At 38.2% G+C, this 243,793-nt stretch overlaps 2 protein-coding genes, 1 non-coding gene and 4 pseudogenes across 10 annotated transcripts in view; 3 read left to right on the top strand and 4 right to left on the bottom strand.

Moving 5' to 3' along the window:
- Positions 1–741: 741 nt before the first annotated feature.
- Positions 742–141,330, bottom strand: EPS15 (epidermal growth factor receptor pathway substrate 15). Of its 4 annotated transcripts, none has more exons than XM_036108412.2 (25): positions 141,187–141,329; positions 105,732–105,773; positions 101,503–101,592; positions 100,388–100,435; positions 97,146–97,241; positions 94,563–94,628; positions 93,098–93,223; positions 90,969–91,028; positions 81,698–81,898; positions 80,687–80,832; positions 78,911–79,067; positions 73,835–73,920; positions 53,215–53,287; positions 39,212–39,373; positions 38,616–38,813; positions 32,308–32,511; positions 30,190–30,306; positions 29,872–29,962; positions 26,946–26,981; positions 25,708–25,844; positions 21,549–21,615; positions 8,636–8,712; positions 6,266–6,428; positions 2,899–3,086; positions 742–1,080 (listed from the first exon to the last, which is right to left on the bottom strand). In XM_036108412.2, exons 1-25 carry the CDS (start codon positions 141,217–141,219, stop codon positions 934–936), a joined length of 2,811 nt encoding a protein of 936 aa, XP_035964305.1. In that variant the 5' UTR covers positions 141,220–141,329; the 3' UTR covers positions 742–933. The 4 variants fall into 4 exon arrangements, with proteins under 4 accessions (XP_035964305.1, XP_035964307.1, XP_077929288.1 ...); XM_036108414.2 differs by having other exon boundaries at positions 81,809–81,898; XM_078073162.1 differs by lacking the exon at positions 105,732–105,773 and having other exon boundaries at positions 141,187–141,325.
- Positions 41,774–41,878, top strand: LOC118545881 (small nucleolar RNA U13). Its single transcript, XR_004922265.1, has one exon. It is a non-coding gene; the product is annotated as a small nucleolar RNA U13 (small nucleolar RNA).
- Positions 54,632–59,134, top strand: LOC118545873 (small ribosomal subunit protein uS8 pseudogene; annotated as a pseudogene).
- Positions 67,155–68,165, bottom strand: LOC144381772 (neo-calmodulin pseudogene; annotated as a pseudogene).
- A 19,987-nt stretch (positions 141,331–161,317) lies between the features above and the next one.
- On the bottom strand, positions 161,318–161,426 carry LOC118545880 (U6 spliceosomal RNA; annotated as a pseudogene).
- Positions 161,427–171,182: 9,756 nt separating this feature from the next.
- LOC118545856 (calreticulin-like) lies at positions 171,183–190,791 on the bottom strand (annotated as a pseudogene).
- Positions 190,792–226,908: 36,117 nt separating this feature from the next.
- OSBPL9 (oxysterol binding protein like 9) overlaps positions 226,909–243,793 on the top strand; it is a 179,338-nt gene continuing 162,453 nt past the window's right edge. For 3 of the 5 annotated variants that reach the window (XM_078073161.1, XM_036108393.2, XM_036108391.2), the window contains exon 1: positions 226,926–227,073. In XM_078073161.1, coding sequence (XP_077929287.1) covers positions 226,963–227,073 — 111 coding nt within the window. In that variant the 5' untranslated portion in view covers positions 226,926–226,962. Of the gene's footprint in view, positions 227,074–243,793 lie in introns of all 5 variants that reach the window. The other 2 variants (XM_036108397.2, XM_036108396.2) reach the window with 1 other exon arrangement.

Genomic DNA, 243,793 nt, shown 5'->3' with positions numbered 1-243,793 from the left:
ACAAAATATATATATAAAAAAGTTTAAAGTACCTTCCAGTTCTCACATGCTGAAGTTTCTTCTGCAAAGTACAAAAATAAACCTACCATGAACTAAAGGGGACAGTGCCAGAGCAATGGCAGAACAACTGCTATGTTAGATTTTTGCTTACCTTACACTGATGGGTATATGTTAAGTGATACATTTTCTCCACTGTCTAGCACTTAAAATTATGGAGAGGTATCTGTTCATCTAAAATTCTTTAAATCCAGAGAAAATTTTTTAAAAATATATTTCACATATGAGGCTTTAACATTTTTATTTAGGAAAAGATTGAGTCTGAAGCTATAATGGTTCAACCTTAAAGCATCCCTTTTTCAATAGTGGAGTCAATTTATGCAAAGTATTTTTCCTATAAAAACAAACTGAACAGTATTTTAATTATAAGGAAATACAAACATATGCTTTAAACTAGCCAATTTGCACTATCATCAAAGAAATAGGATGTTCTTTCCCTTCCCCTCCCTCAACCATTCAAATCAAAGAATACTGCAAACTTTAAGAAACCCACTGGCTATCATCAGAGTAACTACAGAACAAGGGTAGCACAGGGATGAAACTATTTCTCTATATTCCAGAAGGCAGAAGCTTGGGTACTCTAGCTTTACAAGTAAAAGGAGCACAGGCAGGCAGAAGCTCACAGTAAATACACATCAGAACAGGAGCATAGGTGATGTTGTCTGACTGGGTTACTGCTTTGATGGGGGCGGGGGTGGGTGGCAGGAAGACAAATCTGAAATGGAGTTAGAAACAAAAACAAACTTTTGTCACATTTGTAGGAATCTCAAACCTTTTGTATTCCCATGCTCATAGGTAGTTTTGATACACACTGTAAAGAGCTTCAGTATTCAGGAAGAAGAATATTGTATGGTTGACAAAGGACAGGAGAATTCTTCATGCTTCTGATATCTCAGATTTGCTGAGTGCAATAGCCAGTTCTAAGTCTTCCTGCTCTTGCTGATTTAGTCGGGCAAGCCTCTGGTCTTCCTCTCTCTCACTTTCCCTCTTGGCCCATTCAATCATATCTTCTTCAGAGGGATACTGTCATTTAAAAGAGAGATGAACATTAATGAGTAAAACAAAAAGAAAAGAAGGAAAATAGTTGTTACAAAGAACATTCACTACTTGTTTCACCTACAGGACTCTGGAAATAGTCTTGTTACTTGTTAATTTTTTTTTCCCTGAAAACACATTTAGTTTTACCAGTTATTAAATGTGGTTTAATTTTAAAAATTATTGCAGTCTACTGATAGAAAGTCTATAAAACTGGGGCGCCTGGGTGGCTCAGTCGTTAAGCGTCTGCCTTTGGCTCAGGTCATGGTCCCAGGGTCCTGGGATCGAGCCCCGCATCCGGCTCCCTGCTCTGCGGGAAGCCTGCTTCTCTCTCTCCCACTCCCCCTGCTTGTGTTCCCTCTCTCACTGTGTCTCTCTCTGTCAAGTAAATAAATAAAATCTTTAAAAAAAAAAAAGAAAGTCTATAAAACTAAACATTAAATCACTTTTAAAAAGTAGAAATGCTTAAGGTGATTTAGGATATTTACCAACGGGAGGGCTAGCCTTTTAATCTAATGTAACATTTATAACTTCAACTTCAGGGAGCATCCTCACATGATCAATCATTTCAACTTAATCCCACTGGTGATTTCCTACCTTATCCTTGCTCTCTGGTACAGGAAAACTATGTAGCAAAGAATATGCTGATTTTGCTATACATAAAACAAGAAGTACTGGGTATAATAAACAAGATGTGGACCAAATTATTTTTTAATGCATTATAAAGACTTTTGCAGGCACTGAGAACTTTTTGACTTGATCTAAATAAAACCATACACTTAACATCAATAAAACCTTAAACCTTAACGTTATGTCAGGGAAATATTTTTGTCTAACTAAAACAGCAATGTTGAGAGACACTAAATAAAAAAATTTTACTTGGTTTGAAGTCCTGTCATATAGAGGAATACCACAATGGGATGAAATGAAAAAAATTTATTTTAGTCAGCTCTGGGAGAATGCAGGGTAAATATGGAAGGTTAGTAAATTAGAACTGTCCAAATAATTAAAGACTGTTTAGCTCTTTTTTTTTTTTAATATTTTATTTATTTATTTGACAGAGAGGACATAGCGAGAGCAGGAACACAAGCAGGGGGAGTGGGAGAGGGAGAAGCAGGCTTCCCACCAATCAGGGAGCCCGATGTGGGGCTCGATCCCAGGACCTGGGGATCATGACCTGAGCCAAAGGCAGACGCTTAACCGACTGACCCACCCAGGCGCCCCAAGACTGTTTAGCTCTTGACAACTGTATTTACTTCATAAAATCGACATTTACATTTTAAAAACGCTACTATATAAAAACCAGAGTTTCGCTTTCTATTCAAAGATCCCTGGCTTTATCCCCTCATATAATAGTTACTGACAGGTCTCCAGAACTCATCAAAACTTTATACACAAACAAACATACACAATTACAAATACACAAGCTCATTATTGCCATTATTCATCCAGTGGGCAGACAAATGACTCTCTAATGGCCCATCATCCATAACAATTTGCAAAATAGTAAATGTCAAGATTTTATTTATATTGTTTACTAAGACTAAAAGAAGGGTTTGCAAAACAACTGGTATACACATCACAAGGACTAAGACTACTAAAATCATTTGTGCCTTGGAACAATGTTAGAAGCATCGAAACAGAATCAAATTCTGGTTGGGGGAGGCATATAGGTCATTTTTAGTAAGTTGGTAAATTTAGTTGAAAATGACGCAAATTTGGCAGACTCCAAAGTAATCATTGAAAACTCTTTAAACTGTAAATGGAAAGATTTTTTCCCCCAAACAGCCCATTCACAGTACTTACAGCACTGAAGTTAGCAAAATTGCTTGGGTCAGCCTCTTTATTGGTAGTGGTAGTAGTAGTAGAAGTGAATGAATCGCAAAACATATCAGGATCTTTTTCTTTGGGGCTATCATTGTCTGGGAAAGGCTGAAATGGATCATTCAGTTTAAAAGGATCAGAAGAATCCAATTTGTTGATGGGTCTTTTCCCTGGATCAAAATCATTACAATTAACCAGCAAATAGGGCAAACAAACACATAAGAACATGAACACAGAGAGCACTAAAGAACTGGGGTTGGGGGAATGGAGGTAAGTGCCTAAAATATACATTCTTAGTATGGTCTTAAATGACTACACCAACAGTCTGTCCTCAAAATTTTCACACACAATCTCTCAAATACATTCCAGCTCTATGTAGCTAAATGAAAAAACAGCAAAGGGGAAGGGAACGGGCCAGGAATCATATTTTTGCCCAGAGTGTAAACCTTGTCTTCCCCAAAGCAGTGTGTTCCCAAAGAGAGGGAGAGGAAAGGATGAAACAGGATGAGGATGACAAAAAATAAAGACAGAAATGGCCTCTGCTGTTGTAACTTCAGCCTGATCCAGCTGTCCACTAGTGGCAGTCTAAGGGCAAATGACGTTTGAAAAATGACCATATTCTTCTGATTTTGTCTCTAGATCTATATATAACACCTGGGAACACGATTAAGAATTACCTTGGAAAACCTCACCTACTTTTTGCCATCTACAATATTTCAAATTGAAGAATAAAGAGATGTTTTGAAGTCTGGGGTCTAAATCTTTGTGGTTGTGGATAAACTCGTATTTGACCAAACAACAGTGTACCCTTGCTGAACTCATCACCATTCTCAAGTTCTCCAATTTGAAAGTCTTAACTTAGTACTTCTTGAAAGAAAATGATAAATAATACGTGTTAAAATATTTTCAAATATGCACTTTTCCTAAAATGTGTTAAACTGGTAATAGCAATTATAACAGTCTTTCCATGAGCGTAGCAGCTTATGAAAGATGTTCATATCTCATTAGATCCTTCCAACATTCCTGGGAAGGTAGGCAAATTACAGTTACTGCCACCATCTAACAGCTCAGACAGCTGAGGCCCAAACATATGAAATTACACACTCAAAATCACAGAGCTAGTCTGAGGACATCCAGAATTAACACCCAGATCTTTAAGCTCCCAGTCCAGTACTCTCTCCAACAAATCATCCTTTTTTCTTTAATACTTCTATAGTGATATATACTCACTTGGCTGAAGACCCTTAGATTTACTTAACGCACTAGTATATTATTTTACTTAGGATTTTAAAAATAACTTTGCTATTGGCATCATACACGTGTAAAACTTAAATGAGCAAATTGACTCATTTTTTATTTAAAAAAAAATTAATTCCAGTATAGTTAACATACAGTGTTATATTAGTTCCAGATATACAATACAGTGATTCAACAATTCTGTACATTACTCAGTGCTCATCATGGTAAGTGTACTCTTAATCCCCTTCACCTATTTCACCCATCCCCCACTCACCACCCTTCTTGTAGCCACATGGTTGTTTTCTATAGTTAAAAGTCTGTTTTTCGGTTTCATTTGTCTTTTTTCTTTATCCATTTGTTTTGTTTCTTAAATCCCACATATGAGTGAAATCATATGGTATTCATCTTTCTTTGACTTATTTCACTTAGCATTATACTCTCTAGATCCATCCATGTTATTGTAAATGGCAAGATCTCACTCTTTTTATGGCTGAATAATATTCCATTGCATATATATACATATACACACACACACACATATACACACACATGCACACGCACACACACACACCATTCATCTTTCTCCATTCATCTATTGATGGACACTTACTTGGGCTGCTTCCATAATTTGGCTATTGTAAATAATGCTGCTATAAACATTGGGTACATGTATCCCTTTGAATTAGTATTTTTGTATTCTTTGGGTAAATACCCAGTAATGAGATTGCTAGATCCTAGGACAGTTCTATCTTTAACTTTCTGAGGAAACTCCATACTGTTTTCCAGACTGGCCACACCAGTCTGAATTCCCACCACCAGAGTATGAAGGTTCCCATTTTCCTATAACCTCACCAACACTTGTTATTTCTTGTGTTTTTAATTTTAGCCATTCTGACAGTTGTGAGGTGGTATCTCATTGTAGTTTTTATTTGCATTTCCCTGATGATAAGTAATGTTGAGCATCTTTTCATGTGTCTGTTGGCCATTTGTATGCTTTTTTGGAGAAATGTCTGTTCATGTCTTCTGCCCTTTTTTTGTGTGTGTGTGCTATGGTGAGCGCTGTGAATTGTGTAAGACTGATGAATCACAGATCTTCTGCCCATTTTTTAGTTAGATTGTTTGTTGGCTCATTTGTTTTTTAATATATTCTGACAACCTTAGCCTCTAGCAATATATGATATAGGCTACTTTTCCTTAAAAGATAGAAGTCACTTAATTTGTTTACCTGATTTTTCAACAGATAATTGAGTATTAACAATTGTACACTTTAAGTAAAAAAGAGAAAAATTATCTGCCCAAGAAATACCACAGGGAGGTTATTATGAAAGGCAAGCATAAAAATCTGTAACTACTGTGGCTAAAAATTTACCAAGGAATGATACATGATTATTAAAATAACCATGTATCAGACGTATCTTCTCACAGAACAGCCTAGCAGTACTACACCTACTCAGGGGATTGCCCTGTTAGCCACTTCTTGTGAACTTTATTATCTTTGTTAAAAACAAAACACTAAAAGCATTAAGAATTTGTTCCTGGACAAAAAAATTACTTTTATAAAATAAAAGAGTCTCTTATTAGGTAAGTAAAATATTATTTTCCTTCAAGAAAAACAATACTTTCTTTTAAATTGCTATGTTGCTGAATTCTGGACACCAAAAAGGCCATATATTTTCACATTAAAAGATTTAAGGAAGACTTCACATTGGTCAGGAAAAGAACGGGACTTCAAATTAATCTTTTCTTACAGAAATTAATTTACAGTACCAAAATGAAGGAAACTGTTGTGCAAATGGTAATCAATGAGTTTCCAGAAAGCAAGCCATTTCACTGATACTGTCCTCTTTTCATTTACTGCCCTCTCTAAAATGAATTAAAAAGAAATGAGCTCTTGCCAGAAAAGGGGTTCACGTTACACATGCTGGCCTTTTAGGCACATGTCTGTCATTCTGTACTGAGGTCAGAACAGATGACAGTAGCAGGCTTCTGCCATGGTTTTTGACTTGTTTTGTTGAAAGCCCTTTATTTAAGTCTGTAAGGCTCACACCAATATTCTTCAGAAAGAGAAAAAGCATCTCAGCTGATTTAGGAAAGATACCAACTCTCATACCAGGTGGTGGTGGGCAGGGTCTTGTTGGAGTTCCAATCTTTGGTGGCAGTGCTGGGGGTACATCTTCACTTTTGACTGATGTTTCCTCAAGCACATTGTTTTTAATGACCACATTGTTGACAGAGCTCGATGTGGCTGAACTAAAAGGATCTTCGTTGTTGACCTTTGTTTGAAAAGAAATGTGTATATATGGTTATATAAATTATACCAACCAAAAAATATATATGGTCATGTAACATTTAGAATAATGATCTTCAGTATTATGCAGCTTTATTTATTTCAATTCTGAGAGCACTGACATGTTAACCTTTGCATTTGGAGCCAAAAGGGAGAAATATTTTAAAAAACTATTCTATATGAGTAGTGATTATAACATCATTACTTACTAAAGCAACAGATCATACCAAAACAAGCCAACTCTGGATTAAAAGTTTTTCAAGCTTTAGGCAGTACAAAACCACCTGAGGTCCATTTTAAAGGGACTATATGTTTTTCTTCAAATGAGTATCTGATCCAAATGATAATCAAAGAAAAAAGATACTGATTCCACACTTCCCAATGCACTTAAATATAGGAAAGATTTAATACTAATGACAAAGAAAATGGCATCTTGAAAAACATTAAAGACAACATGAAAGTCAATTTCTAAAAGCAAATTAATCCCATGGAATAAGTCTTTTTTAAAAATTTTATTTATTTTTTTAAAGATTTTATTTATCTGACAGAGAGACACAGAGAGAGGACACAAGCAGGGGGAACAGCAGGCAGAAGGAGAGAGAGAAGCAGGCTCCCCACTGAGCAGGGAGCCTAACACAGGGCTCAATAACAAGATCCTGGGATTGTGACCCCAGCTGAAGGCAGATGCCTAATCAACTGAGCCACCCAGGCGCCCCTAGAATAACAAGTCTTAATGGGGGTCTGAAGACTCTGCCTTTCTAATAATGAGAAATTAACTTTTCTATAATGAATCAGACATTGTGATTTTATTTATTTTTTTTAAAGATTTTATTTATTTATTTTTTAAGATTTTATTTATTTATTTGACAGAGAGAGAGAGAGCACAAGTAGGCAGAGTGGCAGGCAGAGGGAGAGGGAGAAGCAGGCTCTCTGCTGAGCAGGGAGCCGGACATGGGGCTTGATCCCAGGACCCCAGGATCATGACCTGAGCCGAAGGCAGCCGCTTAACCTACTGAGCCATCCAGGCGCCCCAGACATTGTGACTTTAGATCTCTTTAGGCCAGTGTTTCTCTACAGTACTACTTACATTGTGGGCTGGATGTAATCCTGTGTTGTGGGGAGCTGGATACTGTGTTGTAGGATGTTTAACAGCACCCCTGGTCTCTATCTACTACATATGAATAGTCCCCCTTCCCAGTTGTGACAACCAAAAATGTCTTTATTTATTTATTTTTATAGATTTTATTTATTTATTCATGAGAGACAGAGAGAGAGAAGCAGAGGGAGAAGCAGGCTCCCTAGGAGCAGGGAGCCCAATGCGGGACTCGATCCCAGGATCCTGGGATCATGACCTGAGCCGAAGGCAGACGCTTAACCATCTGAGCCACCCAGGCGCCCCAAAAAGGTCTTTAGACAATGCCAAATAATTGAGGGTGAGGGTGGAGGGAAAATAAATCCAGCTGAGAACGGATGATATAGACAATTTCACATATACTCTAATTTTACTCTTTTGGCCTGAATCAATCGTACAGCTACACTGGAAAATAGATAGTGGACATATAGTGGAATACACATGACTATGTGTATTCATTATCTTAATACTAACCTTAACTGGGGCGCCTGAGTGGCTCCATCAGTTAAGCGTCTGCCTTCGGCTCAGGTCATGATCCCAGGGTCCTGGGACTGAGCCCCGCATCGGGCTCCCTGCTCCACAGGAAGCCTGCTTCTCCCTCTCCCACTCCCCCTGCTTGTGTTCCCTCTCTCTGTCTCTGTCAAATAAATAAATAAAATCTTAAAAAAAAAAAAAAATACTAACCCTAACAGCCTCAGAACACAAAATGAAGTAATCAATGCAGAGAAGATGGCATGAATGCCCAAATTTTACATCTATTGACCCAGTCAACAGGGGATAAATTAGTTCAACTGGAAGAAATATGTTTAAAAAGGCAGAAGACTCTTAAAATGAAGTTGTTGAGTTAACCTGTCAGTAGAAAATTATAATTACCTGTACCATCACCATAGTCCTTATGTATGGAAATATGTCTACTTGAATTACATCTATCATTTCTATCTGAAATCAACATTGAAATCAAGTTGAGATGTCTGTGACAGGGTTACATAATTGGAAGGAAGGACTGCTCCATTGGTGGAAACACAGTATATTTCACCTTCCCACTAATCACTGCAGATTACCTTTGACAATGTGCTGAAGTCAGCAAATCCATCTTCAAATGATTCACTTCCAAAAACAGAAGCAAAGGGATCTGTGGCTAAAATGAATAAAGAAAATCAGTGCAATAGGCATCAAAATTTCATGTCCTTTTTTGGTTGGTTAACGTTCAGACAGATGAAAAAGATCTAATCCTAAATATCATTCCTGAATTTATGACTTAAATCCAGTGAACAAATTGATACCTACCCCCCGACACACACACAATACACTCTTTTGTATAAATCAACTGATGAATTATTTCAGATGAAAAACAAGAAAACTAACTCTAGGTTTAAGGCTTTGGAATACATGTCAAATAATATAGTTCCCATGCACTGAAACTATTTCTAATAAAGCTATCAGGAAGTAAGAGAAGGTAGATTCCATTAATTCCACATTTCACACTTATCCTTCAGGGTGCATTTTAAATGTCACCTCATCCACTAAGCCTGGGAAAACCTCTAATTCCCATAGCAAGCAGTGATTTCTTTCTTCTTTGTGGCAGTGACTGCATTCTAGTTTGTACTATGATTATCTGTGATTGATATATCACATTAGATTGTAAAGTCCTTAAAAACAGTGAATAAGGCTTATCCAAGAAGAATGGTCAAAAACATTTCTTGAATATCAGATCTAAGAAAATAAGAAAATACAGTTCCTACCCCCCAAATCTCACGGTCTAATGAGACACATGTAAAAAACAATAATAAAACAATCTTAAATGAGCTATTAGAGAGGTATGAAAACCCCACAGTAGGAGTCACTAACTGGGAGAATCAGAAAAAGTATCAAAGAAACTATTACATTTGAGCTAGGTCTTTTAAATAAGGAATAGATTGAGGTGGGAAAGATAAAGATATTCCAGGCAGAGGGAACAGTAACTGCAAAAGTAATTATTTAACCTGCTCCCAGGCATGAGAAGTTATCTGTTCCATCACACTGCACTTACCAAATGGATTAACATTTTTGGCTGGAATGAACGGATCTACTTTGAGATAGGTTTCACCTATTTAGGCATAAAGGCTACCAATAAAGCCAAAGAATGTTTATAGGAATTGTTACTTGATATAGGAAAATAGAAAGAAACAAAGGAAGGAAGGGAAAGAGAACTGCAAGAGACAGGGTAAGAAAGAGCAAAGAGGCACTGAAAATTTTTCCCTGTTCTCCCTCAAATCGTCATCTTTACATCAAATCAGTCTTAAAACAAAAGTGTGCCCACATACCCATTTAAATATGTAAAGTGTGTCTTTACCTCTAAAAATCAGTATACCATGGACATAAACTGAAGAAGGGCAAGAAGGTATATATTACTTTTGCTTGCTTTGTCACCAAGACAGTCATGAGGTGGAGGAAGCAGGTAAAGAGGGTGGGAAGAAGCATAAAGAAAATTAGCCCTCTAGAGGTAGACCAACAACTCTGAGCCTGAAGAGGATGTTGAAAGTCCAGAGTTACAAGAAATTCTACGGCATTAGCCATAAAAGATGCTTTTTTATAACTACATATCTAAGTCCCACAGCCTGGGGCCCAGCCTAGTCATGGGTGTTGTTCTAGGCTTTCCTTTCTTTCTCCTTCTCTGCGCCTTGTAATTCCTGATGCCACAAGCAGCTGAGGCACAACCAGGGTGCAGATGTTCTCCTGACTGGTAGAAAGGTGATGAGGGAAAAGGAGTTGGCTCCTTTCACTGGAAGGAACTAAAAAATCTGCTTCATGCTTTTTCTCTGCCACAGCCTTTACAAGAAGTTATAACGCTCATGGCAACAGTGTTGAGTTAGGTCAAGTTTGACTGAAATGTTAAGTATACACTGTGAAATACATTAATAAAATACATGACATTTGTATATAAAGAATATGCTACTTATAGTTTTACTAGAGTTTTTCTACACTTTCTTCATCAGAAAAAAACGACCTATTTGGCATTGGTCCAAACAGTGGGGAATGTGTCCTGGATGAATGACAAAGGACTTTTGCCCAAATTGGGGAATTAAGACTTTGGCAACCACCTCCTCAGATATTGATCATGACTGATACGAAGTAGAGGCCTGTCCAGAGACTGGAAGGACTCACTGGGTATGAACTTTTCCAGACCATGTGCTGCAGATTCCCAGAAATATTCAGAGAGGAATCAGTAGGTGGCTTTCTTCCTCTTGATCACACAGAAGCTATACACCATCAGAATGAGGCTTTAAATGCAAATGTGATCTCACTGGCACCCTCTCCTCCCCAAGAATAAAGGCGATGAACACTTCAGAAAATTACATAAAAGCATAATTTAAAAAATCATCTATAATTTCATTATCAGAAATAACCCTTATCAATTATTTTAGCATGCTTCTTTAACAGCTTTTTTTCCTGGTATTTTTTTCCTTTAAAGCTACATTTTAGGCATATCATTTTTAATCCCCTTATCCCGATTTAATTCATAGCATTCATCAGTACTTGACATATTACATATTTGTTTATTGCCTATCTTCCCCATATAAACCCTATAAAGACAAGAACTTCGCTTTGTTCACTACTGTATCGTCAAGGCCTAGAAAAAGGTCTGATAAATAGAAGATGCTCATATTCACTGAAAATACTGAGAGAAAAGGGGGACAGAAACTGTCTACTTATTAAGGATCTTCCAAACAGATACCATAATACTTCTTAGCATAACCAGCTGACCAACAAGGAATAAGGGAAACCAGTTTTAAGGCTCACAAATAATAACCAAGAACAGGTATCTAACCAGAGAATCCTGGGAAAAGGAAGAAATTTTTTTTTTTTCCATAACCCATGCACAAGTCATCAGATAATCAAGTTCAAACTCAGAAAACCTTTAAGAGATACTCAATGAATAATCTGAGGTGTTGGTCATTAATAAAGAATCCATTTTCTCAAGCTGGTCTCCAAATCATTCACTCACTCACTCACTGACCCACTCATCCACTCACATTTACTAAGCATCATAGGTACTGGGGATTTAGAGGGGAATAAGACACAACACCTACCTCCAAGGAACTCATGGTTTGAGTGATACATATATATACAACTGCTACACAGTAAGTATTAAAGTTCAAAGAGAGTAAAGGAAAAGCAACAGCTAGATTTATGTGAAAGAGGCCAAGAAGACTTTCCAAAAAGGGTTTTACTTTCTTGTGGACAGAAAGGAGGTGGGAGAAGAGAGAAACATATACACACTATACACAAATATACAAATACACACCTGCTCATGCACACACATTTTTCCAGGCAAAAAATAAGTGGCCTTGAAGAGACAGTCATGGCCTGTGGTTTGTGGAAATAGAGAAAATTAGAGAAGAAACATGAGAGAAGGCAGAGGCTAAGAATAATAAAACATATGAACATCTGTATGCTTAGCCTGAGTCATTGCCTGTAAAAATGAAGACCTACGTGGCATTTTACTACCTCTAGAGTCAAAGATGCTCTGGGGAGACCACAAGTTCCCCTCTAAATCCTCAGGATGTTATAAAGCTTTAATTAAGAGTTGGAAAGACTTCTCATTTCCTCAGTTAGGAGTTAGTAAAATATTCCATGCAAAAAATCTTCTGGCACCAGAACTAATCCCATCTATAATGAAGTGGAAAAAGAACTCTTACAAGACAAAATAAAGTATATGTAGAAACTGAGTAACCTGCATTTGCTTTCTTTAGTATTCTTTTAGTCTGCAACGTGTCTACTCACAAGGAGTAAATGCTAAAAAGACCCCACTGTGAGTCAAAATATTAAAAATATCTGATGTCCTTCTATCTCTATCATAATCACCAAATTTTAGAAGTAGGGGTGATTTATCATTTAATTTTTAAGAACAAAAATTTACCCTTAGGTTTTTAGTTTATTTTGAAAGCTTCTATTTTTCCTGTTCTGCGGGATTAATCTTTTTTTCTGGCTAAACACTTTATTTCTTGGTGAAAAAGAAGAGGGATATTGGAGTGTAAGAGGACAAAAGTCCTGTTTGTGACCTTGGGTGTGTAATGCCACCTCTCTGAGTCTCAGTGGTTTCCAGATGTTGGGATTTTATTTTTAGTAAACTAAATAAATATATTAAAACCAACACACATAGAGAAAACAACAACATACAGAGATTTGCTTAACTTAAAAAAGGAGTCCATCTTTCATTTCACAAACAAAAGGATTTAAAAACTAAAAAGAAGAGAAAACAATCTTAGACTGGAAAGAATCCTTTCCAGGAAAAGAGAGTTGGCAACAATTCTCATTCTCATTTTCTCTCTCTCATCCCTATTTGACTTGGAACTATCAAAGAGTATATTCCAAGTAACATTAGTCAGGATTTAGAAACCATTAAACTAAAAAATAGTAGTAATAATAGTAATAGCAGCTATCATTTACTGTGATAGGTACCACAATAAATACTTTAACATACATTATCTCATTTAATCTACCAAACAAACCCATGAAGTATAATTATTAACCTCATTTTATTGTTTAGGAAACGGAGAGTAAGAAAACCTAAGGAATTAGCATTTTATCTGAGTAAGTTCAGGCTGTTGGCTTCAAACACCCATGTCCTAATGATGACAACCCCCCCCCTAGACTGTTTATGCTTCCATTCAATTCAAAATCTTATGATAATGTAGCAGATTTGAGACAAATCATTTATTCATTTCTTCAGCATTCAACTGATGAGACTCTGCTATGTCCCAGAAGCTCTGGGGTGGGAAAGTAGGAATACAACTTAGGATGACTCCCAAATCTCTGCTTGGGCAACTGAGTAGATGGTAATACTATTAACAGGGATGGAATGTCCAGAAGATGTTTAGTAATGTTTTTTATTTCATCAGGTGGACAACTTTACTTTCAGACATATACCTGTGACACATTAAGTAAAAGACCATTAAATATATATACATATAATATAAATATAATATAGATATATATTAAACATTATATTAACTAATATAAATAAAAAATTATACACACACATATGTGTGGAACTCAGGGCTAGCGACTTAGATTTGTGGTTAGTAACATGATCAAATGTTAAAAAAGACAATTCTGGCAGTCATGTAGATGACAGATTGGCAGGTAAAGAGAATGAAGGCAATTTAATATCACAGTCCAGATAAAACAAAATGAGGGTCCAAACAAAACTGAGTATAAGAAGGAACAACCAGGGTCTATTTGGGGGTAAAACAACAGAACTTGGCAATTTATTGGAGGTGAGGTATGGCAGAGAAGAAGTCTAAGATGATTGGCTAATAGTATCATTAATACAGAAAGTAGAAATACTAATACTTTAAAGGAGAGACTAACTGGAAAAGATGATTATTTCAATTTTAAGCACTGTTGAGCTTGGCACCTAAGGGGAAATATCCAGCAGATAACCTGAAGGTACTGGAGGTTCAGGAGAGAGTTCAACACTGGAAGACTAAATCAAGAAGTCATTAAGAAACAGGTTGTAGTTGAAGGCACAGAACTAGACATCACTACCATAAAAAGTGTGTAGTGTGAGAAGAGCAGAAGCACTAGGCTAATTAATACATAACCTAAAAAGATAGCCTCCACTCTTCAGTTTTTTCTCCAGGACATTGAGATTATTCTCTTGATCCTGTTTTGTTTGAATAAAAGGAGATATCTGTCCCAGATACCTCCTGGGAGCAAGCTGTCCTGAGGGAACAGAGACCAGGGCAACAGGAAAAATCTTTTAGTTCGTATTAGATCAGAAGTTCTCAAGGTGTGGTCCATGGACCTGGAGGTCCCCAAGACCTCTTTACGGAGATCTGTAAGGTCAAAATTATTTTGAATATTAAGATGTTATTTATATTTCTTAATGTGTTAATATTTGCAACAATGTAGATAGAACTGCTAGTGTCTTACAGCGAATCAGGGCAGGGCATCACAAACTTGGCAGGGGGGAAAAAAGGCCAGTTGTGTTTAAAAATGTCTGTCCTTGGGGTGCCTGGGTGGCTCATCGGTTAAGCGTCTGCCTTCGGCTCAGGTCATGATCCCAGGGTCCTGGGATCAAGCCCCGCATCGGGCTCCCTGCTCTGCAGGAAGCTTGCTTCTCCCTCTCCCACTCCCCCTGCTTGTGTTCCCTCTGTCACGGTCTGTCTCTCTCTCTGTGTCAAATAAATAAATAAAATCTTAAAAAAAAAATGTCTGTCCTTGATGAATCGATAAAAATTATTAGTTTTAATAAGTCATGATCCTTAGGTACACATCTTTTTTTCTTTAAGATTTATTTATTTATTTTAGAGAGAAAGAGAACACAAATGGAGAGAGCAGAAAGAGAGGGAGAGAGAATCTCAAGCAGATTGCACTGAGCGCAGAGCCCAACTTGGGGCTTGATTTCATGACCCTAAGGATCACGATCTGAACTGAAACCAACGATGGATGCTTAACCTACTGAGCCACCCAGGTGCCTCTAGGTACACATCTTTTTAAAATTCTGAGTAACAAATGGGAAATACACACAAAGCACTTCTGTTGAGTAGGAAAGTATGATAGTTATTTGGAGGAAAAGCACTTGCATGATGGTGTGCAAAACAAGTTGAACTAGCTGCTTTTTTCATCGAATGCCCTTTTTACTTGAAAGAAGTAACAGCTAAACAATGGTTATTCAGATTTGGGTATTTGGCAACATTTCCTCCAAAACAAACAGTGAGGCTGTCACTTTAAAGAAAACAACTGATAGTATTTGTTGCTGGTGGTAAAAATTCAAGCTTTCAAGTAAAAATCAGAATCTTAGAAAGCTGTATCTGTCCCATAATCTTAACACTATACCAATATTTAAAGACTCTGATAAGATGGATGGTGATATTAACAAATATAATTTTTAAAATATTTATAATGAAATGTATCAGCAGTGAACCAATATTTCCAAAATGATCAATGCAAATTACAAAATCATATATAGGTAAAAAATTCATTCAAAGTGCAAGAAAAACCAATGGATTTTAATGTAAGAGAGCATGAAAAGGTCACTGATATGGTTTCATGTACCACATTGCAACTAACTTTAAAGAAACTAAAATATGTTGAAATTTGGTATAGTATCAAAGAAGAATATCCAAAATTACCTAAAAAGGTTACTGAAATACCCCTCTACTACATATCTGTGTGAGAGCAGATCTTTTTCATTTCACATACTTCAAGCAAAACAATACAGTGCAAGAGATTGAATGCAGAAGTAGATATGAGAATCCAGCTATCTTCTTTTTTATAAGGCACACATTTAAAGAGCTTTGCAAAAATGTATGAATAATGCTACTCTTGTCACAATTTTTTTTTTTTTTTTTTGGTTTGGAGTTATTTTTCTTAAAGAAATATGTTATTTATGTTTATATGTAATGGGTTTATTATCATTGCCTTTAATTGACTTAAAAAAAAATTTTTTTTTTTTAAAGATTTTATTTATTTGACAGAGAGAGACCCACAGCGAGAAAGGGAACACAAGCGGGGGAGTGGGAGAGGGAGAAGCAGGCTTCCCGCGGAGCAGAGAGCCCGATGTGGGGCTCGATCCCAGGACCCTGAGATCATGACCTGAGCCGAAGGCAGACGCTTAACGACTGAGCCACCCAGGCGCCCCGACTTAAAAAATTTTTAGTTTCTTAGTTTCAATTTCTAATATGGTAAATACTGATAGATATAACCCTCTTTGAGGGTCTTCATTAATTTTTAAAAGTGTAAAGGGGTCTTCAGACCAAAAACCTACTATACTTGATGATTTCCAAAGTTACTGCTTGTGATTGTTTCAAATTACCCACTCCTAATTATTTTTGTTGTTGAAATAAGAGCATAGTAAGGTTGAATTATCTCCACCAATCCCCAAGAGCCTTTCATGGATCTTCTACAAGTTTCTTACTAAAATGCTTTAATTTTTTAACATTTTTCATCTGATTATATTCCCTATACTCCCAGTACCCTTTATGAAATTTTGGGTTCCCAAGGATTTCTTTTTTTCTTTTTGTTTTTTCTCACTTACATAGTAGATAAGTGAAGAGGCAGGATAACACAGAGGAAAATCAATGGGCATGGATTGAGAAGCAAACTGGTAAGTGCCTCTGGGGCTTAGCTTTTCCTTTCATATATTAGGAAATCAGGCTTGATAACAGTTTTCAAATCTTAAATGAAATTCCAATATATGAAACAAATAAATGGGATTTTAAAAATTAACTCTAAAATCATTTTAAGATTTATTTAAGAGAGAGAGCTGGGGAGAGGGGCAAAGGGAGAGGGAGAGAGAGAATCCTCAAGCAGACTCCCTGCTGAACATGGAGCCCAACACAGGGCTTGATCCCAGGACCCTGAGATCATGACCTGAGCTGAAACCAAGAGCCAGCTGCCCAACAGACTGAGCCACCTAGGCACCTTAACTCTAAAATCATCTTAAGTTCAAATTTATATTATTTACTTATCACAATGACAGTGAAAACAAAGCAATTTTTATTAACACAAATGTTTAAAGTCAGGAGTTGAACTTATTTCTGCGGTTGGTTTTGATTGCTCTATTTGAAAAACAATTCACCCAAAGAAGTAGTTATACACATTTTTAAACAAGAGTCTTGCAATCTGAGTAGTTTAAAATAATTTTTATCCAGAGGTTTGCACAAAAACCACTTAACCTGACAGTACTTTAAAGCACCAATGCACTACAATATGTTAATATGGTTTGTAACATTTATGAATGCATACATTTAATTAAATTGCAGTTTTTAAAAATTTAAAGACACTTAAAAAATATGAAACAATAATTTGCCAACTCTCTGAAGACCTCTCTGGAAGCTAGTTTTGTGAAAAATAATATGAAAACTCTGGCCCATAGCATGTGTAAGATTCTTTGCAGCTCTAAAAAAGGCAGCAATATTAAGTTTGACAGAAAAAAAAATCTGTGGCATCGCCTTACTACCATTTTTATATTGTCAGGATTGGATGAGAAGATAAGGCAGAGGCACCATAATGAAGTGACTATAGAATGAGCTCTGAAATAAGACATGGATTGGACACTGAGCATGGCAAAAACTACTACAGCCTTGGGCAAATTGCTTGACCTAAGTCTCATTTTTCTCATCCTTAAAATGAGAACGAACGGTACCTGTCTCTATAACCACTGTGAAGATTAAATGAGGAAAATGCAAAAACAAAGTTTGGATGACCTTATGTGTATGGCTTAAAAAAAAAAAAAGAAGAAGAAAGTTCAGACCTCTGGTATTTCTGAATCTGTGGAAGGTCTGTGTAACTCTGCCCCAGACACACTAATATGTAGCCCATCCAATTCAAAAGAGTTTTTGGGGGGCGCCTGGGTGGCTCAGTTGGTTGAGTGACCAACTCTTGGTTTCAGCTCAGGTCATGATCTCAGGGTCGTGAGACTGAGCCCCACATGGGGCTCCACTCAGCAGGGAGTCCGCTAGAAGATTCTCTCCCTCTGCCCCTCCCCCACTTGTGCATGTGCATGCACACCTCTCTCTCAAATAAATAAATCTTTTTTAAAAAAGTTTTTGCTTCTAAGATTCTCATTCAAATCAAGATGCAAGCTAAATGGCAGACTAGGAAGATACAGGTGCTCATTTGTATGTAAGGATGGTTTAACATATGAAAATCAATCAATATAATACACCCCATTAACAGAATAAAGGAAAAAAAAAAACCCACATTATCCTCTTAATTGATGCAGAAAAAGCGTCTGACAAAATTCAACATCCTTTCATGATAAAAACACTTGGCAAACTAGAAAAAGAAACTACTTCAACATAGTAAAAGCCACATATGAAAAGCCAACAGTGAACATCTTATTCAATGGTGAGAGACTGAAATTTTTTCTCTAAAATCAGTAACAAGACAAGGACGCCCACTTTCACTACTTCAATTCATCACAGAAGTCCTACCCAGGGTAACTAGGCAAGGAAAAAAAAAGGCATTCAAATTGGAAAGAAAGAAGTAAAATTATCTCTGTTGCATACAACATGACCTCACATGTAGAAAACCCGGAAATTCCACAAAAACACCTGTTTAGAATAAACAGCAAAGTAGCAGGATACAAAATCAATGCACAAAAATCAGTAGCATGTCTATATATTAACAATGAACAATCTGAAAAGGAAATTAAGATGGTAACAATTTCATTTACAATAGCATGAAAAAGAATAAAATACGCAAGAATTAACCAAGGAAGGCATGTATGCTGACAACTATAAAACATTCTGAAAGAAATTAAAGAAGATACAATTAAATGGAAAGACAGCCCACTTCATGGATTGGAAAATGTTAAGATGTTAATACTAACCAAAGCAATCTACAGATTCAAAGCAATCCGTATCAAAATCCCAATGACATTTTTTTGCAGAAATAGAACATTCATACTAAAATTCATATGGAATCTCAAGGGAACCCGAAAAAGAACAACAAAGTTACAGGTATCAAAGATAGACATTTACACCAGCAGAACAGAAGAGTGAGTCCAGAAATAAACCCTTGCATATACAGTCAAATGATTTTCTTTCTTTTTTTTTTTTTTAAAGAATTTATTTATTTATTTGACAGAGAGAGACACAGCAAGAGAGGGAACACAAGCAGGGGGAATGGGAGAGGGAGAAGCAGGCTTCCCGCGGAGCAGAGAGCCCGATGTGGGGCTCGATCCCAGGACACTGGGATCATGACCTGAGCCGAAGGCAGACGCTTAACGACTGAGCCACCCAGGCGCCCCAGTCAAATGATTTTCTACAACGATACCAAGACCATTCAATGGGGAAAGGTCAAGTCCTTTCAACAAATGGTACTGGGAAAATTGAAAATCCACTCTAAAAGAATGAAGTCAGACTCTTATAACAAATACAAAAATTAACTCAAAATGCATCAAAGACCTAAATGTAAGAGCTAAAGCTATAAAACTCTTAGAAGAAGAAAACATGGGGAAAACCCTCATGATATTGGATTTAGCTATACTTTTTTGGAATGACACTAAAAGCATAGGCAAAAAAAGAAAAAGTAGATAAACTGGATTTGTGATGGTTGCACAACAAAAGCTACCTTCTGCTTTGAAACCATTCATGACTTACCCTAAATGGAGGTGATCTCCCTTTCCCTTAAATTTTTGCAGCTTTAATGAACTTCATGGCAATTACCATTTCAGTCAAGAGTTAATTACAGTTGACCCTTGAACAACATGGGTGTGAAGTGTGTGGATTCACTAATATGCAGATTTTTTCAATAAATGCAGCACAGTACTGTCAATGTATTTTCCTTATGATTTTCTCAATAACGTTTTCTTTTCTCTAGCTTACTTTATTGTAAGAATATATGCAACATACAAAATATGTGTTAATTGCCTGGTTACGTTATTGGTAAGGCTGCCAGTCAACAGTAGGATATTAGTAAAGGTTTTGGGGAGTCAACGGTTATATGCAGATATGCAACTGCATGTGGGGGGAGGGTCAGCATCCCTAACCCCCGTATCGTTCAAGGGTCACCTGTATAAATATATTAACTTTTCATTTTATTAGGTTATCCTTTCTAATCATACAATATCCCTAGCTATATATTAATTCATCAGCTCAATGAGAGTCTAAAAAAAGCACATGTATTTTAAAAATATATTAATTTAACCACTGTTACTACAATAAGCCTTTTAGAAATCTTATTTGCTGTTATTCTAAGTTTTGGTTTAAATCAATACCCAGCACTACATTAAATCTTGTTTTCTACATATCTGCTTTTTATATTCAATTCCTTTTTGTTACTCATTTTGGAAGTTAAATTTCAACCTGAAAACAACACACACTGCTAAATCTCATCTTGTTTTAATTTGTACAATACCAGAAATCTAAATTGTGAAGGCATTTCTACTAATCTTTCTCTATGCTCATGATCCTCAACTTCAGCACATCAGCAAATTTGTCACATCAGCAAATTTGTGTACTGAATAACTCACCTTATTTTCATCTGGAAAAATAAGGAATCCTGTATCAGCATGATACTTGAGGTATTTACAGGTTTGAGTCCACTTCCCTCTAATTCCCTGCTCTCCTACACAATACTTGGTCTGTTTTATTTTTAAATGAGTAGTGAGAAAGTTGCAGAAGCTTTTAGTCTCTGTCAGACTTTGTTTTGAATCCTGGCTTCACCTGGTTCAAATCTAGTAAACTATATAATCTTAATCAAGTTACTTAAAGTTCTGGTCCTCAGTTTCCTGATCTTTAAAATGGAAATATTACTTACAAGGATAAAATGGAAAATTAGCTGCCATAAATAAAGCATGAAGACTGGATGCTAGAGTAACATTTCGATTTTCTCTGTATTATTAAAGATCTTATCCACTATTTGTAAAGCTATTATCATTACCTACTGGAAGCAATTTTTAATTTTAGGCCAAGATCTATAAGAGTCATTGCTGACTTTGAAACTGCCAACGCTGCCTTTTATTAAGGAAAAAAAAAAATTATATTGGTTTTACTGGCTAGAGTACATATTCTAGTAAGTTTTTTTTTAATGAAGTATAGCTGACACACAATGTTACATTAGTTTCAGATGTACAACATAGTGATTTGACAAGTTTATACGTTATGCTATGCTCGCCATGAGCACAGCTACCATCTGTCCCCATATAACACTATTTTATAATACCATTGACTGTATTTCCTATGCTGTACCTTTCATTCCCATGACTTATTCATTCCATAACTGGAAGCCTGTCTCCCACTCCCATCTAGTAAGATCTTTAACATGAATAATAAATGAGATAAATAAATGATAAGAAAAGTAGAAAGTGATATGCCAACACTTGCCACCATTATTACTGGTAGATTACAATTGGCTATAACTATGCAATAATTTTACAGCCTTACGTAAGTAAATAGGACAAATATATTTGGAGACCAGAAAAAGAAGCTTAAAGAGTCATATTTACTGTTCAAAGAAACTGATCAATTATTTCCTTACCTGAATCACTTGCTGCAACAACTGTTCCACCAGGAGCAAAAGGATCATTGTGCTTCAATGTTTCTACCTAAACAAATTACACAAAATCATGACTAAGAGAGGCAATATTTCATAGCTGAAACCTCATGGCCACATCAAAGAAAATATTCTTTACCAACTCTTAATTAAGAAATACAAGGCATTAGGAATAAATGTTTCCCCTTACTGATTTGCAATCTTATTAAACTGAAATGACACATATCATTTTCTAATCTTTTATTGAGTAATATAATATCCATTCAAAATGGTATATGAAACATATATGGTTTAACAAGTAACTATCAAATGAATTCCTATGTAATCACCTTCCAAGAAACTGCCAACACCTGAGAAGTCTTCACGTGCCCCTCTCCAAACACAATCCCATCCCTCCTCTATAGAGGTAATTACTACCCTGACTTTGGTGGCATTCATCTTTTTTCTTTTCTTCATAATTTTGTTACTAGTACAGATACACACTGTTTTAACTTTTTACATGGAAGTAATTTTAGATTTCTAGAACAGTTGTAAAGATAATACAGAGAGTTCCCATATATCCTTCACCCAGGTTCCTCTAATGTTAGTACCTCATAACCTCATATAATCATGGCACATCTATTAAAACTAAGGAATTAACACTGGTACAAAACTATAAACTATAGACTTAATTTGGATTTCACTAGATTTTCCATTAAGGTCCTTCTCCTATTCCAGGATGACATGCTGCCTTTAGGACGCATACTATTCTAACTCTTAAATATCCTAGTACTTAAATATCAGACGCTAGGTTTATTTTCTAGTTATCTAAAAATAATTCTAGCATTCTGCCCATCAGAGGAACATACACATGTACCAGAGGAAGACGGGGGTAGGGGGGTGGGGAGGGAAGAGGGGAGGAAAAGGAGGAGGAAAGAAGGGAGAGAGGAAGGGAGGGAGCTCTGCTAATAAGATCCTGCTACTTTCAATAATAAGCCATGTAAGAATCTGGACCAAGTGGCAAGGGTGAGTGGCTACAGAGTGAGGACTTTACCAGAAGCCAGAGATTCCTGCTATAGAACTGTTTTCCTAAATTATTTTGGTTTTTAATCATAGTCAAACAAATTATATATCTAGGAAGAAAAGTGAACCTTCTCTTTCTGGCATCAGGCCCTTGTTAAGAGGCTAATGAAAGCCTTAGCAGACAGTTAGATGAAAGGGGCATGAAAAGGGTTTGGGAACATTTATCTCCTCTGACTCATGGCTATCAATGTCATCTGTATTACAGGCTCTATTTCTAATCATTAAGAAATTGGTTATTACAATTGAATGTCAAATGGTATCACAGAGCTCAACTGATAAATTTCCAAATAAAACAAATGTATTTGAAAAGAGAAAAGTATTGCTAACCAGGACTTGTAGTACATTCTCTCTTTATAAAAGAGAACCCAGGGACGCCTGGGTGGCTCAGTCGGTTAAGCATCTGCCTTCAGCTCAGGTCAAAATGCCAGGGTCCTGGGATCAAGCCCCACGTTGGGCTCCCTGCTCAGCGGGGAGTCTGCTTCTCCCTTTGCCCCTCACCCTGCCCCCCAGCTTGTGCTCTCTCTCTAGCTGTCTGAAATAAATAAAATCTTAAAAAAAAAAAAAAGCGAGAGAACCCATTTAAACTACTAACAGAAAGACGTAATTAATACTAATGAAGTTTTTAGAACTGAGGATGATAGTACTTATTTTAACTGATGCCAATGATATTATTATAAAACTAGCATAATGGCTTATATTCTTATTATATCTGTTGAATGAATAAAGAGAAATCAAAGAAAAACATGAAGGTGGTCTGTATAGTCACATGGTTCCTAATATAATAGTCAAAACACCAGTGTGAGAGATAGTCACTGACTTAAGTCACCAACTATTATTGTTTCTTCTCTTGACTTTCAGAGGAAAAACAACCTAATAGGCCTGATTTTTAACAAAAGCTTATAAATTTTTATTTGCCATCACAGAGAAAAATAGAAAAAGCAGGCCTACATAAGTGTCAGGTTTAATTTCTCTTCCTTCCTCATACACTGTGCCACCACCTAAAAGACCACTGAGACAGCAAGGGGAACAGGATGGAATGAATGCGTAGCCTATGAAGGATTAAGAGGCCATTAAACTCTATGTTATGTTCAGTTTGATAATTAGGCAATTTAGTACATAAAAGGAATTTTCATAACTACAATTCAGGTGGTATTTTATAGAATTAATGTTCCAAAATCCTCCTACAAGGTCGCCAAATTTATCACTGAAATTCTCTCTTCAACATCAGTCATCTATCCCCCACGTTGACTGTATGACTTAGTAGCTACACAATGCTACCATACACTAGCTAGGAGAGTAAGAAATGCCAGTTGTTTTGTTTCACTTTGGTTTTTTAAATTATGTCCCTCTGAGAGCAGAGACTAGCCTTGGGGGAATAGGAAAGACTTTTGGGGAGAGAGATCTAGAAACATAATCAGAGGCCTGTTTAAAAAGAAGGAAGATCACAAAACACAAAGGCTCTGTAGCTGGGAAGAATTAAGTTTAAATCTTGGACTATAGGGGTGAAGACCTTAGATTTTGGTCAGATAGACCACGGTTTGAATTCAGTTCTACCACTTACTTACTATCACTTAACCTCTTTAAGCTTCATTTACTTTATCTTAAAAATGAGGATGGTAACATGAGCTTCATAGGAATAGTGTGAAGATTAAATGGGTAACACATGAACAGAGCTTAGCACCATGCCTGGTACATGGAAGAGATGAGATAAACAAAGCTATTATTATACTGCCAATTTGGTTTTTTGTTTTGTTTTTAATGGAGAAATCAAGAGCAGTCAGCAAGGGCAATATTGCTTTCACAAACTGGGGAGGGAAGAGAAAAAGTAAATAGAGCAAATGGTGGAAAATTTTCATCAGGGGAGAAGAATAGGAGAAACCTGTTTTATTTTTAAATTAGGAAGAGCTGCTTTGGTTTTCTTGCTCTTTAATGATAAGAGTAGAGAATAAGAGACTAGAATAAGGTAAGAGGAAAAAAATTCAGGTCGCAGCCAATTTTAGAAGAATTTGGCAAATGGGTCCACACTGCAAACTAAGTGTTGTAGGAAAACACAGTATCCAGTAGCCTGTGGAAACCACAAATATTCAGTTACAGAGGCACTTGCTCACTTTTACATCAATAGAAAATACCAGTTGTTAGCCAAATAGCTCTTTACTGAGTACAGTAAGAAAGCAATTAAAGAATACAAAATCTATCAACTTTGAAACAATCAATTCCTCTTTTAAGGGAGTATTCTTAATCTAAGAGAATTAAAAGACAAAATTTTTGCTTCAAATGCCCATCAAATCAATTGTTCTTTTTTGGGTGAAACACCCTGCTTAAAAAAATAAGTCTCCAAATAAAAAATAAAAACAAATTCCAAAACCATTCATAATTATTTAAATTGGGTAATGGATACATGGAGGTTTCTTAAAATATTTCATTATATGACTCTATTTTGGGTATGTTTAAAAAGCCATAATATATTTTCTTTTTAAAGCCACTTAGCTGTATGACCTTGGTTACTTCCAAGTCCCAGTGTCCTTATTGTTAAAATAGGGCTACCAACACCTACTTTGTAGGTTGTGAAGATTTACAAAAGAGAGTCTGACATTTAGTAGGAATTTGTATTTCTCTACAAGATTAACACGTATGTGTTATATAATATATATAAAATGTGTCTATAATATAAATGATTTTATCTTTCTAAAACATCAATGCTATTTTAAGGTTGATTTTTATTATTTTATTATTTCAATAATGCATACCACACATTTCTGAAAAGCTTTATTTATTAATGGATTTCAAATCATTTATTTTAAATATCCCCAATGGGATAATATTTGATCCTTATTAAGGATGGACTTGATTTTTAGATGAAATAAGTTATTCCAGCCAATTACAGGGAGTGATAAAGCTGTGAAATGCCAGTCTGAACAAAAAAACAAAAAAAACCAAAAACTAGATGGACTGGATGAGATTGACATTTTTACATAGCCCATCAGAAGTAATCTAAAAGAGGATCCTTTCAACACTGTATATTTCAAGATACTCACTTAGGATGCTTGTTCTCCATTTAACAGTTTTTAACCCTCCCACTTACCGATGTATTACTGCTATTGCTGGCTGCACTGAAAGGGTCAGTACTTGAGGTGGCAAAAGGGTCAGCAGAAGACTGCTTGAAGAAACAGTCAGATGCAAATGGATCTGAACCTTTGAAAGGATCACCTCCAAATGGATCTAAGAAAATACAGCACATATATGAAAGACTAAAAACTACTACACTAAATTTCCTATCACCTGAAGGTACAATAACTGCCTTAATTAAAAGACATTTTGAACTTCTGCAGAATCTAAATTAAGGTACTTGGCGTTATGATTATTGATTATAAAAAAAATATAGACAGTTGCACCTAAAATAGCTTTAATTCATATTCTTTTTCCTACTTGCTCATCATTCACCCAAAGCAAATCAATCATTCCAATACTTATTACACAAAGATTACTTGTATGCCAGCTTTAAAAATTCTTCTAAGCTGGTGATTCTAATTTTAGGGGAGGAGGAATCACAAATTCCTTTGTGATTTTGTTAAAAGATAGTCTTTCACCTAATAAACTTATTTGGAACAGGTTTGGGAAGCATAACAAATGGTACACAAGATTTGCTTTATTCTAATGTAAAATCCCAGGGAAAGACTATCTTATAAAGCCTGACATTTAGTAATTCTTTAAGATGTTTCCTTTCCCCCCATTCATATGCTCTAATCTTAGGAAAACAAAATGTTCTAAACACTATAGTAGCATAGATCACTATACGCATCTAATCCTTGGCTACCAAGGAGAAATCAGTCTAAGTATTATTAAAAGTATCAAAATATAAACACTAATGTCATTTTTCTTAAAAATAAAGCTAACGGGTGCCTGGGTGGCTCGGTTGGGCGACTGCCTTCGGCTCAGGTCATGATCCTGGAGTCCCAGGATCAAGTGCCCGCATTGGGCTCCCTGCTCAGTGGGGAGTCTGCTTGTCCCTCTAACCCTCCCCCCTCTCAGGCTCTCTCTCTCTCATTCTCTCTCAAATAAATGGATAAAATCTTAAAATAAATAAATAAATAAAGCTAATGGTTCATTAAGCAAATTCACAAGAATCTACCACTTTCTCTCTGAAAATGCCAGGCACATACAACATTTTAGTGGTGCCTTACATCAGTTTAAAAACTGAATAAAAAGGAAGCCCACTTCCTATAACTACCTTACTTTGATCTCTCATTTCTAAATACAAAATAAGTTTATAATTAAGCAGAATTAAATTACAGCTAAGTTGGACCTCAATGATATACGTACCAATTTTTCCAAAAGGATCATCCTTGAAAGGATCACCTGTGATAAAATAAATAAGCAGAAATCACAATAATAATGTTTACTGTTGTGACACCATTACTTAAAGGTAACTTTAAACAGAAGCAAAGTTTCTTAAAGCAGTCTGTTTCATTAGCTCTACCTCAAAGTAGACAAAACACTAAATGCCATGCATCTTTAGGAAACATTTAAAATAATAAAGAGTAAAGGCAGAACATCAACATACCTCATAAAGAAGCAATTTTTTTAATGACTGCTGATTTTTTTTAAAGATTTAATTTATTTATTTGAGAGAAAGAGAGCACGAGCAGGGGGAGGGGCAGAGGGAGAAGCAGGCTTCCTACTGAGCAGGGAAGCCCGATGTGGGGCTCCATCCCAGGACCCTGGGATCATAACCTGAGCGGATTATGGAAGGCAGATGCTTAACCAACTGAGCCACCCAGGTGCCCCAAAAGAAGCAAATTTTAATTGGAGCCAACTATACTTACCCCTTGATCACAAGCTGAGGTTACAAATAGAAGGGAAAAGACAGGCACAACAGCAATAATTTTACTAACAAGATTCTCTACTCTTCATAAGAATACTGAATGGGTATTTCCATCACTACTCCAGAAACAAAGACACTGAGCCTAAAAAATTATTTTAATAAATAATTCTAGAACTAAAGAGTCCAGAAATAAACCCTTACATTTATGGTCATTTGATTTTTGACAAGAGTGTCAAGACAATTCCATGGGGAAAACATAATCTTTTCAACAAATGGTGCTGGGACAACTGGATATCCATATACAAAAGAATAAAGCTGGACCCCTATCTCATACCATATTCCAAAATTAACTAAAAATGGATCAAAGATTGAAATGTAATAGTTAAAACTATAAAATTTTTAGAAGAAACCCTAAGAGTAAATCTTCATGACTTTGGATCTTAGACATGACATCAAAAGCACAAGTGACGAAAGAAAAGATAGATAAACTGGACTTCATCAAAATTAAGACAACACAAAATACAAGAAAATATTTTGGAAATCATATATTTGATTAGGGACTTGTATTCAGAATATATGAAGAACTCTTACAAGTCAACAATAAAAAGACTAACAATTAAAAAAGGGCAAGTTATTTGAATCAACATTTCTCCACAGAAGTTATACAAATGGCCAATAAGCAAACAGAAAGATGCTCCACAGAAGATATTTGCAAATGACATATAAAATAAGGGGTTAGTACCTAAAATATATAAAGAACTTGTAAAACTCAATACCCAAAAAACAAATAATCCAATTAAAAAGTGGGCAGGGATTCCTGAGTGGCTCAGTCAGTTAAGCATCTGACTTTGGCTCAGGTCATGATATCAGGGTCCTGGATCAAGCCCCGCATCGGGCTCCATGCTCAGCAGGGAGTCTGCTTGTCCCTCTGCTTGTCCCACTCGTACTCTCTCTCAAATAAATAAAATCTTAAAAAAAAAAAGTGGGCAAAAGACATGAATAGACATTTTTCCAAAGAAGATATACAGATGGCCAAAAAACACATAAAAAGATGTTCAACATCACTCATCATCAGGGAAATGCAAATCAAAACTACAATGAGATACCACCTCACACCTGTCAGAATGGCTAAAATTAACAACACAAGAAACAATAGGTGTTGGCAAGGATGCAGAGAAAGGGACCCTCTTGCAACTGTTGGTGGGAATGCAAACTGGTGCAGCCACTCTGGAAAACAGTATGGAGGTTCCTCAAAAAGTTAAAAATAGAATTACCCTAGGATCCAGCAACTGCACTACTAGGCATTTACCCAAGGAATACAAAAATACTAATCTGAAGGGATACATGCGCCCCTATGTTTACAGCAGCATTATCTACAACAGCCAAATTATGGAAACACACCAAATATTCATCAACTGATGAATGGATACAGAAGAGGTGGGTTGTATGTATGTAATATATGTGTGTGTATATATATGTAGTGGAATATTACTCAGCCAGCAAAAAGAATGAAATCTCATTTGCAATAACATGGATGGAGCTAGAGAGTATTATGCTAAGGGAAATAAGTCAGAGAAAGACAAATACCATATGATTTCACTCATATGTGGAATTTAAGAAACAAAACAAATGATCATGGGGGGAAAAAAGAGAGAGGCAAACCAAGAAACAGACTCTTAACTATAGAGAACACGCTGATGGTAACGAGAGGGGAGGTGGGTTGGGGCGGGGGGGGGGGGGGAGTGTTCAATGAGTGATAGGTGTTAAGGAGAGCACTTGTGATGAATACCAGGTGTTGTATGTAAGTGATGAATCACTAAATTTTACACCTGAAACTAATATTATACTGTATGTTAACTAACTGGAATTTAAATAAAAACTTGGAGAAAAAAATAAAACTGTTGTAAACTGACCAGTTTCACAAATAGATCTGGAAATAAATAAAATGCAAAAAGAGCTTTGACACCAGTGGTATTTAACATAGTTTACATTGACATCAGGTATTTCAATTTATTACACTTATATTTCTTCAACAACACTATAGGCCCCTTAAGGGCAGGGATTCAGGTTCTAACTGCTATAGATTCCACTGTTTTAAAAGCAGGGTGTTGGCACTTTAGTAAAAAATTGCTGGTTGACTTAAGAGTACCTAATCTCCTCTGCTGGTCCATAATATCTTTCTTTTGGTCCTTATTCTGAAGAAGAAGCATGCTCTTAATCAGGAGGGGCTCCTCAGACATAATCAGTCACTTAGTCCAAGGAGTTAGTTGCCTGACGAGGACAAATTCCAGCAAATATAAGCATATCACATCTCTACACCCCTCTACTTTGAGTAGGATCTCAAAACTGAGCCCTAATTCTTATACAGTTACATTAAAAAGACTTTTTTTTGGTAAATCATAATATAAAAATAAGAGTACTTACTGCCAACAAAAGGATCAGACTGGAAAAAATCCAAGTTTGTATCTGCAACTGGATCTGTCAGTGAACTTGATTCTACATTAAATGGATCTCCCTAAAAATAATTTTAAATTAAAAAGCATTCTTTTAGGAACCAGTTTTAAGATGTAACATTTTAAAATAAAATAACATGCTTTGAAAAATCAATGGATGGTAATATAACAAACATTTCTGTAGTCATAAAGTTCACTTAATGCATTTTTCTTTCCTTAGCCTAAAACAGTGTATAACCCATCTAGGAAAACCAGTAATGAGAATAGTTACATATAAAATTATTTTTACCTCTTTTGAATGTCTGTCACTATTAAATTCAGGGCAAACTTTCTCATTAACAGCTGTTGTCGCCACTTCATTATCATCAGTCACACCAGAAGGCAGTATTTCAGGACTACTTCTTGCCTACAAAATATTAATGCTAAATGGACTAACAATGTATTTTCTACTTGGCAGAGGAAACTGACAAAGGATAACCAAAAATTGCCAAAAATACAGAAGACAAGCAGAATGCATTCATTAAATGAGTTCTTCTCTTAAAATCTTTCTTAGAGGGGCGCCTGGGTGGCTCAGTCATTAAGCGTCTGCCTTTGGCTCAGGTCATGATCCCAGGGTCCTGGGATCGAGCCCCGCACCAGGCTCCTGCTCGGCGGGAAGCCTGCTTCTCCCTCTCCCACTCCCCCTGCTTGTGTTCCCTCTCTCGCTGTGTCTCTCTCTGTCAAATAAATAAATAAATAAAATCTTTAAAAAAAAAAAATCTTTCTTAGAAAAATGGTATCATCAAGCATCAAAGTCACTCAGGCCAGAAAACTTAACCACTTAATCACTTCTCTCTGGTCATCTCCCAGCTAGCCTCCAAGTCTTGCTGAGTTCACCTCCTACCTCCTTCTCAAATCCATTCCTCTCTATCCTCACTGTCACTATCATCCATTTACAGTATCACCATTCTGATCCAGCGTAACCTTCCAACTGCCTTCTTGCCTCCAATATGTGCCCTTCCCACTGATCCTTCTTATAGTAGCTAAAGGAATAGATCTAAAATATGAATCTGATCATGATCCTTCTGGTTAAAGGTCCTTCGATGGCATTCCCTTGTTTTCTGGATTTAGACCAGTAGGTAATAGGGCTGAAGAAGTGGCAGGGGAAATCTCCATTTCATACCATCCTATGTCTTTGAAGGATAACCTTTTGCACTTAAAAAGAACATTGTATAATGTTTCCAAGATTGCAACACCTAATACAAATCAAGTCTGTTAATTTTATGTCTTTAGTATCTCTCAAACTTGTATTCTTCTCTTCATTATCCCTATTACTGCTTAAGTTTAGGCTAAAACAATCTCACACAGACCGCTCCAATAGTCTCTTAACAAATCTCTGTGTGTCCAGTCACACTCTCAAATTCATTTTCTACGTTTTTCTAAAAGGTAAATGCAATTAGGTCACATCTTGCTTAAAATTCTTCAATGGCTACTCACTGCAGTAAGATAAATCCCCCAATGCTTCAAAATGAATCCAAATTTCTTACTCTCTGTCCCTTTCTGACCTAAAAGTGGTCATTTTTATCCAGGTGCACATCATAATCACCCAAGGAATTTTTTGTAAAAATATATGTACCTGGTACCATCCCAGAAACTCTAGTTCAGCAAGTCTGTAGTGGGGTGCAGCCATCTATATTTTAAGTAAGAGGTAATGCAGAGAGCCACTATAAGAGAGCTTCATCTCCTACCAATACTCCCCTCACCATCACAAGATATCCTTCGAGAACTTCTTGTGACCCTGTGCCGCATGTTTCTCCCATCTCATACCTATGCAAATGCCGTTTTCTCTGCCAGGAATATACCACCTTCTTCTTTGCTTAACATTTCTTACTTTGAAGCTCACTTATAAAGCTTTCTCTATACAATCTTGAGCCCCCCTCCAAGCTGGCCTACCTGAATATCACAGCCCTTTCACACAGTGTTACACCACTAGACTACATGCTGCTTAAAGGCAGGGTTACAGTTTTTTGTCTCTGCGGCTCTCACATATAATAGCAGCACTGCTGTGTGCTCTCTAAATAACTGGTAAATAAATGTCCTCAACATTATGAAATAAAGAATTACTTTCAGCATTGGGTGAGAATACTTAAATAAATGTTTTAAAAGTTACTATCTATAGAGCTACTGTTTTGAAAACACACTTTATAACAAATAGATTGGTTAAAATTACATTTTTACACTAGTTAAAAGTGTCAGAACTGTTGGATTAGTACCTACTCTCTCCCTCTGGGGGAAAAAAAATCAACTGTCCTCAGATGAGGCAAGGTCCCATATTTATATTAAGTATGATGTCAACAAAAACTTTGACCTGAATCAATTTTTTTTCTTCTGAAGTTGATTATGAAGATTATAGAACTATTAGACTCACTGGAGACTCCTGGTGTATGGGCTCTGACTCCAGGTTGCCTTGGCCTTCAGCATGCTCATTAAGGTTAGCTGTTTCACTGCTGCTGGTGCTGAGGCTGCAATAATCTGTAGCACCATTTACAAGAACGCTGTGTGCGCTACTGCACCAATTTAACTGATTATTACGGTTCTCCAGCTCTTTCATTTCCATCAGTTTCATTTGCATCTGTCAACACAAAGTAGAAATACAGAACAGAATTTATTACTAGAAGGACACGGAACATAAAAATAGCTACATCCTTAGACTCAGTCAAAAATAAATTTGCTTCCATTAAGAGAATCCTCTGGGAATGCAGCATGACTTGGAGAGATTTCAGTAATCCATCCTAGTAAGTTCTCTTGACATTCCAGTATATATGGATTTGCTTTTGCACATCTTTTGAAAGCTCCAAGAGTTTTGATTCAAATATCTACATTTTGGTGTCCTTTAGGTATAACTGGAAGAAGGATCAGGGTATTGGGAAAAAGATAGCAAAGTAACAGAACAAGAGAAGACTTTGTGATGAAGCTTTGGGAAACATAAAGGAAGTTGAGGGAGAGCACACAAGGATTTGGAGCCATCCATACTTCCATTGGGAAGGAGAGGAGTGAAGACTAAGGTAAAATGAGCTACTGTCCTATGCTCTGGCATTATTTATTAATGGGCTAGAGCCCTAGGAAGTGTTCTCTAAATCTAAGCTATCCTAAACACGTTAAAGGACAAAGCATTTTGGATTCCAGTATCCAAGTGACTTTATATTCCTGGAACAATAGTGGGAAAGAGAGGCAGAATTTAATAAACTGTAATATATATTAAAAGAAAAACACTGGGACCAGAGGCAGGAAAAAAATGATGCTCATTGATAGAAACATCTATAATAAAGAAAAATAAATTAATAAATATCTCAAAGAAATTGAAGAGAGGGCAAAATCAAAATGTTTCTAGTGAAAAGGAGTAATGAATGGAATTTTACTGAATAGTTCCCAGTTTTCATAAAATATATTTTTGACATTACGTTGGAATTCCCTTTATTAGCATGCTGTGTTTTTTGTTTTTAGCAAACATAAAAATTCCCTACTGACATTTCACAAATCAAGGCTCAGTTCCCCTAATCTTATTTTCTGCATAAGGTTTTTAAGTTGCTCATTTTGGAATCTGTAATTTACCACAGATCTTTTCAGGGTCATAACCTGGGAAAAGAACACTATATTGAACTGGGAAAACAGATGTCAGTCAAGCTCTGTCACCTTCTAGTTAAGTGATCTTAGTCGAAGTAAGCTCTCCAAGCCTTCATTTCTTAATCCATAAAGTGAGTAAGAACTATCTCCACCGATGATTAAGTGAAGCAAAGATATATTTGAAAGAACTCTGTAAAATGTAAAGGTCTGTGTAAATAATGGACAATGTGTATAAAAGTGCCTAGCACACTACATTTCTCACGATTATACCAATTAAGTTTCCCTGTTTCTTTTCCACTAACTCACTCCATTTTTAAAAAGTTAAAGACCTTGAGCTGTTTGAGGGTAGGGACCACAACTTTTGCTATCAACTTTGTACCTCCAAAATCTATCACAATGATGTATATACTGTAAGTGCTTAATTTATGTTCACCGAATGGTTCACCGAATAACCAGTATTGTGCTTATAAATTTAAACCGTGGGTATCAGTAAGCATATGCATCTATCAAATTGCATTGTATTTAGAATTTAAACTGACAATCCAAAATACTAGACATTTGTAATACACAGCATATGCCTTGTATATTCCTAGTGATATTGAGTTGTGGCTTATAAACTTTTTTTTTTACCTTAATCTATAGAAAGAAATAGATTTTACACCCTAATCTAGTAAATATATGTATTTATTTGGATAGGTCTCTCTGTGTGTATATACATACATAAACACATATATGTAATACAGACACATTCATCCACATGCATAATTTACATGCACACACACATGCACATACAGTTGTGGAAAAGTTTCATGAAGTAATATGTATCCTTGTATACCATGTAATGCATGTATTCCATGTAATGCACCCTCATATATCCTATTGTCTTATTTCATTCTTATTTTATTTTTTGTATACAAAGTATGTCTTCATTTTTTCTAAACAAAAACAACTTGTATAGGTATACATATGAATGCACAGACACACACAAAGAGGTGCATCTACGTACAGACAGAATTCGAAAAAGATACCATGCTGCAAACATTGTTTTTCTCCAGGAGGTAGAATTATCAGACTTTTCACTTTCTATTTTAAAAATGCACATAGTGGGGGTGCCTGGGTGGCTTAGTCGTTAAGCGTCTGACTTTGGCTCAGGTCATGATCCCGGCGTCCTGGGATCAAGCCCCGCATCGGGCTCCCTGCTCAGCGGGAAGCCTGCCTCTCCCTCTCCCCGACTTGTGTTCCCTCTCTCGCTATGTCTGTCAAATAAATAAATAAATAAATAAAACCTTTAAAAAAAAGATGCACATAGTGTAGTACTCTATTATTAACAATAGTTAATTTAATATTTTTATACATGAAAAACTTGCAATGTATATTAGGAAAACAAATGTGCATGTATGAAACGGTTTTATGTTATATGGAGAAAACAATTTTACGTTTTATGGAATAAGGCAGTGTTTCTCACTGAGTCGGGCACAATCACCGACTATATAGGCCAGGGAGATGTTTTCTGTGGGGACCAGAAGCAGAGCTCTCCTCTTGTCCATCTGCTTCAGGGCTGCCCAGTATCTCCTATTTTCCCAGCCATGGTCCTTCTGACTTTTTTCTTGTCCCTGACTGAACCTATGAAGCTCACAAAATGATTTTAACACCTCAGGCCGCATGCGTTTGAAGAGCAATAAGATGATGTTTATTCGCTTCTAGTTACCAGTATGTCAAGGTGGGTCAGCTCATGGAGTCCTAAGTAATGAACACTTTGGTGGTCAGCAGCACCAAAGACTCAAAAGCTCTGAACACTCCAGAACACTCCTGTCTTACTTCATCTTTTAAAAAAATTTTATCATGACCATTAAAACAATTTCAATATCCACTAAACCTTTACAGTCTAAAATTTAAAACCTTAACACTAAAATAATAACCATGAAGCAGTACATGGAAATACTTGCCTACCAAAGAGTACTATTTAAGACAGCTAATTTCTTATAGTTACTTCTGAGACAATAAAATCTTGAACAAAACTAGGCATTCCTGTGTCTGGCCCTCTCACATACCTATCACTTAGCCTGTCTCTTCCTTAGTCTCTGCATAAACTTAGAGGATATAGAAAAAAAAAAAAAATCACACAACACAAGCTCTTTGCAAACTGTGCAAGAGAAATGCAATAAATTATCAGATTGCCAGAAACATTTTGATAAAAACAGTATATTTGTGTAAGTAAGATACAGAGGTACAAAGGTTCTTTGGTTTTTCTTACCATAAATACAAGGTAAGAAGTATAAATGAAAATTTAGCAAGTCAAATTTTTCCTCAGTTATTCTTTTTTCCAGAAAAGCTATAGTTTAGCTTTAAAGAGCAATTAAAGTTTCAGGATAATTTACTATTTGGATTTTCATTTTTTTATAGGCCCATGGGAAAATATTGCCCTCTGTGGGAAAGACACACAAGTCACTACGTCAAATGTAAGAAAGTGGTATTTTGTGTGTGTGTATGTGGTTTGTTTGTTTTATTTATTTTCCTAAGTAAACTCTACACCCAACATGGGGCTTGAACTTACAACCCCGAGATCAAGAGTCACATGCGCTACCAACTGAACCAGCCAGGTGCCCCCTGGTATGTTTGTTCTTAAGGTTTGGAGATCAGATGCAAGGATATAATACAATTCCTTCCACAGATATAGATAATATAATTCCTTCCACAGATTACAGATAGCAAATATTATCTGGCACACTTGGTAGTATAGTTTGCTGAGATTATTTTCCTTGCTCAGAAACACTGTTTTATTTTCTCAATGATAATTTATAATATCCAGAGTCCTTTCTACTTTTCTCATTTATGTTCCTTCCTTTGAAAGAAGTTCCCTTTCAAAAAACTTAAAGAAAATGAAAAGACAAGCCAGAGACTGGGAGAAATTATTTGCAAATCAAATATCTGATAAAGAACTTATATCCAGAAGATATTTTTAAAAACTCTTGTAATTTAATAATAATTAGACAATCCATTTTTAAAAAATGGGCAGAAGATTTATACAGACATTTCATCCAAGAGGATATACAAATGGCTAATAAGCACATGAAAAGATACTCAACGTCACTAGTCGTTAGAAAAATACAAACTGAGGGTTGCTGGAGTAGAGGGGGGTGTGAGGGAGGGGGTGGCTGGGTGATGGACATTGGGGAGGGTATGTGTTATGGTGAGCGCTGTAAATTGTGTTAAGACTGATGAATCACAGACTTGTACCCCTGAAACAAATAATACATTATACGTTAATAAAAAAATTTAAAAAAAAAAAGGAAAAATACAAATTAGAGACTATGAGATACCACTTCATACCCACTAGAATGACTAAAATCAGTTAGGTAGACAATAAAGTGTTGATAAGATTATGGAGAAACTGGAACCCTCATATATTGCTAGTGGGAATGTGAAATGGTATAGCGACTTTGGAAAATGGTTTGGCAATTTAAAGTTAAAAAAAACCTTAAACATAACTTCACAATATAACCAACTATTCCGTACCCAAGAAAAATGAAAACAATGCAAATGTTCATAGCAGCATTATTCATAATAGCCAACAAACAGAAAGAATCCAAATGCTCATTAATCAGTGAATGGATAAATAAAATGCTTTATAAATATACAATGAAATATAATGTTGATACATGCTACAAAACACATGAGCCTCAAAAACATTATGCTTGTGAAGGAAACCACATGAAAAAGACTACATAGTGTTTGATTTCATTTACATGAAGTGCTCAGAAAAGGCAAACCTATAGAAGCAGAAAGCAGATTAGTACTTACCTAGGGGTAAAAGTGGGGAGTCACTACAAATGGGTGCAAGGGATCTTTTAGGAGTGATAGAAATGTTCTAAAACTGGATTGTGATGGGATTGAGCACTTCTAAGTTTACTGAAAATCACTGAATTGTATCCTTAAAACCTGTTAATTTTATGGTATGTAAATTATTCATAAAAAAACAATTTTAAATAAACTCGAAGAAGAAAATTATTTTAAAGATTATTCATTCAGCTGGTAGCATTCCCACTAGGACAGCCTTCTTTTGGGGTACCTGTTTATTGAGTACCTACAGCAGGATAAGAACTGTGCTAAATGATGAGAGAGAAAAAAAAAATGTTTAAGTTCCTAGACCAAAAAGCTCAGTCAGCTGGGGGAGACAGACACATAAACAAATATGCAGGGGAAAATGTTACTATTGCTGTAACAGAAGTAGAGTCCAATACAGGCAGGGTTCAGAAAATGCTATAAAGAAATAAAAAGTTAAGCTATGTCTTGCAAGATGAGTGAGTAGGTATTCACCTGTCAGACAAGAGAGGAGAAGAAAGCATATCAAGGGGTAGGATTTCATTATACATAATAATTAACTGAGAACACTGGACTACCTGTTAGAAGATCTGGATTCTAGGCTGTGGCTCTTTTAAAGGCAATGTAACCATAGGTAAATTACTTAACCTTCCTTGGCTTCAGTTCGTTCAAATTCAAAATGAAAAGAATGAGCTACATGATCTCTCTCCTCCCATCTTACTATCATTCTATAAAATATTACTCTCCATTTAGGGAAGCCTAGAATAACAAAGCAAAAGATCTATACTCTGGACCCACACAACACAGCATGTTTATCTATATAAAGAACAATTCCCTAATTAAAATAATAAAGGTCTCCAAATAAGCAAATGTTCATGGGGGGGCGGTATTTATAAAAATAAGCAACACTTAGAGAGCATTTATTGCTAAACTGTGTCACAGCGTTTAGTCCTTTACATTTCATTTAATCCCTACAGCAGACCTAAAAGGTAGAGGTACTGTTAAATCTCCAATATTGAAGATGAGGAATCTGATACTAAGATGATTCAGGCACTAAGTGGCAGAGCCAGACTTAAACCTAAACCCATACCCCTGGCCATGACTCCAGTGATAATAATCAGATGTACAAGATGTATGACAATTTTAACTTACGACAGGCAACAAGAAATGTACTTGTATAAAATGAATGAAAAGTGAGGGGAAAGGAACACAAACCGAGAAAGTATTATTTACTAAGAGGATATGGTGAGGCCCCATTTGAGCATATTTCTCATTGCCACAAAGACTTACTGAACTGATTTCCTGTTGTGAATCTTGCAGGTGCTGCTGAAGAGGTCCCAGGTGAGCCTTCCCTGACTCCACACTCTCCTCCAATTCTGCCGTTTCTTGCTGTAGGCGACTCAGCTCTTCCCTAGCTTTGGCCAGCTCTTCCTCATAAGTAGAGATTTGCGATTCTTGACTAGTTAATTCAGCTTTCAGGGATGAGATCTGTAACATGGGAGTGAATGACAAGAAATGGGGATTAAAAAAAAAGAATTGTCATTAAAATGTTCCATAATGCAAATATGTTTATTTGCTCAGTTTACTATTTTGGTGGGTTTTGTTTTTTTTTTTTTTTGGAAGTACATATTTTTGATAGAGAAGGGCAATTAAGAGAGAAATAGAGGGGACTTGAAGGCATAGGTACCACACACTTTCAGCTAAAATTTGGAAAAGTAGTACTACAATTTCCGGATGAACAGGAGGGCTCCAACTCCTTCATGTGCCCCAGCTGTTGACTAGATTGCCACCTGACAACAACAGTAGCAACAACAAGAAGCAAAGAATGTTTCCAGGAAAAGCAACTAAGGTATAGATACAGGCAGCAGCGAATGGCCAGACTTTACCAGCTGGGCCTCCTCAGCGCATTTCTTTCTAACTTCCTTCAGTTGCTCCTCCAGCTGGGATTTCTGCTCATCTAGTCCATCAAGGAGTTCCTGTACTTGCTGTTTCTGGGCCTGGAGTTTTTGCAGATTAGTATTCTCCCTTTGAACTTCATCTTGCAGATCCTGAAATACAAGAAAATTAACATATTTATTATCTTTGGAGAGGGGGAAGGTTAACAATTTTTAAAAGCCTATCTTAAGGGAAAATAAAGTCTTTTTTTTTTTTAAGATTTTATTTATTTATTTGACAGAGAGAGAGACAGCGAGAGAGGGAACACAAGCAAAGAAATGGGAGAGAGAGAAGCAGGCTTCCTGCTGAGCAGGGAGCCCAATGCGGGGCTCGATCCCAGGACCCTGGGATCATGACCTGAGCCGAAGGCAGACGCTTAACGACTGAGCCACCCAGGCGCCCCAAGGGAAAATAAAGTCTTATTAAATATATTGTGTTGGTAGATTGGAGGAATCCCAGCTTTAAATACTGTCTTTACTTCAGGATTTCTTCCCTAGACTCCAGATTTTAAAATCCAATTTGCTTACTCAAATCTGTCTTTGGATGTCTGATGAGCTTCTCGAACATGTCAAAAACAGAACTCCTGGCATTTTCCCCCCAACCCAAATCTGCTTTATCTTCAATCTTCCCCCTCTCAGTTTCTCTGGCCAAAAAATCCAGCATGTTCTTTGACTCTTTCTCTCACATCTCATCTCCAATCTGTCAGCAAATTTTATTGCTTCTTCCTTCAAAATATATTCAAAATCTGGCCACTTTTTCCCTCAACCTTGGTCCAAGTCACTGTTCTCTCTCTCTTGGATTGCTGCCTTCTAACTGGTTTCCCTGCTTCTACCCAGGCTACCTACAGTTTATTTTCAGCCCAGTAGTCACTGTAAAAAACCTGCGTCAGATGAGTCACTCCTCTATTCAAAATTCTGCATTGAATCCCCATCTCCCTTACTGTAAATACCAAAGTCCTCACAACGGCCCTGCATCTCCCAACTTCATTTCCTACTGCGTTTCCCTTGCTCAGCCACTCTGGCCTCACTGCTGCTCCTCAAACATGCCAGACAGGCTCCTTTCTCAGGATCTTCCATTAATTATCCCTTCTTCCTAGAAAGTTCTTCCCCCAGGTATCCATATGGTCAAACCCTCATCACTTTCAAGTCTTCGCTCAACTATAACCTTTCCACAATGAGGCTACAGTGCGGTACCATTACCACCACCTCCCTCCCCTAAGTCTCCTTCATATATAGCAGTAATTTTATTCATTTTCTAGAACAGCTTTATTGAGATAAACATACCATAAAACTCACCCATTTAAAGTGTACAATTTCAATGCCTTTGAGTTCAATTTTTAGTGCCTTTATGCAACCATCACAATTTTTTTAGAACATTTTCAATCACCCCAAAAAGAAACCCCATACCCACTAGCAAGTCACTCTATTTCCCTCCCGATCACCCCAGCCCTAGGCAACCACCAATCTACTTTCTATCTCGATAAGCTTTGTCTATTCCGGATAGTTAATACAGATGAAATCATACAACATCTGGCTCTTTGTGATTGGCTTCTTTGTGACTTAGCATGTTTTCAAGGCTCATCTGTATTGGTATAATATTTAAACAGCTTTACTGAGATTTGATTTACATACCATAAAATTTGCCCATTGTAAGCATACAATTAAGTTTTAGCAAATACACAATTGTGCAACCATCATCACAATCCAGTTTTACAACACTTCCATTATCTAAAAAGTTCCTTCATACTCCTTTGCAGTCAATCCTCATTTCCATTTGAAGCCCCAGGCAACCAATGATCTGCCGTCGCTCCAGTTTTTGCCTTTTGTAGAAATTTCACATAAATGGAAAATCATACAATACATAATCTATTATATCTGGCTTCTTACACCTAGTATAGTATTTTTGAGATTTGTCTCAGTTGTTGCAATGTATAGGTAGTTTGTTCCTTTTTATTACTGAGTAGTATTTCATTGTATGAATACACATTTGATGGACATTTAGATTGCTCCCAGTTTTTGGCTATTATGAATAATAGAGCATATAATTTATTTATCTTGTTCATGGTCTATTTCCTTCTACTACAATATAAGCTCCATGAGTCAGGAGATATTTGTGAGTTTTGTTCACTGCTATATTCAGAGTTCCCAGTATACCAGAGGTACTCCATAGATATTTAGTAAATGATGAATGGTATCATAAAGATGTCAATTCTTTCCTAATTAATCTATACATTCCAATGAAAATCCTAACAAGGTTTTGCAAGGAGCCTGACAAGCTGGTTCTAAAACACATTTGGAAGAAAAAAGAAAAAGAAACAGCATAATAAAATGTAAAAGGACTTAACCTACTAGGTATTATGAATTATTGGAAAACTGAAATAATTAAGACAGTTTGATGCTGATACAAGGATAGACAAATAGATTAAAGGAACAGAAAAGAGAATTTAGACACAGATCTGGCATATACAGAAATAATGATGTGAAAATATGACATTAAAATTGACTGGAAGGAGGATCCTTTTGTAGTTCGTAAGCGTGATGATTGGGTGTTCACGCTGTTGTGTGACATGTGCATCCCCTCAAACCTTGTTACAACCTCGGCACATTACCTGTCTGGTGTGAACTTGGAAAAAAAAATTGACTGGAAGGAAAAAAGAATTAAATACTCAATAAATATCCTGGGCATACCCGTACAGTGAAAAATAAAATAAAATGAAGTCCCTAAATCACACCAAAGAGAAAAATAAATTCCAGGTATATTAACAGACCTAAGTATGAAAATCAAAACTTTAAAATGTATGGAAGATAAAGTTTAAAAAAATGTATAGACGAAAATAGAGATCTCAGTGTAGGAAGGAATTTCCTAAAGATAAATCATTTTGAAAATGCTATATTTATTTATGTACTATACTTTTTGCTTAATGATAAAGGCTACAGAAACTAAAAAATTACAATGGGAAATCTCTGTACCCTCTGCTTAATTTTACTATGAACCTAAAACTGCTCTAAAGAAAAAAGTCTATTTAAAAAAAAATACAAAAGAGACCTTGGGAGATAGATGAAAGCACTGCCATTATCATTACCACCATAAAACAGAGCAGCCAAGATGGCCTGATTTATATGTCCTCTAACATTTGGGGTTCCTCACCTGGACCACAGAAAATCATTTGAGTGACTATTTTCCCAATTCTTTGAAGAATGGTACAATATTAGTACCATTGTAGATACACAGGGGAGAGATTAATTCACTGTTTATAAAAAGGTTTTCAAAGGGAATTAGGACTTAATGCTCTCCAAGAACCACAAGTAAGGAAGAAGGGATTGATAACTGTAAGGCATGTTTTGGCAGCAGGTAGGCAGAGATCTCAAAAAGGGTGAAATAAAATTGTGAACACAAATTTCTAAAAATAATATCTTTTAAATAACATACTATTCAAAGACCCCATCAATCATTCATCAGAATAAGAATCTAAGAACAACAAAAGAAAAACTTAGAAGAAGGTCTCTGAATTACTGCATTCAAAACAAGGACTTCTACAATAGCCCTTAAAATGTGCTAGGTATTGTCCCAGACTCTTTACATATATTAACTCATTTATAATCCACATGACAGATCTATGAAGTAGGTACTATTGTTATTCACATCTCATGGATGAGAAAACTGAGGCACAAATGGACAAGTACTTATCCAAAGTTACAGTTAGCAGGTAATGGATTCAAACTAGGTTCTGATTCCAGAGTCTGAGTCCTTAATCACTAAGCTATACAGTGTCTACAGACTAAATGTCTCACAAGTACGCTATTTTTCAAATATATGTAGATGCTTCTGTGATTAGGTAAAACATTGAACAATGCTTTTAATAACTGATTTTCACTTATATTTTCTCAACCAACTGATTAATCTAAAAATAAAATTACTATCATGCTGCTTTCTTTAAAAAGTTCCTTTAAAAAGGCCCACACAATGGATGATCATGAAAGACTCTTCTTGTGTGGACATTCCATGAGTCTATGTGATTACAGATTCATAATGGTAAGCTCCACTAGTACTTTATCATTAGTTTGCCAGCATGCCTAAATTTTTAACCTTGCCTATATGGTTAACTGATCCATACTCAAAATGAAGATACAGTCTTAGATATGCACCTGGCATTGGCTCTCAATAAATACATACTAGTTTTCATTGTCCCTTCCTTGATTCATACTTTGTTTTTCTGTCTTCCTATTCCAAATCTCCAACTTTCTTAAAAAAAGAAAAAACTCATTGCAAAGTAGAGTTCTTTATTCCCTCTGCAAAATATATAATGGGTCCCTCTTATCTGTAGGATAAAGTAAAACTGCCTACAAGATACATGAGAACCTTCAATTCTGGGCTCCATGTTATCCTTCCTCTTCTTCTACTACCCTCTTTTCCTTATATTCACCTGTGCCCCAGCCTCAATAAACCATCTTCTTTCTCCGAGAGACAATATACTTCAATGTCCCTGTGCCTTTCCTAAGCCATTTCCTCTGCCTTGAGTGTCCTTCCACACCATCGTTACCTGGAAACACTATTCATTCCTCAAAGCCCAGCCAAATTTAATCTTCTCTGACTCACCTTGAGCTTTCTTTACTGTGCTCTTATAGCAGTTTGTACTTAACCTCTATTATCACACATACTACACTGTAAACAATAAACAAACTGTAGGACACTATAAACAATAAACTGTAAACAATAAACTGAAAGACAGAGCCAATGTCTCATCTTTCTTTGAGGTTCCACAATCTAGTACAATGCGTAGCACATTCCAGAGGATTAATTAAACAATGATGTGTAACTATCACAAAGCTTCTAGTACCTGGTAGAAACTCTTGGAAAATGTGCCAGAGGTTGATAGAAAGAAAGGATTTTATGTTCTTTTACCATTCTGTGAAAAGCTTCACTCTGCACTTAAACTATAAGTAAATATTAATAGGAGCCTCAAACTGACCTATGATAAATGCTTTCTGTTAAATTAAAATCATACCTAAATTTCTATACTGGTTCAATATTTTTATAGTCTATAGACCAAGACTGATCTGACATTTAAAATTTCCATTATATGGAAATAATCTTTACTGCCTTATTAGCACATTACTGTAGCATATACCTTTCTTGTGTTTTTAAGCTTATATATTTGTGTTTTTTACATAATATTATGTACTATTCTTACTCTTCAGGAAGGTGGAATAACAGCTTTACTTTAACACAGTAACTGGGAAAACTACAATGGTTTGAAAATTTCTTGTAAGTAAATTATAAAATATTTTTTTAAATGCCACCTACAGCTCAAGTAATTTTATTGGTTTGGGAATATAATCCATCATAAAAACCTTACTTTGGTCATAAAGTTATTATATAGTTTATATATAATGATATGCTAGCCTAAAAAGCATTTTTTAAGAATCCTGTGGAAAAATTTTTTTCTCTTTCCCTTTAATTAAAAATGTTCAGGGGTGGGAAAAGGAAAAAAATATCTGTTACCTATTCCCATCCTCAAATACTCTAGTCTGATTTCCCACCCTCTCCCAACCCTCCCCCCACCAAAAAATCTTAGACTTGATCTCTAATAATATCTAGTCTTTATAAATATATGCAATTTTGATGTCTCTACTTCTATTGTAAATCTAATTAAAAATAAAATTTACCTTAAATGGGTCATATAACATAAGAAAATGTCTAGGGGCAGGGCGCCTGGGTGGCTCAGTCAGTTAAGCAGCTGACTCTTGATTTTGGCTCAGGTTGTGATATCAGGGTCGTGGGACTGAGCCCCTAGTCAGGCTCTGCACTCAGTGCAGAGTCTGCTTGAGACTCTCTCTCACTCTGCCCCTCCCCTCCCCCCTGTTCTTTTCTCTCTTAAAATAAAGAAATAAAATCTTAAAAAAAAAAAGAAAATGTCTAGAACATAATGCTAATGTTTTAAAGCTGAATATGAGGCATGTACAGTATAATCACAAATAAATATAAAGCCATTTATGTATATTCATAAAAAATATAGCAAAATGTTAACAATGGCTCTCTCTAGAATGTGAAATTGTAGGGGTTTTTTTATACTTTTCTATATTTTATAAGATTATATGGACCCATGTATAATCTGAAAATGTCAAGTTTGCAGTTTTTAAAGTATCACATATCTCTGGTGGTTTCATACCAGTATAAAAAAAAATATTCAGATGTGACGGAATTTTTATGTAAAAACTACCAATAGTAGGAATAATGCTGGTTTCCTTTAATAAATTGAAACATTTTTCAAAACTAGTATTTTTAGTGAGCCACTTTAAATACACTCTTTGAAGATAAGTTTGTGCAAAAGGAAAGGGAATAAACAAGCCAATATATTTACTCATTCTTGACCTTTTCTTTTCCACAGAGCAAACAAATTCACTACAATTTCCCAGCCTCACTTCTTAGCTGTAGTAAAAATCCACACAGTAATACAAAAGTATAGGCTTCAAGGGAAAGGTTACTGAGAAAATACCTCACCTTAGTGATATATTCTAAGCTGGATAGATGTCCATATTAAAACTAATTATAATTAATGTTTCTTCATGTCTATTTCTTTTTTTTTAAGATTTTATTTACTTATTTGAGAGAGAGAGAGAGAGCAGGGGAGGAGCAGAGGGAGAAGGACAAGCAGGCTCCACGCTCAGTGCAGAGCCCAAAGTGGGGCTCAATCTCACAACCCTGGGATCATGACCTGAGGCAAAATCAAGAGTCAGATGCTTAACTGACTGAGCCACCCAGGGGCCCCATCTTCATGTCTATTTCTAAATATGTTAAAAGATCATCTCTTGGGGCGCCTGGGTGGCTCAGTCATTAAGCATCTGCCTTCGGCTCAGGTCATGATCCCAGGGTCCTGGGATTGAGCCCCGCGTCGGGCTCCCTGCTCAGCACGAAGCCTGCTTCTCCCTCTCCCACTCCCCCTGCTTGTGTTCCCTCTCTCACTGTCTCTCTCTGTCAAAATAAATAAATAAAATCTTAAAAAAAAAAAAATCATCTCTTGGGGCACCTAGGTGGCTCAGTCGGTTAAGCATCTGCCTTCTGCTTCTCCTGAGTCCCAGGATCAAGCCCTGCATCGGGCTCCCTGCTCAGCAGGGAGTCTGCTTCTCCTTCTGCCCTTCACCCTGCTTGTGCTCTCACCCTACTAGTGCTCTCTGGCTCTTGCTCTCGCTCTCTCAAATAAATAAATAAAATCTTTTTTAAAAAATCATCTCTTAAAAAATCTTAACACTAATCCATACACAAAGGGCCTACTTTTTCAGTAAGCAAACTTAAAGTTATTAAACTGCACAAAATCAAAACGAACAGATGCAAACATACATACTACAAGAATCAGAATCAAAATTTCACCGCAAAATTACTTGTAATACTACCACCACTGCAATGCAATTTCCCTATCAACATCAGTATTCAGATAAACTTGGCTATTTTATTTTTGGTATAGATTTGCTTATCCTGAGACTAAGTGAAGGCAACAGATGCACATCTCCCCTGCTTGCCCACCTCCCCAACGCCCCCGCTCCCACCCTTGACTAGGGCAGTGGCAGGCTCTCCTAGCAAACAGTATCTTCCACCAAACTAGGATAATTGTCTCTTAACTTTAAGGTAGCCCTTTGGGAAAATCCTCTTCTGATTCAGTGCGTGACCTCAGCACTATCAAATGCCATCCTATCAAGTAAGTGACTGAAGACATTTGCAGAAGCCTTCCTAGTTATGCTCTATTTTCCATGGTCATGCTCTACTTGCCTATCTGTGCCATCAACAGAAGAAAGAAGGATAGCAGCAATTAAGAGACTGGCAAGAATGGAGTGAACAAAACTACAGTAACACAGTGCCAAGGTCTGTTTTAGAAAAATACCAAAGCAGCCACATCCAAGATTCCTCATCACGGAATGAAGGGATCCTTGCGTTAGTATCTTGGCTTTATTTAAAAAGAACTTTCAAGGAAAATGTCTTGTTTTCTAGAAATCACACAAGTTAATGAAAATTATAAACTCGGGTGCCTGGGTGGCTCAGATGGTTAAGCATCTGCCTTCGGCTCAGGTCATGATCTCAGGGTCCTGGGATCGAGTCCCGCATTGGGACTCCCTGCTCAGTGCAGAGCCTGCTTCTCCCTCTCCCTCTGCCACTCCCTCTGCTTGTGCTCTTCTGTCTATCTCTCTGTCAAATAAATAAATAAAATCTTTAAAAAAAAAAAAATTATAAACTCATCCCCATCCTTCCACACCCCATGAAGTGCAACAGAGGTAATGAAAATAGAATTTAAACAAATACATAAAAACTCTTAGCTGTATTAAAAAGAGTAAAATTTATTTTAGCAATCCAAGTCAGTTGTATGACTTAAGAAGTAACTTAAGTATTAAAGCTGTTAAGTATTAGCAAAATGAATACATTTGCATCTGTTTCACATAAAATACAGAGTAAAAAATAAAAATACCATTAACTTATGAATACTTATTTAAAAACCCCAAAGCATATATAAAGACATGTACTTATACTAGTATATCTATACCTGAAGAATTATTAAAGAGAACAAGGGGAATTTTAAATATTTCAGTAATCTTATAAAAATGCTATTTAACTGATTTTAAAAATTCTACAGACTAATCCAAAACTAGAAATAATCTAGAAAACATTCATTATGTTGGCCTAATTCTCAAAACGGAAGTTATAGGAGTATTCTTTTTTTTTTAAGATTTTATTTATTTATTTGAGAGACAAAGAGAGATCAGAAGCAGTGGAGAGGGGTAGAGGGAGAAGCAGACCCCCCTGCTGAGCTGGGAGCCCAATGAGGAACTCCAGGGTTCCGGGATCATGACCCGAGTTAAAGGCAGATGTTCAACCGACTGAGCCACCCAGGTGCCCCTATAGGAGTATTCTTTTTTTTTATGGTATGTTAATCACCATACATTACATCATTAGTTTTTGATGTAGTGTTCCATGATTCACTGTTTGCGTATAACACCCAGTGCCCCATGCAGAACGTGCCCTCTTTAATACCCATCACCAGGCCAACCCTTCCCCCCACCCCCCTCCCCTCTAAAACCTCAGCTGACAATGGACTCTGAGGAGTATTCTTAATATAAAAAAAGTATCAACTATAGAGCAAGATGTTTAGGTCAAAGAACAGAAAGGAAGTCTATTAAACTAGGTGGGTGTTAGAAATCCTCACCAACAGCCTGCCTTTATTTCCCAATCATATGCTTCCCAGCATGTTCTAAGAGCATTATCGCTAGGAAAAGAATGTTGAGCTCATGTATCTAATTTTATTTCTACCCAAAATAAGTCATCCCTCTTCATCTAAGGAAAAAAAAAAAACCCTAAGTGATTAAAATGAAACAAAAAAAGGACAATTACTATGATTACTGAACCTTTACTGAAAAAGTATAAACAAGTGGGAGCTTCTTTTGCATGAGAGTGGCATGAACAAGTATGAACTTTATGGAAAGGTCTGACTCTGTGTGAACCTACCATGCTCCCAATCCTTTCTGTGTAGGGCTTCTGGGTGTGTCTTGTCCTATTTTTAATTTCATGTACAAAACTGAAGTTTATTCATTTCTATGGTCAACAGCTTCCTTAAATTCATCTCCATGTAATAATATATTATCAAATATAGTGAAAGAAATTTTCCACAGTACAATTTCTTAGCTTAAGGAGTTTACAATAGAGACTGGAAGATACTGGAACCATACACACTATACTAGCACAAGAAGGTAACATACTGGACATATCATCTAAGTAAATACACACTCCTCTGGGAGTTCCAACATAGGAAAGATTAATATAGACTAGGAGACAGAGAAGGAAAACTTTTATTTAGAGAAGTGGTGGGATTTGAGCTGGGCTTTAAGGCATGGGCAGAATTCACATAAGCAGGGAGGTAGGGAACATTCTAGATCACAACAACAGATATAAGCGTAGGAATAAGAAAGAGAATGTGTATGGCACAGTTTAGAGGCAGACAATAAAAAAACAAGTAGTACAAGAGGAGAATTTGTATCTCATCTTCTTTTCCTACCTCCAATATACCCATGAGGTAGGACATCCTCTCATCATTAACAGCGGCAGTGGGCAGCAGTCAAGATTTTTCACAGCTGAGAGTCATGATACTAAAATTGGTTTAGGAAGAAGGGCAAGAAGAGGATGGCAAGAAGAGCACTTATGATCTGATTTCAAAATTTCAGATGTTAGGTAAAAGGGTGGCAATAAGGAGAAAGAAAACACTGACAGAAATAGGAAAGTCCAAAACTGAAGCCAATTTTATTTTCAACAAAATGAGACTCATTTTAGATACACTGACTTTGAAATGAGAAACACTAAAATGTCTAACTGGAGATGTGAGATTAAAAAGTAGAGGGCTTGATAAATATTTGGTAGTCACCAGCATATGGATGACAGGGGGTATGAAAAAGGAAGGAAACAAGGTGGAGGCATGTATCAGTCAATCCCTGACAAAGGCAACAGAAGCAAAGGGTCTGACAGGCAGGAGAATATCTGAGAGAACAAAATTCAAGAAAGCAGGAACCAATGCAGGAAAGACCAATGGATCTGGCCTTAAGATTATTATTGGTTCTGGGAAGAAAAATTAAAGCATGGGTAAACAGCAGACTAAAGAGGATTACTTGAAAGGATAGGAAGAGGAAAAAATGGCCACATAAAAAAAGAAAAAGAAAAGAAAAAAACAGATTGGTAGCTAACATGCCAGTAATAACAGAAAAAAACAAAAAACAAAAAGGTATTTTCATATTGGTGAGTCCTGTGTGCAGATAGCCCTAAGTGAAGGCAGAAGTCAGAGAAGGAAGAGCTGGAGGATAGATAATAGGGAGATGATAGTTAGGGTATAGAATTCTACTACTAATCAGAACATTTATTCAACTTTTACCTGGTACCAATCACTCTCTGAGGCACTGTAACTGCATTATCTCATTTTATTCCTATAGCAACTCTAAGTATTTGGTATTTTTATTATTCCATATTACAGAATAGAGAGCTAATGTATAGAGTGGTTAAATTACTTACTTAGGATTACAAACCTTGTAAGAGTCAGAACTAGAATCTGAATTCAAGTTTGTCAGATACCATGTTGTTCCTACAAACTTCTATGCAACACTGAAGCAAAGCACACAGAAGAGTGAATTCCTAATTTGTTCACTTTCAGAAGAAAAACTTTAATAAATTTGTATATAGGCAGTTTAATGTAGGAAAGAATGTGGGTCTGCCTTCTCCCCTTAACAAACAAACAAACAAACAAAAGTCCAAACCATGTACCTTTGAGATAGAATGGCCTTTTATAGCTTTTTCCCCTTGGATCACTTTGGGCCTAATTTCTCCACAGAACTTGAGGAACTAGCAGAATACCTCATATGCGTTAACAGTGATCATTTCAGGAAAAAAAGTTGAAGTTAACTGCTGGTTTGTTTTTCAAGAAAAAAATCTTGAACTTAAAGTTTTCAAGATTGTAGTTCATAGGAATATAGATAGGAAACAAAAATTTAGAAATTAATTATATAGCAGATTATTTCTAACTTACCTATATTAGGACTAAAGACTACAGATATACAAAACAAAAAAGAACTAGTCTTTTGGCACTTTGGTTGCATCTAAAATTTGGTTTCTGTGCTTGAGATATGAGCTCATATAATTACTATCTATGACTTTATAAATATGGATAAAAGCAAGAACACTCAGAAAAGCCGAGTTTGGATTAGGCAGACACTCACTAATAGGTCAAAATTCCCTTACTTTTCTCCTGATGTCTTCATTATGGCATTTCTCAATAGCACCTACATTAGAAAGTCAGGTCAGAAAGCACTAAAGTTCTTTGATTTTGCGATTAATTAATAACTCCAGTAAACTGCCTTTTGCCAGAGAAATTAGAAAATAAAGCACTAGGACTTAAGAGTTACTTACAGATTTTAATTATCCATGTTATTCCTTAGTCTGTGCCTCATTACCAATGGGTAAATCAGAGTTAATCAATAGGTAATGAAATCTACTTATTACCATGTGCTTCAGAAAACTGAGAATAATCACTAAAATGAAAAGTGTTAATTACATGTAGATGTTACTTATCCATGTCATTCTTAGTCTAGTGTCTCATTATCATGTATAATACAGAGATACCTGTATTGGGGTGGAATGAGTCATGAATCTACTAATACAAAGCTTTAATCCAATGTTATCTTTTCAACAAACTTATGTTCAAACATTACAAATTGGTCTGTACTCTGCATGCTCCAAGATGCCTTTTATTTACAGCACCCAATGCAGAAAAATTAAATAGACTCCCTCTGCTAATTATACATTTTGGATTTAGCAAAGCTTAAGATTTAACATATACCTTACCATCACCACTAAATGAAAAAGGACAAAAAAAAAATCATGAAGAAATCTTGACTGATAAAAAACTTCTAAAATTGTAAGAAATCAAATATTCAAGGATAGCCCATTTAGCCTGAAAGAACAATATAAATTTCAGTGTTGTTCTAAACCAGCCTTTTCAATTCACATTCTCAAAAGATGCAGTAGGGAAAAACCAACAGGTAGATGTACATAAATAACAAAATACTGTCCATTGCAAAAACCTTCATACTTTGAAACACTATCTGGCTAAATTTAGAAGCTGTCCAGTATTATATCAGTAACTATATCTATCTCTTCAGATTGAGGAAACTTTTATAGATTATTTTATCTTCCATTCTTAAGCTATTTTCAGCAATAATTGCTTAAGTCTGTGTCTCTTTTCATTTCCTAAGCTCAAAAACTGCACAAAAATAATGTAACTGAGGTAACCACCCCCCATTTCACTACCACAAAGGGAAATATATTAGTGATGATCTCTTGACTTTTCCATCACCTTTAGGAAAATTCCAGTATATAATAAATGTAGTAATCTAATAAAATAGCCAACTTGTAACAAGAAGTCTCTGGCTTCTTCCTCAATCTCTCAGTAAATCATTCTCTCCACCCAGGCACAGTACATCTCAGACAATCTCTGGTGTATGTCCTACATCAAAACAAAACAATGGATCTACCAATTTAGAGCTTTCATTCATTTAAAACTATCAGCACAAGCAAGAAAATCGAACATACAAGTAACATGTTTTAAAAGGCCCATCCATATGCTTTTACTGGCAACTGACAACAGTGCTTCTACATCCAACCTCCTGTATGTGCTGGTATAACATTCAGGAAACAGTGCCCCAATAACATGGTCACATGCAATATTTACTGCTCTAAATGCAACACTGCTCAATTTTCTATATTTTTAATGTTTGAAATACCCCTTTTTATATCATTTCTCAATCAGAAACTGAGGTTTTATTACCTTTTCTATTCGTAAAATGAAGGTACATAATGCAGCACTTAGTGAAAATGAATTAAATCTCATTATGCTAAAGTTTAAGATATCCTGGCTACTAAGCAACTTACAAAATGCTATTTTAAATTGTTTCATATCATTTCCCATCCTATCAGTATTACAGTATTATGAGAAACAGCCCTTTAAAAACACTAGGTCTCCTTAGCTAACAAAATTTCACATTCGTAAAAAGCAATTTGTGTTTTGATGATGATGATGATGGTGATGATGATCTCACTCATTTAATTTTATTGGTGTAATAATATTTACATCGTAAGTCATTCAAACTTACCTTTAATGATATAATATATAGGTAAATATTATCTTAAAAATACTTTCAAAACTAGAAATTTATGCTAAAAATACTGCTTTCTCATTGTAGTATAATCTTTGCAGGCCAGAATTCAGAGAAAAACTATCATTTTGCAAAAGGCAAATATTTATATCACATAAATAACAGGTATTCCCTTGACCTACTCATCAATACCACAACCATCACATGGTAAATGACCCTATACATTTAAAATGAATCCTCCTAAATCAGAAATAGAATACTGAATTTTACAGTTCACTTACCTGAACCTCGCTTGTCCTCTGTTTAATAGTATCTTCTTTCTCCTTAAGGTCCTGTTCCACATTATTCTTTTCCCTAGAAGACCAGCAAACAATGCAAGAATATTTGAGAACATCAGCTACAGCTGGTATGGTTATCCATCCTCCTAACCCTGAATCGCTTTTTAAATACATAGTGAAACATTCAATTTTTAAGTGAAGGGCAGAGTTTTCCACCCTCTTTTAATTATTTATGGAATAGAAATCAATATAAGCCGTTTGTAAAAAAAAAAAAAATTGCTTTCTCACTAAAATGTGGTGAAAAGAGAATAGATTAAAAAAGGAAGAGGAGAAAAATAATCAATGAAACAGTCAGGTTGCACTGATCTCACTGTTGCTATGGAAATGATGTCCAATGAAAATTGCTGGTGAAAAAAAGGAGGGGTTGCATCAGCTCTGTAAGCTTAACCCTTAAGTACCATGTCAAATCAAATGAAAATGGCTAATAGAAATAGTCAACAATATTAAGGAAAAGGACATTTAATGAAGTGTTAATTTCCCCTTAAATCACTGGTGTGTACCACTTTTAGAATGAAACACAGAAGAAATGGATAAGACTGTCAATACACAGTCCATTTGCTCCATCAAATACCGCTCTGCTCAAAAAAAACTATTTTAGGACCACTTATCAATTCCAGTTGATCAAATACATAAAACAGTGTATACTAAGTAAAAAAAGAATTGCATTAGCATTTATCTCTTTCTATACTCTTCAGATCAAACATACTAGGATCACTTGTAGTCTGAGATACATTATCTAAATTCTTACATGCTTCCATCAGAGCTAGATTCCTAATGAATGAGTCCTAAGCAACCTTAGATTCAGAATTACAATATAAAGCTATTTCTTTTGATGTAATAAATTTAACTGCTTGTACTGAAATCACACACACACACACACACACACACACACACACACTGACTTGCTCTCTTCATTTTTTCTTTTCTTTTCTACAAAATGAGAGAAAAATCCATAGAACTCTGCAGCAATACATTTTTGGGTGGGGGTAAAGGTAAAAGAAGGCAACATGAAGAAGGGGGGATGGCATTCAAGAAGTCCTCCAGACTAGTACTGTAGAGTTTCTCCTTAGAGCTTCAAGACTATTATTTCAGTTTCATCCCAGACATCACCAAAACATAAGCTCAGGCTCCATTAAGCTGTAGCATAAAGGCAAGTGGGAAAATTAGACCAGAGGAGACACTTAGGGGACAACTTAATGCTATATTTATATTTCTCGACCCTTTTTGAGGTGATATTTTAAATGTAGACAAAAATCAACGGTTTTGGATATGCAGGCACAATGTTCTTAAGATTTGTAAGGAAAAAAAAAAAGCCCAAGAATAAAAGCTATTTGTATACTGTTACTTTTAAACACTTGAGATGGCCAAGGAGCTCACTAACCATTTGTCAGATGGGTCGCAATGTGGGTCATGATGTCGCAGAGATTTTAAACAGTCCCTTACCATGCGAATCATTGTTGCAGCCCATTCCTCCCATACCTCAATCTACTTATTATGCAAAGGTCATCCCCCACTTCCCTTATAAAATCAGGTAAAATAAAAAAATAGAAATCACAGGAAGAAAAATCTAAATATACCACACAAATTCTGCAAGCTCAATCTTGGAAATTTTTCCTTTCCTCCTTAAATGAGCAGAAGAGTGTTTTCTCCTGCTGCAGCATGTCAGAGATAAGTCACATGAAAAACTAGCCCCCTTCCCCAACCCCAAATTCTGAGAAGCATTCCACACAGGGTGAGTATCAATTTCTGACAGCAGCTAATAACAAAAATAGAAAACATCACACAGTATCATAGATCAGCACTGCACACACTAATGTGCATGTTTGTATTCAACCCCTTCTGCTTCTCTGTTAACTGCTGTTACTGACAGTGTCTGCTCAAAGATCAAGTGTGCAGCAGGAAAACAGGGCTGCAAGAAAGCAGTGAGCTGACAACGCAGCCAAGACAGAAGAGTAAGAGAGCTAAAAAAAAAAAAAAAGGAAGCTTGCTTGGTGAAAAAGGAAAACAGATTACAAAGGACTGTCAGCTCAAACCAGCAAATACAGTCTGTGTTTTGGTAAAATGGAGGAAGCTTAGAAGGTACAGATTCCGCTTCATAATTTTGAGTGTGGGAGTGAGGGTAGCAGTACTGATATCTCCAAACATATCCCAAAGACCATTTCCAACTAAACAAAATATGGGAGTGTCAGGCATTAATTCTCATAGTACTGAGATCAATTAAATTTAACTTTTGATCCACTTTTATCTAGTAAAATTCTGGCCTCATAATAATTCCTTTATTATCAAAACCAAGTAGTATAAGAGAAAATGTGTAAATGTGTAAATTACTAAAGAGAAAATGTGTAAAAAAAAAAAAAATCAGTTATATTACCTTCTATTAAAACCACCACAATTGAAAATCTGTCCTACAAATCAGACTAAAAATCAAATTATTTTCTCATTAACTTAGATTATAATTTCAGGGATGCCAAATTGTTATTCTGTGATATTCCATTGACTCTTCTTCTTCTTTTCTTTTCTTTTTTTACTTAAATACAATTAGCCAACATATAATACATCATTAGTTTCAGATGTAGAGTCCATAGACTTTTAACCTCTATAGCTATCCTTCTCATTTCGGGCAAGTACATTTAGGTGCTTGAAGATGCTTAGGTGCAAGAGAACGGGACCTGGGTCATATCTCTTACATTCTCCTTTCTTTCAAATAACGTGTATTTTTCTACAGGTGATGGATGCATAACTATACAAAGCATTCTGCTTAACATTAATAATTCAAAAACTTAATTTTTTTTTTTAAGATTTTATTTATTTATTTGACAGACAGACACAGAGAGAGAGGGAACACAAGCAGGGGGAGTGGGAGAGAGAGAAGCAGGCTTCCTGCGGAGCAGGGAGCCCGATGCGGGACTCGATCCCAGGACCCTGGGATCATGACCCGAGCTGAAGGCAGACGCTTAACCGACTGAGCCACCCAGTCACCCCTCAAAAACTTAATTCTTTTCAAGATTCTGTGCCACAATAAAAAATATTTATATGCAGTTTTCCAAGGAGCCCACCAATATATGTGGGTAAAACAGATTTAAGATATATTTTAAAAATAGGTGTGTGAGCATTTTGCCCAAAGCACTACTCATCTTGGATGACAGGAAAGCTATTGCCTTCAGCTTAGAAACTTCCAGAAGGGAAAAGAAATGATCATACATACCTTCTATCTTAGACTATCTCTGTGACCCTATTCACTCCCAAGATTCTGGCACATCCTAAAAAACCCACAAATACCAATGCTTTAAATAAAGAAAGGCTGGGGATAAGGCTCCCTAGTTTCCAAAAGCTGCTGGTTCTGATTCGGTGGAACCTAGTATGTAAACCAGCAAGAAAAGCAAAACCCAAGCTAGGCTTTCAGAAGCCTAAAGTTGATAACTGCATAAACCTACTATGAAGTAGTCAAAGCTATTCACAAGGACAGTCAGGCTCAGGGACCCAAGTCCATGAAGTTCACTTTCATTTCCCCAGGCTCTGTTTATGGGAAGAAGGGAGTGAGCGATCTGTCTTAATTTTGATAGAATACCAACATTGTCAGAGAAACAGGTTTAAGTCACCTTCAAAGCCCTTCCCAGAAACATAGTTTTAGTTTTTTTTTCTGAATATAAATATCCATTATTTTCCAACCATAGAGCAATAAAAAGAGAAACAAGTTAGAAACCAAAAACCAGTTAGTTAGAAACTCATGAAGAGGGACGCCTGGGTGGCCCAGTCAGTTAAGCATCTGCCTTCGGCTCAGGTTATGATCCCAGAGTCCTGGGATCGAATCCCATATCGGGGTCCTTGCTCAGCAGGGAGCCTGCTTATCCCTCTGCCTGCCGTTCCCCCTGCTTGTGCTCTCTCTGACAAATAAATAAATAAAATCTTAAAAAGAAAAAAAGAAACTCATGAAGGTGTATTTTTCAACCCTGAAACTTATTTATAAAAATCTTTTGGGGCACATTTGGGGATCTTATTATTAAGTAGCTTAACTGCCAAAATCTCTCTATCAAGCAAACACAGAAAAGCAAGCTATTCTCATTAGTCTTGTTACTATTCTCATTACTACAATAGTCTTTTTTTTTAAAAAGATTTTATTTATTTGACAGACACAGCGAGAGAGGGAACACAAGCAGGGGGAGTGGGAGAGGGAGAAGCAGGCTTCCCACGGAGCAGGGAGCCCAATGCGGGGCTCGATCCCAGGACCCTGGGACCATGACCCGAGCTGAAGGCAGATGCTTAAGGACTGAGCCACCCAGGCACCCCACTACGATAGTCTTTAGTAAAGCATCTAGGTCTTACAGAGAACAAGAAAATGGGACTAAAAACTGGAGACTCAGATTCTAATCTGGCTCTGCCATGAAACAGTTGTTTTTTTACTCTGATGATCACATAACTTTCAGAGCCTCAGTCTTAATTTTCATTATGCAGATGCTAATATCTCTACCATCTTAAGATTTGCAAGGTAAAATGTACAAGATGTCATGTAATTAGGAAAAAAGCAGGCTTTGAGCCTATGCTGTGCTTGCTTTTTGCTGATAACATTAACATTACTTATAATTTTAAATAACACTGATGGAGTAATTTTTAAATTTGTTAAAAGGAATTATGGGTTGCAATAAAATTTAGAACACATTGATCTAATGCATAGAATATATAATGTAATCACTGAAATTTCTGCCCCCAAATCTTGCTTAATATTCAAATAACTATTCTCTACCTTTAGAAACTCATTATATGGTTTTCAAAGCATAAGATTTGGTGTAAAATAGCCCAGAATTCAAATACTGACTCCATCACAGGGCATCTTACTTAAATCACTGTAGTAACAGTTATTTGTTCTGGCTGACCCTCCCTTCTCCTAGGACCCAGAAATCCTTTTGGGAGACTGCTCCTCTCTTTCTCCCTTACCTATCACCTTTCTGCCTGAACAGTTCAAGCAGAAGATGCCATCTTTTTACAGAGTCAACCTCTCTGAGCAATCACTGGCCAGGGACTGGCTCCTGACCAAAGCTTAACCAGTCACATTCCACCAACTCACCATCACAGGGATTAATTCAAGAACAGGCCCATGATTAAAGACAAGGCAGTCAGGATCTTTATCTAGGATGCCTTTATTTGGAACTAATAGAAAACTATTATTACCACTATACTATCTACTATTACTATCATTACAACTAATAATAATAATTATAATAATATTATTATTATAATTATGGAAACTGGCATTTATTAAACATTTACTACATAATAGGTGTTATGTGATAAGCACTTTACATGGATTATCTCATTCATTCTCAGGAAGAATTATTCCTGTGAAATGATGAAGACGGGCAAATGTGAGTCCAGGTGCTGGGGATATTTGTTGTCCCTGCCTAATGAATAATAAAATTTTCACATAAAAAGCTGAGGTGAGGTCCTCTTTCTGCCACCTTTTCGTCCCCCCATAACAGTGCGCATGAATGTCCTGGCAGATGCTCTCAAGAGCATTAACAATGCTGAGAAGAGAGGCAAGCGCCAGGTTCTTATTAGGCCGTGCTCCAAAGTCATCGTCCGGTTTCTCACTGTGATGATGAAGCATGGTTACACTGGCGAATTTGAAATCATTGATGATCACAGAATGGGGAAAATTGTTGTGAACCTCACGGGCAGGTTAAACAAGTGTGGAGTGATCAGCCCCAGATTTGATGTACAATCGAAAGATCTACAAAAATGGCAGAATAACCTGCTTCCGTCCTGCCAGTTTGGTTTCATTGTACTGACAACCTCAGCTGGCATCATGGACCATGAAGAAGCAAGACGAAAACACACAGGAGGGAAGATCCTGGGATTCTTTTTCTAGGGAGATGTAATACATACATGCAAATAAAATGCCTCAATGGACAAAAAAAAAAAACCAAAAAAGCTGAGGTGAAAGGCAAGCAGACAAGAGAATCCTGGTAGGGCTTTAGGCTCTGGCTCCTTTCCCCCCTTATGATGGTTAACTTTATGCATTAACTTGGCTAGGCCATGGTACCCAGGTATTTGGTTAAACAGGTATTTGGATGTTGCTGTAGAGATTTTTTTTTTAAAGATTTATTTATTTAGAGTTGGGGAAGGGCAGAGGGAGTGAATTTTCAAACAGACTCCCCACTGAGTCTGGGAGCGTGGAGCCGGACAGGGTGCTTGATCCCACAACCCATGAGATCATGACCTGAACCAAAACCAAGAGTCAGACACTCAACCAACTGAGCCACCCAGGCGGGTGTAGAGATTTTTTTTTAGATGAAATTAACATTTAAATCAGTAGACTTTGAGTAAAATAAATTACTCATCATAGTATGAATGGGCTTCACCCAATTAGTTTAAGGCCTTAAGAGAAAAAAAAACCTGAGGGTCCCCAAGGAAGAGAGAATTCTATGTCCAAACTGTGTTTGGACTTGAGCTACAACATCAACTCTTCCCTGAGTCTCCAACCTACTGGCCTGTCCTACACATTTCAGACTTGCCAGCTCCCACAATTGTGTGAGCCAATTTTTTAAAATAAATTGAATATAGTATCTACTTTATATATCATATGGGGGGATTGCTGCAAGGAGTGAAAAAGAAAATATACAACAAAACTCAATAATACTTCCCTATACAACTTTAAGACCTATCTACTGATTCAACAAACCAATACTGAATCTTACTATATACTTGTTACTGTGCTACACTTTAGGGCTACAAAAAACAATGAGATAGGTACCTGCCATTAAGAAACTCAGCATTCAATGTATATGAACGGTTTGGCAGAAAAATATAAAAAGATAATCACAATGCAGAGTACTGGGTGCCAGAACGGGCAAGCACAAGGTGCTGAGGGAACACAGTACATGGGTACCTGACTCTCCCTGGAGAGGGTCAGAAAAGGCTTGCTTGGTATCAGTGAAGGCAGGTTCATTAACCGCAAGATAAGCTGTAAAGATAGTAAGTGGTATGTTTATCAACAGAAATTACTCCAGCCTGGGCATGCTTTGTGAAGGAGGTGAGACTTCAGCTAAGCCTTGAAGGAAATAATGAATGTCAGATAGAAAAGTGGCATTTCAAAATGAAGGAGAACTTATGCAAGAAAGCACACAAGATGTCAGCAAAACAGCAGACTAAAAGGCAGACTAAGAAGAAACCTTCCCAAATTTGATAAAACACACTAATCTACAATCCAAGAAGCTCAACAAATTCCAAGCAGGAAAACCCAGAGAACCACACAGACACATTATAATGAAACTGCTGAAAGACAGAATCTTGAAAGCAGTGAGACAGACTAGTCACATACAAAGGATCTTCAATAAGATTATCAGTAGATTTCTTAGCAAAAACTTTGATGGCCAGAAGGCAGTGGGATGATATATGTAAGTGTTAAAAAAAAAAAAAAAAATGAAAACACTATCTGGCAAAACTGTCCTTCCAAAATGAGAGAGAAGTTAAGATAGTCCCAGATAAACAATGACTGAGTGACTTCCTCACCATAAGACATGTGCTACAAGAAATGCTAAAGTGAATCCTTCAGGTTGAAATGAAAGGATGCTACTAGACAGTAACTCGAAGTCATATGAAAATATAAAGATCTCCAATGAAGATACATGGGCAAGAACAAAAACCAGTATGATTGTAATTTTGGTTTGCAACTTCCCTTTAAATTTTCTACAGGATTTAAAAGACAAACACATAAAAAATAATTATACATCTGTTAGTAGATACAGAATGTATAAAGATATGATTTATGACATCAATAACAAAATGGAGGGGACAGAACATAATTATAGGAGTAGAATTTTATATGTGATTAAAGTTAAGTTGCTATCAAGTCCAATTAAATCATTCAGCTTGGGAAGATAAAAAAATTCTGGAGATGAATAGTGGTAATAGTTGTACAAGAACATGAATGTACTTAAGGACACCGAATTACATGATTAAAAATGGCTAAAATAGTAAATGTGCTATGTATATTTTATCACAATAAAAAAATAATGAAAAAGAAGAAAGCACAGAGGTGAGAAAATTCTAGACAGATTAAATACCTAGGATGGAGAGTTCATGTGTGATAAATGAAGCTGGAATTGAAAATCAAGGTAGGATAATAAAAGAATTTCAGTACTAGGTAAAGACATAGTCTTTTAATATACAGGAAAGGAGAGTCCCTAAAGGTTTCTGAGCTGTGCTTTTTTGAACTCTGAAAGGCATTATTTAGCAACATAACTCTTCTTTTTCTGCTGACTTCTGCTCCGTAGAAGAAGAGAGGAAGTAGAGGCTCTTATTGCTCAGAAAGCTGATGACAACTGCTAGAAAGGCAATAGAACACTCTGACTCTGTTAGAAGAACTGTCAGAACTGTCAGAGAACTGTCAGAAGTCTTGAGCTAGAGTAGAGTAACAACTATAGAGAGTTGAGAAGAAAATCTTGACTTGTACTTCAAACCAACCTTTTGGTTTGAAAGTTAGCCTTTCACTCTAAGAATTCACAGTGACTTGATAAAAACTTGAGTTAAAGTTTGAGAGTCAAGACATTGATTTGTACCTTTAAGTATTTAATTTCTCTAAAAGTTGCCTTAAATATATAATCTCTATATGACTGTATATTATTTCATTCTTTTGACAGTTATTGAATATCTACTAAATGCCAAACAAGACTGATGTTGGACCCCTACCGATAGTTTGCTGGGGGAACAAACATAGCCATTAATCATAAAACAGTAAGACAAATGCTGTAACAGTTTAAGTGCATATGGTTCTACGGGAATAATTAAACTTCTTAATTCTGCAAAGCTGACTGTTTTAACAAGTTTTATTTTTTAAAAATAACTCAAGAGAATGTATTCACAGGCAAAAATTACTGAAAAGAAACTCTAGCTGGGATCAAGGAAAACACAAACTTTGGGGTGTTGCTCACACAGCTGCTGCCCTGTCAGTGGCAGAATCCAAAATTTGATGGTTCATTTTTAAAAGGAGAAATAAAAGCTTATTCTGCAAACCCCAAATAATTAATTTATTCTATGTATCTGACAGGACAAAAGGAGATGAAAAAAGTAAAAGAAAAGAAATGTAAAACAAGGCCTTAATTTTCCTAATTATAAAACAGGGATAATAAAGTTGATAAGAAGGACTAATTTATATTACATCTAGAAAGACTTCAGCACAATGCCCAGCACACATTAAGTGCTTAATAAATGTCAGCTATTATTATTACCATTATACTATTTACTAGTATAAAAGTACAATATTTACTGGCTTTTTAAAAGTTGCAATCAAGCATCCACAGTGATGGCAGTTAGGACTTAAATATGTGGGTAGAAACTGACTCCTATCCTTCAGGAGCTGAAATTTCTTGGTAGTTATTTTTGTTTCCCAAAGACAGACTTTAACACATCTTAAAAATTATTGCTCTCTTAAAAGAGGTAAGAGCCCCTTAGTAAGCTACCAGTGCCACAAAATAATAAAAGCAAATATAATTTTTATAGAATATAAATGACCGAGACCAGGGGCGCCTGGCTGGCTCAGTGGTTAGGCGTCTGCCTTCAGCTCGGGTCATGATCCCTGGGTCCTGGGATGGGGTCCTGCGTCGGGCTCCCTGCCCAGCGGGAAGCCTGCTTCTCCCTCTCCCACTCCCCCTGCTTGTGTTCCCTCTCTCATTGTCTCTCTCTCTCCCTGTCAAATAAATAAATAAAATCTTAAAAAATAAAAAATAATCGGAGGGGGAGACGAACCATGAGAGACTATGGACTCTGAGAAACAAACTGAGGGTTCTAGAGGGGAGGGGGGTGGGGGGATGGGTTAGCCCGGTGATGGGTATTAAAGAGGGCACATACTGCATGGAGCACTGGGTGTTATATGCAAACAATGAATCATGGAACACTACATCAAAAACTAATGATGTAATGTATGGTGATTAACATAACATAATAAAAAAAAAAAGAAAAATAAATAAAGATAAACCAGCTCATGCCTGAGTGGAAAGTTCACAATTTCAAAATTTTTGAAGTCCTAAAATAATGAAAAAAGTATACAGGGAGAGTGAGTGTGCAAAAATAAATAAATAAAATAAATAAATAATAAAAATAAATGACTGAGACCAGAGCAATCCAACAGAAATACAATGTAAGCCACATACATAATTTTAAACGATCGAATTGCCAGATATTAAAAAGTAAAAAGAAACAAGTGAAATTTATTATATGTTTTACTTAATCCAGTATAGCCAAAATATTTACATTCTTTTTTGAAATCCAATATAGTTTACACTAACAGCACATCTTAATTAGGATTAGCCATATTTTAAGTGCTCAATAGCCAGATGTGGCTAGTGGCTACTGTATTAGATAGTGCAGACTCAAACTTTAGCAGGTAGGGTTTCAAATAAGGGAAGTCTCCCTAAACAAAGGTTTTAAATGCTGAGCCATGCACTGTGTGTGAAAATTAATTAGACTGACTCATTACCAACAAAAGCACACTACAACCTAGAGCTTCAATTATTCAATCAGTCTCACTACTGTTGAGGTAGTCACGATTGAGGTCTGATACTACCACAGATCTTTACAGGGCCAGAAACAGGTCAGGTCGGATCATATAAGCAAAAGAGCTCCAGATTCAATGGTATAAGCAATGCTCTCTTCAGAGCTAATGGTTTCTAGTGGTATGTGAACGGAACTAAACCCCCAAAACATAAATTTTTTAAAAGTTCAAACTGTATGCTAATGCTGCCTTAAATAGGTTTTTCAAAAATCAGTTCCTAAATATGACTGAAACAGAGATCTATATATTTAGGAACACAAATTCTGGCTCCCTGGCTACATAGTTCCAGTATCCCTTTAACCAGGGAAAGAGAGTGTTCATTCAGTTACTGGAACCAGTGTGTGCTGAGCACCTATTCAGTAAAGTGCTAAGCTGGTTGTTGGGGATGATGATGATGACGACGATGACAACGACTACGAATGTATACTGAGAATTTATCATGTTCCAAGAAAGATATTAAGCATTTTACATATTAGTCATATTCCCATTTCACAGATGAAGAAACTGAGGCACAGATAGTTAAGTTACTTAGGCTAAGTCATGTCAGGAGCCAAACTAGGCAATCTGGTTGGAAAGCCATGCTCTGAAATAATATACTATATTGCCTCATTAGAAATAAGAAACAGTCTGTGCTATCACACATGGCTCAGAATTTACTAGAAGAAGAAATATAATTCAGTATTGTAAGCATTCTGAGAGAAGGAAATTGAATGCTCTCTGAGCTGAGGTAGATACCAAGGAAAGCTTCTTAGAAAAGAAGACTTGTCTATTTTTCATCTGAAAAATCGGGATAAAACTACTTATCCTTAGGTGATGTTGCAAGAATCAAATAAAAGAAATTATATAAAGCAGGCATAGCAAAATATCTAATAACTATTATTGTAATTATCTATCCTGTTTACTGGCCCAAGACCAGGATAACAAACTGGCCTAACAGGATGTAGCTTTTACTTCCTGATGTACTTGCTAAAAGGACAGAGACAGGAAGGAAGTAGAAGCTGATAGAAGACAAATAAATATTAACTCCTGCCTCAGCACAATTCACCACCACTATGCTATCTTAGTGACTGAAGCAAGTCTTGACTTTTCACTGTCAAGAACTTCTCTATTTGAGACATTTTAGTTTCAGAGCAAGTATTCTTAAAAATGGATCCATGGATAGTTTTTAAGGGTCTGGGAACTCCTGAAATAAATACAAAATGGTGTACATGGATACACATGTTCTTTTGGAGGGGGGAGGGGCCTAAAAGCCTTCATCAGATTCTCAGAGGAATTCCTGACACAAAAATAGGTCATCAAAATATGAAAAATCAGCCCATATAATACTTAATGTCCCTGGGAGGATTAAAAATCCTTTTGTCTATAAAATCCTCTTCTACAGTCTTGAAAATAAGCTATTATTCAGAAGATCTTTTGTCTTTTCATCCTTTAATACATGGCTTCTAATCTGCCATAAACTTGACAGGAATTGAGTCTGGGAAATATTCTAATATTTATAACATACTTTGATTGATTCATTCAACCAACTAACCTATACTGAGATTCTGTGGTGTCAGGTACTGTGTGCATTAACTTCTAGACCTATCCAAGTGAATAAGACATAGGCCCTGCCCTAAAGGAGTTCAAATTAAAATGAAGACCACAATAAAATATGGTGAGTACTATCACAAAGGAATAAAGTTTCTAGAAGTAGAAAGAAAAAAGCAATTAGCAATCAAGATTTCAGTGAAGGTTTGACAAAGCAGATGATATTTAAGCTGGGTCTTAAAGCGTAAGTAAAAATTTACAAGGTAAAAGGTATGCTCGGCCAAAGGGGAACAACAGGATGAGAAGCAAAGAATAAAAATGTGTGGCATGTTGACGGGAGAGGTCCACCCAACCACATGGCTTGAGAGAAGGGATAAAACCAAAATGTAGAGCACTATGCTCAACTTGAGAGTGCAAAAGGAAACACATGGTGTCTGCTCTCAAGGAGCTTGATGGTGCCCTAGAAGAAAAGTATTCTACTTTACTGTGGGAGATGGCTAAGACAAAAGAATGGTCAGGAAGCCAAAGGAGAACCATGAAAGAAGAGACTTTATGTCATACTCAGAAAAGTGAGCTGGATCCAGCTGGGGATAGGAAGTCACTAAGGGATCTGAGTTGTATTTTATACATCACTTGGAGGTGCAAAGGAAGGAAGGAGAGACACAAAGCACAGAGTCAATTAGAAGGTTACAACAGTAATCCAGAGAAGAGGTAAAGGGTTAGTAAAACTAAGACAGAAATAATAGTACAGATAGGACAGATTTCAACAATACTGAAAGTTATTTTCTCATCTATTATATAAGCTAAGCATTAAGGATAGAACAGTGAACAAGCAAATAGTCCTTATGCTTAAGAAGTACATTGGCTAGTGAGAGATCCAAATAAAAGAGATGATTATAATAAAGTATGATAAATGCTATGACTACTATAAATATTAAAATTAGTTAAGATTTGGTTAGTATGAGGGTTGGGAGGTAAACAAGTCAGAGAAGGCTCCCCCCCGCCCAGAGGAAATGATGTCTAAGGTGAGATCTGAAAGATCAGAAGGAGGTGATCAGGCAAAGGAGATGGAAAGGTAGGAATGATTTCAAGAAATATTTCAAAGATAGAAGAATACAGATAAGAGGAAGAAAAATTTCAGATTTCTAGCCTGAGTGACTAGATGAATGGTGACATCACTGAGAAAAGCAAATAAATGAGACAAGGATAGTGGTCAGGGGAAGATTGGGAAGTCATGTCTATTGGACATTCTCTAGAAGGCAAATGAAAACTATAGGTCTTAGGCTCAAGGAGGAGATCCAGTATTTGAAAAAATTATGACATCCCAACTATATTTTAAGTAAATGGTCTTTTTTTGGACAAAAAGACTAGCATTTACAACTTGGAATGGACAGAAAATGTAATTTCTTGAACAGCAATGTTGATGATTGTGCTAAAGTCCACAGCTGCAGCCTACTCTCTGCTGGCTCCACATCATGGTTCAGAAGGCTTTAAAAACACAGAGTCCAAAGAGGCTCCCTTGGTAAAGGCTTCTTTTTAAAAATTTGTGTGAGTGGTGACAGCCTGACACCCATTTCACTCAAGTGCAATGAGGATAATGCTAAACTAATACACGCAGCATGCCACCAGGATATGTGGCGTCACCATGGGTCGGGGCATATCCAAGTACAAGAGGGGCTACGTCTAGACAGTTTATCCTTCACCCATTTTTTCTGCACAGCATCCTGAGGTAAGCCAATTTTAAATGTTTGTTTTGAGTAAACCGGTTATGACAACTGATACTAACAAACTGAACTAGAAGCCATTTGGATAGGTTTTAAATTTGTTTTTTCATTTTTCGTTTTTAATACAAATGCCTGAATGTGCTCAGCTGTCAAGCTGTATGCATGAAAAACTGGCCAGCCCAGTGAATTAATCATTAGCAAATGGAACTACAAGGAGTCCACTAATTGCTTCCTGATCATTAAGGCAGTACAAGTATTTATATTATAAAACTGATACATAGCTTGATCTTTAAGGGACAGGGCCACCAGGCAACACATGCAGATTTTGTGTGTATGGCCAGAACACACTTTTGACATGCAGTTTTGCTATCTAGAAACAGAATGAGTAAATGAACTTTTTTGGGGGGTCAGGGGGAGGAAGAGGTAAGTAAAAGATTCAGTCTGATTCTTCTAATTCTTCTGGGGGCAGGAGGAAGGAGTTAAAAGTAGGTCATTCTGCAGTATTATCTGTACAAGTTCTTCATAGTTGACTTGTCCACCTCCAACAATGTCCACTTCTCTGATCATTTCATCTACTTCTTCATCTGTAAGTTTGTCATGACATGACATAGTTCTGCCACACTGATTAACCATTGCCATCCTTATCAAAGACCCATCGTAATGCCTCACCAATTTCTTCTTCACTGTCTGTATCTTTCATTTTTCTAGCCATCAGAGTCAAAAGTTCCGGGAAATCAATGGTGCCATTACCATAAGCCTCCACCCTGTTGATCATATCCTGCAATTTGGCTTCTGTTGGGTTCTGACCCAGTGACTTCATGACAGTTCAAGTTCCTTTGTTGTGATGATACCATCACCATCTTTGTCAAATAGGGAAAAAGCTTCCCTGAACTCAGCAATCTGTTCTTCGGTCAGCTGATCAGCCATGGTGCGAACGAAGGGAGACAGAGCAGAGGGAGTGAGAGTGGCTGCCCCAGCGCAGGGGCTGGAACAGCAGACGGAGGTGGCGCTGCTGCTGCAGTTTGGTGCACGCTCAGCGCTGTGTCACTGCCACCCCCGACCGCCAGTAACGAATGGCACCATGCCCACGAGGCTCCCAGCACCACTGCCCTGGTATTACAACTACTGCTTTTCCTTAAGTTAAAAATATCATGCTAATTTAACCTGATGGACAGAATTAAATTCCTATATAGAAAATGTTGAAGGAATTATATTAAAAATTTAAAGAAAAAAATGACAAAAAGGCATCCTGCCTCAAGCTCTCAATGTCTTAAATATTTTCAACTAGAAAACAACTTCATGAACCAGAGATAGAAATGTCTCATTTTCTGACTAGTGACAAAGAACATTCTTTACCCAACTAACTCTTGAGGTTATATATATTGCTTTTCTTATCTCTTGATTTTCAATGGTCAAAACAAAATATTATTCTAAGAAACATACTCTTTTCTTTATTATGCTTTTCTGTATTTTCAAAATGGTTACAAGTATGCATTATAACGATCATCGAGAGGGGAAAAATAAATTTGTAAAGTACCATATTCATTACATACTCATTATAATTCCATATTATTTATTGTTTATTTGTAGATTTGGTCCCTGGACTGAAATTGCATATCTTCATCTAAAAACCAGCAAATAGAAGGGGCTAATCTAGGGGTGCCTGGGTAGCTCAGTCAGTTAAGCATCTGCCTTCAGTTCAGGTCATGATCCCAGGGTCCTTGGCTAGAGTCTCACATCGGGCTCCTTGCTCAGCCTGCTTTTCCCTCTGCCTGCAGCTCCCCCTGCTCATTCTCTCCTCTTTCTCTGTCTCTCTAGCAAATAAATAAATAAAATCTTTAAAGGGTGGGGGGCTAATCTTTTGTCAGATAGCAATTTAGTAAAAGCCATAAGCAAAATCTGTTTAAATTCTTTTTTCCTGTTTCATAGTTATACTTATTACATCCTGATATATTAATAAACCATTCAAAGGCTGAAGAGTAATACTATGGCACAGAAAAAATTGTTATTCACAATAACAAAAACCGAGATTTATAATGTAGTATCTTGAAGAGTTGGTGATATAGTGACCTAACACAACCATTTACAAAAGTGAATTTTAACAACCATAATTTTAGCATGGGTTGATGAGTCTCATTATGACATTACTGGGGTTGACAGATGATGGAAGTTTGCCTACACTGTAGATCTCATCTAAAATAAAAGCCTAGGGAAAATATTTTCACAAATGCCAAATCATGTATAAGTGTTTTACACATTTATACAATATGACTACAACCTAAAACCTAACAAGGTTTTGGAGCTCTATGATTTTCTTAATAAGAGAGTCACAAAATGTTAGATATGTTTTTATGTTTAAGTTGTGACTCACTATAGAAGACTGTCACTAGTATAACTTAACATTATGGTTATTAGAAGTTAGTGAAAGCTCAGTTTACCAAAATGTAACTAATATTAAAAATGTCTGCACTGGCAAGAACACTTTATGTATGATGCTCTATTTCCTATTAAAGCTCACTACAAAAACATTTCATATGTTAATTACTGTTGGAAGTCAAGCAAGTCCTAGAATATTGGGGCATATCTGCGAGAGGCACAGAAGACAAGTATTTTCAAATCTAGCTATTATTCAATGTATATTACACGTAAGGCAAGCAAAATGTTAATGGACCATATATAGACCATATGAAAAGTCTACACAGCATTATAGACTCAATAATGAAATGTTTACTTCTTCTATTCTGAACCGAAGTAAAAAACCTTTAAATCTTAATGAGAGGCAGATATATAATAGAAAGAATGCAGAACTATAACTTAACACAACTGGATTTGGGGCGCCATACAGCACTGTTGCCGACTTGATGTGTGATTGAGTTTTTTTCATGAGTAAGGAAAAAATTGGACTATATAATCCCCAAGAGTTTTGTTTGTTTTTGTTTTTTACTTTCTGTGATGCCAAGAGTAGAGGCTTTATATAAATAGACAAAGGCCAATTTTTGAGCAGGAAATAAGAATATGACAGAACTTAGAAGGCAGATAACCTCAAAACTAAATAAACAAAAACAACAAAAAAGAAAACACAAACAAAAAAACTACACAATGACATTGTGCCCAGACTTATGTTATAGAATGTCAGGTCATATTGTTCAGAGAGATAGATGATACTAAGGCTAATCCCTGAAATTACTGTGGATTTGCGGCAAAGAAGTAAAACTCTCACTTTTTGAAGATGATATGATTGATACTTTATGTGGAAAACCCAAAAGACTCCACACCAAAACTGCTAGAACTCATACAGGAATTCAGTAAAGTGGCAGGATATAAAATCAATGCACAGAAATCAGTGGCATTCCTATACACCAACAAGACAGAAGAAAGAGAAATTAAGGAGTCAATCCCATTTACAATTGCACCCAAAACCGTAACATACCTAGGAATAAATCTAACCAAAGAGGCAAAGGATCTGTACTCAGAAAACTATAGAATACTCATGAAAGAAATTGAGGAAGACACAAAGAAATGGAAAAACGTTCCATGCTCATGGATTGGAAGAACAAATATTGTGAAGATGTCAATGCTACCTAGAGCAATCTACACATTCAATGCAATCCCCATCAAAATACCATCCACTTTTTTCAAAGAAATGGAACAAATAATCCTAAAATCTGTATGGAACCAGAAAAGACCCCGAATAGCCAGAGGAATGTTGAAAAAGAAAAGCAAAGCTGGTGGCATCACAATTCTGGACTTCCAGCTCTATTACAAAGCTGTCATCATCAAGACAGTATGGTACTGGCACAAAAACAGACCCATAGATCAATGGAACAGAATAGAGAGCCCAGAAATGGACCCTCAACTCTATGGTCAACTCATCTTCGACAAAGCAGGAAAGAATGTCCAATGGATAAAAGACAGTCTCTTCAACAAATGGTGTTGGGAAAATTGGACAGCCACATGCAGAAGAATGAAACTGGACCATTTCCTTATACAACACACAAAAATAGACTCAAAATGGATGAAAGACCTAAATGTGAGACAGGAATCCATCAAAATCCTAAAGGAGAACACAGGCAGCAACCGCTTTGACCTCAGCTGCAGCAACTTCTTCCTAGAACATCGCCAAAGGCAAGGGAAGCAAGGGCAAAAATGAACTATTGGGACTTCATCAAGATAAAAAGCTTTGCACAGCAAAGAAATAGTCAACAAAATCAAAAGACAGCTGACAGAATGGGAGAAGATATTTGCAAATGACATATCAGATAAAGGGCTAGTATCCAAAATCTATAAAGAACTATCAAACTCAACACCCAAAGAACAAATAATCCAATCAAGAAATGGGCAGAAGACATGAACAGACATTTCTGCAAAGAAGACATCCAAATGGCCAACAGACACATGAAAAAGTGCTCAACATCACTTGGCATCAGGGAAATCCAAATCAAATCCTCAATGAGATACCACCTCACGCCAGTCAGAACGGCTACAATTAACAAGTCAGGAAACGACAGATGTTGGCAAGGATGCATAGAAAGGGGAACCCTCCTATACTGTTGGTGAGAATGCAAGCTGGTGCAGCCACTCTGGAAAACAGTATGGAGGTTCCTCAAAAAGTTGAAAATAGAGCTACCCTACGACCTAGCAATTGCACTGCTGGGTATTTACCCCAAAGATACAAATGTAGGGATCCGAAAGGGCACCTGCACCCCAATGTTTATAGCAGCAATGTCCACAATAGCCAAACTATGGAAAGAGCCTAGACGTCCATCAACAGATGAATGGATAAAGAAGATGTTGTATATATATATACAATAGAATATTATGCAGCCACCAAAAAAATGAAATCTTGCCATTCGCAGTGACGTGGATGGAACTAGAGGGTATTATGCGAAGCAAAATAAGCCAATCAGAGAAAGACAAGTATCATATGATCTCACTGATATGAGGAATTTGAGAAACAAGACAGAGGATCATAGGGGAAGGGAGGGAAAAATGAAACAAGACGAAACCAGAGAGGGAGACAAACCATGAGAGACTCTTAATCTCAGGAAACAAACTGAGGGTTGTTGGAGTGGAGGGGGGTGGGAGGGATGGGGTGGCTGGGTGATGGACACTGGGGAGGTTATGTACTATGGTGAGCACCGTGAATTGTGTAAGACTGATGAATCACAACCTGTACCCCTGAAACAAATAATCCATTATATGTTAATAAAAAAAAAAAAAGAAAAAGAAAGAAATTACTGTGGATTTGAAGCTATGCTGCCTTCAGTAGACATTTACCTCCCCAGAATCCATGCCTCCTTCTGGTAGAATTTTCATGTCAGGATACCCACTCCTCTTATGTGGTCCTAGTATCAAACTACCCTCCCACCACTCCCATGACAGAGTTCATGGCAAATCAATAAACTATACATCCCTGGCCCCTGTTTCAGGGACAGTCATGGCCCTAAGCGAGTACAATCACATGGAATCTTAGGGATTTTGCAGGAACTGCCAGAAAAGAGGTACTCCACTAGATCTGAAATTACAAATACACAAGGCTGGGTGTGCTATAGCCCTTTTGACAATATAATGGGAAATTCCATCTGAGACTGGAACAACCCAGTGGAAGTGGAGACAATAAATAGAGCAAGAAAACAGATTATATCATTTGAACCCCAGTATGAAGCTATTCCTTAAGCCATCTCTACCTCTAAGAGATCTTAATTTCACAAGTTAATAAATTCACTCTCACTTAAATTAGCTTGGGTTGAATTCTTTCTTGCAACTGAAAAATCATAACAACTAAGTTTCTCTATAGCAATTTTAATGTAGCCTCATGAATGAGGAAAGATCATTCCCTATTTCTTGCGATATGGCCCAGATAAATCATTCAACAACCCCCTTATGTCTCAGTACCATCAATAAGATAAAGTATCAGCCATTATCTGCTTCAAAGTGTTATGAAGGTTAAAAACAGAAAAAGGTTTGTGTAAATATAAAATGATATTTAAACCCAAGGCCTTGTAGATGGAAAAATGGTCTCATTTTTAAAAAAGTAATTTCAGGAGGTCACTTTTATGGTATTACCATAAAGTTTCTAGTAAATATCAATAGTGCCTGCTGTATTTAGATTCAAATCCAATTGTATTTAAGTCCGTTCTACATTGTATTTAAGTCCGTTGGAGACTCAACTCCAAATCAAGTAGTCCTGAGATCAGGTATTATTAGTTCTACTGCTGACAGGTTTGTATGACTGGGCAAAATAACTCTCTAAGCACCTGAACTCCTTAACTGTAAACAAAGAACAATAAAATCTAACTCAAGTCATAAGGTTTCTGTGAGAAGCAAATGAGGTAACAGTTATGAAAGCTCTTGGCATGGTATATGCATTTAACACTCCTTCCATAAAATGTATTAAATAGTGTTTTTCTAATATGCTATTCAAATATCTAAAGCTGGAGGAAAACTGTTTTCTATTCATTCTAAGATACACATTTTTCACTGCCTAAAGTCAGATAGTATTTATAGCTGATGCCACTGTTTATTTGGCAGTGATTTTTAGTTTAGTGGTACATAAGAAAATAGTGCATCCTGCAATTAAAGGGTTGCCTTAGATTTGATAGGTTATACTGGAAAAAAAAAGAAATAGGCTTCATGGATTCCCAATTCAAGAACTATGGTACTTAAATAAAGTAGCATTTACCAAGACATATATTAAAAACAGAAGTGTGTGTGTGTGTGTGTGTGTGTGTATTTACATAGCCAGCTGTAATTTTACTTTACATACCTCTGTAGGTCAACTATTTCATTGTTAAGGGTATCTAGCTCCTTAATAGCAGAGAAATCTGCAACAGGACTTGATCCTATGATGTTCTAAAAACAAAAAGTTCACAATTATAACATTATTACTATAAATCTATATATGGTGAAGTATTAAAAATGTTTAAAAGCACTACATGAATACAGATTATTACACATTTTACAGTATTACTAATACTTTAAATTCATTTAAGAAAATCGTATCTAGTGTAATTTTATACACACACGCACACACACAGCTATAAACGGAGACATTTTCCCTTAAACTCTCTAAAAGCTGTTGCTCTATAATAGGTACCACCACTTCAGATCCCAAAGTCTTTGTCACTTGATCCTAGCGCCTGTTTAAACCTTGAAGTAAAGCAGATACCAGATTTATAAACTAATTCTCCATTAAAGAATAAATTTCTTGGGGAGATGGACATTGACTTATGTGTACTTGTGTCATCTGGCACAAAGTAAGTAAACAAATTTTTGTTGAATCTCAGAATCATAATGGTAGTTGATTTTATTCAATTCAACATTTACTTTTGTTAACCAATTTTAGTGCCTACTCTATTTAAAGTAGAACCAACTGCTCAGGATGTTCCATAGTAAATATTAATATCACCATATATGAAACTGTTTTCATACATGACATCCTTTACATATGGTTTTCTTTCCATAATGAAAGTGTCAAAATTGGTCTCTGAATGGTACCTGTAGTTAGAAAATCTAGCTGGGTTTATTCTGGGCTCTGCCATTTTACTAGCTGCACGATCTTCACTATAAAATAGGGAAATAATGTCTGCCCTCTCTTTGAAAATTAAATGAGATAGGGGCATCTGCCTTCGGCTCAGGTCATGATCCCAGGGTCCTGGGATCGAGCCCCGCATCTGGCTCCCTGCTCAGCGGGAAGCCTGCTTCTCCCTCTCCCACTCCCCCTGCTTGTGTTCCCTCTCTCGCTGTGTCTCTATCAAATAAATAAATAAAATATTTTAAAAAATTAAATGAGATAAATAATGTATGTAAAGGCACTCTAAAACTTTTAACATTTTACAAATGTAAGGTATTATTATAATTAACTTCCTCAACAGAATATACTCTTAAGATGGACGCCCTCCCAATGAGGTGCTTCCACCCTGGCTCACATTCTGCTAACACAGAAATGGTTTGTGAACCATTTTTGATGCGTTATATATCTGGCTGAAGTCAGGGCAAGAAGATAACTGCTCCTTTAAACACCTAACCTACCTCCAGTGCTACAACCAGACTGACAAATAACAGAATAACCACCATTAGGAAATGTTAAAATTGAGGCCTATATGTAAAACTAAAATATATTGAGGACCTTATTAGCAGAACATAAAACTTAGAATTAATACTTATGTTGTTATGGACTTAATGTATGTCACCAACTTGGACAACGGAAGAAGAAACCTAAAAGTTCACAATATCCCATCTCTTCACATGTATATGATGATTTACAATTTACTAAGCACTTTCAAATCCATTAATCAATTCTCAAAACTAATCTGAAAACTGGGTTGTAGGTATGGCAGATATTATTACTAACCCCATTTTATAGCTAAGGAACTAGATTTAAATGACTTGCCTAAAGTTGAACCCAGCAAATAGGAGATATTGATTAGGAGACCGCTGATTAAATTCAAGTCTATTTCACATTATGCCCCTTAGCACTTGCATATCAAGATCATATAGGTAAATGAAACCATCACCCTAAAAGCCAACTTGATAAACAGGTATGTCAATAAAATCTGGCAAATAATTTCCTCCATATTTCTTTAGGCACACTGCATTATTAGTCCTCAGATGTTTTGTTTATCAATACCAAAATTCATCTATTAGGATTCAATTAATGCTAGTCTCAATTTTATTATTATTATTTTTTTTAAAGATTTTATTTATTTATTTGAGAGAGAGAATGAGAGAGAGAGAGAGAGAGCACATGAGAGGGGGGAGGGTCAGAGGGAGAAGCAGACTCCCTGCTGAGCAGGGAGCCCAATGTGGGACTCGATCCCGGGACTCCAGGATCATGACCTGAGCTGAAGGCAGTCGCTCAACCAACTGAGCCACCCAGGCGCCCTCAATTTTATTATTAACTACAAATTTTTATCAAATGTACCTCTTACTGTTTTACTGTGTTTCTCTAATACAGGGACACTTATCATCCTAAATTAAATTAGAAATTTTAAAGTGGATTTCTGAGTATGACAGGTATTCACTAGAATTTTAAGTCTGTCTAAACTTGATTTATGAGCTAAGCCTGGCCAGACAGTTTGACAGTTGAACAAAATGAAAAATTAGGACTTGGTCTCACTTTTATCACCAAGAGTAACTTATATCACCTAACTGCTACTGAGAAATTCGCTATGAAAGGTGCAAGTATACCAAGAAACTCATGACTTCCACACCTCTGTCACTCTAACTCAAAAAAAGTGATTCACAGTTGATAGTCTTTCACTATTAAAAATATCTCAAATAAGAAGAGTGAGACAAATAAGTTTAACCTCAAACAAGTTAGGTGATACCACAGATGACTCTAGAAGGAAGATTAGTGTACTGCAGCTGGTATAGCTTGTGTCACTCCTCAACTGCTAACACAGAAATTAAACTCCCATTCTAAAGTAATAAAATGGCATCCAACCAAGAAACATGGAAAAAGTTCAGCTAACAGTATATAAAGTATAAGAAGGGCATATAGAGAAAGATGTAGCATGTCCTCTTCTTTCAAAATATTTTCTCTCACCCAGTTTTGTGCATTACACAAAAATTCCACTTTGGTGATTTTAAGTGGATCAAAAAGCCTAAGGAAGGCCATCTAAAATGCACACAAGGACCAAGTGACAGACATGTGACAAAATCATGCTGTTTAGATATTTTCTCTGCATCAACTTTGCCACTTAAAAAGCTTCTAATTTCAAAATTATAAACCAAAAACTGTAATGCTAAAAAAGGCAAAAAGTAAAGCTCTAACCTTGAGAGAGTAGAGTAAAGAAACTGACAGTACAAGAAAGGCGAAAAGCAGAGTGCTGCAGAATGGAAAAAATAGTCCAAACTAGAAAAAACACAGAAAGGAAAGCAATATTCAAAAAACGATTAGTCAAAGCTGCAAAAAAATGCAGTTCTAAAAAAATTAGATTATAAAGAGAAAAGAGACTATTTGAAAGATAAAACAAATGCAAATTTTTAATATTTAGGTTAAAAATTTTGGTTAATAGGTAAGACAATAATGATAAAATCCCATTTTAATGTATAATATTGGTATCTGATATAAATAGCCAAAGATGTCCATGCTCTGGTGAATGGACTTCAGACAATTCTATTAAAAACTCTGTACAGCAGATGCAACCTGGAGTGTCTACTAATGTCATTTGCTTCAGAAAGCTCTGTCATATCTGTAGTTTGCACTGGTGGGAGACTTAGTGGGTATAAAATGAAGGTGACAAGGGGAAAAAGTCTGCATAGGTAATAAAAAGGATGAAACAACTGAGATACAGTTATAGCAGAGAGCACACATACAAATTTGTAACTTTTATCTTTCTGGGTGGCATCACTTTTAGCCTTTTCCACAACTTAGGGAACCCATATCCTATGTCACAAGAAATTTCAAAAATTTCACAAAATGCTCTCCCCTCCCCCAAAACTCACAAAGGAGATAATCAAATACTTATTTTATTAAAAAATAAGGATAAAAACTCTTATAAGTAATTTCCAAACCTGGTGGCTATAAATTTCCATTTAGTTGACTTATAAAAAATCAATTTTGACTTTTATTAGGTTAAAATGGGATTTTTTTTTAACCTATGTGACAAAATTACTATAAAACCAAAATAGTCTACTGACATTTTAAGGACAGCTCTCCTTATACCACACATTTGACAACTTCTATTACATCTAACTCTGAAGAATCTCCACAGCAATAATTACTTTATAGGTCTTAACATATTTAAAAATGCAAGGTATGTATTTTTTTTTTTTTAAGATTTTATTTATTTGACAGAGAGATAGAGAGCACAAGCAGGCAGAGCGGCAGGCAGAGGGAGAGGGAGAAGCAGGCTCTCCACCGAGCAGGGAGCCCGACACAGGGCTCGATCCCAGGACCCTGGGATCATGACCTGAGCCAAAGGCAGACGCTTAACCGACTGAGCCACCCAGGCGCCCCAAGGTATGTATTTTTTAAAGGCAAATAGCCTCTAGACAATATAAGTCCTTTTGAAGCTCTATTAAGGCCAAGATATTGTAAATATACTATGCTAGGAAGGATGTCTGGAGGAGGAGAGAAAAATCAAGGCATAGCATGGCTAAAACAAGGTAGTTTTGAAAATTCCCACTGCTGGCCAGAAACCAAAAGTTGCTAAAACCTGCTTCTAGCTGTTCAGATATGAAATTTGGCCATATGCTCAGGAAAAGAAGGTCATCTGCATGGCAAAAACCACAAAGATTTCTTCTCAACATAATGTTTTTCTTCGGCTCAGGTCATGATCCCAGGGTCCTGGGATCGAGCCCCGCATCGGGCTCCCTACTCCGCGGGAAGCCTGCTTCTCCCTCTCCCATTCCCCCTGCTTGTGTTCCCTCTCTCGCTGTGTCTCTGTCAAATAAATAAATAAAATCTTAAAAAAAAAAAATTGACACCAAACAATCATAATCTCCTAGATTTTGTTTTCAAATTTGTTTTAAGAGTGAATCATCAAATGAAACACAATAATTTAATTCCTATACATTTCACTTAAATTTTATACCTTATTCATAAAAATTCACAAATCCAAGAGGGGGGAAAAAGACACATTTTTCCAATTTTTAGATTGGAAAATATGGTTGCCATATGTGTAATGAATGTTGGGGTAAATGAACTGCAGCCCAAAGATGTCATACAAGGCGTTTGAACATATTTATAGACACAAACTGAACCACAAACAGTATACTACTCTACTCCTAGCCAGATACATTTTCTCCACCGTTTCATTCAAATCAAGTCTGTCATCTAACACAGCACTTGTTTCTTTCTGTTAATACATTCAGGTTTTCTGTTAAGTTGTCTTACCTTTTGTAAATTTGCCCTGTCTGATGGTGGAACCATCTCAGGAGTAAGAATGTGAGGAGGATCAATGCCCTTTATTAACTTTTGATTGATTAAGTGAAAAGCCAAGGCAAACTGATCTTTTGAAAGCTTCCCACAGTCCTTTGTGTCACATAATGTCCTGTACAAATAAACAAAACAAACAGAATATAAATGCTACAACTGCTATTCTAAAAATCCAGGGAAAAAGTAATAGGACTAGGTAGCTTTTTAAAAATTATCAGTTGAATTAAAAAAGAAACTCATATTTCTGTGTGTTTGGCCTGTCCAAAACTTAAACTCAAATGTTAGAAAAGAGAGATCAGCTAAAATGGTTTTAAAAAAAGAGAGAGAGAAAGAGAATGTTCACCTTGGTGCTGAACAGAGGTCTCTTATCTGGGTTTGCTTTGTGCTTCCTTACCAATTTCCAGAACCACTACAGAGTAAGAGTTGTGATGGGCCAAAGAATCCCAACGTTCTCAACATTAAAAGATGTTAAAAATGAAACCTAAGTTTCAACAAATTTGGTTCATTAGTGGCATTAGAATGATTCTAAAACAAGCAAAAATTTCCACGTTGGCTTGCTTCCTGCAACTCTAGGGAGTAGGCGGATATAAGGATCACCAAGTCAAAGCAGAAACAACAGCTGCAAATGGAGATCACATGTGAAGAGAAGGCAGCAATGTGGAAAGCTTTACAAAATCACTTGAAGAGAAACAGCAAATGTTTTACCCTGTTTTCTTTTCTGTCCTTCCTCCCTTCCTCCCTCCCCCTCTCTCTCTCTTTCTCTCTAAAGCTCAGCTTTCTGAAGTCCTGATCTGTTTCATTCATTGAAACCCAATGTGGCCTGATGAACAGACTATGGGTAAGTTGTCAAAGAAACCCTGAATTCCAACTTCTCTACTTATTTCTTCTTGTGACCTTGAACAAATTTTTTTAACCTCTTCAAGCCTTAGTTTCTTCATCTATAAAGTGGAGATAACACACATTCTGCAAGGTTACAGTGAGAATTAAAGGTAAAGTACATAAAGTCTGGGCATATTGCCAAGCCCATGACAACTGCCATTTATTGAGCACACTGTCTGGCCTAGGCTCTTGAAAGTGGCAATTATTATTAGTTACACATATTGAATCTTTCCCAGTCTTGAGTTCTTGTTCCTCTTAAGGCAGACCTACTGTCCTCATTTGTTCTTTTCTAAGTATCTCTGCAGCTATGTGGTTCCACATCTGATGTTTGCTGCCTCATGAAAACCTCAACATAACCTCTGGTATAGTCAGGTGGATTGGCAACAGGCACACTACAATTTTCATATACATGGTCTCATTTAACATGGTATGCACTAGAGACACTCAAGTTTGTCTTTTTTAAGGACCAAGTGTATACTCTCTATGTAAAGGTATAACAGAATACATATGCCCTACAGAATTATAAGAGCACACCTTGAAGATACTGTTTTGTATATTGTTTAAATTTCAGATTTTTTGATTCTCCCTTAAAAATTTAAGTTTAATTGATATAAACAAATGCTGCATTTTAACATTTTAATAATCATTAACTGACATTGTCAATCTTATAAAACAGGTAATCCATTCTCAAGCTTTTATCCATTATCCAGAAGAAATTCTCATATTTAAATTTTCTCTACAAAAAATTCTGAAACAAAACTGTCCAATTTACAAATGCCTAAAAATAAGAATGCACAAAACTAGAGTTATACAAAACCATATTTGTTTTCTAAATCAATTTAAATAAAATCTTACCAAATATGGGCTAGTAAGGTAGAAGGTAAACCTGTCTTCAGGAAGATTTCACGGACTTCCAATCCAGACACAAAGCCATCCATATCTTTATCAGTTTTCAAGAAGATCTCATCATATTTAGCCTTTTCTGCAGGGGATACAACCCACTACAGGAAAGAAATAAAAATAAAAATAAGTAAATATGTATATATAGAGAGAGAGAGAAAGAGAGAATTTGTCAGAATGAAACAGACTTTGAAATGTCATTCTTGCAATCCATGATAGTATCTGTCAAAATTCTGAGCAATTCCACCCCACTAACTGTACCATTCCATCACAGCCTAATCGAAATGCTGTGGTGAAGAGAAAATTACAGATGAAAAATATAGGTTAGTTGGGACTATACTTATAGATGCCCATTTCACTTTTTTCCTTTTAAGTAATGAGTAAATTCAAGCATAGTTAACTCTTGACTTATGAATGACCACATTAATATGGGTAACTGTGAGAGTCTGTATAAACAAAATATTCAGATAATTCTCAATCCCCATTTTTTATAGTTTCATTCAGCATTCTTAGCTGTAGCTGAATTAGCTGATTTGCATATCCTGCCATTATTTTCCTTTACTCAGCCTGACAAGCAGCAGGCTGGAGGAAAAAAAGGCTCTTGACAACCCAAAATTGGATAATTTGATCCCAAAGAATCAAGAGTTAACTGGGGATTAAAAAAACAAAAATATCTATTAACTATGCCCGGGCAAGCATGCCAGATTAGCATGGAGTATCTTCTGTCTCCAACTCTAATTCCAGGTAGATCAAGGCAAAGCCAATAAAACATCCATATGACCTAAGTAAGGCCAAATGCAGGAGAAGGATTATATGTCTTCTCTGGGACATGACATTATGCAGGTTCAACCAGAGGGTGCTCTAAATCTTTGATCCCTTTGATTGCTCCTTCTGTCTTCATCAAGCAATCAACTATTAAATGCCATGCACTTAAAAAAAAGTCCTTTAACACTGATAGATCTATACCTGTCTTAACGGTGCTTTGGTAGGTAAAATGCCTACAGGTGGTAAGGAGTGGTAAGGTTCCTCGGCTGATGCTGATGAGGGGATCAACCACACAGAGCCTGATATACTGACCGTTTTTCTCTTAGAAGGTGGCACCAAGGCGGGAGGCAAGGACATTGGCACAGGTTCTTTCTCCAATGCGCAGTATACCAAAAACATGGCCTTCAAGAGAGATGAATCAGGGTCATATATATTAAAATCATTTAACAACACCGACCCACTGAACTGATTATTGTTCACACAAAGCAGCTTTAAGCTGTCTCAAATTCTTTTTTTTTTTTTAAGAAATTAGGCTGGGAAAGAAAGAAGGAGGAAGAGAGAGAGAGAGATGAAAGGAAGAAAGGAGAAAAGGAAATAAATCAAAGCTAAGCAACTTTTAGGAATATATCCAAAGTAGCAAAAACTCAGACACACACCCTTCAATTAAAGATCTTGCAATGTCAAAAGCAAACAATCTGGGAAAAAGATATTTGCAAAGAAAGAGCTAATCTCCCTAAAAAGAGTCCCTAGAAATTAACAGAAGAAAAAAACAAAATCCAATAGGAAAATGGGTAAAGAGTAAAAACAGGTATTTTACAGAAAAGTAAATACTACAAATGGTCTATAATATACAAAAATATGCTCACTTTCACAAGAAAACTTCAAATTAAAACTGTATTAAAATACCATTTTCCACTTAACTGGCAAAAATCCAAAGTTTCATAAAGCACGTTCTTAACTACACTAGGCAAACAGGCACCCTCAGACATTGCTAGTGGGAGCTCAAACTGGTACCAAGCCTATGAAGGACAAATTGGCAACAACTACCAAATTTATTTACTTCTCCTTTGGCTCAGCAATCCCCCATCTGGGAATTTATCCTCAGACTTACCTGCCTCCATAAAAAAACACTGTGTGAAAAAGATTGTTAATCACAGAATTCTTTGTAGCAGCACCCAAGTGCTCAACCACAAAAGACTGGTTTTAAACAATTATGATACAGCTATACAATAAAATACTATGAAACAAAAGCAAAAACAAAAACCAACGAACAAAAACCATTGAAAACATTCTTTATCTTAACTGCAGTACCTTCACAAATATATACAATTATCAAAACTCATCAAATTATATACTTAAATTGAATGCAATTCACTGTATGTAAAGTAGTTCTTCAATAAAGCTGACCTGGGCGGGGGGGTTAGTAATCGTAGAGCTCTCTATGTGAAGATATCCAAGTACAGTGTTAATGTGTATAATAGTGTGTATAGTGTGTTATCTTTTGCAGTAAGGGAGTAATATTTATTCATATGTGTTTATATTTGCATTTTAGAAGTCTAGAAGAATGAACAAGAAATTAAGAAAAGTGGTTGATTATAGAGTGGGTATAAATGAAGCACTGAGGGCAAGGATGGAACTGAGTTTTTTTCCACTGAATACCTTCTTATATTGTACTGCTTTCTGAACCATGAGAATGTATTACCTATTTAAAATTATTTTTAATTATTAAATAAAGCATTTGCACAAAGTGGAACAACCTACATATAGAATGTTCCAGGATATTCCCTCATTTTAAAGAATTCAAGACACCTTCAAGACTTTCAAAAGATAGTTTCCCTGACAACCTTCAAGCATATGAAATTGCTCAAAGCAACCTGGAACCTCTGGGGCGCCTGGGTGGCTCAGGTCATAATCCCAGGGTCCTGGGATCGAGCCCCGCGTCGGGCTCCCTGCTCAGCAGGAAGCCTGCTTCTCCCTCTACCACTCCCCCTGCTTGTGTTCCCTCTCTCGGTGTCTCTGTCTCTCTGTCAAATAAATAAATAAAATCTTTTAAAAAAAAAAAAAAAGCAACCTGGAACCTCCAAAAAGATTCCAACAGCAACTTGGAGGAAGCTTAAGTACTTAATTATTTTTCTTCCACTGAAAATAACATTTTTCGGTGGCGCCTGGGTGGCTCAGTCGTTAAGCATCTGCCTTCGGCTCAGGTCATGATCCCAGAGTCCTGGGATCGAGCCCCGCATCGGGCTCCCTGATCCGCGGGAAGCCTGCTTCTCCCTCTCCTACCCCCTGCTTGTGTTCCCTCTCTCGCTGTGTCTCTGTCAAATAAATCAACAAAATCTTTTATTAAAAATAAAATAAAATAACATTTTTCCCCAAAAAAAGTTTGCTTACAATTCTAAGTTAAGTTTTATGGGGCTTTCAAATCAGTATTTACTGAGCATCTAATACAAAAACACTGATCCCTGATTTGTGTGATTACAAATATTTTATGTATGAAGAAACTGAAGCTCAGAGATGCTAAGTAACTTGCCTGATACCTTTTAAGATAGTATAGGGTTCAGGGCGCCTGGGTGGCTCAGTTGGTTAAGCGACTGCCTTCGGCTCGGGTCATGATCCTGGAGTCCCGGGATCGAGTCCCGCATCGGGCTCCCTGCTCAGCAGGGGGTCTGCTTCTCCCTCCGACCCTCCTCCCTCTCATGCTCTCTGTCTCTCATTCTCTCTCTCTCAAATAAATAAATAAAATCTTAAAAAAAAAAAAAAAAAAGATAGTATAGGGTTCAAACAAAGATCTGGCTACAAAGCTCTTGTTTTTCTCAGATTTGATAGCTTCATTAGGAGCACACATATAATTTTACAATACCATGTTCTCCTCCACAAAGGATAAAACTAAACTTACACCCAATGGGACCCAAATTGTAGCAGGTATCAGAATTACCGGGACAACTTTATAAAGCACAAATTTCTGGGCTCCACTCCCAGAATTCTAGAATCATTAAGTCTGGGTTGGGCCTGGTATTTTAAATTTCTAAGAAGTCTCCAAGGATGCTGATGCTCTTTGTCCTGGGACCATATTTAACCGTTTGGCCCAAACCAAGAATTCTCTTCTTCCCATTCACTAGTCAACTTGAAGAATTCAATTTAGTTTTAGAAACACACAAACTTTATTATCTTCAAAAGCTTGAAACTCCAGAGTGAAAACAATCTGGCTAGCACATACTTTCAACCAAATTCATGATATAGGCAATATTATTAAATTGGCACTGAGCTAAAAGAAGTGACTAACATGCACATTAAAGGTCAGCATTCCTCTTGATGCAGATGGGAGTCATTTCCTGGAAAAGGAGACACTAGAAGCAAAAAAGCTATGTCAGCTATCTGCTGCCAATAGACAACACAGTTTTTGAAAGTTAAAAAAAAAAAAAAGTATCATTAATTTCATGTTGCGTTGAAAATAGTTTGCCTGACAAAACTGAAGCCAAAAAATTTTCTACCAAATAAAACAAAAAAGTGAACAGTATACTGCTGGGTTGTGATTTTTTTTTTTTTATTATATTGTACTTCATCCTAATCAAAGCCTGCCATTGAAACAAATATAGCAACTAAATCAAATGATGCACCATGTTCATCGAAAGAAAAAAAGAAAAAAATCTGGCAAAATCAAGCCTAAGCTTTCTCAGTGATAGCAGGGAAAGGGGATTTAGTTTTACTATTGCAGTCAATTACCAGTAGCTTCTCACTTTGTTTTCTTTTTATTCTCTGTCCTTTCAGGGAGCATTTCTCAAATTTTAGTGGCCATCAGAATCTCTGAGAGGGCTTCTCTGACCCTACCCCGGACATTCTGATTTAGTTGGGCTGGGCTAAGGCCTAAGACTCTGCATTTCTAATAAATTCTCTGGTAATGTTGATGTTGCTGATGGGAGACCATACTTTGAGATCCACTATTTTAGGAGTTTCCTTTAGAGTTTTATTTGCTCATTCATCTACTCAATCACTTGAACGGCCAGTTTTAATTTCTTAAAATAGCATTCTGGGATGAAAATAATGGGCATTTCTTATGTATGACAAGTAATACAAGTTTTCTTCATCAATTTAATTCAACAAAATATTTACTGAGAAATCTCTAGCCACCAGGCACTGTGCTAGGCACTAGAAATAGAAAACTAAAAAGATATTTTATGTTTACTACCTGATAGAACCAGCAAATATGTAACAAGTTAATTTCAGTACAATGTGAACATGTAATACAAATACAGTTAATAAATCTCAAAGTGCCAAAAACTCTTCACATGAGGACCCAACAAATGCTACTAAAATTTAGACTTAACAGAAAAAAAAATTTAGACTTAACAGAAAAACTTAAGGCCTAGTAAGAATGTAAAAACCAGTACAAAGATATGAAGACAGAATACAAAGTAAAAAGGGCATGAGTCTGCCTCTCCAGAGAACAGAATAGGAAAAGAGGAAAATAATAACTTTATAGTGAAGAAATCTGGCAAACACTATCTTTACCAAGTGACGAAGATTAACATCACCAGTAATGGCATGTGGACACTATGTATCCCCCGATAAGTGTGATGAGAAAGGCATTTCACACCTGTGGTATTCTTTCCAAAAACCCGTACCTCTAGTCTATCCATGAGAAAAACATCAGACAAACCTAGACTGGCAGACCTTCTATAGGATACCTAGCTAGTGCTCCTTGATAATGCCGAAGTCATAGAAGCAAAACAGAAAAACTACCATATACTAAAGGAGACACCAGGGAAATACAAATCAAAACCACTATGAGATAATACCTTACACATGTCAGACTAGCCAGAATCAGAAAGACAAGAAATAACAAGTGTCAGCAAGGATGTGGAGAAAAAGGAATCCTGCTGTACTGTTGGTGGGAATGTAAACTGCTGCAGCCACTGTGGAAAAAAGTATGGAGGTTCCTCAAAAAATTAAAAATAGCAATATTATATGACCCAGTAATTCCACTACTGGGTATTTACCCAAAGAAAACAAAAACTCTAATTAAAAAAGATGTATGCACCTCCATGTTTATTGCAGCATTATTTGCAATAGCAAAGCACCCCAAGTGTCCACTGATAGATGAATGGATAAAGAGATGTGGTACACACACACGGGAATATTACTCAGCCATAAAAAAAGAATGAGATCTTGCCATTTGCAATAATATGGATAGTCCTGGGTGGCTCAGTTGGTTAAGCAACTGTCTTCGGCTCAGGTCATGACCCTGGAGTCCCAGGATCAAGTCCCGCATCAGGCTCCCTGCTCAGTGAGAAGCCTGCTTCTCTCTCTGACCCTACCCCCTCTTGTGCACTCTCTCTCTCAAATAAATAAATAAAATCTTTAAAAAAATAAAATAATATGGATAGCCCCAGAGAATACAATGCTAAGTGAAATAAGTCAGACAAAGACAAATACCATGATTTCACTCACATGTGGAATCTAAGAAATATATGAACAAATAAACAAAGAGAAAACAAACAAGAAAATAGACTCTTAAATACAGAGAGCAAACTGGTAGTTGCGGGGGGTGGGGGGGCTGGGAGGGTGAAATAGATAAAAGAGATTAAAAAGTACAAACTTCCAGTTATAAATAAGTCACAGAGATGAAAAGCACAGCATAGGGAATATAATCAATAAGACTGTAATAACATTGGTAACAGACAGTAACTATACTTATTGTGGTTATTGTGGTTACTGAGCAATGTATAGAATTGTTGAATCATTATGTTGTACACCTGAAACTAATATAACACTGTATGTTAATTATATTATTTCAATTAAAAAAAGGTTACAAATTCTGAAAAGTAAAAAAAAAATACTATGGACTATGTTGCCCCATTCATGAAATAAAAAGAAAGAAAAAGATTTATCAGGCAAAGTCTACCAAAACAATGCTAGTAAGACTACTGATATTGACAAAACCACAAGGAAAATCCTAGAACCGAGGACTAAATTAACCAAGTAAAATCTAGAATTTTAGTTACCAAAAAATGTTCTAAAATCTTCTGGGGTTAGGAGGTGAAGAAGAAAGAAGTGAAAATAATCTAAAGGACTTGTTATACTGGCGTGAAGGTTAACTTACTTTCAGCTACTGGAGAAAGTATGATTAAGTACAGGGATAGGTGTTGTTAACCATTAATGGCATAGACATTATAACAGAATTTCCACTTTAATAAGAAGGGAAAATTCAATGAATCCCTAGTTGATAACCAGGAACAATAGGAACAGGAAAAAAAGAGAAAATAATAATGTTAAATAAATAAGGTAGGGGGAATAAAATCAATATATGCATCATTATCTTAAAAGACAAAAACTGTCAAATTAGGTAAAAAACTGAAACACAGCAACATGCTGTTTTCAAGAGATACATTTTAAATATAAGAAATATCAGGTAATCCAGATAAAAAGAGAAGAGAGGCAGTAGAAATATCACATGAAGAGTGCCTGGGTGGCTCAGCTGGTTAAACATCCGACTCTTGATTTTGCCCTAGGTCATGATCTCAGGGTGGTGGGATCGAGCCCTGAGCCCCCAGTCGAGCCCTGAGCCCCCAGTCGGGTTCCATGCTCAGCAGGGAGTCTGCTTGAGATTCTCTTTCTCCTTTCCCTCCCTTCCCGCCCCTCCCCCACAACTCGTGCACACTTTCTCTTTCTCAAATAAATAAATAAATCTTAAAAAAAAAAATATCACATGAGCTGGAATCCAAAATTAAAGGCATGATAAAGTTGGTAAGTATTTCTGAGGAATGCACATAGAAAGAAATCAAATGTGCAAAATGTTAAAATTAGTAAATCTAGGAGAAGGCACATGGATGTTCACTATTTTTTTTTAAGTAGTAACTTCCTATAAATGCGTCATTCATTCTTAAATTATTCTTTCAATAAAGGCTTACTTTTATTTTAAAAAAGAGTAGGTTACCTAGTAAAAGGCTTAAGGGCATATAAGATAAACTGTGTTTAATCACTTACCTTAGCACATACTACCATTAATCAAATGAGGATAATACTATTATCCATCTATCTTAACTATGCTTATACAAACGCTTCTTTGAAATTTTTAATTGTTGTCTTCATAAGAAAAAAAATCCCTCTACACATCTTACCAATGCAAAGATTTTATGCCAATATTCTTAACACAAAAGCTATTTATGAAAAGTTAACAGAGTTTGACAGTCTTTCAAAGTACATCAGCCAAATCTCAATATACCACTTTCTTTCCCAAAAACACCAAACATTGAATCAACCTTTAATATATAGCTGGGAAAACTTTTGTCACCACTTGAGGGGGTATCCCCTGCCACTTCCCAATTATCACCCAAGTTAAAATAAAAATACTAGGGACTAACGACCATCAACTCAAGTCACACTTTAAGTTTCCATTTCTCAATTTTTTTTCAAATGTAATAATATTCTTCCTATTTTAGTTGACTCTTGGGAGATAAACAGAATAAAATTTATGAAAGGGCAAAAAAGGAAAAATAAGGCAAATGAGAAACAAAAACGTAATCAATAAAATTGATATGATGAGTTTTTAGAGGTGTAATATCTTCCGAGCAGAAATGCTGACACATCCAGGGAACATATGTAAAAACAGGTCATGAACTTGGCAAAGAAGAAAACCTCAAGAAATTTTTTTTTTAATATTTTATTTATTTATTTGACAGAGAGAGAGAGCACAAGCAGGGGAAGTGGCAGGCAGAGGGAGAAGCAGGCTTCCCACTGAGCAGGGAGCCTGATGCGGGGCTCGATCCCAGGACGCTGGGATCATGACCTGAGCCGAAGGCAGCTGCTTAACCGACTCAGCCACCCAGGCGCCCAAGAAATTTTTTTTTTTTTTTAAAGATTTTATTTATTTATTTGACAGAGAGATAGAGAGAGAGAACAAGTAGGCAGAGAGGCAGGCAGAGAGGCAGGCAGAGGGAGAGGGAGCCCGATGCCAGGCTTGATCCCAGGACCCTGGGATCACGACCTGAGCTGAAGGCAGCCGCTTAACCGACTGAGCCACCCAGGCGCCCCCCAAGAAATTTTTTAAATAGAGATTTTTAAAGACCACATTCTCGAGGTGTAATCTAATCAAGCTAAAAGTATATACATATGTAACTAAAAACCAACCAAACTTAACTACTTTGAAATTAGGAAATATATTCCTAAACAGATAATTAAAAAAACCCTAAAAATTATCTAAAAAGTAGCAAAAAGGAGAATACTTTATATCAATATCTATGGAATCCAGCTAAGCCTGTACTCAAGAGAAAATATATACTTTAAATGTTTTCAATATTAAAGATGATAAAAAATAAAGGGACTTAGTACTCATTTTCCAAAGTTTTTGTTTTTTATTTATTTTTATTTTTTAAAGATTTTATTTATTTATTTGAGAGAGAGAATGAGAGAGAGAGAGCACATGAGAGGGGGGAGAGTCAGAGGGAGAAGCAGACTCCCTGCTGAGCAGGGAGCCTGATGCGGGACTCGATCCCGGGACTCCAGGATCATGACCTGAGCCGAAGGCAGTCGCTTAACCAACTGAGCCACCCAGGCACCCTAAAGTTTTTTTTTTTTAAAGGCAAACCAAAAGAAACTAGGAAGAAAGAACTAAAGTAAAAGCTGAGAAGAATAAAAAAGTCAAAACATAATAGAAAGGATGATTACATCCAAAAGACGGCTCTTTTAAAAGATTTAAAACTAGACAAAATTCAATTAAACAAAAGATCTCTCGAGAGGGGGCAAAAATACACAAGATTTGGAATGAGAAAGTAGCACAACCACAACCCCAGAAGAGATTAAAAGAATAATGCCAATCTGTCATGAGTTCAAAAAGTCAAAGAAATAGATAATTTCTTAGCAAAATAAAGACAGAAAATCTGAACAGACGAATTTCCAAGTAAGAGATTAAAAGGGGGATTAGAGATTTACTATTCGTGAGCTCACAGCAGAGTTCTATGTAGCCTTTAAGGAAGAGATGACCACAACTCTATTTGGAATTAACTTCCAATTTCCAAAGATGACATGTCTTCAGATAAGATGTCAAAACTTTCTCTGACTCTATAAATGAAGTGCAACTACAGTGTTATCCATGTTTTCTTTTAATAAAACAAATGTGAAAATCTGGGGGCATATATGAAGTAAAATTATTCCATAGCAGAAGGAGGTACTGAGATGTGGTGCCTGGTTAAGATGGAATACAAAGGCTCAATACCACTCAGCATCTTTACAGTATATTATCCAAAGCAGATAATCCTATGTACCTTAAAGTCAAATAAAATGAAGATGGTAAGAACATACATTTTCTATTATCCATTTGTTTAAAAATATTTATTGACTACCTGTACACTTTAGATAAAAATACACGTACCAACAATCTTAAGGAAATATAGTTTTCCTCTGAGGACAAACAGGGAAATTCTCACTTGAAAAACCATTAAGATGTTTAAGATTTTAAGAGCATTAGGTTACTTACAACTGCAAACTCATCTCTGTCAAGCATTCCATCATGATCAATGTCACTCAACTCCCAAACCTTAAAAAGAAAAGAATTGACAAAAATTAATGTTCTTTCATTTCATGTGCTACCTGTAAACACCAAATACATAAACGGGGGGGGGGGAACGCGTGCAAAAGTTTCATCTAAACATTAAAATATCTATTTCTCAGAGAAATTTCATTTATGCTGAACATTTTATTATATCACTATTATATTCTGTATTAACATTATTATAAAAAGTAATAATTCTTAATACAAGTATTTTTTAAATAAAAATTCCTTACAAAATTTTAAAGAAAATATTTTGTTTCTCTCAAGTAAGAAAACAATTATGTACACAGCACTTTAAACAGCTACAATGCTTTTTCACAAACATCATCTCAGTTAATTCATGCAACAACTCCATGTGGTACTATCAACCTGCTTTTAGACATGAGGTGACAGGACTTAGTTAGGATCATGCGACCATTATTAAGTTATAGAATCAGTATTCAACATGAAGATTTCCAACTAAGTCCATTATTATTTTCCATACAGAATCTCTGATCAACTAAAAGATAAATCCAGTGAATACTGTGTTATTAATTATGAACCAACTAATGTCCAGGGCTTACAAGAGAAAAATAAATCTAAAAGAACCTAGTAGATTCGGTTTAAATATAGAGTAGATTCCATACCTTTAGACCAGCTATAAAACTATGTTAAATTCTTGAAAAGAAGATATTTAAGTCATTCAACAACAAAATTTTACTTGGGGCAGGAAGAGAAAGTATATTAGTAAGAGATGAGAATGGAGATAAGCAAGCGTCCGGTCATTAAGTGCCTTGAAGGAATGTGGACTTTATCCTAATGCAACAGGAAGCTACTAAGAGGATTCGTTTTTAAGTCAAAAAATAACAGGATTATATTTATAGTTTAGAAATCTCATACTGACCACATAGTAGAGAAATGATTAATGAGAAACAATACTGGAAAATGGCTTTTAAATTAGTATTTATCAAGTACTACTGATCCAGTAGTACTTCTGGTGGTGTGGCGGTAAGTCATTATCACCATCAGCATCACAGCAGCTAGCATCAAAGAATACGTACGAAGCACTGGGCTAAATACACACATCATCACATTTAATCCTTACAACCCTATAAACTGGGAATCATGCTCATTTTAAAGATTAAAAAACTAACACGGTTTTCTGATGATTCACCCAAAGTCACACATCTAAGAAATGGTGCAGACAGGATTTGACCCTATGTATTCTGACTAAGCAAGGGATTAAAGAAATGGCTGGAGGTTTAATGAGAATAGATGAGGTTTGTATTAAGAGGCCTAGAGAGAAATCACTATGGAAACAGCCCAAGAGTAGGGAAAGCCCAGCTGAAGTTGGTGATCATGAAATTATGATATCAAAAAAAAAAAAAAAATTATGATGATATCAATCTTATTAGACTCTCAGTAGTCCATATGCAACCACAGAGAAGACACATAATTAGCTTAACACAAAGCTGGATTTTCACCAGCTCAGGGGAAAGTTAGAAAACATGGCAAAGGGAGCTAAAGATACCAACATGAAACTGTGGACCGAGTTGGGTGAGGAAAAAAAATAAATTTGAAAAATGGAGAAAGTGAAGGACTCTGAGACTTAAAGGTTTTGTGAAGTCAAAGAATTGGTCTTCCAAGTAGTTATGAAAGAGATCTAGAAAGGTGTGAAGTTCTATTTAGAGAGTAGAACTAGTTATTTCAGAGATGAAACTATTCCTTATGGCAAGACCCCATGATACAGCTATTAAGTAGGAAGCAGATACAAAATAAAGACGGTCTCCAGAAATTAAATCAAGGAACTGGGAAGTCAGAGCATACAGCACAAAGAAAAAAGGACCTACTCAAAGGGCTTACATATATAACTGATTTCAAGCACTCATATTTTAGAGGGAATATCAAATAAAATTGGCAATAATTTTACATATTAAATCAGAACACAAAAAATTCTATAATAATATAATTTCAAAATAAGATCTAAGTATTTTTTTTAACAATGAGCTATAAATGCTCCTGGTAGATACAAAAGTAAGATACATAAAAATTACATTTAGAATTTAATATCTTACTCTTCCAAGGATATCCACAGGTAACTTAGAGTTGAGCAACACTGGTTTCACTTTATCACCAGAGAGAAATCCATTCACTGGGCTTAAACTATCAAAAATTGCATCATATTTGGCCTTATCTTCAGACTATAATGTAAAAAAGATCACAAGTTAATACTGGTGGTAAGCACTTAACTGCAGTTATAAAAATCAAATCCTCAAAGAACAGGCAACATATTCTTAAAAATTATTTAAAAACACTTTTTGCTTTCATCAAAAAATATTATTATAAATAACAATTTAAAAGTTACTCAAGAGTCCAGTATCCCTTCCATTCCTTTTGTAGCTAGAACACTATGTTTGCTTTTCTGTTAGCTTAATCAAAATATTTTAGTGATAGGAAGGGCTTTGAGAGGAGCATCTAGTCCAACCCTCACTTAAATCCATAGCAAGGAAATAACTTTTGAGAGAACACACAGCTAGTTAGTGACATTCTATGACTTTCTCAACATGGTATTAGTTACACTTCAAACTCAGATTTTAAAAAGAAAATAACCACCATAGGAATAAACATCAAGTTTCCCCCATTTTTCCCAAAGCAAGATTTCCTTTTCTTATTGATAACAGGACATTCCCTAGAATCCTGGGAAGTTATCTGTATAACATAAAAAACTACTGTTTGTGGAGCACCTGGGTAGCTCCATCAGTTGAGAGTCAGACTCTTGATTTCTGCTCAGGTCATCATCTCAGGGTTATGAGATCGAGCCCCATGTTGAGCCCCAAGTTGGACTCCGCACTCACAGGGGAGTCTGCTTGAGATGCTCTCATTCTGCCCCTCCCCCCTCTTGCATGTGTGCTCTCTCTCTAAAATAAATAAATAAATCTTTAAAAAAAAAAAAAACCCTATCATTTGTGATTTACCCAAAGCCAGATCCCTATACTTTTTAGAATTAGTTAAAAATACACAAGCATAGACCTACAAACCAAATGACTTTCTGACAAAACTATCCATATTTATTAAAGGTCATCTGATCTGCTATATTCTAGTATTATTTAAAAATTACAATTTAAAAAATCTGGTAAGATAGCTATAACTAGTGTGATGTCTCCAAATAGATAAAATGATCCACTTCAGAAAAAGATTTAATACAAAATTGTTAGTTTTAGAGCCATAAGGAGAATTATCTGGTTAACCATAATTTTCTAACAGGAAATAATACCAGTGGGGTAAACTACTTATTCATAAAATAGGATTATGACATCACCATTTTTAGTTTATACTGTAACAGAAATGAAATTAAGCCATATTGTCACAAAATGATAGAACAGTAACATCTCTCAAAAGATTTCTAGTACTAGTATTTCTCCTACAGTAAAAATGAAAATCTCATGCAGATTACAATAGATTTTGGAAATAGGGGAAAAGGATTATGTGGGTAGGAAGCAAAGCAGTGGTAAGGAAAAAGCAGTTACAAAGTTTACTTACTTTTACAGCCCATGGGAGCTCAGCTACAGAAGTTCCACTGATTAGCAAAGGACTACTGGTATCATGCTAGAAAGGAAAATAGAGCACATGAAGAGTTGAAAACTTCACATCAATAAACAACAAAGAAAAAGTGGTCCTTGGATTTAAATACATTCATACAAAATTTGGAACGCAAAGCACACAGGACACTATTTTAACATTGACTCTATTAGACTTTCATCTAAATACAAATGAAACAAAAACAAAGTTATCTGAGTTAGCTGCATAAATGATATTAGAGCACTAACTGAAACATTTAAGTGTTATAGAAGAAATCTTATTACAACTGATATCAAGATAAAGATATCTCAATGTAACAAAAATATTTATGGCCCTGTTAACTGATGACTTTTTCCCAACACTATTTAAGGAAAGCAAACTGGGACAAGAACCCAACTTAAGATTTCTTAAGTTACAAGTACATGAACCTATTAACAGCATGCCCAAGTTGTTATATTTATCTGCTTGTAGAGACAGATGGATATATTGAAACATTTTTATAATAATATAGTTAGGCAACAAATCCCTAAATTAACCCTCTGATTCCATGCCTAAACCTACAAATGCAGAAATTCTCAAAACTGAAGTTGAATTCATAATATTCAGACCAAATACTTTTAAAATACTGAATTTAAAAACAACTAGGAGTCATAGCGCCTGGGTGGCTCAGTCTGTTAAGTGTCTGCCTTCCGCTTAGGTCATGATCTCAGGGTCCTGGGATCGAGCCCTGTGTCAGGCTTCCTGCTCAGCAGGGAATATGCTTCTCCCTCTCCTTCTAACCCTAACCCCCCCCCACTCATGCTCTCTCTAATAAATAAATAAAATCTAAAACAAACAAACCAAAAAAAAGTAAGAGCCATGAAACTTCTGAAAAGGGGGATAGGGTAGGGAGGACTAGCCCTATCAGATGTAAAAACAAATTACCAAATATGATAATTAAAACAATATGAGATGAGCATATGGATAAACAGATCAAAAAGAACAGAAAAATCCAAAAAGAAACCAAAATACATGACTGAGGTGGCATTTCAAATCAGTAAGGAAAAAACTGGTTATTTAATAAACTGTATTAGATCTAAAGTAGCCATCTTGAAAAAAACATAAATTTGAATCCATACTCATACTTGATATCAAGACTAACATAAATGTGAAAAAAGAAACCATAAAAAAATTAAATCCTTTTAACTCATTTACATAAAGAACAATGACCTCCTTATGGAAAAAAAACATCAAAATGTCAAAAGACAAATGACAAACTGGAGAAAAAAAAATATGTGTGTTGTGTGTGTGTGTGTGTATGAGTGTAGCCTCTAGAATTCATTTTAAAAAAAAGACCAATAACCTAAAAAAAATGGGCAAAAGCTTTAAACAGACATTTCACATAAAGGTAATGTAAATGGCCCATAAGCATGAGAAAAACTACTCAAACTCACTCTATAAAACCAAATGGGCAAATTAAAACTACCCTTTTTTTTTTTTTTTTTAATTTTTTTTTTTTTTAAGATTTTTTTTTTATTTATTTGCGAGAGAGACAGTGAGGGACAGAGAGCATGAGAGGGAGGAGGGTCAGAGGGAGAAGCAGACTCCCCGCCGAGCAGGGAGCCCGATGTGGGACTCGATCCCGGGACTCCAGGATCACGACCCGAGCCGAAGGCAGTCGCCCAACCAACTGAGCCACCCAGGCGCCCTAAAACTACCCTTAACATTCCATTTGTCACCTCTCAAATTGACAAGGATCAAAAAGTTTAACAACAGTATGTTAGCAAAAGTGCACTCAACCAGTTGATGGCGGGATTGTGAATGAGTACAACCATTATGGAAGACAAGTTTATGTTATATATGAAAATTGCACAAATGAGCAAACTTCTGAAAGAGCAATTCCACTTCTGAGAATATGCACATATATTTCTGCACATACAAAATGACATATACCCAAGTTCATTTTTCATTGCAGCATTTTTTTTAATAATAAAAGATTAGAAACAAGCTAAAAACCTATCAATAGGAAGTTAAATTATGGTAAAGGGGAGGTGTGGGGGGATAGGTTAAACAGGTAATGGGGATTAAGGAGGGCACTTGCTGTGATGAGCACTGGGTGTTGTATGGAAGTGTTGAATCACTATATTATACACCTGAAACTAGTGTTACACTGTATGTTAATTAACTGAATTTAAATAAAAACTTTAAAAATTTTATGTAAATAGAAGCAAGGAAATACTATACAGCTATAAAAAAGAATAAAGATGCTTTTATGTAAAGATCTCTAAAACATTATTTGAAAAGGTATAGAATTCTGTTTATTAATTGTACACTACTATCAATGTAAAATGAGGAAGTGGGTATTTATATTTCTTTATATACACATATAATAAGTCTAGAAGGATATATAAGAAACTAATAACAGCAGTAGCCATTAAGAAAGAAAATCAGGTAGCTGGGTGATAGGGGTCAGAGGAATTTTTTTAATATGGCAATTTTAATTTTTAAATCATGTAGTATCATTTTTTAAATTAAATACAATTTAAATTTAAGATCATTTCTTACAAATCTTGGTGGAGGGACGGCCAGGTTTAAGCTACTCAGTGAAACCTCCAATCCATTCTGGGCACATGCCACAAGACGCAAAGCAACAAAGAATTCCTGAGAAAGAGAAGCATGAAATTAAGTGCATTATCTATCCATCCATCCATCCATCCATCCACACACTTGCAATCTGAAAATATAAAACAATTCATAATTATTCCAAGATCTTTATATAGCAACAAATAAAACAGCACATTTGCCTGAAAACACTTGCTTTAAAATTAAGAAGACATCTATGTACAAAAATGTTCCTAACATTATAAATAGCAAAATGTATTAATATAATGGGAAAATACTTAAATAAACTGTGATACATACAGATAGTGGAAATTATACAAAATTAATACATGCTTCAAAAATATTTAATGATGTTAAAAATTGTTCTTATCATTTAATTGAGGAAAAAGAGTCTGGAAAATGCCTAGAAGAAAATAACAACTGAATGTTATCAAAAGTCATCTCTGGATTTAAGATGACAATTCTGAAACAGGGCCAATCATTGAAGTGACTCAACCACTGCTATTCCAGGAAAGCTACAGAGAATACAGAGCTACTGTGCAGCATCTAAAACAATTACATAACTGCCTGACTTAAAATACTTGAAAATCTCTCCCAAAGGTCCTTGGATTTCTGGCACTTGAAACCTCAGTCTAAAATTTAATAAATGCAGAGATGCTGAAGCAACTGGTTTTCAGCTGTTCTGAGTTAAAGTCAGGTCTGGGAAAAGACATAACAAATGCTTTTACTCCAGTTATAATCACTTAGAACTTAGTACTTAGTTGCTGATGCAATCAACCCATCACCACTTTTCTCAAACTTCCTATTCTCATCTATACCCTTCTTACCCAATTCCTAACCTGTTCTTAGAACCTTGCAGGTTTGTCTGCTTTATACAATACCTTGCCTTCACTCACAAATTTCTTGAAAAGATGGTATTTCAAGATCTCCCCTTCCCTTTTCATTCACTCCACAAGCTTTTATACAATCTGACTTCAACTCCCACCATTAGCTAGAGAAACCAATGCCTATGTCACAAATAACCTCTTAGCTACCAAATACAATAGCCTCAAAAAACAAAACAAAACACAAAAAAACCCACCTCATCCTACTTATTCTTTTGGAAGTCTGGACAGTATGATAACTCCCAGAAACTCTTCTACCAACATAGCTTCATAAACTCTTCTACCTTTCCTCTGACCTTTCAAGTCTCTTCTCTTGGAGTCAATGCTTCCTCCAACCTTTAAATGCTGGTATTCTGGGGGTGCCTGGGTGGCTCAGTTGGTTAAGCATCTGCCCTCAGCTCAGGTCATGATCCCAGGGTCCTGGGACTGAGCCCTGCCTCAGGCTCCCTGCTCAGCAGGGACTCTGCTTCTCCCTCTCTCTCTGCCCCTCCCCCTTCATGTGCTTGCTCTCTCTCTCTCTCTCAAATAATTAAACTCTTTTAATAAATAAACAAATAAATGCTGGTATTCTAAGTACTCCAACATCAACCCTCTTTCCTTTCTCATTGATGAGAGATTCAATTACTCTTAGGTAATCAGGTCCACCCCCATAGTATAGATGGGCTCTGAAGTGAAATAGTCCTGCATTAAATTCTAGTTCTGCTACTTAAAGTTGTGAGGCCATGGGCAAGTTAAATAAAATTTTTCTGCAAAATTTTTCTAATACCTACCTTGCCATGTATTATGAGGAACAAAATAAAAACCATACTATAGAAAGAAAACACCTACTGTCATTTTTGGCACACAGAAACTCAATAAATATTGGTTTCTTTCCTTTCTTTGATGTTAATTCAAAAATCTATTTCTCCAATGCAAATATCAAAGTTTAACTGCAGGGGCGCCTGGGTGGCTCAGTCATTAAGCGTCTGCCTTCAGCTCAGGTCATGATCCCAGGGTCCTGGGATCGAGCCCCGCATCGGGCTCCCTGCTTAGCGGGAAGCCTGCTTCTCCCTCTCCCACTCCCCCTGCTTGTGTTCCCTCTTTTGCTGTCTCTCTCTCTGTCAAAAAATAAATAAAATCTTAGAAAAAAAAAAAAGTTTAACTGCAGACCCACAAATCCAGCCACCTGGATTTAACAAAGACAATTCAAACTCAACATCCAACGTCTAGGAATATCAGTGAGGAATTTATTATACTACAAACTCATGAAGACAGAGACTACATCTGTCATGTACACCTCTGCACTTCCAAAGCCTGACTCAAAATAGGTACTCAAATACTTGCTGACTGGGCGCACAGTACCCTGGCTGCCCATATGAAGTTAGTCTTCCTATGTCTCCAATGGACCAACTGGCCCTCTTGCTCAGGGGCTCCAATGGGGACTACAATCTAACCCTGGAATCTTAATTAAGGGACTGGATATTCTGACCCTCTCATCTAAATTTCCCATCCCTTTTCTGAGTATGATGCTGCTTCAGCTATCCCATATGGGGGAATTAACTTTGAGTAGCAGTGCTCAGCCAATGTATCAGCATGCAACAAGTTTGGAATTCAGTCCTATGGAACTCTGAAATTCATCCCCAACAAGCTGAATTTCAAAGTACACTGATGGTATCCAATACCCATAATCGCTTTCATGTATTTCTAGTCTAGGGTTTACTTATGGCCTGTAAACCATTTTTTGGTTTATATGCCAAAAGTAAGACCTAGACCAGAATACTCACAAGTAAGTATACTGTACAAGAAACTGAATGTTGAAATCCTAACCTCCAAAGGTAATGGTATTAGGAGGTAGGGCCTTTGAGAAGTGCTTAAGGCATCAGGGTGGGGCCCTCATGAATGGGATTAGTGCTTTAAAAAAGAGGATCCAGAAAGATCCCTAGCCCCTTCTGCCTTATAAGGATACAAGAAGTCGGCGACCAAGAAGACAGGTTGGCAGCCTGACCTTGTACTTCCAGCCTCCAGAACTGTGAGCAATAAATTTCTGCTATTTATAAGCCATCCAGTCTGTTAGAGAAGCCCCAACAGACTAAGACATTCCAGGAGAACAATGTCACCAAATGAACACTAACCTTTGGGAATCAGTTACTTTAATGTCTACTGAATTGGAAATATTTTCCAATATATTGTAGTAACACTTGCCTTTGCAAAACCCTAATGTTGGTAAAAAACCAACTCCTAGTTTAAAATTAGAAAAAAATTCTGGTTATTTTTTATTCTGAAGCACTCAAAAAATTTTTCATATGTATCTCTGAATCTTACTTGTTTGTTCAGGATTCCTTTGCCATTTGTGTCAGCTAAATCCCAAATCTGAAATTCAGGAAAAAAAGAAAAAGTCAATCTATATTTTAAACAAAAATCATCTTAAAGATAAATTAAATCCCTGTAATTTACAACTTCATTCTCTTTGGTCCTCAGATTTAAGAATCATAGAATTGAAAGTGGAAAGAAACCTTAAAGGTTATTTAGTGCAATCCTACACAAAGAAACTAAGGCCCAGTGGAGATACTTACTCAAGAACATTCAAGGCATCAAGTAAAGAAGTGACACCCAGGTTCTAACTTCCAAGTCCAATGCCTTTTTCATTAACCCAGGTTCTAACTCCAAATCCAATGCTCTTTCTACTAGAACCTACTACCTTGATTTTAGATTCATGTTAAGATGATATTCTTCCTTATGGGCAAGCTGAAATAGTTCATGTTTATTTGTGAATAATTAAATTATTAATTTATAATAACTATTATCAATATCATGTATAAGGATTCACAAGGAGATTTAGCCAGGAGAGGGACTTTCCACTTTTTTGTGCTCTTTTCTAAGCCTCTCATCCCCAACTCTATTCACCGCAAATTAAACACAGTTAGAGACAGTTATAATAGAGGAAGCAGAGACAGAGCCAACTCTCTGAGTGGGTGGCAAGGTTCCCAGCCTGCACTGTTTCTCCCCACAATACCCAAATGTACTATTACTTCCTCATTTCATCCCACTAAAAAGTAATTGGTTTTCTAAAAATCTGAAAAAACACCTTACTTTTCAAAAGGGTAAATCACTGCACCACAAATTTCCTCCATTGCATTACTGTAACTGCTTCAATGATTCAATTCTTACTTCTAAGTTTCTTGATGGTATCTTTCTAAATTTGCATCCAATTTATGTATACTACTAAATAAATATTCATTAATACGGGCACCTGGGTGGCTCAGTCGTTAAGCGTCTGCCTTCAGCTCAGGTCATGATCCCGGGGTCCTGGGATCAAGCCCCGAGTCAGGCTCCCTGCTCCTTGGGGAACCTGCTTCTCCCTCTGCCTCTTTCTCTCTCATGAATAAATAAAATCTTTTAAAAAAATAAAAATAAAAAATAAAATGAACAAATACTACCTTCCCAAGTATCAAGTCTGGAAGCCCTGATCTTTTCAGGAAAACAGCAGCATCAGAAGCCAATACCCGTCCAGTATTGCCTGTATCAACCTGAAAAGATACAAACCATAAGTTGACGACAACCACAAAGACAAAATTATCATCATTTTACCTGCCTTCCTCCCTGTGACTTGGGAACTGGCTTTTTCAAAAAGGGAACAGGAATCCTTTGACTAACAAAGGCAAGAAATATATGGAGAACCACATGTGTAGAATACCATCTCAATAGCACTGGCAATTTACAAAGTTTTTTATCACGTCCAATACACAAATGGAAAAACTGAAGCTCAGAGGAAGTACAGCAAAATTAGTGGAGTCACAACGTTAACGTATATCTTCTGACTCTAAGTCTTCTATAGGTACGATTTAAATTTTTTTTTTAAAGATTTTATTTATTTATTTGACAGAGAGAGACACAGTGAGAGAGGGAACACAAGCGGGGGAGTGGGAGAGGGAGAAGCAGGCTTCCCGCAGAGCGGGGAGCCCGATGCAGGGCTTGATCCCAGGACCCTGGGATCATGACCTGAGCCGAAGGCAGACGCTTAACGACTGAGCCACCCAGGCACCCGGTACCCTTTAAATTCTAATAAATTCAGGGCACCTGGGTGGCTCAGTCAGTTAAGCGTCTGCCTTCGGCTCAGGTCATGATCCCAAGGTCCTGGGGTCAAGCCCCACGACGGACTCTGTGCTCAGCAGGGAGTCTGCTTCTCCCTCTCCCTCTGTCCCTCCTCCTGCTCATGCTCTCTCTCTCGCTCTCTCTCAAATAAATTTATAAATAAATAAATAAATTCTAATAAACTTAATAGTAATAGGAGGAAAAGGGTAGCATTTTCTGGAGAAGTCTTTTGACAAATGGGAATAGCTGTATATGTTATCTGTTTTTTTCAAACATCTTTAAATCATTAACTTCTCCTTTTATACTTATTCTTAGAAACTGCAACACTTAAAAAAAAAATCAAAGCAGTATCAGCTCTAAAACCAGCAGTGATTCCAATAAACTTAAGGAAACATTTTAAAAATTCTTAAGTTCCTAAAGCACATTAACAGAAACACATCATTTTAATTGATAGGGATTTTCCTTTAAAACAGAAAAACAGCTCAAAAAAAATTATTTTCACTTCTGTAAAAATTTCCTAAAGTAAAATTGTTTGTAAAAATGAAAAGTAAATTTTAAAAATGTCATGGGAAAAGTAACATGATTCAAGGATATTTGTGAGCTAGCTGTTTTTCCAGTTTAGTTAAAAGATTGTTTGTTGTAAACATACACAAAGCATTTCAGACAGGCCAATCCCAGCAAAGATGCAAAAGAGAAATCCTTTCTTTCAAGTGCTGGAACACGGGATAAATCAGACACTCAGCAAAAAAGAAAAAATTGCCCAATCCAAATTTGGGGTAACAAGGAAGTACAAAAAGGGTTGAGAAACCTGCCTCTAAAAATCTGCAGAACTCCTTCTTCTTTGCCTACTCCCTGACTGGGCGGTTGGGGTGGGGGGACATTATCCCTAGCATGACCTAAACAGAAAGACCATCAAGGGGAACACTGATCAAACGCTCATGAAATATTTATGTATCATATTCCAATTTTACTATCTTCCATTCTTTTGGTTACTATCATAAATTAAACACAGCCATTTAGTCTCTGTCATGTACAGGAGTTTCTGTTATACTCTGACACTTGCCCAAAGGCTCACTCTGCCATAAGCTACAGATTAGAATCTGTGTCTTCATCAAAGACAAAGTAAGACGGTTTCAGAGCCTCATGGAAAGAACTATCCCACATAATCTGAATTATTAACCCTTCAAAACATAGACTTTTGTATAAAGACTTCTGAGCTGATATCACTTTAGACAACTCTCAGACTGTACTGGTGAACTAAGTCAGAATACCTGGGACTATGCAGTCTAGAAGTAGTTTTATTTCATGAAAGCAGACTCCTGACCCAAGATTCAGGGGAAGAAGAATTAATTACACAGGACTGAATAAACTGTTGAGGAATATTTAATTATGGTTATTAACTTGGAATACCATTGGTATTATTTTTAATATTCTGTTTTCTAATGGATATGTAGAAAAGCCCTTTCTTTTTTTCTCCTTATGTTATCTTTAACCCTCAGTTTAGTAGGCTCTGCTTTTGTAAACTGAATGAAATAGCTTTCAATGGTATCTGATTTTCACTGACCTTTCAGAACTCAAAAACAAATCTTTCAATGGAACGTCCTTATTTTTATGGCAATATAGTTAACAGGCTAAATAATTTTTTCTTTTTCTCAGGATATAGTTGAATAAATAAACTGCACAAAATAAGGCGCCTGGAAGGCTCAGTCGTGAAGCGTCTGCCTTCGGCTCAGGTCATGATCCCAGGGTCCTGAGATCGAGCCCTGCATCCGGCTCCCCGCTCAGCGGGAAGCCTGCTTCTCCCTCTCCCACTCCCCCTGCTTGTGTTCCCTCTCTCGCTGTCTCTCTCTGTCAAATAAATAAATAAAATCTTAAAAAAAAAATAATAAGGCCTATGCGAGAATAGGTATCTTTTATTTAGAAAGAAAATGCCACTATTAAGGAAAAAGGACTGACTTATGCAGAGACAATGTCTAGAAAGCCCTCCCAAGAAAACTGGCCTGCAACCTGGTTTATAAGGTCCCAGTCTCAGAGATAGTAAAGCAAGGTCACTTAGCAGGCTAGGAACCTTAGCAGATATGGGAAACCTCAAGAAGAGATAAATTCATTTAAATTTATATGTGCTGCAGATGAAATATGGGGGAAAGAATTTCTAAGGTTTGGGTCCTAGTCTCAAGACAGAGGAAAAATAGCAAAGGCTTTAAAAAGTACAATCCAAGATTCTTTAGAAATTTCAGGTAGAAATTAATTCTCCAGGCTCAGAAGTTGTTAAATAGTGACTATATGTCTGTAGATTTGCAAGTCATACCCAAGGAGACTTACAATGGTTCATTAATAAACTTGCTGTAATTATGTAAATAGCCAGGTCAAATTATAGCCTTTTCTGTGATCATGATCACAGGCGAGGAGATTGTTAGGAAAAATGATCCAGTATTTGGAAATGGGCAAATGAGATTGTCTACACCCTCAAGAGATTTGATGTATGCACCCCTGATTGACTTTCTATTGACTAGGCTCTTTTACCCTAGTAGGAGTATAAGTTAAATTATAGAAAACTGATGGCAATGCAATGATTCCTGTCCATACCAATAAATGAATTTTGTCTGGTGGAGAATATAAATCTCTACAACTCATATTCTCATTTTTACGTCTTACTGGTTCTTCCAGTAATTAATTGAGGTAAATAAAATCCTTGACACATGTTCATTTCATATTTGTATGAAAATCATAGTTTTAACTTTGTGAAAATTAAACAAGTCTTTTTTAATAAGATTTTATTTATTTGAGAGAGCGAGCATGCATGCAAGAGAAAGGGCACGAGGGTGGGGAGGGGAACAGGCGGAGGGAGAGGGACAAGCAGACTCCACTCTGAGCATGGAGCCCCACGAGGTAGGGGTAGGGGGAGAGCTCGATCTCACAATCCTGAGATCATGCCCTGAGCCGAAATCAAGAGCCAACCGATTAACCAAGTGAGCCCCCCAGGCGTCCCTAAACTTTAATAAGTCTTAAAAACAACAGAAAAGGGGCGCCTGGGTGGCTCAGTCATTAAGCGTCTGCCTTCAGCTCAGGTCATGATCCCAGTGTCTTGGGATCGAGCCCCACATCGGGCTCCCTGCTCCGCAGGAAGCCTGCTTCTCCCTCTCCAACTCTCCCTGCTTGTATTCCCTCTCTCACGGTCTCTCTCTCTGTCAAATAAATAAATAAAATCTTTAAAAAACAAACAAACAAAAAACCAGAAAAGTCTTTTCTATTTGGCTTAAAATTAATTTGGATATTTATATCTAGATTAATATATCTAATGTTACATGGATTTTATAACATATCTAATGGTATATATAATATGGATAGACAGACATTTAAGCAATTAAGTGTTTGGGCTTAATTATCTCTTTCCTTTATTTTTCTGATAGCTTGTCAAAAGCATTAAGCAGTCAAAGCAGGAGGTTAAAGCACAAGAAATTGAAAACAAGACACATCAAATGTGTTCAGATGGCTGGTGATCTGCAAATATACCATCAAGAGTTGAAAGTATTTTTATATTCAATCTAGGACAACAAAGAAACAAAAATCTTACCTGTCTGTAGTATTTTTCATATACAGGATTCCCACTTGATAACTAAAATAAATAATTAAAAATTAAATGCTATTCAATAATCTGTATTAGTATATTTGCTTTCTTTCAACAGATATTTGAGAAACAAAGATGAGTAAGAGTAAAATATCCTTGATTTTGAAAAGTTTGGTTTAGTTTCAAGGGGGAAAGGAAAGTGAATAAAGGCAGACATATATATTAAGAATCAAGCAGACAAAATAAAACAAGAATTTTAAAATTATTTTTTGTATCAAAACTTCTTTTCCTCATATAAAATTTTACCAAGAAACCCAACATATAACAAATTAGGGGTGAAATGCTTTGGTTAAAGACAGGTGAAAGGCCCAAAGCCTTCAGCATTCATCTTCTACCCAAGTGTCCAAGGTCCCTATGAATACAATTCAAAAACCATTTTGATAAAATAATCAAGTGAATACATAAACTGATATACAAGAAGATTACATTTATATCATCAGACCTGAAACACTTGTAGGCAAGGAGTGCCATTCAATTCATACCATAGTTCAAAGGGTTCCCTGGTCAGCTAATAAACAGGTTTACTATCTAATGTGAAAGGCAGCTTAGGAGTATCAATGTCTGAAGGCTCAAGTTCACCTGGACATGAATGTGTAAGAGTGTTCTGGAACCAGGAAGGGAGTCCAAGAAGGCTTCATGGAAGTGACATCAGTGCAGGAATTTGAAGTATGGAGGGGAAGGGGAGAGGGTGATTCTATATGGAGGTAAGAGCATGCACAAAGCATGCAATCAACAGAAAGCTCAGTTACGTTTGAAAATAATAAGGAGTTCTGAATGGTGATAGGAATTGGAGATAAGATTTTGAAGTTTTGTAGAAGACAACTTAAGAAGGGATTGACATGCCAAAAGGAAAGAAAATGAGAATGGACAAAGGGACAGATTCAAGAGTTATTAACATAGTATTAGGTCTAGGTGATTATTTGTGAAGAGAAAAAAAAGGATGGAAAGTAGAAGGCTACTTAGGAAATAATTTCAATGGGCCCAGTAGAGGATCTGAACATTGGCAATGGCAGAAAAGAAGGGTATGGTCTGAATAAATGTTTGTAAGATAGATTTGACAGGACTTATTAAGTAGATGAGGGGGCAAGAGAGGCTTAGATAGAAATACAAAGATAAACAGGAAAAAAATCTTCAAGCATCAAGGTTGGGCCTATAGCCTTAATGGGTATAAAACTGGATTAAGAAATCAACATTCAGCTTCTCACTCTCCCTCTGCCCCCCCCACTCATACTCTCTGTCAAATAAATAAATAAAATATATATATATATTTTAAGATTTTATTTATTTATTTGACCCAGAGAGAGAGAGAACAAGCAGGGGGAGTGGCAAGCAGAGGGAGAGGGAGAAGCAGGCTCCTGCTGAGCAAGGAGCCCAATGTAGGGCTCCATCCCAGGACCCGGGGATCATGACCTGAGCTGAAGGCAGCTGCTTAACCAACTGAGCCACCCAGGCACCCCTAAATAAATAAAATCTAAAAGGAAGGAAGGAAGGAAGGAAGGAATCAACATTCATTGAGTGCCAACTTTGAGAACACATTATGCTAATAATCCTTGTGAGCCACATAGTATCATTCCAGTTTGCAAATGAAGAAACCTAGTGTGAGCCATAGTATCCTTGTGAGCCACATAGTATCATTCCAGTTTGCAGATGAGGAAACCTAAAGGTTAATTGTATGTGTCAATTTGGCTAGGCTAACCCAGTTTGGTCAAACACCCATCTAGATGTTACTCTAAAGGTTTTTTTTTTTTTTAACTGTCATTAAAATTTCTATCAGTAGACTTTGAGTAATGTGGGTGGGCCTCATTCAATCAGTTGAAGGCCTTAAGAAAAAAGAAGTACCCTGCCTGAGGAAGAAGGACTTTTGCCTCCAGAAAGCCTTTAGATTCAGAAGCAACATCAACTCTTCCCTGGGTCTCCAGCCTGCTGGCCTGCCGTACAGATTTAGGACTTGCCAGCACCCACAATCACATAAGCCAATTCCTTAAAATCAATCACAGTGTATCTGAATGTGTGTGTGTGTCTATCCTGTTGGTCTTGTTTCTCTGAAAAACCCTAACACACCTAACCTCAAAGAGGTTACTTATCCAAGCTGTTAAATGGCGAAGCCCAGAGTTAAATGCAGGTCTATCCCACTCCAAGTTTCATGCTCTTTCACAATACCATGCTGCTTTCCACATGCCCGGGATTGCTCAGGATAGTCTTATTATTAATTTACAATCTGTTGTCCCAGCATACCATTCAGTTTACCATTTGCCTCAGATTTTGCATTTTCTTTTTTTTTTTTAAAGATTTTATTTATTTATTTGACAGAGAGAGACACAGCAAGAGAGGGAACACAAGCAGGGGGAGTGGGAAAGGGAGAAGCAGGCTTCCCACAGAGCGGGGAGCCCGATGCGGGGCTCGATCCCAGGACCCTGGGATCATGACCTGAGCTGAAGGCAGATGCTTAAACGACTGAGCCACCCAGGCGCCCCAGATTTTGCATTTTCTTAAATGAACTATTATTACTAGTCACTATATTAAAATACCTTAAAATAAACAACAATGAATTTAGTACACCTCTACTGTATACATCTAACTTCTGGCCAAGGTATCAACTAGTAGTGTAAGTGCTTTATCCAGTTGAACAAGCCATGAAATCTGAAAGAGGACTAGTGATAATTCCATCTTTCTTTTCCTGATTCTTCACAGATATAATATCACACCGTCTTTTCAACAACAGCATGCAGAAGACTCACTGAAAAGTATCCTCAGACACAAGCAACTTTAGACAGCTAACTCCTTATAACCTTGTGAAGTAGTGGAAGAAGTATTTGACACCGGTACTGGAATGAAATGAAATTACAGAAAGCCTACAATTTTGCAGCATTTAAATTTAGTGGAACATGTAAAATAATCATAAATAGGGACAACTTTTATGACAAGATTTATCTTATAAAAATACTTGTCAAAAAGAGTACCTTAATAGAGGCAAAAAAAAAAAAAAAAAACCCTGTAAAAACACTGGGGCTGACAAATTTATAATTTTCAATAACAAAAAATGAGAATTAAGAATAGTCTCCATTTAGCAAGTTTTTTCCTGAGCTAACCAGGTACATCACAACAAATAGAGTATATTAGCAATTAAAAATATTACTGGTTACAGAGAACAAACTGTATAGGTTAACAACTACAAACCCCAATATGTAACTCTGAAAACTACTTTCATGAAAAAATTTAAACTAGTTAAACTATACTGAAAAATAATTACACTGTTCAGAAAAGTATTAGTGACACAATATTAGAGACAGGTATGGCTAAGAAACTGATAGAAAATATGATACCAAAAATTATTATTCTGTATGTGTTTTTTAATATTGTGATAACCAATATAAAGATTTAATTTTGTTATAATGTAGTACAAATGTTTTAGTAAATTTTTTTTGAAAATCATGTTTGACTAGAACTACTACACTGATCTACCAATGTAATGAAATCATTTTGATGGCCAAAAAAATATATTTCAAAAAACTTCCAAATACAAACAATTATAAGAACATATTAGGAGCAACCCTATGCCAGCAAATTAGATAACCTGGAAGAAATGGATGCATTACTAGAGATGTATCAACTACCAAAACTGAACCAGAAAGAAATAGAAAACCTGAACAGACCTATAACCACTAAGGAAATTGAAGCAGTCATCAAAAATCTCCCAATAAACAAAAGCCCAGGGCCAGATGGCTTCCCAGGGGAATTCTACCAAACATTTAAAGAAGAATTAATACCTATTCTTCTGAAACTGTTCCAAAAAATAGAAATGGAAGGAAAACTTCCAAACTCATTTTACGAGGCCACCATTACCTTGATCCCCAAACCAGACAAAGACCCCATCAAAAAGGAGAATTACAGACCAATATCCTTGATGAACATGGATGCAAAAATTCTCACCAAAATACTAGCCAATAGGATCCAACAGTACATTAAAAAAAAAATCCCACCACGACCAAGTGGGATTTATCCCTGGGCTGCAAGGTTGGTTTCAACATCTGCAAATCAATCAACGTGATACAATACATTAATAAAAGAAAGAACAAGAATCATATGATCCTCTCAATAGATGCAGAAAAAGCATTTGACAAAGTACAGCATCCTTTCTTGATCAAAACTCTTCAGAGTATAGGGATAGAGGGTACATACCTCAATATCATAAAAGCCATCTATGAAAAACCCACAGCAAATATCATTCTCAATGGGGAAAAACTGAGAGCTTTCCCCCTAAGGTCAGGAATGCGGCAGGGATGTCCACTATTACCACTGCTATTCAACATAGTATTAGAAGTCCTAGCCACAGCAATCAGACAACAAAAAGAAATAAAAGGCATCCAAATCGGCAAAGAAGAAGTTAAACTCTCACTCTTGCAGATGATATGATACTTTATGTGGAAAACCCAAAAGACTCCACCCCAAAACTGCTGGAACTCATATAAGAATTCAGTAAAGTGGCAGGATATAAAATCAGTGCACAGAAACCAGTGGCATTCCTATACACGAACAACAAGACAGAAGAAAGAGAAATTAAGGAGTTGATCCCATTTACAATTGCACCCAAAACCGTAACATACCTAGGAATAAAACTAACCAAAGAGGTAAAGGATCTGTACTCAGAAAACTATAGAATACTCATGAAAGAAATTGAGGAAGACACAAAGAAATGGAAAAACGTTCCATGCTCATGGATTGGAAGAACAAATATTGTGAAGATGTCAATGCTACCTAGAGCAATCTACACATTCAATGCAATCCCCATCAAAATACCATCCACTTTTTTCAAAGAAATGGAACAAATAATCCTAAAATCTGTATGGAACCAGAAAAGACCCCGAATAGCCAGAGGAATGTTGAAAAAGAAAAGCAAAGCTGGCGGCATCACAATTCTGGACTTCCAGCTCTATTACAAAGCTGTCATCATCAAGACAGTATGGTACTGGCACAAAAACAGACACATAGATCAATGGAACAGAATAGAGAGCCCAGAAATGGACCCTCAACTCTATGGTCAACTCATCTTCGACAAAGCAGGAAAGAATGTCCAATGGAAAAAAGACAGTCTCTTCAACAAATGGTGTTGGGAAAATTGGACAGCCACATGCAGAAGAATGAAACTGGACCATTTCCTTACACCACACACAAAAATAGACTCAAAATGGTTGAAAGACCTAAATGTGAGACAGGAGTCCATCAAAATCCTAAAGGAGAACACAGGCAGCAACCTCTTCGACCTCAGCCGCAGCAACTTCTTCCTAGAAACATCGCCAAAGGCAAGGGAAGCAAGGGCAAAAATGAACTATTGGGACTTCATCAAGATAAAAAGCTTTTGCACAGCAAAGGAAACAGTCAACAAAACCAAAAGACAACCGACAGAATGGAAGAAGATATTTGCAAATGACATATCAGATAAAGGGCTAGTATCCAAAATCTATAAAGAACTTCTTAACACCTAAACAACAAATGATCCAATCAAGAAATGGGCAGAAAACATGAACAGACATTTTTCCAAAGAAGACATCCAAATGGCCAACAGACACATGAAAAAGTGCTCAACATCGCTCGGCATCAGGGAAATCCAAATCAAAACCTCAATGAGATACCACCTCACACCAGTCAGAATGGCTAAAATTAACAAGTCAGGAAATGACAGATGTCTGTCGGGGATGCGGAGAAAGGGGAACCCTCCTACATTGCTGGTGGGAATGCAAGCTGGTGCAGCCACTCTGGAAAACAGCGTGGAGGTTCCTCAAAACGTTGAAAATAGAGCTACCATATGATCCAGCAATTGCACTACTGGGTATTTACCCCAAAGATACAAATGTAGGAATCTGAAGGGGTACGTGCACCCCGATGTTTATAGCAGCAATGTCCACAATAGCCAAACTGTGGAAAGAGCCAAGATGCCCATCAACAGATGAATGGATAAAGAAGATGTGGTGTATATATACAATGGAATATTATGCAGCCATCAAAAGGAATGAGATCTTGCCATTTGCAACGACGTGGATGGAACTGGAGGGTGTTATGCTGAGTGAAATAAGTCAATCAGAGAAAGACATGTATCATATGACCTCACTGATATGAGGAATTCTTAATCTCAGGAAACAAACTGAGGGTTGCTGGAATGGTGGGGGGTGGGAGGGATGGGGCGGCTGGGTGATAGACATTGGGGAGGGTATGTGCTATGGTGAGTGCTGTGAATTGTGCAAGACTGCTGAATCACAGATCTGTACCTCTGAAACAAATAATACAATATATGTTAAAAAAAAAAAAAGAAGAATTAGAAGATAGCAGGAGGGGAAGAATGAAGGGGGGAAAATCAGGAGGGGGAGACGAACCATGAGAGACGATGGACTCTGAAAAACAAACTGAGGGTTCTAGAAGGGAGGGGGGTGGGAGGATGGGTTAGCCTGGTGATGGGTATTAAGGAGGGCACATTCTGCATGGAGCACTGGGTGTTATACACAAACAATGAATCATGGAACACTACATCAAAAACAAATGATGTAATGTATGGTGATTAACATAACAATAAAAAATTTTTTTAAAAACTTCCAGAATTTTAAATATTTGTAGGTATCCTTTTCATTCTCAAAAATGTCCAGGTTGAGTGAAAAATTACATACTCATCCTACTTACAGATAAGGTTGAAGATACTTTGCTAGAGAAAGCAAATAAAATACATACCATCAATAATGAAGACTTAATTTTTAAAGATAATTCAGTTGAGTATGGTGATTAACATAATAAAAAAAAAAAATCTGAAGAAAAAAAAAATAATTCCGTTGAATTTTTAGGACCCCCGGGGGTGGGAGGGTGGGAATCTCATACACAGGAAAAAATTCTGAGCTCCAAACTGTACTTTATTAATCATCACAATACAGACTCATTGGTTACTACATAAACACATCTGAGAAGGCATTAGCTCACTAAAGTGTTCTAAAGTACACCCTGTGCTGATTAGTATACTAATACGATACAGCTAAGTGAGAATGGAAAAAGCCATCCAAATTGCCAATTCACTCATCAAGCAAAAAAAACCAAAGTGTTTTCAGCTTGTCTCAGTAAAAAAGTTTTTTTCCTGAAAATTGATCATTTTAGATCAAAAAGAAATCACAGATACACAACACACACAATGAATGCAGAGAGAAAAAAATTTGAAAGGCATAGTAAAATGGTAATAGTGATTAGTTCTGAATAATGGGATTATAAATTATTTTTACATTCTTCGTTATACTACTCTATATTCTCTGAAAATTTTTTATAAGAAGTATTTCCTATTTTTTTTTAAGGTTTTATTTATTCATTTGAGAGAGACAGAGACAGAGCACAAGCAGGAGGAGCAGCAGAGGGAAAAGGAGAAGCAGACTCCCCAAAGGACCTGGAGATCATGACCTGAGCCGAAGGCAGACGCTTAACCATCTGAGCCACCCAGGCGCCCTAAGCATTTCCTATTTTTATAATTAAAATAAAACAATAAAGGTATTTTCAATTTGAGGAAAAATACAAAAATCCCTAAATTTGAAATCAGTAGTCAAAATTGCCTATGAATTTTTAGCATCTAAATTAATTTTTTAAGGTTTTTTTATTTATTCATTCGAGACAGAGAGAGAGAGAATATGAGCAGGGGGAGAAGCAGAGAGAGGGGGAGAGAAGCAGGCCCCCTGCTGAGCAGGGATCCCGATGCAGGGCTCGATCCCAGGACCCTGGGATCATGACCTGAGCCGAAGGCAGACGCTTAACCATATGAGCCACCCAGGCACCCCTAGCATCTAAATTAATTTTTAAAGGAAAACTTTTAAACTAAAGTTGTCAAAATAAAAATCTGACCTTTTATTATTTAAAAGCAATTATTTATTGATTAGCTATATAATAAATTCTTATTAGCTGCCACAAAGTAAAATATTCATAAACTAAGAATTCCTTCTAAAGAGTCAGTAGCTATTTATTACTACTCTGAAAAAAATGTCAAGTGCTTATAAATAATAGATATTAGAAAGCAAATATAGTTTTGAAAAAAAAATACTCAAGTTTTGAGATAGACCTAGATTCAAAGTCCATTCCACTTCTTCTTAGATGATCTTGAACAACTTATTTGACCTCTTTAAAAAGCCTGTCTCCTTGGGGAGCCTGAGTGGCTCAGTAGGTTAAACGCCTGACTTAGGGTCAGGTCATGATCTCAGGGTCCTGGAATCAAGCCCCACATTGGGCCCCATGAAGCTCCCCGCTCGGCAGGGAGTCTGCTTGTCCCTCTGCCCCTCCCCCTGCTTGTGCTCTCTCTCTCTAACAAATAAAAAATAAAATAAAAAGCCTGTCTCCTCATCTATAAAGTGCTAGTAATATCTATTTCTCATAGGTCTTATATGAGTTAAATTAATTGAAATAAAGACATGGCTACCTGTTTCCTAATATCCTTTCTTCTCTTCTTTCGGAACAGTACCCCTAAGCTTTACCTGGACATGTGGACACCTAGCTAAAGCTACATTTCCCAACCTCTCTTACAATCCCAGTTCTCCTCAATGGAATAAGAAAGGAAATAATGTGTCCAACTCCAGGTTCATGCACCTATAGGGAAGAAAAATGCTTTCTACCTCCTAGCCCTTCTTCTAGCTTGCCAGAATGCAGATATGGTAGCAGAATATGGAGCAGCTGTCCAGATTGAGAGATGGAAAACATGGTTGAGAATAAAAGAATGACAAGAGAAAAAGGGCCTAGGTCCTGGATGCTATCATGAAGATGCCATATCAGCCCTATACCACTTACCCTACCTGGACAGTTGCTTAAGGGAGATAAACTCTCTCTTGTTTAAGTCACTGTGATTTTGGCTTGAACCAATATCCTAAATAATGTGACAAAGAAAAAAAAAGAGCTGTTATTTTTATTAAGAAAAAATCATTTAAAGTATAATAAACTTCAGTAAGAAAAAAGTTATTACAAAAGTCTTGCATACTATTCCATCCTAAGGCAGGCTGCATTATAATTCTCAATCATTTATTCTCCTCTTATCAAAGTATTAACATCTCTGCCTGTTGCCATGTGACTTGTAGTGCCTCTCTCTGGCAAGTACAACTCTACAGTTCGCTTGGCCATGTGACTTACTCTGGCCAGTGAAATAAGAGAAACTTCCAGTTCCAAGTAGAAGTTTTAAGAGCTATTGTATTTTCCATCAACTCTTGCTCTTTTCTCTCTACCAAGAGAACAGTATGTCACAAACAGGGGGTGCTCTTTCAGTGTGGATCCTAGAATGAAAAAGAATCGTGGAGTAGAACCATAGCTAATTACTAGGGAACCTATAAGGTGAGCAATAATTAAACTTTTGTTATTGTAAGCTACTGATGTTTTGGGTTACTTCTTATTGCAATATAATCCAGCAAAACATAGAGGTAATCTAATACCAAAGAATACCAGGTAATTAAAAAAAAGAGGAGGAGGTCCTGGTTATTAGGGAAATTCATAGGTTAGTAAATAAATGTCAAGAATTGCTTCATATGGAATTTTTAGTTTCATTTTTGGGGGCTTTGTGGGGGGTAGATGCTACATCATAGGACTTCAAGAGACCATGATTCTATAAAGCACAAAAGGAACTGAAACTTTAGAGTTAGGCTTATTGTAAATGGTTACAGTACAATGTGGGGGAAAAGGGTAAAAATAAAGAGATTAACTTCTAAAACATGACGCTTATCTTTTTTCTGTTAATCACAAGGTCATACGATAAAGAATAACCAGTGAATAATATATGAGAAAGAATAACCAGTGTATAAATTAACAAAATGAAGAGGGGAGTGGGTACGAATATAAAGGAGTAACATGAAAAATCTTTGTGATGGAACATTTATCTTAATTGTTGTTACTTACATGAATCCTGATAAAACTACACATGCATAAAACTACATACATACACACACACACAAATACCTATAAAACCGATGACATTTGAATAAGGCCTGTGAATTGTGCCAATGTCAATTTCCTGGTTTTGCTATTGTACTACAGTTACATGAGGTATTACAATTAGGGACAACTGGGTAAAAGGTATATGCCACCTCTCTATAGTACTTTTTGCAACTTCCCATGAAAAGGTGGTATTGGAGACCATTACGAAGTAGAGAGGTAGCAATCCAGACAGGAAGAACACTGTGTATAAAGGCAAGCAGATACAGAAGTCTAGGTAATGAAAAGGAGACAATGGAATAGACTATTTTTCCAAATAAACCACCCTAAATCTTTTTTGTCTTGCTCTCTCTAAAAATTTAAGAAAATGAGTAACAATTCAGTACTAGTAGACATAAAAAAAAAGTTATAAAAAAACAAGTGTCATTATGCACACAATTTTCCATGTAAGTATTTCTGACATATTAACACACAAAAATTCAGCTACTTAGAATACATCCTTCTAATACTCCATTTTCAAGAGAACCGAGGAACCAGAAGGGGAACTAGCCCTGACATACTTTCAACTACTCCATCACAACCACAACCACCAACTCCTTTAATAATGGAACAGCAGCTCCAAAGACTAAAGTTACAAATGAATACAACCAGAAAAGCCTATGCATTTAGACACATATGTTTCCTCAATGTGAATGGATTGCAAAGTAGACTAAAATCTTCTGACAGTCTTGTGATGTCTAAAACAGACTTGTGTATTTCAAAATACAAAGGAAAACATGATAAAAACGAATAGTAAACAGAAGAATGAAAAAATAAAAAGGAGCAATCCAAACTGACAAAAGAAACAGCAATCTGAAGATGTCTGAAGAGTCAAAAGAATGTCAGTAATAAGGAACTTTAGAAAGGAAAAAAGCCCTGAAGCTGAGTAGAGGAAAAGCTGACGAGAAGGAGCACAAGGAAACATAAGCAGCCATCTGGGCAGTTCACTTAAAGAATGCACAGTACTGGGGCGCCTGGGTGGCTCAGTTGGTTAAGCGTCTGCCTTCAGCTCAGGTCATGATCCCAAGGTCCTGGGATCGAGCCCCACATCAGGCTCCCCGCTCCGTGGGGAACATGCTTCTCCCTCTCCCTCTGCCTGCTGCTCCGCCTGCTTGTATTCTCTCTCTCTCTGTCAAATAAATAAATAAAATCTTTAAAAAAAAAAAAAAAAAGAATGCACAGTATTAACCCTCAGCTCTGAGTCACAACTCATTTAATAATTTAATAAACATGTACTAGATGCCTTCTAGGGACAGAGCAATAGGTTTAGGTATCTGGGGTTATAAAAATCATACAGGGCTCCTGCTCCCAAAACAGCTTATCCTCTACTTAAAGTTGCAATGTTCTATTCTGCAAACATGCTAACATCTCATGTTTGTTCCATAACAAACCATTACAAATTGGTAACATAGCAGGCAAAAACCTAGGAATACTCCAAGAACAGTATTGTAAAGAAAGCTTTCAAAATCTAGATCTAAGAATATATTTGCTTTGGAGAGGATCAGAAATGAAAGGTAAAGGTACTTTAAGTAGACAAAAGGATTTCAAGAGATGACATAGCTGTATCCCACTGAAAAACAATGGGCATAAACAGACCATATTAGCAACTCAGGCCAATAATGAACCAGCTTTTGTTAAATCCAGTTCAACCTGATCAAAAATCTAAGTGGCAGTCGGGCGCCTGGGTGGCTCAGTTGGTTAAGCGACTGCCTTCGGCTCAGGTCATGATCCTGGAGTCCCTGGATCGAGTCCCGCATCGGGCTCCCTGCTCGGCGGGGAGTCTGCTTCTCTCTCTGACCCTAACCCCTCTCATGTGCTCTCTCTCATTCTCTCTCTCTCAAATAAATAAATAAAAATCTTTAAAAAAAAAAAAAAAAATCTAAGTGGCAGAGTGACAAAGAATGAACACAAAGAGTAGCTTGGTCTCTCATCAGAAGATAGCAAGCCCTATACATGCCAGTCTAGACAGCCCAAAATAAAATCACTGGGAGAAGCATTATCTTTAAGTATGACTAATATATGAATTTATAAAAATTCAAATAAGGAAGAAATGAAACAAAACTATCTCCTGCATTTGTATAGCACTTCACCTTTTACAGAGGACAGTAACAACCTCACCTCTCAGGTCCTTTCTCTACACTAACCCAGATGATCACATCAATTCCTATTATTCAATACCACACTTATGCTGATGACTATCAAACTGTTATCTTTACTTCAGACCCCTTCTCTGAACTCCAAACTTTTATATTAATCATCTACATTTCCACTTGGCTATCTCCCAAACATCTGACAGACATACGATTTTTTTTCTCTAAAAACCCATTCCTCCCCCACCACCAACCACCTAAGGTGCACAAGCCAAATACCTGAGTCTGCCTACCTCTCACTCTTTTCAATCCATCAGCAAGTCCTATTAACTCTAATTCCAAAACATACATTGAACTTATCCACCTCTCTCCATATCTCAGTCCGTATCTTGTCTTTACTTTTGTAATAAACTTTTATCTACCCTCTCTGCCCTTATTCTTACTTCTCCATATGGACTGTAGAGTGGTCATATACAAATATAAATCAGGACAATAATATTCACCTGTTTAAAAACCTCAATGCCTTCTCATTTGACAAAAAATAAAATCCAAACTCTGCCATGGCTTAGAATCCCTGCATGATCCAGCTTCTGCTCACCTCTCCAGCCTCACTTAGGGCCACTAACTTCACTCTGATATTTCAGTTCTTCTAAAAGAGCAAATTCTGTCCCAATTCACAGCCTTTGCAGGTGTCATTCTCTCTTCCTGAAAAGCACAGCTGGTATCTTCATTTTCTTTAGGACTTAGCTTAAGCTATGTTACCCACTCCAAGACTTTTTTGGATCATCATAAAGTAGGTCCTCTTCTCTTTTATTTTCTACCTCAGCCTTGCTTGTTTCCTTCAGAGACCTTAATACAACTTGTTTTAATTTTGTCTGTGTGGGGTTTTTTGTTGTTTTTTTTTTGTGGCCCTCACTATAAGATGAGCTCCATGAGAGCAGAAGCCCATACTTATCTTGTTCACCATCATATCCCCAATACCTAGCACAGTATCTACATATGGAAACCCTCAATAAATAGTAGTTGAATGAATGATTATTAATGAAATTCCTTCTTACAGTAAATTCTCAAATATTGCTGGGAATATAAATTCATTCATTCAACATTTTTTGACAACCTACTACTTCCCAAAGACTGAGCTAGGCACAGTGATACATAGTCCCTGCTCTCAAGGAGTTTATTGTCTAGTACAGAGAGAAAGGAAAAGGTAAGCAAGTCATTTTTTCCTCAACCTCTTCTGAGAACCTTCCCTCCACCTCCCAACATGAAAAAACACCTGGTCCTCTCCTGAAGACAAAGTCAGATACGTCTTTTCTCAGAATGTTACCTTCAACTCCCTACTTTAAATGAAACTCAATCTCTTACTTCCCTTATAGCACTCTCAAATAGTACAGTTTTAACATCCAGCCTATCTCAGGGTCCAGAAATGGGAATAAACTCCTCTTTGACTACCTCTGCAGCTTGTAGTTACATTACTCAACTTTTTGTTTTAAAAACAAAACAATGGGTGATGGGCATTAAGGAGGGTACTTGTTGGGATGAATACTGGGTGTTATATCTAAGTGATGAATTTCTAAATTCTACTCCTGGAACCAATACTATACTATATGTCATCTAACTTGAATTTAAAAAGGGGGGGCACCTGGGTGGCTCAGTCGGTTAAGCGTCCATCCAACTCATGATCTCAGCTCAGGTCTTGACCTCAGGGTTATGAGTTCAAACCCCACAGTGGGCTCCATGCTGGGCGTGGAGCCTATTTAAAACAAACAAACAAACAAACAAAGCTCTACTCTTTTGAGGTTCTTACCTTTCAACAAAATTACTCTCTCGTCTTCCTTAACATTGGCATCTTTTGGTTTCGGCAACTGACTCACTGTCTTCCTCTCTACTCTGAATCTCATCATCAATGGATTACTTCACCATAGACTTAAACAACCCATCCAACAACCTGGCTTCTTACTTCCTAGACCGCTTAACTCCAGTGGTCACTGCAAAACATGGAGTTATACATATGGTATGGCTCAGTAACTCTCTTACTCCTATGGTAACATCCTTCCTGGCTCTTCTACCTTTACCTGCACCCGCTCTTCCTCCTAAATTATACTTCGAGCATCTTGTTCTCCAGACATAATGTCTTCTTTCAAGTTATCATCCTCTGCCTCCATAAGACCTCTTATTTTGACCCTTTCATTTTGACTTTGAACCACCAGACCCTCTTTTACTATACTTTCCTTCTTATCCAGTTTAGATACAATGATGTACCATTTCAATAATATTCTTGTCAATAACCTGAATTCTCTTACTCCTCTTGTCTTTTGGTCACACCAATACAGCAAAATCCCAAACCTGGATGAACCCAACTACCCTCTTTTCTTTGAGGCTGCAACTGAGAAAGTCACTCAACAGGACAGACTGGTATTACTATAAATTCATGATCACTACATTAGTTTGCTAGAGCTGCCATAAAAAAGTACCACAAACTAAGTGGCTTAGAATAACAGAAATTTACTGACAATCTCGAGGCCAGAAGTCCAAAATCAAGGTGTTGGCAGGGCCAAGGTCCTTCTGAAGGCACCAGGGAAGGATCTGTTCCTGGCCTCTCTCCTACTTCTGGTAGTTTCTTAGCTTGTGGCAACATAACTCCAATCTTCACATGGCATTCTCCTTATATGTCTGTGTCCAAATTTCTGCTTCTGATGAAGACATCAGTTGTACTGGATTAGTGCCCCACCCTATTCCAGTATGACCTCATCTCAACTAATTACATCTATAATGATTATTTCCAAGCAAAGTCACATTTTAGGACTTCAACATATGAATTTGAGTGGGAGAGAGACACAATTCAACCCTTAACAACTGGTAACCTCAATTCTTTCTGGCAAACCTACTCTTCAACCCATTCTCCACAGCAACTATTTCAGGGAGAAATGTGAACTTTGGGTGGACCAATCAGAAAAATCTCAGTTCTTTTGTGGGAGCTCTCAGAAAAGAGATTCTCTTTTCCATGGTACTAGTAGTTATAAAGTATATAAGCCTGAAGCTTTACAATCATCTTAGTGCTACAACGGAAAGCCTGCCTGAGACTGGAACCAAGATATGAAGAAAAAACTGAGAAGTAATATCATTGAGACCCTAACACATCTGAAGCCAGCTCTACTCCCAGACCTATCAACTATATAAACATATTCCCTTTCCACTTAAGAACTGGCGTTTCCTATCATTTGCATAAAAAGGTTCTGATATAGCAATAAAACTGGCTATAAAGTGAATTTTATACACTTCTTGACTGGCTTTCAGAAAAATACAGCTCAAAGAATAAAGCAACAGAAATCTCTGCTATTTCAATTCTTTTCATACTAGAGACCTAATATTTAAAAAAATATCCACACAACCTTACTTTGTTTGTCTCGAGTATAATTTGAAATAAACACCATTTCTTAAACTTCTTAAAGTGAACTAAGAAAACATGCATGTTTGCATGTTTATTAGTTGTTTGTTCATTTCTAAAATAGCAAAGAATTTGGTAAAAAGAAGTTTCATTATGGTGACTTACAAAAGGGAGAGAGGGTAAACCCTCACAGTCTACCACTGACACTCAGTTGGGTGGGATGATTAATAGCTCAGAACTAACAGATTTGATTAGTAAAAGTTGGCCCATAGTTATCAAAGGCAAACAAACATGCTGAAATTTAATAGAGACATATGAAGAGTAGCTCATTCAGTAGATTTGCACAAATAAAACAAAAAAAAATTCACAATTAATGGGGAACCAGAGACTCAAAAGAATGGGGTACCAGAGACCCAGCAATGAAATGCTGCTTTTTAAAAAGGCAAGTTAAGGGGCTTCTGGCTGGCTGGCTCAGTAAGAAGAGCATGTGACTCTTGATCTCAGGGCCATGAGTGCCAGCCCCACATTGGGTGTGGAGCCTACTTAAATAAACACATAAATAAAAAATAAAAAGGTAAGTTAAGTCATAAAGTGAGAATTTAAATACACATTTTAAAATCATACATACACATACACAGTATATTACACCTTCATAATAAGTAACATATATTAAATCCTTATTGAGTATTTCTTATACACCAAGTACTAGTCTTAAGCACTTTACACATTAAGCCTATTTAACCTGACAAAGCATCTACTATTATATCCATTACAGATGAGGAAAATGACACATTAATAAACTGAGTAACTGAGAGTCATATACCTATTTAAATGTTGGAACCAGTATTCAAATCCAAGAAGTCTGATTGTAAGACTTTTTGCTCTTAATCATTCCTTTGCTTCTACCATCAATGCTGTTACTTTCACCATTATCTTACTAGTCTTTATCATCAATGTTGTTATTTTCATCATTATCTTACTAGCATCTTTCATATGCATTGTATCATTTGAACCTCCATAACACTCAGAGAGGTATTACCACATGTTCTAATTCTAAGACACCTTTAGTTGTAAGGGCCACCTATTTAACACAACTTAGTATGAAAATAGAGATAATTTAAAAGAACTTTTTTATTAACCCCAAATTATATACATTTATACATTTATCCACTCTTATTTCTCTAGTATCATAATCAATTAAGTCAAAGCAATGTCTTCTAGTTTTCACTGTACAAGTCTTCTGCCCCCTTGGTTAAATTTATTTCAAAGTATTTACTCTTTTTGATGCTACTACAAATGAAACTGCTTTCTTTTTTTTTCCTTAAAGATTTATTTATTTGAGAGAGAGAGAGAAAGAGAGCACACATGGGCACACATGTGAGTGGGAGGAGGCGCAGAGGGAGAGGAAAAGAATCTCAAGCAGCCTCCCCACTGAGCTCAGAGCCCAACTCAGGGCTCAACCTCAGGACCCATTAGATCATGACCTGAGACGAAACCAAGAATTGACCTCTCAACTGACGGAGCCACCCAGGCACCCCCAAAATTGCCTTTTTTTTTTTTTTCAAAGATTTGATTTTGGGGCAGGGACTGAGCCCCCCATCCGGCTCCGTTTCGTGGGGAGCCTGCTTCTCTCTCTCCTCGTTCGTTCTCTCTTGAGCTATCTCTGTCTCTCCCTCTCTCCAATAAATAAATAAGATAAAAACAGATTTTATTTATTTATTGGAGAGAGAGAGAGACAGAAATAGCGAGAGAGAACAGGAGCAGGGAGGAGAGGGAGCCCGACTCGGGGCTTGATCCCAGTACCCCGGGATCATGACCTGAGCCGGAGGCAGATGCTTAACCAGCTGAGCCACCAAGGCACCCCAACTTTCTTAATTTCCTTTGCAAACTGTTCACTGCTAGTAAAAATTGCATAAAAATGCAATCTTTTTTGTGTGTGTTGATTCTGTATCCTGCAATTTGCCAGATTTGTTTATTAGCTCTACCATTGTTTTTATGGAATCTTTAGAGTTTTCTACATATAAAAAAGCATGTCAAACAGTAGGAAGGGTCCTCAAAAAATTAAAAATAGAACTACCATATGATCCATCAATCCCACTTCTTCAGTGCTTATCCAAAAGAACTGAAATAGGTTCTCAAAGAGACATGCACTCCCATGTTCACTGCAGCATTATTCAAAATGGCCAAGAAGTAGAGAGAACCTGTGTATCAACAAATGGACTAAGAAAATGTGGTACACACAGGATTTCATTCATATGTGGAACTTAAGGAACAAAACAAACAAGCAAAGAAAAAAAAGAGACAGAGACAAACCAAGAAACACTTTTTTTTTAAAGATTTTATTTATTTGTCAGAGAGAGAGAGCACAAGCAGGGGGAGTGGCAAGCAGGGGGAGTGACAGGCAGAGGGAGAGGCTGGTTCCCCACTGAGCAAGGAGCCCGATGCTGGACTCAATCCCAGGACCCTGGGATCATGACCTGAGCCGAAGGTAGCCGCCGCTTAACCGACTGAGCCACCCAGGCGTCCCAAGAAACAGGCTCTTAACTATAGAAAACAAACTGATGGTTACCAGAGGAGAGGTGGGTGGGGGATGGGTAAAATAGGTGAAAAGGATTAAGAGTACAATTATGATGAGCACTGAGAAAGTACAGAATTGCTGAATCACTATATTGTACACCTGAAACTAATATGACACTGTATGTTAACAAAACTGAAATTAAAATAAAAAACTTAATAAAAAGAAAGAAAATGCAGTACATACATATAATGGAATATTGTTCAGTCATAAAAAAGAAGGAAATCCTGGGCGCCTGGGTGGCTCAGTCGTTAAGCGTCTGCCTTCGGCTCAGGTCATGATCCCAGGGTCCCGGGATCAAGCCCCGCATCGGGCTCCCTGCTCCGCAGGAAGCCTGCTTCTCCCTCTCCCACTCCCCCTGCTTGTGTTCCCTCTCTCGCTGTGTCTCTCCCTGTCAAATAAAAAAAAAAAAATCTTAAAAAAAAAAAAAAGAAGGAAATCCTGTATATGCTACAACATGAATGAAACATGAAGACATTCTAAGGGAAATTAATTCAGTCACAGAAGGACAAATACCGCATGACTCCACTTATATAAGGTATCTAAAGCAGTGAAACCCATAGAAGTAAGAAGTAGAATGGAAGTTGTCAGGGACTGGGGGAAGAGGAAAATGGGGAGTTGCTATTCAGTGTGAATAGTTTCAGTAATATAACATGAAAAGGTTCCAGAGAGCTGCTGTACAACATTGTGCTTACACAGTTAACAATACTGTACTATTCATTTAAAATTTTGTTAAGGAGGTATATCTCATGTTATGTGTTATTTACCACAATAAATTTTTTTAAAAATCATGTCATTGACAGAGATGATTTTATTTTTTCCAATTTGTATGCTTTTTATTTCTTTTTTTTTTTCCTTGCCCAATTGCGCTACCTAGAATTTCCATTACTATGTTGAATAGATATGGTAAAAGCAGGCATGTTCATCTTGCTCCTCATAGTAAGAAAAAAGCTTTCTTCAGTCTTTCAACACTTAGTATGATGCTAGCTGTGGGGTTTTATATATGGCTTTTATCATGTTGAGGAAGTTCCCTTCCATTGCTAGTTTATCGAGTATTTTCATCATGAAAGGGTGTTGAATTTTGTCAAATGCTTTTCCTGCATTAATTGAGATGATCATGTGGGGTTTTTTCCCCTTCGTTCTATTAATGTGGTATATTACATTGATTCATTTTCATATGAACCGTCCTTGCAAGTGTTTCACTGTCTTTTCCTGGGAATAAATCCCTAAGCCAGGAAATAGAACGCATCCTTTTTCAGCCAAATGACTGAACCTTTGACTGGAAAAATATTGTCAACTTACCTATACTATAATGTGAAAAGATCTGTTGCTTTTCAATCCATAGTTTAGTAAAATACTAGCAGGGTGCTACTGTCAGCCACACATATTCCACCAATTTGTCATTTGGCCTACTTAGCACACTCCTCTCTTAAAATGCAAGTGTTGCTCTGGGGGTTGTCTACTGATCACTCATGCAGCCTCTGCAGAGAATTACCTACACCAGAAACTGTAATTGCTTAACCTCTATCTGGAAAGTACTAGGAATAAGAATTTCTACTGGAATTGGAGGAGGGGATAATTTTGGCGCATGGGTACTGAGATAATATTCATCCAGTCTCAATTTCAAGTGTTCTGTATAATTATTGGACCATTCATTTCAATTTCTAGTTGAGGAAATACAATAACTCCGGCTGGAGCACTTACACGAACAGTTGACTCGATAAGGTATTGCTGAGGGAAAGCAGCTAGGAAGGTTAGAGATATCCAAAATGATCTATTTTGCTTAAAATTCCTAATTTAGGGTCCATGGACTACTATACAAATACGCTTTATACTATATAGTCTATGTGATTCAGTAGAAAACTCAATGCATTAACATACTAATATCGGTCATTTCCCATTTAAACAACTGTTCATCTATTATGAGTCATTGTACTAGGCACTTCTGATAGATGAACAAATAGGAACTCTGTTTGTCCTCCTGTCATTTAGCCTTAAGAGAAAAAAAGGAGAAAGAGAAAGAAATTATAACACAATGGCTAAATACAAAAATGTATTTAATGCACTAAGCTGACTGCCAGACAAATAAAGTATTCAAATAAACTGTACTTACTATCGTTATTACCAGGCAAAAACAAAGTACAGAGAGAAACATACTGGGGAAATACAAAGTTGAAAATTCATGCATTTAGACATTTGTTGTACATCTATATGCCTAGATACTGGGAATACTAAAAACAGACAGTAACAATCCATTGTGATAAATGCAACAAGAGGGAGCAAACACAGTTGCTATGGAATCAGAGATACCTAAGGGAAGCCAAAGAAGAAAAGTCAATAAAAGTCACGTCTGAATTATTGTATAACTAATAGAAAAAGCTGAGGAAGTCAGTTACAAGTGACACCTAAATTAAATCTTAAAGGAACCAGTCAAGCAACTGTAAAGAGCACTCCTATCTCAAGAACCCTGCACTTGCTATTTCATCTACCTGGAACATGTCCATACATACACATATGGTAGGGCACCTGAGTGGCTCAGTCCGCTAAGCAGCTGCTTTCGGCTCTGGTCATGATCTCAGGGTCCTGGGATCGAGCCCCACATGGGGCTCCCTGCTCAGCAGGGAGTCTGCTCTCCCTCTCCCTCTACCCCTCCCCACCGCTAGTGCTCACTCTTTCTTGCTTCCTCTCTCTCTCAAATAAATAAAATCTTAAAAAAAAAAAAAAAGATACTCAATGGCTCACTTATTTCATTCAGATCTCTGATCAAATATAACTTCCTCAGAGGGGCCTTTCTAACCTCCCTATCTAAACTAGCTCCTGATGGCACCCTCTTCTCTTACCTCACTCTTTGTTTTTCCTAGCTCTTATCACAATTGGACATATTTATTATCTATTTGTTTCTGTTGGTCTCCTTCACCAGAAATATTAACCCATGGGGCCAACGACTATAAGTAAGCCATGTGGCTTACTATGTATGTCACAGTACAAACACCAGTGCTTCACACAGAGGAGGTACACAGTATCTGTCAAATGAGCAAAGCAAAGAAGAGGAAGAAAAACTCAGGCACAGCAAGAAAAATGTAAAGAAATTCATGAAAAATGGGCCACGGCTGGGTCTTCTTGACCAATAATTGTAAAAGCAGATATTTTTATTTATTAAGGACTTACTTATGGGCCAAGCACTATTCTCAGCACTTTACCTGTATTATCTCATCTAATCTTCACAATCTATAAAGTGGACACTCTTATTCACATTTTACATAGGAAGAATCTGAAACACAAGGAGATTAAACGACTTGCCCAAATTCACATAGTTAGTAAATGGCAGAACGAGAATTTCAAGCCATGCAGGACAATGCCAGAGCTCACTCTTTTAACCACTTGCCCAAAAGCACAGAAAACTGACAACCTCCCTGGGTTGGTCTACATATGCTAAAAAGAAAGAAAGAAAGAAAAGGGAGAGAGAAAGAAAGAAAGAGAAAAATACCTACTATAAACAGTCTTTGTGAATACCACATGCTTCACATACTTAAAACCCTGCATGTTACTCATTAGTAGCATTAGTAATTTTTTCAAAATATGAACTTTATCATGCAAAAGGTTAAGTAAATCCCCCACCCCCAAGTTTCTGACTCTGATTCAAAGGACTGAGAAAGGTCTAAGAATTTGCATTTCTAAGAAGTTCTCAGGTGATGTTGATATACAAGTTCACTCTCAAGAACCCCTGAGCTACATAACCAAAATGTGAATTAAACCCCTTTCAAATAATACTAGGTTTCTTGAACAATCAATTGCTTAACTACGCATCTTCAAAGTACTGTATATAAATGTGCACACTTTCCCCCAAAGATCAGGGACAAAACAAGAATGTCTACTCTCAATACTTCTATTCAACATTGTCCTGGAGGTCTTAGCCAGGGAAATTAGACAAGAACAATATATAAAAGGCATAGAGATTGGAAAGGAAGACGTAAAACTCTCTCTGTTCATAGATGATATGATCTTATATAGTGCGTAAAAATTCCTAAGGCATCCACTAAAAAACTATTAGAATAAAGGAGCTGAGTAATGTTGTAGGATACAAGGTAAATATACAAAAATTAACTGAATTTTTGTACACTTACAATGAACAATATAAAAATGAAATTAAGAAATCAATTCCATTCAAATAACTAAAGAATAAAAAAGAATACTTAAGAATAAATTTTACAAAGAAGTACCAAACTTGAACAAAATTGAAGATATATTTAATAGAAAAAAATCATATGCTCATGGATTGGAAGACTTAACATTAAGATAACTATATTCCCAAACTAATTTACAGATTCAATGCAATCTCTATGAGAATTCCAAATGACTTCTTTGTAGAAAATGACAAGCCAATTCTAAAATTCATATGGGATTGCAAGGAACCCAGAGTTTCGAAAAAACAATCCTGAAAAGAAAAACAAAGTTAGAGAACTAACACTTCCCAATTTCAAAACTTAATACAGAGCAACCATAATCAAGACAGTGTTTTATTACAAAAGGATAAACATATAGATCAACACAAGAGAATTAAGAGTCCAGAAATAATCTCATGCATCTTTGGTCAAATGAATTTTTTTTTTGAGAGAGAGAGCATGTGCACATGGGCGCACAGGAGTGGGGGGTGGGGGGTGGGAGAGGCTGGCCTGGGGCTGGATCACAGGACCCTGAGATTATGACCTGAGCCAAAATCAAGAGTTGGATGCTTAACTGACTGAGCCACCCAGGCACCCCTGGTCAAATGATTTTTGACAAGATTATTCAGTGTGGAAAGCACAGTCTTTTTGACAAACAGTGCTGTGAGAACTGGAGACCTATATAAAAGAATGAAATTGGACCACTACCTCACACCATATGTGAAAACTAACTCAAAATGAATCAAAGACCTAAATATAAAAGTTAAAATTATAAAACTCTTAGAAGAAAGCATAGAGATCAATCTTCATGACATGATATTTGCCAAAAAACTCTTGGATAAAACACCAAAAGCACAAGTAACAAAAGAAAAAAAAAAATAGATAAATTGGACTTCACCAAAATTTAAAAGTTTTATGTATCAAAGGATGCTATCAAGAGAGTGGAAAGACAACCCAGAGAATGGGAGAAAATATTTGCAAATCATCCATCTCACAAGCGACGTATACCTCACAAGCGACATATATCTAGATATAAAACAAATTCTTACAACTCAATAATAAAAAGACAAATAACCCAATTGAAAAATGGGCAAAGGACATGAATGAACATTACTCTGAAGAAGATATACAAATGACTGAAATAAGCACATGAAAAGATGCTAGAAAACATTTATCATCAGGGAAATGTAAATCAAAACCAAGAGATACTACTTCACAGCCACTAGGATTCTGCCCACAGCCGGAATTGAAGTGGTGGAAAAGTCCTCATCCTCATACACAGCTGGTGGGAATGCAAAATGGTGCAGGTGCTTTAAATAGTCTGACAATTCCTCAATTAAACATAAAGCTACTATATGACCAGATAAATATCCAGCAAAAAATAAAAGCATATATCCACACAAAAACTTGTACATGAATGTCCAGAGCAGATTATTTATAATAGCCAAAAGGAGGAAACAACCCAAATGTCCACTGATGGACAAAAAGATAAAGAAAATGTGGTATAACCAGAGTATGAAGTATTACTCTGCCATAAAAAAGGAATGAAGTACTGGTACTTGCTACAACTTGGATAAACTTCAGAAACATTATGTTAAGTGAGAGAAACTAGTCACAAGAGTCCACATAGTACATGATTCCATTCACACAAAGTCCAGACTAGGAAAAGTCCAGACAGAAAATAGATTAGTGGTTGTTTAGGGCTGGGGAAAGCATGGAAGAGAAGAGGACGATACCTAAAGGGTACGAGGTTTCTTTTTGAGGCAATTAAATGTTCCAAAATTGATTGTGGTGATGGTTGCACACACCTATAAATAGACTAAAAATCACTGAATTGTACATTTTAAATGGGTAAATTGTATGATATACAAATTATATGTCACTAAGTTTGTTTAAAAAATAAATTTTAAAAATTTTAAAGAAACAATATGGCAGGAAGCTCAAAGAAAGCTTGTTAACAACTAAACAATTTTTAAACATTTTTATAAATTGAATACCTCTACTACTTTTTAATAGTGTTTGATAGCTCATATTTCTAAATGCAAATATAGGTCAAAAATACCATTAATTTTCACATATGAAATATTTTTAAACTAGTAATAGAAACAAATTCAGTAAATTTACAATTTCAGAGTATGCTCTTCCTTCCACCTAGCCTCATGATGAAAAACTAATTATTACCTAAAAAATAATCAATTTTTAATATTTATTAAACATGTATAAGTCATGACAATCATACACTTATTTTTAAAAATAGAGTGTTTTGGGGAAGTTTTCTTTATTAGAGTTTTTTTTTGTGTGTGTGTGTGTGTGTGGTTATAGGAAAATAAGCGTTGTCCACCCTAATCTATGAACACTGATACTGGTAAAATTTCTGTACTAAAATAAGGAACAAAATAGTCATAAAAAGCTGTGGGTGTACAAAGAAAAAAACCCATCAAGCACAGAGACAAACCAGGACATTTCAAACAAGTCTGGCTCAAAGTACAGTCAATAGAGTTAAGTTTTTGAACTGTTTTAAAGTGCCAGATGGTCCAGAACCCACCCCAAGGTCTTATAAGGCCCTGTATGAAAGTGTGCCAGAATAATAAAAAACAAAAAACATAAAACATGGAACAGAATGTAGAGAACAAAACTAAGAATGAAAGCAACCCAACCTGCAAAGAAGAATGAAAACTATATGCAAACTGAAATCATCCAATCCTCTTCAAGCTACAACTTTCAATGCCAATTTCCCACGCTAAGTGAACTTTACAAACTATAAATGTAGTTTGAAACCGAATTAAATACATTCAACTTAATTCCTTCACAAGAGCATTTTTGAAATTATTGTTCCTATCTGAGTAAAATACTGCTGCTGTCTGCTTTGCCATTCAAGATCTTATAAACTAAACAAAAATCACTCAAGCTTAACTTCAAAACTGAAAGGTATATACAGAAAAATAATTCAATTATGTAGTAAGTACCATGTAGAACACTACAAAAAAGGATTCAGCAAATGGTATGTCAAAGGTTATTCACAACAGCATTAATTATAATTGATACAAAAATTGCCTGTATACATAGGGCATAAGTAAACTATAAAACATCCAATTAATGAATATATTCTAAAGACATAAAAAAATGCTATGAAGACCACATAGAAAAACACCTATAATATTAAGTTAAAGAAAACAGAATACAAAATTATACATTTATATGAATATATGTATGTGATGTGTGGTTAGAGAGCAAGGTTACAACTACATTGTAAAAAACATGTAAAGGAAAAAAGTAAAAGAAACTAAAATTTAAAGAATGGGGTAGATGGTGATCCATGCTTTTTCTAATTTTCTGCATGTTCTAAGTTTTCTTCAATGAGTGAAGAACTTTGGAAATGAAAATATCTAAAATAATATTTATATGAGTTCTGCATGTAAGTATCAATAACAACAACAGGACTTCTATTTACTGAATGTCTCCTGTATTTCAACAATATATATACATCATCCATAAGGAAAAGGAAGTTCCAAGAGTTTAGGTAACTTGCCATGGGCACCCACAGAAAGTACAAGTGGCAGAGGGAGAATTCAAACCCAGGTTTGTCTTGTACTAAATCCAGTGTTCCCCCCACTATATAAAACTTCTCGGGGCGCCTGAGTGGCTCAGTCATTAAACGTCTGCCTTCGGCTCAGGTCATGATCCCAGGGTCCTGGGATCAAGCCCTGCGTCAGGCTCTTTGCTCAGTGGGGAATCTGCTTCTCCCTCTCCCTGCCACTTCCCCTGCTTGTGCTCTCTCTCTCTCTCAAATAAATAAAATCTTAAAAAAATATAAATAAAACTTCTCTGAGTATCCCTGGGATAGAAAACTTGATTCTCTTAATTTTTTACATAGTATTTAGAGTAGGTCACAGATTCTTTGAAGCCTATCCTTGAAACCCCTCCCTAATGTCCTATGCTCTAGATTAAAAATTCTTGCTTTATTACAGAGAAAAAAAAGCAGAGAATAAATCATAAGAAAATGGCATATCCCCCAATGTGGACCCTATGCACCAAAATACATTTTGACTTGAGTCAAATGTTCTATGGTTTCATGCTGTCAAGTACAATTTAAAATGTCATCTACGGTGTCAAGCAACTCAAAAACTAAACTACCACAAAAAGTTCCATCATAATCACAGGATACTCCATAGCACCCCAGTGTCTTACTTCTATCACCCTTTCTCAAGGCACTTATCATCCCAGAAAGTCAGTGTTTATCTCCCTAAAAGACAAAAGAATGTCAGTGCATGCATGAGTCTAGGCCTCACTCTCCTTGTATGTATAAGGCCTAACCCAGTGATGACAACACAGGAGGCATTCAGTAAATGGTTTCTGAACTAAAAGAGATCAACCAGCAGTAACAGAAGCATCTTTGGTGCACAGAAGTTTCACATTTTTCGTATATGCCTAATGATATATCTGTGTTGTAACTACAGAATACAAGATAAAATGAAGTTACCAATAATCCTTGGTATCAATGATCTGTGAAAATTCTAAGTACAACATTTCATAAAAATTAATGGCCCTATAAATAAAATCCACCGACTATAAACATTTGGCTAGTGCTGGCAGTTGTTGTTGTTGTTGTTGTTGTTGTTGTAGTTGGTATTAGCTGCTACCATTTAAACTGATCTTGGACATTTGTATCCATTATTTCACATAATCTTCATGACAAATCCTGCAAGTTAAGTATATCCCCCATTTTATAGGCTTAAAAAAACAAAAAGAAAAACAGAGGCTAAGAAACTTATTACACAATCAAATAAAGGATTTAACCTAAGACATTCATTGCAAAGCCCAAGATCTCCCACTATCTCACCCTAGCTCTCTACAATGTTCATATCTGGAGTGTCAGAAATCCTTAAACTTAGTGGTTCTCGGTTTTATTTAATAAAACAGTTTGTTTCTTAGGGAATTTTTTTTTGATATATGGTATCATTGTTAGCATTAAAATACTGAAGGAACTCCAAGTCCAAACTATGATGTCCAAGAGAATATTAGCTTGAAAATAAATATTGGCACGATGTACACAAACCAAGACAGGCTTAGGTTTTCATGAGTAATAAATTCCTAGGTTGCAAAATGTAACACTTTCTATCAACCTTCTATCAAGTCTACAAAAACTCTCCACTATCTGGTATAATAATCACTTTCTAGAGATGTGGTCTATACAATGATGAGTTGATTTTCACATAAAAAGATGTTGCAGCCTAGAACATATGTTCAGTTAACCAAGCATTAGTACCATAATTAAATCTGTCAGAGCTATTATTCTGCCCTCAAAAACACATTCATTCAATTTATATGAACTGTTTACACTACCTAGCTCACAATTCTGGCTCTACTATTTAGCAGCAGCTTGACCTTGAACAAATTACTTCACCTCTGAGCTTAAATTTCCTCTTTTTGTGAAACAAAGATAATAAGGATGATCCAGTTATCATACCATTTAAATTGGAAGGATTACTGAAAAATTCATCAGGTTGTAAAAATTATTAAAAACAGTGCCTGACACATAAGTGCTTAATAAGTATTAATTATTATTATCCCAATATTGACCTCTTCTCTCTCCCTCCCTCTCTCACACACAAGCACACACACCTCACTCTGAATAATTTGTTCCTTTTACATAACAATGGAGGAACAGAATATCATGTGAATGTTCATTTTCATAGTTGTCTAACTTATTGTCAATGACTGTTTACAGGAAACAGTATAGCAAATGTGTTTAAGAACAGATGTTCCTGGGGGTGCCTGGGTGGCTCAGTCGTTAAGCATCTGCCTACAGCTCAGGTCATGATCCCAGGGTCCTTGGATGGAGCCCCGCATCGGGCTCCCTGCTCCGCGGGAAGCCTGCTTCTCCCTCTCCCACTCCCACTGCTTGTGTTCCCTCTCTCGCTGTGTCTCTCCGTCAAATAAATAAATAAAATCTCTAAAAAAAAAAAAAAAAAAAAAACAGATGTGCCTGGGTTCAAATCTCAAAAAGCTACCACTTACAACACAACCCTAAGTAATACAGAAGATTAACTGCAACTTTATAAAGACTATGAAGATTAAGTGAAATAATGTACATAAATAACCTGAAAGTATCTATTGCTTATTAGGAGTTTAAGAAACATCAGTCCTCTTCTTTCTCAATAACGGCGTAAGAATGTTTTCCTTCCCATATCTTTGTATTAATACTTAGCCCACTAGATAGAATTGTTCCACAACTAAAGACCGCACTAAGAAAGGCAGAGAAATCACATATAAAATTAAATTCACAATTTCCAGTTTCTTACCATTTAAGTTTTTTAAGTTCAAAATCTATGCACAATTAGCCATTCATGCCTCATGGCAGGTTTAGGAATAAAAATATGAAGATAAACTATTCTCCCAACCCTATCCCAAGAAAGCACATACTTCTTTATCTCCTATATGCCTACTGGATCAGTAAGTTTGAAAAGTATATATATAAACAAGTGATGCTCAACTAGGGGCAATTTTGTCCCCCAGGAAACATCTGGCAGTATCTGGAGATATTTCTGATTGTCCCAAATGGGAAGAGTGCTACTAGCATCTCATGAATAAGGAACCTGCAAAACATCCCACATGCACAGGACAGCCCTCCTACACCAAAGAATTACCTGGCCCAAAATGTCAATAGTGCCAAAGCTGAAAAACCATGATCTAAAAAATCCAAAGTATTATAATATAGAAGGTTTCCCCAAAAAAAGTATGGTCTTGCCCCATTGTTCTTGGCCAAATTTTTATTTTTATTGAGACATAACAATATACAAGCAGCTTGATTATTTTGGATGAGAGACTCCTGGTACCGTTAAATTCCCATTACAAAATCCCCAATCTAAAGGGGGAAGAAGTGAGGCTTACTTTTCTTTGTATATATGTACCATATAAAAAACAAGTTTTTAAAAGAGCTCCAACCTTTAATTTTTAATTGCACTTTCAATTCATGAAAGCATTATTTATATCACAAAGTTAAGTTTCTTATATCTCACTTCTACCTCACTTTTGAACAAAATATTAAAAAATTCACATTTATGTGATAGGAAATACAGTGCATAAGGCCAACTTTTAACATCACTTTTCCATATCAAGTTGGCAATGAACAAAAGTTTGCTAATATACTGTATTGATGAAGCTATGGAAGAGGAAAAGCACACTCAAACTGGTTTGAGTTGCTGGTACAACCTTTGCAAATGCAAATTAGCAATATGTATCCAAATATCCTTTTGGACCAACAATTATACCTTCCAAAAACTAAAGTACCTACTCAAACCTGTGCATAAAGGTATGTAAAAGAATATTCACTGCAGCACTGTTAGTAATAGCAAACAATCGGAAGCAACATAAATGTCCATCTTTAGGTGGCCAGTTAAATAAATTACACAATATTCATATAAGGAAAGATCCTAAAGTTTTGAAAATAATGAGGGAGATCCATATGTGCTGGTGGAGAACAACCTCCTAGATTAAGCTAAAAATAAATAAATAAATAAATAATAAGCCATGAAACAATACGCAGCTTACTCAAAAGAAAAATCATGCATATTTACATATACATCACAGATTATTGCTGGAAATACACAGAACAAAGTGGCAAGAATGACTGCCTCTAGGAAGGAGACTCAGAGCCCAGAGCAGGAAGAAGACTTTCACTGGTATTGTTTGAATTTTTTTTAACACGGGTTTATGTTTTTATTTACTGACTGTAAAACTTAAGTCGCAAATTCTGAGCCTTAGTATTGTCCAATTTGAAATGATAATAATAGCCTAGCGTGTTAGTTATTCTGAAAATCAAATGAGAGAATAAAATGCTTTGTAAATTATACAGCAGCACACAAATTTATAAATTAGTCCTATGACAATTCTCCACACCAATTGTAACGATAGTTATTATTATCATTCTTCTGACCAATTTCTCTAAATGCCAAGGTAGGAATGTTTAAGATGAAATGCGAGTATAAATGCAATCTTAGAATAGATTTTCACTTTATATATAGTCATTCATTTCAATTTAACAGTAAACATTCAAAAAAAAGTTGTCACACAGAAATGCTAAATCAACAGATTCCAGAAGAAATATGTGCTCACTGTTGAAAAGAAGGTAAATAAAAACTATAACCATGCTATTATAAAATCTTGGTTTTTTTTTTTCAGTCTTTTTTTCTGTGCATGCTTAACTGGGTTAGATCATTCTTCTAAATACGATGTCTCCACTTTGCTGTAATACAGCATTCAAATTACAACATTCTTCATATTATTACAAGCTCCTAATAAACATAATTTTTAATGAAGGCATAATATTTTATCTTGATGAGAGTTCAACCACTTTAACATGAAATTCCAGTGTATGGGATTACCTAATGAACTCTGCCTGCATTAATTTTTCCTTTAGTTCTACCAATTCTCCAAGTAACTAGATATTTCTCTTTCTCTTTCTTTTTCTTTCATTCTCTCTCTCACTCAACCCATTTTCCTGTTTCTAGTTTCCAGAGTTCCAATATTATTAAGTGCAAAACTCACAAAACAAAGAAGTGTGTAAGTCTGTTTAATTCCTTGAAGAGCAAGTAAAACACCTTAGGTTAAATCCTTAAATCAGACCATTAGTGAGAGAGGAGATTAGAACTATGATTCGTTACGAAATAAAGATGCTCAATCTTTTTCTACTATATTTTAGTCCATTATCATTCTGTCTGAAAATAGAGTGAAAACAAAGGAATACACTCTTAGGTTACTCCTGGGAGACTCTGTATTGAACAAACCCAACTGTTCCTAATTAATTTTAACTATGACAACTCCTCCCAAATGCTGAACATTCCAAGCCATTTTTGAGAACGGTTGGATATCACTCAAAGAAGTATGGATTTCCTGAGTATACTGGACTATAACTGCAAGCACAAAAGAAAATATCATTATTGTGCCCTTCCCATAGTAGGAACTCAAATAATACATCATGTTAAATACTCTCTTTCTGCTTCTGAGAACATGTAATTTTTATATCGTGTCCTGATATTTACTGTCATAATTGCTAAACCAGACCACTAAGATGACACATTTATTAACACATCATATATTTTTTATTTAATGAAATTGAAAATAAACACCACAAACTATAAAATTACGAGGGACTTTTTCCTCCAATTTCCAAAGTTTCTGTAATACAGTTATATCACTCTCGCAATTAAAAAAAAAAAGCATTAAAAGGAAAAGTATACCTATAGCACTTATTGGTTTAGACCATATACTAAGATTTTTTTCAATTAAGTCCCATTCTAAGGGCTTTTTTATTATTAAAAAAGAATCCTTGCTAAATTAAACAAGAAAACCTCAGCATAAAGCTAAACTGCTGGAATATCATTTAAAACACTCATGTCATATTTCAATAAAATAAAACTTATATCATCACCAAGAACACCACTTGTATACCCACAGTTGTACTGTCAACATATCATAAAAGACACTGGATATTCAGAGTCAAAAGACCTGGCTTCCATCCTCAAGAAGTTTACTAATTAGGACAATAGGGCATTTACCAAAAAAGAGCATCAAAAATACAAGGGAGCACTGGACATGCCAAGCATCTTGTACACAGAGAAAGAGAGTGAAATATACAGCTTTTGAAATCCTACAGACCTTGGTTCAAATCTCAGATCTACTACTTACTAGCTCATGTAAATTACTTCCCTCATTCTTAAATTAAATGAAGTAAAATTCCTTGCATATTGTAACACCCTTGTGTATATAGTAAACATTCCTTACGTATAGTAAGAAAGACTGATAGCAGTAGTATTATTAAGAATACAGGCTTGAAGAGGAAATGGGCAACTGGAAAAGCTTAAAGAGAGAAAGTATTAATATCTTTTTTATAATCTATCACCACAAGCAAAAATCACAAGAACTTTCTCATTCAAGTTTTACTTCTCATTGATTAGAAGAAAATAGAATGTCTAGTGAAGACAACTGAAATTAGAAAACACTATGGCTAGTGGAACCTGGGTGGCTCAGTTGGTAAGCATCCAACTGTTGATCTCAGCTTGGGTCTCGATCTCAGGGTGGTTAGTTCAAGCCCCGCACTGGGCTCCACGCTGGGCATGGAACCTACTTAAAATTTTTAAAAAGAAAGAAAAGAAAGAAAGAAAGGAAGGAAGAAACACTAAGGCTACACAGCACTAAAGTACCCTGGGAAAGTCCCACTAGAGCTACAAATCATAGAATATGATCTATAAAAAAGAATGTCAGTTGGAAAGGGCCTTAGATCAGCTAATTCAAATTCTCCTACTAGAATGTAAGTTCCATGTTTTGTCTCCAAGAATTGTTATTTATTTTGTTCCAATTATATCCTCAGTCCCTAGCACATAATTCCTAGCACACAGTGAATGCTCAACAAATATTTGTTGAATGAATATTAAAATTAAGAAAACTCAGGCTTTGGAGATCTAACTCAATGCCATAGAGTTAGCTCTTGGCAGATCTAGGACTGGAACTAAATTTCATTACTCTAGTATTCTATCCTCTCTAGTAGCTAGAATATGATAATTTAAATAATTTATTTTGGTGGCTGGGAGCTGGTGGGTTGGTTGTTATGCAGAGAAAGAGGAAGGAAGGAGTAAATTAAAATATTTTTCACATTTTCCCCCCAAACTGTCAGTTTTGCTTAACTGATAAAGGCAAAAAACTATAAAGACAATCCCAGCATAGTGCCTAGCACATAATATGTACTTAACCAATATTTGTTGAATGAAAGAACCTACTCCAAACTCATTATTATCTCATGACCAGAGGCAGAAACTAACTCCAGCATCTGTTTAATCTTTTAACTGTCACAGAACCCTTTAAAATTTTCAGTCATTCATAAGACAGTTTTTAATCACTTTCTTCCAGATGGGCACTGAGGAAGAGAGATGAATTAAATGATGTCCCTGCCCTGGAGGATTTCTCACTTGAGTATGCCTAAGTGTGTATATTTGGGGATGGACGGTGGGGCATGACACAAATAGATCAATAATGAATGTGAAACCAGGTTGCATGTTACCTTAGTTTATTTGCTTCAAGCAGTTAAAAAATAAAAAAAATACAAATTAGAAAAGTTTTAAAATAGGAGCACATTAGGGTATATTAACACTTAAAAAGGTTCTTTTTCTGTCCCTTAACATATATCTTATTGCCTCTTAATGTCTTAAAATCAAAATATTCTAAATTGACTTAATTTGAATTATCAGTATAAATGAATCATCAACGTATGTTCTCTCATATGTGAGACTCTTAAGGATAATATTCCTGATTCAGTATTTACTCTGTGTACATGTTAGTATTTAAATACACAACCACAAGAACATATTTAAATTATTTAACTGTCTGTAAAACTGACAGAGCCTAAAGAAAATCTCCAGAGATAAATGATAGTAAACAGAAACTAAAAACATTACCCAGGGAGAGAATAAAGTATGCAAACAACTAAGAAACAAATCTATAGAATCTTCAAGAACAAAAACTTCAAGAAGGGAAAACTCCTGCCTGAATTGGCCAACACAGCCAGAGAGCAAGAGCCTGCCAACAGGATCTTGTATAATGCAAGTCACTAACTCTAGTTATGAGTCTACTCATAAAAAGTGAACACCCAAAAGTCAATGTTGCCACTCCTCAAATTTAAATCTCAGGAGAACCCTTCCAAAGAGATTCACCACCAAAACTAAACCACTACATTCCAAGGATTCTTCCCTGTTATCTGCTTGTCAAAATAGGGTAAGCAACACCAAGAAAACTGGGAAACAAACAAACTTCACTTATGAAACAGAATTCCTGCAAACTGAAGTTAGTTATTTTACCTGAGGCACATGTTTATATGTGACTCCAGGTTCCTCAAGAGAACATTTCTCACTCAGTTTCTCTATTCCAGAGGTCTAGGTGAAATATCCCAAAGCCTTTTGCTCCAACACAGAAAACTCTATGGCCCAAATGTATAAGCACTGACAAATCTAGGCCAAGGAGACCACAAGGTGGCAGGGAGATATAAGGCAGGAAGGAAGGCTGTGATGGGCCCCTGCGGGGAAGTATATGGTCACCAGCTTTGGAGAGAACAAGCTGAGAAGTTTATGGTTGGGGTGAGTTTTGGTCAGAGGAGCAGGAAGGGGCTGACAGGTGCAAGTCCTCATCATCCTGAACATCATGAGAAGATTACAATTGGCTTTCTTTACAGAGAGGGAGAAACGAGGTTCCCAGAGTGAATGATGTTGAAGCACAAGGTTTTCTGGGAAGCACACGGTTTTCTGGGAAGCACAAGACTGGTCTCTGAAGGAAACAGAAAGGCAAGAGGAAAGACCCTGAGAACAGGTTCCCCCACAATGAGTGATCTCTACAGTCTTCCCAGCGCCAAGACTGGAGGAACCATCACACCTGTTGAAGGATGTTTCCCTGTTATCCGTGTGGGCAGCGATTAAGAGAAAGCCCCCACCCAGTAAGAGTGGAAGCAGAAAGAGACGGAATTAGGGGTCTAACTCAGCAGGAAACCTGATCAGGAGGCGAAGAGGCTGAATTCAGGAAGAGGCTAGCAGGGTAAGTACTTGGGGAGTATAAGACTTATTTGGAAGAGGGGCTGACTATCGGAAACTGCTGGGGAAGAGAGGGCTTTCGCTGGACTCCAGGGGGAAAAGGCCGGTTTAGAGAGGAAAGGCTATCTTAAAGGGGGCCTTGGGCGTCTGGGTCGGGAAGGTGACTTTTAACTAAGAGAAGCGCTCTGCATAGCCCAGAGAGCCAGCCTCGTGGGGGGCGAGGGCTGAACTGGGGGTGAGGCTGATCCGCGCGAGCTCAACAGGAGCTCACCTGGAGTACTTCTGGCCTGGAAGGAGGAAACTTCCTCGCTGGGTGAAAGCTGCAAGGAGTGAGAGGCGCCAGGCGACGGCTGAACAGGGCAGGGGGCACGGTCCACTCAGCAGTGGGACGAAGGGGCCGCGGGACAGGGCGCGGGGGAGGGAGGGCGTGGGGCGGGGTCACGGCTGCTGCGACGGAGCTGCGGGCTCGGGATGGCGCCCTCCCTCAGTCACACAGTCTCACACTCACACACATACACACGCTCTCGCTCTCACCATCGGCCACCCCGCCCGCGGCGAGAGAAACTGCCCGGGTCGGTGAACTACAGGACGGTGGGGGAGGGGGCTGGGCCGGGGACACCGGCCCACCGAGCCGGACGGGCAGGCGGCGTTACCTGTGTCAGGGAGAGCTGGGCCGCCGCAGCCATGGTGTTTCCATCATGCACGGGAGGGGAAGGAAGGACGGGCGGACTGGGGCTCGGGGCGGGGAGGAGGCGGAGGGAGCGGTCAGAGGCGAGGCCCGGGCAGGCGGGCGGGCGTCTCCCCTAACTTCGACAACTTCCCTCCTCTCGCCCGCCCCACCCCGACCCGCCCCGGCTGGCCCCGCCCGCCTGGCGCCAGCGCGGCGGCACCCAAATCCTGGATCCGGATTTAGCGCTGCCGGACAGGAACCTCCCCCCCCCCCCCCCCCCGCAAGGGCCGCCTGCGAAAACCCGGCGCGGACACGAAAGTAAGGCGGACGGGCTGCGTAGGCGGAGGAGACTACTACAGATTGTGCCGTAAACTTTAAGCAGGTCGCCTACCTACTCTAAGCTTCTGCTTCTGAAAAATGGGGGAAATTCTACCCAAAGAAAGGGTAGAAAGGTTGCTTGTGAAAATTAAATGAGATCATGATAGAAATAACAGTACTTTATTAAAATATGCTAGATTCTGTGCTAGACACTTAATTTTTCAATTGTGTGAATGGAAGGAACTAAGACACAAGTAAGTTGTATAAATGAAGAAACCGAAACACAAATAAGTATTTTACCTAAGATCATACAGCTGATTAGGGAGCCAGGTTAGAATCCAGGTCTCACTCCAAAACCTCTCATTTAACCATCTGCTATTAGAATATGATATTGAAAAAGAACACTTTTAAGTCATTCCGTCCAAGAGCCAAAATCCAAGTGGGAGGGATGATAAATAATGTCCTTGTCTGCTTGCTGCCTGCCACACTTACATTGTTTAATGAAAGAGCACTGGGACCTGCTCAGGTGCCTGCAGCACTCCTAACTCTTCCCATAGTCAACCTGACAAACTTCTCCTAGTTTCTGAAGACACACTCATGTATTATCCCCTTTGCAAAGCAACTCCTGACCTCCCCAAGTCAGAGTTACACACTCTTCTTTTTGACATTTCTTCTCTACCCTATGAAGTCATTATCACTCTAATGACTCTTTACATTTGTCTACGCCTCTAGACTGAGAGTTCTCAATGGCAAGGACAGTTTCTGATGTATTTCTATATCCTCAGACCCTAGCATATAGCAGGTACTCAATAAAAAGCCTCAGTTACTGCTTGTGTTACACATAATACATCCTACACTATCTCATACTGTCATCTTCAGTTGGAATAAACAACAAGTTACTAGAAACCCTGATCTTTAAAGACTTGGCTTATATGCCACCTACTTCAAGAAGCCTTCTAGGAACTCCCACCCCACCTTTTAGTTGTTCTGATATGATCCTTATTATACTCTGCCTTGTTTTTAAGAGTTAATTAAAGGCTTTTCTCTACCCCACCACACTGTAAAATCCTTGAGGACAGGGGACTGACTCATTATTACATCCCACTCACAGGTTAGCCTACCACAGAATAGGCCTCAATAAATGTTTTTGCCCAGAATTGGTCTTCCTTTCTCAGTCATGGTGGCTTCCCACACCAACAAACCACAACTCTAATCAGGCCCATGACCTTGTCACCATTATCATAGCAGTCCCCATTTATTTATTTATTATTATTTTTAAAGATTTTATTTATTTATTTGACAGAGAGATAGCAAGAGAGGGGACACAAGCAGGGGGAGTGAGAGAGGGAGAAGCAGGCTTCCCGCTGAGCAGGGAGCCCGATGCAGGGCTCGATCCCGGGACCTGGGATCATGACCTGAGCCGAAGGCAGAAGCTTAACCGATGAGCCACCCAGGCGCCCTGCAGTCCCCATTTAATATACCAGGATGGCCAACTGAACAATGCCCATGATGGAGTAAGCCTCACCTAATTTTTAGACCTTTGCCAAAATGGGCAAACCATCCCAGAAGTGCCCCCAGAAACTCCTGACTCTGCTCAGACCCCTTTTTACAAGGTTCAGCCACAAAGAGCCAGCCATGTAGGTCTGGTGAACAACCACTTATTCAACAGTCTCCATGGGGCTCTTTCTGCTGTTATTCTTTTTAACTCAAGGGAGGAGGGGAGATACTGTTTTAAATTACTCTACCAGGTAGAGTAGTAATTTGTAGTAATTTGACTTTTCTATTTTACATTATCACATTTGAGCTTCACAACTCTAAAAGGTATAACCCCACTTTATAGATGCAGTAAATGAAGATTATAGGGGGAAAAAAAAAAGATTATAGGGGTTAATTGATTTGCCCAGTTATACAGCTAATAACCAAAGCAGTATAGCATAGTGGAATAAACAGGGCTTAGACACCAGAAACATCCAGGTTACAATTCTGGCTCTACCATTTACTAGCTGTACAACCTTAGGGTTGTTTTGAGGATGAATGTGATAACATATATGAAAATACCTAAAGATGGAGGTAGTTGTAGATGTAGATGTAGGTTAAGAAATCTGAAAGCCATGGAATAAGTTACTATGGGAAATACAAATTCACTTGCTATTCAAAGAGGTTCCTCCAAACAATATGAAGTAGAAGAAGATATTACTCTTGGGTGAATAGAGTGGAATTCCTGGTGTATAACGTTTTCCAGAAATGCAGTATGCAGCTAGTAAGGAGAATAGGGAATCATTTGGTGTGTGGCCTCAGACAAACCATTTAACCTGTTTCAGCCTCAGCTTCTCATATATAAAAATGAGCAGATCAGGGGCGCCTGGGTAGCACAGTCAGATAAATGTCCCACTCTTGGTTTTAGCCCAGGTTGTGATCTCAGGGTCATGAGATCGAGCCCTGCATTGGGCTCCACACTCAGCACGGAGTCTGCTTAAGACTCTCCCTCTGCCCCTCCTGCTCCTGTTCACTCACTCTCTCTCTATAATAAATAAATAGATCTTTAAAAAAAATGAGCAGATCAGGGGCACCTGGGTGGCTCAGTCAAGCGTCTGCCTTCAGCTCAGGTCATCATCCCAGAGTCCTGGGATCGAGCCCCGCATCAGGCTCCCTGCTCCGCAGGAAGCCTGCTTCTCCCTCTCCCACTCCCTCTGCTTGTGTTCCCTCTCTCGCTGTGTCTCTCTCTGTCAAATAAATAAATAAAATCTTAAAAAAAAAATGAGCAGATCAGTGTGGAAAATATGGAGGAAACATAAGGAATTATTACCGTTATAATCGTGTGATTTATAGTAAATCAAAAACAATACACTCTATTTTTTCAGAATTGCTTTTCACAGTTTATATATGTTTTCACATACAGCATCTAGCACAACTCCTGGAATCAAACAGGTACATGATAAAGGTTTGTTGAAATGAATTAAATGCATAATGTCATGTGTAGTTATTATTCACATCCTTATTTTATCCCCATTTCACAGATAAGAAAACCAAGGAAAAAATACTTTGTAGATAACTTGTTTCAGTAAAGGCCACTTAAAGCAGGTTTGGGCCTTAATTAAAATAATAATAATGATAATCAGAGCCCTCAGCAAGGGAAGACAAGTTAAAAATCATCAATAATTAGTACTGGCTTCCTTTTCCACTCATTGGTTCTGGTTTAAATTTAAAACGACATGTAATGGATGATAGGAGTGATGGCCCAAACTCCTAAAAAGGCCTAGAACTTCTAGGACTGGATTTCTTTTTAAATGACACACCAATGACAGTTTGAAAATGCCTGTCCCAGATCTCATCAAAGCACTGGGTCATATCCCAAATCTATTTTAGGAGAATAAAATGTAACTAATGGAAGATAAGTTGTGATCTAATTCATTGTAACAAGAATGAGCTTCATGGAGCAGACAAAAAGGACTTGCCTGTTTTTTCTAGGGCAACTTAATGTCTCTGGATCTCTAAGCCTCATATTCCTCATGTGTCCATTGGAGATAATAATGCCTACCTTATGGGGATGATATAAGGACTACAAATCATGCATAAATGGCCTATCAAAGAGCCTTGACTGGGATAGATGCCTAATTCGTGGTAGCTATAAGAACACCATTCTTCAAGATCACCATTTAACTCTACCCCTCAGACAACTCTCCAATTACTAAGAGAGTTTTGCAGTTACATTGGCCCTAAGAAAGGAGTGCCTTGAACAGCTGACACATGTATCCCTGTTATAGGAAAGGTAGATGTTCCTTAGGTAATAAAGTTGTGTCTGATGACTTAAATCTGCGTACTGACAACCAACAGATGCTGCTTTCATGTACATTATTTCATTTAATCCTCACAACAACCCTATGGGGATTATTATTAATTTTATTTTACAGAAGAGGAATTTGTCCAAATTCATAGTGACAAAGCTAGAAATTATACATAGGTCTTCTGACTTAAAAGTGCCTTTTACTAGGGCATGTTGCTGGTGTCTGTAGACATTGATCACCTCCAAGAAGACTTGATAAAATGGTGCTTTTGACCATGGAAAGCTGAAGATGAGGTCCTGGATTTATAATAGCCCTGATCCTGAAGAGGAGAGCTTAGGTCCTGAACAACTTTGTCATCAGCCTATCTTTCCATCTTTCTATCCTACTCTAACTCCCACTCCTTCTCCCCAACCGACCCTTCTGGGACACCAGAGCTACTTTTATTTCTTTATATTCCAACTTTAGAGGTGACTGTTATATCAACTCCTCATGAACACTGCGTATCTGTGATGTCAGCATTTAGAAATACAGGATGCTTGATTGAAACTATGAAAAAAAAAAAACTGAGGAGCTCTCTGAATACACAAAGAACCAGTTTATTTGCATGAGACTTTGAGAAAGGCCTTCCATATAAATGGTGCTAAGCTACAGAAAAAAAAAAAAAATTAAACTACAATTGTAATGATAATCTGGAGCTCATGCTTCCAAGCTCTCCGTTGCATAAATATCTCCCATTATTGTTCATGTTTGCCCAGGGCAGAAAGAATATGTGAGGCTGCACAATAATAACAATTGTGCTATACAAATAACTGTCCCTGTGCCAGGAACTGAAAAGAACAAGCAGTAAGAGATTTTTAAATGCCACATACACCCAGGGTGTGATAGGACATTTCAAAACTGTCTCCATCACTAATTTTTCAGGGCAATGGGGTGTCCTGGGAAGAGCCTGAATTTAGAACTGGGAAGCCCCAATCTGGCCCAGTCTTGGCTCAGCTACTTCCTAATTTTGTGACCTTGGACAAGTCAGTGAACTATACCAAGCCATTTTTTCCTATAAACTGAAGGTAATGAGAGCACCTACCTGATCGTGCTGTTATGATGCTTAAGTGAACTTACATGTGAAAGCAGTTAGCCTGATGCCCGGCACACAGTGGACACTAGATAAGCATTAGCTCCTTTTTCTTCTTACTAGAGAATATATAGGGTTTAAGAAACCAGAAACAAAAATAGAAATCATTTTTAAAGATCATCAGTAGTTTTCCAAACCTACCTTAATGGTTTTTTTAATAAAATTCATTCATCCATTAGTAATATTTATCGAGTACTAGAGAGTAAGGAAGATTATTACATTTATGTCCCTAAAGTTCCATTGGCTTCCAGTGAGCAAGCAAATGCAGTTTTATACTTGTCCTATTTCCTTTCCTTTTCTTTTTTTTTTCTTTTCTTCTCTTCTCTTTCTTTCTTTTTCTTTCTTCCTCTTATGAAGGTTCCTGAAAACTATAAGAAACCAAAAGAACACCATTGGAAAGAAAATATTTGCGCTCAAGACTGCAGGTCCTTTCATCTGCAGATTTCAAAGCATTGTCTCCATCACTAATTACTAGCCCTGCTTAACATGTGGGAATGCTGAGACACCATCAAATTAAGAAGCTTGCCCTAAATCACAAGGCAAGTCAGCGGATGGGCTACCGACAGAACAAAGCTGTCCTGTTTGCCAGCCTTGGGCTCTAAAGTAGGACACATGAGAGTCAACAGAGACTTCAAGTAATGCAGAGAAAAGTTTGGGGAATTCTGATTTTGTACCTTTGAATCATTGCAGTGACAAGAACATGGGATTTAGAGTCAACTTTGACTTCAAATCTCAGCTCAGTTCCTTATGAACTGTGTAACCTCAGTCAAATCATAAGTGAAGTCTTAGTTTCTTTCTCTAAAATGGGGATATTAATTCTTCCTTCTAAGAGTTTAGGGGAAGTTAAATGATGCAACTTTTGTGAAAATACCTAGCACAGTATCCTGCACTTAGCAGGTTCGCGTAGTTGGTGAAAACTAAGACACTCCACATACACACATAATGACAAACAACTCTTTCAGTCAAAGATTTTCTAAGCCATAATCACAGTTGTGTCTCAGTTTGAGATGATGACTGTGTATTGAATATCTTATAACACAAATAGAGGATGCCTTGTTCAGTCCATAGCTTTTCTTCGTTTATTCTATGCTTTCTTTCATAGCCCAAGTCCAATCTATGAGCAAGTTTTGTTGGCTCAACCTCCTATATATATCTGAAATTCCAATTCTGTTTTCGAAATATATTCTACATCTGACCATTTTTCACTGTCTCCACTGCCACCATCCCTTCTCTCCTGGACCACAGCTGAAACTCCTTAACTAGTTTCATGTTTGCACCTACATCTATCAATTCTCCTTATCAGAGACAGTGATCTTTAAAAAACAAAACAAAACAAAAAAAAACAGATCTTGTCATTTCCCTATTTAAAACCCTCTGGGACTTCTCAAACTCCTGAGCAACACCTCCAATGGGGCCAGGTCTTTCCAGGTAAAGTATGAGTCAGCAAAGCACAGAAGAGCAAGTATGTTCTGAGCATGCTGAAATGTTTTGTGGAATGGAGCATGGTGGGGATGGGAGAGGGAGGAACAAGCAGAGAAAGATAGAGGTATATCCTAATATCTTAGGATATACTCAGAAGGAATCATGGCTGGGCCAGAAGAGGCTTAGGGAAATGTGTCTGTCTGGAGATTCTCAGACAAGCAAAATCTCTACTGGACACAAAAGGGACCATTATTATTTTGTGTTGATGACATTTTTAATCTAATCCCCTTGATTTTTTAAAAGGACGATCTGGAATCTATTTTACCCCTTTAAAAGGAAGTCAGAAACCCTGACATCAGGACAATGGTTAAGAGGATGGGCTGTAGAATCAGACAAATTTGAGATTGGATTGAAGTCCTCCATTTATAAGATATAACACCATGGACAAGTTATTAAAAGTCTTTGAGCCTCAGTTTCATGCAAACTACATCAGAGTGATAAAGAAAATTAAATGGACAATGCTTATAAAGCACATTACACAGTGTCTGGCACATGGGAATAAGTGCTCGACGAATGGGGACTATCACATTATGGTTATGGCAATGATAATTAAGGATTTAGTTATCCCTATAACTGCCCCATGTTCTTTAGCTTTACTAGTAAACCCTGTCAGTGTCTCACCCATAACAGATCTCAAATAAATCTGTCAAATTTTGAAAGTCTGAGGAGACTGTCCTGATTCATAGCAACATTTGGCACTGAAAGATACAAAAAAAAAAAAAAAGTACATATTTTACTGGAGGCACTATCCATTCTATCCTACAGTCCAGAAAATCAAAGTATGTAAAAAGGGAGTAGCATCGTGTTTGCATTTAACTGTATAGGAATGTAATTATACACCCTCAGTGCTCAGTGTTTAAAGAAAGGGGTTTTTGTTGTTACTTTCAATATTATCTCTATATGCAAGCCAAGGATTTCAGCTGATACTCAACCAAAGAGGCAAGGTTTTGATTTAAGCCTGAAGAAAATAATTGGTTGTGTTGAGCTTATGCAGATACAATGTGTCTGTATATTATACTGAGTAAGTTCTAGAATTTTTCAGGGATAACTCTGACAATATACAATTTTGGCTTACTAAGTGTCAAGCTTAGCCTCAAGTAAGACACAGCTGTTCTTTTTGTAAAATTATACATTATAAGTAGGTAAGATGAAGGAAGTAAATGGTTAAAAGTATGGATTTATTGTCGGAAAGGCTTACATTCGAATTCTGACTCTGCCCCGGGAACCTGGGCAAGTTACTTAACTATTCTGCCCCTCGTGGGTGAAATGGCAATGATACTCCCTACCTCACTACATGTTTTGGGTAGTTTTGTTACATCAAAATGCAGTGGGGCCTAGAAAATCATCAATTTTGAAGAACTGGATTCAAGAAAACCAATTGTTTTTGAAAGGCTATAAATCTGAAATTCTATATAAAACAAATTATCCCTATAATTAAATGTCCACCCAAAGGGCACTGTGAAAACAATTTTTTTTACTACTTAACAGAAGATTCTGATTGGAACTTCAAGGGAACATTATCTCAGGCCCACAAGAGAACATTGAACAACATCCTGCAAACTCCTAGCCTGGTGGGCACATTTTCAGACCACTGATTAGAACTACCAATGACAGGTTTACTGAAGTATGGAACTTACAAAGAGCAGATAAATGGGCTTCTTCCCATTTATTAATTTTTTCAACAAGTTAAGTTTTTATGACATACTATGCCCCAAGCACTCTGTAAGGCAGAGGAGTTACAAAAGTAAGATTAAGTCTCCACCCTCAAAGAGCACATAGCCTAGAGAGGAGGCCAGACAAGCAAAATGGCAATTATAAATGCAATGTAATAAAGTTAAAAGAATAAGATCCCAATAATGTGGAAATACACATATGCTATAGAACAAGGGAGAGCAGGCTTCCTTGTAGAAGCTGTATATAAGCTGATATTTGGAGCATGAGTAGAAATTGCCCTGGTAAAGCAAGGGATGGATGCAGAAGGGAGTGTATCAGGCACAGGGAATAATGTGCACAGAGGCCCAGAAGCAAGAAAGAGCAAAGGGCTGGGAAAAGTATTGTGATTCAGTTGGGTTGGATTTTGCTAAGGATGCAAAGCTAAGGTGAGATGCATCATAAGCAAATGAGAAGTGAAATCTTTATTCTTTTTTTTTAAAAGATTTTATTTTATTTATTTGACAGAGAGAGAGAGAGACAGCTAGAGAGGGAACACAAGCAGGCAGAGTGGGAGAGGGAGAAGCAGGCTCCTGGCAGAGCAGGGAGCCTGATGCGGGGCTCGATCCCAGGACCCTGGGATCATGACCTGAGCCGAAGGCAGACATTTAACGACTGAGCCACCCAGGCACCCCGTGAAATCTTTATTCTAAGAGCAATGTGGAGTCATTGAAAGACTCCAAGGGTGGGAAATAAAAATCCAAAATTGTGTTTTAAAAAGCCCACTCTTGTACGCCTGAGTGGCTCAGTTGGTTAAGCGTCTATCTCTGGCTCGGGTCATGATCCCAGGGTCCTGGAATGGAGCCCTGCATTGGGCTCCCCGCTCAGCAGGGAGTCTATTTCTCCCTCTCCTGCGCCCCCTGCTTGTGTTCTCTCTCTCTCTCTCTCTGTCAAATAAACAAATAAATAGGGCGCCTGGGTGGCTCAGTTTGTTGAGCGACTGCCTTCGGCTCAGGTCATGATCCCAGAGTCCTGGGATCGAGTCCCACATCAGGCTCCCAGCTCAGCGGGGAGCCTGCTTCTCCCTCTGACCCTCTCCCCTCTCATGCTGTTTCTCTCTCTCTCTCAAATAAATAAATAAATAAAATCTTAAAAAATAAATAAATAAACAAATAAATAAATCTTAAAAAAAAAGTAAGGTCACTCTCGTCAACATTGTACTGGAGGTTCTGGCCATGGCAATTATGCCAGAAAAAGAAATAAAAGGCATCCAAATAGGAAAGGAAGAAGTAAACTATCTTTATTTACAAATGAGATGATCGTGTATGTTTGGAAAATCCTAAAGAAACAAAAAAATTATTGGAATAAACAAGTTCAGCAAGACTGAAAGATTTAAGATCAATATCAGTTTTATTTCTGTATACTAGTAATGAATAATCTAAAAGTGAATTAAGATGACAATTTTATTTACAATAGCATCAAAAAGGAAAAGTACTTAAGAATAAATTTAAAAGAAGACATTTCAGGGGCGCCTGGGTGGCTCAGTCGGTTAAGCGGCTGCCTTTGGCTCAGGTCATGATCCTGGAGTCCTGGAATCGAGCTCCACATCCAGCTCCCTGCTCAGCGGAGAGCCTGCTTCTCCCTCTCCCTCTGCCTGCTACTCTGCCTACTTGTGCTCTCTATCTGTTGAATAAATAAATAAAATCTTTAAAAAAAATAAAAAAATAAAAAAATAAAAAGACATTTCAGGCTCCTTGCTCAGCAGGAAGCCTGCTTCTCCCTCTGCCTACCGCTCCCCTTGCTTGTGTGGTCTCTCTCTCTGACAAATAAATAAATAAAATCTTTTAAAAAAATAAAAATAAAAAGTAAATAAATAAAAGAAGACGTTTAAGACTTGTAACTGAAAACTCTAAAACATCATTGAAAAAAATTTAAGACCTAAATAAGGGGTGCTTGGGTGGCTCAGTCAGTTAAGCATCTGCCTTCAGCTCAGATTATGATCCCAGGACGGTCCCAGAGTCCTGGGATTGAGCCCCCTTTGGGCTCCCTGGTCAGGGGGGAGCCTACCTCTCCCTCTCCCTCTGCCCCTCCCCCTGCTCGTGCGCACGCACTCTCTCTCTCTGCTCTCTCTCTCTCAAATAAATAAATAAAATCTTTTTTTTTAAAGACCTAAATAAATGGAAAGGCTTTTCATGTTCATGGATTAGAAGACTCGAGGTTGTTGAGATGGCAATACTTCCCAAATTGATCTACAGATTCATTTGCAACCCCATTAGAATCTCAGCTAACTTCTTTGTAGAAATTCACAAGCTGATTCTAAAATTTATTTGGAATTCAAAGACTCAGAATAGCCAATCTTGAAAATTAAGAACTAAGTTGAAAGATTCATACTTCCTGATTTCTAACTTACCACCAAGGTAGAGTAACCAAGACAGTGTGGTACTGGCATAAGGAAAGACATATAAATCAATACAATGGAATTGAGACTGCAAAAATAAGCCCATACATTTATGGCCAGTTGGTTTTCTTTTTTTTTTTTTTTTAAGTCGTCTCTACACCCAACATGGGGCTCAAACTCATGACCTTGAAATCAAGAGTCTCATGCTCTACCAACTGAGCCAGCCAGGTGCCCCTTGATTTTCAACAAGAGTGCCAAGACAATTCAATGGGGGAAAGAATAGTCTTTTCAACAAATTGTACTGGGACAACTGGATATCCACATGCAAAAGAATGAAGTGTGGCAACTACCTCATTCCATATACAAAACCAACTCAAAATAGGTCATTGATATAAGTGTAAGTCCATAAAGCTCTTAGAGGAAAGTAAGTTTCCTAACTCTAAAACTCTAGGAGGAAAACGTAGATGTAAATCTTTATGACTTGGGATTAGGTAATGCTTTCTTAGCTATAACACCAAAAGCATGAGCAACAAAAGGAAAAATAGATCAATTGAACATCAAAATCAAAAACTTTTGTGCTTCAAGGGGCACCATCAAGAAAGTAAAGACAATCCAAGGAATGGGAGGGTATATTTGTAAATCATATATCTGATAAATGAATTGTTCAGAATATATAAAAAAGCCTTACAGCTCAACAATAAGAAGAAAATAACCCAATTTTAAAAATGGCTAAATTATTTGAATAAACATTTCTCCAAAGAATATATACAAGTGGCCAAAAAGTGCACAAAATATGCTCTAACAGCTCACCATCATTAATCATTAGGGAAATGCACATCAAAACCACAATGAAATAGCACTTCACACCAACTAAAATGGTTATAATTATTTATTTATTTTTAAAGATTTTATTTATTTATTTGAGAGAGAGAGAATGAGAGAGAGAGAGGGAACATGAGAGGGGGGAGGGTCAGAGGGAGAAGCAGACTCCCTACCGAGCAGGGAGCCCAATGCGGGACTCGATCCCGGAACTCCAGGATCATGACCTGAGCCGAAAGCAGTTGCTTAACCAACTGAGCCACCCAGGCGCCCCTAAAATGGTTATAATTTTTTAAATGGACAATAACAACTGCATATCTACATGCAAAAGAATGTTGTTGAGATTGTTACAATCATCCAGAATTGGCAAGGATGTGGAGAAACTGGACTCCTCACACATTGCCGGTGGAAATATAAAATGATACAACCACTTTGGAAAACAATTTGGCAGTTCCTCAAAGGGTTAAACATAGAATTATCATATGCCCCAACAATTCTACTCCTAGGTATATAGCCAAAAGAATTTAAAACATATATCTGCATAAAAATTTGCATATGAATATTCACAATAATGCTTTTATAACAACCAAAAATGTAAAAACAAATGTCCATCATTGGTGAATAGATAAATACATGTGGTATATCTACACAATGAAGTATTATTCGGTAATAAAAAGAAATGAAGTACTGGGATGCCTGGGTGGCTCAGTTGGTTAAGCCTCTGCCTTTGGCTCAGGTCATGATCTCAGGGTCCTGGGATTGAGCCCTGCATCAGGCTCCCTGCTCAGTGGGGAGTCTGCTTGTCCCTCTCCCTCTCCCTCTGCCCTTCCCCCCCACTCATGCTCTCTCTCTCTCTCTCTCTCTCTCTCCCCTCTCTTTCAAGTAAATAAATAAAGTCTTTAAAAAAAATTTTTTTAAAAAGAATGAAGTGCTGATCCATGCTACAACATGGGTAAACCTTGAAAACATTATGCTAAGTGAAAGAAGCCATATGTAAAAGACTTTTATGCCTCACATTATATGATTCCATTTATATGAAATCTCTAGAATAGGCAAATCCATGGGGATAAAAATTAGATTAGCAGTTGCCAGAAGCTGAGGGAAAGGGGGACGGGAGTGAGTGCTAATGGACACAGGGTTTCTTCTTGGAGTGATGAAAATGTTCTGCAAGTAGATAATGATGATGGTTGTGAAATTCTGTGAATATACTAAAAACCACTTAAATGTACATTTAAAAACAAAAAAAGAGATGTCCCTCTGGCTCTGTGTAAAGGATGGAGCAATAGGGTCAAGGATGCTTTAAAGAAATACAGGTAAGAGTTGTTGGGGCCAAACCTATAGCACAGTGGTGATATACTTAAGAGGATTGATTCCAAAGGTATAGAGAAGGTAGAACACCATAGTGGTTAAAGTTGTGGGCTTTAAAGAAAAAGACATCTTGCATCCAACCTCAGCTCTGCTACTTGCTAGTCGTGTGATTTGAGTTAAGTTCCTAAGCCTTTCTGAGCCTTGGTTCCCTCATTTATAAAATAGAAGCTATAAAAAATAGAATCTAGCTCATAAAGTTATCATGAGGATTTGTTCATTAATTCAAAAATAATTGTTCAGTACCTACTATGTGCTAAGCTCTATTCTAGGTACTGAGGATATAGCAGTAAACAAAACAGACAAAACTCTGCCTTCATGTAGCTTATATAAATTATTCATAAAAGTATAAATATATATAGTATATATAAAATCCTAAGTTGATAAGGAGACAAATATATCAGGAGAGAAAGAAAGATAGATGGAAGAGTATATAAGAAAGGGGGAGGGGTTGAGATTTCAAGGGTGGTCAGAAAAGTCCCCATGGATAAGGAAACATTAGAGAAAAGACTTAAAGTAAGAGACTGACGAAGAATATACCTAGGGTGGGGAGCAATCAAGGCAAAAGGAATATCAGTGCAAGGCAGGGATGTGCTTAGTAGGTTTGAGAAACATCAAGGATGCCAACATGGCTGGAGCAGAGTGAGGGTAAGGGTGAATGATTAAGAAAGGAAGTCAGAGAAGTTATAGTATCCTATATCAAGTGAGGTCTTGTAGGCCATTGTAAAGACTTTGCCTTTTACACTGAATGAGATGGAAAGTTACTGGAGTTTTGAGTAGAGGAAGAACATGGTATGGCTTAGGTTTAAAAAAATGATTTGGACTACTGTGGGAAAAATAGGTCACAGATAACAAGAACAGAAAGCAGTAAAATAAATATGATATCATTGTAACAATCCAGATATGATAATGGCTTAGGTCAGAGAGTTAGCATGGTGAGGAGGATGAGGGTTTGGGGGAAGAAGTGGTAAGAAGTGGTCAGATCTGCATATATTTTGAAGGTAGGGCCCGGGGCTCCTGGGTGGCTCAGTTGTTAAGCATCTGCCTTTGGCTCAGGTCATGATCCCAGGGTCCTGGGATCGAGGCCCTCATCGGGCTCCCATGCTCAGCGGGAAGCCTGCTTCTCCCTCTCCCACTTACCCTGCTTGTGTTCCCTCTCTCGCTGTGTCCCTCTCTGTCAAATAAATAAATAACAATAAAAAAATAATAAATAAATATTTTGAAGGTAGGGCCCAGTAGATTTGCTAAAGGTTTAACTGTAAGGTATGAGAGGAAGAAAAGAGTCAAGGATGATGCCAGGTTTTTGCCTGAGCAACTGGAGTGATTGAGTGAGATAGGGAAAACTGTGGAAGAAACCAATTTGGGAAGAACGTCAGGAATTTTGTCTTGCATTAAGTTTGAGATACTTTTTAAACATCCAAGCTGAAATGTCAAGAATGCAATTGGAATAAGAGTCTGGAGTTCATGGGGGAAATCTGAGTTGGAGATATAAATTTGGGTGTCAATAGCATATGGGGGCATTTAAAGCCATGAGACTGGGTAAGACCATCGTACAATGAGTGTCTGTAGATCCAAGAAGTCCAACTGCAGCCACTCCAATGTTAGAGTTCAAGGAAATGAAGTGAAACTAGCAAAAGAGAAGGAACTGAGAAGGAGCAACCAACAGTGAGCTTGGAGTAAAACGAGGAAAGTGTGGTGTCTGTCCTGGAGCCAAGTAAAGACAAGTGTTTCAGGAAGAAATGAGGAAGGAAGGAGGGAGTTAGCAAATTATCAGATCTAATCATAGGGCCAGTCAGATGAGAACTGAGAATACTTCCAGATTTATTAACATGGAGGTCTTTGGTGACCTTGGTAAAAACAGTTTGAGTTAGTAAAGGGGTTAAAACCTGATTAAAGTGGACTCTAGAGAGAATGAAAAGATAGGACTTGAAATCAAGAAACATAGATACTTCTTTGAGATATTGGCTGAAATGAAGAGCAGAGAGAGAAACAGTGTGGTAGCTAAGCTAGAAGGGAATATGGAGTCAAGAAAGGTTTCTTTCTTATTTTTTTTTTTTAAGATTTTATTTATTTGACAGAGAGAGACACAGTGAGAGAGGGAACACAAGCAGTGGGAGTGAGAGAGGGAGAAGCAGGCTTCCTGTGGAGCATGGAGCCTGATGCGGGGCTCGATCCCAGCACCCTGGGATCATGACCTGAGCGGAAGGCAGACGCTTAATGACTGAGCCACCCAGGCGCCCCGAGGTTTTTTTTTTAAGATGAGAGATACCATAGCACTTTTATTTTTATATTTATTTTTATTTTAAGATTTTATTTATTTATTTGACAGAGAGAGAGAGAGAGAGACAGCGAGAGAGGGAACACAAGCAGGAGGAGTGGGAGGGGGAGAAGCAGGCTTCCCGCCGAGCAGGGAGCCCAATGCGCAGCTCGATCCCAGGACTCTGGGATCATGACCTGAGCTGAAGGCAGTCGCTTAACAGACTGAGCCACCCAGACGCTCCAGCACTTTTATTTTTAGATTTATTTATTTATTTGAGAGAGAGAGAGAGAGAATGTGTGTGCGCACGCGCGTGTGCTTGTTCAGGGTGGGGGGAGGGGCAAAGGGAGAGAGAAAATCTCAAACGGACTCTCTGCAGCCCACTGAGCCCAGAATCCACCGCAGGGCTTCATCTCACAACCCAGAGATCATGACCTGAGCCAACATCAGGAGTTGGATGTTTAACTGACTGAGATACCCAGGCACCCCACCATAGCGCTTTTTTTAAGCTGATGGGATGATACTTTGGGAAGGGAAATACTGATGATATAGACAAGTGAGAGAATTGCTGGAGCATAGAGGCAAGAATTGGCTTTCAGAGTACCACTGAGGTGTAATTTTCCATGCAGGCATGGATGATGCAGGTGGGTGGTTATCTACTGAGAGAGAAAAAAAAGAGGTGCTGGAAGTTTGAAGAAAAAATATAAAATAATCATTTAGGGAAAGTGGATGGACTTTTAACATAAAATGATTACCAGATAGCACTAAAGGCTTACTTGAGGTCAGTGGTAATGAATTTGAAGAGTCCAATTGACAGTGTTGTGGGTTTTTCTTCAACCACGTTCCAAAAGGTAGAGTAGATGGAGAGTTAGATTGTCCAGGGTAGGGGTTTTGTGAGGCAGAATAACAAAGCAAGAAGTGTAAAAGAGAAGAAGACATATCAAGGGAATGATCTTAACATTGGACGTTGGAATTTAAGTGGGTAAGAAGGCAAGTGAGGACATAAGATGGGTAAGGAATGGTCAAGAGGTGTTGGGATCACTGGCGCAGGGGCTATTAGAGAACTGTTGGAATTGGGGTGTTGGAAGGAGTGAGCTGGAAAGACTGGAGTGGTAGAAAGATAAGAAAGATTATTGGTAGATTACTAATAAATGGAAACAATCCCTAAAAAATAATAGGAGTATTAAGACCCAATCCATGTCATCAAAGTGCTCACTATGTAGTACAAAAGATAAGGCAGAAATGAATGCTCAAGATAAGTATATGCAGTGCCTGTGAGAACCAAAAGGAATCTTCAAGTAAATGTGAGGGTCAGATCAAGGAAAGCATCCAAAGAAGGTGTCATTTGAGGTGAACCTCAAAATGGAGCAAGTGCAAAGCATAGCCTGATATACCACAGCACTTAAACCATTGCAGTGAGTGTTCAGAAAATAGTGGTTGGAGCATGGAATGGGAACTATGGCAGGGAATGAGACTAGAGAATGGGCTGGGGCCAGGTTAGGAGATCTTTGAAATGCAAAGCTAGTGCGTGAGCATTTTTGTGTAGTTAATAGTGAGGTTAGGGGCCCTTCTGCATAATTGAGCCCACTTATTAGCATGATAAGAAGTCATATTGGTTTCTGTATTTTAATTAGTCTAAAGTTGCTTTCTTCTCCATTATATACTTATGTTATATTTAGAGTTTTGTGTTTCATTAGGATTTTCTGATTGTCCTTGTAAGATCATCTCCAGTCTATTGCACTGATACTGTTAATTTCTTTCCAAACAGTGTCCTGACACATGCCCATTCACTTTTTTCCCAACTTCATCTTCCAGCTTCAACCTTCATCCCTCAGTGTTGGTAGGAAAGTCTAACATGTTACCCCTTAGGGCCCTGCCAGAAAGGGGTAGGACATAGGTTGGCTGTGATCAGAACTAACCTGTCCAGAGCATTAGGACCAGGTGAAGTGGACAAGAGTTGAAGGTGAAGAGTCATATCCTCCCAGGAGAGAGAAAGACACAAGGGGCACAGTCTCACAACGGAGGTCACAGTTTTTTTGGGAACTCAGTATCAATGCCAATGATGGTGTCGGTCCCCTTTGCAGACTGTATTTATGATGTCATTGGAAAGTATCAGAAACTCTGTCTTTATAGACTAACCAGGTAAGTGTTGAAACCATTACCTTCCCTACCACATTATTGTGGCTTTGGCCAAGTCCCTTCCCTCCTCTGGACCCAAGGTCCTGTCTATAAAATGAGAAGGCTAAATTCATCCTTCTCTAGGGCTGCTTCTAGCTCTGACATGCTCTAATCTTTCTGTTACCTTTTATTCTGTATTAAACTCATAACATGTGCCAGGCATGTTTCTAAGCATGAGACCCTCTTTCTCACCCCTTCTCTCCTCACCCCAAACCCCTGTTATGAATTATGTTGGGCTTTTCTTGTTTAAAACATTTGGAAAAAGTGATATGTTAGGAGGTTTATTTCATACAACACATTTGAGAGAAAATCACATAAAGGGCTTTGTTTGGTTGCAGCAGCTGAGACAGTAAAACCACCAGAATGACATGTAACATCATTTTGTACTGCCCTCAAGTGGTGACCCAAATGTCTTGCTGGTTGCAGTTTAAGGAATAAAATATTTTCAGAGGAGCCTGAAGTGAGTGTATTTGATCGAATCTCTTATCTTATAAAGGATGGGCTGAGGTCATCATTGTTCTCATCAGCGTACAAATCTGTTCTAGTTTCTCCTATCTTTAACAAGCTATTTTATAACCTTGACTCCCTCTCCAGTCCTATTTCTCTACTCCCCTTCACAGACAAATTTCTCAAGAGTTATCTGCATTCTGTTTCTATTTCCTCATCTCCATTTTATTTTTAAGCTTTTTACTTCAAAATAATTTCAAACTTTCAGAAGAGTTGCAAGAATATTACATATAATTCCTATATGCTCTTTACCCCAATGCATCAGAACTTTATATTTGGCACAATCTCTTTATCTGTGTGTATGCATGTATGTATGAATGCACGCATATATACAATTTTTTCCTAAACTATTTGATTTGGAGTATTTACTCCTAATATCCTAAATATTTGAGTGGGTATCTGCTAAGAAAAAGGACATTCTCTTATATACCTGCATTCCTCCCCCCACTCCCAGTATGATGATCAAATTTAGGAAATTTAACATTGATAAAATCCTTATATTTAGTCCATATTCAAAGTTCCACTTATTGGCCTGATACTGTCCTATTTAGTAGTTTTTCCTCTGATCCAATGCCTGATCCCTAATCATGCATTGCATTGAATTGTCATGACCCTTTAGTCTCCTTTAATCTGGGAGAGTTCCCCAGTCTTTTATTGTTATTCATGATATTGACATTTTTGAAAAGTACAGGCCAGTGTTTTGTAGAATTTCCCTCTCTTTGTTTTTTTTCCATGTTTTCTTATAATTCAATTTCTTTCTTTCTTTTTTTTTTTTTTTTTTTTTGAGGGAGCAGGCATACTACCCATGGGATATTATGTCCTCAATGCATAAGATGAGAAAAAACATGGTGTCACTTGGTCCCATTATTGATGGTGTTCACTTTGATCAGTTGGTTAAGGTGGCATCTGTCAGTTTTTTTCACTGTAAAGTTATCATTTTTCCCTATGTAAATAATGAGTAATCTTTGGAAAGGTATTTTGAGACTGTATAAATATCTTGTTCCTTCTCAAACTTGTGCTGAAAGTTTTCCACTTTCACTGATAATTGATAATCTCTACTACTTCTATGTCTTCAAATGCTGATTATTCTAATGACTTCTAAATTCATATCTTTATGTCAGACCTCTCTTCTGGGCTCCAAACTTACAACCAACTGCCTGATAGATATCTCCTTGGATCTCACTGACATCTTAAGTTTAACATGTCTAAAATAGAACTCCTAATCAAGGTCTGAATTAATTATTCTAATGGTTGCAAAATGGTGATTTTATAACTCCATTATTCCACCTCCATTTTTTTAGTTGGCATTCTGTAAGCAATATCTTTCCCTTCTCTCTTTTTTAATTATATGTTTATTATCATTAGTACAGACTCATAGATTCTTATTTTATTTAATAGGTTATACTCCATTACTGTCATTATTCATTTTAATGTTCAATTTGTCCCAGATTTGGCCAGTGAGAGTCCCTTCATACTGGTTCCTGTGTCCTTTTGACACACACCCATCTTTTTTTTTTTTTTTTTAAGCACTTTTCTTGCTTTCTGGTATAACATGATATTCTGGGTTCATCTTGTACTTTTCCTGTCTAGCCTTGAAAATCAGCCATCTCTCCAAAGAGCTCCCCTTTTAGTAGGCAATGGTATTTAGAAACCAAGATCTGGGCACCAGATATGCTCATTGTTACCGGGGGTGTAATTGCTTTTAGGCCCTTTAGGTAAACAGAGCCACAAGGAAAAATGGCAACTTAATATAGTTCAACTATTTTTAATCATGAATTCATTACTAGTACACTCTAATTCCAATTCAGCACCACAGGGTTCTTTCTGCTATTCCTTATTTGCATCTCCCTTTTCCCACAGTGAGAACTTTGACTCCCAATAGCATCATTGTCTTTTTTTCATTTGCTCAGTGTTATGATACACACAAAATAGTTTCAGAATTGCTACATTCATGTCACTTAAAAAAAACCTATTAAATTGGGTTCAAGATTTGTTTGCAGTTTTGTTTTGTTTTTAGACCAAAGGTACATATACAAAATACTGTGTTCAAAAGTTATTTGGATTAGTTTTTATTTTCCTTCAGAATATTTATATTACTTATTTATATACAGTTAGGTTTATTTGTTTTCTATTTATACTCAGTTTTAGGATCCCTTTCATTCTTGTAGATTCAATTTTCTTTTTGAATATGTAAAAGTTAACATTGTCCAAAAGTCAAATCCATATGAAAACATGGAATGCTTCACGAATTTGTGTGTCATCTATATGTAGGAGTCATGCCAATTTTCTCTGTATTGTTTTAATTTTAGTATATGTGCTGTCAAAGTAAGAACACCTCTAATTCATTTTCAGCCTATTTGATGCTTACTTAGCACTTACACACACACACACACACACACACACACACACTTCACTGAAATTGTTCTTATCAAGGTCATCAGTGACTATTTTTTCTATCCTTATCTTATTTGACCTTTCCACTCTCATCACCTCTCTAATTTTCTTGAAACACTCAACTCTCTTGATTTTGATTCCATGCTCTTCTGGTTTTACTCTCTCTTCACAGGCCTTTCTTCATTCTCGCTGTTTGTTCAGCCACCCTAAAATGTGTTGCTCCTCGGGACACTTCTTGGCTCCCTTTACTTCTCTCTGTATCCTTTCTTCCTAGCTGATCTCAACTACTTCTGTGTCTTCAAATGCTGATACCCGCAAGGGACTCTTTGAATGTTGATTATGCTAATGACTTCTAAATTCATATCTTCATCCCAGACCTCTCTTCTGGGCTCCAAACTGACAACCAACTGCCTGATTGATATCTCCTTGGATCTCACTGACATCTTAAGTTTAACAGGTCTAAAATAGAACTCCTAATTTCTCTGCCAAACCTGCTTCCTCCAAGCTCCTTCTCAGTAAATGTCACCTCCCTCCACCTGGTTGCTCTAGCTAGAAACTTAGGAGTCAGTCTTGATTCCTCTATTTTCCTCAATCACAATGTCCAATCCACCTGCAAAATATGAATATTTTACCTCTAAAAACATGTCAAATTAGTCCATTTCTCTCTGTCTCCACTATTATCACTTCACTCATCATCTCTTCCCTAGGCTATTCATCAACCTCATAACTGGCTTCCCTTTTATCCCTCCCACATTCATTCTCTATATAGTAGCTACCATGACCTTTTTGAAAACAAAATAATAATACAAGCTTACATTTATTGGGTGTTTATTATGTGCCAGGAACTGCTGCAAGCACTTTATATGTATTTAATCTTCACAATGACCCTATGAGGTAAAACCCAATTCTATCTCTAATTTTATAGAAAAGGAAACTGGGGCACAGAGAGATTAAGTAATGTGCCCAAGGCCACACAGCTGGTAAATGGTAGAATGTAGGTTTGAACCCAGAGTGACTTTTTAGCCTTCAAGCTTATCTACACATGCTGTTGGATCAGGTTACTAAGCCTCAAATACTTTCATGGCTTCTCACTGGGGCTCACTGGGACTAACTTCACTGGAACTAAATTCCCAACTCCATACATAGGCCTCCTAGGTTCTGGGACATGACTCCTGCTTACCCCTCCAAACTCATCTCATGCTGTTCCCTTTCCTTCCCTTTCCTTCAGCAGCCTGGCTTGTTTTGTTTTGTTTTGTTTTCTGTTTCTCAGCTTCCTTGAATGTGATAAGCCCTTTCCTGTCAGTCAGCATTACTTATCCTCCACCTCAAATACTCTTCTCCCTGGATCCCTCCCATTCTTTAGGTCTTGCTTTAATGATCTGTTCTGACAGAACTTCCCTTATGGTGCTATTTCTTAAGTGGCTCCCTTCCTGGTATGTTCTATCTCAGCTTCATATTTGTTTTCTTTTTAGCCCTTAAAACAATTTCTAATTACTTGTTTGCTTACTCGTTTTGTCTCTCTTCCCCACTAAAATTAAGTGCAAAGAAGGCAGAGGCTGTGTCTTGGTCATTTTTGTGTTTTCAGAGCCTAACACGGTGCCTTGTTCATAGGAGGAACTCTAGAAACATGTGTTGAATAAACATATATTATTGTTTTCTACTTCATAGCTTCTGCTTACTCATAATTTCTGCTTCCTCATCACTTTGGTTTGTCACAGCCTAGAAGCCATCTCCTCTCACACGGACCCCTACTCAACCTCATGACCTCTCTCTTTGCATCCCTTTGGTCATAGTTTCTATTGCTACTAATTGCCTCAATCGCCTCATATTTCCCAACTCAAATTCCAGAGAGAGAAATATTGATTTGTCCAACTCATTTTCTAGAAGACAGACCACATTTGTAGGTCATTGACAAGCTCGTGGGTTGCTTGCCTTTGGGTCAGATTCCCAGTCCTGGTCCAAACAGTTGTGTGGGGCAGGGTGTGGGCGGGGGGGGGGGGGGACGTCCTGCGCAGGGCTGCCTTTCGGCAGGGCTGAGGATTTAGCAGGCACGATGATTGATATTTGAGCACAAGTGGCAACCCCAGCAGCAGTGGTGGCAAATAGTTAATCAGGACTCACTTAACGGTCAAGTTCCCCAATAGCTGTTCTCTAGGAGGCAGGGCTCAGGTTATCTTGAGTCCTGTTTACTTTCCCTCTGAGAATAATAAACACAAATTGAAAGCCCTCATATTTACAGCCCACATATTTACATTTCTAAGACTAAAAAGAGTGTTTGCATCCGTGTGCATGCGTAAGTCCAGCAACCCTGTGAGGCAAAGAATATTGTCTCTATTTTACAAATAAGGAAACTGAGGCTCAGTTTCCTCGCCCAAAGTCAGATACATACTAAATAAGAGGTAGCACCAAATCCCAGATTCTAGACTCCCATGCCTGGGCTCCTTTCACTATATCTCACTGCCTCATTTGAATGTCTCGTCAAATGTTCTAAAGAAGCTTGATAATGATTGAAGATTCCTCTAAAATAGCACTATAGGTGGGCTCCATGGGCTCTGGGTTCCCAATACACTTATCAAGTACCAAAGGATTTAGAGAGTACCTACCATGTGCCAGGCACTCTGTGTTACAAATACTATCTCAGTTCAACCTCACAATACTTACTTGAGGTAGATGTTCTAATCCGCACTGAAGAAATTGAGATTTAAGAGATTAGGTCACTATTCCAAGTTTAAGACCTAGTATATGGTCCTGCTGGGATCCTAATTTAGATCTTTCTGACTCCAAAGCCCATCTTCCTTCCATTACACTAGACTGTCTCCCTTCTTCTCAACTGTGTCATCTTGGTCAAGTTACTTAATTTATATGACCTTCTATTTCCCTGTCAGTAAAATGGGGATATTAGTACCTAATTCACGGGATTATTATAGGTTTCTGAGCAATCATGTAGTAGAAGAGCCTAGTCCAGTAAACATAGCAGGTATACACTTTCAGTCTAGGGTGAATCGAACTCTTCACATGTGGAAAAAATTAGAATTATCAACTTCAGGGGCGCCTGGGTGGCTCAGTCATTAAGCGTCTGCCTTCAGCTCAGGTCATGATCCCAGGGTCCTGGGATCGAGCTCACATCGGGCTCCCTGCTCAGCGGGAAGCCTGCTTCTCCCTCTCCCACTCCCCCTGCTTGTGTTCCCTCTCTCACTATGTCTCTCTCTGTCAAATAAATAAATAAAATCTTAAAAAAAAAAAAAAAAAGAATTATCAACTTCAGTTGCCTATAACAAACAGGATCTCTTGTGAGACTCTATTCTGCTGGCAAGTATTCCTGGCCTAAATTCTGAAGACATGGGACCTTGAGGGAAACAACAGTTATTCTCTAAGAAAACAGAGCAATTCAATGTACTTCAGAGATGAGAAAGAACCTGCATTCAACCTAGCCATGATGTAGCAGAATGGAAATTGATAAGTGCTCAAGAAAGAGATTTGAGTATGTGTCTCACAAGTTTAAGACTTAGTGTCTAAGGCCAGGGCATTTTACATATAATCTTATCTAATCCTACCACAACTTTAAGAGGTAGATCTTCTTGTGACATCCATTTTTCAGGCTCAGAGAGTTTATGTGATCTGCCTAAGGCCACACAACTAATTTGGGGCAGAGAAAGAACCAGAGCCCAGTTTGGCTCTATTGCACCAAACTTTCAGCTGTCTACTAGCAAGTTAACCTGCTCTGAAACTTCAGGGCTCTTTGGATAGAAACTTACTCCCCAGTCAAATACCATCCTGACATCTTGCCCATTCATTGTTCTCTGGAAAGAAAAAAATCAGTTCTACAGGCATTGGCACAATTTAGGGAGAGTGCTGGCTAGGATGACATTTTCCCATTTGGCAGTAAAGATAAATGCCAACAATAAATACAGATACACAATACAAATAAATACAAATACATAGAGATAAAATGATGCCATGTGAGAAATGCAAGAGCAAGAATTAAAACTAATCTTTGTATAGCACTTTATGATTCACAAGAGATACAATTCATATCTATTACCCAATTTGCTCCTCATATCACCCCTTTGAGATAGGTATTATCATTGCCATTTCACAGATGAAGAAAATGAGGCTTGAAGAAGTTGATTTAGTATGAAGTGGACATACATTGTTCTGTGGTCTCCCAGCCTCCATTCTTCCTTTTGTAATGGTACCCTGTGTTTCCTTTAGAAATCAAGTACCTTGCATCTCAGCAACAGTGATTGGATCAACATGAGCACATGACACATCAGATCTTTGAGTGTCAAGCTTGGAACTTTTGTTTAGGCTTTTGTCCAAGCTGTTAAGATGGAGGAACTCTCTAAACCCATGGGTATGAGTCTGAAGCCAGTGGGTAACTACCACAAGAAGTATAATATTATATATAAAATTTAAACCTGCAGAAGAAAATTCAGCCTCGCCAGTGGTGGAAATAAAAAATAAAAAGGAATGCATAGTGAATGGATGGTAGGATTAATCTTAATATATATTAATTACATCAAATGCAAATAAGTTAATCTCACCAATTGAATTTCTAAAAATTACATCCAACAATAAATTGGCTATAAGAGACACACTTAAAACATAAAAGGATAGAAAGATTAAAAATAAAAAGATGAAAAGAGATACATGAGGAAGATATGAACTGAGTTGTGACCTGAATTCTGTCAAAAAGAAATTTTAGTCTCAAAAGATAAAAAGTGATAAAAAGTAATTATATATTCATAAAAGAAACAACAGGCAAACACATAGGTGCACTTAATTATATAGTCTTAAGACACACAGAATGGCAGAGAGGAATAGATAGATGCATAATTGTAACTGAAGATTTTAATATCTCCCTCTCAGAAACCGATACATCAAGGCTTGAATCCTAAAATTACCATATTTTAACAATTCTACACCTCATACAAGGCTGGACTCTGGGAGAATTAAAGACATAATAAATGTGAAAAAATTATTTAAAAAAAAATAGAAGACTATTATAGTTTGTGGCCAAGGAGAAGGGAAAGGCAAAACTTCAAAGTCACAGACTATAACACAGTAATATTGATGAATAATAAGGATTCCCATTTAACAAAACACGCTGTAACTAGATGAAAGACAAAGTAACTGGATGAGAGAATGGGAGAAGTTATTTGAAATACTTAGCATACAAAACTCTTGCAAGTAAATATGAACAGCAACCTCTAGAGAAAAATAAGCAAAAGACATGAACAGAGAAGAAATTCAAAAATCAAAAGGGATATGAAGAGATGCTAAAAAAAATCAGAGAAATGTTAATTGAAACAGCAATGTGCTGTTGTTTTACACCTATCAAACTATAAAAATTAGAATGTTTGATAATGCTTGCTGGTGCAGTTGTGGGGATGCTGGAATCCTTACACATGGTGGCAGGAGTACACTGCTATGGCCTTTATGGAAAGCAATCTGATATAAATTATGATAATTACAAACTCACATACTCTAGGAGCCCACAGTTCCTCTCCTGGGATATATCTCAAAGAAATTCTTATGCAGACACACAAAGGATTAAAATATTAATCACAGTGTTATTTATGATGGTGAGGACTTAAAGGCAACCTGTTTGGTGGTCTATCACTGGAGAATAGATGACTAAAATATAGAAAATTTTATATCATGAAGAATTACACAGCAATCAGAAGCAATGGGTTAGATGTATACACAGCAATATGAATGCATTTGAAAAACAGTGTTCAGTGAAAAGTCTGAAGAAACAAAATGAGATTTAAACACTGTACCATTTGCATAAATTAAAATACATCCATACCAAACAAAATTCACATTTTATAAGAACATATACAAATGAAAAGATATACACCAAGTAAAACTTAGTTGCCTGTGCGGGGGAAGGGAGGGGACTAAAAGGGAAAAAATAAATAACAAAACTTAAAAGTATAATACCAAACTAAGATGATAAAATGCCACGTACTGAGGAGTGTGGTTAACTAAACCCTCTACAACTAAAGTCAAACCATCCAATCAATAAATGAACATAATACTGGGAGGAAAGACAATAGGTATTGTATAGTTGTCTCTGGATTTGGTGATAATGAGAAATTTTTTTATTCTTCTTAATATGCTTATAGACTCCAAATTTTTACATTGAACACCTGTTATTTTCTAAAATAAAATCTATAATCAGAATTAAAAAAAAAAAACTTCAGGCGTCTGGGTGGCTCAGTTAGTTGAGCATCTGACTCTTGGTTTCAGCTCAGGTCATGATCTTGGGGTTGTGAGATCGAGCCCTGTGCCAGGCTCCACGTTCAGTGGGGAGTCTGCTTGAGATTCTCTCCCTCTTCCTCTCCCTCTATCCCTCCCCCTACTCTTGTGCTCATGTTCTCTCTCTCTCTCTCTCCCAAATAAATAATAAATCTTAAACAACAACAACAAAAACCTCATCTGGAGGATTATGTTTCAGTGGCAGAATGGTGGTGTTCAAAAGACAAGACCTGGAAGGAAATACAAAAAATTTCCAAGTCTGTGCAGAAAGGGTGGAACTATACATGTATTTTCCCTTGTTAAATTACCTTAATTTCTGAAATAATGTTTGTACAATTTATCAAAATAAATATAAAAGAAACTTAATAAATGTAAAAGCAGCAGCTTTTTTTGAATGATTTTTTTTTATTTTTTAAAGTAAGCTCTACGCCCAATGTGGGGCTTGAAATCACAACTCCAAGATCAAGAGTTGCATGCCCCAAAGCATCAGCTTTAATTCTTTTTAAGATCTATTTATTTATTTGAGAGAGAGTGAGCCGGGGGGAGAGGAGGTTGGCAGAGGGAAGAGAGAGCCTCCCCACTGAGCACAGAGCCTGCCACAAGGCTCAATCTCATGACTCTGAGATCAACACCTGAAGCCAAAATCAAGAGTTGGATGTTCAATCAACTGAGCCCCTAATTTTTTTTTAAGATTTATTTATTTATTTTAGAGAGAGAAAAAGAGAGAGTGGGGGGAGGCTGAGGGAGAGGGAGAGAGAGAATCTTAAGCAGACTCCCCACTGAGCATGGAGCCAGATGTGGGGCTCGATCTCACAAACCCAAGATCATGAGCTGAGCAGAAATCAAGAGTCAGATGCCCAACCAACTGAACCGCACAGTCACCCCTTATTTAAAAAAAATTTGTTTAAGATTCCCAAAGCAGCAGCTTTAAAAAATATTTAAATAGATCCATATTGTTTAGTCTTTTTTTTTTTTTTTTACTCTTTTACTCTTTTGCATGAAAATCAGTATCTTTATCTGGTGGGGGCAGACATTGGTAGTAAACAATGCTCGCATCAAACTGGAATGCCTAAAATATAGATTACCCACAAGCCAGCCCTCCAGCCCCAATACAATGTTCAGGCTCAGGCACCAAAAGCTTTACTCTTGTTCACAATGGAAGATGCTTATGTTAAATAAATAGGTATAAAAATGAAGGGTGCCAAAATATGCCACCCCAAAAATGCCACTCTAGTATAAAGATTATTTTTAGTGAAAAGCACTTGAAAAACAGCAGATACAATGGAGACACTCTGATTTCTTTTCTTCCTAAAAACAGGAGATAAACTCCCACGTGAGAGCTGCTCTCCATCTACCAGGAGAAAAGAAACATTCTTATCATCAAGGACAGAAAGTTGAAACAGAGAATTCTGCACAAGCAGACCTTGTTAAAATAATTCTTATCTTCCTATAGCCTCCCTGTACGTTTTCGTTATCTTTCCACAATTGCCTCTGTTTGTTAAACCTCGTTTAAAAGCATTTAAGTTTTGCCCCTTCTTTGGGCCTTCATTTCCTTATGAGGGCTCCTGTGTCACATAAAATTTATATTAAGTAAATGTGTATGCTTTTCTCCTGTTCATCTGTGTTATGTCAATTCAATTTTCAGGCCCGGCCAAAGACCCCAAAAGGAGAGGTAAAGTTTTGCCTCCTCTACAAAGGCCAAGTTTCCCAAGCCAGAATATTCCAAAGATTATAAGGCTCAGAAAATACACTAGGCACCAACCTATGGGAAAAAATGAGAAGGAATACCTACTATTCCTCCCTGACTCACCACCCAACTCCTGTTACCTGGGTGCCCTGCTCTTTGACTCTGAAATTTGGTCCACAGACGTACTCACACACATTCTTCAAGATCTGGCTCAAAAGTCACTTCCTTCATGAAATCTTCCCTGAAAACACCAGGCAGAGTTTTGTTCAATCTTTCAACTAATATTTATCGAGCACCTACTGTGTTCCGGGCCCATATTTGTAGCCCTGTGCTATCATATGACAGCTGGGTCTGGGCCTGACCCCCCGGCTAGCCTGGAATTAGTCCTTGGTGTACTTCTTGTAAAACAAAGGCAGGAAGGAGTCAGCATTTAATCCTCACAGCTGAGTTTGCGGTAGGTCCTGTTATTAACCCCGTCTCACAAATGTGAAAAATGAGACACAGGAAAGTTAGAGCACTTGCCCGAGAAAATACAGCTGATAAGTAAACGGAGCCAGGAATCCACCTCGGTGGCCTCAAACAGCCGGCTGTCACATTAGCTGTATCACTTCTTAATATGAAAAGACTGTCACACTTCTCTCAATTGCTTCTCTGTATGTTTGGTTTTTGGGGAAAAAAAATTTTAAAGAGGAAAACTACTTTTTGCTTATTTATCTTAAAATGGTATTTCTTCTGTGTCAGATGATGCCTACAATCTGTATTCAATATAAGAGCTATTTGCTCACTCATTCAACAGCCTAGTGCAACGGAAGGAAAAGCTTTGGAGCCAGATGAACTTGAGTTCAGATACTGGCCCTGTCCCTTACCCTTAGCAAATGACTTGCCTGTTCTAAGCAGTTTCTACATCTGTAAAATGAAGATAATAATGGTATCCTCTACAATTGCTGCTGTGGGGGTTAAATGAGCACATGGCAGGAACTCCTCAAATTTATGGGAAAGTGCTTTGCATTCTGTAAAGAGCTATGTGAATGCCTATGATAGTGATGTTGTGAGCAGGTGGGAAGAAAAGATAAGTGTAAGACCAGCAACCCTGCAAACAAGTAACAATTATTTAAAAATTAGGGCACAGGGGCGCCTGGGTGGCTCAGTCGTTAAGCGTCTGCCTTCGGCTCAGGTCATGATCCCAGGGTCCTGGGATCGAGCCCCGCATCGGGCTCCCTGCTCAGCAGGAAGCCTGCTTCTCCCTCTCCCACTCCCCCTGCTTGTGATCCTGCTCTCACTGTGTCTCTTTCTGTCAAATAAATAAATAAAATCTTTAAAAAAAAATAAAAAATAAAAAATAAAAAAATAAAAATTAGGGCACAAAACAGCAGAGAAGCAAAAGGACTTTGACAAAATAACTTCTTTATGTTAAGAGGAAGTCTGATTTTGTTTTTAAGTGTTTGATACATCTGTAAGAAGAAAACATCATCACCCACAAGTATAACCATCAGAACTACTCAGTAAATACTAAGTAATACAGATATTTACACAAAATAGAATTCCCTGGATGTACTGAGATAAATTGAAAGTGAGGATCAAGTTCATATAGAAGCTTATTTACCAACAATTAATTTCCTAAACACCACGATAATGATAGTAGGAATTGTGGCTATTTGTTGACTATATAGTTATATCAGGCAATGTACACACATGGCTCATTTAGTCCATACCACAACCTCATGAAATAGGAATTATCACTCCCTTTCCATTGATAAGGAAATAGAAGCCCCAGGAGGTGTTGTGACTTTCCCAAGGTCATACAGACTAAAGGAGGTAGAGTAGAAATACAAATCCAAAATTTGTTCAAAAAGAGCACATACTTTTGCTCCCCAGATTCTGCTAACCTCATCAACATTTCTCCTTCCAAGCAACATCACTTGCCTCTGAGTGTAAGGTTTTTTTTTTTACCCAGTTACAGTTCATCCCTCTGGTCAACACAGACTTCTTCATTTTTACCCAGAATGGCTCCTTTGGCATCATCTTCCTTCCGCTGCCTGTCATTTCCTGGTTCCTCAGCAGAATCCTCTTCACTTCCCTCTTCTTCAACTCCCCAGATGTCATCTTCTCTTTCCTCCTCCTTTTCTTTTTTCTTCTTGGCTTCTCCTGCCTGTTTTCTTTTTCCATTTCTTCACGTAGTTCCCTCCATTGCTTCTCTTTGTACTGCTTAGAATGTAGAATTTCAAAATAATTTACAGATGGTATCAACAAAGTTAACCCACTTTAGAAATGTTGGGTGTCTTCCCACACTCTTAAAGATTTCTGGGATGGTGTTTGCTTACATACAAATTTTCAGTATGTGTGCGGTGGAGAGAACTCTGTGTGTGTGTAATTTGTTCATAAATATAACTTGTTCATATTCAACAATCATTTACTGAATGCCTACAGCATTGCTAAGCATAGTGCTAGACAATCTACACACGTTATCTCTATTCCTCACAACCATCTATGAGGTAAATGTTACTAGTCCCACTTCCTAGATAAGGGATCTGAGGTTTGGACTGATTAAATGACTTGCCCAAGCTGTATAGCTGGTGAGCGGTAGAACTAGAATTAGAAACCCAGGTTTTCTGGATCTGAGTCTGGTCCTGTTTCTGCTATATCCAGTAACACAATCTTTATGGAACTCTTTGAATTTGCTTTTGACCTGTGATCAGTACAAACTTGCAATAGGTCAGAAATGGGACTCCTTCTATGTTTGCTAATGTGTTCATCTGGGTCCCAGAATTTGACCCCTAGAGTCAACTTCATAGATTTTTCTACCCAAAGGGTCATTAAAGAAGGGATACAATCTAAATTCCTCTAGGGCTTTAATCTTCACCTAGTATACCTGAGCCAACTGGTCTTTTACCCAGTTTTGGGGGACAAAGCTAGACTGAGAACCTGCAAGCCCAGTAGGCTGGGGCCTTCTAGAATCCTGCTGGGAGCAAATGCTTGACATCTTGTTGTGTTTCCCACATTTATTAGAGAAAAAAACTTTCTCTTTCAATCAGGCCTTCATTTTCTTATGTCTGGAAAGCACTGGCTACAATTAAGATCTTTATTTCTCCACTTCCCCCTCACTGCTCTACTCGCTCATCGGCTTCCACCCTCCTTTCTTTACCAAAACTGCTCTTGCCAAAGGTAACCAGAGACCACCAACTCCACCAACTCCTCAGCTCCACCTGGACCTACAACAATCCATTGAGCCTATCTATTTTTCTTTTTTCTTTTTATTAACATATAATGTATAATTTGTTTCGGGAGTGCAGGTCTGTGATTCATCAGCCTTACAAAATTCACGGTGCTCACCATAGTACCTACCGTCCCCAGTGTCCATCGCCCAGCCATCCCATCCCTCCCACCTCACTCCACTCCAGCAACCCTGTTTGTTTCCTGAGATTAAGAGTCTCTTATGGTTTGTCTCCCTCTCTGGTTTCATCTTGTTTCATTTTTCCCTCCCTTCCCCTATGATCCTCTGTCTTGTTTCTCAAATTCCTCCAACACATCTGAGATCATATGATACTTGTCTTTCTCTGATTGACTTATTTCACTTAGCATAATACCCTCTAGTTCCATCCACGTTGTTGCAAATGGCAAGATTTCATTCTTTTTGATGGCTGCACAATATTCCATTGTGTGTGTATATATATATATATATATACAACATCTTCTTTATCCATTCATCTGTTGATAGACATCTAGGCTCTTTCCATAGTCTGGCTGTTGTGAACACTGCAGCTATAAACATTGGGGTGCATGTGCCCCTTCGGATCACCACATTTGTATCTTTGGGGTAAATACGCAGCAGTACAATTGCTGGGCCATAGGGTAGCTCTATTTTCAACTTTTTGAGGAACCTCCATACTGTCTTCCAGAGTGGCTGCACCAGCTTGCATTCCCACCAACAGTGTAGGAGGGTTCCAATTTCTCTGTATCCTCGCCAACATCTGTCATTTCCTGACTTGTTAATTTTAGCCATTCTGACTGGTGTGAGGTGGTATCTCATTGAGGTTTTGATTTGGATTTCCCTGATGCTGAGTGATGTTGAGCACTTTTTCATGTGTCTGTTGGCCATTTGGAGCCTATCTATTTTTCGTTAGACCTCAACCAGCTCATGTCCTCCCTTTTCTCCTTTCTTAATTTTTGTGTGATCACTCTCTTGCAAACATCCTCAATTCCCTTGCCCTCCCTTTATTAAGCAAACCCTCAACTCTGGTTAAATCCAACTCTCCATGCTTGCACCTAGGAAAAAATAGCTAGAGAAAACAATAAAACCAAACCTGTTGTTCTCATTTTAAACTCATTATGACTAAATTCAGGTGAGCCAGTAAGCCCACTGTATTTCTGTGGTTGATTCACTCTACTTCTCCTTGGATAACTATTTCTCATCTTCTTCTTCTCCTCAAACCTCCAACACATCTTTCTCAATCTCAGGTTAAGTTGTTAAATCTCACTTCCTATTTCACAATCAGAAGAAATTTTCCACATACTCTGTGGCAGCCATGCAGTTATGCCACATGGATTTTCCTTGAAGAAGAACCTGTCAGTCAGTGGTGAGGTGTGCAGTGAGCTGTTGGCTCGTAGCTGTAGAGCCTGGGGATCTACTGCAGCATTTGAACCTAGGACATGCTATTCCAAAGCAGCCCCCAGACAGTGGCTGAGCATGGAGGGGGTGCTAGGGTCTGGCCATCCCTAACAGAGAACCCCTCTATAGGCAGTCTTTCCACTGGAGCCCTGTTGGGTAGGTGAGACTTTCTCAGAGCTGTGCTGCCCTCACAGCAATTCTTACCCAATCCTTCTTTTGCAGGTGTCAGACTTTTCTACCTATTTCTGTACCCTCTGCCCTTCATCTCTCCCCAACATTATTCCCAATAAATATCCTACATTTCTAGCTCCATCTTGGTGTCTGCTTCCCAGAGAATTCAACTGATGAAAACCCCTCACTACCATATCTACCCACCCACCTGTTTTTACTCTCATGTTTTCATTCTTTACATCTGCAATTATGGATGAAATATCCATACTCCTATGGAAAGCCAACTCATCTTCCTGGGCACTAGATCTCATCCACTCTCATATTCTCAAGGATGTTGCTCCAGAAATTCTCTGTATCTCCTATATTGATTTCTCTCTTTATTGGATCATACCCACTAGCATACATGTAGGCAGGAGGATCTCTCTCTCTCTCTATATATATATATATTAAAAAAAAATCTTGACCAACATTTTCTACTACCTACCACCCCGTTTTCTCTACCATTTTTACAGTAAAATTCTCAAAAGACTAGTCTATACTTGGAGTCTCTAGTTGTTCTTCCTTTCTTTCTTGAACCCATTTTTTCCCCTATATCTCTCCATTGAAACTGTTCTTGTCAGAGTCACATGAACTCCATGTCCTAAAAACACTGGTCTATTCTCAGGCTTCATCTTTCTTGACCTTTTGACACCAGCGATCATTCCTTCTCCCCTTAAAATATTAGACTTGATCTATAGGATACAACTCTTTCTTGGTTCTTTTCCTACCTTGCTTGCTACTCTTTCTGTCTTGTTTGCTTGTTCCACTTTATCTTCTTGATCTCTAAATATTGAGGTACCCCAAAACTTATCCTTGAATCTCCTTTACTCATTCCTTAGGGGATTTTACCCAGCTTCATGGGGGTTTTCAGTATTACCTGTAGGCTGATTATGATTCCTGAATTTATATCTCTTAACCAGACTCATACTCAATTGCCTCTTTGACATTTGGATTTCTAATAATCATATGTGACTTAACATTTAACAATTATGGTCTTTTATTTCTGTCCCCATCCCCACCCCCAAATATGCTCCTTCTTTGTTCTCTATCTCAGTAACTTCATCCTCTAGTCACTTGAGTAAAAAACCTTGGAGCCACCCTTGTTTACTCTTACTCATATTCCATATCTAATCCATCACTCCTGTGAGTTTTGCCTTCAAAATGGATCTGAGCTTTTCTTTTTACCTCCACCACTATCACCTGCTTCTGCCTTTGTTCTACTAGTCTTTTTTTATTCCTATCATCTTTTACAACATAGCAGCCAGAGTAATATTTTAAACTGTCAGCCAGTTCATATCACTCCTTTGCTAAACATGTTTCCAGTGGTTCCCCACTTTACTCAGGGATATGGACCTAACTACTCTCATTCTCTCTCACTCAGGTCTAATCACGCTGGGCTTCTTACTCCTGAGTAAGCAAGTTATGCTTCTACTTGGGTGACTTCGCATTTGCTATTCTTTCTCCCTGGGTTTTCTTCCCCAGATACCTGCTTGGCTTGCTCCTTCCTCCAAGTCTCATAGATGTTGTTTACTCAATGAAGCCTCTCCTGACCACCCCTATAATAAAAGAGCAAAAACCTCATGATCATAGCCTTCTCTATTGCTTTATTGTTCTCCATAGCTTATCTCACACATATGGTATTGACTTATTTATATGTTTCTTGTTAGTCTTTCCTAACTGAGTGTAATCCCCATGAGGACAGAAACTTCTATTTTATTTCACTGATAGATCTTCAGGACCTATAACAGTGCATTCAATAAATATTTATTGAGTGAATGTATGGTTTAATAACAATGGGTACCATACATTGAGCACTTACTGTATGCCAGGAACTTATAAGAGAGTTGCTATCATCATTCTCAAATTATAGATGAGTAAACTGAAGATCAGAAAGGTTAAATAACTTGCACAAAGTCATACAGCTAGTAAGTGATGGAGGCTGGATTTGAACCTCAGCAATCTAACTCTAAAATTCATGCTCTTGCTCTTACTGAAACTGGAATTCACTATAGATCATATAACTGTGTAGCAATCATTCTTTAAAAGATATATATTTAGCAATATCATTTTTAATCTTCGGTAATGTTTCATGTCAGACAGCAACTTTTCTGATGTAGTATATAAATAAGCACTGAATTCCCTTGATCTGTAAATTTGGCTGGGTTAGAGTTAGTTTCCTTTTATTTTTCAATAAAGAATTTTTTTCTCTAAAAAAATTAAAATAAAATAAAATTCATGCTCTTTTTTTTAAAGCATTTTATTTATTTATTTTTAAAGATTTTATTTATTTATTTGACAGAGAGACAGCGAGAGAGGGAACACAAGCAGAGGGAGTAGGAAAGGGAGAAGCAGGCTTCCCGCAGAGCAGGAAGCCCGATGCGGGGCTTGATCCCAGGACCCTGGGATCATGACCTGAGCCGAAGGCAGATGCTTAACGACTGAGCCACCCAGGTGCCCCAATAAAATTCATGCTCTTAACCAATATGTAATATTGCCTCAACAAAACAGTTTTAGATGATAACCCCAAAGTAAAAACAAAACAAAACCAGACTAAAAAGTGTAAAAAGGCTTCATAGATTTTTATTTTTCCATGATGACTACTTCAATGCTTCTTTGGAAATAATAAGTACAAAAGTCTCTCAAAAAGGTTTTTTTGGGTGCTTGTGCTTTGCTGGTATTCTAAGCATGAGCTTAATCTGCCTACTGGGTAATCAGACCTGTCACTGGCCACAAACCTGCTTGAATGGACCTTCCTACAGAACCAGGTAGTCATGAAGCCATTGTCCCAATTATTACTCCACCCATAAAACAGTTCTAGGAGAGCAGGAAAGCTGGTGAACACCACTAACACCTTCCTTCTTTCTCCAAGGCATGCTTAGATATAGGCTCAGCAGCCGCCTTCTAGATCACCACACTGTGAGCAGGGAGCATGACACAGAAGGAGTGTGACTTCTAATTCACCAAGTTTAAGGCTGGGCATGACCTTGGGCAGTTTATATATACTTTCTGAATCTCAGTTCCCAGATCCAAAAAATGGGAATAATATCTGTCTTGTTAGGTGATTTTGAGGGCTAAGTGGGATAACTTTTGGAAAGTGCTCAAGTACAAAGTTGTTATATATATGGCATATACATAAGTCCAATGAATGTGAGTTCTTTCCTCCCCCCTCCTCTCAGGAAAATGTGACCAGCAAATGAGATAATGACTATTAGGCTGCTTTTGCAAATGTAAAGAACACTGCACAACTGAGGAGTCAGACATCTGGAATTCAGGGTGGGGGAATACCTTACTTTTCTTATTTCAGGTCTTATTTCCAGTTTCTTCAGCAAACTCTTCATCATTTGTAAGAAGGCAATTGTCAAAGATGCTACCTGATTTTACCTGTTGAAATGAGAACAGTGGGATTAGAATGAGGTTGAAGGGCTTAAAAATTCATTTGCTAAGTGCAAATTCAAAGGCCATGGGCCCAGAGATTTTAATCAATAATTGAGGCAGAATGGGGGAATACAAAGGTGATTAATAATATAGAGGGTCCAAAATGTTGTACCACCTTAGCTGATCCACTCTAGAAGGAAGTTAATTTACTAGTTCCCAAGATTTGTGTTCCTCAAACCTCTGACCACTATTATGAAGAGATTTTCATCACTTTACTAGGCTCCAAATTGCTGCCCAGTGGCTCTTGCCCCAGCTCATACTGATGGGACCCACCTTTGATGCCACTTGGAGATGCCCTTTTAAAGATTCTCTCTTTAATGTAATCAGAAAAATGAAGAGAACAAAAGAAAAAGGTTTGACAAGAAGTATGAGCAGAATTTAGATTCTCTACCATATGTCTCTGTTTTCTTAAAATAATATATTTAGTATTTACAATTAAAGGAAAAGATGAACTAAGTCAATGGCATATATATAAGTCCAGTGTGTGTTAATTTAATGATAAAGGAACAGAATACAGTGAGCATGAGTCATCGAGTCAGACAGACCGGCTCAACCACATACTAGCTGTATGACTTTGGGCAAATTACTCAACTCCCCTGAGCCTCTTCCCTCATAAGTAAAATATTGAGAATAACTCCCTTGCAGTGTTGTCATAAGAATTAGAAATAATATATGTAAAACACAGTGTCTGGCAGATAATAGTCACTCAGTAGATGGCAATAATTATCATAACTTTTCAATATCTGGATCTGTTTCAGAAGGAGCAAAAAGAGGGTCATTCTGTATTTCTTTGCTTTAGCAGTATGTTAGTTAATTGTGTGGGAGCAGTTGTGTGACCCAAAGAAAGTTTGCAACATGAGTTATCATGTGTCCCTCCTCCAAGGTTTGAAAAAAGTTTTGTTTTGTTTTGTTTTGATGAGAAGACTTTTATTTGGCTTATATCATCCCACCAACCCTGCCTCCAACAGAATAAATGACAAAATAGCTGCTTTGAATAGAGATTGTTATTTGCTCTGAGCCATTTTTTAGCTGGTTTTAATAATTCCTTGTACAACTTTAAGAGATTTTTTTACCTTTGTGATTTTTTTTTTCTCTTTTGAGTTATCAGCAGTCTTGGTTAGAGAACAGCTCATTTATTGGCTCTTCCATTTTCCTTACTCCCACAAAAAATATTTCTAATCTTCCCTGTTCTCTTCAGTGCCCCTTTATTCCCATCCCCCTCACACTAAACTCATGGTTCTGCATTCAATTAAAAATCAGGACACAAGGGCCAGTTTTGCTTCCTAAAACTTGCTAGTGGAATGATCTTGGTCTACATACATCCTCTCTGTGCCTCCATGTTTTCATCTGACAAATGGAAGAAACTAGACCTTACCTGCTTTCTTCATACAGCTCTTAGAAGAAAACAATGCACAAGAAAGCACCTGGTTAGACTGTAAAGCCTGAAAAGTTAGCTCACTGCAAGTTACCTGTTTCCTGTGCTATATCCCACTGGAATCATAAAATGGAAAGAGTGTAGGTTTGGGCACTTTACTGGCTATCGCATCTTGACAAGTCAAGTCACCTCTCTGAGCTCTCTTCCTCCTCATCAGTAAAAGGGAGATGGTAAGTAGTCCTCCAGCCTCACAGACCATACGACTTAAGGGATATCAATGTGTTTGCCTTGTGGCTTAGCTATACCATTGCCTTTTGTGTCATTATTCCTTCAAAGATCATAGGAGGTCCCAAAAGTAAGAGAAAGAATTTTCTTTTTTTTTTTTTTAAGACTTTATTTATTTATTTGAGAGAGAGTGTGAGATCACAAGTGTGTGTGGGGGGGGAGGGGAAGATGGAGAAGCAGACTCCCCGCTAAGCAGGAAGCCCAATGTGGGGCTCAAGCCCAGGACCCTGGGATCATGACCCGAACAGAAGGCAGACGCTTAACTGACTGAGCCACCCTGGCACCCAAGAGAAAGAATTTTCTTTCTTTGTGGCCATCTTTTCCCAGCCTCTGCCTGATGAAACAATGCAACTACTTCTGCTTAAAAACAACAACAACAACAAAAGCAAGGGGATTGTGTATCGAGGAGTCAGAACAAAGGGTGAAAGGGTCAGGGACCAGGCAGGAAAGTTGACCAGCTTTCTAGGCTAGGTCCCACCAGGAGGACAACTGGGCTCACAGAGCCTCTGAAGGCTGGAAACCCCAGCTGGGCCAGGACAGGTGAGGGAATTCCCACCTATCTCCATGCTGAGAGTCACTAGGCTTTTCCAATAAGGTGCAGGGACCCAGTGGTAAACTGGATGTGTCCAGTTGGTTAAGTGTGTCGGGTGAAGTAAGACCTGGGAGTGTCAGACCCGATTAGAACCTAGAAGGAAAGGATGCCTGCAAGGATAATGTGAGCATGATGCAGAACTTTGTCACAAGAAAAACGACAATCTAAAGAGATAATGCTGGAGTTTTAGAAATGTAGTCTCTCAGGCTTTATCCCAGACATGCTGGATCAGAATCTGCATTTTAATAAGATCCTCCAGTGATTCATATGCACATTAAAGTGTGAGAAGCATTCCTTCAGCATGGTTTAAATTCTCAGACAGAAGGTTTGCCTGCTTGGAGAGGTTGATACAGCTCAAAACAATTAGTGCCAAATCATTTTAAAATTTTGTACAAAATTTTTAACAAAGATACAGTTTTAAATGTATACCTTAATGTTTTCAGTGAAAAAAACTACAATGCATTTTAAGGAAACAATCAGATTAGGCATATTAACATGACCACATATTTACACAAGATATAGAAAGTTCCTATTATTTATTAAAAAGAGACAACTGAAAAAAGAGATAACAATGGGAACTTGCGCAAACTGTATCCACATTCTTCAGATAGGAAAGGAAGGAAAGGACATGTCTTCCTTGCTTCCTTCCTTCCTTCCCTTCCTCCCTCCCCTCCTTCTTTCCTGAACCCCTGCTGTGCATGTGGCAATTTATATCCCTGCACTCCTATGCTGGTCTCACTGAGCCAGGAAACCAAGAAAGTGGAAATAAATAAAGTGGAAAATAAATAAACCAAGAAAACTTCATATAGTGGGTGTCTGTCCAAGAGCCCTTTGGCAGCCCTGTACTATAGACAGACTTCCCTGGCTGGTCAGATTCAGATTTCCCTGGCTATGGAACCTTCCAGGATACACTCAAAGACAAGTTTCTAGAGGCTCTATTGTATAGTAGTAAATAAAGGCTGACAGACCTTTGTTTGATTCCTGTCTCTACCATGCGCTAGCTGTGTGCTTTTGGGTGCATCGCTTGATGTTCCTGAGTCTCAATTCTGTCAAATGTAAAATGGGATAATAAGAGACAATAGTGCTTATTTTACAGAGTTATGAGAATTAAGGGAGGTAACATAGGTAAAGCATTGATCCCAGGCCTGTGTTTAACAAAAGTGAATTCCCTTACTCTCCAAGGGAATTCCAAGACTATGTAGATTGCAGGGGTTTTGTTTTTGTTTGTTTTTTGTATAGATTGTAGTCTTTCAGAGGCCTCCTGGGCTAAGGCCTTCATTCTAGGGCCAGCACTTGAGGTGCTCTCTTCTCCCCTGAGTTGGGAAAGAGTCCTTCCCATCTTCAATAACAGGTCTCAGGGGAGAGAGACAGAGAGAGAACAACTCCATGAAGGCCTGAGTATCTGAGCCCTCCTCTTTCCCTTCCAACCAGAGCCAGGAAAGATGATTGAAAGAGAGAGAAAGGCTAGGTCAAGAATTGCCATCACGGGGCCCCTGGGCGGCTCAGTCAGTTGAGCATCTGACTCTTGATTTTGGCTCAGGTCATGATCTCAGGGTCATGAGATGGAGCCCTGCTTCAGGCTCCACACTCAGCAGGGAGTCTGTTTGAGATTCTCACCCACCCTCTCCCTCTGCCCCTCCCTGTACTCTCTCTCACTCTCTCTCTCTCTCTCTCTCTCAAATAAATCAATAAATCTTAAAAAAAAATTTTTTTTTAAAGAATTGCCATCATGGCTTGGTCAATCACATCTGACATCTGTCTGGGTATTTTATTTATTTTTTATTTATTTAAAGATTTTATTTATTTTAGAGAGAGAGAGCAGCAGGAGGGACAGAGAGAGAAAATCCTGAAGCAGACTCCCCACTGAGTGGGGAGCCTGAGCCGGGCTCCATTCCAGGACCTGGAGATCATGACCTGAGCCAAAAACAAGAGTCAGCTGCCTAACCAACTGAGCCACCCAGGTGCCCCTGGGGATTTTAATATTTCAAAATTTTACCACATCTCTGATGATTCCCTTTGCCCAAAATCAGCCCCAAGAATCATGCAGGACCAGCAAGGCAATATAAAGTACTGGAAGGCAATATAAAGTACTGGAAGCCTGAATCTGGCCTCAGAAAGACCTACATTCAAATCTCAGCTTTTTGTTTCACCAAATGTGTCTTTGAGCAAATTATTTATCTTTTCTGAACCTCAGTTTTCACATTTAGAAATAGGAGATTTCATAGTGAGAATCAGGTAGTATTTGCAAAGTCTCTAATATGGTACTTGGTACATGGTAGGGACTCAGTACATTTTAGCTATTGTTGTTATCAGGACAAATATAATTAGTCCCATTTTAAAGATGAGCAGTTTGAGGCGTAGAAATATCAAGACTCATTCAAGTCTTGTGATTTCTAGCCTGCAGCTCCACTTTTTGAAAACTTTAGAGGGACTGTTGATTAATGGCTCTGAGCCCAGAGAACTTTACCTGCCAAAGGTCCAGGCCAAGAACTCTGATGTTCTAATAGTGACAAATGGTGGGGTCAGGCTTACATTTAGGTTTGTCTATTTCTGGATGAATCCACTCCCCCTGGTAATTGGGATTGTCAATGATCTGAGGTTTCCATTGTCCCTAAACAAAGAACCAAAGAGTGAACATGGCATCGGTATTTTCCCATAAGACTAATCAATTTATAAAGACAGTTGTATACCAGAGCAGGATTCCTGTAGTTTCTTTCTCTTTTTTTGAGCTAATGCATGAGACTCCTCCAAGTTCTCCTTTCTGCCTAGAGGGAGCTGAACAAGGTGACAGAAACCCATTCTGAGCCTAGTCCCATCTCTGTGCCTAAGTTCTTCATGAAATTAAGAAAATGTAGCTTTACAGGGAACACCATTTAAGGACTTTGGGACTTGGGGCCATTTTCTTCCTGATATGTAACACAGGAAACTGTGGCCAAATAAAATCATGCTGGTGTCAGTTTTATCTCTGGACCATTTGATAGCTGATTTCTTTAGTTTCTTCTCACTTCTGATAGGAGGTCAGGAGTTAGCCCTTGAAGAGAAGTCCCCCATCCCCACCCCTGACACCTTTGGTTCATTCATGTCCCACTTTTCCCTTTCAGGATCAGTGCTGAGATTTCTGGTTCCTGACCCCAGACCCATTTCCTGTTTTGACCATGTTCCTTTAGCTGCTTTCTACCACTCTGGACAAACCCGTTGTCTAGCGCTTCCTGGACCTCCCCCTTCCAGCATTGACCTTTACCAGACCACCCTGTCCCAGGGAGGCACAGCCCTGAGAGCAGGGCCCAGATGAGGCTGCAGTCTTATGGGCAGTGGGTGGTGGGGTGTGGTGAGAGAAGACCACAGGATCTCAGAGTTTCTTTTCTATTAATTAAACCTTACATCTCTTCTGTCTTATTTCTTATACCCATTGTAAGGAGAGGCGCCCTCACCTTATACTTCAGGTTTGGTATCAGAGGTCCTTCCTACTCCCCATCCATTCCCTCATTCCAATCGTCTGGCTTCTTGACATTTCTGTCTGGGATGTATTCAAAGTCCTCCCAGTCCTAAAACAAAATGTTCCTCCTTGAGGACAGGTGAGTGGGCTGGGATGAAACTGGGATCCATATAGTCAGGCTAGACCTGGCTCCTTAACCCTGCCACCCTCCTGTCCTTACCCCTATGAAAGCCCAGCTCAAGATTCTGTAAACAAACCCAATACAGGAGAGAAAAAGCCTTCTGAGAGAAAAAGATTCTGAATCCCAGGAGGATTCTCAATCCCTGGATTGTCCTATCCATAGCTATATCTAGTAGAGCTTCCCAGTGAATGATAATAAATCAGTGAATATACTCCACACACTCCCCATATCAATAACTCTGGAATCAGAGATTCAGGTTCAAATGCTGGTGCTAATGTATATGTACTTGGCAAGTCACTTCATTTTCTAAGTGTCAGTTTCCTTATTCAGAGCACACTGTTCACAGAGGCTGACGGAAGGATCAATAATGTCTCAACAAATGTGACTTACTTTCCTCTTTCCTCCACACCTCTTTGGATACCAATATTTAGCTGGACACCTCCTTGAGGGATTAATGCCCCAGTTTCTGCTTCTATTCCCCAGACTTTTTTTCCCAGCCCCATAGCTGACCTCTCCACCTGCTTCCCCGACAAACACTGTCTGATCTCAGGCTTCTTATCTTTAGGATCCTCTATTTGCAGACATTCATCCCATTTCCTTGGTTTCCAGGCACAGAGGCCTTTTATCTTCCTGGGAGGTAGGAAGTCCCAGTCATCCTCCAGAACCCCAGCTGCCACTTGCTAGTTGTTGATTTTGACCTCATAAGTAGCATTGGGGCAAATGATCAGAGTGTATAGGTAAATGTCTTTATTGATCTAGAAAGGGGATGGGGAATATTTCAGCCCATATTGGACATCTTTGGACCTCAAGCATTAAATGCACCACTGAAAACAGTTCCTGAATGCCACCCCCCACATATATACAAACATACTTCACCACATCCCTCATCCCATTTCAGTGGTTAACCCCAATAGAGACTCTGGATCTCATTCTCCTAAGTACACACTCCTTTGGTTTCTCCTAGCCCCTACCCTTCTTCCATCACGGCTCTGTTCATTCTCTGATCTTGTCTGTTTTTCTGTCTCTCCCCCTAGATTGTAAGCTTCTCGACTGGAGAGGTCATGTCTGACTCATTTGTTGTGTCTGCAGCTTCCAGCACAAGGCCTACCCCAGAGGAGGACCTCAGGGAGCCCCTGCATGTACAGTCCTGCTAACAAAGGCCTTGAGCCTGAACACAAGTTCTCTAATGACGCAAGTCCTACGGGCTTTTCTAGACTCAGTTCCTGCTCCTCTCTGGCACTCTAGTTGTGCCAAATTTCTTGCAAATTTCTCAAGTCTTCTTGACTTTTTTCATGTGATTACCTCTTCCAGGAATTAAATCCTCCCTAAAATTGTCACTCTTTCACAAAACCAATTCATGCTCATCTTTCAAAACTCAGCACAGGGAAATCCTCTAAAAAGCATTTCCTGAGTCTCCAGGTTATGTAGGGGGCTTCTTCTGTGCTTCCCCAGACCCTCAGCATACTAAGCAGTCCTGTCCTTTTTTTGATTTGTACCTTCACTGGACTGTGAGTTCTGTGAGGTCAGGGGCCATGTCTGGCTCACTCTATCCCTAGCCCAAGGCCCAACACAAAGTTGGCATTGGTGAATGCCTGTTGAGTTGTTAATAAAATCCAGCTACTATTCTCCAACCAACCTAGATCTCTCTAACTGGATGTTACTAAGATATACCCATCACCCATATTTAAGCTCAGCACTCCCCATCTCCCCCATCCCTTCAATATCTAGTAGTGGGCAAATAGACCATGCCAAACATTCTTCCAAGGGGGAACCTTATCTGACTTCCTAGGCTTTTAGAAACTGCTCCTATGTGAACTTCTATAATTTATAGCACTTCTCTATATCTATTTTTTTTTAAGATTTTATTTATTTATTTGACAGAGCGAGAGAGACAGCGAGAGAGGGAACACAAGCAGAGGGAGTGGGAGAGGGAGAAGCAAGCTTCCTGCCGAGCAGGGAGCCTGATGTGGGGCTTGATCCTAGGACCCTGGGATCATGACTTGAGCCGAAGGCAGACGCTTAACCGACTGAGCCACCCAGGCGCCCCTCTATATCTATTTTCTGATGGTATTTAATTTATAGGGTTCTTGTAAGGATCAAGTGAGACAACATACATAAAATGCTTATCCTTCTCCCCCAGGCTGAGGACCAACCCACATACTCACCCTGCATTTGATGGTCTTTTTGTTCTCATGGTATTTCCCTTGGTAGCAAAAGATGACCTGTATTTTGTTGTTGCCAAAGCCACAGATGTCAGGGCCTAGAAATTAAATCCTAATGCGTGATTTTATATCATTTTTAGGCAGTTTGCCTGGTCTGAGGCTAAGACAGACATAGCCTATGTATTAATCAGGGTCCCAGCAAGAAATAAATAGCACACTCTAATTTAGGATTCCTTGAGGGGAATTTAATAAAGGAACTATTTACAAAGAAGGGGGCAGGACATTGAGAAGACATAGGAATAGTACTGTGCTGTCAGCTAGCAACAGTAGGGCTATTCCTACCCCTATCCTTGCAAGGAGCAAGAGTAGTTACCAGAGCCTGGAAGAAAAAAAGTCCCATGGGGAGGATGGCCAGGAGGGAGGCTGTGCCTTTCAGTTGAGAGACACAGCTTTCTTGCCTCCCTCTGATCTCCTGCCAAGGCTTCCATTGACCAAACCCAATCAGAAAGCCCCTCCTGTGCCAGGTACCTTATATCAAATCATTTTAGTTCTCACGACAAGCAGCTGTTATTATCTCCACCTTTAGCTGGGAAAGTTGTGGCTCAGAAAAGTTAAGCAATTCACCCAAGGTCAAAGTGCTAATAAGTAGCATTGCTGGGATTCAGCCCAAGCCAACCGAGAAACAGAGCCTGGGGTTCTTTCTGCTTTGTGAAAACTTCAGAGGCAATTGTTGATCAGTGGCTCTGAGCCTAGAGAGCTTAATGTGACAAAGGTCCGAGAATAGGTTTTAACCTAGTTTTTCAACCTCATTCCCCATGTTATTGCTCTCTGACTATCCTCACACACACACACACACACACACACACACACACACACACACACACACACACGGTGCTCTAGCCATACTGGTCTCATCATTTTTCTACTTGCATTTCTATTTCATGTGTCTGAAGTTTTGCACAGCTTCCTCTGTCTTCATTATATTCCCTCCACCTCCTTCTCTGCCTATTAAAATCTAACTCATTCTTCAAAGAACAATTAATAGCCCCTCCAAAAAGCCCCCAGTTGGACTGAGTCATGCATCTTTTGTGGTCTCATAGCTCCTCACCAATATCTTTTTTAAAGTATGTCTTTCATTCTGCCTTTTAAAAAACAATTCACATTGCCTGTGTCCCCACCAAATAGAAGGCAAAAGTGTAGAATAGAAAAAAGCACAGGCTTTAAGCCAAATGGACTGGGTTCAAATTCTGGCTTCCCACTTATTCACCTTGGGCAAATTTCTTGCCTTTGTTTCTTCATCTGTAAAATGGACCTGATAACAGCTGAAAATGGTTTGATTGTTTGGCCATTGAAAAAATAATATTCATATGAAAAAAATCACATTTGAAAATTTATTTTCAATTTCCCTATACAACCATCTCGCACATACACACATATAAACTCCTTGTGATGAGGGTGGATTCTGAAGAGAATAGAGATGGGCAATGATATAGCACTCTGGGGGCATTTAGGCATTTAGGCCCCCAGAGTGCTATATCATTCTATGCATGGACAAGATTGAAAGATGAGAGAGAAAGAGTTGGGAGGAGGGGGTGCAGACAGAAAAAGGGAAAGAGGCTGAAGAGGAAGATTTTGGTAAGGGCTTGAAGCAAGAGATCTGAAACTCCTTAGGAAAAGAAAGAAATGTTTAAGGAGAATTTTAAGGAAATTTTGCTGTAACAAAATGTGGTGCAACACTTTCCTCTGACTTTGTATAAAAACATTCAGTAAAATTCACATTCTTCATCAGTGCTTTGGGAGATGGGTTAGTTTTTGTTGTTTGTTGGTTTTTTAAATCTCAACCACCATTCAAGGTTGGAGCGAAGTAAGACCTAGACTGCCCCAAGGAGGCCTAGTGACATAGTGAGGTTAGAGATGCAATACTCTGGACTCATTATAAATGCTAGATAAAGGTGATTTCCCTGACCTTCTGTGCCTTCCCTCATCAAGGGCTGGAACCTCCTTCAGAGCACAAAGCCTACTGTAGTAGGTACATTCTGAGAGTGTCTACACAGTTTATGGTTCCTTTCTCCCTTTTTGAGAACTGGGGAATGTCTCTCTGTACTACAGCCTAGTTAATGCCATGTGGCTCTCTACCTCTTTGGTTTACTTACACTAACACTTAGGTTTAAAGTGCTTTATTTTCAGGTTGTTGAAGAATTTTACTGCATAGGAAGGTGAATTAGAAATTTCCTGTTTCGGGTCAATCTGAGTCTCTTCAACAATTACAGTGGCTCTCATTAAGACCTCATGGGGCTTATACTGACTGCTATCAGAAAGCTTATAAACATGATGTAATACTCGGATTCTGAATGCACATCCTCCTGGTTCAGGGTGTCAGGAAAGAGTTTCACGTACCTGCCACCACAATCGATGCCTTGCTCATGTTTTACTGAAAACTGAACCACCAAGGTGTTATTCTCATGCTGAATGGCTTAAACCTGGATGAAAGGGCACAAAACTTGGCATTTTCACTGGTCTGGAGACCTGGGAGCAGAGAACACAGAATCTTTAGGCTTAAATACTCAAAGAACAGCCAGAGAGACCCAGTACTCGGTCTCACCAATCTTCGGTACTTTCTTACACACCTACTATGCGCCAGGTGCTATGCTGGACACATTACCTTATTCAAGCCTCAGAGGAACTCTGCAAAATGGGTATTATCTCTACAAATTAGGAGTCTGAGTTATAGGGAGGTGGAGTGACATGCCTAGGCCCACATGGCAAATAAGGAACTAAACTGGGATTTTAATCCATGTTTCTCCCCCTTATACCATTCTGCCTTCAATTTTCAAGATAGTTAAATACTGTTCTGCAGCTTTACAAAACAAGGCCCTGTTTATCCCGAGACTCACAGAACATTTCTAGTCTAAGTACATTATCTTATAGATGAGGGAACTAAGCCCCAGAGAAGGAAAATTATCCAAGATCACATTGTCACAAATGGCAGACACAGAAGCCAAGTCTCCTGACTTCCAAGTCAGCGGTCTTTCCGTTATTCCATGCTGCATGCTGCTATCCACCTTACTGGTTTGACTTTGTCTGTCACTTTAACTCTCTGACCCTCAGTTGCCTCATCAGAAAATGTGGATAATTATTCCTACCTCATAGGGATCCCATGAAAGTCAAATGGGTAAGAGCTGTGAGAAGCACTTTGTAAACTGCTAACATAAAATGCAAAGGGCTATCATTATTCATGCTTAGAGAGGATCCTTCTTCCATGATTCCATAGCTCTCTGTACTTCCCTGGGTCACACTAGGTTGCAAGGAGGTTTATTTCAGACTCTTTGAATAGTTTTTAAGCTTCTGAAGAGCAGGGGCATCTTTATGTTCCTAGCATCTAGGCCAAGGCCTGGCATAGAAGTGTTCAATAAATAAGTGTTAAATTGCATAGAAGAAGCACAGCTCCTGATTCAGCTGTCTCTGAAGTGCTTACTGCACACCAGTGCTAAGTGCTAAGCACTTTCATGTCTGTTATTGCATTAGGAACTGTCTGTAGTTTAAAGAGTATGCTTACTTCCCCGAAGACCTCACGTGAGGCTAGAGTAGCCAGGGAAGACTTCAGGGAAAGGGCGTGGGCCCAAGTAAAAGAACACTGAACCCATAAGCAGAAGACCATGAGCAGAATCTCGGCTCTACCAGATCCTGCTATGTAGTCCAACACAATCCCCCCCATTACCGAGCCTCATTTGTACCCAAGAGCCCTTCTAGACAACCAAGGGGAACCTAATGAACTTGAGCGGGATGAGACATGAGGAGCAACACACAAGAAATCAAATTGAGGGGAAATGGGTGGCTATGCAGACTACCCCCAGAGCCACCAAGAAGCTGACATCCCACGAGTCACCCCGTCTGCAATTCTCTCTCCTTTGGAAACAATTTTCCAGAGTGGATTTAAATGAGATTTTAAATGCTCAAGCCAGTTTGTAATTCTGTCCTTCAATAAACATGAAAATGAGATTCATAACAGTAGCCAGGAGAGAGAAGATGGGAAGTTACTCCTGGGGACAATCAATGGATTCTATTTATAGGATAAAAGCTTTCTCAGACAAAAAATAAAAAATAAAACCTTGCCTGTAGACCTTGTCCTCAGAGCTCCCCCTTCCCTCATTATATTATTTGGCTCTTCTAGCAGCCCTGTCTGATGAGCATGGCAGTTGATGATTATCATCTCTATCTAATATCAAGGCTCAGAGAAGTGAAAAGACTTGCCCAAATTATGCAGCTAGTGAGTCATGGGAGTTAGCCTTAGGTCTGTCTGCTCCACTCTCCTTTGTATCAAGCTGCTCTAGGGGACAGCAACATTTGGAGGTTATACAGTGCTTTTCCCTGTTTCAAGTACAGTGTTATATAAAAAATCCCAGGGTGGGGGAAAAGCAGGCTAGTCCAGCAGTAATGAACACAGTCCTGGAGTCAGACCTAGAATCCAATCTCAGCTCTGCCTCTCACTAGCTGTGTATATAGCTTTGGGCAAATTACCCATCCTTTCTGGGGCCCCTCTGCAAAACTGGGAACATAACAGTAACCATCTCATGAAGTTGTTAGGAAGATTAATGGGGATAATGGGTCTAAGAGTTTAGTTTTGAATACCTGTTATTTAAAGATTTTATTTATTTACTTGAGAGAGAGAGCACAAGCAGGGGGAGTGGCAGGAAGAGGGAGAAGCAGGCTCTCTGCTGAGCAGGACCCTGGGATCGTGACCTCAGCCAAAGGTGAACGCTTAACCAACTGAGCCACCTAGGTGCCCCTGAATACCTGTTATTTAATAATGGACATTATTATTTTTGTGGACAGTTCATTCTTTTCCATCTACTACTTTTTTTTTATTCTAGTGAAGAGAAATGAATTGATAACATGTGTAAAAACAATTGTATAAAAGTCAGAACTTTTTTCCAGTCAATTAGTATATTGCTGAATTCCAGCATTTACCTTTATCCTTTCCTTTGTCTCCATAAAATTTTCCTGTGGTAAACTGAAATTACCATAATCCAGCATAAGTTTAGATTCCACCCGTCACTTTTTCCATCCATCCATGGGGTAAAGAAGAATTAAGGAACATATAGAATGATTTGTGTTTTCTTTCTTTTTTTTTTTTTTTAAAGATTTTATTTATTTATTTGACAGAGAGAGACACAGTGAGAGAGGGAACACAAGCAGGGGGAGTGGGAGAGGGAGAAGTAGGCTTCCCGCTGAGCAGGGAGCCCGATGCGGGGCTCGATCCCAGGACCCTGGGATCATGACTTGAGCCGAAGGCAGACGCTTAACGACTGAGCCACCCAGGCGCCCCTGATTTGTGTTTTCTTAAAAACAGTAAGATGCAGCTAAGGCTGACCAAGCCTGCAGGAACAGTAAGGGAATATCATGGGATAACTCTGATATTTCTGAAATCCCGTTCACTATTTGATGCCTAAACTCTACCATTTGTGCCCTACCATGTGGAGAGGCTTGACTACCAAATATTTGAGCCACTTACACATTAATGCTCCACCTACCCTCCTCTGTAGGAGTGAAGTCTTAAAAACCACCATGGCATTGTATGGTTGAAAGGCGTGAGGCATTCTCTTAAAAATAGAAAAAATATGGCTAGCGGAACAAAGCCCTTATACATATTTATGTCTAATAAGATAAAATAATAAAATCACTTCACCTCAAGTAAAGAGATTAGTAATACCATTTTATACTTCTTGAATTAGTAATGATGATATTAAAGAATCAATTTCCATTTGCCCTTTTTTATTGCTTAAACTTTTTAGACTCTCCCTTGCAATTTTGAGAAGATGCTGATAAATTTGTTTTGCTTTGGCATAGATGGCCTACAGACAAAGAGGCATTCTTTTTGGGACCTGGCACTCCATCCAAACATTCAGTGCCTTTCTGATTTCATGCCTCCTTCTTTCTGATTTTATGCTGACTCCCACTTCCCGGTCCCACGGGGGTCCAAGAGTCACAGGGCAATTTGGCAGCCTGAGATGGAAGAAGCCTTGGGTGTAGCCTTCATTTCATCTCTCCCCACAGCTGAATGGGTATTTCTCAAATTCCACTACCCAATATCTAGGGTTATTGCCTTAGCTCTGCCCCTGAAAACCCCACTTTATCGCACATCCTGGAAGACCACTCTGAGCTGGTTCTGTCAGCTCCTGTGACTCAAACCTGACAACTCAACTACCTCCCTATGAGGCCCAGGGAGTGGGTTTGCTTTCCCCAGTCTTCCCCTATCTCTCCCAAGATCTCAGTGTTAGACAGGCCAAGACATCTCAGTGGCCACCTCACCCACTACTCCTGACGGTGGGGCCCCAAGAGCTCCTTTCTATCTAACGTTGCTGTGGTTAGACTGGAGTGATTACCACTGCCCTGACCACAATTTGTCCCATGAAGGATAAGGATTGATACCAAAGTCAAAAGACCTGTTATATGTTTGGCCTTCGTGTGGGTCCCTTAAATATTTCTCCTCATTTACTCCGATGGATAATGCTGTGAAAAGATACTATTAGTTTCATTTTGTATCTAGTAAGTGGTGGATCTGAGATGTGAACCTGTCTGATTTCAGACCCGGCCTTTCTTCTTGAATAAGAGGGAGATACAGGGAAAAGTGCTATGAAGAACAAAAAATTGTATAATCATACTAACAGCTACTGTTCAGCAACCATATGTCAAACATTGTGCTGAGTGCTTCCCATGCATTAGCTCATTGCATTCTCATGATAGCTCTGTGATGAATGTGCTATTTTTCCCGCATTCAAAAGATGAGAAAAGTGAACCTTAGAAACTTATCCAAGAGCCCAGTTTGTAAGTAAGTGGGCAAGCCAGATTCAGACCCAGCCCTATACAACACTAAAATCGTTACTTTTAACCCTTATGCTATATGGCTTCCCATGAGGTGAAGTGTGTGAAAAGCCCTTTATAACCTAAAGAGTGCACAGCAAAGGTAAGAGACATAGTCCTTTACAGTTTGTAATTAATAAAATTATTTGCATGTAATTTGAGTAATGTCTGTCTTCCCCAGACACCACCAGACTGGTAAGTTCCGTAGCTATTTTACTTACCATTGTGTCCCAGTATCTCACACAGAGTTAATTGCCAAAATATTTGTTGAATGGCTGAATGGATGTATGTATGACCTTACCTTTTGCCTATGCCATAAGATTCTCAGCTTTACAAATAAGATTGACCCATTTGTTAATCCATTTGACAAATGTTCATTGAATTTAACAAGTATGTAGAAACAGTTGTACAACTTTAATCTTGAACTCTATGGTAAGAAAGGTTAGGGCAGAACTCAGAACTTCTTATGAGTAATTATTTTTCTGGGTGAACAGTATTGATACAAATCAAACCTGACACAATTGAAGATGTTCCAAAATAAGGAGCCTTTCTTGTTAGGAGAACAGTGTCACATGGTTAATAAAGTTCAACTTTAATGTTTTAGACTTTTCTTCTTAGCATCATAACATCTAAACATCACAGAAGGCTCAAGCCAGAATGACTCTTAGTGGTCATTTCGTCTGGCCTTCTCATATTACAGGCAGGGAAACTGAAGCCTGGAGAAGGAAGTGACTTGCTTACAGACACAAAGTTGTCAGCTGCAGAGCTGAGATTAGAACTCAGTTCTTCTGCACCCTGGCTCTGGGTTCATTGTTCCTTCATTCAACAAATATTTCTTGAATATGCACTTTGTGCAAGGCACTAGGCACACAGACATGAATCTGACAAGTTCCCTTTAGGGACCTATGAGCTTCAGAAAGCTCAGAGTCTGGTGGAAGAGACAGACAAGTAGAGAGTTACAATACAGTGTGGTAAGGACAGTGATAGAAGGAAGCACAAGGACAGTGAAATTCAGAAAAGCACTGTCTGCCCTCCAAAGACAGGGTGGACTTCAGAGAATGCAAGCCTGAAGAAGTAAGAATTGAAAAGGCAGAAAAGGTGAGGAGTGGGTGTTCTAAATGGAATAACTTGCACATAAAAAGACCCAGAGGCATCAAAGAGCATGGTGTTTCAAGGGAAATGCAAACAGTACTGTATAGTTTTCAGGGAAGAGGAGAGGAAAGTAAATAGGGGCCAGCTCAAGGAGAGCTCTTACTGAGAGCAAGAGACCTGCGTATCAACCAAGGTTGGATGCTACTATCTTTTTTCCTCTGATAAGTTTGTCCTTCACATTGGTCAAATATTGTATGTCCCCAGAGATCCAATCAACAAAAAGTAACAGGAGTTTGGAAACCTTGTACATCTAGCTGATATAAGCACATAATCATATCCAAGTCTGTAGAGAGAAAAACCAAGGAGGCCACATAACCATGATTCCTATGTCAAATGAACTTATCTCCACATTGCACCTCCTACCATGTCTAGCTTGTGATGGAGCTCAAATCCAAAGACTGGGCTAGGGTCTCATCTCCACCACTAGCTTTAGGAGTATCTTTAACCTTGCTGAGATTGAGTTTCTTTGTCTATAGAAAGAAGTTACCTAACTCATTGAGTCTCTGGGAGAATTAAATAAAATAGCATGCAACACAATGTCAGGCACATTGTAAATGCTCAATAAATACTACTTGAAGCAGAATCTGTACACATGTGTATATGTATACAAAGATATATAACATCAAAGATAAAGAGAGAGAAATATTTTTAGCCTTGAAGGTAAAAGTTGTGCCTTCCTCAACACCCAGTCCTGAGCTTGGGACACAATAGGTCCTTTAGAAAATGCTTGTATAATTACATTAAAATATATTTGCAACATTTATCCAGCATCATCAGATTTTATTTTGCAAAAGAAAATTTGCTAGAAGAACTAAAGTTTAGTTCTTTGGGTGCCAACATTTTATCTACCACTTTCAATGGAAACTTTTTGTAAACATTATAAAAGACTCTGACCTCTTCTATAGAGAATCTTTTTTTTTTTTAAGATTTTATTTATTTATTTGACAGAGAGAGACAACGAGAGAGGGGACACAAGCAGGGGGAGTGAGAGAGGGAGAAGCAGGCTTCCCACCTAGCAGGGAGCCCGATGCAGGGCTTGATCCCAGGACCCTGGGATCATGACCTGAGCTGAAGGCGGACCCTAATGACTGAGCCACCCAGGCGCCCCTTGTATGGAGAATCTTAAACAAAATACAAAGTTTCTTGAATACTCAAACTCTGTATTAGGTTGTAATGTACAGCAGAGGTATGGGTTTGCTTTGAAATTTTTCTCGCTCCATTGTTTTGGTTCTGCTGTGAGCACTCACTTCTCCCTGGGGTCAATGTGTTTGCCTCTACTCAGTTCTCAAGACCAGGGAACCTACATCCCTGCTTACCTGTCTACCAGCTTATCTGCCCACTTCCTTTCCTTTCTTTTTACCGGCCAGTCTGTCTGCATGTTTGCCACATAGACCATAGCCATTCAAATATTTATCAGCTGATAAAAATGCCTTGTGGGGTAATAAACAGCACTGGATAACAATCTGAGCCTTTCCACCTGTTTCTATATATGACTAGAGCCAATCACTTTTCTGAATCTGTGTGCTCATCTATAAATAAGGTTTATATTTAAACTCTTCAAAGAAAGTAATACTGTACACATAGTAGGTGCTCAATGTTTGTTGAATGACAGATTGGCATGAGGACCCAATTAAATAAGATGATAATAATAAAGATTATTGTGATTATAATAATTATTAAAAATAATTAGTTTTGCTGTCATTGAATGGACACCTCTAGTAGGTCCTCCATTCATTTTATAGGTTGTCATTTCTAATCAACTATACCCTGGGAAGCACATAGCCAAGTCTGAGGCCATTGGAAGCACATAGCCAAGCACAATGCCAAAGTGGGCATTGAATAAGAGCCTAAATGCTTGAAGTAGAAGACCATATAGATCATTCACTTAAATATTTACAGACCTCCTATACTCTTCCAGCGTGAGTGCTAAACATCAAAGTACTAGTAAGTCATAATTCCTTGAGCCCTCAAGCCCTCAAGGAGCTCACAGTCTAATGAGAAAGGCAGGCAAATAGTGTCTATTTTTCTTATTTTATGTTTCTTGATTATTCAAAGCAAAATAATTTATTGTAGAGAATGTAAAAAGCCCAGAGGCAGCAGATAAGCAGTAAAAACACCTATGATCTACCTCACAGAGGTGACCATTGTCAAGATTCTGATATATTTCCTTCCAGCCTTTTTGTTGTTGTTTTCTGTATGTTAACAATGGCCCCTGCTCCCACCTCTACATCCCTGCGGCCTCTGCAGAGACCCTTACCATCAGTGTGTACTTGGGACCTGGAAAGGCCAGCTGGATCCAACCTCTTTGGTTTGGGCATCTGCCCAGGGTGACTTTTCCTCAGGCCAAGCATGTCCAAGTACCCACAGTTGGCAGACGGTCCCAATCGCATATCAGTTGGAGGCCTGAGCAGCAGGCTGCTCCTCAGCCCTCTGAGCTGTCCTCCGTGGGTCTGAGCCAGCTGGGCACAGAGGCCCTTTGTCTCAGAATGTCTCTTCAGCCAAGTTTTCATGGTCAAGTCTAAGAGTTGACAGAATTAACATTCACACACACACACACACACACACACACACACACACAACCCCCTTGTGACTTCTGCATCATTTAGATCCTCATCTGAAGTCCTCTTTCTTTCTGCCTGATTTTGTACTTTTACAAATGGCACTGCCATTGCCTTAGCCCTCCCCTCACACTTATTTGTATCACTAATTCAGTGATTCTCCAATTCAATCAACCAACATTCCTGCATATCTTAATGTGCCAGCCTCTATGCAAGGTCTCAGATTCCAAAAGCTCATTTTACCCCTGAGGCCACTGGTCTTATTTCCTGCTGGCTGACTGACACTTGGCAGCTGGTAGCAGTGGCCAATCCTTCCTTTATGGAGGCAAGAGACCTGCGTTCAACAAGCATCTTTGCTACTATGTGACTTTGGGAAAACCACCTGGGGCTCAGTTTCTGTGTACAATGAGAGGGTTGGATTCTAAAGGCCTGGCAGGCCCTCTGGTTGCTGAGCTGCCCTGTGGCCTGGAATAGTCTGGGAAAACAGCAGAAAGAAAGGAGCCTGAATCAAACCCTGGAACAAACCCTTTAAATGGCCCTGCCATGTCATATCCTCTCTCTGGACCTCAGTTTTCTCATCTGTCTATGGGAAGAAGGAAGCCGTTTGGGGCTAGATGAGCTCTCAGGGCCCTTTTAGTATTGACATCAAAGAAACTAAGATTTACCTTCTTTGAGGTTGCTAAATACTGCTTAAAATGTGAACTAGAAGGACTTCAACTTACTGGACTCATGGGAGGCAGTGAGGTGGGGAGCAGGGGTAATGCAAGAAAGATCAGTTTTTATATCGTATAGCCTCGGTTCAAATTCTGACTTTGCCTTTTAATAACTGTGACATCAGACAAATTATTCAACTCCTCTGGGCTTCAGTTAGACTGTCTATAGACTGGGGAAAAAAATAACTACTTTGCAGAGTTCAGGTGAGGATTGGAGTGTGTAAAGCATTGTGCCTACTGAGTAATACTGTGCTTAATAAAGGTTAGTTAAGGTTTCTGATACAATTTTGCTATAAAAACTAGAGTTTAAAAGGAGGAAATTTAGTTCCAAGCAGAAATGGATCAGCAAAACACTTCTCTTAATTTTTTAATAGTGGTTTTTTTTTTTATTAAAAGACTAACTCCAGTTCATTGTAGGAAATAAAACATTAAAGTCATCTGGAATTCCAACATCGACCTTTTACATTTTAGTATATTCTATTCCTTTTTCCACACACAAATCTATTTTATAATAGTGACAATGTATATCTTAGATACAATCTTGTTCATTTTACATCTAAGCTTTTATCATAAAGATTTCCCTACTACATTAAAGGCTTCCCAAACATTCTATGGTTGTATCATATTTTATTTGACTGGGCCCCTTCCATTGGACATTTAGGTTTGTCTCCAAATGTTCCCAATTATTGATAATGTACCCCCAACTCCACCGACCTTCCCCCCACACCAGTTTAGCCATCTGCCCCTACATTCACACGTTGGGTGTTACCATCACCAGGAACTCTTCCACTTCTGAAATTTCAAGCTCAAACTTCCCCTGCATGATCGTGGCCTCCTGTCCTCCAGTTCTCATACTCTGTTACTTGAAGTACACCTGCTCTTTGATCCTCTCCATTTTTTTTTTTTTTCAGTTGGTTGGCTCCTTCCTATCTAAATTTCACAGTGCTTCCTGCTTCCCTCCCTCTTCCTTCTTTCCACAAAATTTTAATTGAGCATTTTCTATGTGCCAGGTACTGCACCAAATGCAAGTCTGTAATGTTGAAGGAGATGTGGATCTTTCACCTTACTCACTCCTCTCAACTCACTTGCCCGTATACCTTTCATCCAAACCTTCCACTCTCACTTTGCATTCCAAATTACCTAACTGAGGTCTCTACTTCTCTCAGTTCTCCAAAACATGCCCATACCTGTTCTATTCATTTTCTAGGTCCTCATTTACCCTTAAACCTACTGTAGTCAGCCTACCGCCTCCACCATTCCACTGAGTCATCAAATGGCCTTCTAACTATAAAATGCAATGAATGTTTTCCAGACTTTGCTCTACTTGGCCTCCAAACCACTGTTGACACTAGCTGTGCAACCTTGGGAAAGTCATTTAACCTCTCTGAACCTCAGTTTTCTCATCAGTGAAAGAGAGATAGTAGCATCTTTCTGAAAGAACTGTTGAGAAATTCTATAAAATAATGTATAAAGAAAAAAGATCCACTGTTACACAATAGGCATTCAACAGAAATTAAGTTCTGATTCACTGCATTTGGTTTCCTGTGTCCCTGACAACCAGGAAGGGTTTATCTTGGCTATTAGGAGCATTCTTATCTCTAGAAAGGGTCACTTTCCAGGGCAATTCTTTCATTCATTCAAAAAAAAATTAAGCACCTACTATGTGTCATTCTAGGGGCTACAGATAGAGCAATGAACACAACAGAGAAGCACTCTGTTATCAGAAAGCTAAACTAACAGTGACGAAAGAGGGAGAGTCAATGAATAAATGCACAAATAAGAAACTTATCATATAGTGAAAAGTGTTCTAAAAAATTAATGATGCAGAGGTTCACATGGAAATTTTAGGGGGCATGGAAATGTTCTACATATTAATTGTGGTGGTGGTCACACAGTTTCAAAACTCAATGAATGATATACTTCATACACTTCAAATGGGTGCATTTTGTCATATATAAATTATATCTCAAATAGGGAGTCTGGGTAGCAGTTGGTTAAGCGTTCCACTCTTGATTTCAGGTCATGATCCCAGGGTTGTGAGATTGAGCCCGTGTCGGGCTCTGTGCTCAGTACAGAGTCTGCTTAAGACTCTCTCTCCTTCTCCCTCTGCCCCCACCCCCTGCATACTCTCTCTCTCTCTAAAATAAATAAATCTTAAATAAATAAATAAACAGTATCTCAAGAAAGATGAGTTTTCAAAAAATGTCACTTAAAGGAGGATAACATAACTGTATATGTTGGACTAATGTTTACTAGGATGAAGAAGAAAGGCCCATCAAGAAGGAGACACCTGGGGCCCCTGGGTGGCTCAGTCGTTAAGTGTCTGCCTTCAGCTCAGGTTGTGATCCTGGAGTTCCAGGATCGAGCCCCACATCGGGCTCCCTGCTCAGCGGGGAGTCTGCTTCTCCCTCTGACCCTCACCCTGCTCGTGCTCTCTCTCTCTCACTCTCTCTCTCAAATAAATAAATAAAATTACTTAAAAAAAAAAGTTTAAAAAAAAAAAAAGGAGACACTTAAGCAGAAACCTGAATGGTGAGAAGGAATAAACCACGTGAAGACCTAAAAGAAGAAGATTCTAGACAGGAGTCACAGCAAGTACAAAGGCCTTGAAATGGGGTTAAGCTTGGAATGTCTGAGAAACAGCAAGAAAGACAATCTGGATGGAATGTAATACAGAAGAAAGAGATAAGACTGTAGAGGTAGGGAGGGGCCTCTAGATCATGGAGGTTCTTGTAGATCATGGTGAGAAGGCTGGTTGTTATTTTAAATCTAACAGGAAGGCAGTGGACGTTTTTAAGTTCCAAAAGTATACCATCTGATTTACATTTCCAAAGGATCATTCTGATGAGAGGAGACTAGGGAGAAGCAGAAACAGAAGCAAAGAAGTCATTCAAGTTACTGCAATAGGCCAAATGAGAGATGATGGTAGCCTGGACTAGGGTGAGTAGCAATACGGGAGTTAGAAATATGTTCAAAATATACTTTGAAGGTAGAGTCAATTGGACTTGCTGGTGGATTTGGTAAAGGAGAAGAAAATAAAAGAATCAACGATGACTCAGATTTTTGACCTAAACAACCAGATGAAACGTTTGGGCCATTTACTAACATGGAGAAGACCGGCAGAGAACAAGTCTAGAGTTTGTTTTGCAAAGACAAGAGCTTGCTTTAGACATGTTAAATCTGAGATGCCCATGAATTTATGGACATGGTTTATACACCAGCCACTCATGAGTTTGGTAGAACAAGTCAGTGCCTAGATCTTCCTAGCTCTGAATACCCCAGCAGTATTAGATTTCTGGATCTACTAAATCGAGGATACACCTTAGAACCCTGATGACCCACTAGCTAATCCTGCGCCGGCAGTCTAAGCAGCATCAGCCCCTCAGCACGTTCCTCTGACCTCTCTCTCCTTTTGGCATAATTATCATATTTTGGGTTGATTCTTTTAAAGAAGACATTTGACCTCAACAAGTACATGTCTCTAAATCCTACTGCAGGAAGATTTCTTGGAACATCGATTCTCTTCACGGGGTGTGATTTTTTGGTTGTGTGTGTGTGTCAAAGGGTTCAACATTCAACAATCCTTTACTGGGCACCTCTCTATGCCAGGCACTGACTTGGATGCTGGCAACACAGGAGAATCAGGTAGATAAACAACCACAGTGTGAGCAGGGCTGAAACACAAAAAGCACAGAAGTGGAGGGAACTAGGGGAGTTCTAGGCAAGGCTTCCTGGAGAAGGTGAGGTCATGTAGAGCAATCTTTCCTATGCATAAAACACTGGGTTTTATTCATGATTTTGACCTCATCAACTGTCTTGGAACTTGGGACTTGAAGCCCTTCTTCCTTTGATTCCGAGGAGAATTTCAGAAATATTTCTCAGTGACATCCTTGGGCATTTCACTCCTGCCACATTGGGTAAGGGGAGTTCAGTCCTTGGGGAAGTGACTGCAGGTTTGTACATGCTCTCTGCCTTTGGACAGGAGGAATTACAGTGTGAGTAAAGCCACCCCAGGCAGAGGGGTGGGCCCAGGAGTTAGCAGTCAGAAGCTTAGCCTCACAGAGCTTACTGCAAAGGATAGCTGAGGTCAATCAGGAAATGGGGGACTACCAACCTACACTTGGGTGAGGCTTGTGCCTTGTCAGAAGATTCCCCCACAACCAGTCAGTGAAACTGTGAGCTTTTGGCATCCCACTTGTCAGCCAACTCCTAACCATCTCTCCTAGTTGCTCCTCCCCTAATATTCCCCACCACTCCCATGCCCCCGTGTAGGCCTCTCCACTTTTCACCAAGAAGATTGCCATAGTCTCCCAAATGATTTTTCTGTCTCCAATCTGAACTTTGGTCAGCTTCATAATACATCGTCCATATTTTTGCTAAAGTGCTCTATTTAATACCCAGGCCAGATCTGTTTGTTTTGTTTTGTTTTGTTTTTCCTCTGTTTACCACTTTCACTAGCTCCCCACTGCTCAGAGAAAGGCCAGGCTCCTTACCTGCCTTGATCTAGGTGCTGCCTCCTCTCTAGCCTCACCTTAACTACCTTGCCCTTCCTACTTCCCAGGTCCCTGAAGTTGCCAGTGCCGGCCGTATCATAACTGGGAGCCTGTGTACACGCCGTTCTTCTTGACTGGAATGCTTTTCTTTCCATCCCTGCTCATCTGATAAATTCTTCATCCTTCAAAGTGCTGCTCTGGTTTTATTTTCTCCCTGAAGTCTTCCTATCCAGTCCCCTTGCCTGGCCTTATTCATTCCTATCTCTGTACCACCTCTGCACCTTGTTCTCAACACAGTGTTACTTGTATCATAGATGGGGAAACTGAGTCTCAGGAGAGGGAAAGGGCTTATCCAGGCTTTCAAGGTGAATATGGACTCAACTCCAAAAAATCCTGATTCCTAGGCAAGTGCCCTACTCACCTCACTCTCAAAGAATCAATCAGATTTTATACACACACACAGAGTATTTTATGGGATGAAACAGTACCATTAAACATCTGTCCTTCACTAAGTAAACTCTGCCATAATTCCCTGATGCTCATGACACGTTCCAGGGAGGGGGTTAGGCAAGGCAACCTTCAAGATCTTCTGAGCTCTGATATTTTATGAAATACAAAAAATTTCACTATCACAAGTAGTGCTCACATTTTCCCTCTAGAGTTTATTTGTTTGTGTTTTTAGGACGAAGGGAGGAGAACAAGCATTTATTGCCCACCTATATACGGGGGCAATGCTTTGCATACCTTTTTTTTTTTTTTTTTAAGATTTTACTTATTTGACACAGAGAGAGATTGTGTGCATGGGGAGGGGCAGAGGGAGAAGCAGGCTCCCAGCTGAGCAGGGAGCCCAATGTGGGGCCCGATCCCAGGACCCCGGTATCATGACCCAAGCTGAAGGCAGATGCATAACTGACTGAGCCACCCAGGCGCCCCAATGCTTTGCATACCTTATTTCATTTCATTCTCAGAACAATTTTGCAAGATCCATATTGTTGTCCTCATTTCATAGAGAAGGAAATTGAAACAGAGGCAGGGTGAGCTCCTCACCCAGGGCCCCACAGTCAGGAAGGAACCAGCAGGGATTTGAACTGCAGACTGGAGGGGCAGGTGATTGATGAACAGCAGGTAGGGTCTGGTCTCACATCTCCTTTCCACATCCTCCCCTACCCTGCCACCCCCGACCTGGTGCGGGCCCCTTACCCTGGTCTTCAATCTGCTTGCACAAATAGACCCAGCTCCACGTCCACACCCCCAGCCTGCGGGTGGCCAGGAGCAGCAGCTGCTGCGGCCTCTTCATCCCGGGGGCGGGCATCCTAGTGCTCAGCCTTGGAGAGCCGCTACCGTGCCAGGTGGTCCGCCGATGTCGCCACCTCTGCCTGGACGCTGGCACAGGGGCTGAGATCACCTGCACGCTGCACCTGGCTGCCTCTCATTTGCGACCTTAGGGTAATAAGCCCCGCAGCCAATCGTTGTTGAGAGTACAGACCAAAGTGGAGGGGGAAAACTAAGTGTTGAAGGAGCTACAGGGCAGGGTTCCTAGGGAGTGAGGGTGTGGCAGAGCCACGCTAGGGCTGGCCTCTGGGGTCCCATGAGCCTGCTTAATGTTGGTGTGGTCAGTTTCCAAGTGCTCTCACATGCTTCCTTCCATCATGCCTTCGGCGCACGCGAATGCACTCTATCCGTCTCTCTTTCCTCCCCTCTATCCCTCTATCCTACCTTCTATCTATCCATCAATCCTCTGGACCTATGCAGAACAACAATAGTGTGGTATCTGTTTAGTTTAATAGAAACACCTAAGGTCCTAGAGGGACCTGAAGAGGCCCTAATCCAGTATGAGATCTCAGGAAAGTCTTCCTGGAGGAGGTGACTCTGAGTTAGCCAGGCAGGAAGAAATGAGCAGAGGGGAGAGAGGAAGGAATACTATGTGCAAAGGCCCAGGAAAGGGAAAGATTTGTAAGTTTTAATATGACTTCTGCAACAACTTAATACTATGCAATCAGTGGAATTTCCCCTATCGTCAGGAAACTGAGGATCTAAGAGAGAAAAAAGCACTAATACTTGTTGATCATCATACTGTATGCTAAGCACTGCACCAGACACTTAACATGCATGGTATCATTTGATTCTCACACCAGTCTCATGGGGTCGGTGTTATGCTCGCTTTACTGACGAACAAATGGGCTCTGAGATGCAAAGTAATATGCCAAGGTCACACCGAGATGAAATAGGGACTAGAACAAAGGTCTTCACATTCCAGTGCTTTCACTGCCCTTGATTCCACTATTCATCTACTCAATGTCTATTTACTGAGGTTCCATTATGTCCCAGGCACTGGGCTAGGTGCGGAAGATACAGTGGAGAATAAGATTGACAAGTCTCCTGCTCTTACAGGGACCACCTTCAAGTGGGAGAGACAAAATCATCAAGAAAGCCAATAAATAGCAGCTAACAATATGCATTCTGAAAAAGTAAAACAAGGTTATGACTTAGCGAGTTAGAAGGAGATGGGGGAAGACTGATTGGCTGGGAGATGGCAGGGAAGTCCTTCTCGAGGTGACCCTGGTTGAGCTTTGAATGAGAAGCCATGTATTTATCTGGGGGCAAGTGTTCCAGGCAGAGACAACAGCAAGTGCAAAGGCTCTGAGACGGGGAATAAGTTTGTCTCATTTGAGCATTGGAAATGTGGCCGGTGTGGCTTAAGCACAGTGAGCAAGGTGGACAATGTCAGGAGGTGAGAAATCAAGACCCCATACGGGCCTATAGGCCATGGGAAGAGTTTATAATTGGTTCAATGGGAAGCCTTTAATAGGAGTGCCATCATCAGATTTCCATTTTAAAAAGATCACTTTGACTGCTGTGTGCTAGGTTGAGGATATTAACATTTAACCAATTGAGAATATCAAGGAGACATTTAAAATATATAAATCCAGAGTTCATGAAAAAGGTTCCTGGCTATAAATACAAATTTGGGGGTATATAAGTAGTAGTTTTGGCCACATAGCTAGATGAGATCTTTTTAAGAGGGAGGGGTGATTGGCCAAGAATTATGCCAGGTACCCCACCCCTGGAGAACCCCAGCTCTGAGAGGTGAGCAGAGAAAGTGGAGACAGCAAAGGAAACCAAGACTGGCCCCTAAAGAAAGAATTTCCTTTAGAAGTTTAAGTTTTCACCCATCGGCACGGTGTTCTTCTCTTAAAGGGAGTGTCAAAACTGCAATTCAACTAATATTTACTGATCACCTACCGTGGGCAGAATGCCGTGCCAAGTTCTGAGGAGACAAAGGCAGATAGGACAGTATAGGCAGGTAGGATGCAGTTCTCACAATAACAGCAACTATAGTCATCCCCATTTTATAGAAGTTACTAAGTCTTGGAGATGGTGGGTAACTTACCCAAGGATGCACAGATGACCAGTAGTAAAGCCTGGATCTACAGCCAGGTCTGCCTGACTTTCAGAGCCCAAGTGCTTAATCACTCTTTAAAATTTTGTGACGGTCTGATACAGCTGAAGCATTAGGCTCGTGGCAAGATGGTGGGTCAAGAGAAGAAGACACAGGAAATACAGTAAAAAGGTGGGAAAGGCCAAATTTGTCCCAGCCTTGAACACCAGCAGGAGTTTGGATTTGGATTTGGTTGTTCTTCTAGCCAGTTTGCAAACTCAGCACTAGTGACGTTTTGGGCCAGATATTTCTTTGTTGTGGGGGACTGTCCTTTGCATTTGTTGGATGTTTAGCACAATCTCAGGCCTTTGCATACTAGATGCCACTAGAATCCCCCCCCAACACCACCCCCAACAGCCGTGACAATTAAAAATATCTCCAGACATTGCCAAATGTCTCTCTGGGCATGTGTGTACAAACTCGGTCCCCAGTTGAGAATTGCTGCTCTAGGCACTGGTGGGGTTTGGGTTTTTTGTTTTTTTTTTTTAAAGATTTTATTTATTTATTTAATTGACAGAGAGAGAGACTGTGAGGGAGGGAACACAAGCAGGGGGGAGTGGGAGAGGGAGAAGCAGGCTTCCCACCAAGCGGGGAACCCGATGCGGGGCTCGATCCCAGGACCCTGAGATCATGACCTGAGCCGAAGGCAGACGCTTAACCGACTGAGCCACTCAGGCTCCCCGGTTTTGAAAGGAATGTGACAAGATGAACACTAAGAGTGCTCTCTTAACAGTAATAATCTCTACCACTGTTATGCTCACCATGTGAATGCTGGTATTATGTTTCAGCTCAGGAAGTTGGAATCACTCATACTACTTTGTAACATTTCCACACAGTCTGTTCATTTTTTTGTGAAACAAGTATATTAAGTTGACCACGTGCTCCTCAAGGACAGTGGGGATTCTTTGTATTTATACTTTCTCTTCTTAGCAGAGGGAATGTTAAATGAATGGGTGAATCTTTAAACTTTATTATACACATAATTACATTTATTTTTAGGATATCATACTAATATCAGAGATTTGTCAGGTGTCTAATATATCGTAGAAGACAAATATCTTTGTTTGCTTGCCTGTTTTAATCTTTTCATCCAAAACTTGTACAAATTGATAAAATGCATAGATTTCATTTACAGGTTTCTTTTCCAGATCAGATAGGCCCACATGATTTTTGCAGCATCCACAGGATTTTCTTCAATTTGTAAGAGTGTACTGTTGAGGGCACCTGGGTGGCTCAGTTGGTTAAGCGACTGCCTTCAGCTCGGGTCATGATCCTGGAGTCCCGGGATCGAGTCCCGCATCGGGCTCCCTGCTCAGCAGGGAGTCTGCTTCTCCCTCTGCCCCTACCCCCTCTCATGCTCTCTCTCTCTCTCATTCTCTCTCTCTCTCTCTCAAATAAATAAATAAAAATCTTAAAAAAAAATAAAGAATGTACTGTTGATTGTTCACTGTATAGAGCACTTCGGAGTGACTCAATGCAATTTAATTCAGCATTCATTGGGCTACCCCTATGAACCAGGCACCAGGAGAGGAATAAAGGCCATCCTCTTGATGCATCTAATCAAAAGGGATGTCAGGCTTACCAGGGCCTCCCTGACCTTGTTCTATCACCTACGTGCAGCGTCATCTTGGGCCAGTCACGGCCATACTATGACTTTTGCTGGTCCTAGGCACCTTTGCCTTAATGAGCCCCTTCCTCATAAGAAAAAGTGTTTATATACATATTTATGACTGCATGGCATAAAGACAAACATAATGCAGGTTGGATTCGTTATTATATATTCATTATTTTCTTCTGGTTTTAAGATAAATTAATGTCGGGGCACCTGGGTGGCTCAGTCATTAGGCGTCTGCCTTCAGCTCAGGTCATGATCCCCAGGTCCTGGGATCGAGCCCCGCATCGGGCTCCCTGCTCCGCGGGAAACCTGCTTCTCCCTCTCCCACTCCCCCTGCTTGTGTTCCCTCTCTTGCTGTGTCTCTCTCTGTCAATAAATAAACAAAATCTTTTAAAAAAATAAATTAATGTTAAAACGTTTTCTTGGGCTCTAGGCACTGTGCCTTTGAGCCGAATGGTAAGTTGGCTCTGGGGCCAATTGCTGACCTCACCTAGTTCTCATTTTCTTCTCCTTAAACATTCCAGTTTTGGAGGGTTGTTATAGGATTATTTGTGATACTTGGAAACTGCATGAGGGCAGAAACCAAGTCTAATTTATTTTCAACTGTGTACCTAGAGCACTCGACACAGAGTAAGCACTCAATAATATGAATGTGAAATTATCTACACGGTGCCAGAATACAGTAAACACTTGACAACTGTCAGATTTCTTTCACCAGAAGTCCTGGAGAACAGTTTAGGACATACAGCATAGATACCAGAAAGCTGGAGTGTATGTACAGACCCTGACTGTAACAGGAATTTGGGTCAGGAGGGATTATGTGGGTCAATCAGTTCATATCCTTTGTAATTTTTTGCCAGTGCATCCATGCCTTGGTCCCCTAATTGCATTTGTAACACAATCTATCGTGCAGCTATCATTGGTGGTATAGTATAACGCGATCTATTATTAGCCATATAGATAGGAGAGGGGAGTTTGGAAAACCACCAATTTTATAGTCGTGTATGGTATGTTTACACATGCAAGGAGTTGTACCAGTACTGCTGCATAGCTCCAGATCCTCTGCAGATTTAATTACAAAGCTACAAAGTGAGTGCATAAATTATGTACCACGGCCCGTGTTTGGGAAATCACTGTGTCGTCTTGGGAATTAGAGAGGAGGTTAGATCTTTGTAATTGATATGCTCCCACTTAAGGGTTGAAACCTTGTGGATCCATGTGAACTTTTTTTCTGTCTAAACACAGTGTGTCTGCAGTTCTGCAAGAGTTAGCCGGACAATTAAATTCCAAACAATAGATAGCAGAAGTAAAAGAATTTTGCAAACAGCTACCCAATCCTGCCCTGCTCTCCTTCTCTAGCCTTCTCTCCCACCATGGTATCACTGGTTCCCCTAACCCCACTGCATCCAGAAGGATATGCCATTTCCCAAATGCATAATACATACTTTCAAAATGTTGTGTCTTTACCTATACTGTTCTCTTTGGAATATTCTTCCCCTCTTCATTCTGGAAAACCCTAGAGAGAGTACCTATTCCTAGTAGTTACTCAACGAGTACTAGTTTCTCCTGAGTAAGAATGCGAACTTTTCATGTTGGTAAGCTCAGTTCAAATGCTATTTCCTTTGGAAGACTTTCTTACCTTCCCTTTCTAGAAGGGAAGAAAAGGAATGCACTTGTGCTGGACATACTTATATAGAAATACTAGGCTGGATCCTTTGCATTTATCATCTCCTTATTTAATCCTCAGAGCAATTTTGTGTGGAACGTATGCTTATTCTCAGTTCCCAGGTTAGGAACCTGAGCTCTAATGGTTAAGTGTCTTAGCTAAGATCTCATGCTAGCAAACGGTGGAAGTGGCACTGGACCCTGGTTTTGTCTGGCTGTCTCTCTCGGGAAAATCAGTTCTATTATTGGTGCTCTCATAGCCTTTCCATCTTACCCCGACCCTAACACATCTCACTGTGTGGGAATTTATTTATACACCAGCATAAGCTGTCTCCTTCACTAAACTGTTGAATCAGAGAACAATTCTTTTTTTTTTTAAGATTTTATTTATTTATTTGAGAGAGAGAGTATGAGCAGGGGGAGGGGTAAGCAGATTCCCCACTAAGTGAGAAGCCGGAAGTGGAGCTTGATCCCAGGACCCTGAGATCATGACCTGAGCCGAAGTCAGACGCTTAACTGACTAAGCCACCCAGGCGCCCCCAGAGACCAATTCTTACTTCTCTCTGTATCCTTAACATATGGCATAATAATTGGCATACAGTGGGTGCTCAAAACATCTTGATGGAATGAGGTGAATAATAACAAAGCACTTCACAGTCTGTAAGCCATTTTCAAATATATGAGTTCATTTAATTATAAATAAGCATAAGATAAAATCCCTGCCCTTGGAAGCTAGCAATGTAAATGAGAACACAAGCTATATGCAGGTGAAAAAGATAATGAACAAAATATTATTAGTAATAACAACACTGCATACCCATATAATAAATTAACTGAGGCCAAAGAGAATGAGGACTGAGAAAAAGATTTTTAGACTTGGAAAGAAAACCATGTTAAGCATTGCATTTAGGGAGCCCGATGGGACACTTTTAATACGGTAGCTTATTTCATCTTCACAAAAACCAAGTGAAGTGAGTGATATTGACTCTATTTCCCAGAAAGGGAACAAAATCTCTTTGTTTGAGAGGTTAAGTGTTTTCCCCAAGGTCACACAGCTGGTTTATAGCAGAGCCTATTCTAGGTTCCAGCCTCTAAGAGCCCTGTTTTTTTTCTTTTTTAAAAAATGATAGCTGGATTATTCTGTGTCAGTATTTTATTTATTTTTTAACACAATAATAAGACTTTATTCATAAGAAAAAAAGAGCTTTGTGAATTTTTTATTGTCAAATATATATATATCTTTTATTTATTTATTTATATTTATTTATTTTTTTAAGTAGGCTCCATGCCCAGCATGGAATCCAAAGAGGGGCTTGAACTCATGACCCTGAGATCAAGACCTGAGCTGAGATCAAGAGTCAGATGCTTAGGAGTGCCTGGGTGGCTCAGTTAGTTAAGCATCTGCCTTGAGCTCAGGCATGATCCCCTGGTCCTGGGATTGAGCCCTGCGTCAGGCTCCTTGCTGGAACCTGCTCCTGCTTCTCCCTCTGCCACTCCCCCGCTTGTACTCTGTCTCTATCTCTCAAATAAATAAATAAGATCTTTCAAAAAAAAAAAAAAAAAAACAGGCTCATGTGTACGCTTAATCCTCTTCACCTATTTCACCCATCCCCCATCCTCCTCCCCTCTGGTAACCTCCAGTTTGTTCTCTATAGTTAAGAGTCTGTTTTTTGGTTTGTCTCTTTTTTCTTTGTTTGTTTTGTTTCTTCAGTTCCACATATGAATGAAATCATATGGCATTTGTCTTTCTCTGACTTATTTCACTTAGCATTATACCCTCTAGATAAATCCATGTTGTTGCAAATGGCAAGATTTTGTTCTTTTGTATGGCTGAGTAATGTTCCATGGTATATGTATACCACATCTTCTTTATTCATTCATCTATCAATGGACACTTGGGCTGCTTCCAAATCTTGGCTATATAGGGGTGTATATATCTTTTCAAATTAGTATTTTTATATTCTTTGGGTAAATACCCAGTAGTAGAATTACTGGATCATATGGTAATTCTATTTTTATTTTTATTTTTTTATTTTTTAGAGAGGGAGAGGTAAAGACGGGCAGAGGGAGAGAGAGAGAATATTTTTAAGATTTATTTATTTATTTTAGAGAGAAAGAGAGTGGGAGGGAAGGGCAGAGGGAGAGAGAGTCCTAACCAGACTCTGCACAGAACACAGAGCCTGATGCAAGGCTCAATCCCATGACCCTGAGGTCACGACCGGAGCCAAAACCAAGAGTCTGACACTTAACCAATTGAGCCACCCAGGCACCCCTCTATTTTTAATTTCTTGAGGACCCTCCATATGGTTTTCCACAGCGGCTGCACCAGTTTGCATTCCCACCAACAGTACACAAGGGTTCCTTTTTCTCCACATTGTCGCCAACACTTGTTTCTTGTGTTTTTGATTTTAGTCATTCTGACAGATATGAGGTGCATTGGGGTTTTAATTTGCATTTCTCTGATGATTAGTGATGTTGAGAGATACTAATAATTTATATGTTACTCTTTAGGCACCAAAAACATTTTAACTAGGGTCTTCTGGCTAAACATTGTGGTGTAGTAGAATGAATGTGTGTCTTGGTTTGGGCTAGAATCCAAATAACTTACTTAGGATGTCAGAAAACCTGGGCAGGAGTAGGGTTGTGAGTCAGGGAGCGAAGGCCAAAAATGTATACAGTACCAAGCTAGTTACCATGGTAGCCAACTGAAGCTCAATTATGCGGGGGAGCTCTGGGTGACAGTATAGGACACATTTAGGGTATCCTAATGGAGGGGTGAGGAAGTTGGGGTATTAGTCACCAACTCACTATCCATGACTGAGTTCAGGGCTGCATCTGGTGGTATTAAATCTCTGAAATTCCCAGTTTGCTCTCAGCACAAGCCAAGTATGTTCTCTGGCCACAAAGTTAAAATACAAACAAACTAATTTCAAAGCAAAGAGCTGTAGGTGTTCTTTGTAAGAGGCCTTCAGTGTATAGAAGTGAATGCCAAGAAAATATGGACAAGAAACCATTAACATCTGCTACAGAATGTAATGAGATACAAATCCTGCCTCTACCACTTCATTCTACGTTGAGAAGAAGTTCATTAGGTACTTATTGTAAGTCCATCATATACTAGGTCAGAGATGGGCAAACTATGGGTAGAAGGCAAATCTGGCCTGTTGCTAGTTTTTATAAATAACCGTGGCCATGCCCATTCGCTTATGCTTTTGCCCTACAATGGGACAGAATTAAGTAGCTGTGGTACAGAATGTCTGGCCTGCAAAATCTAAAATATTTACTATCTGGTACTTCACAGAAAATGTTTGCCAGCTTCTGAGGTAGGTACTTGGGATATTGAGATGAATAAGATTATTCTCCTGTCTGTAAAGATAGATGTGTAAACCAATAAGTGCAAAAAAAAAGTGTTACAAGTGCTATAGTAGCAATTCAAATGAGGGAATGGTGATTTTTAATTAGTTGGGAGAGAAATCAAGAACATCTTCATAAAAGATATAACAGATCTTTTAGCAGAACCCTAAAAAATGAGTAGGTATTTTCTAGACAAACATAGAGGAGGAAAGATATTCCACCTAGAGTGGGCAGAAATAGCAGAGATGTAACATAGATCATCAGTAAGATGAATTTAGGAAACTAGTGTCATATTTGGATGTGAGGAGAGGAGTGACACAAAAAGCAAAATTGGAAAGCAAGGAGTTAAATTCTGTCTTTTTTTTTAAAGAGATATGAATGTCTCTTACAGTCAGTATGGAAGCCAAGTTGAAGAGGGTAAGAATGGAGTTGATAACTCTAAGCTACTATTGTGATCCAAGCATGAAAGAGTGCAGGCTTGAGCCAAGATGGTAGCCATGGACATGAAAAGAAAAGGTTACTCATTTCCTTAGCACACTGATAAACTCCACCCTCTCACGAGGCTGGCTGACAGACACTAGGCTGGCTGTCACTAGGTGCCTCCTTGTGCTCCCCTAACAGCCTTGCTCACCACTGGTTTAGCATAAATCACCTTGTGCAGCAACACATTCTGTTTCCCTACGGACTCTGAACCCCCTTGAGGACAGGAACCATGCATGACTCATCTCTATCCTTAGCAGCTGGTCCAGGGCTTGACACAGAACTGCTGCTCAGTGAAGGCTACTTTCCTGAAAAAAGGAGTGAATGAATACACTGCAAATTCATGGCTTCGGTGACTTGTCTCTAAGTTTGCAAAGGTGACATACTACAGTGTCAGCTCACATGGAGACAGATGGATACAGAATGAAGGAGAGGGCAAAGGAATTCTGCAGGCATCCTGATTAAGACAGAGGCTGTTGGGATCTGACAGGATATTACTGTTTGAACTGTGATGCTTGCTTGTTCCAGATCCTTAAGAAGGCAGGCATATTATGACTATAAATGACAAATACTGGACAAATTCAGAGCTGATGTAATTACCTGGTGGTATTTTTTATTATATTATTTTTAAAATTCCTTCACAAAATGACATTTTTTTTCTCATTATAAACACAATTGTTACTTGTAGAAAATTTGGAGACTACAGTAGAAGGATAAAGAGAAAAAAAAGTCAACCACAATCCTACAAACCGACTTCAGATGTTTTTCTATACATCCTTACAGTCTTCCAGGAAGCTATAAACATTTTTATAAAATTAGAATCATACTCTGCATATAATATTTAACCATTTTATACCTATTGATATATATATATACATATATAATTTTGTATTATAACTTTTTTCACTTATCATTATATCTTAACTTTTAATGGCTATTCCTTAGCCCATTATATGGATCTATTATAACTTATTTAACCTTTTGCATATTATTGTGCATTTAGGTTATTTCCAGGGTTTCATTATTACAAAAAACATCTTAGCATATAAATCTCAGATTACTTCCTTATTGGTAAATTCCTAGAAGTTCTTGATGCTATTTTGCTGCAGTAACTGGAGAATGTCCATGCTGGTCATGTGAAAGGGTACCATAGATCATTTATAGCCACAAATATTTTATAAAACTCAAATAATTTACAAAACTCAGCTTTCTTGAGTCTTCTGCTTAGGCCCCTGGGAAAGTTGGGCAATCACAGAGGAGTCCTTTTGTCGTTGGCATTTAGCAACTTCCTTCATTAAGGTTGTGGCACTTGTCCCACAGCTTTCTTCTCAACTCCAACCCCTGCAATCAAATGGGTCATGTCAACTTCCATGTGAATGGTTTATGCAGTATAGTGGCCTCACAATTCCTTGACTTCCAGGTCTCCTGTAGTCTATACCTCCCAACACACTTCAGCTCTCCACTCCTATGGCTATTTCCTCAACCTTCCATCACCTGAAATTGTTCTACTAGTAAAATCTGAAACTCCTCTCTCTGATTATTTAAGCTTCTTTTCCTCCAAGCTCTCTTAATTCTACTAAAACTTCAAACCTCGCAGGAGATCCTATCCAGTCTCTTGACTCCTTTCTCCTTATCTGTTTTCCTTTTCTGCCATAGTCAGCCTAAATCTCATGATCTCTCTACTCAACCAATTCTCAACTCTTTCTTCCTAGCTGTTGCCATATGCCTACCATCTAAATCCCCCTAACTTGGATAATTCCAATTATGCACCTCTTCTGTGCCTACAGTCAAGTTGCTAAGAATTGCTACAGGGAAAATAATCCCACAACCAGATAAGCCAGTGCTGCTAATAGTTAGTAGCCTTAAACTCAGCTAGGCCCCCATTGCTACTTGGAAATCTTTTTTCATTTCACAGGGCCCTTCCCACCTGCCTTTCACACTTCATCCTCTTTCTAAAGTTCACTATCCGGTCTACTCCCTGTTTCCCTACCCCACCCCCACCCCATACTTCCCCTCTAATTATCTACCAATGACCTTCTAATTCACACAGAAAGAGTCCCTTGAGGAGGAGACCTCTTAATTTCCTGCATATGACCTTGAAATATTTTCCTTCAGCCTTCATTTCCCCAAGTCCTCTCATTTTCCTTTATTCTAATTGTTCATTCTCAGTCTTTTTTCTTGGCTTTTCTCCACCACCCCCCTCCCCAACCCTTTTTTAAACGTTGCTGTCCTCCAGGGTTCCATCCTGACCCATATACTCTGTCCACATTCTCTGGGTGATTTCAATGCTTCCCATGCCTTCAGCTACCACCTATGGATTAAAACTATCAAATTTATAATTCTAGTTCAGGTTTCTTTCCTGAGCTCCAAATTAGTATTTCCTCTTGCCTGGTGAACATCTACTTCCATCTGGATGTGCCACATCCTTCAAATTCAACATGTCCAACATTACATTTATCAGAGTTTCCCCAAATCCACACCTTTTCCAGAGTTCCCAAGCTAGAAATTTGGAGTTAACCTGACTCCTCCCTTTTCCTAATCCCTTAATGTTTCTCCTTTCCATTGTCTTCCTTCCTTTTCATCCCTTCTGTTCCTTCTTTAATCCAGTCCTTAGCCTCTCTCCTCTAGACTCCTCTTACAGACTGTGGTCTTCTTGACTACAGCATGGCATCCATCCGGTCACGATAGATAGAATTGTTCTAAAATATATCCTGATGATGTCGCATGCACTGTCACAATACATTGTGGATGAACTCATTCAAGACATTATAAAATATATTGCTATCTATATTAGAGGAGTGTGTAATCTGCTGGGGGACAAGGTAAAGGGTAAGATTAATTCTATCTGGCTGTTGGCATAGAGTGGGTGTCCAAAGAAGACCTCAAAGAGAAATTGTCATTTGAATTGGGACTCAAATGTTGAGGAAAAAGTTCCCAAAGCAGAGAAGGAAGGAAAGGACAATCCAGAGAGAAGGAATAACAAGAGAAAGGCAAGAGCTCAGGTCAGATCAGTTTCACAGACATTCAGTGTGGGCTGCTGACTCAGGCAGTATTCTAACATTGGACATATAAAGGTGAGTAAGTCACTGACCTCAAGAAGATTACAGTCCAAAGGAGCTGCTTTTTTAAAAAAAGATTTATTTATTTATTTCAGAGAGAGAGAGAGCAGAAGGAGGGGCAGAGGGAGAGGAAGAATGCTCTAGCAGACTACCCACTGAGTGCGGACCCTGACCCAGGGCGTGACGCAGGGCTCGATCCCAGAACCCTAAGATCATGACCTTAGCTGAAATCAAGAGCCAGCCACTTAACTGACTAAGCCACCCAGGTGCCCCTGGAGGAGCTACTTTTTGACTACCATTTATTGAGGAGGGTGGCTTAGGAGATTTAGTTCCTTAATCTCTATTAGTTCCTCTAAGCCAATCCAAATAAATATAAAATACAAGTAAAAATTGTGTTTCCAGCAAACCAACTTCCCCTCACCTTTCATCCAGATTGCCTACTGCTGCTAAATTGCTTCCACTGTTCCTTCACTGTCCATATCATGTACTGTGCCAAATTTGAGGAGGTACATATGACTAAATCCTCAAAGAACCCACTGTCAAGTGGGCACTCAGACTCTGTGAATCAGTAGATGCAGCAGGGTGTTCCAGACTCTCTGCTAGAAGTTTGTTCAGAGTACAGGTGGAGTACAAGGGAATGAGGGGTCAATTCCATCTGAGAGAGGGAGGATGTTTCTGAAATGTTTAAAGCCCGGGGTAACTGGGATGTGGATCTCAAGGGGACATTACGTGAGGGGGGCAAAAGATGAGTGCATTCCTCTTTTCTCCCATTAGAAAGCCTAAATCTAAAATATTTTCTCTCCCTTCTCCAGCTCCCTTCTGTCTCAAAATCATAGCCACATTTTTCTTTTCTTTTCTTTTCTTTTTTTTTAAGATTTTACTTATTTATTTGACAGAGAGAGAGACAGCGAGAGAGGGAACACAAGCAGGGGGAGTGGGAGAGGGAGAAGCAGGCTTCCCACAGAGCAGGGAGCCCGACGTGGGGCTCGATCCCAGGACCCTGGGATCATGACCTGAGCTAAAGGCAGACGCTTAACGACTGAGCCACCCAGGTGCCCCATAACCACATTTTTCTAAACTTGACATTTCACTTTCTTACTCCCTAGCTAGAGGAAAGAGTGGGAAAGAACTAGGACTTGTTTGTGGACAAAATAGGCTGTCTTATTTTGTTTTTTCCATGTTTACACTTGATCTTCTGTTTCCTCTACACTCAGCAAAGGACAGTCAAGTTTTGATCGGTTTCTGTTTTCCCTTAAGAAGACTGCATTTTGTAAACATTGTTTTATTTGATTCCCAACAACTGCCAATTAAGAAACATGACAACAATAACAGCAACAACAAAAAGCAGTTGGTGGGAAGTTTAAGAAGAGAGGGCAGCAAACCAGCAACAACAGAATGCCTTACAAAGCAATTTGCACCTACAATTTTGGCTGTGGAAAAGTTGGAAATCATCTTTGCTAGAAACTAAAAAAAATCACATTTTTAAACAGCTGTGTAGAGGAAGGAAACTTCATATTGAGAAACATAAGCCATTTTTGTTCTTCCTTAAAAACAAAAAACCAAAAAACAAACAAACAAACCTGATCACTTAAATACTCATTCAGTTATACACAAGTTAGAAACCTTGGTATTGTCCTCTTATTCCATCTTCATTTAATTCCATTGCTTAGTGAGATTTAAAATCTCATCTCCAAAATATTTCTCAATAAATATACAGTACAGTATCTTTCCCAGTCTCCATCCCTGTTGTCACTGACCAAATTTAGACTCACAAGTTAGAAACCTTGGTATTGTCTCTTAGACTCTTTCCACTGCTTGGTTGGCTTTTTAGAAGTCAGTTTGTCTCCCTGCCTCTAGTCTTACCTCTCTTCAATTTGTTCTCAATTTTGCTGAGAGTGATCTTTTAAAAATCATATCTTTATGGTAACATTTATTGGTATTCTAAGTGGCAGGATAAATTAGTCCAAGTGTCTACTCTTTCTTTCTTTTTTTTTTTTTTAAGATTTTATTTATTTATTTATTTGACAGAGAGAGAGACAGTGAGAGAGGGAACACAAGTAGGGGGAGGGGGAGAGGGAGAAGCAGGCTCCCCCCTGAGCAGGGAGCCCGATGTGGGGCTCGATCCCAGGACCCTGGGATCATGACCTGAGCCGAAGGCAGATGCTTAACGACTGAGCCACCCAGGCGCCCCCCAAGTGTCTACTCTTGATGAACTTATGATGTTCAATGGTTAATATCATCTCTACCTCTGATTCTGAATCTAATCCTCATTTTCTGCTCTGCTTCAGCTGCTACCTCATTCCATGAGAGGCCAGTCTCTGAGGAATGTGGGAATGAGAGCTGATGTATTTCTGCAATGTTTAATTTTAGATGATGATCTAAAGTATGTAGTTGGACAGTTGGTGTAGAATGTAGACAGAGTGCTGTGCACTTAGATATGGTCTTAGGAATCAAAAACTGCCCTTGCTTCTGGCTTTTCCTGAGGACCCGTGTTTTGACATTTGAAGCTAAGTAGAGCCTGCTGATTTCTGGTGACCCTGACAAAAGTTAAAACTGATTCAGTAGTTGATGCTGTTGCCTGTGTCATGTCCAGGACATTTATTTAGACATAGACAATGCAAATATAGCTTGCAGCTGGGGTGGAATGGATCAGGGCTGAAAAGACCTGGATTCCAATTCTGGTTCTGCTGTTCACTAACTGTGTGACCTTGGACAAGCCACTCAATAACTCTGTGTTCCAATGTTCTCATCCATAAAATGGGTGTAATCATTTTAAAGGACTGTTGTGGGGATTAAAGAAGAAAAGGTAGGTGATGGTTCTTAGCACAGTCCTTGGAACTTAGGTCAATTTTAACAGAATACATAATTCAGATCAAGCAATAATTATTAAGCACCTCTGTGTACCAGGCACTGGGCTAGTTTCTAGGGCTACAAAGATAAATAAGACCTGGTTGCTGCTCTTAAGAAGCTAATAGAGGGGACACCTGGGTGGCTCAGTCAGTTAAGTGTCTGCCTTTGGCTCAGGTCATGATCCCAGAGTCCTGGGATCAAGTCCCCCGTTGGGCTCCTTGCTCAGCAGGAAACCTGCTTCTCCCTCTGCCTGCCGCTCCCCTTGCTTGTGCTCTCTCTCTCTCTCTCTCTCCTTCTCTGACAAATAAATAAAATCTTAAAAAAAACAAGAAGCTAATAGAGAAGTAGTAATTAACACTATGTAAATCTTTTTACTCAGTCTGAATCATGATGCTTCAAGGTCCCTACACTTGGTTTATCCCAGAAGATAGCAGCAACATGAAGCTTTCCGCTGAATAATGTTTCTAGAATATCAAGTTTTTATGAGAGGTGTGTAGTGTGGCCATGTAGCATAACAAAAAGATAGACATGTTTTTATATGGACTCAGATGCTCACCGGTTGATACTATTAATACTGGGCAAGTTGGTCAATCTCTTTGAATCTCACTTTCTTTATTTGTGAAATATGTAGGCTAATACACTGATAGGGTTATTGCAATGATTAAATGTGAAAAGGTATATCACTCTCCTAGCACAGTCCCTTGCACAGGGTAGATACTCAATAGGTAGCAGAATTAATGAGAAAAAAGATATCCAAGAAGAGAACAGCTTTGTATTATACTCAGTTGCATGCATGTTTCATGCCCCAGGTTAGCTACTGGATAGAAACTGTCTCTTCATCTCTAGCTTTCTTGAAGGTATCAAATAGGTGCCATGTTCTCAACAAATTTTGTTGAATTGTAACCTACAGGAAAGAGGCTATCCCAAGAAAAGGAAGGAAGGTAACTTTTATTGGCTGCTGTCCCCTTCATATATATTCTCATTTGCTCCTTAAATTAGTTAGAGATGATTACTTTCATGATTACAGAAGAGGAATTTAAGTCTTACAAAGGCTTACCCAAGCCATAGCCAAAATGGCAAAACTAGGACACCTCATCCTCAGCTCTTTAATTTTAGGATCAAGTTCTTTCTATTCCATTTTGCTATCTCATATGGAAAAGTATTGAAAAGTCATATAAATAAGGATAATAAAGAAAATATTCCTTATGTACATTGAAATCCATGGACTTCTTTTATTTTTTTTAAAGATTTTATTTATTTGACAGAGAGAGACACAGCGAGAGAGGGAACACAAGCAGGGGGAGTGGGAGAGGGAGAGGCAGACTCCCCACGGAGCAGGGAGCCTGATGCTGGGCTTGATCCCAGCACTCTGGGATCATGACCCAAGCTGACGGCAGATGCTTAACGACTGAGCCCCATGGACTTCTTTTAAAAAGACAAATTATGGGGTGCCTGGGTGGCTCAGTCAGTTAAGTGTCTGCCTTCAGCTCAGGTCATGATCTCGGGGTCCTGAGATTGAGCCCCATATCAGGCTCACTGCTCAGCAGGGAGCCTGCTTCTCCCTCACCCTCTGCCTACCGCTCCCCACTTGTACTCTCTCTCTCTTTCTGTCAAATGAATAAATAAAATCTTAAAAAAAAAAAAAAGACAAATTGTGGTTTGCAATGAGTAGTACGAAGAACTCAAATTCTCCAACTGCCAGTATTCAGACGGACTCCTGACTGTAGGAAACATATGATATGTTTTCAATAATTATGAGAATGGCCTTTTCCTAACAAGCACCTTTGCTGATTGATCATCAGTTTTAATTCCCTGATCAGGTTTCTTGTTTCTATGACTTCCAGTTGCATTTTCTTTGTACCTCTTTGATGACTTTTATTTTCCTCTGACTTTTGTGTGTGTGGCCCATCCTTCCCACTAGACTGGAAACTTTCTTAGGGAAGGGACTGCATCCACATATCCATAAGCCAGTGTCTTTCACTCTATACAATTTTAATACATTGAATTGCTGAACTGAGCTACATCAGAAGTTCTTTGCAGGGGAGGAGAGAGTATTCTTTCAATTAACATTCATGAAGGCACAACCATATTTCAGGTACTGCTTTGGTTGTTGGGTATACAGTTGTAAGCAAGACAGATAAAATCTCTATTCTTGGGCGCCTGGGTGGCTCAGTTGGTTAAGCGACTGCCTTCGGCTCAGGTCATGATCCTGGAGTCCCGGGATCGAGTCCTGCATTGGGCTCCCTGCTCAGCAGAGAGTCTGCTTCTCCCTCTGACCCTCCCCCCTCTTGTGCTCTCTCTATCTCATTCTCTCTCTCAAATAAATAAATAAAATCTTAAAAAAAAAAAATCTCTATTCTTGTGGAGATTACCTTCGAAGTGGGAGAGAAAACAATAAACATGTATCTCTCCCAGCATTTCCCCATAATATCTTATATAACTAAATGTTTATTTATCTAGGAGTCTTGAGAGTGAATTCAGTGGAGAGAACATTGGATTAGGGGAAGAAGTATAAAGTACTTATCACACTGTCCTGTCACTGTCTGTTTATGTACTGTGCTTCTGCATTAGACTCCCTCATGTTTAGGGAGGAATCTTATCAGTGACTAGCCCAAAAGCCTGGCACATAAAGAGGGCTTAATAATTCTGTGCTGAGTGAGGGGCACCTGGTGGCTCAGTTAGTTAAGCATCCAACTCTTGGTTTAGGCACAGGTCATGATCTCAGGGTCATGAGATGGAGCCCTGTGTCCAGCTCAGCACTCAGCTCGGAGTCTGCTTGAGATTCTCTTCCTCTCCCTCCCCCTCCATCCCTCCCTCAACTTGCATGTGTGTGTGCATGTGCCCTCTCTCTCTTAAATAAATAAATAAAATCTAAAAAATAATTCTGTGCTGAATGATGCATTGTTATTTAGTAACGCTGTGAACTTGGGCAAGTCCACTGGGTTCAATTTTCTCATCAGTTAAATGGGGTGTTACTATCTATCCCATAGGGTATTTTAAGGACTAAATGCTCCCCTTTGCTGCCTCTAAACCAAAGAGAGGGGAAACTACTCCTTCTCCTTCATAAAACTTAGCTCTTTTAAGCCCTTGACATTCCACTTTACCACCTGCTATTCTGCTTTGTTGTTGTCATCTACCTAATCTCTGGGCATTAGCCCCAATTCTGTGGTGATTTAAGCTCCTAGCTCTCTTCTTTTACACTGCTTTCCTGTCATTATTCTGGGTGACCTCAACATGTCCTTGAACAACACTTTACAACTGTCTTGCTTCTCCATTTCTGGACCCCCTCATTCCCAGTCTATTCCTCTCCTCAGTCATCCATGCCTGTGGTCAGACCTCAGTCTTTGCCCTCATCAATAACTATTTCACTTCCAAAATCTTGATTTCAGGTGTCCCATCTTTTGATGACCACTTCTTACCCTTCTAGGTCACCTACTCCCACTCTAGCTCTTCCTTCACTTTAATAAGATCTACAATTCATTATTTTTTCCCCTCCTGTTCTTATTTCCTTTCTTACCCAAACTGGGTTTCATAATCCAAAATTATAATCATACCACTGGGTATCACTGTGAACTTAATTGTCCTTCTCTTCCTGTATTTAGCTCACTTCGTTAAATCCAGCTGTCTACACACTCTGAGCTTACTCCTGAACAGCCTGACATTGTTGAAGAAAAGCCAATATATGGTCTGTTGACTGGTTTCACTTTAAATTTGTGACCATAAATCTTTTAAAAAGATTTATTTTATTTATTTGAGAGAGAGAGCAAGAGAGAGGGAGCATGGGGTGTGGGGAGGGACAGAGGGAGAGGTAGACAGAATCTCAAGCAGACTTTGCGCTGAGTGCTGAGTCCAACTCGGGTCTGATCTCATAACCCTGAGATCACAACCTGAGCCAAAACCAAGAGTCAGATGTTTAACTGACTGTGCCACCCAGGTGCCCCTGTGACCATAAATCTTAAGTGGGCACGCCATACTGCCCAGCAATTCTACGCCACTTTTATTGCTTTCTCATTCTCTGAAATGACTCTTTCAAACCTTCCTCTCCTTTTTGTGCCACATTTCTTTGGAAAAAAAATTCTAAGAACTAATATTAATTGAGTGCTTAGTATCTATCAGGTATTGTTCTAAGCTCTTTAAATGTATGAGCTCATTTAATCCTCAGAACAACCTGCTACTATTTTCCACATTTTAAAGATGGAGAAACTGAAACACAGAGAAGTTAGAAAAGTTGCCTAAGGCCATATGGCTACTAAGTGATGGGTCTGAGGACTCAAATCCAGGTACTGTGGCACCAGTGTCTACATTCTTAACCACTAAGCTTTGAGCCTCTTCTCAACTAAAAGCAGAGAGAAACTCATTCATCTCTCTACCATCAAACTATCAACCCCTGGCATTTGAACTCATACTCTCTGCTTTCCCTCTTATTACTATGGATGAAGTATCCCTGCTCCTGGTTTCACCAAACATTCTAGGAAGAATTGATGTCAATCTTTCTCACACTCTTCCAAAAAACTGAAGAGGAAGGAACACTCCCAAACTCATTTTATAAGGCCAGCATTATCCTGATACCAAAGCCAGACAAGGATGCTACAAAAAAACTATAGGCCAATATCCCTCATGAATGTAGTTGTAAAAATTCTCAACAAAATACTAGCAAATCAAAATCAATAACACATTAAAAAAGATCATACACCACAATCAAGTGAGATTCATCCCTGGGATGCAAAGATGGTTCAATATATACAAATCAAAAAAATGTGACACATCACATTAATAGAGTGAAAGATAAAAATCATATGATCATCTCAATAGGTACAGAAAAAGCATTTGACAAAGTTCAACTTTCATTCATGATAAAACCCTCAACAAATTGGGTGTAGAAGGAGTGAACCTCAACATAATAAAGGCCATATTTGACAAATCCATGTTTCAGTGTGGAAAGGTTGAAAGTTTTCACTCTAAGATCAGGAACAAGACAAGGGTACCCATTCTCACCAATCCTATTCACCATAGTACTGGAAGTCCTCGCCAGAGGAACCAGGCAAGAAAAATAAATAAAATGTATTCAAATTAGAAAGGAAGAGGTCAAATTTTTTCTGTTTGCAGATGACATGATTTTATAAATAAAAAAATTCTAAAGACTTCACCGAAAACCTTAGATCTAATCCATGAATTCAGTATTGAAGTATACAAAATCAATATCCAAAATCGGTACAGTCTCTACATACAAACAATGAACTATCTGAAAAAGAAATAAAGAAGACAGTCCCACTTATAATAGCACCAAAAGCAATAAAATACTTAGGAATAAATCTAATCAAAAAGGTGAAAGATCTGTACACTGAAAACTATAAGACAACATAAGAAATTGAAGAATACACAAATAAATGGAAAGATATTCGGTGTTTGTGGATTGGAAGAATTAATGTTGTTAAAATGTCCATACTATCCAAAGTTACCTATAGATTCAATGCAATCCCTATCAAGTTTCCAACTGCATTTTTTACAGATAGAAAAAAAATCCTAAAATTTGTTTGGAAGTACAAAAGACCCCAAATAGCCAAAGCAATCCTGAGAAAGAGGAACAAACCTGGAGGTATCACATTCTCTAATTTTAAACTATATTACAAAGCTACAGTAATCAAAACAGTATGATATTGGCATAAAAACAGTTATATAGACCAATGGAAAAGAATTGAAAGCCCAGAAATAAATCCATGCATATGCAGTCAACCAATATACATATATATATATATATATATATATATATATATCTTAAAAAATATATATATATTTTAATCTGGAGAATGCCCATCGGAGTTGCCCTTTTATTTTTTATTGAAGTATAATTAACATACAGTGTTATATTAGTTTCTGGTGGACAATATAATGATTCAACAATTCTATACATTTCTCAGTGCTCATCAAGATAAGTGTACTCTTAATCCCCTTTTTCTATATCACCCCTCCTTCTACCCATATCCCCTCTAGCAATCACAAATTTGTCCTCTGTATTTGAGTCTGGTTTTGTTTTTGTTGTTGTTGTTTTCTTTGTTTTGTTTCTTAAATTCCACATATGAGTGAAATCATATGGTATCTGTGTTTCTCTGACTGACTTATTTCACTTAGCATTGTACCCTCAAAGTCTATCCATGTTGTATAGTCAACTAATATTTGACATTAGAGCCTAGAATACTCACTGGAGAGAAGATAGTCTCTTCAATAAATGGTGCTGGGAAAATTGGATATTCACATGCAAAATAATGAAATTAGACCCCTCACAAAAATTAACTCAAAATGAATTAAAGACTTCATTGTAAGACCTGAAACCTTAAACTCCTAGAAAAAAACATAGGGAAAAACTTCTTGACATTGGTCTTGCAATGATTTTTTTGGATATGATGCCTACAACATAAGCAACAAAAGCAAAAATAAACAAGTGAGACTACATCAAATTAAAAGACAATCAAAAGGTTAAAACTTCCAGTTATAGGATAAATAAGTTCTGGGGATGTAATGTACTGCATGGTGACTATAGTTAACAATACTATATTGTGTATTTGAAAGTTACTAAGAGAATGAATCTCAAAAGTTCTCATCACAAGAAAAAAGTTGTGTGGTGAGATGATAGATATTAACAAAACATAGTGTGGTAATCATTTAGTGATATATATCTAGTTATGTATATAATCATATATGTTTATATGTATAAATAATTATGTTGTACACCTTAAACTTATCCAATGTTATATGTCAATTATATCTCAATAAAACTGGGAAAAAAGGTAATGAAGAGATTAAGCATGATCAATTTAATCTTAAGCTACTTAATTTGATTGGCTAGCAAATAGGTTCTCGGTTTAGCTCCCTCGGTGATATTCTTTTTCCTAGAGTTTGTGTTATCAGCAAAGAGAAGGGATTCACAACACAGTACCTGAATAAAAATACTTTTTAAGTTCAAAAAATAAATAAAAGACAAAGAAAACCTCTCCCTTCTAGCTCACCTCCACTTCTAGCTAATGCCTCACTTCTCAGCTCCCTTTTTAGCTCTTTCCCTCATATTTTCATTGCTGGCTCTTTCTTACCCTTCACATCTTAATCTAAATGCCATTTCTAGATCCTTCACCCCCAATATAAAGTAGTCATTCACTGGCTTCCTATTATATCAACTTACTTAAATTTTCTGCAAGGTTTTGTTTTTGTTTTTTAAATCAGTATTAGATATTTTTCTTATTTGCTTTTTTAGTATTTGCTTTTCATCACCAACTTTAGCTTTTAGAAAGCAAGGAAACTTTCTGGATCCTTCACTGTTGCATTCCCAGGACCTTGAACAGTGCCTAATATAGCAGGACGGTATTTTCATTGTCCTTATAGGCTCTCAGTGATCTACCCTTTCTTCTCTGACCTTGTTTCCTACAACTTTCTCCCTGGCACCCTGTTCCACTGTAGAGAGCAAAATGGAGTCTCTCATGTCAAGCAGGAGCCTGTGTCAAGCAATGACGCAAGTAGTTAAAGGTACAGCACCTACGAGATATCTCTGGGACCAGCATCAGCTGACAGCCCAGAACTGATAGCAAGCAGAACCAGAGGAGGTCTTCAGGGTCCCAGGACCAATTAAATGCCTTCAAAAAGGGGAGGATTTTTGCAGCAAACAGACTCTTCAGACATGACCTCTCTATGTCTGACCACTTAAAAATTCAACTGCTGCCAAAGGCTTGCTCAATATGATCTCTGAACAGAACTGAGATCTTTCACTACTTGAACATAATAAGCAGTAAGTGTTGAGAGCTGACCTGGATCAGACTGGGGCCTTATCTCAGCTGTGCACCCACAGACTGACTTTGCGTTTGTTCCTTAACTTCCTACACCTTTCTGTAATCTTGTTGGTTGTGTGGTTTGTCTTCTGTCCTGCTCTGTGTGCTGTGTAAGAAGCCAAGTTTAATCACATGGTGAAATGTCATTGAATTTGGAATACTGAACCTGCTTTATAATTGTGATTAAATTTGCTTTATGATTGAATAAAGCTGACATTGTGGAAAGACAAAACTTGTGTATGCACTTCATAGTGTGCTCATGACATCCACTCATACTGAACTTGCTGTTCCTTCAACATGCCAGGCTAAAGGTCTTTGCACTTGTTATTCCTTCCCTTGGAAGGCTCTTCTGCCAGGTTCCCTCCTTCACTTTCTTTAGGTCTTTGCTCAAAAGTTACCTTCTCATTCAAGCCTTCTCTATTTGGGAATTTAAAATTGCATCTCCCACTTTCTGCTTCTTTCCTTGCTTAATTTTTCCCCATAGCACTTACCAGTGTTTAATATACTATGTAATTTGGGGCGCCTGGGTGGCTCAGTCGTTACGCGTCTGCCTTTGGCTCAGGTCATGGTCCCAGGGTCCTGGGATCAAGCCCCAAGTCGGTCTCCCTGCCCGGCGGGAAGCCTGCTTCTCCCTCTCCCACCGCCCCTGCTTGTGTTCCCTCTCTCACGGTGTCTCTCTGTGTCAAATAAATAAATAAAATCTTAACAAATATATATATACTATGTAATTTTCTATTTATTTTATTGCCTGTTCCCCTCTACTCCTCATGAAGTCTCTGCTGAATCCCCAAAGCCTAAGAGTATCTAACACAAAATAGCAAGTATTTCTTAAATGAATGGATTTGTGAAATGAATGCATAAATGAATATCAGATGTGAAATCTTTGGGACCTGTAAGGTATCATCATGGGTAATAAAATTATTTATGTTAATAAATAATCTTAGCGGTATTCATGCTTGCATTCCTCACATCCCTGGCACCCAGTTCTGCACACAATACACGCCCCATGAAAGCTTGTTTGAGGTTGATAGCTGGGGGCATGGGTGGTTGAGTTTACGAGGAGCAGCAGCAGCTGGCCCCGCCCCGGCCCCGCCTGGTCCCGCCCCTTCCCGTGGCGGCCCCGCCCCCACACAGTGAATGCCTTATAGGCGAGTGACGTCAGGTCGTTTGTTGTCATTGGCGGCTCCCAAGATGGCGTCTATCATGGAAGGGCCGCTGAGTAAATGGACTAACGTGATGAAGGGCTGGCAGTACCGTTGGTTTGTGCTGGACTACAATGCAGGGCTGCTTTCCTATTACACGGTGAGACCTCGTGGGGCAAAGCTCCGAGCGCCTCGGGGGTCGCTGTCCCTGGGGGGGGGGAGCGGGCTTTTTGGTAGCCGGGTAGAGGTTGCTAAGCTGGGGGTGCCGCCGTACGAGAGGGTTCCCTCGTGAGGGGAGGTTTTACGTCCCGGATAGCCAATGAGGGTGAAGGAGATGGTGGCGCAGCCAATAACCAGGCAGTGGCTGTCTGATTTATGGGTTAGGGGCGAGCCGCGTTCCTTTTTTAGGGTCCGGTATTAAGCTGTGGTGGGATCCAGCGCGGGTGTAGGCGGGTGAGGGTGGTCGTAGCCATGATTTAAAAGGGCAGGTTACGCAGTGCGTGTGGTTTCCCCACATTGTCATGAACTTGACATTGGCCCCCCCTCCGACCCTGTAGACTGCCGCGCCCCTTAGCTTCCCTCCAGGGATTAAAGGGCGCTGTTTTCTCCAAGCAGTGGTCACACAAGCTTGGCCAGGTCCTGAGGTGTCTGGCTCTCGGGCCACACGAAGGAGTCCGAAATCCCCGCTGTCTGCCCAAACTGAGTGTTTCTTTCATGGGACGCACTCCTGTATTCTGTGAGAGGCGAGCGTAACCGACGCCTTAACTTTTGAAGCCAAGGATTTCCCACCCAGGCGTTTCTCGTTAGCGAAGACGGAACGGATAGTGCGGCGTCTCCTGAAAGTTGTATTCTGGGGAGGGCTGAGTTTAGGGCTTCACTGTCATTAAACGCGAACCAGTGGCCGTGGGCAAGTGCACGAGTTGCCATGAATCTTATGTTCTGATTATCCGTTCCACACCTACCGCATTAGAAATAGAAGGTGGGTGGTATTAGAGAAATTACTTACAAAAGTACTGTCTCTGAATAGTGTATAGTTAATAATAGCCAACTAGAGGGAAGAAACCACTTAAAAGGACAAAACAGAATTCCCTGAAGCCTTCAGAAAATTATAAAAGAAGAAAAAAATCATTATAGAAGAAGGGTTAATGTTGAGAGAAGTGGGAGCACTAGTATTTATTCGTTCATTTGAAAACCATTTATTGAACTCGCGCTGTATGTTAATTATTATTGCTTTGGGCTAGGTGTGTGCTTGTGAGCAAGAATCAACAGAGATCAAGGTATTCACCATTCTTTTTCTCTGGAGCTTATATTCTAGTTTAGTGGTTCCCTTAATTCATTTCACTCACAGTAACTATGCAAGGTAGGTATTATTCTCATTTTATAGAGGCTCCAGGCTTTTAAGTAATTTGCTCAAGATCACAAAGCTAGCAGTAAGTGGTGTAATCAGGATTCCAGATTGCTGGCTTTCTATTTTCACTGCACTTATCTGCAGGGGAGAGAAGTTAAGTGCAAGCTGTGAGTTACTAAAGGCTAGTCTGCAGGAGTAAAAAAATGTAACTTTGAGCATCCTTTAACTATCAACGTCCTTTCTCTACATAATTTTTAAAGGGAGAAAAAAACCAAACCTGAATGAGATTTAAACCCATCGTTCAAGATTATCTTTAGGTAGCCATGAAAGAGATGAAACTGAACATTATATCCTCAGAACTCTGGAATTATGAAATCCCATGGCTCAGATAAAGAGTAATGTTGGGTTTCATTAGATGTGATAATCAGAAATTCCAATGGACCCTTTCCAGCCTATTCAAGGTAGAGTAATTTCAGTAAGTAGCACTATGGAATTAAGTTAACTCTACAAATCCCACATTTGTATTGGTCTAAATCTAGGGCCATACCGGAGAGGCCCCAAGCTGGGGTTCTTAGGAGCTCCTAGCCCAGCCCAGCTCCTTTTTCCTGTATGGTTTTTTTTTCCTTAGTGTATCCTTTTTTTGCCTCCTTGCCCTTTTAGTTTTTGAATACCTTGATAAATCTCTCCTTTCCTTACTAACTAAATATAGGTTTTTCATATACTTCGTCCTCCCCTTCCCCCAGTACCTAATTTCTGCCTTCTGAGACCAGACTCTATAAAACATCATTGTTGCCAGCTGAAGGAGGTATCATATTTCTCACTAATGGCTCTTTAGAAGTCCTTTTTTTTTTTTTTTCTCCTTTTCTAGTTCTTTGGTATTAAAGCATTTGCTTGTAGAGAAACAGCAGGGAAATATTATAAAGTAAAATGATCTTGTGAAATAAAATGATACCTAATCCCAAATTAGAGGAGGTCCAGCAAAGATGAAAAGAGGATAGGTATACACTTAAAGTAGGAGACACGTTGAACATTGGCAAGGGCTTCTGTATACTTAGACATTGTTTTAGGACATTAGGATTCAGAAGGCTTAGAAGGTACAGTTTAGCGATTTGCGTGGGGCTAATAACTTGGAGCTACATCTTCCAGAAAGAGTATCTGAATTAGTTACATTAACCTTTTAGCAGAGTAATAAATAGCAAGTCACTCTGTCCCTTGTTTCCAAAATCACTTAGGCTCTGGTCTGGCTCTGTGGTTGGAGATCTATTCCAGGGTGGCCATGAAAACCCTGAACTAAAGTTGATTGGCCTTGCTTTAGAGTTCACCTGTACTGAAAATTGATATTGGGATAATCTCAGAGTTGGGTTAGAATCACTGGGATTGCCGTGAACTGAATAGATTCACCTAAATGTCATCTCAGCCTGGATCTTTTTCTCTGGGCCTGGGCCCAGACCTAGACCTGTTCTCTGGGAATGAATGTCTTTTTACTTTATCTTTTATTTTCATACTCTGTGAATTTTCAGTTTTTGAAAAAGAGCTTCATAATAGTATTGTTCTGCCCAATACATGAAGAGAGAAACTGTCTCTTTTAGGAAAGTAGATTGAGACAGTCTTTTCAGCTCTAGTCCAGTCTCTTAAGTATTAGAAACAATATAACGTAGTTCATTCAGCAAGCATTTATTTGGGGCCGACTTTGTAACTGGCATTGTATTATATATGGTGGTGGTACAGAATGAAGGAGAGTCCCTTCTACCTAGGAACTCACAGTCTAGCAGCGGACACCTAAACATAATTTCAAAACAATATGATAAATTTCAAAACAATATGATAAATTCTACAATAGAAATAAGAATAGAGTGCTGTGGGAACATTGCCTGGAAAAGGCGAGGGAGACATTTGAGCTGAGATTTATAGGATAAAGGAAGAAGAGAAAAAGGGCATTTCAGGCAATAGGAAATATGCACAAAATGGGAAACTTGAGAACATAAAAGTGCATTAAGAAGATACTAAGGATTTCTGGGGGGTGGGGGGATGGGCTAGCCTGGTGATGGGTATTAAAGAGGGCACGTACTGCATGGAGCACTGGGTGTTATACGCAAACAATGAATCATGGAACACTACATCAAAAACTCATGATGTATGGTGATTAACATAACATAATAATAATAATAAAAAGAAGATACTGAGGATTTCTGAGCAGCTCTAGTGTAAAAATGTATATGGGAGATAGCAGGATATTGAGTCCAGAAGGCATTGGGAGCCATAGGTTAGGCCTGGAAATGAAGATCTGTTAGATTATAGCATATAAGTAAGTTTATTAGATACCTAGGGAGGGCTAAGGTATAAATTTGGGAACATTGTGAACAGCCAACCATTTATGTGAATCATGATCACAAAGGAAGGTGAGAAAGGAAGGAAAATTGAGGGAGTTATAGATATGGGGAGTTGGAAGGTTAGAAAGTTAGTAAAGATCATGCCTTTTGTAAGTTTATCAAATGTTTACTGAGAACCTACTGTGTGCCAGGTGCAGTGCCAGAAGGAGGCATTAAAATGGCAATAAAATGGAAATAATCCATGCTTTCATGATACCTAGAGTCTACTGGGGGATACAGCAAGCAAGAAACGTGATCAGGGAAGCATAGGATGCTTGGGGGGTATGTAGGGAGGTCCAAGACTCAGTCTTGGAAGGTCAGGAAATGTTGCCTAGAAGAAACAGGTTTGCTATGACCTGAATGATGAATAGAGGTTAGCTATGTGAGCAGAGAGAGATAACTGCTTGAGATAGAGGAAATAAATGTTTTCGGAGGAGACAAGAGTAAGGAGTTAGACAGTCCTGGAGTTTGGGCTGTGAGATGGACATGAGATGAGCTGAAGAGGTGGGTAGGGGCCAGATAATGAAAGACTTTCTTGGTAAACTATGCTAAGGAATTTGAATTTTTCCCCCAGGGCAGTGAAAATCATTAAGTATTGTAAGTACTCTTTGTTATAGAAAAATTTTGATTATAGAGAATTTCAAACATATAGAAGAGGATAATAAAATGAATTCCTGTCATCCAGCTTGTACAGTTATCAACATATGGCCAATCTTGTTTTGTTAATACTTCCACCAACTCCTTCCTTCCCCATTGGTTCATTTTAAAGCAGATCCCAGATACTATATCCTTTCATTTGTGAATATTTTAGATGTATTACTAAAAGTTAAGGTCTCTCTCTTTTAAAAAAATGTTATCACAATACCATTATTACAACTAAGTATTACTGATTTACTAATATAAAATATCTAGTCAGTGTTCAGTTTCCTTGTCTCAAACATTTCTCCCTCACCAGTTGGTTTGAGTCAGGATTCCAATTCCATTTCTTTCTTTTTTCTTGTTTGTTGAAGAAACCAGATCATTTATTCTGTGGGATTTTCTACATTCTGGATTTTGCTGGCGGCATTCTTGTGGTATGTTTAAACATGTTCCTTTGTTGTTTGTATTTCCTACAATATAGGAACTGTATAAACTGATAATTAGAGCTAGAAACTTAATCAAATTCAGTTTTTTTTTTTTTCTTTTGGGCAAGAATTCTTCATAGGTGAAACATTACATCAGGTGGCACATAATGTCTGGTTGTCTCTATGATTTTAAAATTGATCAGGAGATACAGGTAAAATTTGTATCCTTTAAAGAAGACTGTCATTACAGAGAAATAATCAGGTCATATTGACAGGACTTAGTGATTGGATATGAGTGAAAGGAGGAGGAGTTGTCTAATGAAATGCAGGTTTTTGGTTTTACATGGGGAATGATGATAGGGAAGATAGGAAGAGCAGGTTGGGGGAGAGGTTGCTTTGGGGCATATTGAAATTGATATAAAGATGTCCTATAGTCTGGAATTCAGGAAAAAATCTGGTTACAGATACATATTAGTTTTATATATGGAGAATTGAGAGAGAATAATTAGGATGCTCAGAAACATCTTTGGATTAGTTATTGCTTTGTAATCAATTACCCCCAGTACTTAGCAATTTAAAACAACAAACATTAGAGTTTCTGTGGTTCAGAACTTTGGGAGTGACTTAGCTGGGTGGTTCTGGCTCAGGGTCTCAAGAAGTTGCAGTCAAGACATTGGCTAGGGTTGCAGTCCTGTGAAAGACTTGACTGGAGTTGGAGGATCTGCTTCCAGGATGACTCACTCACACAGCAGTTGGCACAAGGCGTCAGTTCCTTGCTGGCTGTTGGAATGTGGCCTCAGTTCCTCACCAGCTAGCCTCTTCATTGGGCTAGACTGGTGTCATTATGATAGGCTTTATGGCTTCACCCAGAGGGGGAGTGATCAAAGTGAAAGCGAGGAGGTAGCCGCAGTGCCTTTTATGACTTAGTCTGAGAACATCACTTCTGCCTTATTCTGTTCATTAGAAATGCACCATACAGTTTAGCTCATGCAGATGGGAATGGGAATTTCAGGCATTGGAAGGGGAATTAGGCCCTACCTTTTGAAAGGAGTGTCAAAGAATTTGTGGACAGATTTTGTTTTTTATTTTTTTATTTTTTTTAAAAGATTTTATTTATTTATTTGACAAAGAAAGACACAGCGAGAGAGGGAACACAAGCAGGGGGAGTGGGAGAGGGAGAAGCAGGCTTCCCGTGGAGCAGGGAGCCTGATGCGGGGCTCGATCCCAGGACCCTGGGATCATGACCTGAGCTAAAGGCAGATGCTTAACGACTGAGCCACCCAGGCGCCCCTGTGGACAGATTTTTAAACCACAGTCATATTCAGGGGATTGACAGAGAAAAAAGCCTGCACAGGAGAGTGACAAGGGACAGCCAGAGATACAAGAGAGAAACCAGAAGAATGTGGCAGTCAGGGTGGGAATAGTGAGTTGGCCTGAATACTGTTGGGAGGACTGAATAGATGAAGACTAAAAGGATCTACTGGATTGATCAGTTTGGAGATCATTGATGCCCTTAGTGAGATCAGTTTCTATGGGGTGGTAGGGGTGGAAGAAAGGCAGATTGGAGTGGTTTAAAGACTAAGGTGTAAGAAGTAGAAAAAGTGAGTGTAGATTGCTCAAGATGTTTTATTGTGAAAGAGGCAGAGAGGGATATGAAATTAAGGGGTAGGGCTTCTAAGGTAGGATTTTGCTTAAATGTTGTAGGGACAGGAATCAAGATCCATGTTAAAAATGAGGGTAGAGTTAGTACTTAAGGAGTGTAGTAAAAGATTTAGATCAATGGCCTTGGGACCTGGAAAAAAGGAATGGCTAGGGATACATTAAAGGTTAATCAGGTTGTTTGAGGAACTAGTTGAGATTATAAAATATGATTTGTTTCATCATTACTCCAAAATATTTAACTCTCTTTATATTGTTTTTGTAACATTTTGGAGAGAAAGTTAGAAACAGTGAATTAATAAGTTACCAGGGCCACTCAAGGTATTTTTTGTAAAAAGAATCATTAGAAAAATCATATGTTCTTCCCTATTACATGCTGCCTGGAAGAGATTTTGCATTTCAGAACTACTGGTAGTTGGGGGCTACCCCGGGTGGCTCAGTCTGTTAAGCGTCTGCCTTAGGCTCAGGTCATGATCAGTGTCCTGGAATCTGGAATCCAGCCCTGCTTTGGGCTCCCTGCTCAGCGGGGAGTCTGCTTCTCCCTCCCGCTGCTCTTGTACTCTCCCTTGCTCTCTCTCTCTCTCCCTCTCAAATAAATAAATCAAAAATTAAAACAACAACAACAACAACAAAAAACCACTGGTAGTTGAAACACATTTAAGTGTTATTTGGCTGTCCTTAGAAATGTTTGGAAGATGATCAAAATTTTTGAAGAGCATAAGTATATGTATTTTTCTTGCAAAGATGTAAAAGAGGTAGTTTCAGATTCTCCTAGAAAGATCTCAGCACCACTCCCATCAAACAGTTAAAAGTGAATTTATAGGGGCGCCTGGGTGGCTCAGTCGGTTGGGCGGCTGCCTTCGGCTCAGGTCATGATCCCCGGGTCCTGGGATCGAGCCCCGCATCCGGCTCCCTGCTCGGTGGAGAGCCTGCTTCTCTTTCTCTCTGCCTGCTGCTCTGCCTACTTGTGCTTTCTCTCTCTGTGTCAAATAAATAAATAAAATCTTTAAAAAAAAAAAATGAATTTATACTTTTCTAAATAAACCGTTCTTGACAGTTTTTATTAAGCTTAAATGGTATATATTAGAAGTCCAAAACTAATAAAGTCACTTTTGAATTGTAAAAGGAACAAAAGAAAAATTGTATCTAATCTAAATGTCCTGAAAAGAAAACAAAGGAAGCTTCTAAAATGGTAAGTATTATCAGTGGGAAGAAGTATATGGAAATTTTGTATTGTTTGCTTTCTTGAATACTCTGGTCAGCCTTGATTTTTCCATTTCAATACCCTTGAAACTTGCTCATATAATTCTTTGGGAACTTAATCATTTTATATTTGTTATCATTAACTAGCCATATCTATAGTACATTCTTGATCTGTACAACAAGTTTGTAAACTCCTCAATGACAGTACTGAGCATTATGATTTTCAAGTCCTACAGTGTGGCACATTGTTCTTGTAGTGAATAGAATGTCCAACGCCCTTAAAACTTCGTTTAGAGATGAGATTCAGAAAGCTGTTTGGAATTATGTTTTACACAGCCTTGTAAGTTTTGCAGAATATGCTAATAACAAATATGTACATTTCCATGGTTTATGTAAAACATGATTGAGCTTATATCAACAGCAGCGGCTTTTGTTTAATTATCCAGAGCCTGTAGAACTGTGTGAGATCTTTTGCTTAGTGTGTTGTATCAGACAAGCAGTCAGCTCTTGCTTCTGTTACAAGCAGTTTTTGTTAATGGTAATAATTTGTGGAAGGATGGAAAATAGATTGTTCTTAAATATGCCACTCCTATATGTGGCAATTGTCATAGGATCAGATTTTCAAATACTTACGTAATTCCAATCAAAGCCAGGACAATGCTCAAGTGATTTAGATTAAGGATTTATTCCTTTTATTGCTTATAGAAAGACAGACAAATGGCCTGCCCAATCATTTATTTTTATTTTTTATTTTTAAAGATTTTATTTATTTATTTGACAGAGAGAGACATAGCGAGAGACGGAACACAAGCAGGGGGAGTGGGAGAGGGAGAAGCAGGCTTCCCGCTGAGCAGGGAGCCCGACGCGGGACTTGATCCCAGGACCCTGGGACCATGACCTGAGCCGAAGGCAGCCACTTAACGACTGAGTCACCCAGGCGCCCCCCAATCATTTATTTTCCTTCTCATTTTATCATGAAGGATTCTCTTGGACTAGTTCCTTAAAAAAAAGGACTTTACTTTTTTTGCAAAAGTTAAGTTTACAAGGTACATGAAATCATACAAATGGAATTATATTCAAAGGAAGTGTTTTGAGGTATTCATAATTAATTTTTTCCCATTCACGTGACAATGTTAAGATTATTATGAAAGTCGATTTTCTATTTCCTGGAGTTTGTTCACATTAGGCCTTCATGCTAAGATTGTCTACTTATTTCATTTCTTGTATTTTAGCCTTACTGTTATAGCATAGATGGGTAGATAAAATATTGGGTGAATATTTGCTTTGTTGCTTTGACAACGGTCTCTACGTTCTCTCAACCCTTCTCTTTCCTCCATCATTCAGAGAAGGTGCCATGCTTCCCAGAGACAATGGAGTACATTTAGTGGGAACACTCTTTTCTTTTTCTCTCTCTCTTTTTTTTTTTTTTTTTTAAAAGATTTTATTTATTTGACAGAGAGACACAGCCAGAGAGGGAACACAAGCAGGGGGAGTGGGAGAGGGAGAAGCAGGCTTCCTGCTGAGCAGGGAGCCTGATGCAGGGTTCCATCCCAGGACCCAGGGATCATGACCTGAGCCGAAGGCAGACGCTTAACGACTGAGCCACCCAGGCGCCCCTATTGGGAACACTCTTAACATCTTGTACCCACACTTACTAGTATACCTACTTTCCTGCTAACCCTACCTGTATCCTTCCCCATCAGAGTGGAAGAGGTAATCCTTGGGTATTCTGGATTCTATCTGCTCACAAATTTTCAAGGACCCCAAGTCTATAGGTTTTCTCCTCTTCTGCCTTTTTTTTTTTTTTTTAAGATTTTATTTATTTATTTGACACAGAGAGAGAGTGAGAGCAGGAACACAAGCAGGGGGAGTGGGAGAGGGAGAAGCAGACTCCCCGCTGAGCAGGGAGCCTGATGCAGGGACTGGATCCCAGGACCCTGGGATCATAACCTGAGCCTGAGTCAGATGCTTAACAACTGAGCCACCCAGGCATGCCTCCTTTTCCGCTTTCTCTACTCCCTTTTCTCTCATGTGTCTTAAACTTCCTTTCTATGTATGGACTTTTGTGGTTTATTTTAAGAGTATTAATTTTGCAATACAACAACTAAACATCTTTGTTATGACAATTTCATGTGGAAATTTTTAGGAAATCTTTGGGTTGCTTTTTTTTCTTTTTTTGTGTGTGTTTAACAGTTTTATTCAGGTAATAATTCACATATCATCTATTTGAAGGATACAATTAAATGGTTTTTAGTATACTCACAGAATTGTGTAACCATCTCCACAATTTTAGAAAACTTTCATCACCCCCAAACGAAACACTGTTTCCATTATATTATTACCAGTGTTTCACCCCCAGCCTAGGCAACGACTAATCTACTTTTGGTCTCTACAGATTTGCCTATTTTGTACATTTCGTATAAGTAGAATCATATTATAAAAGTATTCTTTAAATGATTGTAATATGGCTTCTTTTAGCATAATGTTTTCAAGGTTCATCCATATTATAGCACATATCAGTACTTTTTACTTCTGAATATTCTGTTGTATGAGTATTACATTTGTATTTATCCATTCATCAGTTAGCAGACATTTGAGTTGTTTCCTTTTTTTTAGGTATTGTGACTAATGCTACTATGAACATTTGTGTACATAAGTTTTGGTGTGGACGTATGTTTTCATGTCTCTAAGGTATACATAGGAGTGGTATTGCTGGGTCATATGGTGACTCTCTGTTTAACCTTTTGAGGAATTGTCAGACTGTTTTCCAAAGCAGCAGCACCATTTTACATTCCCGCCAGAGGTATAAGGGGTTCCAGTTTCTCTGTATCCTTGCCAATATTGTTATTATCTGTTATTTTGATTATAGCCATCCTAAGTGGGTGTGAAGTAGTATGTTATTACGGTTTTGATTTGTGTTTCCATGATGGCTGCTGATGTTGAACATCTTTTCATATGATTATTGGCCATTTGTATCTTTTCTAGAGAAATATCTATTCAGATCCTTTGCTAATTTTTATTTTTTTATTTTTATTTTTGTTTTTTGAGAGAGAGCGAGAGAGAGCAAGGGGGTGGGGGCAAGGGGCAGAGGGAGAGGAAGAGAGAATTTTAAGTAGGCTCTACACCCAGCACGGAGCCAGAGGTGGGGCTCGATCTCATGACCCTGAGATTATGACTTCAGCGAAAATCAAGAGTTGGATGCTTAACCAGCTGAGCCACTCAGGTGCTCCCAGATCCTTTGCTAATTTTTAAATTGTGGTTTTTTTTTTCTTTTGAGTTGTAAGACTTTTTTATATATTCTAGATATAAGTCCCTTATTAGATAAATGATTTGCAAATACTTTCTTTCTGTGGGTTGTCTTTTTACTTTCTTTTTTTCTTTTTAAGATTTTATTTATTTGAGAGAGAGTGAGAGAGAGAGAGCATGAGCAGGTGGGAGAGGCAGAGGGAGAAGCAGACTCCCTGCTGAGTAGAGAGCCCAATGTGGGGCTTGACTGAGCTCAAGGCAGCCGCTTAACCAACTGAGCCACCCTGTCTTTTTACTTTCTTGATGGTGTTCTTTGAAGCACAAAATTTTCAAATTTGATTACGTCTAATTTAACCTTATCTTTTGTTGCTTGTGCTTTTGATGACAAACCATTGCTTTATTTAAGGTCACGAAGTTTTATACCTGCTTTCTTCTAAGAGTTTAAAGTTTAAGCTCTTATGTTTAGGTCTTTGATTCATTTTGAATTAATTTTTGTATATGGTGTGAGCTAAGGGTCACATTCTTTCTCTTAAATTATATATTCTGATTTTTTATTCTTTCATATGTAGCTATCCAATTATTCTAGCACCATATATTGAAAAGACTATTCTTTATCTTGGGACCTTGTTGAAAATCAGTTGACCATAAATATGAAGGTTTATTTCTCTCCTTATGTCAGTGTCACACTCTTTTAATTATTATAGCTTTGTAATCAGTTTTGAAATTGGGAAGTATGTCTTTCAGTCTTTTTTTTTTAAGATTGTTTTGGTTATTTTGGGTCCTTGGAATTTCCATATGAATTTTAGGACCTACTGACTTTTTCATTAACAAATTAACATGGTCATATTTCTCCCAAGTCGAAAAATGTGTCACTTATTCTGTGTCTCCCCGGAAATACCATCCTGACCTCTCTTCTTAAACCTGTGGAAAGAGTTTTCTACACTGTTTGTAACCATCCATCTTACATAGACTCTGCAGCAGTCTTTACCTCCAGATTTTACTGAAAATCCTAGCAAAGGTCTCTAATGATAGCTTTGTTGCTAAACCCGATGGGTACTTTTTCCTTTTTCACACTTAATTTTAAAGCACCGTCTCTGCAGAACTTGGTGACATTGATTCCTTTTTTTTTAAAGCTTTAAAACAATGGTTTTATTGTTCTTGAAGAGATGACACCCTTAATTTTTTTTTTTTTTAATTTTTTTTTTTTTAAAGATTTTTTATTTATTTATCTGAGAGAGAGAATGGGAGACAGAGAGCATGAGAGGGGGAGGATCAGAGGGAGAAGCAGACTCCCCGCTGAGCAGGGAGTCCGATGCGGGACTCGATCCCGGGACTCCAGGATCATGACCTGAGCCGAAGGCAGTTGCTTAACCAACTGAGCCACCCAGGCGCCCGTTAAGTTTAAGAAATTGAAACAGTACTGAAAAGCACATACAGTAGATGGAAGAAAAGTCCCATCTGAAATTCCTGTCTGTGTTTTGGAGAATCGTTTTCCTAAAAACTGTTTATGCTTAAATATACATGTATGTATATTTTATATAACTAGATCATCTTCTGCATGATATTCTACAACTTAATAACATTTTATTAAAAATTTTCCATATAATATAGTGTTGCATTTCTTCAAGTAGCAAATTGAACAAAGGATATCATTTCTCCTTCATCCTTACTTAGTGAGATCTCAGTTATCTGGCTTTGGGAGATTAAGATTCCTATGCTGTTTGTGATGCTGGAGAAGGTACAATAATCGGCATTATTATAGTTCTACTCAGTTGGTTAATACTCAGTTTACTTAGTTAAGACAGTTTATGAAGACCACCCACAGGTAAAAGGCTCCACTTTTTAATGAGGGAGTGGCAAAATTTTAGAAGATCTTGTGGGATGGGGCACCTGGGTGGCTTAGTCGTTAAGCGTCTGCCTTCGGCTCAGGTCATGATCCCAGGGTCCCGGGATCGAGCCCCGCATCGGGCTCCCTGCTCGGCCGGGAGCCTGCTTCTCCCTCTCCCACTCCCCCTGCTTGTGTTCCCTCTCTCACTGTGTCTCTGTCAAATAAATAAATTTAAAAAAATCTTTTTTTTAAAAGATTTTATTTATTTATTTGAGAGAGAGAATGAGATAGAGCATGAGAGGGTGGAGGGTCAGAGGGAGAAGCAGGCTCCCCGCTGAGCAGGGAGCCCGACACGGGACTCGATCCTGGGACTGCAGGATCATGACCTGAGCCGAAGGCAGTCGCTTAACCAACTGAGCCACCCAGGCGCCCATAAATTTAAAAAAATCTTAAAAAAGAGCTTGTGGGATGAGACATAGTATTGTAGGCCATTGTTGGAAAATACAATCTGGCACAAGCCTCTACTAGATGTTAATCTATTGTTTTAGGTATTTTCTAATATTGTCAAATATATCACCTCATTAAGCCTCTCAACATCTCCCATTTTTTCTTTTTTAAAGATTTTTTTTATTTATTTTGACAGAGAGAGACACGGAGAGAGGGAACACAAGCAGGGGGAGTGGGAGAGGGAGAAGCAGGCTTCCCGCGGAGCAGGGAGCCTGACGTGAGGCTCAGTCCCAGGACCGTGGGATCATGACCTGAGCTGAAGGCAGATGCTTGACTACTGAGCCACCCAGGTGCCCCTCTCCCATTTTTTCTTGCTGCCATAGTAGCACATAAACCACTATCATGTCTCACTTGACCTGTTGCAAAAACCTCATAACTGTTCTGTTTCCATTTTTGCTCTCTAAAATGCATTTTCTGTCAGCAGCCCAAGTGATCTTAAAAAAAAAAAAAGAAAAACAAAAGCTCATGTTACTTCCCTGCTTAAAATTCTCTAGTGACTTTAGGAAAACATCCAAACTCTTTATTATGACTTATATGTGCTTGGTTGTCTGCCTCCACTTATTTTGCTATAGTACTGCTCCCTCTGCTTACCACTCTCTATCCACTCTAGATTTTTTTTCTATTCCTAGAGCACCTCAGACTTGTTCCTGCCTCAGGGCCTTTGCATAGTTTTCTGGCTTCTCAGACTGTTATTACTCCTGGTCTGTGGCATGGCTGATTCCTTCTTGTTATACAGGTCTTCATTCAGATGTCACTGCTCAGAGAAGCCTTTCCATAACATCTAAAGTAGACCTCACTGTCAGTCACTATCACAATGATCTTGTTTTATTTTTTCATGGTGTTTATTGTTAGCTGCTGAATTTATTTTTTCTTGTTTGTTGTCTGTTTCTCTCCTCTGGAATATAAACTCCGTGAGAACAGAAACTTCATTATTTTATCTCTAGCCTCTCGAGCAGTGGCTGGCATTTAGTGAGTGTTCAGTAAATATGGAATGAACAGTAGTATGAAGTAGTTGATATTTCTTATACACGTGAAGAAATTGAGACTTAAAAAATAACATGATAGTTTCTATGTGTGTGATCAAGTTTTCTCCAAATAGAATGTTCTTTCTGTCAGATATTGAATTACACTAGCAGTAATTTTTTTTTTTAAGATTTATTTATTTGAGAGAGAGACAAGAGTAGGAGGGGCAAAAGGAGAGGAAGAATCTCAAGCAGACTCTTGACATGTGCACGATCTCACGACCCTGAGATTAGGATCTGAGCCGAAACCAAGAGTCAGATGCTTACCTGACTACGCCACCCAGTTGCCCCAGCAGTAATATTTTAAAATGGTCATAAACCCAAGTTATCACTAGTCTATTGACAGATAATAACTTACATCATTATCACAATGAAATAAACTTTCTGCAAAGATCCTTCTAAAATGCTAACTGCATTGATTAATCATTAAAAAGTACTGAATCTTTTTACATCTAAGATATAAGATAGGGACTTAGATCATCCCTATTGAAATGCCAAGAATAAACAAAAGACTCTCTTCCTATTACAGCTCACTGAAAGCCTACTAGATGGGGAGAAGAGTGTAGGAGCAGATACTAAGCTTTAGAATTTGTTGAGTGATGAGTATTTTATATTCACAAGACATGAGAGTAGAAAGGTAGTGGCAAATTCTTGAGGGTAATTCTACTTTGATACTGTAGTCACCCTGAAGAGGAGTAAGTGTAAATTTCTGATAGGTGACACCCTGCTTGACTAATCCACCATTTTGTGCTTGCATATTCACTCTTCTTCCTTCTTGAACTTTTTTTTTTTCCTTTTTAAGAAACCCGAAGTAAAATTAGACCTGACCAAAAAATGAGAGCTTTTAAATTGCCCCCCTTTTTTTTTTTTTTAAAGATTTTATTTATTTATTTGACAGAGAGAGAGAGAGAGACAGTGAGAGAGGGAACACAGCAGGGGGAGTGGGAGAGGGAGAAGCAGGTTTCCCGTGGCAGGGAGCCTGATGCCGGGCTTGATCCCAGGACTCTGGGATCATGACCTGAGCCGAAGGCAGACGCTTAACGACTGAGCCACCCAGGCGCCCCTTCAAATTGCTTTTTTAAAAAAAGTTTTCCCCCCTCATTGTGAAAGTAAAGTAAGTTTATAGTAGATCATTAACTTCTCAAGAACTTGAGCATTTCTTAGGCCCTTAGCCATAGCTCTTGAATTCCTGGGAACCATTTTTACCAGCTTCTTCACAAAAAATTTTTTCTTTTGGAGCATGTCCCCATTCTAAATTGAGGCCAAGGATGAGTCTTAGAATTAGAGAATTAGGACTCAGAATCCAAAATACTGTGGTTCTGACTATTGTTCATGCTAACTAAATTATTTTGTGTGCTATACAAAATTTCCCATCTTTAAATTTTCATAATGTTCTTTTTACTGTTTGTCTTTTCATGACCTTATTACTTTGGGCCCTGACTTAGTCTTTTCCAAATAAGGAAAAGAATCCCTGGGCAATTTTTGTTAGAGAAGTGAAGTTGAAAGATAATAATGGATTATCACCGCACAGAGAAGTACTAATACAACAACACAAACCACCTGGAGTTTAACATGCATTCTTCCATCATTTCCTTCAGTCATTTTTTGTGAAATAACATTAATCATTATTTAGTATTCTAGCTATATTTGAGAAGCACAGCAAAAATGGAAAATTTACATTGAGGTCAATATATATTAACATCCTTTAAGTAATTTGCACAATTTAGGCTACTATTTAGTACTTAATGTTTAACTTTAGAAAGGATGTGAAAACTTTAAATTGTCATTAGCTGTGCTTAATTAAACGCTGTGAAAGTGGTTCTCTCCACTGATCGGTTGGCTTGAAATTCTGACTTGAAGATAAAATTATCTTTTTTAAGAAATAATGAAAGACCTGAGACTTTACAATGTAATAGGTCACTAGAACAAAATAGCCCACAGGGGTGCCTGGGTGGCTCAGTCGGTTAAGCGTCAGACTCTTGATCTTGGCTCAGGACTTGATCTTGGGGTTGTGAGTTCAACCTCTGCACTGGGCTCCACACTGGGCATGGAATCTACTTACACACACACACACACACACACACACACACACACACACCCACCCCTTTACCTATAATCTTGAAATCCCTTAATCTCTGAATTCCAAAGGTTTTTCCCCTAACTTTATTATATTCTTATTTGGAAGTAAAGCCTGTTTTGAACTGTGTGGCTGTTTATGGACTTTATCATAGTTAGTGTAAATATATGTTGTACTAGAGAAATACTAATATGCTTGATTGTGAAATTAATTAAATACTTGATACCCTAGACCCCAGTGCAGGTATGACACGGTTTATGTACTATATATTATTTTTCTAAAATTGTGAATTTCAAACCATATGAACCAAAGGTCTCAGATAAGGGATGTGGACCTGTATTTGTGATCTAGTGACCTAGGGTTTACATGCTAGAGGTAGTTTGGAAGGCAGGGGTACAGCCTCAGAAGCACTGCTGCAAGTCTTTATAGGGTGACGTTTATACTACTGAATTGAGAAGGATTGCTGATGTGACACTCAGCCTTTGTTGACTCAGAAAATCTTTGAAGGAGGACTTAACCAGATTTATAGTAACTGTGGAAGAAATTCATGGCCATTG

This window comes from Halichoerus grypus, chromosome 5 (genome assembly GCF_964656455.1).
Source record: "Halichoerus grypus chromosome 5, mHalGry1.hap1.1, whole genome shotgun sequence".
Classification (NCBI taxonomy): domain Eukaryota; kingdom Metazoa; phylum Chordata; class Mammalia; order Carnivora; family Phocidae; genus Halichoerus; species Halichoerus grypus.
Note: the sequence above shows the minus strand (reverse complement) of the source record. Positions and strands in the feature narration are given on the sequence as shown.

Coding starts and splice junctions, on each gene's coding strand:
- EPS15 (XM_036108412.2), bottom strand. CDS start 141,219: ATGGCTGCGGCGGCCCAGCTCTCCCTGACACAG. Junction 93,224..94,562: donor AGCTCCCATGGGCTGTAAAA/GTAAGTAAACTT, acceptor TTTACATTATAG/TCTGAAGATAAGGCCAAATA. Junction 3,087..6,265: donor ACCCTGCCCACCACCACCTG/GTATGAGAGTTG, acceptor ATTTTGATCCAG/GGAAAAGACCCATCAACAAA.